This window comes from Callithrix jacchus, chromosome 22, assembly GCF_049354715.1.
Source record: "Callithrix jacchus isolate 240 chromosome 22, calJac240_pri, whole genome shotgun sequence".
NCBI lineage: Eukaryota > Metazoa > Chordata > Mammalia > Primates > Cebidae > Callithrix > Callithrix jacchus.
The window spans coordinates 35,223,501-35,511,858 of record NC_133523.1 but is presented as its reverse complement, the minus strand read 5'-3'; the positions used below and the strand labels follow the sequence as shown (position 1 = coordinate 35,511,858).

At 42.6% G+C, this 288,358-nt stretch overlaps 7 protein-coding genes across 12 annotated transcripts; 6 read left to right on the top strand and 1 right to left on the bottom strand.

Annotated features, from left to right (window-relative positions):
• Positions 1–18,815: 18,815 nt before the first annotated feature.
• On the top strand, positions 18,816–22,628 carry LGALS19 (galactoside-binding soluble lectin 13). The gene is given in 5 exon segments (XM_035286065.1): positions 18,816–18,876; positions 18,879–18,922; positions 19,762–19,838; positions 20,331–20,541; positions 22,321–22,628. Coding segments are annotated over 5 exon segments (510 nt in total). The 3' UTR covers positions 22,438–22,628.
• A 46,214-nt stretch (positions 22,629–68,842) lies between these two features.
• Positions 68,843–73,678, top strand: LGALS10A (galectin-10). The gene is made up of 4 exons (XM_002762122.6): positions 68,843–68,905; positions 71,087–71,163; positions 71,669–71,879; positions 73,423–73,678. The coding sequence occupies exons 1-4, from the start codon at positions 68,891–68,893 to the stop codon at positions 73,531–73,533; spliced, it is 414 nt and encodes a 137-aa protein (XP_002762168.2). The 5' UTR covers positions 68,843–68,890; the 3' UTR covers positions 73,534–73,678.
• Positions 73,679–123,271: 49,593 nt separating this feature from the next.
• LOC128930882 (galectin-10-like) lies at positions 123,272–128,085 on the top strand. Its single transcript, XM_054251784.2, has 4 exons — positions 123,272–123,334; positions 125,523–125,599; positions 126,106–126,316; positions 127,831–128,085. The coding sequence occupies exons 1-4, from the start codon at positions 123,320–123,322 to the stop codon at positions 127,945–127,947; spliced, it is 420 nt and encodes a 139-aa protein (XP_054107759.1). The 5' UTR covers positions 123,272–123,319; the 3' UTR covers positions 127,948–128,085.
• Positions 128,086–132,334: 4,249 nt separating this feature from the next.
• LOC118151090 (galectin-10-like) lies at positions 132,335–183,368 on the top strand. 2 transcript variants are annotated; one of them, XM_078359669.1, is made up of 4 exons: positions 132,335–132,580; positions 178,439–178,595; positions 180,787–180,863; positions 181,370–181,415. In XM_078359669.1, the coding sequence occupies exons 1-4, from the start codon at positions 132,461–132,463 to the stop codon at positions 181,373–181,375; spliced, it is 360 nt and encodes a 119-aa protein (XP_078215795.1). In that variant the 5' UTR covers positions 132,335–132,460; the 3' UTR covers positions 181,376–181,415. The 2 variants fall into 2 exon arrangements, with proteins under 2 accessions (XP_078215795.1, XP_035146128.3); XM_035290237.3 differs by lacking the exon at positions 132,335–132,580 and adding an exon at positions 183,104–183,368 and having other exon boundaries at positions 178,533–178,595; positions 181,370–181,580.
• A 3,038-nt stretch (positions 183,369–186,406) lies between these two features.
• On the top strand, positions 186,407–211,579 carry LOC100414628 (galectin-10). Of its 2 annotated transcripts, XM_054249649.2 has the most exons (5): positions 186,407–186,546; positions 206,799–206,955; positions 209,145–209,221; positions 209,728–209,938; positions 211,457–211,579. In XM_054249649.2, exons 2-5 carry the CDS (start codon positions 206,869–206,871, stop codon positions 211,577–211,579), a joined length of 498 nt encoding a protein of 165 aa, XP_054105624.1. In that variant the 5' UTR covers positions 186,407–186,546; positions 206,799–206,868. The 2 variants fall into 2 exon arrangements, with proteins under 2 accessions (XP_054105624.1, XP_078215792.1); XM_078359666.1 differs by lacking the exons at positions 186,407–186,546; positions 206,799–206,955; positions 209,145–209,221 and having other exon boundaries at positions 209,297–209,938.
• Positions 211,580–214,834: 3,255 nt separating this feature from the next.
• LGALS14 (lectin, galactoside-binding, soluble, 14) lies at positions 214,835–286,347 on the top strand. Of its 4 annotated transcripts, XM_035286054.3 has the most exons (6): positions 214,835–214,952; positions 215,735–215,936; positions 281,036–281,190; positions 283,245–283,321; positions 283,820–284,030; positions 286,094–286,347. In XM_035286054.3, the coding sequence occupies exons 3-6, from the start codon at positions 281,176–281,178 to the stop codon at positions 286,208–286,210; spliced, it is 420 nt and encodes a 139-aa protein (XP_035141945.1). In that variant the 5' UTR covers positions 214,835–214,952; positions 215,735–215,936; positions 281,036–281,175; the 3' UTR covers positions 286,211–286,347. The 4 variants fall into 4 exon arrangements, with proteins under 4 accessions (XP_035141945.1, XP_035141944.3, XP_078215794.1 ...); XM_035286053.3 differs by lacking the exon at positions 283,245–283,321; XM_078359668.1 differs by lacking the exon at positions 286,094–286,347 and having other exon boundaries at positions 283,820–284,298.
• LOC100414263 (galectin-16-like) lies at positions 256,074–277,884 on the bottom strand. Its single transcript, XM_078359607.1, has 7 exons — positions 277,821–277,884; positions 275,691–275,745; positions 268,354–268,479; positions 259,319–259,385; positions 258,659–258,735; positions 257,984–258,194; positions 256,074–256,248 (listed from the first exon to the last, which is right to left on the bottom strand). Exons 1-7 carry the CDS (start codon positions 277,882–277,884, stop codon positions 256,132–256,134), a joined length of 717 nt encoding a protein of 238 aa, XP_078215733.1. The 3' UTR covers positions 256,074–256,131.
• Positions 286,348–288,358: the final 2,011 nt, after the last annotated feature.

Genomic DNA, 288,358 nt, shown 5'->3' with positions numbered 1-288,358 from the left:
TGGTTGTAGGTGTGTGACCTTATTTCTGGGCTGTCTATTATGTCCCACTGGTCTCTATGTCTGTTTTTGGACCACTACTACACTGTTTGGTTACTGTGGACCTGTAGTATAGTGTGAAGTTGGATAATGTGATGTTTCCAGCTTCGTGGTTTTTGCTTAGAACCGTCGTGGTTGTTCAACTTACTCTTGGTTCCATGTGCATTTGAAAAGTTTTTTTCTAATCCTGTGAAGGATGTCATTGGTAACTCAATAGGAACAGCATTGAATCTGTACATTTCTTTGGGCAGTATGACTGTTTTAATAAGTCTTGCTATCCATCAGCATGGGCTGTTTTTCCATCGGTTTGGGTCACCTCTGGATTTTTAAGCAGTGTTTTGTAATTCTCATTGTAACAATCTTTCACCTCCTGGTTAGCTGTATTCCTAGGTATTTTATTCTTTTTATGGCAATTGTGAATGTAATTATATTCCTGATTATGCCCTATGCTTTACTGTTGTGGGCATACAGGAGTTCTAGTGATTTCTGCACATGGATTTTGCAACCTGAAACTTTATTATAGTTGTTTACCAGTCATTTGGGCAGAGACTATGAGGTTCTCTAGATATAGAATCATGTCTTCAAATAGGGATGGTTTGACCTCTCTTTCTACTTCAGTGCCCTTTCTTTCTTTCTCTTGCCTGATTGCTCTGGCCAGGACTTCCAATAATACTATGTTGCATATGAGAGGGTGTGAGAGAAGGCACTGCAGAAAGTGTGGTTTGAAAATCCAAATTCAATTCATGCTCCATTCATCATAGTTTAAGCTGATTTATCAAATACAAAACAAAACAAAACATTTCTCTCTTAATTCTGTCTTATTGTCCCCTCACTTGCAAATACGAGCCCAGACGCACCAGGGCTCAGCACGACGGAAGACACACACACACACACACACACACACACACACACACACACACAGAGCTTTGGGGGACTTGGGCATCAAGGACATTATAAAACAGTAGATTTATTCTTTGGGGGTTTTCAACAAAAACTGAAAAGCCTTTCAGGAGGCAAGGCTTTAGAGTCTAGAAATAACCTACTATGTTTTGAGCAATGCTGTATTTGCTGGGAAAAGACCGTAAATTTGGGTTGAGGAGCATGAAAAAGATGTTGAGTAGGTCCCCAGGGGCAAATCTGTTGAACATTGGTTCCTGGATGCTCTGTCTTCTCTTTTTGTCTGAGACGTCACTCCTGGCCATGATGAGCATAGGGTAGTAGCTGGTATAAAGATGAATGTAACCAATGCCCTCTGTGAACTGAACTGAGCTGGTGAATATCAATAAAGAAGATGCATCACTGTGTGTTTGTCTAGCGGGCACAGCATGTAGGACCCTGTAGGTTATTCAGATACAACGGGCACCATTTAGGGACATGTAGACATGAAATCAAACTCAAGTTCTGCTCCGAAAGTCTTGGGTTCCAAGATAGTCTTTATCCACTCAGTGTCTCAGATCAGTCTTATTCATTCAGAGCAAGAATTGCCTAATTCCCTAAGAAATTACTTCCATGCTGATGATGGGGCCTATAATCCATCATCAAAATAGAGATGTGACCAAAACTGTGAGAGGGATGATATAAAGAGGAGAGTGTACCAACAAGAACCCGAGACTTTCCAGTGAGAGAGGAGGGAATTTCAGTTCATAAAGGAAAGCAACAAGAAAGAGAGGCATGAAGGTGTTATTTACTGTGCATTGACACCTCAAAGTACCTTTAATCTTGAAGGAGGGCAAGGAGAAAGGCATACCCATGAGTAAGGTTGGAGTTTGCTGTGACAGTGAACACGGGAAGAGAGGATGAGCGATCAAAATGACACCTGAGATGGGCCCTGTAGATAAAGAATAATATTTGATGAGACCCTCTTAAATCTGCATTGTTTGGCTTTTAGGTAATATGTCGTCTATCTTCAACTAAATGGTTCTCTATTTGTGCTATTTGGCTTTTAGGTAATATGTCGTCTATCTTCAACTAAATGGTTCTCTATTTGTGCTATGAACCAGATGACAACAGTCCTTATAGAGGGAAAAGGGCTGTCACTGTGCCATCTTTGTGGGAGCTCCAAGAAGCTGACAGTAGAAGGTGGAGCCAACTGTTACAAAGAAACATTTACAGAGAAGATGAGGCTGAGGCAGGTGGATCACGAGGTCAAGACATCGAGACCATCCTGGTCAACGTGGTGAAACCCCGTCTCTACTAAAAATACAAAAATTAGCTGGGCATGGTGGCACGTGCCTGTAATCCCAGCTGCTCAGGAGGCTGAGGCAGGAGAATTGCCTGCCTGAACCCAGGAGGCGGAGGTTGCGGTGAGCCGAGATCTCACCATTGCACTCCAGCCTGGGTAACAAGAGCGAAACTCCGTCTCAAAAAAAAAAAAAAAAAAAAAAAAAAAAAGAAAGAAAAAAAGAAAATAGGGGTGTTGCTGGTTTAAGCAATGATATTCACCAGTGACGGCTGCTCATTTTTTTGTTGTTCTTATTTGTTTGTATTAGTTTGTTTTAATTTTTATTCATATACAAAGAGCTAGCATGGTTTCTTTCATTGGGTGCATGTCTTGCTTATCAATTCATTCATTAAGTCCAAGAACCAATGATGAGACTCATGATTTGAGGGAATTCAAGGCATGAATGGGGAGGTGAGTTAGTGAAGGAGATAACCCGCCAGCCCCCAGGTGTTCACCCAGTCCTTGTGTTGAGTCAGACATAAGTGAAGCATCCTTTGGAATCCAGCCTAAAAGACCTTCAGAAAACATGACTCTCACCACCTGATCTACCACTCACATGAGTCCAGTTAAATGAGAAAGATCAGAATAAATGATTGCTCTAAGCCAACATGTGTTGGGAGGTTTGCTGGGCTGCAATGCCTAGTGAAACAGCAGCAAAGCAGGGTCAGCTCACTGTGTCCATGTGTATGAATTGTGTCCATCCTAACAATAAACTACATATTTTCTGATGTAAAACTATGACCACTTGTTTCCAAAGAGAAATCCCAGGATTCTGCCACATACCTCGGGTAAACGTCACAATTATTTATATACATCAACTATTGGGGTTCTTTAAGAGAAATCTTTGGACTCCCGTGATTCTCTAACTATTTCTTTAATTGAAATTTTCATGTGGGAAATGTGTCTTTTTCCAAAGTTCCTGCATGGCAGTCTGTACAGAGCCAGGCATCATCCTTACACACAATAAATATCCTGAGAACAATGGAAAGAATAAGGAAATTCCACCAGATTGTCCTCAAGTTACGAAATTTCTCCCCAAAGCCATGAGGTATACCTGTGTAGCTGTAAACAGCTATCTAAGATTTCAGCACAGTGAGTCATCGGAGATTGGGTAAGGATTTTGTCTCAGAGTCTCTGACGTCAACAACATGCTATAGAAGGACACTGTACCTAATGTCTTCTCAAACATTCCAGGGACCTTATAACCCACTCCTGGAGTCCCAAGAAGGTTTATTCTCCTTGATTTCTGGATGCCTCCCATCAAGTTCCTTGGGCCTTCATGGGGATGACCACTTCCTCTTTTCCCCCTTAAAGGAAGAGCCAAATCCTGGGAAATTTGGTGGTTTTTAAAATGACCACGTGTAGGGGAAAGGGTGAGGAGAGATCATGCTGTTAGGAGGCTCTGGGGATCCTATAGAGGAACTTCTCAACAATGAGGAGTATGGTCATCTCCCTCAATTGCAGACAGACATTGAGATCAGGGAGACATCTCTTCACACTTGAACCATCTTCACAGAACATCGTGGGAGTGGATGGGCAAAGCTGTAACAGTGTTGGCCACTTACTATTACCTACAAGAGGAAAAATGCAACAGAAAGACAGTATGCCACCAAACAAGCTTTTGGCCTCCTCTTCACTCTGTCCTAGTACCTACAATATTCCATGAGAAAACTGAACCTAGGACACACATTTTTGTATACAGATGACGTTTTGTGCCTATTTCAGACAGCTGCTCACTTTATTGCTAATGTTTCATCTCATTTCTCCAGCAAGATTCTACCACTCTGTGTATGTTTGCTCAGCCTCCCCACTAGCCTGTAAAATCCCCTTGGCTAGTGACTGTATTTCATAAACTTGAATCCCTCCATCTTGTACACAAGTTCACACAGGTTGACATGAGACCAAACCAGGCTCACTGAATGCTTTCAGTTTCATGAACTATGACTGCCATTCACTGCTGATGGCCCAGTTTCTCTTTGGAGTTGCCTAGATCTAAGCTGATGGTGGCCAATAATAAAACTCAAGTGTTTGGGTTGGTTCCTAGTCTTTGCTGTTGTAACCAGTGCCACAGTGCACATATGTATGCATGTGTCTTTATGATAGAACGATTTATAATCCTTTCGGTATATACCCAGTAATCAGATTGTGGGGTCAAATGGAATTTCTATTTCTGGATCCTTGAGGAATCACTCAAATACCCATCAATGATAGACTGGACAAAGAAAATGTGGCATGTATATGCCGTGGACTATTACATAGCCATTAAAAAGGATGAGTTCATGTTCTTTATAGGGACATGGATGAATCTGGAAACCATCATTCTCAGCAAATTGACACAAGAACAGAAAACCAAATACCATATGTTCTCGCTCATGGGCGGGTGTTGAACAATGAGAACACATGAGAACAGGGAGGGGAGCATCACACATTGGGGTCTGCTGGGGGGGTCTAAGGGAGGGACAGTGGGGTGTGGGGAGGTTGGGGAGGAGAAATGCCAGATATAGGTTATGGGGGGATGGAAGCAGCAAACCACCTTGCTATTTGTGTACATATGCAACAATCCTGCATGATCTGCACATGTACCCTAGAACCTAAAGTACAGTAATAATAATAAAAAACCTTAAGTGTCATTGCAGAGATAGAATAGGAGAAGCGTTGCAAAAACATAGGATATCATTTTGAAGAGCTTCTAAGCATAGGAAAATATTCCTCACCTGATCTGAATAAAATGTGAATGTTTTGGCCTACCAATTAGAAAGGGCCAGAACATTTGGACGTATTCTTCATTACTGGGCTATAAAGTAAACTTCTAGATGTCAATTTGTTAAATTTAAAACATTTTTGAACCAGTTATTTCATTTTTTGTGATTTTTAAAATTATACTTTAAGTTCTGGGGTATATGTGCAGAATGTGTAGGTTTGTTACCTAGTCATACAAGTGCCATGGTGGTTTGCTGGATCCATTACCCCTTCACCTACATTAGGTATTTCTTCTAATGCTATCTCTCCCCTAGCACCTCACCCACCTGACAGGCCCCAGTGTGTGATGTTTTGCTCCCTGTGTCCATGTGTTCTCATTGTTCAACTCCCACTTATAAGTGAGAACATGTGATGTTTGGTTTTCTGTTCTTGTATTAGTCTGCTGAGAATGATGGTTTCCAGATTCATCCATGTCCCTGCAAAGGATATAAACTCATCATTTTTATGGCTGCATAGTATTTAATGGTGTATATGTTTCACATTTTCACTGTCCAGTCTATTATTGATGAGCATTTGGGTTGGTTCCAAGTCTTTGCTATTGTGAACAGTGCCACAATAAACATATGTGTGCATGTATCTTTATAAGAGAACGATTTATAATCTTTTGGGTATATACCCAGTAATGGGATTGCTCGGTCAAATGGTATTTCTATGTCTAGATCCTTGAGGAATCAGCACACTGTTTTCCACAATGGTTGAACTAATTTACACTCCCAGCAGTGTAAAAGTGTTCCTGTTTCTCCACATCCTCTGCAGCATCTATTGTCTCCTGATTTTTTAATGACCACCATTCTAACTGGCATGAGATGGTATCTCATTGTGGTTTTAATTTGCATTTCTCTAATGACCAGTCATGATAAGTTTTTTTTGTATGTTTGTTGGCTGCATATGTCTCCTTTTGAGAAGTGTCTACTTTTTCACCCACTTTTTGATGTTTTTTTTTCTTGTAAATTTGTTTATGTCATTTGTAGATTCTTGATATTAGCTGTTTGTCAGATGGATAGATTGCAAAAGTTTTCTCTCACTCTAAGTTGCCTGTTCACTCTGATGATAGTTTCTTTTGCTGTGCAGAAGCTCTTTGGTTTAATCAGATCCCATTTGTCTATTTTGGCTTCCGTTGCCATTGCTTTTGGTATTTTAGTCATGAAGTCCTTGCCCATGCCTATGTCCTGAATGGTACTGCCTAGGTTTTCTTCTAGGGTTTTTATGGTTTTAGGTCTTATGTTTAAATATTTAATCCATCTTGAGTTAATTTTTGTATAAAGTGTAAGGAAGGGATCCAGTTTCAGCTTTTTACATATGGCTGGCCAGTTTTCCCATTTATTGAATAGGCAATCCTTTCCCCATTGTTTGTTTTTGCTAGGTTTTTCAAAGATCAGATGGTTGTAGGTGTGTGGCCTCTGAGGCCTCTGTTCTGTTTCATTGGTCTATATCTCTGTTTTGGTACCAGTACCATGCTGTTTTGATTACTGTATACTTGTAGTATAGTTTGAAGTCAGAAAGTGTGATGTCTCCAGCCTTTTTTTTTTTTTTGCTTAGGATTGTCTTGGCTATTCAGGCTCCTTTTTGGTTCCATATGAAAATGAAGGTGTTTTTTTCCAGTTTTGTGAAGAAAGTCAATGGTAGCTTTATGGGGATAGCATTGAATATACAAATTACTTTGGGCAGTATGGCAATTTTTATGATATTGATTTTTCCTAACCATGAGCATGGAATGTTTTTCAATTTGTTTGTGTCCTCTTTCACTTCCTTGAGCAGTGGTTGGTAGTTCTCCTTGAAGAGGTCCTTCACATGTTTTGCAAGTGTATTCCTAGGTATTTTATTCTCTTTGTAGCAATTGTGAATGGGAGCTCACTCATGATTTGTCTCCCTGTTTGTCCATTATTGATGTACAGGAATGCTTGTGATTTTGCACATTGACTTAGTATCCTGAGACTTTGCTGAAGTTGCTTATCAGCTTAAGGAGACTTTGGGCTGAGACAAGGGGGTCTTCTATATATACAGTCATGTCATTTGCAAATAGAGACAATTTGACTTCCTCTTTTCCTAACTGAATACACTTTATTTCTTTTTCTTGCCTGATTGCCCTGACCAGAGGTTCCATTGCTATGTTGAATAGGAGTGGTGAGAGAGGGCATTCTTGTCTCATGCCAATTTTCAAAGGGAATGCTTCCAGTTTTTGCCCATTCAGTAAGATATTGGCGGTGGGATTGTCATAAATAGCTCTTATTATTTTGAGATAAGTTCCATCAATACCTAGTTTATTGAGAGTTTTTTAGCATAAAAGCCTGTTGATTTTTGCCAAAGACCTTCTCTGTATCTATTGAAATAATTATGTGGTTTTTGTCTTTGGTTCTATTTATGTGATGAATTATGTTTATTGATTTGCATATGTTCAACCAGCCTTGCATCCCAGAGATGAAGTGGACTTGATCATGATGGATAAGATTTTTTGAGAAGCTGTTAGATTTGGCTTGCCAATATTTTATTGAGGATTTTCACATCAGTGTTCACCACGGATATTGGCCTGACATTTTCTTTTTCAGTTGTGTCTCTGCTGGGTTTGGGTATCAGGATGATGTTGGCCTTATAAAATGAGTTAGGGAGGATACTTTCTTTTTCTATTGTTTGGAATAGTTTCCGAAGGAATGGTACCAGCTCCTCTTTGTACCTCTGGTAGAATCTGGTTGTGAACCCATCTGGTCCTGGACTATTTTTGGTTGGTAGGCTATAAATTGCTGCCTATATTTCAAAACTTATTATTGGTCTAGTAGGGATTCAACTTCTTCCTGGTTTAGTCTTGGAAATGAGTAGGTGTCCAAGAATTTATCCATCTCTTCTATATTTTCTGGTTTATTTGCATGGAGTCGTTTGTAGTATTCTCTGATGGTAGTTTGTATTTCTGAGGAATTGGTGGTAATATCCCTTTTATAATTTTTATTGCATCTATTTGATTCTTCTCTGTTTTCTTCTTTATTAGTCTGGCTAGTGGTTTATCTATTTTGTTGAGCTTTTCAAAAAACCAGCTACTGGATTCATTGATTTTTTTGAAGGGTTTTTTTGTGTCTCTATCTCCTTCATTTCTGCTCTGGTCTCAGTTATTTCTTGTCTTCTGCTAGTTTGAACATCTTTATTTCTGCCTCCATTTCATTATTTATCCAATAGTCATTCAGGAGCAGGTTGTTCAGTTTCCATGTAGTTGTGTGGTTTTGAGTGAGTTTCTTAATCCTGAGTTCTAATGTAATTGCACTGTGGTCTGAGAGACCATTTGTTATAATTTCCATTCTTTTGCAGTTGTTGAGGAGTGATTTACTTCCAATTATGTGGTCAATTTTAGAATAAGTGCAATGTGGTGCTGAGAAGACCGTATATTCTGTTGATTTGGGATGGAGAGTTCTGTAGATGTCTATTTGGGCCACTTGGTCCAGAGCTGAGTTCAAGTCCTGGAAATCCTTGTTAATTTTGTGTCCTGGTGATCTGTCTAATATTGGCAGTGGGGTGTTAAAGTCTCCCAATATTATTGTGTGGGTGTCTAAGTCTTTTTTATAGGTCTCTAAGAACTTGCTTTACGAATCTAGGTGCTCCTGCATTGGGAGCACATATATTTAGGATGTTAGCTCTTCTTGTTGCATTGATCCCTTTACCATTATGTAATGCCCTTCTTCGTCTCTTTTGATCTTTGTTGGCTTAAAGCTGGTTTTACCAGAAACTAGGATTGAAATGCCTGATTTTTTTTTGCTCTCCATTTGCTTAGTAAATCTTCCTCCATCTCTTTATTTTGAGCCTATGTGCATCTTTGCATGTGAGATGGGTCTCCTGAATACAGCATAAAATGGGTCTTGACTCTTTGTCTAGTTTTCCAGTCTGTGTCTCTTAATTGGGGCATTTAACCCATTTACATTTAAGATTAATATTGTTATGTGTGAATTTGATCCTGCCATTATGATGCTAGCTGGTTATTTTGGCCTTTAGTTGATGCAGTTTCTTCATAGTGTCAATGGTCTTTAGAATTTGGTGTGTTTTTTTAGTGGCTGGTACCCCTTGTTTCTTTACATTGGTGATGGAAGGCCCATTCCTCAAAATAATAAAAGCCATATGTGTCAGACCCACACCTAGTGTCGTCCTGAATGGGGAAAACCTGAAAGCCTTTTCTCTCATATCTGAAACCCAATAAGGATGGCCATTTTCACGCTGTTATTCCACATAGTACCAGAAGTCCTAGCTAGAGAAATTAGACAAGAAAAATACCCCAAAACAAAGGGCATCCCAATTGGAACAGAAGAAGATAACATAACCTTCAAAACATTTGTAGAGTCTTCAAGAATCTACAAAAAAGACATTAGAACTGATCAAACAAATTCAGGAAGATGCCTATGTCCTTAATGGTATTGTCTAGGTTTTCTTCTAGGGTTTTTATGGTTTTAGGTCTTACATTTATGTATTTAATCCATCTGAGTTAATTGTTGTGTAAGGTGTAAGGAAAGCATCCAGTTTCATTTTTCTGCATATGGCTAGCCAGTTTTCCCAACACCATTTATTAAATAGGGAATCCTTTCCCCATGCTTGTTTTTGTCAGGTTTTTCAAAGATCAGATGGTGGTAGATGTGTGGTGTTATTTCTGAGGCCTCTATTCTGTTCCATTGGTCTATGTATCTGTTTTAGTACCACTATCAGGCTGTTTTGGTTACTGTAGCCTTGTAATATAGTTTGAAGTCAGGTAGCATGATGCCTCCAGCTTTGTTTTTCTACTTAGGATTGTCTTGGCTATGTGGGCTCTTTTTGTTTGTTTGTTTGCTCCATATAAAGTAGTTTTTTCTAATTCTGTGAAGAAAGTCAGTGGTAGCTTGATGGGGATAGCACTGAATCTATAAATTACTTTGGGCAATATGGCCATTTTCACAATATTACTTCTTTCTATCCATGAGAATGGAATGTTTTTTCATTTGTTTGTGTCCTCTTTTACTTCCTTGAGTGGTGGTTTGTAGTTTTCCTTGAAGAGGTTCTTCACATTCCTAAAGTATCTAGGAATAAGTTGTATTCCTAGATACTTTATTCTCTTTGTAGGAATTGTGAATGGGACTTCATCTCATGATTTTGCTCTCTGTTTGTCTATTATTGTATATAAATGCTTGTAATTTTTGTATTCTGAGACTTTGCTGAAGTTACTTATCACCTTAAGAATATTTTGGGCTGAGATGATGGGGTCTTCTAAATATACCATCATGTCTCTAATTTGACTTTCTCTCTTCCTATTTGAATACCCTTTATTTCTTTTCCTTGTGTGATTACTATGGCCAGAACTTTCAATACTATGTTGAATAGGCATGGTGAGAGAAGGCATTCTTGTCTTGTGCTGGTTTTCAAAGGGAATGCTTCCAGCTTTTGCCCATTTAATATGATATTGGCTGTGGGCTTGTCATAAATAACTCTTGTTATTTTGAGATAAGTTTCATCAACATCTGGTTTATTGAGAGTTTTTAGCATGAAGTGGTATTGAATTTTATCGAAGGCCTCTCCTGCATCTGTTGAGATAATCATGTGATTTTTGTCATTGCTTCTGCCTATGTGATGGGTTACATTTATTAATTTGTGTACATTGAACCAGCCTTCCATAACAGGTATGATACCAACCTGATTGTGGTAGATAAACTTTTTGATGTATTGCTGGATTTGGTTTGCCAGTATTTTATTGAGGATTTTTGCATCAATGTTCATCAGAGATACTGGCCTAAAATTTTCTCTTTTTGTGGTGACTCTGCCAGGTTTTGGTATCAGGATGATGCTGGCCTCATAAAACGAGTTGGGGAGGAGTCTCTTTTTTTCTATTGTTTGGAATAGTTTCAGAAGGAATGGTACCATCTCCTTTTTGTACCTCTGGTGGAATTCATCTGTGAATCTGTCTGGTCCTGTGCTTTTTTTTGGTTGGCAGGCTACTAGTTACTGCCTCAATTTCGGAACTTGTTATTTGTCTATTCAGGGTTTTGACTTTTTCCTGGTTTAGTCTTGAAAGGGTGTATATATCCAGGAATTTATTTATTTCTCTAGATTTTCTAGTTTGTTTGTGTAGAGGTGTTTATAGTATTATTTGATGTTAGTTTGTACTTCTGTGAGATCAGTGGTGATATTCCCTTCATCATTTTTTATTGCGTCTATTTGAGTCTTCTCTCTTTTATTCTTTATTAGTTTGGCTAGCAGTCTATCTATTTTGTTAATTTTTTCAAATCCACTCCTGGATTAATTGAGTTTTTGAAGGTTTTTTTGTGTATCTATTTCCTTCAGTTCTGCTCTGATCTTAATTTCTCATGTTCTGTTAGCTTTTGAATGTTTGCTCTTGCTTCTCTAGTTCTTTTAATTGTGATGTTAAGTTGTCGATTTTAGATCTTTCCTGCTTTCTCTTTTTGAAATGAAGAAAAAAATGTTTAGAGCAGTCAGAAAGAAAGGTTGGGTTATCCACAAAGTGAAGCCCATTAGGCTAGCAGCAGATCTCTCTGGAGAAACCCTATAAGCCAGAAGAGAGTGGGAGCCAATATTCAACATTCTTTTTTTTAAAAATTTTTTATTGCATTTTAGGTTTTGGGGTACATGAGCAGAACATGCAAGACAGTTGCCTAGGTACACACATGGCAGTGTGTTTTGCTTCCTTTCTCCCCTTCACCCACATTTGGCATTTCTCCCCAGGCTATCCCTCCCCACCTCCCCCTCCCACTGGCCCTCCCCTTTTCCCCCCAATAGACCCCACTGTTTAGTACTCCCCTCCCTGTGTCCATGTGTTCTCAGTTTTCATCACCCGCCTATGAGTGAGAATATGTGGTGTTTCCTTTTCGTTCTTGTGTCAGTTTGCTGAGAATGATGTTCTCTAGATTCATCCATGTCCCCACAAACGACACAAACTCATCATTTCTGATTGCTGCATAATATTCCATGGTGTATATGTGCCACATTTTTCCAATCCAGTCTATCATCAATGGGCATTTGGGTTGATTCCAGGTCTTTGCTATTGCAAACAGTGCTGCAATGAACACTCGTGTACATGTGTCCTTATAGTAGAACGATTTATAGTCCTTTGGATATATACCCAGTAATGGGATTGCTGGGTCAAATGGAATTTCTATTTCTAAGGCCTTGAGGAATCGCCACACTGTCTTCCACAATGGTTAAACTAATTTACACTCCCACCAACAGTGTAAAACTGTTCCTTTTTCTCCACATCCTCTCCAGCATCTGTTGTCTCCAGATTTTTTAATGATTGCCATTCTAACTGGCGTGAGATGGTATCTCAATGTGGTTTTGATTTGCATCTCTCTGATGACCAGTGACGATGAGCATTTTTTCATATGATTGTTGGCCTCATATATGTCTTCTTTTGTAAAGTGTCTGTTCATATCCTTTGCCCACTTTTGAATGGGCTTGTTTGTTTTTTTCCTGTAAATCTGTTTGAGTTCTTTGTAAATTCTGAATATCAGTCCGTTGTCAGATGGGGAAACTGCAAAAATGTTTTCCCATTCTGTTGGTTGCCGATTCACTCTAGTGACTGTTTCTTTTGCTATGCAGAAGCTGTGGAGTTTCATTAGGTCCCATTTGTCTATTTTGGCTTTTGTTGCCAATGCTTTTGGTGTTTTGTTCATGAAGTCCTTGCCTACTCCTATGTCCTGGATAGTTTTGCCTAGATTTCCTTCTAGGGTTTTTATTGTGCCAGGTCTTATGTTTAAGTCTTTAATCCATCTGGAGTTAATATCCATGATGAACATAGATGCAAAAATCTTCAATAAAATATTGGCAAGCCAATTGCAACAGCAAATCAAAAAACTTATTCATCATGATCAAGTAGGATTCATCCTGGGGATGCAAGGCTGGTTCAACATACGCAAGTCTATAAACGTAATTCACCACATAAACAGAACCAAAAACAAAAACCACATGATTATCTCAATTGATGCAGAGAAGGCATTTGACAAAATTCAACAGCCCTTTATGCTAAAAACCCTCAATAAACTCGGTATCGATGGAACGTATCTCAAAGTAATAAAAGCTATTTATGACAAACCAACAGCCAATATCATACTGAATGGGCAAAAACTGGAAGCATTCCCTTTGAAATCCGGCACTAGACAAGGATGCCCTCTTTCACCACTCCTATTCAATATAGTACTGGAAGTTTTAGCCAGAACAATCAGGCAAGAAAAAGAAATAAAGGGTATTCAAAAGGAAAGGTGGAAGCCAAATTGTCTCTATTTGCAGACGACATGATAGTATACCTAGAAGACCCCATCGCCTCAGCCCAAAAACTCCTGATACTGATAAGCAACTTCAGCAATGTCTCAGGATATAAAATCAATGTACAAAAATCACAAGCATTCGTCTACACCAATAACAGACTTAAAGAAAGCCAAATCAAGAACGAACTGCCATTCACAATTGCTACAAAAAGAATAAAATACCTTGGAATACAACTCACAAGGAACGTAAGGGACCTCTTCAAGGAGAACTACAAACCACTGCTCAACGAAATCAGAGAGGACACAAACAGATGGAGAAACATTCCATGTTCATGGTTAGGAAGAATTAATATCATGAAAATGGCTATACTGCCCAAAGTAATTTACAGAATCAACGCTATCCCCATCAAGCTACCATTGACTTTCTTCACAGAACTGGAAAAAACCACCATGAACTTCCTATGGAACCAAAAGAGAGCCCGCATAGCCAAGTCAATTCTAAGCAAAAAGAAACAGCGGGGGGCATCACACTACCGGATTTCAAACTATACTACAAGGCTACAGTAATCAAAACAGCATGGTACTGGTACAAAAACAGAGATATAGACCAATGGAACAAAACAGAGGCACCGGAGACAACACAGCATATCTACAACCATACAATCTTTGATAAACCTGACAAAAACAAGCAATGGGGAAAGGATTCCCTGTTTAACAAATGGTGTTGGGAAAACTGGCTAGCCATGTGCAGAAAGCAGAAACTGGACCCCTTCCTGACACCTTACACTAAAATCAACATTCTTAAAGAAAAAAAATCTTCAATCCTGAATTTTATATCCAGCCAAACTAAGCTTCATAAACAAATGAGAGATAAAATTTTTTACAGACAAGCAAATGCTGAGAGATTTTGTCACCACCAGGCCTGCCTTATGAGAGCTCCTGAAGGAAGCACTAAGTATAGCAAGGAAAAATTGGTACCAGCCACTGCAAAAACATACTAAATTGAAAACACCATTGACACTATAAAGAAACTGCATCAACTAATGTACAAAATAATCAGCTAGCATCATAATGACATAATGTACATAATAATCAGCTAGGATCAAATTCACACATGACAATATTAACCTTAAATGTAAATGGACTAAATGCCCCAATTAAGAGACACAGACTGGCAAATTGGATAAAGAGTCAAGACTTGGCCAGGCGCGGTGGCTCACGCCTGTAATCCAAGCACTTTGGAGGCCAAGGAGGGCAGATCACCTGAGATCAGGAGTTCAAGACCAGCCTGACATACATAGGCTCAAAATAAAGGGATGGAGGAAGATTTACCAAGAAAACGGAAAGAAAAAAAAAAATCAGGGATTGCAATCCTAGTCTTTGATAAAACAGACTTTAAGCCAACAAAGATCAAAAGAGACAAAGAAGGGCATTACATAATGGTAAAGGGATCAATGCAACAAGAAGAGCTAACTATCCTAAATGTATATGCACCCAATGCAGGAGCACCCAGATTTATAAAACAAGTTCTTAGCGACCTACAAAGAGACTTAGACTCCTACCCAATAATAGTGGGAGACTTTAACACCCCACTGTCAATAATAGACAGAACCAAGACAGAAAATTAACAAGGATATCCAGGACTTGAACTCAGCTCTGGACCAAGTGGCCTGAATAGACATCTACAGAACTCTTCACCCCAAATCAACAGAATATACATTCTTCTCAGCACCACATAGCATGTATTCTAAAACTGGCCATAAATTGAACATAAAACACTCCTCAGCAAATGCAAGAGAATGAAAATCATAACAGTCTCTCAGACCACAGTGCAATCAAATTGGATCTCAGGATTAAAAAAATCACTCAAAACCACACAGCTATATGGAAACTGAACAATCTGCTTCTGAATGACTACTGGGTAAATAATAAAATGAATGCAGAAATAAATGTGCTGCTTCTTTTACCTAACCTAACATTCAGTTACCTTAATGTGTCAATGCACAGTGAGTTACACTCTTCATGCCTTTCTTCCTTGGTTTTTCCAGTATGGACTGAAATTGCCTCTCCTCTCATTGGAAACTTTCAGGTTCTGATTAGGCACACTCTCCTCATTACACCATACTTGTAATAGTCTGGTCAGTTCTCTATTTTCAAAATGAATTATAGGCCCCATCACCAGTATGGAATTCATTTCTTGGAGAATTAGGCAATTTTTGCTCTGAGTCAATGGAGACTATCCTGGAACCCATGATTTTCTGAGGAGAACATGTCTGATTTCATGTCTGCTTGCCCCTGGATGACACTCATTTTATTGGAATAAGCTACAGAGTCCTACATGCAGAAATTTACAGATGCAACACTGTTCCTAGCAAACTATGAATGACATTCTTCACAGAATTAGAAGAAAAACTATTTTAAAATTCACATGGAACCAAAAGAGAGCCAAATAACTGAGGCAATTTTAAGCAAAAAGAACAAAGCTAGAGGCATCACATTACCCAACTTCAAACTATACTACAAGGCTACAGTAACCAAAACAGCATAGTTTTGCTATGAAAACAGATGCATAGACCAATGGAACAGAATGGAGAGCTCAGAAGTAAGGCCACGCCTCTACAACCATTTGATTTTTGACAAAGCTGACCAAATAAGCAATGGAAAAAATGACTTTCTTTCTTTTTTCTTTTTTTTAAGACAGGGTTTCACCATGTTGGTCAGGCTGGTCTTGAACTCCTGACCTCAGGTGATCTGCCTGCCTCAGCCTCCCAGAGTGCTGGGATTACAGGCATGAGCCACTGCATTGGCCAAAAAAATGACTTTCTATTAAAGAAATGGTACTGGGAGAACTGGCTAGCCATATGCAGACTATTGAAACTGGACCCCTTTACACCACATAGAACAATCAACTCAAGGTAGATTAAAGACTTAAATGTAAAACTCAAAACTATGAACACCCTGGAATACAACCTAGGCAACACCATGCAGGACATAGGCATGAGCAAAGATTTCATGATAAAGATGTCAAAGGCAATCACAAAAAAAGCAAAAATTGACTAACAGAATCTAATTAAACTAAAGAGATTCTGCACAGTAAAGAAAACTATCAACAGAGTAAACAGACAGCTGACAGAATGGGAGAAAATATTTTCCAACTATGTATCTGAAGGTCTATCTATAAGAAATTTCAACAACTTTACAAGAAAGAAACCAACAAACCCATAAAAAAGTTGGCAAAGGGCTCGGCACAGTGGCTCACACCTGTAATTCCAGCACTTCGGGCAGCCAATGCTGGTGGATCACTTGAACCCAGGAATCTGTGAACAGGCGGGGTAACATGGCAAAAACCCATCTCAACTAAAAACAGAAAACATTAGTCTGGCATGGTGACATGTGCCTGTAGTCCCAGCTACTTAGGAAACTGAGCTGGAAGGATCACCTGAGCCCCGGAGCCAGAGGTTACAGTGAGCTGTGTTGGTGCCACACCACCCCAGCCTGAGCGTCAGAGTGAACATATAATAAAAGTTAAAAAAAAATCAAAGAAAAAACAACAATTTCCCCTTTCTCGTGGAGTCTGCATGAGAAACAGTGTCTCTTAAACTTTGATTTAAATGAACACCAAGAGAAATGAGAGAGTGTAACTAGAGCTTAGGTGTGTGACAGTCAGATGATAGTGGCCCTCACCTGGCAGAGCCAAGCAGCCCAGTGTGGGGCAGGTTCATGCAGGAATGTTCTCTACTTCTCTGCCCAGATCCTCCTGAGGATCAATGTCAGTGTTCTCCTAGAAAGTTTAAAGGCAAAGAGAAGAATTACCTTTTAGGGCTAATGTCTTTCCCCTAAATATCCAACTTTTTTTTTTTTTTTTTTACCATTGTACAAATTGGAAAAATGTACACCTTCTGGGTAGATTCTGCATAGTGGAGAAAAGGCTTGAGAGGCATAGAGGGTGGCTTTACTATCACTACCCCTCACTCCATCATCCTATCCTTATCTATGCATTTCTCTGGCAACCCAATCCGCAGCCTGGTATCTCCCACTGTCATTTCTGCTGCATTACAGACACAGACCTGCAAATAGCTATGGTTGCTGGGAGGAGCATGGAATCTGGAATGAAGCCAGAGGGAAAGGCTGAAAGGGATTATTTAAATGCTGCAAGTCCGAGGTTTACTCAAAACACTGGACAGAAGACTGGACACAATTCTGAAGATCACCCAGAAAGCGAAGCCAATGTCATCTCTACCCGTGAGTTGAAAAGGCACAGCCTTCAATAATCTCAAGTCACACAAACTAAGAAAGAAACGGAAAATTGTATGGGATGAAAATATGAGCATGTCTACTGTGCATGCTTTACTGAGAGTTGTGGGTGTGTGGAAAAGAAACCCTGAGGCTGTGGTATCTGAGATGCTTGTGGGGTGTGGGGTGTGAGGTGTGGACTCTGGACCAGTGTAACCCTCTGTGAGCATGTGGTGGTGTCTGATGAGAATGAGATCTGCTGAGATGATGTGACTTTAGATGGAAGGTGGATGCCCCACCAGGATGAGATGTGTGAGTGAGTGTAAGGGAGTGTGTTTTGTCTTCCTGTCTGTGATGTGAGGGTGTGTGTGTGAGCACAGCCAGACCAGTGCATGAGCACCTTTATGTGCACAGTGAGCAGGTGTGTGTGACTCAGTGAGCGATGTGGCTCTGTGTGACTCTGCGTGTGTGTGCTAGAATTTGACTGTGTATTGAAGTGGGAACATGCATCTGGCTTTCCGTGCATGTGAAACTTCCTCTCCACACGGCAACACCTCTGATGAAGAATCTGTGTGTCTTTTTATGTGTGTCAATGTGGATCCCAGGTGGCTTAACTGGTGGGGCTCTTGGGGATTGTGAGTTACCAAGGACTCAGATCACTTATGAGAGCAAAATGTATGATCAGTAGATGTCTCTTCCCAGTAAGAGTGGGGAAGATGAATGCAGAATATGGGGGCGATGGTTCCTGAGGTGGGGTCTGCACAAAGTGACCACTTGTTCTTGCTTCCGACTCAGCTTCCCTGTCCCCAGCCTATCCTGTTCTTCCCGTTGTGGGACGGGAGGATGTGCAAATGATGGTTTGCTAGGGAAGGACAGCAGAGGCAGTGCTTTCAGACCCCGAGTCATGCCAAATATCCACCGTAATCTGTGTCCGAACTGAGACTCAACTTGTTTCTCCACCCATGAAGGAACAAATTTAGTCTCAGTTCAGACAGAGCTTACAATGGATATCAGTCAACAAAGCAGCTGGGTTCACTGGCTCATGGCTATAATTCCACCAATTTGGGAGGCAAAGATAAGAGAATAACTTGAGGCCAGATGTTTTAAGACCCTTTCTTTAAAAAACTTTAAATATCAAACTGGTAGAGTGACAGGCACCTTTCATTCCAACTACTCAAGAGGGAGCAGGTGTGTGAGGATCACTGCCGCCCAGGAGTTCGTGGTTTCAGTGAGCTATGATTGCACCACTGCATGTCAGCTTGGGCAAAAGAGCAAGACCCTATCTCAAAAATACAGAAAAATCGTCAACCACTTGTAGTCATCGTAGAAATCAATAATTTCCTCCAATTATGTCCCTGATCCACAGGCTTCATTTGTGCGAGTACTGGGGCTGTGCTCTCAGCAATGTGGCCCCTTCTGGGAAGGACGTCCATTACCCTTGCTGGTTGTGATGCATGTGCATCCCATACATAGGGATTTCCTATTTTTTTTTTGAGATGGAGTTTCGCTCTTGTTACCCAGGCTGGAGTGCAATGGCTCGATCTCGGCTCACCGCAACCTCTGCCTCTTGGGTTCAAGCAATTCTCCTGCCTCAGCCTCCCGAGTAGCTGGGACTACAGGCACGCGCCACCATGCCCAGCTAATTTTTGTATTTTTAGTAGAGACGGGGTTTCACCTTGTTGACCAGGATGGTCTTGATCTCTTGACCTCGTGATCCACCTGCCTTGGCCTCCCAAAGTGTTGGGATTATAGGCGTGAGCCACTGCACCCGACCATTTTTTTTTTTTAATAATTTCCCTCTCTGTTTAAACAAGTGTTGTTTCTCACTGGAGTGAATTTTTAAACTCTTACATTATCAAGTCTTGTTTTTATTTTCAGAGTTGAAAATGTAGGCAGGTCAGTGTTTTAGGACTCCCCTAACAGGACCTACACATTCCAAGGATTAGGGTAAAAGTTTTACATATATTAACTCCTCTATTATGGAGAACATCCTAAAACATAGGAATTCCTGATAATCCTCCTTGTCCTAGGGAAACTGAGGCAGGGAGAGTTCAAGTAATGGATCTAAGATTGCACTGCTTGTAAGAGGCAGAATGAGTACTAGGCATCCTGGCTCTCTTACCTCTGGGTCCACCATATATTCAGGAATATGGGCCCCTTACTGTGGAAGGGTGAAAGGGGGAGACCTCAGAGTCTGCCCTTTGATCTCTAAACTCCTGCACCATGGGAATCTGTTACAGGAGGGGAGGCTGCACCTGACCCTGCACCTCTCACTCACCCTCAATACCCTGGCAGGTGCCATACAAACTGCCTGTATCCTTGTCTATTGGTTCCTGCGTGATAATCAAAGGAACACCGATCCTCTCTTTTCTGTGAGTACTCCACGGTCCAATGGAGCGGGTGGAGAAGGGAGAATATTTGCTAAGGGCTTGATGTTATGTGTGAGTGATGTGGAAATGTCTAGCTGGCAGGATGGAGGCTTCATGCAGGTGCAGGTCCTGGAGACCCTCCAGCACCCAGTATGAGACCAGCAGCAATTGCATGTGGGCCAGCCATGGGGCCTAGGGGAGGAGAACACTCAGTGGGTTGGGGCTGTGGCTCTTCATCAAGGGTCATTGAATTTTCAGGGAATGAACAAGTCAGGCCTGGGTCAGTGACTGGCTCAGTTTCACCTGGGGATGAGGAGCACAGCATCTCCCTGTCGGGGGTATGAGGAGCTGAAGCATCCCCACAGGGACCAGGCCTGCAGCATCATCAGGGAGACTTTTGCCCTGGGTAAAGGGGGAAAAGGATCTGTGTGTGTGTTGAGCGTGTGTTTGCGCAAGGGAGGGACCTGCCCAACCTGCTGTGTGCTTTGCCCTCAGCAATGACCCACAGCTGCAGGTGGATTTCCACACTGGAATGGATGAGGATTCAGAAATTGCCTTCCATTTCCGAGTGCACTTTGGCCATCGTATGGTCATGAACAGTCGTGAGTTTGGGATATGGAAGTTGGAAGAGAAATCATACTTCGTGCCCTTTGAGGATGGAGAACCATTTGAGCTGCGCATCTATGTGCGTCACAGTGAGTACGAGGTGAGCACCCCAGGAGCTCCCAGCACCCGGGCTCTGTGGGCTCCCAGAGCAGGAGGCAGCTGTCATTGACCTGGCCTCACCAGTCCCTAGGGGCCTGTCTTTCATAACCGCTCCTACCCCAGGTTTTCATCACAGAGCACACTCTGCTTGCACTGCCATCCTCAGCTCTTTCCCAAATCTGACCAAGGTCAAGGTCAGCTCACCTTCCATTTTCCCCAAAGTAGGGACTCTCCTCTGTTTTTTCACATGGTGTTCATTTCCACTTATGCCATTATTTAAATTTTCATTTAGCTGAGTGCATACAATATACTTAAGAAAAAATTGTTTTAATCAGTCAAAAATTAAGTCTTCATCTCACTTCTGGGCCCCAATTCTACTCATTAGAACAACATTACCAGAGCTCTGCTCTCCTTCAGAGAGACTTTTTTTTTTTTTTTCACTTTATCATCCAGGTTGGAGTGCAATGGCGTTATCTCAGCTCACTGCAGCCTTCACCTGCTGGATTCAGGTGATTCTCTTGCCTTAGCCTCCCAAATAGCTGGGATTACAGGCACGTACCACCACACCTGGCTAATTTTTGTATTTTTAGTGGAGATGGGGTTTCACCATGTTGACTAGGCTGGTCTTGAACTCCTGACCTCAAGATATTCACCCAACTCGGCCTCCCAATATACTGGGATTACAGGCATGAGCCACCGTGCCCAGCCCTTCAGAGGAAATCTTTGCCTATGGAAGCGTATAGATATGTCTATGATTTCATTTGTTTTAAAGCAAATCCTGGTATAACTTACTCTACAGGTTACCATTTAGGAACTAAGTTGATTTGTTGTCAAAGAATGTATCTTAAAGACATTATCAAACCACTGTGCTGCTTCAGTTTTTAAAGATTGCAAAACATTGCATTAAGAAGTTTGCCCAAAATTATTAAACTTGACTCTTTTTTGGGCACTAAAGTTGTTTGCAACATTTTGCTCTCATGAGTGATGCTGTATTGAGTTTTCTAATCAATCCTTTTGTCGTTACCAAACTCCCAATACTTATTTTGGAAGACAATTACAAAAAAATGAAAAATGGCTCAAAAATGTGTGCATTTTAAATTTGAAAAAATTAATATTAATAAAGTGACTTTATAGCCTCAAATAAGGAATATGTCCATACTTTCTGGCTTTCTCTAATGAATATGGCAAATGATTCACATCTTATTCAGATTCAAGTGAGGGATCTTCTCCTATGCATTGAAGTTGTTGAACGTAATATCCTACGCTTTACAAGACCTGTGCTTCTTTAACTCTCTAACAACACTGGGTTTTACTCTTTGCCAATAGCATCTCAGATGTAGGCTATTCCAAAGAGAAACGGTGCTATCAGTAGTAAAAGGCAGTCACAGTTCATGGAAATGAAAAGTATGCATTTCAATGAACATGGTTGAGTAGTAACTCTGTGGCAGGCCCTGTGCAAGATGCAGAGTCTCAAGTTCCTGAGACACAGTCCCTAGTGATGGGGATCATTCAGGTTAGAAGGGAGGCTGAGTTAACAGGGACTGTGTGACAGAGCATAGAACTTCACTAGAAGAACCAGAGAAAGCATTAGAAACAAAGTTGGCAACTGTCTCAAATAGGCACAAACGTCTTGGGTAAACAGAAGTGTGTCTACTAAGTTCACTTGCATAACTAGGAGTTTTCTTGGGGAAAGTTATGGGTACTAAGGCAGAGTGGAGAGGAGGCTGCAAGCTTGTTTGGTGGCCTTCTGTCTTTCTGATGCATTTTTTTCCTCCTGTAGGTAAAGGTAAATGGCCAACGCATTTACAGCTTTGTCCATCGACTCCCGCCATCATTTGTGAAGATGATGCAAGTGTGCAGAGATATCTTCCTCACCTCAGTGTGTGTCTGCAATTGAGAGAGATGATCACATGCCTCACTGTTGAGGAATCCCTTTTTCTACCTGACCATGGGATTCCTAGAGCCTTCTAACAGAATAATCCCTCTTTATCCCTTCCCCCACAGTTGGTTATTAAAAAAGCACCAAACCTCATATGCTTTGGTTCTTGCTTTAAGAGGGGGAAAGAGAAAGTGGTCATCCTCAAGAGGGGCCAGGGCATTTATGGGAGGCATCAAAAAAAATCAAAGGGAATAAACCTTCTCATTCTACTACAAGGACACATGCACACGAATGTTCATTGCAGCACTGTTTACAATAGCAAAGACCTGGAACCAACCCAAATGCCCATCGATGATAGACTGGACTGGGAAAATGTGGCACATATATACCATGGAATATTATGTAGCAATAAAAAATGATGAGTTCGTGTCCTTTGTAGGGACATGGATGAATCTGGAGAACATCATTCTCAGCAAACTGACACGAGAACAGAAAATGAAATACCGCATGTTCTCACTCATAGGCGGGTGATGAACAATGAGAACACATGGACACAGGGAGGAGAGCAGTACACACTGGGGTCTGTTGGGGGGAATAGGGGAGGGACAGTGGGGGGGGAAACTGGGGAGGGATAGCATGGGGAGAAATGCCAGATGTGAGTGAAGGGGAGGAAGGCAGCAAATCACACTGCCACGTGTGTACCTATGCAACTATCTTGCATGTTCTGCACGTGTACCCCAAAACCTAAAATGCAATTAAAAAAACCTTCTTGTGACAAAGGAAGTCAGTGACAAGGTCCCTGGAATGTCTGAGAGGACATTAGAAACAGCATGCTTCTATAGCACGTACTTGACGTCATACAGTCTGAACCAAATTACTTACTCAATCTCAGATGACTCATGGCACTGAAATGTTAGTTAGCTGTTTACAGCCAGGAAAGTGTACCTGGTGACTCTGGGGAACCCTTGAGGAAAATTATGTGGAATTTCTTAATTTTTTCCATTGTTCTCAGGATGCTTATTGTGTATGAACACTGTGCCTGGCTTTGTGCGGGCTGCTGTGAAGGAACTGAAGAAAAAGATGACAAGTTTTGCATGTAAAGTTTTCAATCCAAGTAATAGAGAATCACTGGAGTCCAGTGACTTCCCTTGAAGAATTCCAGTTATCCTTATTTTCAGACATTTGAAGATGTTTCCATTTTAGGTGGGCAGAATCCAGGGGCTTCTCTTTGGAAATAACTGATCACCGCATCCACGCCAACATCTACTGTGTGTGTGTGTGTGTGTGTGTGTGTGTGTGTGTGTTTTAAATGATGGCTATTCTTGCAGGAGTGAGGTGGTATCACATTGTGGTTTTGATTTGCATTTCCCTAATTATTACTGATGTTGAGCTTTTTCTCTTTTTTTGGCCATTTTTATATCTTGTTTTGAGAATTTTCTGTTCACGTTTTTAGCCCATTTTTTGATGGGATTTTTTTTTTCTTGCTTCATTTGAGCTCCTTGTAGATTCTGGATGGATCTTTTGTCGATGCAGTTTGTGAATACTTTTCCCACTGTGTGAGTGATATGCTTACTCTGCTGATCATTTCTTTTACTGTACAGAAGATTTTTAGTTAAATAGGGTCTCATTTCTTTATTTTTGTTGCATCTGCTTTTGGGTTCTTAGTAATGAATTCTTTGCTTAAGCCAATATCTAGAAGAGTTTTTCCAGTGTTACCTTGTTGAATTTTAATGGCTTCACATCTTAGATTTAAGTCTTTGATCCACCTTGAGTTGATTTTTGTATAAGATGACAGATGAGAGTTCAGTTTCATTCTTCTACATGTGACTTGTCCGTGTTCCCAGCGCTATTTACTGAGTATGGTTTTCTTCCCCCACTGATATGGTTTGGGTCTGTGTTCCTCCCAAATCTCACATCCAATTGCAATCCTCAGTGCTGGAGGAGGGACCTGGTGGGAGGTGATTTGAACATGGGGGTGAATTTTCCCCTTGCATTTCTCATGATAGTCAGTCAGTCCTCAGGAGATCAGGTTGTTTAAAAGTGTAGCATCCCCTGATTTACTCTCTTCAGCCTGCTCCAGCCATGCCTGTAAGATATGCCAGCTTCTCCTTCACCTTCCACTATGTAAGTTTCCTGAGGCCTCCCCAGCCACACTACTTGTACAACCTGTGGAATCATGAACTAATTACACATCTTTTCTTTATAAATTACCCAGTTTCTGGAATTTCTTTATAACAGTGTGAGAATGAACTAATACCAAAAATTGGTACCAGGAGTAGAGCATTTCTAGGAAGATAACTGAAAATGAGGGACCAACTTTGGAACGGGGTAATGGGTAGAGGTTGGAACAGTTTGGAGGGCTAGAAGAAGTCCAGAAGATAAAATAAGGTTTTGAGCTTCCCAGAGACTTGTGGAATGGATGTGACCAAAATGCGGATAGTGACATGGACAGTGGAGTCCAGGCTGGGGCGGTCTCAGGTGGAGATGAAGAACCTGTTGGCAGCTGGAGTAAAGGTCGCTCTTGCTATACTTTAGCAAAGAGACTGATGGCATTTTTCTCCTGCTCTACAGATCTGTGGAACTTCAAACTTGAGAGAGGTCATTAATAGCATCTGGCAGAAGACATCTCTAAGCAGCAAAGCATTCAAGAGTAGCCTGCCAACTTCTAACAATGTATGGTCATGTGCATAAGCAAAGAGATAATATGAAGCTGGAACTTATATTTAAAAGGGAAGCAGAACATAAACGTTTGGAAAATTTGTAGCGGGATCATGTGGTAGAAAAGAAAAACTCATTTTCTGGGAAGGAATTCAAGTTTGCTGCAAACATTTGCATAAGTAAAGAGGAGACCCTCCCATCACGGCAGACCCTCCCATCATAGGCCCACAGGCCTAGGAAGAAAGAATGGTTCTGTAAGGTGGGCCCAGGGCCCTGCTGCATTGCACAATCTTGGGACACTTCTCCCTGCATCCCAGCTGCTCAAACTCTAGCCATGGCTAAAATGGTGCCAAATACGTCTCAGGCTGCTACTCCACAGGGTGCAAGCCATAAGTCTTGACAACTTCCATGTGTTGTTAAACCTACGGGTGCACTGAGGGCAAGAGCTGAGACTTGGGAGCCTCTGCCTAGATTTCAGGTGATATATGAAAATGCCTGGATGTCCAGACACAAATCTGCTTCAGGGGCAGAGCCCTCATGGATAACCTCTACTACAGAAGTACATAGGGAAAATGTGGGGTTGAAGCCCAAACACAAGTCCCCACTAGGGAACTGACTAGTGGAGCTGTGACAAGAGAGCCACCATCCTCCAGACCCCAGAATTGTAGATCCACTGGCAGCTTGCATCATGTGCCTGGAAAAGCTGCAGGCACTCAATGCTAGCCTGTGAAAGCACTCGCAGGAGGTATACCTTGCAGAGCCACATGGGCAGAGATGCCTAAGGCCTTGAGAGTGCACTCTTCACATCGGTGTGGCCTGGATGTGAGACACGGATATTTTGGAGCTTTAAGATTTAATGACTACCCTGCTGGGTTTCAGATTTCAGAGGCCTGTAGCCCCTTCGTTTTGGCAGATTTTTTCCCTTGTGGAAAGGTAGTATTTACCCATTGCTTATACCTCCATTGTGTCTTGGAAGTAATTAACTTGTTTTGATTTTACAGGCTCTTAGGTTGAAGGGATTTGCTTTGTCTCAGATGAGACTTTTTGGACTTCAGGCATTTGAGTTAATGCTGAAATGAGTTAAGACTTTGGGGGACTGTTGGGAAGGCATGATTATATTTTGCAATGTGAGAAAGACATGAGACTTGGGAAGGGCCAAGGGTAAAATGAATGGTTTGGGTCTGTTTCCCTGTTTAAATGTCACATCAAATTGTAATCTTCAATGTTAGAGGAGGGGCCTGGAGGAAAATGATTGGATCATGAGGGTGATTTCCCCTTTGCTGTTCTTGTGACAGTGAGTAAATCCTCAAAGATCTGGTTGTTTAAAACTGTGTAGCACTTCCTTCTTTGCTCTTACTCCTACCATATAAGACGTGCCAGCAGCCTCTATGCCTTCTGCAATAATTGTAAGTTTCTTGAGGCCCCCCAACCATTCTTCCTATAAAGCCTGTGAAATTGTTGGATAATTAAGCCTCTTTTCTTAATAAATTATTCATTTTCAGGTATTTATAGGAGTGTGAGAATAGAATGACACACCCATTTTATGTTTTTGTATGCTGTGTTGAAGATTCATTGGCTGCATCTGGCTTTAATTCTAGCCTCTATATTCTCTCCATTGGTCCACGTGCCTACTTTTATACCAGTACCTGCTGCTTTGGTAACTATAGGTGTGTAGTCTAATTTGAGGTAGGGTAATGTGATACCTCCAGATTTGTTCTTTCTGCTTAGTTATTGCTTTGACTATTTGGGCTCCTTTTTGGTTTTGCATTAAATTTTAGGATTTTTTTTCTAGTTCTTTGAAGAATGATGATGATATTTTGATGGGAATTGCATTGAAACTTAGATTGCTTTGGGCAGTATTGTCACTTTCATAATATTTATTTTACCCATTCATGAGCATGGGGTATGTTTTCATTTGTTTGTGTTGTCTATGATTTTTGAGACAAGCTCTGGCTCTGTGGTCCTGGCTGGGATGAAGTGATGTGATCATTGCTGTCTGCAACCTCAAACTCCTGAGCTCAAGTGACTCTTCTGCCTTGGCCTGCTAAAGCCCTGGGATTACAGGCATGAGCCACCATACCCAGAACCATAGACCATTGTTCTTTAAGAGAAAAACAAGTTCTCTTGTTTTTCCTTGAGGGTAGCTTCCAGAAGTTCAGATACGACATTAACTAATTACTAGTGACTCCCCTCTACTGAAATGACTATGTGAAAGCAAGCGTGCATGGAGGAAGAAAGGAAAATAAGGACAACAAGTCTCTCATGATTTTCATCATACAAGCTCGGTTATAATCCAGCAGGCAGAATGCACAGTCAATCACCTGCTGACATGGGTGTACAAAAGGCCACCCCCTTACCTCAAAAAGCAACTCTGCAATGCAGTTCACACTCTACTCCTTCTCCCTGAAATTAGACTAAGCTAAATCTACCACGTCTGTTCCAACTAAGCAGCCACTCTCAAGCCACTGACGATCCCTCATCTGTTCTATGTCTATAATTTGCATATCCTGGACATTTTATGTAAATAAAATCATATGGCTTTTTGTTTCTGGCTTTTTTTTTCACTTAAAATATTAAACATATAATTTTTTTGAGATGGAGTCCCACTCTGTTGCCCAGGCTGGAATGCAGTGGCACAATCTCAGCTCACTGCAACCTCTGCCTCCCAGGTTCAAGCAATTCTCCTGCCTCAGCCTCCTGAGTAGCTGGGACTACAGGTGCAAGCCACCTTGCCCAGCTAATTTTTTGTATTTTTAGTAGAGACAGGTTTCACCATGTTAGCCAGGATGGTCTCAATCTCCTGACCTCACAATCCAACTGCCTCAGCCTCCTAAAGTGCTGGGATTACAGGCCTGAGCCACCGTGCCTGGCCAACATATGTTTTTAAGGTTCATTTATGTTGTAGCATGTATCAGTATTTCTTATTTTGTAGTTTAATAAGATTCCATTTTGTGAAGATATCACAAATTTGTTTATCCTTTCAGCAGTTGATGAACAATTGGGTCATTTCTACTCTTTGAATATTGTCATTTTTTTCTTTCTTTCATTCCTTCTTTTAGTAAAAAGAATTCCAATGCAGTTAAAACCAAACCAAGTACTTCCATAATCCTATGATTACCATTGTACCCTACCATTCCAGTGTCACAGCTACTGCAGTCCTTCACATTCTCTCAGCACTTCCTGCCAGTAAAGCACAGGTGATATTCTTAGTAATTGTGATACTAAGTATGTCATGGGTAATTAGTTCACTTACAAGCAATGGCTCTTTACTGTGATCTGCCCAATAAGAGATTTCGCCTCCCATTATGAGGGTCCAACGTCTATGACTTTCTCTGGAAAAAAAGTTTGTTTCCACCATTTCCCCCCAAATATGAAATGTTTTTTAGTACTCTCTGCCCAGAAGATGAAATGAAGCATTTATCCATTTGCCACCATCCCCAGTTGTTAAAAAGTTATCCTATTGGCATGAAGTCTTCCCAATTTTGGTTTCCAGATGTATGGGTGCTGAGAAGATTTCTGCAGGCGTCTTATTCCACCAGCTCAAAGAAGCCCAGTGCCGGAAAGAGGAAGGTACTGGAAAGATAGATATGAAAAAAAGACACTGTGTACACCTGAATGAAACTAGTGAGAAACTGTCTGGACCTGGTCACCTCAGTAATGGCTGGATGAAGAGGTGGGGCAGAAAGGATATCATGTGATGCAGAAAAACCTGATATACTGACTTCCTTTCAATTCCTAGTACACACCAAGCTAAGAATTTTCATTTTTGGAGCTTCATGCATGACAAATTCAAAAAAACATAAAAAAATATCATAGCAAGTCAGTGAGAATGTTCTAGATTAAAAGAGACTAAAGAAGCATAGAAACAAAGTGCATAAAACCTGATTGGATGGATTTAAAAACAGCTAAAAGGACATTCTTTTGGACAATTGGGGAAATTTAAATAGTACTGTAAGTTAGATGTTGATTCCTTTTTTTTTTCGAGATGGAGTTTTGCTGTTGTTACCCAGGCTGGAGTGCAATGGCGTGATCTCGGCTCACCACAACCTCCGTCTCCTGGGTTCAAGCAATTCTCCTGCCTCAGCCTCCTGAGTACCTGAGACTACAGGCACGCACCACCATGCCCAGCTAATTTTTTTGTATTTTTAGTAGAGACTGGGTTTCACCTTGTTGACCAGGATGGTCTCGATCTCTTGACCTCGTGATCCACCCGCCTTGGCCTCCCAAAGTGCTGGGATTATAGGCGTGAGCCACCGCGCCCAGCCAGATGTTGATTCTTAGGTGGTGACAGAGTAGAACTTCTATCAATCTTGTGGATCTGAAGATACAAAAATTGTAGGTTGGTGTTCGCCAAGTGGGAGGGAGAGTTAGGCTTTTAGATGGAGCCCTGAAAGTGATATATCCTAGAGCAGAGGTCCCCAATCTCCAATCTATATAGACCAGCAACAATCCGTGGCCTGTTAGGAATGGAGCCACACAGCAGGAGGTATCACGTAAGCATTACTGCCTGAGTGGCCTCTGTAAGGCCGGTTGCCTTGCTGGGAGTCAAACGGACACATTCATCACTCTCTGTGCCTGATAACTGCGTCATCACCCGAGCTCATTATCTAGCTTCCCCACAAAGCTTCCCTGCACCCGCCTCTGCATACCATGCCCAAGCCCACACTCAGCACTAAATTATCCATCCAACCTCCATCCCGCTGTTAAAAGCCCTGCAGAGAATTTTTTTTTTAAAAGAAGCCCCACCGTTCCCTGCCCAGCAACAGCCGTAGGCCCCCAGCAGGCCCCTGTGCGGAAGGTCCTGCCCACCTACCAATGGCAGCTACTTTATACTTTAACTCCATATACTTCCTGCTCCTCAACAGCCAATAGAAATGCCTTCTCTTTATTTCCCCAGTAGTCAATCAAGGCCCACTTACCCAAGGTCCTGCCTACCAATGGCAGTTACTTCCTACTTTAACTCCATGTACTTCCTGCTCCTCAGCAGCCAATAGAAATGCCTTCTTTTTGTTTCCCCAGTAGTCAATCAAGGCCCACTTACCCAAAGTCCCGCCTACCAATGGCAGCTACTTCCTACTTTAACTCCATGTACTTCCTGCTCCTCAACAGCCAATAGAAATGCCTTCTCTTTGTTTCCCCAGTAGTCAATCAAGGCCCACTTACCCAAAGTCCCACCTGCCTACCAATGGCAGCTAGTTTCATGTACTTCCTACTCCTCAACAGCCAGTAAAAATGCCTTCTCTTTGTTTCCCATTAACCAACCAATTGCCTGCACACCCCATAAAACCCCACACCCTGAAAAGCTGGGCATGACTTCTCTGGCCCCTCTTGGACCACTGAGGTTGCCCCGGAGCTGAATAAATTGGCTTCTCACTTTTTTTATACCTGCCTCAGTTTTCTTATTTTACCTCAGCAATCAATCTTACAGCCTCCTGTCAAGTCAGCCCCAGTATGAGATTCTCATAGGAGCAGAAACTAAAATTTTACAACCAGAATCTCACATTGTAGGTGCCACAATGTTTAGTTTTACTGCAAATGGTAGCATAACCATAACAATTGCCACTAGGGTGGTGTAGTAAAAAAAAAAATTGTTTAAAACTTTACTCGCCCAAGGTTAAACATTTCCCTTTTTGGGATTTACAGAGTTGCAAGTGCAATATCATGTATAATTAAAAATTTCCTGCAAATATGTAATAAAAAGTTTCAATATTTGGTAGCAAATTTTGAGAGGTAAGGGCAGAAATGACAAAAAATATCTGTTTAGGTAAGGTGGGACTGAGTCATATGAGTAACCTTTACTCGGTTACTTAATGTTTATGATTTTTAGCTTAAGATTTTCTATTTTTCCACATTGATATTCTGGTCATATCTCTGAGCTGCTAAGGGTTGCGCCTTCGGCTTTTAGACTTTGACTTCAGTGTGATGTATTTATGAGTTGACTTTTGTAACTTTTGCTGCCAACAGTGTTGAAAGAACAGTGTAGGGACCCTTCACAGCTTGGCTTAAGGAAGGATAGAGAGGAGAGTTTTCACTAATACTAAATTTCCTGGGTTAAATAGAGATCGTTTATTTCCTTGGACTTTTGCTCATTATGTTAACGCCTTGAGGCTTCCTTGCCTCTGACTTAGCTTCCTGATTAGCTAATTTATTTCCTTTGGCTAGCTTATTTATTTTCTTTTGATGTTCCCTACAATGCATCCCTGCTATTTCTTATGGAAGAAAATCTGAGGATAATAACCTGTTAATTTCCTGGTGATACTTTATGGGAGATTCATTAGTGGTAAAAAAAAAATGCCTTTTAAAAACAGCAGCATAAGTATGGAAAGTCAGAAAAGCATACTTGGAGTTAGTATAAGTGTTTTGAACACAGTGACCTCTGCCTCTGGACAGTTCTGTTTCCAGTGTTTTTGTCACAGCTTGGACAGGGATGAGGTTACTTAACTACCTTGCTTTTGCTTAATTTACATGCTGTTGTAAGAGCTATTAGCTCAGCCAATTGAGTGCTTGCGTCTGGGGAGAGTGACTACTGCTGATCCTGCCTTATGTACTTTCTTTACCAGCTGTTTTCTAGCTAAGAGTTCCCTTTAGAGGAAAGTGATCCTGCCACATTATGTGGGCCGTAAACAGTTGAATTATTTTCTAGGGTTAACTTGGAGGCTTTTCTGACTAGTAGAGCTGTGATGACAACACCTTGGAAGCATGTGTAAATAGGTCTTTCTTTTTTTTTTTCCTTTTCTTTTTTTGATTTTTTATTGGATTATAGGTTTTGGGGTACATGAGCAGAGCATGCAAGACAGTTGCGTAGGTACACACATGGCAGTGTGCTTTGCTTTTCTTCTCCCCTTCACCCACATTTGGCATTTCTCCCCAGGCTATCCCTCCCCACCTCCCCCTCCCATTGGCCCTCCCCTTTTCCCCCCAATAGACCCCACTGTTTAGTACTCCCCTTTCTGTGTCCATGTGTTCTCATTTTTCATCACCCACCTATGAGTGAGAATATGCGGTGTTTCATTTTCTGTTCTTGTGTCAGTTTGCTGAGGATGATGTTTTCCAGATTCATCCATGTTCCTACAAACGACACAAACTCATTTCTGATTGCTGCATAATATTCCATGGTGTATATGTGCCACATTTTTCCAATCCAGTCTATTATCAATGGGCATTTGGGTTGATTCCAGGTCTTTGCTATTGTAAACAGTGCTGCAATGAACATTCGTGTACATGTGTCCTTATAGTAGAACGATTTATAGTCTTTTGGATATATACCTAGTAATGGGATTGCTGGGTCAAATGGAATTTCTATTTCTAAGGCCTTGAGGAATCGCCACACTGTCTTCCACAATGGTTGAACTAATTTACACTCCCACCAACAGTGTAGAAGTGTTCCTTTTTCTCCACATCCTCTCCAACATCTGTTGTCTCCAGATTTTTTAATGATCGCCATTCTAACTGGCGTGAGATGGTATCTCAATGTGGTTTTGATTTGCATCTCTCTGATGACCAGTGACGATGAGCATTTTTTCATATGATTGTTGGCCTCATATATGTCTTCTTTCGTAAAGTATCTGTTCATATCCTTTGCCCACTTTTGAATGGGCTTGTTTGTTTTTTTCCTGTAGATCTGTTTGAGTTCTTTGTAAATTCTGGATATCAGCCCTTTGTCAGATGGGTAGACTGCACAAATTTTTTCCCATTCTGTTGGTTGCTGATCCACTCTAGTGACTGTTTCTTTTGCCATGCAGAAGCTGTGGAGTTTCATTAGGTCCCATTTGTCTATTTTGGCTTTTGTTGCCAATGCTTTTGGTGTTTTGTTCATGAAGTCCTTGCCTACTCCTATGTCCTGGATGGTTTTGCCTAGATTTCCTTCTAGGGTTTTTATGGTGCCAGGTCTTATGTTTAAGTCTTTAATTCATCTGGAGTTAATTTTAGTGTAAGGTGTCAGGAAGAGGTCCAGTTTCTGCTTTCTGCACATGGCTAGCCAGTTTTCCCAACACCATTTGTTAAACATGGAATCCTTGCCCCATTGCTTGTTTTTGTCGGGTTTATCAAAGATTGTATAGTTGGATGAATGTTGTGTTGCCTCCGGTGCCTCTGTTTTGTTCCATTGGTCTATATCTCTGTTTTGGTACCAGTACCATGCTGTTTTGATTACTGTAGCCTTGTAGTATAGTTTGAAATCCGGTAGTGTGATGCCCCCCGCTGTGTTCTTTTTGCTTAGAATTGACTTGGCTATGCGGGCTCTCTTTTGGCTCCATATGAAGTTCATGGTGGTTTTCTCCAGTTCTGTGAAGAAAGTCAATGGTAGCTTGATGGGGATAGCATTGATTCTGTAAATTACTTTGGGCAGTATAGCCATTTTCACGATGTTAATTCTTCCTAACCATGAACATGGAATGTTTCTCCATCTGTTTGTGTCCTCTCTGATTTCGTTGAGCAGTGGTTTGTAGTTCTCCTTGAAGAGGTCCCTTACGTTCCTTGTGAGTTGTATTCCAAGGTATTTTATTCTTTTTGTAGCAATTGCGAATGGCAGTTCGCTCTTGATTTGGCTTTCTTTAAGTCTGTTATTGGTGTAGACGAATGCTTGTGATTTTTGCACATTGATTTTATATCGTGAGACTTTGCTGAAGTTGCTTATCAGTTTCAGGAGTTTTTGGGCTGAGGCGATGGGTCTTCTATGTATACCATCATGTCGTCTGCAAATAGAGACAATTTGGCTTCCACCTTTCCTATCTGAATACCCTTTATTTCTTTTTCTTGCCTGATGGCTCTGGCTAGAACTTCCAGTACTATATTGAATAGGAGTGGTGAGAGAGGGCATCCTTGTCTAGTGCCAGATTTTAAAGGGAATGCTTCCAGTTTTTGCCCATTCAGTATGATATTGGCTGTTGGTTTGTCATAAATAGCTTTTATTACTTTGAGATACGTTCCATCGATACCGAGTTTATTGAGGGTTTTTAGCATAAAGGGCTGTTGAATTTTGTCAAATGCCTTCTCTGCGTCAATTGAGATAATCATGTGGTTTTGGTTTTTGGTTCTGTTTATGTGGTGAATTACGTTGATAGACTTGCGTATGTTGAACCAGCCTTGCATCCCCAGGATGAATCCTACTTGATCATGATGAATAAGTTTTTTGATTTGCTGTTGCAATCGGCTTGCCAATATTTTATTGAATATTTTTGCATCTATGTTCATCATGGGTATTGGCTTGAAGTTTTCTTTTCTTGTTGGGTCTCTGCCGGGTTTTGGTATCAGGATGATGTTGATCTCATAAAATGACTTGGGAAGGATTCCCTCTTTTTGGATTGTTTGAAATAGTTTTAGAAGGAATGGTACCAGCTCCTCCTTGTGTGTCTGGTAGAATTAGGCTGTGAACCCGTCTGGACCTGGGCTTTTTTTGTGTGGTAGGCTGTTAATTGCTGCCTCAACTTCAGACCTTGTTATTGGTCTATTCATAGTTTCAGCTTCCTCCTGGTTTAGGCTTGGGAGGACACAGGAGTCCAGGAATTTATCCATTTATTCCAGGTTTACTAGTTTATGCGCATAGAGTTGTTTGTAATATTCTCTGATGATGGTTTGAATTTCTGTGGAATCGGTGGTGATTTCTCCTTTATCATTTTTTCTTGCATCTATTTGGTTGTTCTCTCTTTTATTTTTAATCAATCTGGCTAGTGGTCTGTCTATTTTGTTGATCTTTTCAAAAAACCAGCTCTTGGATTTATTGATTTTTTGAAGGGTTTTTCGTGTCTCAATCTCCTTCAGCTCAGCTCTGATCTTAGTTATTTCTTGTCTTCTGCTGGGTTTTGAGTTTTTTTGATCTTGCTCCTCTAGCTCTTTCAATTTTGACGATAGGGTGTCAATTTTGGATCTCTCCATTCTCCTCATATGGGCACTTATTGCTATATACTTTCCTCTAGAGACTGCTTTAAATGTGTCCCAGAGGTTCTGGCACGTTGTGTCTTCGTTCTCATTGGTTTCGAGGAACTTCTTTATTTCTGCCTTCATTTCGTTGTTTACCCAGTCAACATTCAAGAGCCAGTTGTTCAGTTTCCATGAAGCTGTGCGGTTCTGGGTCGGTTTCTGAATTCTGAGTTCTAACTTGATTGCACTATGGTCTGAGAGGCTGTTTGTTATGATTTCAGTTGTTTTGCATTTGTTGAGCAGTGCTTTACTTCCAATTATGTGGTCAGTTTTAGAGTAGGTGTGATGTGGTGCTGAGAAGAATGTGTATTCTGTGGATTTGGGGTGGAGAGTTCTGTAAATGTCTATCAGGTTTGCTTGCTCCAGGACTGAGTTCAAGCCCTGTATATCCTTTTTTATTTTCTGTCTGGTTGATCTGTCTAGTATTGACAGTGGAGTGTTAAAGTCTCCCACTATTATTGTGTGGGAGTCTAAGTCCTTTTGTAAGTCATTAAGAACTTGCCTTATGTATCTGGGTGCTCCTGCATTGGGTCCATATATGTTTAGGATCGTTAGCTCTTCTTGTATTGATCGTTTTACCATTATGTAATGGCCTTCTTTGTCTCTTTTGATCTTTGTTGCTTTAAAGTCTATTTTATCAGAGATGAGAATTGCAACTCCTGCGTTTTTTTGCTTTCCATTAGCTTGGTAAATCTCCCTCCATCCCTTTATTTTGAGCCTTTGTGTATCCTTGCATGTGAGATGGGTTTCCTGGATACAGCACACTGATGGGTTTTGGATTTTTATCCAATTTGCCAGTCTGTGTCTTTTGATTGGTGCATTTAGTCCATTTACATTTAGGGTTAAGATTGTTATGTGTGAATTTGATACTGCCATTTTGATGCTAAGTGGCTGTTTTGACTGTTAGTTGTTGTAGATTCTTCATTATGTTGATGCTCTTTAGTATTCAGTGTGATTTTGGAATGGCTGGTACTGGTTGATCCTTTCTATGTGTAGTGCCTCTTTTAGGAGCTCTTGTAAAGCAGGCCTGGTGGTGACAAAATCTCTGAGTACTTGCTTGTTCGCAAAGGATTTTATTTTTCCTTCACTTCTGAAGCTCAGTTTGGCTGGATATGAAATTCTGGGTTGAAAGTTCTTTTCTTTAAGAATGTTGAATATTGGCCCCCACTCTCTTCTGGCTTTTAGTGTTTCTGCCGAGAGATCTGCTGTGAGTCTGATGGGCTTCCCTTTGTGGGTGACCCGACCTTTCTCTCTGGCTGCCCTTAGTATTCTCTCCTTTATTTCAACCCTGTTGAATCTGACGATTATGTGCCTTGGGGTTGCTCTTCTTGCGGAATATCTTTGTGGTGTTCTCTGTATTTCCTGCATTTGAGTGTTGGCCTGTCTTGCTAGGTGGGGGAAATTTTCCTGGATGATGTCCTGAAGAGTATTTTCCAGCTTGGATTCATTCTCTTCGTCACCTTTTGGTACACCTATCAAACGTAGGTTAGGTCTTTTTACATAGTCTCACATTTCTTGGATACTTTGTTCATTCCTTTTTGCGCTTTTTTCTCTGATCTTGGTTTCTCGTTTTATTTCATTGAGTTGGTCTTCGAATTCAGATATTCTTTCTTCTGCTTGGTCAATTCGGCTATTGAAACTTGTGCATGCTTCGCTAAGTTCTCGTATTGTGTTTTTCAGCTCCTTTAATTCATTCATATTCCTCTCTAAGTTATCCATTCTTGTTATCATTTCCTCGAATCTTTTTTCAAATCTTTTTTCAAGGTTCTTAGTTTCTTTGCATTGATTTAATACATGATCTTTTAGCTCACAAAAGTTTCTCATTATCCATCTTCTGAAGTCTAATTCCGTCATTTCGTCACAGTCATTCTCCGTCCAGCTTTGTTCCCTTGCCGGTGAGGAGTTTTGGTTCTTTCTCGGAGGTGAGGTGTTCTGGTTTCGGGTGTTTTCCTCCTTTTTGCTCTGGTTTCTTCCCATCTTTTCGGATTTGTCCGCTGGTCGTTTGCGTGGTTGCTGACTTTTCGATTGGGTCTCTGAGTGGACACCCGGAATGTTGATGATGAAGTATTTCTGTTGCTTGGTTTTCCTTCTACCAGTCTAGCCCCTTTGCTGTACGACTGCTGAGGTCCGCTCCAGACCCTGCTTGTCTGGGGTGCACCTCTAGCAGCTGTGGCACTGCGAGGGATGTTACCAGTTTCTTTTTCTGCTATCTTTGTCCCAGGATGATGCCTGCCTAATGTCAGTCTTTTGGATATAGAGGGTTCAGGGAGCTGCTTGAGGAGACAGTTTGTACTTTATACAGGCTTAATTGCTGAGCTGTGTGCTCTGTTGTTCATTCAGGGCTGTTAGGCTGCTATGTTTGATTCTGCTGCAACAGAGCTCATTAAAACCCCCCCCCCTTTTTTTTTTCTCAAATGCTCTGTGTTGAGGGGTTCGGGCTTTATTTTTGGATGTTCGATGAGGTGTCCTGCCCAGCTAGAAGGCAGACTAGCCACTGTTTGGCTGCCGAGGCTCCGCCCTGCTGTTGTGTGATTCGCCCTGTTCCTGCAGGCTCTGCTGTGGTCTCCGCCATGCCCTGCGGTGGGGTCTCTTCATTGTAGTGTGTTGCCTCAGCAACGGCAGGCTGCGTCAGCAGTGGGCGTGTATCTCAGTAGGGACGGGTTGCCTCGGCAACGGCTGGCTGCGTCAGCAATGGGCGTGTATCTCAGTTGGGGTGGGTTGCCTCGGCAATGGCTGGCTGCGTCAGCAGTGGGCGTTTATCTCAGTTGGGGCGGGTTGCCTCGGTAGTGGTGGACGCCCCTCCCCCACAGAGCGTCTCAGACCGTCTGCTCGGGATAGTTTGAAATCGCAGTTTTCTTCGTCCCACTGGGTATCCTAAACGATCTGTCCCTGCAATCCCCTGGGCTGGGCTACTGTCCAAGTCTTGTTCAGTCTCAAGTCCAGCCCTCTAAAGTCTCAGGTTGCCAGTTCAACAGGGCACCCGGACACGCGTGCCCTGTGGGGATTGCTGGGTAGGGCCGGCCGCCACCGCCCCGGCTGCCGGCTTCGCCAGGCAGACCTACTGCCTGGCGTCCCGTGTCTTTTTATACTTGGGAGTTTCCCCGTTCTGTGGGCAACAAAGATCAGTCTGTAAATGCAGCTTTGACTCACCGTTGCGGATTCAATGCGAGCTCCAATCCTGGGTTGTTCTCACCGTAAATAGGTCTTTCTAACTACAAGTAAGGTTGAGAAAAATATAGGATTAGAATCTTCACTGAAATGTCCCTTTCTAAACTTCTCCTTCAGGATGAGCTGTTCCTCCACTGAATTAGGGAATAAGGAAATGTGCTCTATTAGTGCCTCTCTTAGTCTTTCGATAAAGGCTATAGAATTCTTACATGGCTTTTGGTTCATTACAGACAGTTTAACTGCGAAGTTTGGCCCTGGTTTTCCATAGGACTTTTAAAATGTGTTTAAAAGTTGGTTTCTTTTCCATTCATTTCCAGAGCAACTGTGGTTTTAGTTAGGGCTGTTTACTGGAACTGCTTCCCTCTCTATCGGGAATGGTGTTTTTGGTTATTTCTTTTACTTTCCCTTTCTGCCTTTTTCCCTTTTGGTGTATTATAAGAGATAATCTCATCTCAAAATTGTCTGCTGCTTGCAGAACTACCTGCTTTTTAGCTGCGGGTTTGGTTTACATGCAGCATTACATCCCACCATGTGAGGTTAAACACCTCATTAAATATTGGAAAGCTTCTTTATACCTATTAGGGTTTTTAGAAAATTGGCCTAAGATTCCCTCTATTTGCCTAAGGTATTGTAATGAGAAGGGAATGTGAGGGGAGCCCAAATAAGGGGGATCCTCAGATGGTTCCCCTGAACGTTTCTTTTTTTAATTATGCAGAACTGTTTTTCCTGGGCTTTCCTGATATGATTGCTAAAAGAGCTGGATTGATCTTACACCACTTACAAAGGTTTAGTAAAAATGCCACACCCCTACGCAAAAGAAAATGAGTTACTTTTCTCCATAAAATTTTCAGTTTAAGGAAGTTTCAGTGTTTCAGAGTGCACTGCAGAGGGGTACAAGCAGAGGATAATTTATTACAGATTTAGATAATGTAGTGAAAATAAAAGCATCCTCTTAGCCTCCTTCCTTTTCTTATGACCCAGAGTGGAGGAGAAGACAAGGAGCATCCTCTGAATACTTTCCCTCCCTGGTTTCCAGATCTCAGCACCACATTAAATGTGCCCCCCATGGTTGTAGGCATGGTTCTCCAAGCCATGGGACTGGATGAACTAAGTGATGGGGCTAATCATGCTCATCTATGCAATTTTGTTTTATTTATTTATTTTTTTACTTTAGGTGCACACTATATCTGGCATTTCTCCCCATGTTATCCCTCCCCACCCTCTCCACCCCCTGCTGTATCTCCCCTACCTCCCCAACTGCCCCCAGTGTGTGATGCTCCTCTCCCTAAGTAGTTTTAGCTTATCCACGTGGTGTGATTTACTTTGGTTTTCTAAACACGTGTGATTTGCCTGGCTCCCAGAAAAAAGGATCTCTGGAGAGACCGTGTCACCTTTGCACAATACCTCTTTAATGAAGACAATGTGCTAGATTGCCTGCTACTACAATGCATGCTAATGCACTTACCCTTAAAAAAACACATATGGTTAACTTCCAAACTTAAAATACCCTTACTAATTCAGTACTGTCTTAATTAAAGACAGAAGAGGTGCCTTAAAAGAAGGTAGAAACCACATGGCTGGTTTCCTACGGACAAAACAATATCAGAACTAAAATCTGGTTGTGGAAGACATCTTACTCCTAACTGTTGAAAGCAAAGCTTTCCCCTCCCAGAAGTGGCAGTAGAAAAGCACAAAATGAAAAAGTTGTGAACCTGTAATCCACCACAGAGAACCAACAATGTGTCTTATGAACAGGATTTTTATTTCCGCTAGGTGGTGGCGTTGGCTTAGAAATACCATGTGCTTACCAGAAAACCCATAGAGACAAGTTTATTGAGTTACTGCCTGTCTTAATTGTGACCTTATCTAAGAGACCTGTTTCTCTGAACTGTAAAGATTCCTGCACATTAGACACACACAGAGAGTGTAAGTGACCACGGAAAGAGAGAGAAAAAACATTTGGCAACAGGATAGCTGGAAGAAACCCTTGAAATTAAAGGGCAAATCTAAAGTTGAAATTCACTCCATACCCACCAGTTTGATGAAGAAATTTCCCATTCCTGGCCAAAACACCAAAATGATAGGGCTTCAATGACTGAAGGAACACCAGTGTCCTTGGTCTCATGCTAATAGGATTAATGCCACTAACACACATGGAGTAATTTTAAGGAACAAAATATTTAACAGGCAAGAAAGAAGAAAGGAAGAAGAAAACAGCTCCCTTGTATAGAGGAGTGGGGAATTCAAACAAAGAAAACCCCATGTGCAGGAAAAGTGGCTGCTTATACTTGGATTCTGGAGGAGTCAGTGTCTGGTTTCCATAGAATTCAGCAGACTGGTTTGACCAGGTGTATTATTTATGCAGCCCATGAAAAACCTGACCTTAACACATGGTGTTATCTGGAGGTGGCCACGATGCTTGGTACACCTGGTGACAAAAAACAAGACAACAGGAATAGCCATATTAAGTAAGCCCCATTTCTAATGGTCAGCAACTGCATATCAGTTTGTTGGCCGGGCCCTGCAAGTTGCCTTTTCTGTTAGAAAACAAATGGTTTGGGATTTGCTTCTTATGACAGAAGAATTTTCACCAAGAAATTTTACGCTTACTATCTGCCTAAATACTATTTCTTAATAACTCCTATTTCAGAAGGATAAGAAATAGTGTCCATGCAGGTCATAAGAATAAAAAACCAGAGCCAATTCCATGATATGTGATACCTAAGAACGGCTTTGGAAGTGCCTATTTTACTGTGGCCAATGTTTGACCTCCTTTAAAAACTGCAGTATCATTACAGTGTGGTGCTGACTTAAGGAGAGATAATAGAGAGTCTAGAAACAGGGTCACCTGAGAGTCTGCAATAAGCTAAGACCATCGCATTGGAAAACGACAGTCTTTTCAACACATGATGCTAGGGAAACTGGACCTCCACATACTGGTGCCTTACCTTCTAACATATACAAAAGTGAACTCAAAATGTATCAAAGAATAAACCTAAGTCCTTCAATGATAAAAGTCTTAGGAGAGACACAGACAGATATCGTCATGACACGAGGTTTGGCAATGATTTCTGGAACATGGGCTGTAAATACAGATGAAATGCACTTTATCTGTTTTTATTATTGATATTTGGGCTCTTGGCTTTATACTCATAGTTATTAAAACATTAAAAAACTCTCAAGAAGTCCATGATGCTGACATAAATAATACCATAAGTTATTTCTGGATGCTAATGAATGCTGTCTAATGAGTATGTCAGAAAGATGTGATAAGAAAGACATTCATTTATTAAGAAAGCAGTTATCAAGACACTCAGCACAGATTCACAACTGCCTAACTTCAGGGAATTGGTAGGCAATAAGAATAGCTGCCTTAATGATTGTTCTATGAAAGCAGAACCATAAATCTTTTGAGTAGGTTTGATGGGAAGAGGAGGGGAAAACAGACCAAGTGCACTTTGTCAAAATTCATCACATCTGTTCACCAAAGACCACTGTAAAAAGAGTAAACAGTCAATTGACAGAATGGAAGATAAGGTGCAAATCACGTATCTGAAAGGTGATTATCTAGAAGAGGGGTCCCCAGGCCACAGATAAATACCACTCCTGGCCTCTTAGAAAACGGGCTACATCCAGAAGGAGATGAGCAGTGGGCAGCCAAGCAAAGCATCATCTGTATTTACACCTATATCCCATCCCTCACATTTCTGCCTGAGCTCTCCCTCCCGCCAAATCAGTGGTGGCATTAGATTCTCAAAGGAGCGTGAACCCTATTGCAAACTGGTTGTGTGAGGGATCCAGGTTGTTTGCACCTTATGAGAGTCTATCTAGTGCCTGATGATCTGAGGTGGAACAGTTTCATCCAGAAACCACTACCCCAACCCCCACCACATACACATCCCTGGTTCATAAAAAAACTGTCATCCACAAGACCATGCTCTGGTGCCAGAAAGGTTGGGGACCACTGATCAAGAACATATAGAGACCTTCAACAACCCAATAGCAATGACAAAAATATCCCACCCAGTTTAACAATGGCCAAAGAACGTCAAAAGATATGTCTCCAAAATAGATATAAAAATGGCCAATGAGCACATGAAATGACACTCAACATCACAAGTTCTTAGAAAATGCAAAGTCAGAGCCACAGTGAGATACCACTTCATGCTTATTAGGGTGGCTATGATGTTTAAATGCAAAATGACAAGTGTTGGGAACAAGTGGAGAAACTGGAGGCCTTGGACACTTCTGCTGGGCATGGAAAATGGCATAGCCACTGTGGAAAATATCATGGCAATTCCTCAAAAAGTTTACCATATGATTCAGAAATACCACTTCTGGGTGAACACCCTAAAGTGCTGAAGGAAGAGCATGGTACAGATGTTTGTACAGTGATGTCCATAGCATTGCTCATTATTCATTACAAGCAAAAGATGGAAAGAACACAAAAGTACATCTAAGGAGGTACCTCCAATGGAAGAGTATTAGCTTTAAAAGTGGATGCCTCTCTGATACTTGCTATCACATGAATGAGTCCTTAAAGTACACTGAATGAAATAAGCTTGACTCCCCAGGAGGTTACAGGTACAGGCTGGAGAGAGAAGGTAATGGGGCAGGGATAGGGGCTATAAACATTTGGACCCTTCTTCCAGCAGCTTTCTTCTGCCTTCAGGGCCTGCTTAAGCCTCATGTCACTTAGATCATCTCTAGTTGGTAATGGACAGCTGCTGTACTTGCCAAGCCTTTTGGCTGGGTGCATAAAACACAACCTGGCTCTTGTCCCACAGCCAGGTCTCATAGTAAATTAGACGCCATGGTTAAGCATTCACTCTACTAAGGCCCAGTAGACAGAGAAAGGCTTTTTCTCAAAAGCAGAGTAGTTATCCCTGAGGATGGCATGGCCTTGCTCTAAAACCTCCAGGGTCTGTGCTGTCATTCATGTATAGTCCTTCAAACTTCCTGCCAAAGTTTCTAAGAGCATCTCTATTTGCCACTGACACTTCAAACACCATTGCACCTGCTGAGCTCCAGGCCAAAGAAATGTGCATGGAAGTGTAGTTCTGGTGCAGAGACTTCCCTTGTCCTGAGACCCATACAGAAGTAACAACTTTGTAGAATACTGTGTACGTAGGCCAACAGAATGTACCCATGTGAGGCAAGTGTTGTATCCAAAGTCCAAAGAGGCTTACTAGGCATGTGCCCCTTTGTTGCTGATAGAAGGGGCCTCATGCAACAACTCTACTTGCGTCTGAGAAGGAGCATCTTTGCATGCTGCAGTCACTGGCTGCCGAAAAGGTTCACTGAATGGGAAACCACCTGAACTTTTCTAGGATTTATTTCCTACAGTCTGACACACACAAATATCTTACCAGTATGACAACTGTCATGACCACCTCCTGACCACCAGGTCTCATCAGCATAATATCATCAATGTAAAAGACCAGCCTGAGGTCTTCTGAAAGAAAGAAGTGAACAAAGTGTCTGTGGACTAATTTGGACACAGGGGAGTTGATATCATCTGAGGTGGGACAGTAATGGCAGCAGATTGTGTCATGTGGAAGCTAATTGCTTCTGGCTGCCTTTACTTACAGGTAACAAGAATTAACCCACATATTCACCAGATGGATAGATGTACACCATGCACCATGGGATGTGGTAATTTGCTCAAGCAATGAAATCACATCTGGTGTTTGCACAAATCTGGTACAGAGGCACTTGCAGTGCCCATCTGCTGAAGCTGATGAGAACCCACTGTCATTCTCTAAGAGCCAGTTTTCTACACAGGCCAAATACGCGAGTGAATGGGCATGTGGGGAAATCACCAGTCCTGATTCTTTCCAGTCCTTCACGGTTGCACTAATCTCGCCAGCTTCTCCAGGAATATGGTATTGCCTTTGCCTTTCTGTTCTTGTAGGTGGAGGTGGCTCTAATGGATTCCGTTGGCCTTTGCTACCCTCGTAGACCTCCCTGCACATGTCAGAGAACCACAGTGAAATTCTGCCATTTGCTGCATGTGTCTATTTCACTCATGCCATTTGCTCCACAACTTCTGCCATTTGCTGAGTGTGTCTAGTCCACTATTCCAGTAGACAGACAAAGGCTTTTTCTCAAAAGTGGAGCGGATCTACAAGGATGGCATGGCTTTGCTCCAGAATCTTCAGAGTCTGTGCTATAATTCATGTAGAGGAGTCTGCTGAAATTTCTGAGTATCTCCACCTGCCACTGACATTGAACAAATACCACTGCTGCTGAATAAATACCATCCCTAACGGCCACTGATTCTGAGAAATAAGCAACATGAAACTCAGCAAATACCTACAGATAGATAGGGGGCCACTGGGCAGCTGCCAAAGAACTTAATCTTATGATTCTGGCTAAACTTTAAACCAAACTGAAAATCTGATTCTGTTTTCTTTTTACAACTGGTTATCAAAACATGAGTCAATTCTCAAGAAATCCACTGTGCAGACATAAATGATTTTATGATCTACTTCTGGCTTCTTATGAATTCCACTGCATCAGTTTTTCATAAAGCAGTTATAGAAAAAGACATTTATTACAGAAAATGCAAGACGCTCAGAGTAGAAAAACAATTTTCTACCCTTGTTGAATTGTTAGGAAATAAAAATTGCTTGATTCATAGTGACCAAGACCAGCTCAGCTGCAGAGAGACCCCCACCTAGGTGGTGCTGAAGGAATTGAGAAGTAGACTCCCTGACAGAACAGCAACGTGGGTCTATCCAGGGGGCCAACAGCCTTCTGAGTTGAGATCCTCAGGCAGCTGACAGCATTCCAGGCTGAAGGCCTCAAGCAGACTCTGAGCCACACATTTATTATCTCTGAACAGGTGATGATTATTAACAATCAGATGTTCGGTATTTTCTCATAACACAAAAATATACCAAGTAAACAGCTGGTACTTTCTTACCACTGATCACAGACAATTTGCAAAGTATTCTCCATGAGGGAGCCATGGCTCAGATGTCCCATATTTAAATAATTGTTTTAACTGGTGTGTGATATTTATCTGTTGTCCTGCCACTTTAGAATGCCCCAAGGAGTTTTCTATTTGGGGGTGGGGGTGACTAGGTTTTCTTCGATATCATTCTTTCTAGAAAACAATATATTCTACTGTACACTCAGCATTTATCAGCAATCATACACTCAGCATTTCTCAACATGTAATTGTTCTATGAGAGTAAGACCATAAGATTTTCCCAAAGGTATGAGAAAGCTGCCATAGAAAGATGAGGGTGAAGGACAGTGTGGAGATTTCTGGACTGGGAGAGGGGACTTGGGGCTTGAATAACTAAGTCACAGGGTAGGAGGAGCTATGTCAGAGCTGAGCAGGGGTGAGTAGCAGCCACACTATCTACAATAAAAACACAGGGCAGGCACTCATGGGGATCCCCTACCCCCTACAAGGACCCCAAAGCTCAAAAGTCCCTTCAATCAACCAGGAAAACCAAGAATGATACTCCTATGCTCTCCCTCTGAGTTAAGGAATAAAGGATATAAAACTTCATGTCTGGAATTGTTGAGGGATAGACTTAGAAAAAAAGAATTTATTTATTTATTTATTTATATTATTTTTTAAATTGAATTTTAGGTTTTGGGATACATGTGCAGAACATGCAAGATAGTTGCATAGGTGCACACATGGCAGTGTGTTTTGCTGCCATCTTCCCCTTCACCCACATCTGGCATTTCTCCCCATGTTATCTCTCCCCAGCTCCCCCCCAGGTGTCCCTCCCCTATTCCCCCCAATAGACCCCAGTGTGTAGTACTCCCTTCCCTGTGTCCATGTGTCTCATTGTTCATCACCCGCCTATGAGTGAGAATATGTGGTATTTCATTTTCTGTTCTTGTGTCAGTTTGCTGAGAATGATGTTCTCCAGATTCATCCATATCCCTACAAATGACATGAACTCATCCTTTTTGATTGCTGCATAATATTCCATGATGTATATGTGCTACATTTTCCCAGTCCAGTCTATCATCGATGGGCATTTGGGTTGGTTCCAGGTCTTTGCTATTGTAAACAGTGCTGAAATGAACATTCATGTGCATGTGTTTTTATAGTAGAACAATTTATAGTCCTTTGGATATATACCCAGTAATGGGATTGTTGGGTCAAATGGAATTTTTATTTCTAAGGCCTTGAGGAATCGCCACACTGTCTTCCACAATGGTTGAACTAATTTACACTCCCACCAGCTGTGTAAAACTGTTCCTATTTCTCCACATCCTCTCCAGCATCTGTTGTCTCCAGATTTCTTTTTAAAATTTTTTATTGGATTATAGGTTTTGGGGTACATGAGCAGAGCATGCAAGACAGTTGCGTAGGTACACACATGGCAGTGTGCTTTGATTTTCTTCTCCCCTTCACCCACATTTGGCATTTCTCCCCAGGCTATCCCTCCCCACCTCCCCCTCCCACTGACCCTCCCCTTTTCCCCCCAATAGACCCCAGTGTTTAGTACTCCCCTTTCTATGTCCATGTGTTCTCATTTTTCATCACCCACCTATGAGTGAGAATATGCGGTGTTTCATTTTCTGTTCTTGTGTCAGTTTGCTGAGGATGATGTTCTCCAGATTCATCCATGTCCCTACAAATGACACAAACTCATCATTTCTGGTTGCTGCATAATATTCCATGGTGTATATGTGCCACATTTTTCCAATCCAGTCTATTATCAATGGGCATTTGGGTTGATTCCAGGTCTTTGCTATTGTAAACAGTGCTGCAATGAACATTCGTGTACATGTGTCCTTATAGTAGAACGATTTATAGTCTTTTGGATATATACCCAGTAATGGGATTGCTGGGTCAAATGGAATTTCTATTTCTAAGGCCTTGAGGAATCGCCACACTGACTTCCACAATGGTTGAACTAATTTACACTCCCACCAACAGTGTAAAAGTGTTCCTTTTTCTCCACATCCTCTCCAGCATCTGTTGTCTCCAGATTTTTTAATGATCGCCATTCTAACTGGCGTGAGATGGTATCTCAATGTGGTTTTGATTTGCATCTCTCTGATGACCAGTGACGATGAGCATTTTTTCATATGATTGTTGGCCTCATATATGTCTTCTTTCGTAAAGTATCTGTTCATGTCCTTTGCCCACTTTTGAATGGGCTTGTTTGTTTTCTTCCTGTAAATCTGTTTGAGTTCTTTGTAAATTCTGGATATCAGCCCTTTGTCAGATGGGTAGACTGCACAAATTTTTTCCCATTCTGTTGGTTGCCGATCCACTCTAGTGACTGTTTCTTTTGCCATGCAGAAGCTGTGGAGTTTCATTAGGTCCCATTTGTCTATTTTGGCTTTTGTTGCCAATGCTTTTGGTGTTTTGTTCATGAAGTCCTTGCCTACTCCTATGTCTTGGATGGTTTTGCCTAGATTTCCTTCTAGGGTTTTTATGGTGCCAGGTCTTATGTTTAAGTCTTTAATCCATCTGGAGTTAATTTTAGTGTAAGGTGTCAGGAAGAGGTCCAGTTTCTGCTTTCTGCACATGGCTAGCCAGTTTTCCCAACACTATTTGTTAAACAGGGAATACTTTCCCCATTGCTTGTTTTTGTCGGGTTTATCAAAGATTGTATAGTTGTATGTATGTTGTGTTGCCTCCAGTGCCTCTGTTTTGTTCCATTGGTCTATATCTCTGTTTTCGTACCAGTACCATGCTGTTTTGATTACTGTAGCCTTGTAGTATAGTTTGAAATCCGGTAGTGTGATGACCCCCGCTGTGTTCTTTTAGCTTAGAATTGACTTGGCTATGCGGGCTCTCTTTTGGTTCCATATGAAGTTCATGGTGGTTTTTTCCAGTTCTGTGAAGAAAGTCAATGGTAGCTTGATGGGGATAGTGTTGATTCTGTAAATTACTTTGGGCAGTATAGCCATTTTCACGATATTAATTCTTCCTAACCATGAACATGGAATGTTTCTCCATCTGTTTGTGTCCTCTCTGATTTCGTTGAGCAGTGGTTTGTAGTTCTCCTTGAAGAGGTCTCTTACGTTCCTTGTGAGTTGTATTCCAAGGTATTTTATTCTTTTTGTAGCAATTGCGAATGGCAGTTCGCTCTTGATTTGGCTTTCTTTAAGTCTGTTATTGGTGTAGACGAATGCTTGTGATTTTTGCACATTGATTTTATATCCTGAGACTTTGCTGAAGTTGCTTATCAGTTTCAGGAGTTTTTGGGCTGAGGCGATGGGGTCTTCTAGGTATACTATCATGTCGTCTGCAAATAGAGACAATTTGGCTTCCACCTTTCCTATTTAAATACCCTTTATTTCTTTTTCTTGCCTGATTGCTCTGGCTAGGACTTCCAGTACTATATTGAATAGGAGTGGTGAGAGAGGGCATCCTTGTCTAGTGCCAGATTTTAAAGGGAATGCTTCCAGTTTTTGCCCATTCAGTATGATATTGGCTGTTGGTTTGTCATAAATAGCTTTTATTACTTTGAGATACGTTCCATCGATACCGAGTTTATTGAGGGTTTTTAGCATAAAGGGCTGTTGAATTTTGTCAAATGCCTTCTCTGCGTCAATTGAGATAATCATGTGGTTTTGGTTTTTGGTTCTGTTTATGTGGTGGATTACGTTGATAGACTTGCGTATGTTGAACCAGCCTTGCATCCCTGGGATGAATCCTACTTGATCATGATGAATAAGTTTTTTGATTTGCTGTTGCAATCGGCTTGCCAATATTTTATTGAAGATTTTTGCATCTATGTTCATCATGGATATTGGCCTGAAGTTTTCTTTTCTTGTTGGGTCTCTGCCGGGTTTTGGTATCAGGATGATATTGGTCTCATAAAATGATTTGGGAAGGATTCCCTCTTTTTGGATTGTTTGAAATAGTTTTAGAAGGAATGGTACCAGCTCCTCCTTGTGTGTCTGGTAGAATTCGGCTGTGAACCCGTCTGGACTTGGGCTTTTTTTGTGTGGTAGGCTGTTAATTGCTGCCTCAACTTCAGACCTTGTTATTGGTCTATTCATAGTTTCAGCTTCCTCCTGGTTTAGGCTTGGGAGGACACAGGAGTCCAGGAATTTATCCATTTATTCCAGGTTTACTAGTTTATGCGCATAGAGTTGTTTGTAATATTCTCTGATGATGGTTTGAATTTCTGTGGAATCGGTGGTGATTTCCCCTTTATCATTTTTTATTACATCTATTTGGTCGTTCTCTCTTTTATTTTTAATCGATCTGGCTAGTGGTCTATTTTGTTGATCTTTTCAAAAAACCAGCTCTTGGATTTATTGATTTTTTGAAGGGTTTTTCGTGTCTCTATCTCCTTCAGCTCAGCTCTGATCTTAGTTATTTCTTGTCTTCTGCTGGGTTTTGAGTTTTTTTGATCTTGCTCCTCTAGCTCTTTCAATTTTGACGATAGGGTGTCAATTTTGGATCTCTCCATTCTTCTCATATGGGCACTTATTGCTATATAGTTTCCTCTAGAGACTGCTTTAAATGTGTCCCAGAGGTTCTGGCACGTTGTGTCTTCGTTCTCATTGGTTTCGAAGAACTTCTTTATTTCTGCCTTCATTTCGTTGTTTACCCAGTCAACATTCAAGAGCCAGTTGTTCAGTTTCCATGAAGCTGTGCGGTTCTGGGTCGGTTTCTGAATTCTGAGTTCTAACTTGATTGCACTATGGTCTGAGAGGCTGTTTGTTATGATTTCAGTTGTTTTGCATTTGTTGAGCAGTGCTTTACTTCCAATTATGTGGTCAATTTTAGAGTAGGTGTGATGTGGTGCTGAGAAGAATGTGTATTCTGTGGATTTGGGGTGGAGAGTTCTGTAAATGTCTATCAGGTTTGCTTGCTCCAGGTCTGAGTTCAAGCCCTGTATATCCTTTTTTATTTTCTGTCTGGTTGATCTGTCTAGTATTGACAGTGGAGTGTTAAAGTCTCCCACTATTATTGTTTGGGAGTCTAAGTCCTTTTGTAAGTCATTAAGAACTTGCCTTATGTATCTGGGTGCTCCTGCATTGGGTCCATATATGTTTAGGATCGTTAGCTCTTCTTGTATTGATCGTTTTACCATTATGTAATGGCCTTCTTTGTCTCTTTTGATCTTTGTTGCTTTAAAGTCTATTTTATCAGAGATGAGAATTGCAACTCCTGCTTTTTTTTGTTTTCCATTAGCTTGGTAAATCTTCCTCCATCCCTTTATTTTGAGCCTTTGTGTATCCTTGCTTGTGAGATGGGTTTCCTGGATACAGCACACTGATGGGTTTTGGATTTTTATCCAATTTGCCAGTCTGTGTCTTTTGATTGGTGCATTTAGTCCATTTACATTTAGGGTTAAGATTGTTATGTGTGAATTTGATACTCCCATTTTGATGCTAAGTGGCTGTTTTGACTGTTAGTTGTTGTAGATTCTTCATTATGTTGAAGCTCTTTAGTATTCAGTATGATTTTGGAATGGCTGGTACTGGTTGATCCTTTCTATGTGTAGTGCCTCTTTTAGGAGCTCTTGTAAAGCAGGCCTGGTGGTGACAAAATCTCTGAGTACTTGCTTGTTCGCAAAGGATTTTATTTTTCCTTCACTTCTGAAGCTCAGTTTGGCTGGATATGAAATTCTGGGTTGAAAGTTCTTTTCTTTAAGAATGTTGAATATTGGCCCCCACTCTCTTCTGGCTTTTAGTGTTTCTGCCGAGAGATCTGCTGTGAGTCTGATGGGCTTCCCTTTGTGGGTGACCCGACCTTTCTCTCTGGCTGCCCTTAGTATTCTCTCCTTTATTTCAACCCTGTTGAATCTGACGATTATGTGCCTTGGGGTTGCTCTTCTTGAGGAATATCTTTGTGGTGTTCTCTGTATTTCCTGCAATTGAGTGTTGGCCTGTCTTGCTAGGTGGGGGAAATTTTCCTGGATGATGTCCTGAAGAGTATTTTCCAGCTTGGATTCATTCTCTTCGTCGCCTTCTGGTACACCTATCAAACATAGGTTAGGTCTTTTCACATAGTCTCACATTTCTTCGAGACTTGATTTGGCTTTCTTTAAGTCTGTTATTGCATATATAGCATAAAGGGCTGTTGAATTTTGTCTAAGGCCTTCTCTGCGTCAATTGAGATAATCATGTGGTTTTTGTTTTTGGTTCTTTCTATGTGGTGAATCACGTTTACAGACTTGCGTATGTTGAACCACCCTTGCATCCCTGAGATGAATCCCACTTCATCATGCTGGATAAGCTTTTTGATGTGCCGTTGCAATAGGTTTGCCAGTATTTTATTGAAGATTTTTTTATCTATGTTCATTACAAATATTGGCCTGAAGTTTTCTTTTCCTTTTGAGTCTCTGCCGGGTTTTGGTGTCAGGATGATATTGGTCTCATAAAATGATTTGGGAAGGATTCCGTCTTTCTGGATTATTTGGAATAGTTTCAGAAAGAATGGTACCAGCTCCTCTTCGTGTGTCTGGTACAATTTGGCTGTGAACCCATCTAAACCTGGGGTTTTTTAGTGTGTGGCATGCTCTTTATTGCTGCCTCGACATCAGACCTTGTTATTGGTCTATTCATAGTTTCGGCTTCCTCCTGGTTTAGGCTTGGGAGGACTCAGGTGTCCAGGAATTTATCCATTTCGTCCAGATTTACTAGTTTATGTGCATAGAGTTGTTTGTGATATTCTCTGATGATGGTTTGAATTTCTCTGGAATCTGTGGTGATTTTCCCTTTATCATTTTATATTGCATCTATTTAGTTGTTGTCTCTTATTTTATATCAGTCTGGCTAGTGGTCTATTTTGTTGATCTTTTCAAAAAACCAGCTCTTGGATTTGTTGATTTTTTGAAGGGTTTTTGTGTCTCTATCTCCTTCAGTTTAGCTCTGATCTTAGTTATTTCTTTTCTTCTGCTAGGTTTTGAGTTTTTATGATCTTGCTCCTCTAGCTTTTTCAATTTTGATGATAGGGTGTCAATTTTGGATCTCTCCACTCTTCTCATATGGGCACTTATTGCTGTATATTTTGCTCTGGAGACTGCTTTAAATGTGTCACAGAGATTCTGGTATATTCTGTTTTCATTCTTATTGTTTTCAAAGAACTTTCTTATTTCTGTCTTTACTTTATTGTTTATCCAATCAACATTCAAGAGCCAGTTGTTCAGTTTCCATGAAGCTGTGCGGTTCTGAGTTAGTTTCTGAATTCTGAGTTCTAACTTGATTGCACTATGGTCTGAGAGACTGTTATAATTTCAGTTGTTATGCATTTGCTGAGGAGTGCTTTACTTCCAATTATGTGGTCAATTTTAGAGTAGGTGTGATGTGGTGCTGAGAAGAATGTATATTTTGTGGATTTTGGGTGGAGAGTTCTGTAAATGTCTATCAGGTTTTCTTGTTCCAGGTCTGAGTTCAAGCCCTGGATACTTGTGTTAATTTATTTAATTAGTGCTTATGCATGATTATGTCCTGATTCCATCCCCACCCTCAGGCTGAGAAAGAGAAAAGCCATTTCACAGAGGAGGATCTGCAGGCTCCAAGAATGAGGAGGGCAGGCACTACTTTGTAGAATGTAAATCTTGGTAAGAGATGGGCCAGGTGTGGTGGCACACGCCTGTAATCCAGCACTTTGAAATGCAGAGGTGGGTGGATCACAAGATCAGGAGGTGAAGACCCTCCTGGCTAACATGGTGAAACCCCATATCTATTAAAAATACAAAACATTAGCAGCCATGCTGGCATGCACCTGTAGTTTCAGGTAATTGGGAGGCTGAGGCAGAAGAATTGCTTGAACCTGGAAGGAGGAGGTTGCAGTGAGCCAAAGACATGGATGCAAGATGAACCGTTTGGTCAGGGCACACAGTGTCCAGTCTTTTTTTATTTTTTTGAGACGGAGTTTCACTCGTTACCCAGGCTGGAGTGCAATGGCAAGATCTCGGCTCACCGCAACCTTTGCCTCCTGGGTTCAGGCAATTCTCCTGCCTTATTCTCCTGAGTACCTGGGATTACAGGCATGTGCCACCATGCCCAGCTAATTTTTTGTATTTTTAGTAGAGACGGGGTTTCACCATGTTGACCAAGATGGTCTCGATCTCTTGACCTCGTGATCCACCTGCCTCGGCCTCCCAAAGTGCTGGGATTACAGGCTTGAGTCACCGACCCCGGCCTACAGTGTCCAATCTTACTGATGACCTCACCTTCAGCCTCTCTTCTTCACTCACAGACCCACCCACGGACATGGGGTAACACACCTCTATTGCCAGTCCTGCAGTGCCCACTACTACCCCCTATTCTGTAGAAGCCTGGACCTTGATTTCAGAAAACCTTTTCTTACATCCAACCCTCTCCTAAGAGTGGCTTTTCCCATGGATTCTTTTCCTTTTGGGTGGCCTCTGGGAAAGCCCCATCCATCCAAGATGCTCTAAAAATTCTAATCCTCAGAGGGTCTTGATTCCTGTCTTCCCAACAAGGCTGTGCAGGTTCTGGATAATTATGTTTACTTGGTGAGCAAAAAGGGTAAGATTTGATTTACATTTCAGGGAGTCTAGAGTCTGTCTGAAATGTTTTTTTATAGAAGAAATAATGTGCATGAGGAGACTATAATAATTGGGTAGAAATCCATATTTGCAAATGTGTTAAACTTAACCCCTCAATGTACAATCTAGAGTAAAATTGGTATTTATGTGTTGGTATATTTATAGAATTCCAGAGTGTAGAGCAGTGAAGTTGAAGGAATTCAAGCTCCACATAGCAATACGAATGAACCCTAAAAACAAAAATGTGAACAAAACATGCATGACCTGAACAGAGACCTAAGAGAGCAGGCATTTGCAAGCAACATTCCACAATGTAGTGGAACTAAAAGAAATGCTAAGCAGAAAGGCAGGAGCATGTTTGCCTTTGGGGGCAAGAAGACCCCATGGTGGGTTAAAAACAGGTGTACCCAAAGTGTGTTACTAACAGGCTGTGCATAGAATTGGAGTGGTTAGGAGAGGACTCAAGATGGCGCTGTGAGAACAACCCAGGATAGAAGCTCTCGCTGGATGCGTGGATTGGGTGAGTCGGAGACGCATTTCCAGACGGATCTTAGTTGCCCACAGAATGGGGAAATTCCCAGGTATAAAAGAGACGCGGGACACCAGGCAGAGGTCTTGGCTGGTGTAGCCGGCAGCTGGTGTGGCTCTGGCCCACACTAAAGCACAGAGGCGCTCCACAGCGCTCCATACAAAAGCACAGTTACGGGTGCCCTGTTGAACCAGCAAACTAAGACCTGAGAGGGCTGAACTTGAGACTGAACGGGACTTGGACTGTGAGCCATCCCAGGAAATCCCAGGGACTCAGCGTTTGGGGTAGCACAGTGCGACAAACAAAACCGTGATTCCAAACGGTCCCGGTGAGGAGGTTTTCTTAAAGTGCAACTCCGTGAGGGAGGGGCGTCCGCCATTACCAAGGCAATCAGCACCTACTGAGGTACACGCCCATTGCTGATGCAGCCTGCTGTTGCCAAGGCAACCCTGTACAACAGAGAGACTCCACTGCAGGGCGTAGCCTGTGGCAACAGGGCGGAGACTGCAGCAGAAGGGCAGAGCCTGCAGCAACAGGGCAAACCTCACACCAGCAGGGCGGAGCCTCGGCAGGCAAACAGTGACTAGACTGCCTCCTAGCTGGGCAGGACAGCGAGGCAGACACTCACAAGGAAAGCCCAAACTCCCCCCCAGACAGACCATCTGAGAAAAAAAGGTTTTTTTTATGAGTTAGGTTGCAGCAGAATTAAACATAGCAGCCTAACAGCCCTGAATTAACAACAGAGCTCACAGCTCAGCACTTGAGCTCCTACAAAGTACAGACTGTCTCCTCAAGCAGCTCCCTGACCACTCTATATCCAAAAGACTGACATTTGGCAGGCATCATTCTGGGACAAAGATAGCAGAAAAAAAAACTGGTAGCATCCCTCACTGTTCCGCAGCTGCTAAAGGTGCAACCCAGACAAGCAGGGCCTGGAGTGGACCTCAGTAGTCATACAGCAAAGGGGCTAGACTGGTAGAAGGAAAACCAAGTAACAGAAATACTTCATCATCAACAATCTGGGTGTCCACTCAGAGACCCAATAGAAAAGTCAGCAACTACACAGATGACAGGTGGATAAATCCACAAAGATGGGAAGAAACCAGTGCAGAAAGGAGGGAAACACCCGAAACCAGAACACCTCGCTGCCTAGAAAGGACCAAAACTCCTCACCAGCAAGGGAACAAAGCTGGATGGAGAATGACTGTGACGAAATGACAGAAGTACACTTCAGAAGGTGGATAATGAGAAACTTTTATGAGCTAAAAGAACATGTATTAAATCAATGCAAAGGAACTAAGAACCTTGAAAAAAGATTTGAGGAAATGATAACAAAAATGGATACCTTAGAGAGGAATATGAATGAATTAAAGGAGCTGAAAAACACAATACAAGAACTTCGCGAAGCATGCACAAGTTTCAATAGCCGAATTGACCAAGCAGAAGAAAGAAGGTCAGAAGTCGAAGATCAACTCAATGAAATAAAATGAGAAACCAAGATCAGAGAAAAAAGTGCAAAAAGGAATGAACAAAGTCTCCAAGAAATGTGGGACTATGTGAAGAGACCTAACCTACGTTTGATAGGCATGCCAGAATGTGATGAAGAGAATGAATCCAAGCTGGAAAATACTCTTCAGGACATTATCCAGGAAAACTTCCCCCACCTAGCAAGACAGGTCAACACTCAATTGCAGGAAATACAGGGAACACCACAAAGATATTCCACAAGAAGAGCAACCCCAAGGCACATAATCGTCATATTCAACAAGGTTGAAATAAAGGAGAAAATACTAAGGGCAGCCAGGGAGAAAGATCGGGTCACCCACAAAGGGAAGCCCATCAGACTCACAGCAGATCTCTCGGCAGAAACTCTACAAGCCAGAAGAGAGTGGGGGCTGATATTCAACATCCTTAAAGAAAAGAACTTTCAACCCAGAATTTCATATCCAGCCAAACTGAGCTTCAGAAGTGAAGGAAAAATAAAATCCTTTGCGAACAAGCAAGTACTCAGAGATTTTGTCACCACCAGGCCTGATTTACAAGAGCCCCTGAAAGAGGCACTACACATAGAATGGAACAACCAGTACCAGCCATTCCAAAATCACTAAAAGCTAAAGAGCATCAACATAATGAAGAATCTACAACAACTAACGGGCAAAACAGCCGGCTAGCATCAAAATGGCAGTATCAAATTCACACATAACAATATTAACCCTAAATGTAAATGGACTAAATGCACCAATCAAAAGACACAGACTGGCAAATTGCATAAAAATCCAAAACCCATCAGTGTGCTGTATCCAGGAAACCCATCTCACATGCAAGGATACACAAAGGCTCAAAATAAAAGAATGAAGGAAGATTTACCAAGCAAATGGAGAGCAAAAGAAAGCAGAAGTTGCAATTCTCATCTCTGAGAAAATAGACTTTAAAGCAACAAAGATCAAAAGACATAAAGAAGGCCATTACCTATTGGTAAAAGGATCGATACAACAAGAAGAGCTAATGATCCTAAACATATATGGACCCAATACAGGAGCACCCAGATACATAAGGCAAGTTCTTAATGACTTACAAAATGACTTAGACTCCCACACAATAATAGTGAAAGATTTTAACACTCCACGGTCAATATTAGACAAATCAACCGGACAGAAAATAAACAAGGATATACAGGGCTTGAACTCAGACCTGGAGCAAGCAAACCTGATAGACATTTACAGAACTCTCCACCCCAAATCCACAGAATACACATTCTTCTCAGCACCACATCACACCTACTCTAAAATTGACCACATAATTGGAAGTAAAGCACTGCTCAACAAATACAAAACAACTGAAATCATAACAAACAGCCTCTCCGACCATAATGCTATCAAGTTAGAACTCAGAATTCAGAAACCAACCCAGAACCGCACAGCTTCATGGAAACTGAACAACTGGCTCCTGAATGTTGACTGGATAAACAACAAAATGAAGGCAGAAATAAAGAAGTTCTTCGAAACCAATGAGAACGAAGACACAACGTGCCAGAATCTCTGGGACACATTTAAAGCAGTCTCTAGAGGAAACTATATAGCAATAAGTGCCCATATGAGAAGAATGGAGAGATCCAAAATTGACATCCTATCATCAAAATTGAAAGAGCTAGAGGAGCAAGATTATAAAAACTTAAAACCCAGCAGAAGACAAGCAATAACTAAGATCAGAGCTGAGCTGAAGGAGATAGAGACACGAAAAACCCTTCAAAAAATCAATAAATCCAAGAGCTGGTTTTTTGAAAAGATCAACAAAATAGACAGACCACTAGCCAGACTGATTAAAAAGGAAAGAGAGAACAACCAAATAGATGCAAGAAAAAATGATAAAGGGGAAATCACCACAAATTCCACAGAAATTCAAACCATCATCAGAGAATATCACAAACAACTCTATGCACATAAACTAGTAAACCTGGAAGAAATGAATAATTCCTGGACTCCTGTGTCCTCCCAAGCCTAAACCAGGAGGAAGCAGAAACTAGGAATAGACCAATAACAAGGTCTGAAGTCGAGGCAGCAATTAAGAGCCTACCACACAAAAAAAGCCCAGGTCCAGGGGGTTCACAGCCAAATTCTACCAGACACACAAAGAGGAGCTGGTACCATTTCTTCTAATACTATTCCAAATAATCCAAAAAGAAAGAATCCTTCCCAAATCATTCTATGAGACCAATATCATCCTGATACCAAAACCCGGCAGAGACCCAAAAAGAAAAGAAAACTTCAGGCCAATATCCATGATGAACATAGATGCAAAAATCTTCAATAAAATATTGGCAAGCCGATTGCAACAGCAAATCAAAAAACTTATTCATCATGATCATGTAGGATTCATCCCAGGGATGCAAGGCTGGTTCGACATACGCAAGTCTATAAATGTAATTCACCACATAAACAGAACCAAAAACAAAAACCACATGATTATCTCAATTGATGCAGAGAAGGCATTTGACAAAATTCAACAGCCCTTTATGCTAAAAACCCTCAATAAACTCGGTATCGATGGAACGTATCTCAAAGTAATAAAAGCTATTTATGACAAACCAACAGCCAATATCATACTGAATGGGCAAAAACTGGAAGCATTCCCTTTGAAATCCGGCACTAGACAAGAATGCCCTCTCTCACCACTCCTATGCAATATAGTACTGGAAGTTCTAGCCACAGCAATCAGGCAAGAAAAAGAAATAAAGCATATTCAAATAGGAAAGGTGGAAGCCAAATTGTCTCTATTTGCAGGCGACATGATGGTATACATAGAAGACCCATCGCCTCAGCCCAAAAACTCCTGAAACTGATAAGCAACTTCAGCAAAGTCTCAGGATATAAAATCAATGTGCAAAAATCACAAGCCTTCTTCTACACCAATAACAGACTAAAAGAGAGCCAAATCAAGAACGAACTGCCATTCACAATTGCTACAAAAAGAATAAAATACCTTGGAATACAACTCACAAGGAACGTAAAAACCTCTTCAGGGAAAACTACAAACCACTGCTCAAGTAAATCAGAGAGGACACAAACAGATGGAGAAACATTCCATGTTCATGGTTAGGAAGAATTAATATCGTAAAAATGGCTATACTGCCCAAAGTAATTTACAGAATCAATTCTATACCCATCAAGCTACCATTGACTTTCTTCACAGAACTGGAAAAAACCACCATGAACTTCATATGGAACCAAAAGAGAGCCCGCATAGCCAAGTCAATTCTAAGCAAAAATTACACAGCGGGGGGCATCACACTACCGGATTTCAAACTACACTACAAGGCTACATTAAACAAAACAGCATGGTACTGGTACCAAAACAGAGATATAGACCAATGGAACAGAACAGAGGCACCGGAGGCAACACAACATACATACAACTATACAATCTTTGATAAACCTGACAAAAACAAGCAATGGGAAAAGGATTCCCTGTTCAACAAATGGTGCTGGGAAAACTGGCTAGCCACGTGCAGAAAGCAGAAACTGGACCCCTTCCTGACACCTTACACCAAAATTAACTCCAGATGGATTAAAGACTTAAACATAAGACCTGGCACCATAAAAACCCTAGAAGGAAATCTAGGCAAAACCATCCAGGACATAGGAGTAGGCAAGGACTTCATGAACAAAACACCAAAAGCATTGGCAACAAAAGCCAAAATAGACAAATGGGACCTAATGAAACTCCACAGCTTCTGCACAGCAAAAGAAACAGTCTCTAGTGTGAATCGGCAACCAACAGAATGGGAAAAAGTTTTTGCAGTTTACCCATCCGACAAAGGGCTGATATCCAGAATTTACAAAGAACTCAAACAGATTTACAAGAAAAAAACAAACAAGCCCATTCAAAAGTGGGCAAAGGATATGAACAGACACTTTATGAAAGAAGACATATATGAAGCCAACAATCATATGAAAAAATGCTCATCGTCACTGGTCATCAGAGAGATGCAAATCAAAACCACATTGAGATACCATCTCACGCCAGTTAGAATGGCGATCATTAAAAAATCTGGAGACAACAGATGCTGGAGAGGATGTGGAGAAAAAGGAACACTTTTACACTGTTGGTGGGAGTGTAAATTAGTCCAACCATTGTGGAAGATGGTGTGGCGATTCCTCAAGGCCTTAGAAATAGAAATTCCATTTGACCCAGCAATCCCATTACTGGGTATATATCCAAAGGAGTATAAATCGTTCTACTACAAGGACACATGCACACGAATGTTCATTGCAGCACTGTTTACAGTAGCAAAGACCTGGAATCAACCCAAATGCCCATTGATGATAGACTGGATTGGGAAAATGTGGCATATATACACCATGGAATATTATGCAGCAATCAGAAATGATGAGTTCGTGTCGTTTGTAGGGATATGGATGAATCTGGAGAACATCATTCTCAGCAAACTGACACAAGAACAGAAAATGAAACACCGCATATTCTCACTCATAGGCGGGTGATGAAAAATGAGAACACATGGACACAGAGAGGGGAGTACTAAACACTGGGGTCTATTGGGGGGAAAAGGGGAGGGCCAGTGGGAGGGGGAGGTGGGGAGAGATAGCCTGGGGAGAAATGCCAAATGTGGGTGAAGGGGAGAAAGCAAACAAAACACACTGCCATGTGTGTACCTATGCAACTCTATTGCATGCTTTGCACATGTACCCCAAAACCTAAAATGCAATAAAAAATACAAAAGAAAAAAAAAAAAGAATTGGAGTGGTTAATGAAGTGTGAGATTAATAATTACTTATCATAATATACCGTTCTTTAATAAGTAGTATCAAGTTTCCTATAAATGGTTTACATTCCCTGATTGTAAAACTGAAGAGCAAAATTTGTAAAAAAGAGTAATTTATAGATTCAATGCTACCTCTATTAAGCTAACATTGACTTTCTTCACAGAATTGAAAAAAAGACCTTAAATTTTATGTGGAAGCAAAAAACAGACCGCAGAGCCAAGATAATCCTAAGGGGCAGGGGGAAGCAAAAAAAAAAAAGAAAGCTGAAGGCATCATGCGACCTGACTTCAAACTATACTACAAGGCTACAGTAATCAAAACAGTATGATAGTGGTACCAAAATAGAGATATAGATAAGTGGAACAGAACAGATGCCTCAGAAATAATGCCACACATCTACAACGATCTGATCTTAGACAAACCTGACAAAAACCAGTAATGGGAAAAAGATGCTCTATTTAATAAATGGTGTTGGGAGAAACAATGTCTTTGAAATGTTGACTCACATGAACCCAGAGAAAGGAAGAATAAGCTGCAGCTAGAGCCTAGGTGTGTGAGAGAAGGAAGGGAGCAGTCCTCACCTGGCAGAGGCAACAGGTTTTTTGAGCGGGAATAAAGAACCAAGAACTATCTCAACTCTTCTCCACAGGTCCTGCTGAGGATCACAGCCACTGATGTCCCAGAAACTCTGGAACAAACAGAAGCATTACTTTTTAGGGCCAACACTTTTGTCCATAATTCCCAACTTTCTTTTTTAAACTATTGCACCAATTAGGACAATGTACACCTTCCATGTAGATTCTTCACAGTGGAGAAAAATCTCCATGAGAGCCATGGAGGCTGGACTGCACAATCCTTCACTCCATTATTCTTATCTGTGCATTTCCCTTTTACTCCTTTCTCCCCCTGGTACCTCCACCACCGTGATTTCTGCTGCATCACAGACACAGGCCTGCAAACACGGGTGGTGGTGTCAAGGTCACAGTGAGCTAGGATTGCATGAGTGCCTGTAAGCCTGCACAATAGAATGTGACCCCATCTCAAAAGAGAACAAGTATCAGCCACTTGTAGATTCCCTTCAGTTATTTCTATGGCCCACACTCTTTATTTGTGCAAGTACTAAAGCTGTGCTCTTAACAATTTGTGCCCCTTCTGAGAAGAAATTCCATGGCCCTTGATGATTGTGATGCATGTGCATCCCACACCCATGGGTTTACTGTTCTCTTGTTATGTCCCTCTCTTTCAACAAGCATTATTTCTCACTGGAGTGAATTACGTTACTGTTACATTCTCATATCTTGGTTTCACAGTTTCAGAGTTCAAAATGAAGACAGCGCAGTGTTCCAGAAGAATCCACCCTCTTCTTTCAGTAACATCTCACAGGTCCTATACATGCCAGGGATTAGAATAAAAGTTTTATATATATTAACTGTTCTATTCATGTGAACACCCTACAAAGAAGAAATTTCTAGTAATCCTCTTTGGATGGGGAAATTGAGTTAGAGAACATTTAAGTAACAGATCTAAGATGGCACTGCTAGTAAGAGGTGAAATCAGGACAGCTATCCAGGCAGCCTGGCTCCTGATGCCTTGCTCATAACTATGCCTCCACCCCTATTTCCTCAGGAATAATGGGCCTGACTGTGGTAGGGTGGGAATGAGGAGGCCTGAGTTTGCCTTTAGACTCCAATCTCCTGCATCATGAGAATCTCTTACAGAAGGGTAGGCCATACCCAGCCCTGCCCATCTCATCCACTCTGAATCTCTGTAGCAGGCACCACATACATGGCTTGTGTACTTGTCTGTAGGTTCTTGAGTGACAATCAGAGAGACACTGATCCTCGCTTTTGTGTGAGTACTCCATGGTCCAAGGATAGTGCGTGGTGGAGGAAGAGGGAAAATATTTACTTAGGGGGTGCTCTCATGTGAGTGATGTGGAAATATCTAGTTGGTAGGATGGAGGCACCATGCAGGTTAAGGTCCTGGAGATCCTCTAGCACCAGGCATGAAACCTGCAGTTCCTGCACTGTGGGCCAGTCATACGGCCTAGAAAAAAAAAAAAAACCCTCAGTGGGTTTAAGCTGTGGCTCCTTATCAAGAGGCATAGAGTTTTCAAGGAATGGGTCACTTATAGCCCCAGGTCAGTTACTGCAGCTCAGCTTCCATCTGGGAACACGGGGCAGAGCATCTCACTTCTAAAGAACAGGAGGAGCTGAAGCAACCCCACAGGGATGAGGGTTGTAGTAGCACCAGAAAGGCTTCGTCTGCCGGGTGGAAAAGGGGGAAGGAATTTCTATGTGTGTCCTGTCTGTGCCCCACAAGGGAGGGTTCTGCACCATTTGCTGTGTGCTTTACCCTCAGCAATGACCCACAGCTGCAGGTGTATTTCCACACCGGGGTGAATGAGGACTCACACGTCACCTTCCACTTCTGAGTGTATCTTGGCCATTGTGTGGTCATGAACATTCATTAATGTGAGGCCTGGACGTGTGAGGTGACATGCCACAATGTGACCTTCAAAGATGGAGAACAATATGACCTGGGCCTCTCAGTGCTGAAGAAGGAGTACCAGGTGAGCGCCCAGGAGCTCCCAGCACATGGCCTTTGTGGGCTTCTAGAGTAGGAGGCAGCTCTCTTTCAGATGGCTCCATGAGTCTTTTGGGCTCCTCTTATTACTACCCTTGCCCCAGGCTTTTCACCACAGAGCACCATCTTCTTGCACTGCCATTTTCAGCTCATTTCCTAAATCTGACCAGGGTCAAGGTCAGCTTACCTGCCATTTCCCGCATGGTACGAAATCTCCACTGTCTTTTCTTACAGTGCTCATTTCTACTTAGGTGGTTACGTATATTTTCATTTAGCTGAATGAATACAATATGTGTAAGGATAAAATTGTTGTAGTCAGTCAAAAATTAAGACTTTGTCTCACTCCTGGACTCCAGTTTGACTCCTGAGAACATTACCAGTGCTCTGCTCTCCTTCCAGAGGAAACCTATTCCTATAGAAGCACAGATGTCTACGATTTCATTTGCTTTTTAAACAAATTTTCGTATAAACTGCTCTACACATCACATACAAGTTGATTTCTTCTTAAAGAATATATCTTTAGGACATCACCTATCCATGGTGCTGCCTCGGTTTTTAAAGACTGCATAGTATCTCAATAGGAGTACCCAAAATTGTTGAACTTGACCTTTTTGGTGGGCATTTAGGTTGTTTCCAGTGTTTTGCTCTCACAAATAATGCCATATTAAGCTCTCTAATCAATGCTTTTGTCATTATCAACCTTCTGATACTACATTGGAAGATAATTACAAAGAAATGGAGTAACTGGGTCAAAAATGTGTGCATTTCAAATCGCATATATAAACACCTATAAAGTACCTTTCTCTATTGACCTCAGTAGTAAAGAATATGTTCAAACTTTCTGGCCTTCCCTAATGTTGATGCCCAAAGATTTACATTTTATTCACATTTGAGAATCTTTTTATATGCTAATCAGCTATTAAAAATAATATCGTATGTTTTGCCACACTAGTCCTGTTTTAAATCTATAGGAACACATGTGTTTTATCCTTGGCCACCACCAGCTCAGATCTCAGATAGAGTAAACAAAAACTAGGCCACTGGCAGTGAATGGCACTCATAGTTCAAGGAACTGAAAGATAGGCATTAAATGAGCATTATCAAGCACTAACCCTCCGTTTAACCCTGTGCAAGACACAGGGATTCTACATCACAGGACATAGTCCCTGGCCATGGGGAACTTCAAGGCTAGAGTGGAGGCTAAGCAAACAGAAGAGATCGTGTAACACAAAGTAGTAGAATCCCACTGGAAGAATGAGAGAAAACATTGATAATACAGTGAGCTACTGTTTGAAATAGCGAGAAAGGTAGTCTGTAAACAGAAGCCTCTCTGATGCAATCTGAAACTGCCTTTCTTTCCTTTCTCTCTTTTTCTTTCTCTTTTCTTTCCTTCTTTCCCTCCCTCCCTCCCTTCTTCCCTCCCTCCCTCCCTTCCTTCCTTCTCTGCTCTTCTCTTTTCTCTTCTTCTCTTTCTGATAAAGTTTTGCTTTTGCTTCCCCAGCTAGAGGGCAATGGTGCGACCTCAGCTTCTTGTAACCTTCCCCTTTCTGGTTCCAGTGGTTCTCCTGCCTCAGCCTCCTTAGCAGCTGGGAGTAAAGGCATATGCCACCACGCCTGGCTAGTTTTGTATTTTTAATAGCGATGAGGTTTTGCCATGATGATCAGGCTGGTCTCAAACTCCTGACCTTAGGTGATCCTCCCACATTGGCCTCCCAAACAGTAGGGATTACAGGCGTGAGCCACTGCACCTGGCTCAAACTGCCTTTCTGATGCAACCTGAAACTGAACAAATAATCACACACAGATTTGGAGCCCAAAGGAGCTGCCAAAGGCTCTTCATTACTTTCCCTTGGCTGTGACCCTGGGTGAGCTTTTAACAAAACAGAAAATATGATTACGTTTCTGTTGCACATACATGGACTTCTTGAGAAAGCCAGTTTCTCAAGAAGTCCATGGTGCAGTTTCTCAAGAAATCCATGGTGCAGATATAAATGATTTCATAATTCACTGGGTTCTGAGGCATAATTAGTAGTTTCCTTGTGCAATATTATAGGTACAAGGACAGAGTAGGCTGAAAGTTTGGTTAAATACTGTCTTCCTGATGCATTTGTGTGTGTGTGTGTGCGTGAGTGTGTGTGCGTGCTAAATGGCCAACACTGTTAAAACTTTGCCCATCAACTCCTGCCATGTTTTGTGAAAATGCTGCAAGTGTGAAGCGGTGTCTACCTGACCTCAATGTGTGTCTGTGACTGAGGTAATAACCACACTCCCCATTGTCGAGGTATCCCTCTTTCTATGTGACCATGGGATTCCCAGAGCCAGCTAATAACATAATCCCTTCTCACTCAAACCCTGACACTTGCTCATTAAAACTTCACCAGATTTTTCAGGATTTGATTTTTACTTTCAGGTGGAAGAGAGGAAGGGGTCTCCTCCAAGAGCAGTTGGGGATTCTATGGAAAACATCCATAAATCAAAGAAGTAAAATCTTCCTGTGACACAAGGAGTGAGTGACAAGGTCCCTAGGATGTCTGAGAACACATTAGAAACAACATCCTTCAGTAGCCCCTACTTTATGTCAGACACTTTGACCTGAGTGACTTTTTTTGGCAATTAGTCCCACTCAGTCCCCATTGGCTTCATTGCCTCTCACACAGTAAACACAATAACCCTGTAAAGAACTCTTGAAAGCAACACAGTTACAGAAAGAAACTCAGAGTGAACTCCAGTGTTTTGTCATCTTATTAGGATGTGGTGTCCATGAGGTGACTACAAATTATCTGCTGCACTTTCTCTCAACATACACACTGAAGGAACCCATTATCGGCTCTATACACATCAGACACACAAGATGGAAACAGACAAGGGGAAATGCAATGAGCATGCCTATTTTAGAGTGCAAACGAAAAAGGACGGCAGTCACTAGGCCATATCATTGCTGAGACCTTCCAGAAATCTATTTTCTCTTTTTTGTAGGTAGAGACAGCTCTAATGACTTCCATTATTCTTTGCCACCATCACAGCCCTCTTTGTAGGGGTGACTGAACCAACGTGAAATTCTACCATGTTCTGAGTGTGTCCAATGCTTTTATTCAACTTGAAACTGAGGAAATAAGCACAGATCAATTTGAAACCCACGGGGAGGCTGCCAAGGGCTCTTCATTACTTCACTTCCTTATGACCCTGGGTAAATTTTTAAGCAAACTGAACATCTGACCATGGTTCCTTTGCACATCTAGTTACAAAGCCAGGTACAGTTTTGCAAGAAATCCATGGTGCAGACATACATGATTTCATGACTCACTGCTGGAATCTTGCAAATTCTATTTCTGCAACATCACTGTCACAGAGACAAGTTATAGAAAAGACATTTGTTTATTAAGAAAACAGCAAGACACTCAGAGTAGATACAAAACTGCCTGTCCTGAGTGAACTTGCAGGAAATAAAAAATTTTCAATTCATTGCTGTTTTATTCATGTAGAGCCATAAGACTATCCCACAGGTGTCAGAAAGGCTGTAATTGAAAGAGAAGGGTAAGGGCGTGTGTGCAGGCTTCTGGGCTGACAGTGGATTTGGAATGTGAATAACTGAGTGAGTAGCAGGCTGGGAGAGAATGTTTCTGAGCTGAGCATGGCTGAATGAAAGCCACACTTTACAGTGAAAAGACAGGGGGGCACTCATAGGGGCTCTCTTCCACCTACCTGAAGTCCAGAGCTCACAGGTCCCTCCACTCAACCAGAAAAAAACAAAAATAAAACTCCTATGCTGTCTCCTTCTCAGGTTAGGCATGGGGAATATGCAACTTCGTTTCAGGAAAGGTTGAGACCCAGACTTAGAAAAAGCTAACTTGTTCATGTAAGGAGTGCTCATGGATGACCATGCCCTGCTCCCGCTGTCCCTACAGACTGAGAAAGGAAAAAGCCATTTCACAGAGGAGAAGCTTCAGGCTCCAACAGTGCCCATGGCAGTCACTACTTTGCAGAGTGTGAACACTGGTCGGTGAAGGTTGCAAGGTGAAGTCTTTGATCAGGGCACACAGTATCAGCTCTCCCTGGTCATCTTCCTTGCAGGTCCCATTCTTTTCCCCCACTAAGATGGGGTTATGAAACCTCCATTGCCATCCCCTACAGTGTCTACCACTGTAACCTATTCCATGTCAGAGCCTAAATCTAGACCTAAGTAGACCCATCATGACCCAATAATCAATTCCTAAGTTTGACTTTTCTCTTTGGAATGTCTGCTTTTGGGTGGACTCTGGGCAGCCCCATCTGCCAGAGGTTTTCTAAAGATTCGAATCCTCAGTGTGTCCTGATTCTTGCCTTCTCATTGAGTCTCTGTTTGCCTTATGAACAATTACTTGCATTCACAGTCAGAAAGCGAGAGATTTGTTTCAAATTTTAGGGAGTCTGTGATATGTCTTGAAATTTTCCATGAAAAAAAAGATCAGCATGATGGGACTGGGACAATTTTGTGTAGAAAGCAGTGTTTGCAATTGTCCCATGCTCGGACCCTCCCAATGTCCATGAAGAGTAAAACTGGTAGGTATGTGTTGATCTATTTATAAAACTTCAGAGTGTACAGCAGTGAAAATAAAGGAACTACAGCTTCACACAGCAATACAGATGAATCCTAAAAAGAGAAATGTGAACTAACGATGCATGGCCCAGAAGGAGCCCTCCAGGAAAATCACCTACAAGCAACATTCAACAAAGCAGTGAAACTCAAAGAAAAGCAAGGAGGAAAGACAGAAGCAGGGCTACCCATGAAGGCAAGAAGGTTACAAGGCAGGGAAGTGACAAATAGGAACCAATGGGCGTCACCAACAGGCCATGCCTAATATTGAAGTGCTATGTCAGTAATTACTCACCAAAATATAGATTGTTTGGTAACTCGAATCAACTTTTTGCAAACACCTTAAATTTACAGTCAATAAAACTGAAGAGGAAAATATAGAAAGAGAGGAAACAAATGGAAGGAGGGGAATTCTAACACATTCCTTCTTCAAATTCTAATATAGGTTTTTGAGATGTTTTCTACTACCAGAGAAAGAGAACTCGAGGAAGGGTCCTGAGTCTTCCACCTCAGGTGAAGACTTCACTATGGCTGAAGTCCAATCACCTGCACCTGCACCTGTCCTCACATGTGTCTGGAGCTAAGGAGCACACAACTCAAGGCCTAGACTCAAGAGTCTCACCTGTCTCTTTGAATCTGCAGAAGAAGCCGGAACTCTGAGATTTCAATGTACATGGACACCCGAAGAGAAAGGAGATTGTGTGGCTGGAGCCCAGGTGTTTGAGAGTGGTCACCACTCACCAGAGCCAAGGGGCCTGGGGTGGGCTCATGAGGACACAAGGACTTTCTCCACCTCTCCCCCAAGTTTCTGCTGAGGATCAAGGGCAGTGCTCTCTCAGAGACTCTGGAGAAGAGAACAGGATTACATTTGAGGGCCAAAGCCTTCTCAACAATCCCCACCTGTTTCTCATTGTACAAGTTAGAAAAATGCACACCTGCCAGGTGGATTCTGCACAGTGGAGAAAATGCTTCAGGACAGACATGGAGTATGAACATCAAAAACTCTCATTGCATCATCCTTATCTATGCATTTCCCTGGAAATCCCCTTTTCTCCCCTGATAACTCCCTCCCTGTCTGTCATAGGCCTGCAAACAGGTGTGGTTGTGACTAAGCTTCTTTTTAACACCTTACATCCTATCGCACAGGGACACCTTCCTGGGAGGGACTTGGAAACAGAAATAAAGTCAGAGGGACGGGCTTCCAGGGACCATTTAAATGCTGCAACTCCAAGAGATTCACACAGAAGACTGAACACAATTTGGAACAGCCACCCAGAAGGGGACGACAATGTCAACACTACCTGTGAGTTGAAAAGGCACAGTCTTCAATAATCTCAAGTCACAAAAAAAAGGAAAGAGGGAGATTTTATGAGATACAAATATGAGCATTTCTACTGTGAGCTGTAAGCTTGTGAATGAGATAGCCTAGGGCTCTCACGTCTGAGATGCTTGTGGGTGTGAAGGGTGGACCCTGGGCCACTGTAACCCTCTGTGACCAAGTGATGGTGTCTGCTGAGTATGGTGTCTGTTGAGATTATATGACTTTAGGTGGGAGGTGAATGGCCCATCAGGACATGCGGGTATGTGCGTGAGTGTAAGGGGTGACTATGCTGTCATGGTAACTGTGATGTGACTGTGTGAGCACAGCCAAATCAGTGTGTCAGCATCTTTATATTCACAGCGAGTGGGCATGTGTGGCTCTGAGTGGTGTGGCTCTGTGTGACTGTGGGTGTGTGTGCTGGGATGTGACTGGGTGTTGAACTGGAAACATGCATGTGGGCTTCTGTGCATGGAAAGGTTTCTCCACACACAGCAGCGCCTCTGATGAAGCAGCTGTGCCTCTTCCCATGTGTGTCAGTGTGGATCCCAGGTGGCAGAAATGGTGAGGATTCTGGGGACTGTGAGTTACCAAGGACTGGTCTCTGAGCATTGATGAGAGCAGAATGCACAAATTCTCAGGAGACTCTTCTTATGTAGAGTTGGGGAGAGGGAGGCGGACATTGTGCAGAGCATCTGCAGGTAAGATCTGCACACAGTGACCACTGGCTCCTGCCTCCAGCCTCAGGTCTCTCCCTGTCCCACATCCTAGCCTGTCCTTCACACTGAGCACCAGGATGGTGGGCAGATTACGATTCTCTAGGTAAGAACTTTGGGGAACTTCATTTCAGAAATGGAATCACCAAAAACCAGCAAGGAACTTTAGCTTCAGTTCAGACAGAGCTTACAGTGGATATTCATCAAGATGTTGGTTGAGGCCTGTAATCCCAGCACCTTGGGAGGCTGAAATGGGAGGATTACCCGAGGCCAGAGTTTGGAGACCAGCCTGGGCAACACAGCAAGATTCTGTCTTTCCAAACATTTAAACATTTGCTGGGCATGCTGATGTGTGCCTGTAGTCCCAGATGCTTGGGGACTGAGGCTGGAGGATTACTGCTGTCCAGGCATTCAAGGCTGTAGTGAGCTGTTATGCTGTCACTGCATTCTGGGGATTAGGGTAAAGGCTTTACACATATTAACTCCTATATTACCGAAAAAGTCCTACAGAGTAGGACCTTTAGAAAATCCTGCCTGTACTGGGGAAACGGAAGTGGGGGAGTTCCAGTAGTGAATCTAATGTCACACTGTTGGCAGAGCAAAGTGATTCACCCCTGTACATCAGCAGTTTGGGAGGCTAAGGCAAGAGGATCTTTTGAACCTAGAAGCTCCAGACTAACTTGGGCAACATCAAAAGAACCCGACTCTCCGCAAACATAAAATATGAGCTGGTTTTGTGGTGTGGACCTGTACTCAGCTACTCAGGGGGCTGAGGTGAGAGGATTGCTGGAGCCCTGGAGGTTGAGGCTGCAGTGAGTGTGCAATGATGGGCCCACTGCACTCACATCCGGGGAATATAATAAGACCCCATGTTAAGAATAGTGTTCAAAAAATGTTAACCTCTCACTTCTAGTAGAAGGCAGAATCAAGGAGAAAATTGAGGCAGCCCAGTTTCTGAAGCTCTGCTTTTAAGTATGTATTCAAGAATACAGGGTTCTGGCCGGGGGCGGTGGTTCACACTTGTAATCCCAGCACTTTGGGAGGCCGAGGCGGCTGGATCACGAGGTCAATAGATCGAGACCATCCTGGTCAACATGGTGAAACCCCGTCTCTACTAAAAATACAAAAAATTAGCTGGGCATGGTGGCACGTGCCTGTAATACCAGCTACTAAGGAGGCTGAGGCAGGAGAATTGCCTGAACCCAGGAGGTGGAGTTTGCGGTAAGCCAAGATTGTGCCATTGCATTCCAGCCTGGCCTGAGTAACAAGAGAAAAACTCTGTCTCGAAAAAAAAAAAAAAAATACAGGGTTATAATTGTAGTAAGGTTGGAGAGGGGGGGTCTCAGGGTCTACCCTTCAACATCTAAACAGCTGCCTAAAGGGAATCTGTTACAGCAGGGTAGGCCCCACATGGTCTGGTGCCTCTCACTCAGTCTCAGTTTTCTGACAGGTGCCATACACACAGGCTGTGTCCCTGCGTATTGGTACTTCTGTGACAATTAGAGGGAAACCTGTCCAACCTTTCATGTGAGTATTTTTGTGTCAACGGGTGGTGGGGCAGAGGAGGGAGAACATTTGCTCAGGGGGTGACCTCATGTGAGTGATGTGGAAATGTCTGGCTGGCAGGATGAAGGCACCGTGCAGGTTGCAGGTCCTGGATACCCTCCAACACCAGGCATGCAACCTGCAGTGGCTGAACTGTGAGCCAGTCATGAGACCTAGGTGAGGAGGACAGTCAGGGGTGGAGATTGTGGCACTTTATCTATAAAGGGCCAAAAATTTTCATGAGGTGGACACTCGCAAGGTTAGTGACTGTAGTTAAGTTTCTGTCTGGGAATGAAGGGCAGAGCATCTTCTCCCACCCTTATCTAGGGCAGGAGGAGCTGAAGCAGCCCCACAGAGAGGAAGCCTGCATTATCACCAGGAAGGCTTCTGTCTGCCATGGTGAAAAATGGGAAGGATTTGTGGGTATGTTGTGTGTGTACCCAACAAGACAGGGGCCTCCTCAACACACTGTGTGCTTTGTCTTCAGCAATGAACCTCAGCTACAGGTGGATTTTCACACCGCGATGGATGAGCTCTCAGACATCGCTTTCCATTTCAAAGTGTACTTTGGCCGTTATGTGGTCATGAACAGCTGTGAGAATGGGGTCTGGAAGCAGGAGCTGAAATCCAACAAGATGCCCTTTGAGGATGGCAAAGAGTTTGAGCTTTGCTTTAGAGTGGTGGACAATGGGTACCAGGTGAGTGCCCAAGGAGCTCCCAGCACCTGGCCTCCATGGGCTCCCAGAGCAAGAGACAGCTCTCCCCGTCCTCCAAGAAACTCTTGGAGCCTATCTCCCATAACTACCTCTGTCTCAAGCTTTTCCTCACACACAGAGGGGACACTTAACTTTTATAATTTTCCTCTCTCAACAAGTGTTGTTGCGTGCACTGCCATCATCTCTGCTTGCACTGCCCTCCACAGCTCCTTCCCAATCTGACCAGGGTCAAGGGTGGCTCACCTACCATTTCCTCCATGGTGGAGAATCTCCTCTATCTTCATCCACAGTTCTCATTTTCACTTACGCTATTATTTCAATTTTCATGTAGCTAAATAAATAGAATTGTTATAGTCAGTCCAATATGAAAAATTTCTGTTACTCCTGATGCCAGAGTCTCAGAAGAATATTACTAGCTTTTCTACTCTTCTTCTACAGACAGTCTATGCTTATGAGTGCATACACACACACACACACACACACACACACACACAAATATATTTTCATTTCTTTTAAACAGATGCTGGCATAGATTTCTCTACACATAACACTTTAATAACTACAGTTATTTGGATCCAAAGTATATACCTTGGAGAAACCATCTATCAACTGTGCTGTCTCATTTTTTAAAAATTGAATATTATTCCCCTCAAAAAATTATCAAAACTTGTTGAATATGATCTTTACAAAAGCACCGAGGTGGTTTCCAATGTTTTGCTCTCACAGGGATGCTGTATTAAGCTTCCTAATTATTAGAAACCTTTTATCATTATCAACCTCCCAATACTTACATTGGAAAATAATTACAAACAAATGGAATAACCCATTCAAAATTGTTTGCTTTAAATTAGAGAATACGACCTAGAAGAGGACTTCCTATAGAGCCTCAGTAATGAAAAATGTGATCAAACTTTCTAACCTTTCAAAGTGTATGCTAAAGGATTCACGTTTTATTCAGATTTAAGTCAGGGATTTTCCCCCTATGTTTATAAGATGTTAAAGATAACATCTAACGTTGTGCAACATCTGTGCATTTTCATCATTCTGAGAACACTTGGCTTTTATTCTTTGACACCACCAGTTGAGATTTGGGCTACTCCAAAGAGAAGCTGGGCCATGAGAAATGAATGTGAGTCAGTTCATGTAACTGAAATGTATGCATTCAATGAACATTGTCAAGCACTAACCCCATGGCAGGCCCTGTGCAAGATGATGAGATTCAAGTTTATGAAACACAGTACCTGACCACGGGGATTTTCCAGGCTAGAGAGAAGACCAAACAAACACATATGACACAGAGCGGTAGAACCTCTTTAGAGAATGAGAGGAAATGCTGAAAATATAGTGAAGAACTATCTCGAATAATCACAAAAGGTAGTCTGTAAAAAGAAGTGTGTCTACTGGCTTCAGATGTATAATTAGGTGTTTTCTGGTTGCATGTTGCAGGTACTAGGACATAGTGGAGAGCAGGTTGAAAGCTTGTTTAGTGAAATACTGTCTTTCTGATGCATTTTTCTTCTTCTAGATAATGGTCAATGGCCAGTTCTATTACACCTTTGAAAATCGACTCCCACGAGAGTCTGTGAAGATGGTGCAAGTCTGGAGAGATATCTCCCTTACTTCAGTGTATAGCTAGAATCAAGAGTGACAGCCAGACTCTTCACTTTAAAATAATTCCTGTTTCTATGTGGCCATGGATTCCCAGAGCTGGCTAACAACATGATCTCTCCTGACTTCAGTTCTTACACTTGCTCATTAAAACTTCATCAAACTTTACAGAATTTGCTTCTTCCTTTCAGGGGGAAAAAGAAAGTGGTCTTTACTAAGAGGGCCTCAGGGAGTCTATGGGTGACATGAAGGAGTCAAAGGGAATACATCTTCCCGGCACAGAAACACTGAGTGACAAGTCCACTGAAACACCTGAGAAGACATTAGGAATAACAGCCTTCTACAGCATGGACTTTATGTCAGACACTGAAGTAAAATCGCTACCCAATTTCAGATGAGTCACTGCACTGAAATGTCAGGTAGCTGTGTTTTCAGCCACACAGGGGTAAGCGATGGGATTGGAGGCTTCAATAACTGAGCCATGATAGGGTTGGGGAGGCTGTGGCTGAGCTCAGCAGGGCTGTATAGGAGCCCCGCTCTCTACACTGAAAGCAGAAGGGTGGGAAACCTTGAGGGCTCCCATTCCTCCACCTGAACCCAAAGTGTCACATCTTCTTCCACTTAACCAGGAAAAGAAAAACAAGAAGAAAATTGCTTGTGAAAAAAACTCATATGCTTTTTTCCCTAAGTTCCGGAAAAAGGCATATACAGTATCACTTCTGGAAAGGCAAATCCCACATGTACAAATCTGATTTATTCATTTAAAGAGTGCTCATGGATGAACAAGCCCTTCTCCCATCCTTTCTGCAGACTGAGAAAGGGAAAAATCATTTCACAGAGGAGCGGCTGTAGGCTCAAACGGTGAACAGAGTACTCATTACTTTGCAGAGTGGAAATCTTTGGAGGTCACTACTTTAAGAGTGTAAATCTTGGACAGGGATGAATGCAAGGCCAATCCTTTGATCAGAGCACACAGCGTTGGTTCTCACTGAAGGTCTCCCTGTAGCCATCATTCTTCTCCACCCACAGACACAGGGTTAGGACACCTTTACTGCGACCCCTGCAGTACTCTCACTGCCTCTCTTTCTGCTTTTGCTGCATCTCAGAAGACAACAGCTGATGATCCAGCCCTCCTTTAAGAGTGATTTATCCCTGGAGCGTCTCTTTTGGGGAGAATTCTGGGTCAGCCCCTGCCACCTGAGTTTCTCTAAAGACACTACTCTTCAGAGGGTCTTGATTCCTGTCTTCCCAATAAGTCTCTGTGTTTATTCTGGACAATTTTTCTATTCACCAGTCAGAAAGGAAGCTATCTGCATTACATTTCAGGGAGTCCAGTGTCTTTCTGGGGACTCTCCTTTAAAAACAGGAAATTATCATCCTGAAGAGACTAGGAGAATTTTTTATAGAAGGTAGTGCTTGCCACAGTCTCAAGCTAGAAACCATCAATGTCCATCAAGAGTAAAACTGCTGAGTACATGTTGGCAGATTCACAAAATGCAGGAGTGGAAATCAATGAAAAGGAAGAAACTCCAGCAGCACACAGCAATATGAATGACCCCTAAAAATAAAACGTGAACAAAAGATGCATGACCCAAAAGAAGCCCTCCCAGACAAAGCACATAACATGTTTAAGCAGTTTATGACCTTTGTAAAAGATATTTGGGAAGCTTTCTCCATATGGATTTAGACAAGGCTCTAAGTTATAATGGTAACTAAAAAATGAAGACATGAGCTACTGTATATATATTATATACATAATGTAACTGTGTATACTGTATACACTATACGTGTGTGTGTGTGTGTGTGTGTGTGTGTGTGTGTGTAGTCGATTATCACATATCCAGTAGGCTCTCTCTATAAAACATACAAAGGGGGAATAACAAGTCCACTCACATTTGCCTTTTCATGTATGACAACACTTTGGAAGAAAACAACAAATTAACAACTTACTTGGGGGGTTGTAGTGGAATAGACAAGAAATCGTTTTGCTGTATTTTTGAACCTTTTCTCTTTTGAGCTTTGTGAAGGCATTGCCTATACAAATCATAAAAATAAAAACTAAAAGTTAAGCAAAAGAAAGCATACCTTTCCCTTACTTCAGATGTTCCTGAAAACACTTTAACACATAATACATGCAATATATATTCACTATTTTGGTGTTATCTGTCATTTGAAATACCTTGAGGAAATAAGATTAATCTTCCACTAATCAGCTTTTATTGATTATGACACGAAGGGATTACAAACTCTAAAATTTCAAAAGTTCTTCGATAGTCTTCCAGTCTTAATTTAAAAACATAAGTTTAACAAATCGGTCATCTTGCTCTTGCTTTCATCCTCTTGGTTAATACCCGGGGGCCCTAGTATTGACAAGTTGCTGAAACTTTATCCTTGCAATACCAATTTTTTTCAGTGAGGCAAACATCAAAGACACTTTCCACAATGTCAGGACAACAAAATCTCCATCAAGCAGGATTTTTCCAAAAACAGGCTCCAAAAGACCCCACGATTCATTGTTTTACTTTTCCCTTCTTTCTTCATGATACTCTCCCTTTTTTTGAAATATGCAATAATTGCTGTCTTTCCTTACAATTAAACATCTTATTTTCCACAATAAAAAATTTTAGTTATAGGACTGGCAAATAATTCTTTCTCAAAGAAGCCCCCCCCCACTAAAAAAAATGGCAGTGCTCTCTAAAGGTAGCTGCTTCTCTTTCAGTGGAAAGGGCATCACTATTCTTGTCTTTCAACCTATCGCAGCTGAGTTCTGAAGCCAGACGACCCAGCGCCACAGAGGCAAGAGATCTCGGATATATACAAAATAATTCGGATGGACGCTGGGGTAACGTGTTTGCAAGCTGACATCATGGGCTTTGTCTCTCATACCGCACACATCCACAACCACCCAGCGGGCTTCGTCAAACCCTCTTACCCGGCTGACCTGAGCTGAAGTCAGACTAGAGGGCTTCGGGATCCAGCTGGGGGCGTGGGACAGCAGCCAGGCCGGAGCCGCACTCAGGCGGAGTCACGGCTCGGGGTCTATCCCCCGTGCGGCCCAGATCCCGCCTACAGCCGCCTACCTCTGCCTGAGGAATGTCGCTGCCATCCTTTGTCGCGCCCGTCTGTCTGTCACTGGTATTTGCCTGAAGGTCTCACATCTCAGACCGCCAGGTTACCTGAGAAGCTCGGGTTAACTGGAACAACAGGACCACACAGTTACGCTGGTGCACACTGAAGCCCATGCGCATGTGTATTTTTGTCGGCGCGCTTTTTTATTCACAGCTGCGTGTGCTCCTGAGCATGCGTGGGAACTCTCAAGTGTGTCTTCAACCTCCTGCGCCCAAACAGAGGTGAACTTCTGGAAAGACTCCATATGTGGGGTCTCTGGCTACAGGTGCAGACTAGAGTGAGAAAGTAATGGGGCAGGAGTAAGGGCTCCAGAGCTTGGGAACCATCTTCCTGCAGCTTTCATGTGCCTTCAAAGCCTGCTTAATTGAGCCTGATCTCACATAGACCATTTATAGTTGACAGTGGAGAGCTGCTGTGAATGTCCAACTTTTCAGCTGGTTGGTCAGACCACATTTGGCTTTTGTGCAGTAGCCAGGTCTCACAGTAAATTGGAGGCCATTGGTAAGCATTCACTCTCTGCTAAGACCCAGTAGCAAGACAAATGCTTTTTCCCAAAAACTGAGTAGTTATCCACAAGGATGGTATGGCTTTGCTCTAAAATCTTAAGGCTCTACAGCAAGGGAACGAAGCTGGACGGAGAATGACTGTGACAAAATGATGGAATTAGACTTCAGAAGGTGGATAATGAGAAAATTTTGTGAGCTAAAAGAACATGTTTTAAATCAATGCAAAGGAACTAAGAATCTTGAAAGAAGATTTGAAAAAAGATTCGAGGAAATGATAACAAGAATAAATAACTTAGGGAGTAATATGAATGAATTGAAGGAGCTGAAAAACACAATATGAGAATTTCGCGAAGCATGCACAAGTTTCAATAGCCGAATTGACCAAGCAGAAGAAAGAAGATCAGAAGTCGAAGATCAACTCAATGAAATAAAACAAGAAACCAAAATTAGAGAAAAAAGCACAAAAAGGAATGAACAATGTCTCCAAGAAATGTGGGACTATGTGAAGAGACCTAACCTACATTTGATAGGTGTACCAGAATGTGACAAAGAGAATGAATCCAAGCTGGAAAATACTCTTCAGGATATTATCCAGAAAAATTTTTCCCAACTAGCAAGGCAGGCCAACACTCAAATGCAGAAAATACAGAGAACACCACAAAGATATTCCACAAGAAGAGCAACCCCAAGGCACATAATCGTCAGATTCAGCAGGTAAATAAAAAAGAAAATACTAAGGGCAGCCAGAGAGAAAAATCGGGTCACCCACAAAGGGAAGCCCATCAGACTCACAGCAGATCTCTCGGCAGAAACTCTACAAGCCAGAAGAGAGTGGGGGCTGATATTCAACATCCTTAAAGAAAAGAACTTTCAACCCAGAATTTCATATCCAGCCAAACTGAGCTTCATAAGTGTGGAAAAAATAAAATATTTTGCGAACAAGCAAGTACTCAGAGATTTTGTCACCACCAGGCCTGCTTTACAAGAGCTCCTGAAAGAGGCACTACATATAGAAAGAAACAACCAGTATCAGCCATTCCAAAATCACACTAAATGCTAAAGAGCATCAACATAATGAAGAATCTACATCAACTAATGGGCAAAACAGCCAGCTTGCATCAAAATGGCAGTATCAAATTTGCAAATAACAATATTAACCCTAAACGTAAATGGACTAAATTCACCAATCAAAAGACACAGACTGGCAAATTGGATAAAAATCCAAAACCCATCAGTGTGCTGTATCCAGGAAACCCATCTCACATGCAAAGATACACAAAGGCTCAAAATAAAGGGATGAAGGAAGATTTACCAAGCAAATGGAGAGCAAAAAAAAAAAAAGCAGGAGTTGCAATTCTCAACTCTGATAGAATAGACTTTAAAGTAACAAAGATCAAAAGAGACAAAGAAGGCCATTATATAATGGTTAAAGGATAGATACAACAAGAAGAGCTAACGATCCTAAACATATATGGACCCAATACAGGAGCACCCAGATACATAGGGCAAGTTCTTAAGGACTTACAAAGAAACTTAGATTCCAAAACAATAATAATGGGAGACTTTAACACTTCCCTGTCAATATTAGACAGATCAACCAGACAGAAAATCAACAAGAATATCCAGGGCTTGAACTCAGACCTGGAACAAGAAAACCTGATAGACATTTACAGAACTCTCCACCCCAAATCCACAGAATATACATTCTTCTCAGCACCACATTACACCTACGCTAAAATTGACCACATAATTAGAAGTAAAGCACTCCTCAGCAAATGCAAAACAACTGAAATCATAACAAACAGTCTCTGAAACCATAGTGCAATCAAGTTAAAACTCAGAATTCAGAAAGCGACCAAGAACTGCACACCTTCATGAAAACTGAACAACTGGCTTTTGAATGTTGACTGGATAAACAACGAAATGAAGGTAGAAATAAGGAAGTTCTTTGAAACCAATGAGAACGAAGACAAAACATGCCAGAATCTCTGGGACACATTTAAAGCAGTCTCTAGAGGAAAATATATAGCAATAAGTGCACATATGAGGAGAGTGGAGAGATCCAAAACTGACACCCTATCATCAGAATTGAAAGAACTAGAGGAGCAAGATCAAAAAAACTCAAAACCTAGCAGAAGAAAAAAAAAATAACTAAGATCAGAGCTGAACTGAAGGAGACTGAGACACGAATAACCCTTCAAAAATCAATAAATCCAAGAGCTGGTTTTTTTGAAAAGATCAACAAAATAGACAAACCACTAGCCAGATTGATAGAAAAGAGAGAACAACCAAATAGATGCAATAAAAAATGATAAAGGGGAAATCACTACAGAGGTCACAGAAATTCAAACCATCATCAGAGGTCTCTTCCAGGTTTCTTAATAGTTTTGGGTTTTACTTTTAAGTCTTTCACCCATCTTGAGTTGATTTTTCTATATAATGCAAGGAAGAGGTTCACTTTCAATCATCTGCATATAGCTAGCCAGTTATCCCAATGCCATGTCTTGAATCAGAAGTTCTTTTTCCATTGCCTGTTTGGTCGACTTCGTCAAAGATGAGATGGTTGTAGGTGTCCGACCTTATTTCTGGGCTCTCTGTTTTGCTCCACTGGTCTATGGACCTGTTTTTGTTCCAGTACCGTGCTGTTTGGTTATGTGGCCCTGTAGTACAGTTGGAAGTTGGGTAATGTGATTTTTCCATCTTTGTTACTTCTGCTTAAAATTGTCTTAATTATTCAACTCACTTTTGGTTCCATGTGCATTTTAAAATATTTTGTTAAAATTTTGCGAAGGATGTCATTGGTAGTTCAATAAAAATAGCATTGAATCTGTACATTTCTCCAGAAAGTATGGCTGTTTCAATAATAATGAGTCTTGCTATCCATGAGCATGGAATGTTTTTCCATTTATTTGGGTCACCTCTGTGTTTTTAAGCAGTGTTTTGTAATTCTCATTGTAATAATCTTTCACCTCTCTGGTTAGCTATATTCCTAGGTATTTTATCCTTTTTATGGCAATTCTGAATGGATTTGCATTCTGATTATGCCCTATCCTTCACTTTTGTTGATTAAATTTTGGAAAGCTACCCTATACCTATTAGGGTTTTCAGAAAATCGGTCTAAGATTCCCTTTATTTGCCTAAGGTATTGTAATGAGAAGGGAATGTGAGGGGAGCCCAAATAAGCGGGATCCTCAGATGGTTCCCCTAAAAGTTTCCTTTTTAATTATGGAGTATTGTTTTTCCTGGGCTTTCCTGACATGATTGCTAAAATAGCTGGATTCATCTTACACCACTTACAGAGGTTCAGTAAAAATGCCACGACCCTACACAAAAGAAAATGAGTTACTTTTCTCCATAAAGTTTTCAGTTTAAGGAAGTTTCAGTGTTTCAGAGTGCACTGCAGAGGAGTACAAGCAGAGAATAATTTATTACAGATTTAGATAATGTAGTGAAAACAAAAGCGTCCTCTTAGCCTCCTTTTTTTTTCTTATGACCCCGAGTGGAGGAGAAGACAAGGAGCATTCTCGAAATACTTTCTTTCCCTGATTTCCGGATCTCAGCACCATGGTAAATGTGCCCCTCATGGTTGTAGGCGTGGTTCTCAAAGCCATGGAACTGGATCAACTAAGTGATGGGGCTAATCATGCTCATCTATAAAATTTATTTTATTTTTTTACTATAGGTTCATACTATATCTGGCATTTCTCTCCATGTTATCACTCCCCAGCCTCCCCACACAACCCCTCACCACTGTCTCCCCCCTACTCCCCCAAATGTTGCCAGTGTGTGATGCTCCTCTCCCTAAGCAGTTTTAGCTTATCAACCTGGTGTGATTTACTTTATTTTTCTAAACCTGTGTGATTTGCCTGGCTCCCAGAAAAAAGGATCTCTGGAGAGACCGTGTCACCTTTGTGCAATACTTCCTTAATGGAGGCAATGTGCTAGATTGCCTGGTACTACGACCCATGCTAATGCACCTACCCTTAATAAAAAAAAAAACCCATGTGGTTAACTTCCAAACTTAAGATACCCTTACTAATTAAGTACTGTCTTAATTGGAGACAGAAAAGGTGCCTTAAAAGAAGGTAGAAACCAAATGGCTGGTTTCCTATGGATAAAACCATATCAGAACTAAACTCTGGTTGTGGAAGACATCTCACTCCTAACTGTTGAAAGCAGAGCTTTTCTATCCACAGAAATAGCAGTAGAACAGCACAAAATGCAAAGTTGTGAACCTGTAATCTACCACAGAGAACCAACAATGTGTCTTATGAACAGGATTTTTATTTCCACTAGGTGGTGGTGTTGACTTAGAAATACCATGTTCTGGCCAGGTGCGGTGGCTCATGCCTGTAATCCCAGCACTTTGGGAAGCCGAGGCGGGTAAATCATGAGGTCAATGGATCGAGATCATCCTGGTCAACATGGTGAAGCTCCATCTCTACTAAAAACACACACACAAAAAATTAGCTGGGCATGGTGGCTTATGCCTGTAATCCCAGCTACTCAGGAGGCTAAGGCAGGAGAATTGCCTGAACCCAAGAGGCAGAGGTTGCATTGAGCTGAGATTACACCATTGCACTCCAGTCTGGGTAACAAGAGTGAAACTCCATTTCAAAAAAAAAAAAAAAAAAGGAAATACCATGTGCTTACCAGAGAAACCATAGAGACAAGTTTATTGAGTTACTGCCTGCCTTGATTGTGACCTTATCCTGTTTCTCTGAACTGTAAAGATTCCTGCACATTAGGCACACACACAGAGAAAGTGTAAGTGACCACGGATAGAGAGAGAAAGAACATTTGGCAACAGGATAGCTTGAAGAAACCCTTGAAATTAAAGGACAGATTTAAAGTTGAGATTCACTCCATACCCACCAGTTTGATGAAGAAATTCCCATTCCTGGCCAAAACACCGAAATAATAGGGCTTCAATGACTGAAGAAACACCAGGGTCCTTGGTCTCATGCTAACAGGATTAATACCACAGACACACATGGAATGATTTTAAGGAGTAAAATGTTTAACAGGCAAGAAAGAAGAAAGGAAGAAGAAAACAGCTCCCCTGTACAGAGGAGGGGGGATTCAAACAAAGAAAACCCCATGTGCAGAAAAAAGTGGCTGCTCATACTGGGATTCTGGAGGAGTCAGTGTCTTGTTTCCATAGAGCTCAGCAGACTGCTTTGACCAGGTGTATAATTTATGTAGCCCACGAAAAACCTGACCTTAACCCATGGTGTTATCTGGAGGTGGCCACAACACTTGGTACACCTGGTGACAAAAAAAAAAAAACAAAAAAAGACAATAGGAATAGCCATGTTGAGTACGCCCCATTTCTAATGGCCAGCAACTGCATATCAGTTTGTTGTCCGGGCCCTTCAAGTTGCCTTTTCTGTTAGAAAACAAATGGTTTGGGGGTTGCTTCTTATGACAGAAAAATATTGACCAAGAACCTTTACCGTTACTATCTGCCTAAATACCATTTTTAATAACTCCTATATCAGAAATATAAGAAATAGTGTCCATGCAGGTCATAAGAATAAAAAACCAGAGCCAATTCCATGATATGTAATACCTAAGAACGGCTTTGGAAGTGCCTATTTTACTGTGGCCAATGCTTGACCTCCTTTAAAAGCTGCAGTATCACGGCCAGGCACGTGGCTCACATCTGTAATCCCAGCACTTTGGAGGCCGAGGCGGGTGGATCATGAGGTCAACAGATCAAGACCATCCTAAAAATACAAAAAATTGGCTGGGCACGGTGGCCCATGCCTGTAATCCCAGCTTCTCAGGAGGCTGAGGCAGGAGAATTGCCTGAGCCCAGAAGGGGCAGAGGTTGCGGTGAGCCAATATCGCACCATTGCACTCCTTCCTGGGTAACAAGAGCTAAACTCCGTCTCAAAAAGAAAAAAAAAACAAAAAACTGCAGCATCATTACAGTGTGGTGCTGACTTAAGGAGAGATAATAGAGAGTCTAGAAACACAGAGTCACCTGAGAGTCTGCAATAAGCTAAGACTATCGCACTGGAAAAGGACAGTCTTTTCAACACATGATGCTGGGGAAACTGGACTTACACATACTGGTGCCTTACCTTATAACATATACAAAAGTGAACTCAAAATGTATCAAAGAATAAACCTAAGTCCTTCAATGATAAAAGTCTTAGGAGAGACACAGACAGATATCGTCATGACATGAGATTTGGCAATGATTTCTGGAACATGGGCTGTAAATACAGATGAAATGCACTTTATCTTTTTTTGTTGTTTTTATTTTGGCTCTTGGCTTTATACTCAGTTATTAAAACATTAAAAAATCTCAAGAAATTCATGGTGCTGACATAAATAATATAATAATTTATTTCTGGATGCTAATGAATGCTGTCTAATGAGTATGTGAGACAGATGTGATAAGAAAGACATTTATTTATTAAGAAAGCAGTTATCAAAACACTCAGCACAGAGTCACAGCTGCCTAACTTCAGGGAATTGGTAGGCAATAAGAATAGTGTCTTCATGATTGTTTTATGAAAGCAGAACCATAAATCTTTTGAGTAGGTTTGATGGGAAGAGGAGGGAAAAACAGACAAAGTGCACTTCGCCAAAATTCATCACATCTGTTCACCAAAGACCACTGTAAAAAGAGTAAACAGTCAGTTAACCAAATGGAAGATAATGTGCAAATCACGTATCTGAAAGGTGATTATTATGTAGAAGAGGGGCCCCCAGGCCACAGATAAATACCCCTCCTGGCCTCTTAAAAAAAGGGCTGCATACAGAATGGGGTGAGCAGTGGGCAGCCAAGCAAAGCGTCATGTGTATTTACAGCTATATCCCATCCCTCACATTACTGCCTGAGCTCTGCTTCCCGCCAAATCAGCGGTGGCATTAGATTCTCACAGGAGCGTGAACCCTATTGCAAACTGGTTGTGTGAGGAATCCAGGTTGTTTGCACCTTATGAGAGTCTATCTAGTGCCTGATGATCTGAGGTGGAACAGTTTCATCCAGAAACCACTACCCCAACCCCACCACATACACATCCCTGGTCCATAGAAAAACTGTCATCCACAAGACCATGCTCTGGTGCCAGAAAGGTTGGGGACGCTGACCAAGAACATATAGAGACCTTCAACAACCCAATCACAATGACAAAAATATACCACCCAATTTAACAATGGCCAAAGAACGTCAAAAGATATGTCTCCAAAATCGATATAAAATTGGCCAATGAGCACATGAAATGACACTCAACATCACAAGTTCTTAGGGAATGCAAAGTCAGAGCCACGGTGAGATACCACTTCATGCTTATTAGGGTGGCTATGATGTTTAAATGCAAAATAACAAGTGTTGGGAACATGTGGAGAAACTGGACGCCTTGGACACTGCTGCTGGGCATGGAAAATGGCATAGCCACTGTGGAAAATATCATGGCAATTCCTCAAAAAGTTTACCACATGATTCAATATACCACTTCTGGGTTAATGGCCAAAAGTGCTGAAGGAAGAGCATGGTACAGATGTTTGTACAGTGATATCCATAGCATTGCTCATTATTCATTACAAGCAAAAGACAGAAAGAATGCAAAAGTACATCTAAGGAGGTACCTCCAATGGAAGATTATTAGCTTTAAAAGTGGATGCCTCTCTGATACTTGCTATCACATGAATAAGTCCTTAAAGTACACTGAATGAAATAAGCTTGACTCCCCAGGAGGTTACAGGTACAGGCTGGAGATGGAAGGTAATGGGGCAGGGATAGAAGCTATAAACATTTGGACCCTTCTTCCAGCAGCTTTCTTCAGCCTTCAGAGCCTGCTTAAGCCTCATGTCACATAGATCATCTCTAGTTGGTAATGGACAGCTGCTGTACTTGCCAAGCCTTTTGGCTGGGTGCATAAAACACCACCTGGCTCTTGTCCCACAGCCAGGTCTCATAGTAAATTAGAGGCCATGGTTAAGCATTAACTCTACTAAGGCCCAGTAGACAGAGAAAGGCTTTTTCTCAAAAGCAGAGTAGTTATCCATGAGGATGGCATGGCTTTGCTCTAAAACCTCCAGGGTCTGTGCTGTCATTCATGTATAGTCCTTCAAACTTCCTGCCAAAGTTTCTAAGAGCATCTCTATTTGCCACTGACACTTCAAACACCATTGCACCTTCTGAGCTTCAGGCCATAGAAATGTGCATGGAAGTGTAGTTCTGGTGCAGAGACTTCCCTTGCCCTGAGACCCATACAAAAGTAACAGCTTTGTAGAATACTGCGTACTTAGGCCAACAGAATGTACCCATGTGAGGCAAGTGTTGTCTCCAAAGTCCAAAGAGGCTTACTAGGCATGTGCCCCTTTGTTGCTGATAGAAGGGGCCTCATGCAACAAGTCTACTTGCGTCTGAGAAGGAGCATCTTTGCATGCTGCAGTCACTGGCTGCCGAAAAGGTTCACTGAATGGGAAACCACCTGAACTTTTCTAGGATGTATTTTCTATAGTCTGACACACACAAATATCTTAGCAGTATGACAAATGTCATGACCACCTCCTAACCACCAGGTCTCATCAGCGTAACATTATCAATGTAAAAGACCAGCCTGATGTCTTCTTGGAGAAAGAAGTGAACAAAGTGTCTGTGGACTAATTTGGACACAGGGGAGTGGATATCATCTGAGGTGAGACAGTGCAGGCAGCAGATTGTGGCGTGTGGAAGCTAATCGCTTCTGTTTGCCTTTACTTACAGGTAACAAGAATGAACCCACATATTTGCCAGATGGATAGATGTACACCATGCACCATGGGATGTGTTAATTTGCTCAAGCAATGAAATCACATCTGGTGTTTGCGCAAATCTGGTACAGCTGCACTTGCAGCACCCATCTGGTGAAGCTGGTGAGAACCCACTGTCATTCTCCAAGAGCCAGTTGTTTAATACACAGGCCAAATACATGAGTGAATAGGCATGTGGAGAAAGCACCAGTCCTGGATCCTTCCAGTCCTTCACGGTTGCACTAATCTCGACAGGTCCCCCAGGAACATGGTATTGCCTTTACTTTTCTGTTTTTGTAGGTGGAGGCAGCTCTAATAGCTTCTGTTGGCCTTTGCTACCCTCGTAGACCTCCCTGCACAGGTCAGAGAACTAATGTGAAATTCTGCCATTTGCTGCGTGTGTCTATTTCACTCATGCCATTTGCTCCACAAATTTTGCCATTTGCTGAGTGTGTCTAGTCCACTATTCCAGTAGACAGACAAAGGCTTTTTCTCAAAAGTGGAGTGGGTATCTACAAGGATGGCATGGCTTTCTCCAGAATCTTCAGAGTCTGTGCTATAATTCATGTAGAGGAGTCTGCTGAAATTTCTGAGTATCTCCACCTGCCACTGACATTGAACAAATACCACTGATGCTGAGTAAATACCATCTCTAATGGCCACTGATTCTAAGAAATAAGCAACATGAAACTCAGCAAATACCTACAGATAGATAGGGGGCCACTGGGCAGCTGCCAAAGAACTTAATCTTATGATTCTGGCTAAACTTTAAACCAAACTGAAAATCTGATTCTGTTTTCTTTTTACCACTGGTTATCAAGACATGAGTCAATTCTCAAGAAATCCACTGTGCAGACATAAATGATTTTATAATGTACTTCTGGATTCTTACAATTTCTACTGCATCGGTTTTTCATGAAGCAGTTATAGAAAAAGACATTTATTACAGAAACAGCAAGACCCTCAGAATAGAAAAACAATTTCCTGCCCTTGTTGAATTGTTAGGAAACAAAAATTGCTTGATTCATAATGACCAAAACCAGCTCAGCTGCAGAGACCCCCACCTAGGTGGTGCTGAAGGAACTGAGAAGTAGAAACCCAGATAGAACAGCAAAGTGGGTCTATCCAGGGGGCCAGCAGCCTTCTGAGTTGAGATCCTCAGGCGGCTGACAGCATTCCAGACTGAAGGCCTCAAGCAGACTCTGACCCACACATTTATTATCTCTGAACAGGTGATGATTATTAACAAACAGATGTTCGGTATTTTCTCATTACACAACAATATACCAAGTAGGCAGCTGTTGCCCACTTACCACTGATCACAGACAAATTAAAAACTATTCACCATGAGGGAGCCATGGGTCAGATGTCCCATATTTAAAGAATTGTTTTAACTGGTGTATGATATTTATATACTGTCCTGCCACTATAGAATGCCCCAAAAAGTTTTCTATTTGGGGGTGGGGGTGACTAGGTTTTCCTTGACATCATTCTTCCTAGCAGACAATATATTCTATTGTACACTCAGCATTTCTCAGCAATCATACACTCAGCATTTCTCAAGACATAATTGTTCTATGAAAGTAGGACCATAAGATTTTCCCATAGTATGAGAAACCTACAATAGAAAATGGAGGGTAAAGGGCAGTGTGGAGGTTTATGGACTGGGAGAGGGGCCTTAGGCTTGAATAACTAAGTCACAGGGTAGGAGGGGATATGTCAGAGCTGAGCAGGGTGAGTAGGAGCCACACTATCTACACTAAAAACACAGGGTGGGCACTCATGGGGGTCCCCTTCCCCCTACATGGACTCCAAAGCTCACAAGTCCCTTCACTCAACTAGAAAAACCAAGAATTAAACTCCTATGCACTCCCTCTGAGTTAAGGAATAAAGGATATAAAACTTCATGTCTGGAATTGTTGAGGCACAGACTTAGAAAAAGGGAATTTATTTATTTTTATTTTTTTATTGCATTTTAGATTTTGAGGTACATGTGCAGAACATGCAAAATAGTTGCATAGGTACACACGTGACAGTGTGTTTTGCTGCCTTCCTCCCCTTCACCCACATCTGGCATTTCTCCCCATGCTTTTTCTCTCCAGCTCCCCCCACCACTGTCCCTCCCGTATTCCCCCCAATAGACCCCAGTGTGTAGTGCTCCCCTCCCTGTGTCCATGTGTTCTCATTATTCATCACCTGCCTATGAGTGAGAATATGTGGTATTTAATTTGCTCTTCTTGTGTCAGTTTGCTGAGAATGATGTTCTCCAGATTCATCCATGTCCCTACAAACGACACAAACTCATCATTTTTGATTGCTGCATAGTATTCCATGGTGTATATGTGCCACATTTTCCCAGTTCAGTCTATCATCGATGGGCATTTGGGTTGGTTCCAGGTCTTTGCTATTGTAAACAGTGCTGCAATGAATATTCGTGTGCATGTGTCCTTATAGTAGAACGATTTATAGTCCTTTGGGTATATACCCAGTAATGGAATTGCTGGGTCAAATGGAATTTCTGTTTCTAAGGCCTTGAGGAATCACCACACTGTCTTCCACAATGGTTGAACTAATTTACAATCCCACCAGCTGTGTAAAAGTGTTCCTATTTCTCCACATCCTCTCCAGCATCTGTTGTCTCCAGATTTTTTAATGATCACCATTCTAACTGGCGTGAGATGGTATCTCAATGTGGTTTTGATTTGCATCTCTCTGATGACCAGTGATGATGAGCATTTTTTTCATATGTTTGTTGGCCTCATGTATGTCTTCTTTTGTAAAGTGTGTGTTCATATCCTTTGCCCATTTTTGGATGGGCTTGTTTGTTTTTTTCCTGTAAATCTGTTTGAGTTCTTTGTAAATTCTGGATATCAGCCCTTTGTCAGATGGGTAAACTGCAAAAATGTTTTCCCGGGGGGAGGACTCAAGATGGCGCTGTGAGAACAACCCAGGATTGAAGCTCTCGGTGTATGCGCGGGGAGGGTGAGTCAGGGACGCATTTCCAGACAGATCTTTGTTGCTCACAGAATGGGAAAATTCCCAGGTATAAAAGAGATGCGGGACGCCAGGCAGAGGTTTTGCCTGGTGTAGCCGGCAGCCAATGCGGCGGCGGCCCGCACTGTAGTGCAGCGGTGCTCCACAGCGCTCCGCACAAAGCACACTGGTCCGGGTGCCCTGTTGAACTGGCAACCTGAGACTTGAGAGGGCCGAACTTGAGACTGAATGGGACTTGGATAGTGAGCCAGCCCAGGAGATTCCAGAAATTCAGCATTTGAAGTAGCGCAGTGCGACAAACAAAACAACGATTCCAAACACTCCTGGTGGAGAGGTTCCCTGAAAGTGCAGCTTCGTGGGGGAGGGGCATCCGCCATTACCGAGGCAATCAGCCCCTACTGAGGTACACGCCCATTGATGATGCAGCCTGCTGTTGCCGAGGCAACCTGCTACAACAGAGAGACTCTGCCACAGGGCATTGCCCATGGCAGCAGGGCGAAGACTGCAGCAGAAGGGCAGAGCCTGCAGCAACAGGGCAAACCTCACACCAGCAGGGCAGAGCCTCAGCAGGCAAATCGTGACTAGACTGCCTCCTAGCTGGGCAGGACAGCACAATGGACACTCAAAGATAAAGCCCCAACCTCCCCAGACAGAGCATCTGAGAAAAAAAGAGGTTTTTTAATGAGTTCTGTTGCCACAGAATTAAACATAGCAGCCTAACAGACCTGAATGAACAACAGAGCTCACAGCTCAGCAATTGAGCTTCTATAAAGTACAGAGTGTCTCCTCAAGCAGCTCCCTGACCCCATTATATCCAAAAGACTGACATTTGGCAGGCATCATTCTGGGACAAAGATAGCAGAAAAAGAAACTGGTAGCATCCCTCACTGTTCTGCAGCTGCTATAGGTGCACCCCAGACAAGCAGGGCCTGGAGCGGACCTCAGCAGTCGTAAGGCGAAGGAGCTAAACTGGTAGAAGGAAAATCCAGTAACAAAAATACTTCATCATCAACAATCTGGGTGTCCATTCAGAGACCCAATTGAAAAGTCAGCAACTACACAGATGACAGGTGGATAAATCCACAAAGATGGGAAGAAACCAGCGCAAAAAGGAGGAAAACACCCGAAACCAGAACACCTCACCTCCTAGAAAGGAACAAAACTCCTCACCAGCAAGGGAGCAAAGCTGGACGGAAAATAACTGTGACGAAATGATGGAATTAGACTTCAGAAGGTGGATAATGAGAAACTTTTATGAGCTAAAAGAACATGTTTTAAATCAATGCAAAAAAACTAAGAACCTTGAAAAAAGATATGAAAAAAGATTCGAGGAAATGATAACAAGAATGGATAACTTAGAGAGGAATATGAATGAATTAAAGGAGCTGAAAAACACAATACGAGAACTTCACGAAGCAGGCACAAGTTTCAATAGCCGAATTGACCAAGCAGAAAAAAGAATATCAGAAGTCGAAGATCAACTCAATGAAATAAAACGAGAAACCATGATCAGAGAAAAAAGCACACCAAAAAATGAACAAAGTCTCCAAGTAATGTGGGGCTATGTGAAGAGACCTAACCTATGTTTGATAGGTGTACCAGAAGGGGACGAAGAGAATGACTCCAAGCTGGAAAATATTCTTCAGGACATCATCCAGGAAAATTTTCCCCACCTAGCAAGACAGGCCAACACTCAAATGCAGGAAATACAGAGAACACCACAAAGATATTCCGCAAGAAGAGCAACCCCAAGGCACATTATCGTCAGATTCAACAAGGTTGAAATAAAGGAGAAAATACTAAAGGCAGCCAGAGAGAAAGGTCGGGTCACACACAAAGGGAAGCCCATCAGACTCACAGCAGATCTCTCAGCAGAAACACTACAAGCCAGAAGAGAGTGGGGGCCAATATTCAACATCCTTAAAGAAAATAACTTTCAACGCAGAATTTCATATCCAGCCAAACTGAGCTTCAGAAGTGAAGGAAAAATAAAATCCTTTGCGAACAAGCAAGTACTCAGAGATTTTGTCACCACCAGGCCTGCTTTACAAGAGCTCCTGAAAGAGGCACTACACATAGAAAGGAACAACCAGTACCAGCCATTCCAAAATCACACTAAATGCTAAAGAGCATCAACATAATGAAGAATCCACAACAACTAACGGGCAAAACAGCCAGCTAGCATCAAAATGGCACTATCAAATTCACACATAACAATATTAACCCTAAATGTAAATGGGCTAAGTGCACCAATCAAAAGACACAGACTGGCAAATTGGATAAAAATCCAAAACCCATCAGTGTGCTGTATCCAGGAAACCCATCTCACATGCAAGAATACACAAAGGCTAAAAATAAAGGGATGGAGGAAGATTTACCAAGCAAATGGAGAGCAAAAAAAAAGCAGGAGTTGCAATTCCCATCTCTGATAAAATAGACTTTAAAGCAACAAAGATCAAAAGAGACAAAGAAGGCCATTACATAGTGGTAAAAGGATCGATACAACAAGAAGAGCTAATGATCCTAAACATATATGGACCCAATACAGGAGCACCCAGATACATAAGGCAAGTTCTTAATGACCTACGAAGAGACTTAGACTCTTACACAATAATAGTGGAAGACTTTAGCACTCCACGGTCAATATTAGACACATCAACCAGGCAGAAAATAAAGAAGGATATCTAGGGCTTGAACTCAGACCTGGAGCAAGCAAACCTGATAGACATTTACAGAACTCTCCATCCCAAAGCCACAGAATATACATTCTTCTCAGTACCACATCACACCAACTCTAAAATTGACCACATAATTGGAAGTATAGCACTCCTCAGCAAATGCAAAACAACTGAAATCATAAACAGCCTCTCAGACCATAGTGTAATCAAGTTAGAACTCAGAATTCAGAAACCTACCCAGAACTCCACAGCTTCATGGAAACTTAACAACTGGCTCTTGAATGTTTACTGGATAAACAATGAAACGAAGGCAGAAATAAAGAAGTTCTTCGAAACCAATGAGAATGAAGACACAACATGCCAGAATCTCTGAGACACATTTAAAGCAGTCTCTAGAGGAAAGTATTAGCAATAAGTGCCCATATGAGGAGAATGGAGAGATCCAAAATTGACACCCTATCGTCAAAATTGAAAGAGTTAGAGGAGCAAGATCAAAAAAGCTCAAAACCCAGCAGAAGACAAGAAATAACTAAGATCAGAGCTGAATTGAAGGAGATTGAGACACGAAAAACCCTTCAAAAATTCAATAAATCCAAAAGCTGGTTTTTTTAAAAAGATCAACAAAATAGACAGACCACTCGCCAGATTGATTAAAAATAAAAGAGAGAACAACCAAATAGATGCAATAAAGAATGGTAAAGGGGAAATCACCACAGATTCCACAGAAATTCAAATCATCATCAGAGAATATTACAGACAACTCTATGCACATAAACTAGTAAACCTGGAAGAAATGGATAAATTCCTGGACTCCTCTCTCCTCCCAAGCCTAAACCAGGAGGAAGCTGAAATATGAATAGACCAATAACAAGGGCAGAAGTCGAGGCAGCAACTAAGAGCCTAAAACACAAAAAAAGCCCAGGTCCAGATGGGTTCACAGCCGAATTCTACCAGACACACAAAGAGGAGCTGGTACCATTCCTTCTGAAACTATTCCAAATAATCCAAAAAGAGGGAATCCTTCCCAAATCATTTTATGAGACCAATATCATCCTGATACCAAAACCCAGCAGAGACCCAAGAAGAAAAGAAAACTTCAGGCCAATGTACATGATGAACATACATACAAAAATCTTCAATAAAATATTGGCAAGCCGATTGCAACAGCAAATCAAAAAGCTTCTTCATCATGATCAAGTAGGATTCATCCCGGAGATGCAAGGCTGGTTCAACATATGCAAGTCTATAAACGCAATTCACCACATAAACAGAACCAAAAACAAAAACCACATGATTATCTCAATTGACGCAGAGAAGGCATTGACAAAATTCAACAGCCCTTTATGCTAAAAACCCTCAATAAACTCAGTATCAATGGAACGTATCTCAAAGTAATAAAAGCTATTTATGACAAACCAACAGCCAATATCATCCTGAATGGGCAAAAACTGGAAGCATTCCCTTTGAAATCTGGCACTAGACAAGAAGGCCCTCTCTCATCACTCCTATTCAATATAGTACTGGAAGTTCTAGCCAGAGCAATCAGGCAAGAAAAAGAAATAAAGGGTATTTAAATAGGAAAGGTGGAAGCCAAATTGTCTCTATTTGCAGACGACATGATAGTATACCTAGAAAACCCCATTGCCTCAGCCCAAAAACTCCTGAAACTGATAAGCAACTTCAGCAAAGTCTCAGGATATAAAATCAATGTGCGAAAATCACAAGCACTCCTGTACATCAATAACAGACTTAAAGAAAGCCAAATCAAGAACGAAATGCCATTCACAATTGCTACAAAAAGAATAAAATACCTTGAAATACAACTCACAAAAAACGTAAGGGACCTCTTCAAGGAAAACTACAAACCACTGCTCAATGAAATAAGAGAGGACACAAACAGATGGAGAAACATTCCATGTTCATGGTTAGGAAGAATCAATATTATGAAAATGACTATAGTGCCCAAAGTAATTTACAGAATCAATGCTATCCCCATCAAGCTACCATTGACTTTCTTCACAGAACTGGAAAAAACCACAATGAACTTCATATGGAACCAAAAGAGAGCCCGCAGAGCCAAGTCAACTCTAAGCAAAAAGAACACAGTGGAAGGCATCACACTACCAGATTTCAAACTATACTACAAGGCTACAGTAATCAAAACAGCATGGTACTGGTACCAAAACAGAGATATAGACCAATGGAACAGAACAGAGGCATCGGAGGCAACACAACATATCTACAGCCATACAATCTTTGATAAACCTGACAGAAACAAGCAATGGGAAAAGGATTCCCTGTTTAACAAATGGTGTTGGAAAAACTGGCTAGCCATGTGCAGAAAGCAGAAACTGGACCCCTTCCTGACACCTTACACTAAAATTAACTCCAGATGGATTAAAGACTTAAACATAAGACCTGGCACCATAAAAATTCTAGAAGAAAATCTAGTCAAAACCATCTAGGACATAGGAGTAGGCAAGGACTTCATGAACAAAACACCAAAAGCGTTGGCAACAGAAGCCAAAATAGACAAATGGGACCTAATCAAACTCCACAGCTTCTGCACGGCAAAAGAAACAGTCACTAGAGTGAATCGGCAACCAACAGAATGGAAAAAAATTTTTGCAGTTTACCCATCTGACAAAGAGCTGATATCCAGAATTTACAAAGAACTCAAACAGATTTACAGGAAAAAAACAAACAAGCCCATTCAAAATTGGGCAAAGGATATGAACAGACACTTTACGAAAGAGGACAGATATGAGGCCAACAATCATATGAAAAAATGCTCATCGTCACTGGTCATCAGAGAGATGCAAATCAAAACCACATTGAGGTACCATCTCACGCCAGTTAGAATGGTGATCATTAAAAAATCTGGAGACAACAGATGCTGGAGAGGATGTGGAGAAATAGGAACACTTTTACACTGTTGGTGGGAGTGTAAATTAGTTCAACCGTTGTGGAAGACAGTGTGGCGATTCCTCAAGGCCTTAGAAATAGAAATTCCATTTGACCCAGCAATCCCATTACTGGGTATATATCTAAAGGACTATAAATCATTCCACTATAAGGACGCATGCACACGAGTGTTCATTGCAGCACTGTTTACAATAGCAAAGACCTGGAATCAACCCAAATGCTTATTGATGATAAACTGGATTGGGAAAATGTGGCACATATACACCATGGAATATTATGCAGCAATCAGAAATGATGAGTTCGTGTCGTTTGTAGGGACATGGATGAATCCGGAGAACATCATTCTCAGCAAACTGACACAAGAACAGAAAATGAAACACCGCATATTCTCACTCATAGGCGGGTGATGAAAATTGAGAACACATGGACACAGAGAGGGGAGTACTAAACACTGGGGTCTATTGGGGGAAAAGGGGAGGGCCAGTGGGAGGGGGAAGTAGGAAGGGATAGCCTGGGGAAAAATGCCAAATGTGGGTGAAAAGGAGAAAGCAAGCAAAGCACACTGCCATGTGTGTACCTATGCAACTGTCTTGCATGTTCTGCACATGTACCCCAAAACCTAAAATGTAATAAAAAAAAAAAAGTTTTCCCATTCTGTTGGTTGCCGATTCACTCTAGTGACTGTTTCTTTTGCCGTGAAGAAGCTGTGGAGTTTGATTAGGTCCCATTTTTCTATTTTGGCTTTTGCTGCCAATGCTTTTGGTGTTTTGGTCATGAAGTTTTTGCTTACTCCTATTTCCTGGATGGTTTTGCCTAGATTTTCTTCTAGGGTTTTTATGGTGCCAGGTCTTATGTTTAAGTCTTTAATCCATCTGGAGTTAATTTTAGTGTAAGGTGTCAGGAAGGGGTCCAGTTTCTGCTTTCTGCACATGGCTAGCCAGTTTTCCCAACACCATTTATTAAACAGGGAATCCTTTCCCCATTGCTTGTTTCTGTCAGGTTTATCAAAGATTGTATGGCTGTAGATATGTTGTGCTGCCTCCGATGCCTCTGTTCTGTTCCATTGGTCTGTATCTCTGTTTTGGTACCAGTACCATGCTGTTTTGATTACTGTAGCCTTGTAGTATAGTTTGAAGTCCGGTAGTGTGATGCCTCCCACTGTGTTCTTTTTGCTTAGAATTGACTTGGCTATGCAGGCTCTCTTTTGGTTCCATATGAAGTTCATTGTGGTTTTTTCCAGTTCCGTGAAGAAAGTCAATGGTAGCTTGATGGGGATAGCGTTGATTCTGTAAATTACTTTGGGCAGTATAGCCATTTTCACAATATTGATTCTTCCTAACCATGAACATGGAATATTTCTCCATCTGTTTGTGTCCTCTCTTATTTCGTTGAGCAGTGGTTTGTAGTTTTCCTTGAAGAGGTCCCTTACGTTCCTTGTGAGTTGTATTCCTAGGTATCTTATTCTTTTTGTAGCAATCACGAATGGCAGTTTATTCTTGATGTGGCTTTTTTTAAGGCTGCTGTTCGTGTATAGGAATGCTTGTGATTTTTGCACATTGATTTTATATCCTGAGACTATACTGAAGTTGCTTATCAGTTTCAGGAGTTTTTGGGCTGAGGCAATGGGGTCTTCTAGGTATACTATCATGTCATCTACCAATAGAGACAATTTGGCTTCCTCCTTTCCTATTTGAATATACTTTATTTCTTCTTCTTTCCTGATTGCTCTGGCTAGAAATTCCAGTACTCTATTGGATGAGAGTGGTGAGAGAGGGCATCCTTGTCTAGTGCCAGATTGAAAGGAAATGCTTTCAGTTTTTGCCCCTTCACTATGATATTGGCTGTTGGTTTGTCATAAATAGCTTTTGTTACTTTGAGATACGTTCCATCAATACTGAGTTTATTGAGGGATTTTAGCATAACGAGCTGTTGAATTTTGTCTAAGGCCTTCTTTGTGTCAATTGAGATAATCATGTGGTTTTTGTTTTTGTTTCTGTTTATGTGGTGAATTAGGTTTATAGACTTACGTATGTTGAACGAGCCTTGCATCCCTGGGATGAATCCTACTTTATCATGCTGGATAAGCTTTTTGATGTGCTGTTGTAATTGGCTTTCCAGTATTTTATTGAAGATTTATGCATCTATGTTCATCATGGTTACTGGCCTGAAGTTTTCTCTTCTTGTTGAGTGTCTGCCAGGTTTTGGTATCAGGATGATGTTGGTCTTATAAAATGATTTGGGAAGGATTTCCTTTTTTTGGATTATTTGGAATAGTTTCAGAAGGAATGGTACCAGCTCCTCTTTGTGTGTCTGTTAGAATTTGGCTGTAAACCCATCTGGAACTGGGCTTTCTTTGAGTGGTAGGCTCTTTATTGCTGCCTTGACATCAGACTTTGTTATTGGTCTATTCATAGTTTCAGCTTCCTCCTGGTTTAGGCTTGGGAGGACACAGGTGTCAAGGAATTTATCAATTTCTTCCAGGTTTACTAGTTTATGTGCATAGAGTTGTTTGTAATATTCTTTGATGATGGTTTGAATTTCTGTGGAATCTCTGGTGATTTCTTCTTTATCTTTTTTATTGCATCTATTTGGTTGTTCTCTCTTTTTTATCAGTCTGGCTAGTGGTCTGTCTATTTTGTTGATCTTTTCAAAAAACAAGCTCTTAGATTTATTAATTTTTTGAAGGGTTTTTCAAGTCTCTATCTCCTTCAGTTCTACTCTGATCTTAGTTACTTCTTGTCTTCTGCTAGGTTTTGAGTTTTTTCGATATTGCTCCTCTAGCCCTTTCAATTTTGACGATAGGGTGTCAATTTTGGATCTCTCCACTCTTCTCATATGGGGACATATTGCTATATATTTTCCTCTGGAGACTGCTTTAAATGTGTCCCAGAGATTCTGGTATGTTGTGTTTTCGTTCTCGTTGTTTTCGAATAACTTCTTTATTTCTGCCTTCATTTCATTGTTTATCCAATCAACATTCAAAAGCCAGTTGTTCATTTTCCATGAAGCTGTCGGTTCTGAGTTAGTTTCTGAATTCTGAGTTCTAACTTCATTGCACTACGGTCTGAGAGGCTGTTTGTTATGATTTCAGTTGTTTTGCATTTGCTGAGGAGTGCTTTACTTCCAATTATGTGGTCAATTTTAGAGTAGCTGTGATGTGGTGCTGAGAAGAATGTATATTCTGTGGATTTGGGGTGGAGAGTTCTGTAAATGTCTATCAGGTTGTTTTGTTCCAGGTCTGAGTTCAAGCCCTGGATATCCTTGTTAATTTATTTAAATAGTGCTCATGCATGATTATGCCCTGATTCCAGCCCCACCCTCAGGCTGAGAAAGAGAAAAGCCATTTCACAAAGGAGGATCTCCAGGCTCAATGAATGAGGATGGCAGGGACTACTTTGTAGAGTGTAAATCTTGGTAAGAGATGGGCCAGATATGGTGGCTCACACCTGTAATCACAGCACTTTGGGAGGCAGAGGTGGGTGGATCATGAGGTCAGGAGGTAAAGACCATCCTGGCTAACATGGTGAAACCCCATATCTATTAAAAATACAAAACATTAGCAGCCGTGCTGGCATGCACCTGTAGTTTCAGTAAATTTGGAGGCTGAGGCAGAAGCATCGCTTGAACCTGGGAGGAGGAGGTTGCAGTGAGCCAAAGACATGGATGCAAGATGAACCCTTTAATCAGAGTACACAGTGTCCAATTTTTTTTTTTTCAGACAAAGTTTTGCTTTTTACCCAGGCTGGAGTGCAGTGGCGTGATCTCGGCTTACCGCTACCACCACCTCCTGTGTTCAGGCAATTCTCCAGCCTAAGCCTCCTAAGTAGCTGGGATTACAGGCACGCGCCATCATGTTCGGCTAATTTTTTGTATTTTTAGTAGATACGGGGGTTTCACCATGTTGACCAGGATGGTCTTGATCTCTTGACCTCGTGATTCACCCGACTCGGCCTCCCAAAGGGCTGGGATTACAGGCTTGAGTCATCGACCCCAGCCTACAGTGTCCTTCAGCCTCTATTTCCCACTCACAGACACACCCACGGACATGGGGTAAGACACCTCTATTTTCAGTCCTGCAGTGCCAACTACTACCCCCTGTCCTGTAGGAGTCTGGGCCTTGATTTCAGAAAACCTTTTCTTACATCCATCCCTCTCCTAAGCGTGGCTTTTTCCCTGGAGCCTTTTGGGTGGCCTCTGGTCAAGCCCCATGCATCCAAGATGCTCTAAAGATTGTAATCCTCAGAGAATCTTGATTCCTGTCTTTTCAGGAAGGCTGTGCAGGTTCTGGATAATTATGTTTACTTGGTGAGCAAAAAGAGTAAGATTTGATTTACATTCAGGGAGTCTAGAGTCTGTCTGAAAAGGTTTTCTATAGAAGAAATAACCTGCATGAGGAGACTATAATAATTTGGGTAGAAACCCATATTTGCAAATGTGTTGAACTGAACCCCTCAATGTACAATCTAGAGTGAAATTGGTATTTATGTGTTGGCATATTCATAGAATTGCAGAGTGTAGAGCAGTGAAAATGAAGGAATTCAAGCTCCACATAGCAATACGAATGAACCCTAATAACAAAAATGTGAACAAAACATGCATGATCTGAACAAAGACCTAAGAGAGCAGGCATTTTGAAGCAAAATTTCACAATATAGTGGAAGTAAAAGGAATGCAAAGCAGAAAGGCAGGAGCATGTTAGTCTGTGGCAGCAAGAAGATCCCATGGTGGGTTAAAAACAGGTGGTCCCAAAGTGTGTCAGTAACAGGCTGTGCATAGAATTTTAGTGCTTAATAAAGTATGAGATTAAGAATTACTTATCATAATATACATATAAATGGTTTACATTCACTGATTGTAAAACAGAAGAGCAAACATTTTTTAAAATGGTAATTAATAGATTCAATGCTATCTCCAAAAAGCTACAGTTGACTTTCTTCACAAAATTGGAGAAAAACACCTTAAATTTCACGTGGAAGCAAATAGCAGCCTGCATAGCCAAGATAATCCTAAGGGGTGGAGGGAAGCTGAAAAAAAAAAAAAAAAAAAAAAAAAGCTGAAGACATCATGGGACCTGACTTCAAACTATAATACAAGGCTACAGTAATCAAAACAGCATGGTACTGGTAGCAAAATAGAGATATAGATAAGTGGAACAGAATAGATGCCTCAGAAATAATGCCACACATCTACAATTATCTGATCTTAGACAAACCTGACAAAAACAAGTAATGGGGAAAAGACTCCCTATTTAATAAATGGTGTTGGGAGAAAGAATGTCTCTGAAATACTGACTCACATGAACCCCCAGAAAGGAAGAATAAGCTGCAGCTAAAGCCTAAGTGTGTGAGAGAAGGAAGGCAGTAGTCCTCACCTGGCAGAGACAAGGGGCCTTCTGAGATGGAATAAATAACCAAGGACTATCTCAACTCTTCTCCACAGGTCCCGCTGACGATCACGGCCAGTGATCTCCCAGAAAGTCTGGAACAAACAGAAGCATTACTTTTTAGGGCCAACACCTTTCTCCATAATTCCCACCTTCCTTTTCTAAATGATTGCACCAATTAAAACAATGTACACCTTCCAGGTAGATTCTACACAGCAGAGAAAAATCTTCACGAGAGGCATAAAGGCTGGACTGCACAACCCTTCACTCCATCATTCTTATCTGTGCATTTCCCTGTTACTCCTTCCTCCCCCTGGTACCTCCACCACAATGACTTTTGCTACATCACAGACAGGCCTGCAAACAGGGGTGGTGGTGTCAAGGTTAATGCGAGCTAGGATTGCATGACTGCCTGTAAGTCTGGACAATAGAATGTGACTCTATCTCAAAAGAGAACAAGTATCAGCCACTTGTAGATTCCCTCCAGTTATTTCTATGGCCCGCACTTTATTTGTACAAGTACTAAAGCTGTGCTCTTAACAATTTGTGCCCGTTCTGAGAAAAAATTCCATGGCCTTTGATGATTGTGATGCATGTGCATCCCACACACACGGGTTTACTGTTCTCTTGTTATTTCGTTCTCTTTCAACAAGGATTATTTCTCACTGGAGTGAATTACATCACTGTTACATCCTCATATCTTGTTTTCACAGTTTCAGAGTTGAAAATGAAGACAGGGCAGTGTTCCAGAAGAACCCACCCTCTTCTTTCAGTAACATCTCACAGTTCCTATACATGTGAGGGATTAGGGTAAAAGTTTTATACATATTAACTGTTCTATCCATGTGAACCTCCTACAAAAAAAAATTTCTAGTAATCCTCTTTGGATGGGGAAATTGAGGTAGAGAACATTTAAGTATCAGATCTAAGATGGCACTGCTAGTAATAGGAGAAATCAGGACAGAAATCCAGGCAGCCTGGCTCCTGATGCCTTGCTCATAACTATGCCTCCACCCCTATTTCCTCAGCAATAATGGGCCTGACTGTGGTAGGGTGGGAATGAAGAAGCCTGAGTTTGCCCTTAGACTCCAACCTTTTGCATTATGAGAATCTCTTACAGAATGGTAGGCCGTACCCAGCCCTGCCTGTCTCATCCACTCTTAATCTCTGTGGCAGGCACCACATACATGGCCTGTGAACTTGTCCGTAGGTTCTTGAGTGACAATCAGAGAGACACTGATCCTCCCTTTTGTGTGAGTACTCCATGGTCCAAGGATGGTGCGTGATGGAGGAAGAGAAAGAATATTGACGTAGGAGGTAGTCTCATGTGAGTGATGTGGAAATGTCTAGTTGGCAAAATGGAGGCGTAATTCAGGTGAAGGTCCTGGAGATTCTCCAGCACCAGGCATGAAACTTGCAGTTCCTGCACTGTGGGCCCATCACACAGCCTAGAAAAAAAGGGCACTCAGTGGGTTTCGACTGTGGTTTCTTATCAAGCAGCATAAATTTTTCAAGAAATAAATAACTTATAACCTCAGGGAAGTTACTGTGGCTCAGTTTCCATCTGGGAACACAGGGTAGAGCATTTCACTTCTGAAGCGCAACAGGAGCTGAAGCAACCCCACAGGGATGAGGGTTGTAAGAGCACCAGAAAGGCTTCTGTCTGCTGGGTGGAAAAGGGGGAAGGAATTTCTATGTGTGTCCTGTCTGTGCCCCACAAGGGAGGGTTCGGCACCATTTGCTGTGTGCTTTACCCTCAGCAATGACCCACAGCTGCAGGTGTATTTCCACAGCGGGGTGAATGAGGACTCACACATCACCTTCCACTTCTGAGTGTATCTTGGCCATTGTGTGGTCATGAACATTCATGAATGTGAGGCCTGGACGTGTGAGGTGACATGCCACAATGTGCCCTTCAAAGATGGAAAACAATTGGACCTGGGCCTCTCAGTGCTGGACAAGGAGTACCAGGTGAGCACCCAGGAGCTCCCAGCACGTGGCCTTTGCGGACTTCCAGAGCAGGAGGCAGCTCTCCCTCAGATGGCCACATGAGTTTCTTGGGCTCCTCCCATTACTACCCTTGCCCCAGGCTTTTCACCACAGAGCACCTTCTGCTTGCACTGCCATTTTCAGCTCGTTTCCTAAATCTCACCAGGGTCAAGGTCAGCTTACCTGCCATTTCCCCCAAGGAATGGAATCTCCACTGTCTTTTCTTACAGTGCTCATTTCTACTTAGGCAGTAACTTATATTTTCATTTAGCTGAATGAATACAATATGTGTAAGGATAAAATTGTTGCAGTCATTCAAAATATAAGCCGTTGTCTCACTCATGGACTCGGGGTTGAATCCTGAGGACATTACCAGTGCTCTGCTCTCCTTCCAGAGGAAACCTATGCCTATAGAAGCATAGAGGTCTACGATTTCATTTGCTTTTTAAACAAATAGTGGTATAAACTGCTCTACACATCACACATTAGAAGTTCATTTGTTCTTAAAAAATGTATCTTCAGGACATCACCTATCCATGGTGCTGCCTCGGTTTCTAAAGACTGCATAGTATCTCAATAGGAGTACCCAAAATGATAGAATTTGACCCTTTTGGTGGGCATTTAGGTTGTTTCCAACGTTTTGCTTTCACAAATAATGCCATATTAAGCTCTCTAATCAACGCTTTTGTCATTATCAACCTTCTGATACTTACACTGGAAGATAATTACAAAGAAATGGAATAACTGGGTCAAAAATGTGTGCATTTAAAATCGAATATAGTACACCTATAAGAGAACTTTCTCTATAGACCTCAGTAGTAAAGAATATGTTCAAACTTTCTGGCCTTCCCTAATGTTGATGCCCAAAGATTTACATTTTATTCCCATTTCAGAATCTTTTTATATGCTAATCAGCTATAAAAATAATATCGTATGTTTTACAACCCTAGTTCTGTTTTAACTCTCTAGGAACAATGAGTTTCATTCTTGGCCACCACCAACTCAGATCTCAGAGACTGTAAAGAAAAACTAGGCCATTGGCAGTGAATGGCACTCATAGTTCACGGAACTGAAATATAGGCATCACATGAACATTATCAAGCACTAACCCTCTGTTTAACCCTGTGCAAGGCACAGGGACTCTACCTCACAGGACATAGAGCCATGGCCAGGGAGAGCCTCACATGGCTCTCCCTGGCCATGGAGAACTTCAAGGCTAGAGTGGAGGCTAAGCAAACAGAAGAGGTCGTGTAACACAAAGTAGTAGAATCCCACTGGAAAAATGAGAGAAAACATTCAAAATACAGTGAGCTACTGTTTGAAATAGCGAGAAAGGTAGTCTGTAAACAGAAGCCTCTCTGATGCAATCTGAAACTGCCTTTCTTTTCTTTCTTTTTCTTTCTCTTTTCTTTCCTTTTTTCCTCCATCCCTTCTTTCCTTCCTTCTCTGCTCTTCTCTTCCCTTCTTGTCTTCTCTTTCTGATGGAGTTTTGCTCCTGTTTCCCCAGCTAGGGTGCAGTGGTGCAACCTCAGCTTGCTGCAACCTTCGACTTTTGGGTTCCAGTGGTTCTCCTGCCTCAGCCTCCTGAGCAGCTGACATTACAGGCATGTGCCACCATGCCTGGCTAATTTTGTATTTTTAATATAGATGAAAATTTGCCATGATGGACAGGCTGGTCTGAAACTCCTGACCTCAGGTGATCCTCCATCTTGGCCTCTGAAACAGTTGGGATTACAGGTGTGAGCCAGTGGACCTGGCTGAAACTACCTTTCTGATGTCACCTGAAACTGAACAAATAAGTACAGACAGATTTGGAGCCCAAAGGAGCTGACAAGGGCTCTTCATTACTTTCCCTTGGCTGTGACCCTGGGTGAAATTTTAAGACAACAGAGAATCTGATTACGGTTCCTTTGCACACACATGGGCTTCTTGAGAAAGCCAGTTTCTCAAGAAGTCAATGGTGCAGTTCCTCAAGAAATCGATGGTACAGATATAAATGATTTCATAATTGACTGGGTACTGATGTATAATTAGTAGTTTTCTTCTACAATTATTATAGGTACTAGGACAGAGTACAGAGTAGGCTGAAAGTTCAGTGGAATACTGTCTTCCTGATGCATTGTGTGTGTGTGTGTGTGTGTCCATGTGTGTGTGTGTGTGTCTGTGTGTGTGTGTGTGTGTGTGTGTGCTAAGTGGCCAGCACTGTTAAATCTTTGCCCATCAACACCTGTCATGTTTTAGTAAAATGCTGCAAGTGTGCAGTGGTGTCTACCTGACCTCAATGTGTGTCTGTGACTGACAAAATAAGCACACTCCCCATTGTCGAGGTATCCCACTTTCTATTTGACCATGGGATTCCCAGAGCCAGCTAATAGCATAATCCCTTCTCACTCGAACCCTGACACTTGGTCATTAAAACTTCACCAGATTTCCCAGGATTTGATTCTTACTTTCAGGGGGAAAAGAGGAAGTGGTCTTCTCCAAGAGGGGCCAGGGCATTCTAAAAAAAATCCATAAGTCAAAACAGGCAAATCTTCCTGTGACACAAGGTGTGAGTTACAAGGTCCCTAGGATGTCTGAGAATACATTAGGAACAACATCCTTCAGTAGCTCCTACTTTATGTCAGACACTTTGACCCGAGTGGCTTGTTTTGGCAATTAGTCCCACTCAGTCCCCATTGGCTTCATTGCCTCTGACACAGTAAACACACTAACCCTGTAAAGAACTCTTGAAAGCAACACAATTACAGGAACAAACGCAGAGTGAATTCCAGTGTTTATCATCTTATTAGGATGTGGTGTCCATGAGGTGACTACAAATTATCTGCTTCACTTTCTCTCAACATATGCACGGAAGGAACCCATTATCGGCTCTGTACACATCAGACACACAAGATGGAAACAGACAAGAAAAAATGCAATGAGCATGCCTATTTTAGAGTGCAAAAGAAAAAGGACGGCAGTAACTAGGCCATATCATTGCTGAGACCTTCCAGAAATCTATTTTCTCTTTTTTGTAGGTAGAGACAGCTCTAATGACTTCCATTATCCTTTGCAACCATCACAGCTCTCTTTGTACAGGAGACCGAACCAATGTGAAATTCTACCATGTTCTGAATGTGTCCAATAAACTGAGGAAATAACCACAGATCGATTTGGGACGCATGAGGAGGCTGAGAAGTGCTGTTCATTAGTTCACCTCGTTATGACCCTGGGTAGATTTTTAAGCAAACTGAACATCTGACCATGGTTCCTTTGCACATCTAGTTACAAAGCCAGGTACAGTTTTGCAAGAAATCCATGGTGCAGACATACATGATTTCATGACTCACTGCTGGAATCTCGCAAATTCTATTTCTGCGACATCACTGTCACAGAGAGAAGTTATAGAAAAGACATTTGTTTATTAAGAAAAGCAAGACACCCAGAGTAGATACAAAACTGCCTGTCCTGGGTGAACTGGCAGAAAATAAAAAATTTTCAATTCATGGCTGTTTTGTTCAAGTAGGGCTACAGGACTTTCCCACAGGTGTCAGAAAGGCTGTAATAGAAAGAGAAGGGTAAGGGCGTGTGTGCAGGCTTCCGGGCTGACAGGGGATTTGGAATGTGAATAACCGAGTGAGTAGCAGGCTGGGAGGGAAAGTGTCTGAGCTGAGCACGGCTGAATGGGAGCCACACTCTACAGTGAAAAGAGAGGGGGGGCACTCATGGGGGCTCCCTTCTACCTACCTGAAGTCTAAAGCTCACAGGTCCCTCCACTCAACCAGAAAAAAACAAAAATAACACTCCTACGCTGTCTCCCTCTCAGGTTAGGCATGGGAAATATGCAACTTCGTTTCAGGAAAGGTTGAGACCCAGACTTAGAAATAGCTAACATGTTCATGTAAAGAGTGCTCATGGATGACCATGTTCTGCTCCCGCCGTTTCTGCAGATTGAGAAAAAAAATAGCCATTTCACAGGGGAGAAGCTGCAGGCTCCAGTACTGCCTAAGGCAGTCACTGCTTTGCAGAGTGTGAACCCTGGCTGGAGAAGGATGCAAGGTGAAGTCTTTGATCAGGGCACACACTATTAGTTCTCCCTGATGGTTTTTCTTGTAGGTCCCACGCTTCTCCCCACACTAACATGGGGTTATGACACCTCCATTGCCATCCCCTGCAGTGCCTACCACTGTAACCTATCCCATGTCAGAGCCTGAATTTTGATCTAAGAAGACCCCTCCTGACCCAACAGTCCATTCCTAAGAGTGACTTTTCTCCTTGGGATATCTGCTTTTGGGTGGACTCTGGGCAGCCCCATCTGTCAGAGGTCCTCTGAAGATTCGAATCCTCAGTGTCCTGATTCTTGCCTTCTCAGTAAGTCTCTGTTTGCCTTATGAACAGTTTCTTGCATTCACAGTCAGAAAGGGAGACATTTGTTTTAAATTTCAGGGAGTCTATGATAAGTCTTGGAATTTTCCATGAATAAACAATGATCAGTATGAGGAGACTAGGACAATTTTGTGTAGAAAGCAATGTCTGCAACTGTCCCAAGCTGGGACCCTCCCAAAGTCCATGAAGAGTAAAACTGGTATGTATGTGTTGATCTATTTATAAAACTTCAGAGTGTACAGCAGTGAAAATGAAGGAACTACAGCTGCACACAGCAATACAGATGAATCCTAAAAACAGACATGTGAACTGAAGATGCATGACCCAGAAGGAGCCCTCCAGGAAAATCACCTACAAGCAACATTCAACAAAGCAGTGAAACTCAAAGAAAAGCAACGAGAAAAGGCAGAAGCAGGGCTGCCCATGGGGGCAGGAAGGTTACAAGGCAGGGAAGTGACAGATAGGAACCAATGGGCATCACCAACAGGCCATGCCTAATACTGAAGTGCTATATCAGTAATTACTCACCAAAATATAGATTGTTTGGTAACTTGGATCAACTTTTTGTAAACACCTTAAATTTACAGTCAATAAAACTGAAGAGGAAAATAAAAGAAGAGATGGAATAAACGGAAGGAGGAAAATTCTAACACATTCCTTCTTCAATTTCTAATATAGGTTTTTGAGATGTTTTCTATTATCAGAGAAAAAAAACTTGAAAGTGCGTCCTGAGTCTTCCACCTCGGGTTAAGACCTCACCGTGGCTGAAGTCCAATCACCTGCACCTGCACCTGCACCCGTCCTCACATGGGTCTGGAGCTAAGGAGCACAAACCTCAAGGACTAGACTCAAGAGTCTCACCTGTCTTTTTGAATCTGCAGAAGAAGCAGGAACTCTGAGATTTCAATGTACATGGACACCCAAAGAGAAAGGAGATGGTGTGGCTGGAGCCCAGGTGTGTGAGAGTGGTCACCACTCACCAGAGCCAAGGGGCCTGGGGTGGGCTCATGAGGACACAAGGACTTTCTCCACCTCTCCCCCAAGTTTCTGCTGAGGATCAAGGGCAGTGCTCCCTCAGAGACTCTGGAGCAGAGAACAGGATTACATTCGAGGGCCAAAGCCTTCTCCACAATTCCCACCTGTTTCTCATTGTACAAGTTAGAAAAATGCACACCTGCCAGGTGGATTCTGCACAGTGGAGAAAATGCTTCAGGACAGGCATGGAGGATGAACATCAGAACTTCTCATTGCATCATCCTTATCTGTGCATTTCCCTGGCGATCCCCTTTTCTCCCTGATATTTCCCTCTCTGTCTGTCATAGGCCTGCAAATAGGTGTGGTTGTGACTAAGCTTCTTTCTAACATCTTACATCCTATCCCACAAAGAAACCTTGGTGGGAGGAGCTTGGAAACAGGAATGAAGCCAATGGTCACAGACCATTTAAATGCTGCAACTTCAAGAGATTCATCACAGAAAACTGAACACAGTTTGAAACAGCCACCCAGAAGGAGAAAACAATGTCCCCACTACCTGAGTTGAAAAGACAAAGCCTTTAACAATCTCAAGTCACAGAAAATAGAAAACAGAAAAATTTTATGAGATACAAATATGAGCATTTCTACTGTGAGCTGTAAGCTTGTGAATTAGATAGCCTAGGGCTCTTACAACTGAGATGCTTGTGGGTATGGTTTGTGGACCCTGGGCCTCTGTAACCCTCTGTGACCAAGTGATGGTTTCTGCTGAGAATGGTGTCTTTTGAGATCATATGACTTTAGGTGGGAGGTGGATGGCCCATCAGGACATGCAGGTGTGTGCGTGAGTGTAAGGGGTGACTATGCTGTCATGGTAACTGTGATGTGACTGTGTGAGCACAGCCAGATCAGTGTGTGAGCATCTTTATATGCACAGCGAGTGGACGTGTGTGACTCTGAGTGGTGCGGCTCCGTGTGACTGTGGGTGTGTGTGCTGGGATGTGACTGGGTGTTGCACTGGAAACATGCATGTGGCCTTCTGGGCATGGGAAGGTTTCTCCACACACAGCAGCACCTCTGATGAAGCAGCTGTGACTCTTCCCATATGTGTCAGTGTGGATACCAGGTGGCAGAAATGGTGAGGATTCTGGGGACTGTGAGTTACCAAGGACTGGTCTCTGAGCATTGATGAGAGCAGAATGCACAAATTCTCGGGAGCCTCTTCCCATGCAGAGTCAGGGAGAGGGAGGCAGACTTTGTGCAGAGCATCTGCAGGTGGGATCTGCAGACAGTGACCACTGGCTCCTGCTTCCAGCCTCAGGTCTCTCCCTGTCCCATATCCCAGCCTGTCCTTCACACTGAGCACCAGGATGGTGGGCAGATTTTGATTCACTAGGGAAGAACATTGGGGGACTTGGTTTCAGATATGGAACCACCCAAAACCAGCAAGGAACTTTAGCTTCAGTTCAGACAGAGCTTAAAGTAGATATTCATCAACAAGTTTGCTGAGGCCTGTAATCCCAGCACTTTGAAAGGCTGAGGTTAAAGGATCACCCCAGGCCAGGGGTTGGAGACCAGCCTGTGCAATACAGCAACATTCTGTCTTTCCAAACATTTAAACATTTGCTGGGCATGCTGATTTTTGCCTGTAGTCCCAGATGCTTGGGGACTGAGGCTGGAGGATTGCTGCTGTCCAGGCATTCAAGGCTGTAGTGAGTTGTGATGATGTCACTGCAGTCTGGGGATTAGGGTAAAGGCTTTACATTTATTAACTCCTATATTACCAAAAACGTCCTACAAAGTAGGACCTTTAGAAAATTCTGCCTGTACTGGGGAAACGAAGGTGGGGGAGTTCAAATTGTGAATCTAATGTCACACTGTTGGTGGAGTAAAGTGATTCACCCCTGTACATCAGCAGTTTGGGAGGCCAAGGCAAGAGGATCTTTTGAACCTAGGAGCTCCAGACTAACTTGGGCAACATCAAGAGACCCTGACTCTCCACAAACATAAAATCTGAGCTGGTTCTGTGGTGTGGACCTGTAGTCTCAGCTACATAGAGGGCTGAGGTGAGAGGATTGCTGGAGTCCTGGAGGTTGAGGCTGCAGTGAGTGAGCAGCGATTCCCTGCACTCACGTCCGGGGAATATAATAAGACCCCATCTTAAGAATAGTGTTCAAAAAATGTTAACCTCTCACTTCTAGTAAAAGGCAGAATCAAGGAGAAAATTGAGGCAGCCCAGTTTCTGAAGCTCTGCTGTTAAGTATATATTCAAGAATACAGGTTCTGATTGTGATAAGGTGGGAGAGGGGAGGCCTCAGGGTCTACCCTTCAACATCTAACCAATTGCCTAAAAGGAATCTGTTACAGCAGGGGGGCCCCACATGGCCCGGTGCCTCTCAGTCTCAATTTTCTGGCATGTGCCATACACAGAGGCTGTGTCCCTGCATATTGGTACTTCTGTGACAATCAAAGGGAAACCTGTCCAACCTTTCATGTGAGTATTTTTGTGTCCAAGGGTGGTGGGGCAAAGGAGGTAGAACATTTGCTCAGGAGGTGGTCTCATGTGAGTGATGTGGAAATGTCTAGTTGGCAGGATGAAGGCACCATGCAGGTGAAGCTCCCGGAGATCCTCCAGCACCAGGCATGAAACTTGCAGTTCCTGCACTGTGGGCCAGTCATACGGCCTAGGGGAGAAAGACACTCAGTGGGTTTGGGCTGTGGCTCTTTGTCAAGGAGCATAGAGTTTTCAAGGAATGGATAACTTTTAGCCTCAGGTCAGTTACTTTGGCTCAGTTTCCATCTGGGAACACGGGGCAGAGGATCTCACCTCTGAAGGGTAACAGGAGCTGAAGCAACCCCACAAGGATGAGGGTTGCAGTAACAGCAGAAAGGCTTCTGTCTGCCGGGTGGAGAAGGGGGAAGGACTTTCTATGTGTGTCCTGTCTGTGCCCCACAAGGGAGGGTTCTGCACCATTTGCTGTGTGCTTTACCCTCAGCAATGACCCACAGCTGCAGGTGTATTTCCACAGCGGGGTGAATGAGGACTCACACGTCACCTTCCACTTCTGAGTGTATCTTGGCCATTGTGTGGTCATGAACATTCATTAGTGTGAGGCCTGGACGTGTGAGGTGACATGCCACAATGTGCCCTTCAAAGATGGAAAACAATTGGACCTGGGCCTTTCAGTGCTGGACAAGTAGTACCAGGTGAGCACTTAGGAGCTCCCAGTACGTGGCCTTTGCGGGCTTCCAGAGCAGGAGGCAGCTCTCCCTCAGATGGCCACATGAGTCCCTTGGGCTCCTCCCATTACTACCCTTGCCCCAGGCTTTTCACCACAGAGCACCTTCTGCTTTCACTGCCATTTTCAGCTTGTTTCCTAAATCTGACCAGGGTCAAGGTCAGCTTACCTGCCATTTCCCCCAAGGAATGGAATCTCCACTGTCTTTTCTTACAGTGCTCATTTCTACTTAGGTGGTTACTTATATTTTCATTTAGCTGAATGAAGACAATATGTGTAAGGATAAAATTGTTGTAGTCAGTCAAAATTTAAGCCTTTATCTCACTCCTGGACTCTGGTTTGACTCTGAGAACATTACCAGTGCTCTGCTCTCCTTCCAGAGGAAACCTATGCCTATAGAACCATAGAGGTCTACGATTTCATTTGGTTTTTAAACAAATCCTGGTATAAACTTCTCTACACATCACACATTACAAGTTCATTTGTTCTTAAAGAATGTATCTTCAGGACATCACCTATCCATGGTGCTGCCTCGGTTTTTAAAGATGGCATAGTATCTCAATTGGAGTACCCAAAATTGTTGAACTTGACCTTTTTGATGGGCATTTACGTTGTTTCCAACGTTTTACTCTCACAAATAATGCCATACTAAGCTCTCTAATCAACGCTTTTGTCAATCAACCTTCTGATACTTACACTGGAAGATAATTGCAAAGAAATGGAATAACTGGGTCAAATATGTGTGCATTTAAAATCGAATATATTAACATCTATAAGGTAAATTTCTCTATGAACCTCAGTAATAAAGAATATGTTCAAACTTTCTGGCCTTCCCTAATGTTGATGCCCAAAGATTTATGTTTTATTCACATTTTAGAATATTTTATATGCTAATCAGCTATTAAAAATAATATTGTATGTTTTGCAACCCTAGTCCTGTTTTAACTCTCTAGGAACACATGAGTTTCATTCTTGGCCACCACCAGCTCAGATCTCAGAGACTGTAAAGAAAAACTAGGCCATTGGCAGTCAATGGCACTCATAGATCACGGAACTGAAATATAGGCATCACATGAACATTATCAAGCACTAACCCTCTGTTGAACCCTGTGCAAGACACAGGGACTCTACATCACAGGACATAGTCCCTGGCCATGGAGAACTTCAAGGCTAGAGTGGAGGCTAAGCAAACAGAAGAGATCGTGTAACACAAAGTGTTAGAATCCCACTGGAACAATGAGAGACAACATTCAAAATACAGTGAGCTACTGTTTGAAATAGTGAGAAAGGTAGTCTGTAAACAGAAGCCTCTCTGATGCAATCTGAGACTGCCTTTCTTTTCTTTCTTTTTATTTCTTTTCTCTTTCCTTTTTCCCTCCCTTCCTTCCTTTCTTCCTTTTCTCCTCTTCTCTTCTCTTCTCCTCTCTTCTTCTCTTTCTGATGGAGTTTTGTTTTTGTTTCCCCAGCTAGAGTGCAAAGGTGTAAGCTCAGCTTTTTGCAACCTTTGCCTTTCGGGTTCCAGTGGTTCTCCTGCCTCAGCCTCCTGAGCAGCTGAGATTAAAAGCATGTGCCACCATGCCTGGCTAGTTTTGTATTTTTAATACAGATGAGGTTTTGCCATGATGGTCAGGCTGGTCTCACACTCCTGACCTTAGGTGATCCTCCACCTTGGCATCCCAAACAGTTGGGATTACAGGCATGAGCCACTGGACCTGGCTGAAACTGCCTTTTTAATGTAACCTGAAACTGAACAAATAATCACACACAGATTTGGAGCCCAAAGGAGCTGACAAGGGCTCTTCAGTACTTTCCCTTGGCTGTGACCCTGGGTGAAATTTTAAGAAAACGGAAAATCTGATTATGTTTCCTTTGCACACACATGGGCTTCTTGAGAAAGCCAGTTTCTCAAGAAGTCAATGGTGCAGTTCCTCAAGAAATCGATGGTGCAGATATAAATGATTTCATAATTGACTGGGTACTGATGTATAATTAGTAGTTTTCTTCTACAATTATTATAGGTACTAGGACAGAGTACAGAGTAGGCTGAAAGTTTGGTGGAATACTGTCTTCCTGATGCATTGTGTGTGTGTGTCTGTGTCTCTGTGTGTGTCTGTGTGTGTGTGTGTGTGTGTGCATGTGCTAAGTGGCCAACATTGTTAAAACTTTGCCCGTCAACTCCTGCCATGTTCTAGTAAAATGCTGCAAGTGTGCAGTGGTGTCTACCTGACCTCATGTGTGTCTGTGACTGCCGTAATAACCACACTCCCAATTGTCGAGGTATCCCTCTTTCTATGTGATCATGGAATTCCTAGAGCCAGCTAATAGCATAATCTCTTCTCAGTCAAACTTGATCATTAAAACTTCACCAGATTTCCCAGGACTTGGTTCTCACTTTCAGGGGGAAAAGAGGAAGGGGTCTTCTTCAAGAGGGGCCAGGGTATTTTATGGAAAACATCCATAAATCAAAGAAGGCAAATCTTCCTGTGACACATGAAGGGAGTTACAAGGTCCCTAGGATGTCTGAGAATACATTAGGAACAATGTCCTTCAGTAGCCCCTACTTTATGTCAGACACTTTGACCTGAGAGGCCCTTTTTGGCAATTAGTCCCACCCAGCCCCAATGGCTTCATTGCCTCTCACACAGTAAACGCACTAACCCTGTAAAGAACTCTTGAAAGCAACACAATTACAGGAACAAACTCAGAGTGAAGTCCAGTGTTTTATCATCTTATTAGGATGTGGTGTCCATGAGGTGACTACAAATTATCTGCTGCACTTTCTCTCAACATACGCACTGAAGGAACCCATTATCGGCTCTATACACATCAGACACACAAGATGGAAACAGACAAGGGAAAATGCAATGAGCATGCCTATTTTAGAGTGCAAAAGAGAAAGGACGGCAGTAGGCCATATCATTGCTGAGACCTTCCAGAAATCTATTTTCTCTTTTTTGTAGGTAGAGACAGCTCTAATGACTTCCATTATCCTTTGCCACCATCACAGCCCTCTTTGTACGGGTGACCGAACCAATGTGAAATTCTACCATGTTCTGAATGTGTCCAATCCTTTTATTCAACTTGACACTGAGGAAATAACCACAGATCGATTTGGGACCCACGGGGAGGCTGACAAGCGCTCTTCATTACTTCACCTCATTATGACCCTGGGTAATTTTTAAGCAAACTGAGCATCTGACCATGGTTCCTTTGCACATCTAGTTACAAAGCCAGGTAGAGTTTTGCAGGAAATCCATGGTGCAGACATACATGATTTCATGACTCACTGCTGGAATCCTGCAAATTTTATTTCTGCGACATCACTGTTACAGAGACACGTTATAGAAAAGACATTTGTTTATTAAGAAAAGCAAGACACCCAGAGTAGATACAAAACTGCCTGTCCTGGGTGAACTGGCAGAAAATAAAAAATTTTTAGTTCATGGCTGTTTTATTCAAGTAGGGCTACAGGACTTTCTCACAGGTGTCAGAAAGGCTGTAATAGAAAGAGAAGGGTAAGGGCATGTGTGTAGGCTTCCGGGCTGACAGGGGATTTGGAATGTCAATAACTGAGTGAGTAGCAGGGTGGGAGGAATTTGTCTGAGCTGATCACGGCTGAGTGGGAGCCACCCTGTACAGTGTAAAGAGAGGGGGGCACTCATGGGGGCTCCCTTCCTCCTACCTGAAGTGTAAAGCTCACAGGTCCCTCCACTCAACCAGAAAAATACAAAAATAAAACTCCTATGCTGTCTCCTTCTCAGGTTAGACATGGGGAATGTGCAACTTCGTTTCAGGAAAGGTTGAGACCCAGACTTAGAAAAAGATAACTTGTCCATGTAAAGAGTGCTCATGGATGACCATGCCCTGCTCCCGCCATCCCTGCAGACTGAGAAAGGAAGTAGCCATTTCACAGGTGAGAAGCTGCAGGCTCCAGTAGTGCCCAGGGCAGTCACTGCTTTGCAGAGTGTGAACCCTGGCTGGAGAAGGATGCAAGGTGAAGTCTTTGATCAGGGCGCACACTATCAGTTCTCCCTGATGGTCTTCCTTGCAGGTCCCATGTTTCTATCCCCACTAACATGGGGTTATGACACCTCCATTGCCATCCCCAACAGTGCCTACCACTGTAACCTATCCCATGTCAGAGCCTGGACCTTGATCTAAGAAGACCCCTACTGACCCAACAGTCCATTCATAAGAGTGACTTTTCTCCTTGGGATATCTGCTTTTGGGTGGACTCTGGGCAGCCCCATCTGTCAGAGGTCCTCTGAAGATTCGAATCCTCAGTGTCCTGATTCTTGCCTTCTCAGTAAGTCTCTGTTTGCCTTATGAACAGTTTCTTGCATTCACAGGCAGAAAGGGAGAGATTTGTTTTAAATATCAGGGAGTCTATGATATGTCTTGAAATTTTCCATGAATAAACAATGATCAGCATGAGGAGACTGGGACAATTTGTGTAGAAAGCAATGTCTGCAACCGTCCCAAGATGGACCTTCCCAATGTCCATCAACAGTAAAACTAGTATGTATGTGTTGATCTATTTATAAAACTTCAGAGTGTACAGCAGTGAAAATGAAGGAACTACAGCTGCACACAGCAATACAGATGAATCCTAAAAACAGACATGTAAGCTGAAGATGCATGACCCAGAAGAAAAATCACCTACAAGCAACATTCAACAAAGCAGTGAAACTCAAAGACCAGCAACGAGGAAAGGCAGAAGCAGAGCTGCCCATGGGGCAAGAAGGTTGCACGGCAGGAAAGTGACAGATAGGAACCAATGGGTGTCACCGACAGGCCATGCCTAATACTGAAGTGCTATTTCAGTAATTACTCACCAAAATATAGATTGTTTGGTAACTTGGATCAACTTTTTGCAAACACATTAAATTTACAGTCAATAAAACTGAAGAGGACAATAAAGAAAGAGAAGAAATAAACAGAAGGAGGGGAATTCTAACACATTCCTTCTTCAAATTCTAATATAAGTTTTTGAGATGTTTTCTATTATCAGAGAAAAAGAACTTGAAGACGGGTCCTGAGTCTTCCACCTCGGGTGAAGACTTCACCGTGGCTGAAGTCCAATCACCTGCACCTGCACCTGCACCTGTCCTCACATGGGTCTGGAGCTAAGGAGCACACAACCCAAGGCCTAGACTCAAGAGTCTCACCTGTCTCCTTGAATATGCAGAAGAAGCAGGAACTCTGAGATTTCAATGTACATGGACACCCAAAGAGAAAGGAGATGGTGTGGCTGGAGCCCAGGTGTGTGAGAGTGGTCACCACTCACCAGAGCCAAGGGGCCTGGGGTGGGCTCATGAGGACACAAGGACTTTCTCCACCTCTCCCCCAAGTTTCTGCTGAAGATCAAGGGCAGTGCTCCCTCAGAGACTCTGGAGCAAAGAACAGGATTACATTGAAGGGCCAAAGCCTTTTCAACAATTCCCACCTGTTTCTCATTGTACAAGTTAGAAAAATGCATACCTTCCAGGTGGATTCTGCACAGTGGAGAAAACGCTTCAGGACAGGCATGGAGGATGAACATCAGAACTTCTCATTGCATCATCCTTATCTGTGCATTTCCCTGGTGATCTTCTTTTCTGCCTGATACCACCCTCTCTGTCTGTCATAGGCCTGCAAACAGGTGTGGCTGTTACTAAGCTTCTTTCTAACATCTTACATCCTATCCCACAGGGAAACGTTGGTGGGAGGAGCTTGGAAACAGGAATGAAGCCAGAGGGCAGGGCTGCCAAAGACCATTGAAATGCTGCAACTCCAAGAGATCCACACAGAATACTGAACACAATTTGGAACAGCCACCCAGAAGGAGACAACGATGTCACCACTACCTGTGAATTGAAAAGGCACAGGCTTCAATAATCTCAAGTCACAGAACAAAGAAAACAGGGAGATTTTATGAGATACAAATATGAGCATTTCTACTGTGAGCTGTAAGCTTGTGAATGAGATAGCCTAGGGCTCTCATGTCTGAGATGCTTGTGGGTGTGGGGTGTGAATCCTGGGCCGCTGTAACCCTCTGTGACCAAGTGATGGTTTCTGCTGAGAATGGTGTCTGTTGAGATCATATGACTTTAGGTGGGAGGTGGATGGCCCCTCAGGACATGCGGGTATGTGCGTGAGTGTAATGGGTGACTACGTTTTGTCATGGTACCTGTGATGTGACTGTATGAGCACAGCCAGATCAGTGTGTGAGCATCTTTATATGCACAATGAGTGGGCATGTGTGACTCTGAGTGGTGTGGCTCTGTGTGACTGTGGGTGTGTGTGCTGGGATGTGACCGGGTGTTGCACTGGAAACATGCATGTGGCCTTCTGTGCATGGGAAGGTTTCTTTCCACACAGCAGCGCCTCTGAGGATGTAGCTGTGACTCTCCCCATGTGTGTCAGTGTGGATCCCAGGTGGCAGAAATGGTGGGGATTTACCATTGCTGTGAGTTGGAAACTGTGAGTTACCAAGGACTGGTCTCTGAGAATTTATGAGAGCAAAATGCCCAAATTCTCGGGAGCCTCTTCTCATGCAGAGTCAGGGAGAGGGAAGCAGACTTTGCACAGAGCATCTGCAGGTGGGATCTGCACAGTGACCACTGGCTCATGCCTCCAGCCTCAGGTCTCTCCCTGTCCCATATCCCAGCCTGTCCTTTACACTGAGCACCAGGATGGTGGGCAGATTTTGATTCACTAGGGAAGAACATTGGGGGACTTGGTTTCAGATATGGAATCACCCAAAACCAGCAAGGAACTTTAGCTTCAGTTCAGACAGAGCTTAAAGTAGATATTCATCAACAAGTTTGCTGAGGCCTGTAATCCCAGCACTTTGAAAGGCTGAAGTTAAAGGATCACCCCAGGCTAGGGGTTGGAGACCAGCCTGGGCAACACAGCAACATTCTGTCTTTCCAAACATTTAAACATTTGCTGGGCATGCTGATTTTTGCCTGTAGTCCCAGATGCTTGGGGACTGAGGCTGGAGGATTGCTGCTGTCCAGGCATTCAAGGCTGTAGTGAGCTGTGATGGTGTCACTGCAGTCTGGGGATTAGGGTAGAGGCTTTACATGTATTAACTCCTATATTACCAAAAACATCTTACAAAGTAGGACCTTTAGAAAATCCTGCCTGTACTGGGGAAACAAGGTGGGGGAGTTCAAATAGTGAATCTAATGTCACACTTTTGGTGGAGTAAAGTGATTCACCCCTGTACATCAGCAGTTTGGGAGGCCAAGGCAAGAGGATCTTTTGAATCTAGGAGCTCCAGACAAACTTGGACAACATCAAGAGACCCTGACTCTCTACAAACATAAAATCTGAGCTGGTTCTGTGGTGTGGACCTGTAGTCTCAGCTACTTAGGGGGCTGAGGTGAGAGGATTGCTGGAGCCCTGGAGGTTGAGGCTGCAGTGAGTGAGCAGTGATTCCCCACACTCACGTCCGGGGAATATAATAAGACTCCATGTTAAGAATAGTGTTCAAAAAATGTTAACCTCTCACTATTAGTAGAAGGCAGAATCAAGGAGAAAATTGAGGCAGCCCAGTTTCTGAAGCTCTGCTGTTAAGTATATATTCAAGAATACAGGTTCTGATTGTGATAAGGTGGGAGAGGGGAGGCCTCAGGGTCTACCCTTCAACATCTAACCAACTGCCTAAGAGGAATCTGTTACACCAGGGGAGGCCCCACATGGCCCGGTGCCTCTCAGTCTCAATTTTCTGGCATGTGCCATACACAGAGGCTGTGTCCCTGCATATTGGTACTTCTGTGACAATCAAAGGGAAACCTGTCCAACCTTTCATGTGAGTATTTTTGTGTCCAAGGGTGGTGGGGCGGAGGAGGGAGAACATTTGCTCAGGAGGTGGTCTCATGTGAGTGATGTGGAAATGTCTAGTTGGCAGGATAGAGGCACCATGCAGGTGAAGGTCCTGAAGACCCTCCAGCACCAGGCATGAAACTTGCAGTTCGTGCACTGTGGGCCAGTCATACGGCCTAGGGGAGAAAGACACTCAGTGGGTTTGGGCTGTGGCTCTCTGTCAAGGAGCATAGAGTTTTCAAGGAATGGATAACTTGTAGCCTCAGGTCAGTTACTTTGGCTCAGTTTCCATCTGAGAACATTTATGTTTTATTCACATTTTAGAATATTTTTATATGCTAGTCAGCTATTAAAAATAATATTGTATGTTTTGCAACCCTAGTCCTGTTTTAACTCTCTAGAAACACATGTGTTTCATTCTTGGCCACCACCAGCTCAGATCTCAGAGACTGTAAAGAAAAACTAGGCCATTGGCAGTGAATGGCACTCATAGTTCACGGAACTGAAATATAGGCATCACATGAACATTATCAAGCACTAACCCTCTGTTTAACCCTGTGCAAGACACAGGGATTCTACATCACAGGACATAGTCCCTGGCCATGGAGAACTTCAAGGCTAGAGTGGAGGCTAAGCAAACAGAAGAGATCGTGTAACACAAAGTGATAGAATCCCACTGGAACAATGAGAGACGACATTCAAAATACAGTGAGCTACTGTTTGAAATAGCGAGAAAGGTAGTCTGTAAACACAAGCCTCTCTGATGCAATCTGAAACTGCCTTTCTTTCCTTTCTTTTTATTTCTCTTTTCTTTCCTTCTTTTCCTCCCTTCCTTTTTTCATTCCTTCTTTTCTCTTCTCTTCTCTTCTCTACTCTTCTCTTTCTGATGGAGTTTTGCTTTTGTTTTTCCAGCTAGAGTGCAAAGGTGTAAGCTCAGCTTTTTGCAACCTTCGCCTTTTGGGTTCCAGTGGTTCTCCTGCCTCAGCCTCCTGAGCAGCTGGGATTACAAGCATGTGCCACCATGCCTGGCTAATTTTGTATTTTTAATACAGATGAGGTTTTGCCATGATGGTCAGGCTGGTCTCACACTCCTGACCTTAGGTGATCCTGCACCTCGGCCTCCAAAACAGTTGAGATTACAGGCATGAGCCACTGGACCTGGCTGAAATTGCCTTCCTAATGTAACCTGAAACTGAACAAATAATCACACACAGATTTGGAGCACAAAGGAGCTGACAAGGGCTCTTCAGTACTTTCCCTTGGCTGTGACCCTGGGTGAAATTTTAAGAAAATGGAAAATCTGATTATGTTTCCTTTGCACACACATGGGCTTCTTGAGAAAGCCAGTTTCTCAAGAAGTCCATGGTGCAGTTCCTCAAGAAATCGATGGTGCAGATATAAATGATTTCATAATTGACTGGGTACTGATGTATAATTAGTAGTTTTCTTCTACAATTATTATAGGTACTAGGACAGAGTACAGAGTAGGCTGAAAGTTTGGTGGAATACTGTCTTCCTGATGCATTGTGTGTGTGTGTGTCTGTGTCTCTCTCTGTGTGTCTCTGTGTGCGTGTGTATGCTAAGTGGCCAACACTGTTAAAACTTTGCCCATCAACTCCTGCCATGATTTGTGAAAATGCTGCAAGTGTGCAGCGGTGTCTACCTGACCTCAATGTGTGTCTGTGACTGAGGTAATAACCACTCTCCCCATTGTCGAGGTATCCCTCTTTCTATGTAACCATGGGATTTTCAGAGCCAGCTGATAGCATAATCCCTTCTCACTCAAACCCTGACACTTGGTCATTAAATCTTCACCAGATTTCCCAGGATTTCATTTTAACTTATAGGGGGGAAAAAGGAAGTAGTCTTCTCCAAGAGGGGCCAGGGGATTCTATGGAAAACGTCCATAAATCAAAGAAGGCAAATCTTCCTGTGACACAAGGAGTGAGTGACAAGTTCCCTGGGATGTCTGAGAATACATTAGGAACAACGTCCTTCAGTAGCCCCTACTTTATGTCAGACACTTTGACCCGAGTGGCCCTTTTGGGCAATTAGTCCCACTCAGTCCCTAATGGCTTCATTGCCTCTCACACAGTAAACACACTAACCCTGTAAAGAACTCTTGAAAGCAACGCAATTACAGCAACAAACTCAGAGTGAAGTCCAGTGTTTTATCATCTTATTAGGATGTGGTGTCCACGAGGTGACTGCAAATTATCTGCTTCACTTTCTCTCAACATACGCACTGAAGGAACCCATTATCGGCTCTATACACATCAGACACACAAGATGGAAACAGACAAGGGAAAATGCATTGAGCATGCCTATTTTAGAGTGTAAAAGAGAAAGGACGCCAGTCACTAGGCCATATCATTGCTGAGACCTTCCGGAAATCTATTTTCTCTTTTTTGTAAGTAGAGACAGCTCTAATGACTTCCATTATCCTTTGCTACCATCACAGCCCTCTTTGTACGGTTGACTGAACGAATGTGAGGTTCTACCACGTTCTGAATGTGTCCAATTTTTTTATTCAACTCGAAACTGAGGAAATAACCACAAATCAATTTGGGACCAACGGGGAGGCTGACATTTGTTTATTAAGAAAAGCAAGACACCCAGAGTAGATACAAAACTGCCTGTCCTGGGTGAACTGGCAGAAAATAAAAAATTTTCAATTCATGGCTGTTTTATTCAAGTAGGGCTGCAGGACATTCCCACAGGTGTCAGAAAGGCTGTAATAGAAAGAGAAGAATAAGAGCATGTGTGTAGGCTTCCGGGCTGACAGGGGATTTGGAATGTGAATAACTGAGTGAGTAGCAGGCTGGGAGGGAATGTGTCTGAGCTGATCACGGCTGAGTGGGAGCCACACCCTTCAGTGAAAGAAGAGGAGGGCACTCACGGGGGCTCCCTTCTACCTACCTGAAGTGCAAAGCTCACAGGTCCCTCCACTCAACCAGAAAAATACAAAAATAAAACTCCTATGCTGTCGCCTTCTCAGGTTACGCATGGGGAATATGTAACTTCGTTTCAGGAAAGGTTGAGACCCAGACTTAGAAAAAGATAACTTGTTCATGTAAAGAGTGCTCATGGATGACCATGCCCTGCTCCCACCCTCCTTGCCAGTGACTGAGAAAGGAAATAGCCATTTCACAGAGGAGGACCTGCAGGCTCCAGTACTGCCTAAGGCAGTCACTGCTTTGCAGAGTGTGAACCCTAGCTGGAGAAGGATGCAAGGGGAAGTCTTTGATCAGGGTACACAGTATCAGCTCTCCCTGATGGTCTTCCTTGTAGGTCCCACTCTTCTCCCGCCACTAACATGGGGTTATGACACCTCCATTGCCATCCCCTGCAGTGCCTACCACTGCAACCTATCCCATGTCAGAGCCTGGATCTTGATCTAAGAAGACTGCTCCTGACCCAACAGTCCATTGCTAAGATTGACTTTTCTCCTTGGAATGTCTGCTTTTGGGTGGACTCTAAGCAGCCCCATCTGTCAGAGGTCCTCTAAAGATTCGAATCCTCAGTGTGTCACGATTCCTGCCTTCTCATTAAGTCTCTGTTTGTCTTATGAACAGTTTCTTGCATTCACAGTCAGAAAGGAAGACATTTGTTTTAAATTTCAGGGAGTCTATGATATGTCTTGGAATTTTCCATGAAAGAGAAATGATCAGCATGAGGAGACTAAGACAATTTTGTGTAGAAAGCAATGTTTGCAACTGTCCCGAGCTGGGACCTTCCCAATGTCCATCAAGAGTAAAACTGATAGGTATGTGTTGATCTATTTATAAAACTTCAGAGTGTACAGCAGTGAAAATGAAGGAACTACAGCTGCACACAGCAGTATAGATGAATCCTAAAGACAGACATGTGAACTGAAGATGCATGACCCACAAGGAAACCTCCAGGAAAGTCACCTACAAGCAACATTCAACAAAGCAGTGAAACTCAAAGAAAAGCAAAGAGGAAAGACAGAAGCAGGGCTGCCCATGGGGCAAGAAGGTTACATGGCAGGGAAACGACAGATAGGAACCAATGGGGGTCACCAACAGGCCATGCCTAATATTGAAGTGCTATTTCAGTAATTACTCACCAAAATATAGATTGTTTGGTAACTTGAATCAACTTTTTGCAAACACCTTAAATTTACAGTCAATAAAACTGAAGAGGAAAATAAAGAAAGAGAAGGAACAAATGGAAGGAGGGGAATTATAACACATGCCTTTTTCAAATCCTAATATAGGTTTTTGAGATGTTTTCTATTATCAGAGAAAGAGAACATGAGGAAGGGTCCTGAGTCTTCCACTCAGGACCGTGGCTGAAGTCCAATCACCTGCACCTGCCCTCACATGGGTCTGGAGCTATGAAGCACACAAATCAATAACTGGACTTAAGAATCTCAATTGTCTCCTTGAATCTGCAAAAGAAGCAGGAACTCTGAGATTTCAATGTACGTAGACACCCTAAGAGAAAGGAGATGGTGTGGCTGGAGCCCAGGTGTGAGAGAGTGGTCACCACTCACTAGAGCCAAGGGGCCTGGGGTGGGCTCATGAGGACACAAGGACTTTTTCCACCTCTCCCCCAAGTTTCTGCTGAGGATCAAGGGCAGTGCTCTCTCAGAGACTCTGGAGCAGAGAACAGGATTACATTCGAGGGCCAAAGCCTTCTCCACAATCCCCACCTGTTTCTCATTGTACAAGTTAGAAAAATGCACACCTGCCAGGTGGATTCTGCACAGTGGAGAAAATGCTTCAGGACAGGCATGGAGGATGAACATCAGAACTTCTCATTGCATCATCCTTATCTGTGCATTTCCCTGGCGATCCTCTTTTCTCCGATAATACCACCCTCCCTGTCTGTCATACGCCTGCAATAGGTGTGGTTGTGACTAAGCTTCTTTGTAATATCTTACATCTTACCCCACAGGAAAACCTTGCTGGGAGGGGCTTGGAAACAGCAACAAAGCCACAAGGTAGGGCTGCCAGGGACCATTTAAATGCTGCAACTCCAAGAGATTCACAGAGAAGACTGGACCCAATTTGGAACCACTGCCCAGAGGAAGACAACAATGTCAACACTACCTGTGAGTTAAAAAGGCACAGCGTTCAATAATCTCAAGTCACAAAAAAAAAGAAAACAGTAAGATTTTGTGAGATGCAAATATGAGAATTTCTACTGTGAATACTTAGAGCTGTAAGCTTGTGAATGAGATAGCCTAGGGCTCTCACAACTGAGATGCTTCTGGGTGTGGAGGTGGACCCTGGGCCGTTGTAGCCCTCTGTGACCAAGTGTTGGTTTCTGCTGAGAATGGTGTCTGTTGAGATTATATGACTTTAGGTGGGAGGTGAGTGGCCCATCAGGACATGCGGGTATGTGTGTGAGTGTAAGGGGTGACTACGCTTTGTCATGGTAACTGTGATGTGACTGTGTGAGCAAAGCCAGATCAGTGTGTGAGCATCTTTATATGCACAGTGAGTGGGCATGTGTGACTCTGAGTGGTGCGGCTCCGTGTGACTGTGGATGTGTGTGCTGGGACGTGACTGGGTGCTGCACTGGAAACATGCATGTGGCCTTCTGTGCATGTGAAGGTTTCTCCACACACAGCAGCACCACTGATGAAGCAGCTGTACGTCTTCCCATGTGTGTCAGTGTGGATCGCAGGTGGCAGAAATGATGGGGATTCTGGGAACTGTGAGTTACCAAGGACTGGTCTCTGAGCACTCATGAGACCAGAATGCACAAATTCTCGGGAGCCTCTTCTCATGCAGAGTGAGGGAGAGGGAGGTAGACTTTGCAAAGAGCATCTGCAGATGGGATCTGCACACAGTGACCACTGGCTCCTGCCTCCAGCCTCAGGTCTCTCCCTGTCCCACATTCTAGCCTGTCCTTCACATTGAGCACCAGGATGGCAGGCAGATTTTGATTCACTAGGTAAGAACTTTGGGGGACTCGTTTCATATATGGAATCACCCAAAACCAGCAAGGAACTTGAGCTCCAGTTGAGACAGAGCTTACAGTAAATATTCATCAAGTTGTTTGCTGAGGCCTGTAATCCCAGCACTTTGGGAGTCTGAGGTTAAAGGATCACCTGAGGCCAGGATTTGGGGACCAGCCTGGGCAACACAGCAAGATTCCATCTTTCCAAACATTTAAACATTTTCTGGGCATACTGATGTGTGCCTGTAGTCCCAGATGCTTGGGGACTGAGGCTGGAGGATTGCTGCTGTCCAGGCATTCAAGGCTGTAGTGAGCTGTGATGTTGTCACTGCATTCTGGAAATTAGGGTAAAGGTTTTACACATATTAACTCCTATATTACCAAAAACGTCCTACAAAGTAGGACCTTTAGAAAATCCTGCCTGTACTGGGGAAACGGAGGTAGGGGAGTTCAAGTAGTGAATCTAATGTCACACTGTTGGCAGAGTAAAGTGATTCACCCCTGTACATCAGCAGTTTGGGAGGCCAAGGCAAGAGGATCTTTTGAATCTAGGAGCTCCAGACAAACTTGGACAACATCAAGAGACCCTGACTCTCTACAAACATAAAATATGAGCTGGTTCTGTGGTGTGGACCTGTAGTCTCAGCTACTTAGAGGGCTGAGGTGAGAGGATTGCTGGAGCCCTGGAGGTTGAGGCTGCAGTGAGTGTGCACTGATGGGCCCACTGCACTCACGTCCAGGGAATATAAGACCCCATGTTAAGAATAGTGTTCAAAAATGTTAACCTCTCACTTCTAGTAGAAGGCAGAATCAAGGAGAAAATTGAGGCAGCCCAGTTTCTGAAGCTCTGTTTTTAAGTATGTATTCAAGAATATAGGGTTCTGGCTCGGGGCTGTGGCTTACGCCTGTAATCCCAGCACTTTGGGAGGCTGAGGCAGGTGGATCCCGAGGTCAATAGATCGAGACTGTCCTCTTCAATATGGTGAAGCCCCGTCTCTACAGAAAATACAAAAAATTAGCTCAGCATGGTGGCGTGTGCCTGTAATACCAGCTACTAAGGAGGCTGAGGCAGGAGAATTGCCTGAACCCAGGAGGCAGAGTTTGCTGTGAGGCAAGATTGTGCCATTGCATGCCTGTCTGGGTAACAAGAGCAAAACTCCATCTCAAAAAAAAAAAAAAAAAAAAATAGAGGGTTCTGATTGTGGTAAGGTGGGAGAGGGGAGGCCTCAGGGTCTACCCTTCAACATCTAAACAGCTGCCTAAAGAAAATCTGTTACAGCAGGGGAGGCCCCACATGATCTGGTGCCTCTCACTCAGTCTCAATTTTCTGACAGGTGCCATACACACAGGCTGTGTCCCTGCCTATTGGTACTTCTGTGACAATCAAAGGGAAACCTGTCCAACCTTTCTTGTGAGTATTTTTGTGTCCAAGGGTGGTAGGGCAGAGGAGGGAGAACATTTTCTCAGGGGGTGACCTCATGTGAGTGATGTGAAAATGTCTAGCTGGCAGGATGAAGGCGCCGTGCAGGTTGCAGGTCCTGGAGACCCTCCAACACCAGGCATGAAACCTGCAGTGGCTGCACTGTGGGCCAGTCATGAGACCTAGGTGAGGAGGACAGTCAGGGCTTGAGATTGTGGCTCTTTATCTATAAAAAGCCACAACATTTTCATGAGGTGGACACTCGCAAGGTTAGTGACTGTAGTTCAGTTTCTGTCTGGGAATGAGGGGCAGAGCATCTTCTCCCACCCTTACTTAGGGCAGGAGGAGCTGAAGCAGCCCCACAGAGAGGACACCTACATTATCACCAGGAAGGCTTCCGTCTGCCCTGGTGAAAAATGGAAAGGATTTGTGGGTATGTTGTGTGTGTACCCAACAAGACGGGGGCCTGCTCAACACACTGTGTGCTTTGTCTTCAGCAATGAACCACTGCTACAGGTGGATTTTCACACCGCGATGGATGAGCTGTCAGACATCGCTTTCCATTTCAAAGTGTACTTTGGCCATTATGTGGCCATGAACAGTCGTGAGAATCGGGTCTGGAAGCAGGAGGTGAAACTCAACGATATGCCCTTTGAGGATGGCAAAGCCTTTGAGCTGTGCATCTCAGCGGTGAACAATGGGTACCAGGTGAGTGCCCAAGGAGCTCCCAGCACCTGGTCTCCATGGGCTCCCAGAGCAAGAGACAGCTCTCCCCGTCCTCCAAGAAACTCTTGGAGCCTATCTCCCATAACTACCTCTGTCTCAAGCTTTTCCTCACACACAGAGGGGACACTTAACTTTTATAATTTTCCTCTCTCAACAAGTGTTGTTGGGTGCACTGCCCTCTGCTTGCACTGCCCTCCACAGCTCCTTCCCAATCTGACCAGGGTCAAGGGTGGCTCACCTACCATTTTATCCATGGTGGAGAATCTCCTCTATCTTCATCCACAGTTCTCATTTCCACTTATGCTATTATTTCAATTTCATGCAGCTAAATGAATAAAATTGTTTTAGTCAGTCCAATATGAAAACTTTCTCTTCGCCTGATGCCAGAGTCTCAGAAGAATATTACTAGCTTCTCTACTTTTCTTCTATAGACAGTCTATGCTTATGGGCACATATATACACACACATATATATTTTCATTTCTTTTAAACAGATGCTGGCATAGATTTCTTTTCACATAACACTTTAAGAACTACAGTTATTTGTACCCAAAGTATATACCTTGGAGAAATCATCTATCCACTGTGCTGTCTCATTTTTCAGGATTGAATCTTATTCCCCTCAAAAAATTACCAAAACTTGTTGAATATGATCTTTACAAAAGCACCGAGGTTGTTTTCAATGTTTTGCTCTCACAGGGATGCTGTATTAAGCTTCCTAATTATTAGAAACCTTTTATCATTATCACCCTCCCAATATTTACATTGGAAGGTAATTACAAACAAATGGAATAACCCGTTCAAAATTGTTTGCTTTAAATTAGAGAATACGACCTAGAAGAGGACTTCCTATAGAGCCTCAGTAATGAAAACTGTGATCAAACTTTCTAACCTTTCAAAGTGTATGCTAAAGGATTCACATTTTATTCAGATTTAAGTCAGGGATTTTTCCCCTATGTTTATAAGATGTTAAAGATGACATCTAATGCTTTGCAACATCTGTGCATTTCCATCGTTCTGAGAACACTTGGGTTTTATTCTTTGACACCACCAGCTGAGATCTGGGCTACTCCAAAGAGAAGCTGGGCCATGAGAAATGAATGTGAGTCAGTTCACGTAACTGAAATGCATGCATTCAATGAACATTGTCAAGCACTAACCCCGTGGCAGGCCCTGTGCAGGACGATGAGATTCAAGTTGATGAGACACAGTACCTGACCACGGGGACCTTCCAGGCTAGAGAGAAGACCAAACACACACATATGACACAGAGCAGTAGAACCTCTCGGAGAATGAGAGGAAATGCTGAAAATATAGTGAGCAACTATCTTGAATAATCACAAAAGGTAGTCTGTAAAAAGAAGTGTGTCTACTGGCTTCAGATGTATAATTAGGTGTTTTCTGGTTGCATGTTGCAGGTACTAGGACATAGTGGAGAGCAGGTTGAAAGCTTGTTTAGTGAAATACTGTCTTTCTGATGCATTTCTCTTCTTCTAGGTAATGGTCAATGGCCAGTTCTATTACACCTTTGAAAATCGACTCCCACAAGAGTCTGTGAAGATGGTGCAAGTGTGGAGAGATATCTCCCTTACCTCAATGAGTGTCCAGAATTAAAGGTGACAGCCAGAGTCTTCACTTTCAAAAAATTCCTGTTTCTATGTGGCCATGGATTCCCAGAGCTGGCTAACAACATGATCTCTCCTGACTTCAGTTCTTACACTTGCTCATTAAAACTTCATCAAACTTTACAGAATTTGCTTTTTTCATTCGGGGGAAAAAGAAAGTGGTCTTTACTAAGAGGGCCTCAGGGATTCTATGGGTGGCATGAAGGAGTCAAAGGGAATACATCTTCCCGGCACAGAAACACTGAGTGACAAGTCCACTGAAACACCTGAGAAGACATTAGGAATAACAGCCTTCTACATCATAGACTTTATGTCAGACACTGAACTAAAATCGCTACCCAATTTCAGATGAGTCACTGCACTGAAATGACAGGTAGCTGTGTTTTTAGCCACACAGGGATAAGCGATGGGATTGGAGGCTTCAATAACTGAGCCATGATAGGGTTGGGGAGGCTGTGGCTGACCTGAGCAGGGCTGTATAAGAGCCCTGCTCTCTACACTGAAAGCAGAGGGGTGGGAAACCTTGAGGGCTCCCATTCCCCCACCTGAACCCAAAGTGTCACATCTTCCTCCACTTAACCAGGAAAAGAAAAACAAGAAGAAAATTGCTTGTGAAAAAACTCATATGCTTTTTCCCTAAGTTCCAGAAAAAGGCATATACAGTATCACTTCTGGAAAGGGGAATCCCACATGTACAAATCTGATTTATTCATTTAAAGAGTGCTCATGGATGAACAAGCCCTTCTCCCATTCTTTCTGCAGACTTAGAAAGGGAAAGTCATTTCACAGAGGAGCGGCTGTAGGCTCAAACGATGAACAGAGTACTCACTACTTTGCAGAGTGGAAATCTTTGGAGGTCACTACTTTAACAGTGGAAATCTTGGACAGGGATGAATGCAAGGCCAATCCTTTGATCAGAGCACACAGCGTTGGTTCTCACTGAAGGTCTCCCTGTAGCCATCATTCTTCACCCACAGACACAAGGTTGGGACACCTTTACTGCGCCCCCTGCAGTACTCTCACTGCCTCTCTTCCCCCTGTTGCTGCATCTCAGAAGACAACAACTGATGATCCAGCCCTCCTTTAAGAGTGATTTTATCCCTGGTTAGAATTCTGGGTCAGCCCCTGCCACCTGAGTTGCTCTAAAGACATTACTTTTCAGAGGGTCTTGATTCCTGTCTTCCCAATAAGTCTCTGTGTTTATTCTGGACAATTTTTCTATTCACCAGTCAGAAAGGGAGATATCTGCATTACATTTCAGGGAGTCCAGGGTCTTTCTGGGGACTCTCCTTTAAAAAAAAAAGTTATCATCCTGAAGAGACTGGGAGAATTTTGTATAGAAGGCAGTGCTTGCCAGTCTCAAGCTAGAAACCATCAATGTCCATCAAGAGTAAAACTGCTGAGTACGTGTTGGCAGATTCACAAAATGCAGGAGTGGAGATCAATGAAAAGGAGGGAACACCAGCAGCACACAGCAATCTGAATGACCCCTAAAAATAAAACGTGAACAAAAGATGCATGACCCAAAAAAAGCCCTCCCAGACAAAGCACATAACATGTTTAAGCAGTTTATGACCTTTGTAAAAGATACTTGGGAAGCTTTATACATATGGATTTAGACAAGTCTCTAAGTTATAATGGTAACTAAAACATGAAGACATGAGCTACGGTATATATATTATAAAAATAATGTAACTGTGTATATTGTATACACTATATGTGTGTGTGTGTGTGTGTGTGTGTGTGTGTAGTCGATTATCACATATCCAGTAGGCTCTCTCTATAAAATATACAGAGGGGAAATAACAAGTCCACTCACATTTGCCTTTTCATGTACGACAACACTTGGGAAGAAAACAAGAAATTTACAACGTAACTGGGGGCTGTAGTGGAATAGACAAGAAATCGTTTTGCTGTATTTTGCACCTTTTCTCTTTTGAGCTTTGTGAAGGCATTACCTATACAAATTATAAAAATAAAAACTAAAAGTTAAGCAAAAGAAAGCATACCTTTCCCTTACTTCAGATGTTCCTGAAAACACTTTAACACATAATACATGCAATATATATTCACTATTTTGGTGTTATCTGTCATTTGAAATACCTTGAGGAAATAAGATTAATCTTCCACTAATCAGCCTTTATTGACTATGACCCGAAGGGATTACAAACTCTAAAATTTCAAAAGTTCTTCGATAGTCTTCCAGTCTTAATTTAAAAACCTAAGTTTAGCAAATTCGGTCATCTTGCTCTTGCTTTCATCCTCTTGGTTAATACCCGGGGGGCCCAGTATTGACAAGTGGCTGAAACTTTATTCTTGCAATACCAATTTTTTCAGCGAGGCAAACATCAAAGACACTTTCCACAATGCCAGGACAACAACATCTCCGTCAAGCAGGATTTTTCTAAAAACAGCCTTCAAAAGACCCCACGATTCATTGTATTTCTTTTCCCTTCTTTCTTCATGATGCTCTCCCTTTTTTTCAACTATGCAATAATTGCTCTCTTTCCTTATAATTAAACATCTTATTGTCCACAATAAAGAAGTTTCAGTTATAGGACTGGCAAATAATTCTTCCTCAAAGAAGCCCAAAAAAGAATGGCAGGGTTCTCTAAAGGTAGCTGCCCCTCTTTCGGTGGAAAGGGCACCACTATTCCCGTCTTTCAACCTATTGCAGCTGAGTTCTGAAGCCAGACGACCCAGCGCCACAGAGACAAGAGATCCCGGATATATACAAAATAATTCCGATGGACGCTGGGCTAACGCGCTTGCGAGCTGGCATCATGGGCTCCGTCTCTCGCGCCGCACACGTCCACAACCACCCAGCAGGCTGCGTCAACCCTCTCACCCGGCTGACCCAAGCCGAAGTCAGACTAGAGAGGGCTTCGGGATCCAGCTGGGGGCGTGGGAGGGCAGCCGGGCCGGAGCCGCACTCACGTAGGGTCGGGCCAGGTGCTGCCCATATTCCGCCTACAGCCGCCTACCTCTGCCTGAGGAGTGTCGCTGCCGCCATTCGTCGCGCCCGTCTGTCTGCCACTGCTATTTGCCTGCAGGTCTCACATCTCCGACCGCCAGGTTGCCTGAGTAGCTCGGGGAAAACCGGAACAGCAGGACCACGCGGTTGCGCGGTGCGCACTGAAGCGCATGCGCATGTGTATTTCTGCCGATGCGCTTTATTCACAGCCGCGTGTGCTCCTGAGCGTGCGTGGGAACGCGCAAGTGTGTCTTCAACCTCCTGCGCCCGAACGGAGGTGAACTTCTGGAAAGACTCCATATGTGGAGGCTGTGGCTACAGGTGCAGACTAGAGAGAGAAGGTAATGGGGCAGGAGTAAGGGCTCCAGAGCTTGGGAACCGTCTTCCTGCAGCTTTCATGTGCCTCCAAAGCCTGCTTAATTAAGCCTGATCTCACATAGACCATTTCTAGTTGACAGTGGAGAGCTGCTGTGAATGTCCAACTTTTTAGCTGGTTGGTCAGACACACCTGGCCAGGTCTTGTCCAGTAGCCAGATTTCACAGTAAATTGGAGGCCATTGGTAAGCATTCACTCTCTGCTAAGGCCCAGTAGCAAGACAAATGCTTTTTCCCAAAAGCTGAGTAGTTACCCACAAGGATGGTATGGCTTTGCTCTAAAATCTTAAGGGTCTGTACTGTGATTCACCTATGGGACTCTGCCAAAGATTCTAAGAGCATTTCTACCTGCCACTGACCTTTCAAGCGCCATTGCTCCTGCTGAATCCCAGTTGAGAGAAACGGCCATGACAGACTGGGTCTGTCTGGTGCACAGCCTTCCCTTATTCGGGCCCCACACAAAACTAACAGCTTTTGAAAAATATGGTGTAAGGCCAGGCGCGGTGGCTCAAGCCTGTAATCCCAGCACTTTGGGAGGCTGAGGCGGGCAGATCACGAGGTCAAGAGATAGAGAACATCCTGGCCAACATGGTGAAACCTCATCTCTACTAAAAATACAAAAAAAATTAGCTGGGCATGGCGGTGGGCGCCTATAGTCCCAGCTATTCGGGAAGCTGAGGCAGGAGAATTGCTTGAACCCGGGAGGTGGAGGTTGCAGTGAGCCGAGGTCACACCACTGCACTCCAGCCTGGTGCCTGGTGACGGAGTGAGACTCTGTCTCACACACACACACACACACAAATACGGTGTATATGAGTGTGTGGAATGTACTCAAGTGAGGTATGGACAGCATCCAAAATTCAAAGAGTCTGACTAGGCACGTGTCCCTAGTCAGGAGGGGCCTTATGCACACTCCACCTGCATATCTTTAGATGCGCCAGTCACTGAGAGTCCTTGAAATTTCACAAAATGGGAAATACCCTGAATTATTCTGGTATTTATTTCTGACGGACACACACAAGCGTCTAACCACTGTGTCTAACCACTGTGTCTAACATCATGGCCACCTCCTGATCACCAGGTCTCATCAGCTTAATATCATCAGTATAAAGGATCAGCATGTTGTCTTCTGGAAAGAAAAAAAGTGAACATAATGTCTTGCCTTTCAAGATGGCAGAATAGAAGGCTCCATCAATCTTACCCCCACTCCTCAAGACATAAATTTAACAAGTATCTACAGAGGAAAAACACCTCCATAAGAACCACAAAGCAGGTGAGTCCTCATAGATACCTGGTTATAAGTCTGTATCACTGAAAGAGGCACTGAGGGAATAGAGCAAACAGACTGGAATTGCTACTGCCACTCCTTCTTCATCCAGGCAGTAGTGGTGTGATGCCTTTTGAAAAGTAGCTTTTCCTGTCTTTTGTCTATTTTTTTTTTTTTTTGAGACAGGGTCTCATTCTGACACCTAGGCTGAAGTGCAGTGGTGCAAACTGGGCTCAGGCGATCCTCCCAGCTCAGCCTCCTAGTAGCTGGGATTACAGGTGTGTGTGTGAGAACACCCAGCTAATTTTTCTATTTTTCGTAGGAACAGCGTTTTGCCATGTTGGCCAGGCTGGTCTTGAACTCCTGGGCTCAAGCCATCCACTTGCCTCAGCCACCCAAACTGCTGGAATTACCGGCATGAGCCACTGTGCCCAGCCCTTTCCCACTTTTTTATGGGGTTGGTTGTTTTTCTTGAAAAGTTGTTAAAGTTCTTTATAGATGCTAAATATTAGACCATTTTCAGATAAATCATTTACAAATATCATCTCCCACTCTGTAGGTTGTCTGTTGTCTCTGTTCATAGTTTCCATTGCTGTGCAGAAGCTCATTAGTTTAAACAGATCCATTTGTCAATTTTTTTCTTGTGATTGCTTCTAGCATTTTTGTCATGAAACTTTTGCCTATTCCTATATTCAGAATGGTGTTGCCTGGGTAGTCTTCCAGGTTTCTTAATAGTTTTGGGTTTTACATTTAAGTCTTTCACCCATCTTGTGTTGATTTTTCTATATAATGCAAGGAAGGGGTTCACTTTCAATCATCTGCATATAGCTAGCCAGTTATCCCAATGCCATGAATCAGAAGTTCTTTTTCCATTGCTTGTTTGGTCGACTTCATCAAAGATGAAATGGTTGTAGGTGTGTGACATTATTTCTGGGCTGTCTGTTCTGTTCCACTGGTCTATGGACCTGTTTTTGTACCAGTACGGTGCTATTTGGTTATGTGGCCCTATAGTACAGTCGGAAGTTGGGTAATGTGATGTTTCCATCTTTGTTCTTTTTGCTTACAATTGTCTTGGCTATTCGACTCACTTTTGGTTCCATGTGCATTTTAAAATAGTTTCTTATAATTCTGTGAAAGATGTCATTGGTAGTTCAATAAAAATAGCATTGAATCTGCACATTTCTCCAGGTAGTATGGCTGTTTCAATGATAATGAGTCTTGCTATCCATGAGCATGGAATGTTTTTTCATTTATTTGGATCACCTCTGTGTTTTTAAGCAGTGTTTTGTAATTCTCATTGTAATAATCTTTCACCTCTCTGGTTAGCTATATTCCTCGGTATTTTATCCTTTTTATGGCAATTCTGAATGGAATTGCATTCCTGATTGTGCCCTATGCTTCACTTTTGTTGATTAAATTTTGGAAAGCTACCCTATACCTATTAGGGTTTTTAGAAAATCGGTCTAAGATTCCCTTTATTTGCCTAAGGTATTGTAATGAGAAGGGAATGTGAGGGGAGCCCAAATAAAAGGGATCCTCAGATGGTTCCCCTAAAAGTTTCTTTTTTTAATTATGGAGTATTGTTTTTCCTGGGTTTTCCTGACATGATTGCTAAAAGAGCTGGATCCATCTTACACCACTTACAGAGGTTTAGTAAAAATGTCACGCCCCTATGCAAAAGAATATGAGTTACTTTTCTCCATAAAGTTTTCAGTTTAAGGAAGTTTCAGTGTTTCAGAGTGCACTGCAGAGGGGTACAAGCAGAGGATAATTTATTACAGATTTAGATAATGTAGCAAAAATAAAAGTGTCCTCTTAGCCTCCATCCTTTTCTTATGACCCAGAGTGGACTAGAAGACAAGGAGCATCCTCCGAATAATTTCCTTCCCTGGTTTCTGGATCTCAGCACCATGGTAAATGTGCCCCCCATGGTTGTAGGTGTGGTTCTCCAATCCATGAAACTGGATCAACTAACTGATGGGGCTAATCATGCTCATCTATGCATTTTATCATCTTTTTTACTTTAGGCGCATACTATATCTGGCATTTCTCCCCATGTTATCACTCCTCACCCTCCCCACACAACCCCCCGCTGCTGTCTTTCCCCTACTCCCTCAAATGCTTCTGGTGTGTGATGCTCCTCTCCCTAAGCAGTTTTAGCTTATCGACCTGGTGTGATTTACTTTGATTTTCTAAACCTCTGTGATTTGCCTGGCTCCCAGAAAAAAAGGATCTCTGGAGAGACTGTGTCACCTTTGTGCAATACTTCCTTAATGGAGGCAATGTGCTAGATTGCCTGGTACTACGACCCATGCTAATGCACTTACCCTTAAAAAAAAACACATGTGGTTTACTTCCAAACTTAAGATACCCTTACTAATTAAGTCCTGTCTTAATTGGAGACAGAAGAGGTGCCTTAAAAGAAGGTAGAAACCAAATGGCTGGTTTCCTATGGATAAAACCGTATCAGAACTAAAATCTGGTTGTGGAAGACATCTCACTCCTAACTGTTGAAAGCAGAGCTTTCCCAACCACAGAAGTAGCAGTAGAACAGCACAAAATGCAAAGTTGTGAACCTGTAATCTACCACAGAGAACCAACAATGTGTCTTATGAACAGGATTTTTATTTCCACTAGGTGGTGGTGTTGGCTTAGAAATACCATCTGCTGGCCAGGCGTGGTGGTTCACGCCTGTAATCCCAACACTTTGGGAGGTCGAGGAGGGTGAATCATGAAGTCAATGGATCCAGAGCATCCTGGTCAACATGGTGAAACCCCGTGTCTACTAAAAATACAAAAAAAAATTAGCTGGGCATGGTGGCACGTGGCTGTAATCCCAGCTACTCAGGAGGCTGAGGCAGGAGAATTGCCTGAACCCAGGAGGTGGAGGTTGTGGTGAGCCAAGATGGCGCCATTGCACTCCAGTCTGGGTAACAAGAGTGAAACTCCATCTCAAAAAAAAAGAAATACCATGTGCTTACCAGAGAACCCGCAGAGACAAGTTTATTGAGTTACTGCCTGCCTTGATTGTGACCTTATCCTGTTTCTCTGAACTGTAAAGATTCCTGCACATTAAACACACACACAGAGCGTGTCTAAGTGACCACGGATAGAGAGAGAAAGAACATTTGGCAACAGGATAGCTGGAAGAAACCCTTGACATTAAAGGACAGATTTAAAGTTGAGATTCACTCCATACCCACCAGTTTGATGAAGAAATTCCCATTCCTGGCCAAAACACCAAAATGATAGGGCTTCAATGACTGAAGAAACACCAGGGTCCTTGGTCTCGTGCTAACAGGATTAACACCATGGACACATATGGAATGATTCTAAGGAGTAAAAGGTTTAATAGGCAAGAAAGAAGAAAGGAAGAAGAAAACAGCTCCCCTGTACAGAGGAGGGGGGATTCAAACAAAGAAAACCCCATATGCAGGCAAAAGGGTCTGCTCATACTGGGATTCTGGAGGAGTCAGTGTCTGGTTTCCATAGAGCTCAGCAGACTGCTTTGACCAGGTGTATAATTTATGTAGCCCATGAAAAACCTGACCTTAACCCATGGTGTTATCTGGAGGTGGCCACAACGCTTGGTACACCTGGTGACCAAAAAAAAAAAAAAAAAAAGACAACAGGAATAGCCATACTGAGTATGCCCCATTTCTAATGGCCAGCAACTGCATATCAGTTTGTTGTCCGGGCCCTTCAAGTTGCCTTTTCTGTTAGAAAACAAATGGTTTGGGGGTTGCTTCTTATGACAGAAAAATATTGACCAAGAACCTTTATGTCACTATCTGCCTAAATACCATTTTTAATAACTCCTATATCAGAAATATAAGAAATAGTGTCCATGCAGGCCATAAATAAAAAACCAGAGCCAATTCCATGATATGTGATACCTAAGAACGGCTTTGGAAGTGCCTATTTTACTGTGGCCAATGCTTGACCTCCTTTAAAAGCTGCAGTATCACGGCCAGGCACGTGGCTCACATCTGAAATCCCAACACTTGGGAGGCTGAGGCGGGTGGATCACGAGGTCAACAGATCAAGACCATCCTAAAAATACAAAAAATTGGCTGGGCACGGTGGTCCATGCCTGTAATCCCAGCTTCTCAGGAGGCTGAGGCAGGATAATTGCCTGAGCCCAGAAGGGGCAGAGGTTGCGGTGAGCCGATATCGCACCATTGCACTCCTTCCTGGGTAACAAGAGCAAAACTCCGTCTCAAAAAGAACAAAAAACAAAAAACTGCAGCATCATTACAGTATGGTGCTGACTTAAGGAGAGATAATAGAGAGTCTAGAAACACAGAGTCACCTGAGAGTCTGCAATAAGCTAAGACTATCGCATTGGAAAAGGACAGTCTTCAACACATGATGCTGGGGAAACTGGCCTTACACATACTGGTGCCTTGCCTTCTAACATATACAAAAGTGAACTCAAAATGTATCAAAGAATAAACCTAAGTCCTTCAATGATAAAAGTCTTAGGAGAGACACAGACAGATATCGTCATGACATGAGATTGGCAAAGATTTCTGGAACATGGGCTGTAAATACAGATGAAATGCACTTTATATTTTCTTTGTTGTTTTTATTTTGGCTCTTGGCTTTATACTCAGTTATTAAAACATTAAAAAATCTCAAGAAATTCATGGTGCTGACATAAATAATATAATGATTTATTTCTGGATGCTAATGAATGCTGTCTAATGAGTATGTGAGACAGATGTGATAAGAAAGACATTTATTTATTAAGAAAGCAGTTATGAAAACACTCAGCACAGATTCACAGCTGCCTAACTTCAGGGAATTGGTAGGCAATAAGAATAGTGTCTTCATGATTGTTTTATGAAAGTAGAACCATAAATCTTTTGAGTAGGTTTGATGGGAAGAGGAGGGAAAAACAGACAAAGTGCACTTCGCCAAAATTCATCACATCTGTTCACCAAAGAGCACTGTAAAAAGAGTAAACAGTCAGTTAACCAAATGGAAGATAATGTGCAAATCACGTATCTGAAAGGTGATTATTATGTAGAAGAGGGGCCCCCAGGCCACAGATAAATACCCCTCCTGGCCTCTTAAAAAAAGGGCTGCATACAGAATGGGGTGAGCAGTGGGCAGCCAAGCAAAGCGTCATGTGTATTTACAGCTATATCCCATCCCTCACATTACTGCCTGAGCTCTGCTTCCCGCCAAATCAGCGGTGGCATTAGATTCTCACAGGAGAGTGAACCCTATTGCAAACTGGTTGTGTGAGGGATCCAGGTTGTTTGCACCTTATGAGAGTCTAACTAGCGCCTGATGATCTGAGGTGGAACAGTTTCATCCAGAAACCACTACCCCAACCCCACCACATACACATCCCTGGTCCATAGAAAAACTGTCATCCACAAGACCATGCTCTGGTGCCAGAAAGGTTGGGGACGCTGACCAAGAACATATAGAGACCTTCAGCAACCCAATCACAATGACAAAAATATCCCACCCAATTTAACAATGGCCAAAGAACGTCAAAATATATGTCTCCAAAATAGATATAAAATTGGCCAATGAGCACATGAAATGACACTCAACATCACAAGTTCTTAGGGAATGCAAAGTCAGAGCCACAGTGAGATACCACTTCATGCTTATTAGGGTGGCTATGATGTTTAAATGCAAAATAACAAGTGTTGGGAACAAGTGGAGAAACTGGAGGCTTTAACACTGCTGCTGGGCATGGAAAACAGCATAGCCACTGTGGAAAATATCATGGCAATTTCTCAAAAAGTTTACCATATGATTCAATATACCACTTCTGGGTTAATGGCCAAAAGTGCTGAAGGAAGAGCATGGTACAGATGTTTGTACAGTGATATCCATAGCATTGCTCATTATTCATTACAAGCAAAAGACAGAAAGAATGCAAAAGTACATCTAAGGAGGTATCTCCAATGGAAGATTATTAGCTTTAAAAGTGGATGCCTCTCTGATACTTGCTATCACATGAATAAGTCCTTAAAGTACACTGAATGAAATAAGCTTGACTCTCCAGGAGGTTACAGGTACAGGCTGGAGATGGAAGGTAATGGGGCAGGGATAGAAGCTATAAACATTTGGACCCTTCTTCCAGAAGCTTTCTTCGGCCTTCAGAGCCTGCTTAAGCCTCATGTCACATAGATCATCTCTAGTTGGTAATGGACAGCTGCTGTACTTGCCAAGCCTTTTGGCTGGGTGCATAAAACACCACCTGGCTCTTGTCCCACAACCAGGTCTCATACTAAATTAGAGGCCATGGTTAAGCATTAACTCTACTAAGGCCCAGTAGACAGAGAAAGGCTTTTTCTCAAAAGCAGAGTAGTTGTCCCTGAGGATGGCATGGCTTTTCTCTAAAACCTCCAGGGTCTGTGCTGTCATTCATGTATAGTCCTTCAAACTTCCTGCCAAAGTTTCTAAGAGCATCTCTATTTGCCACTGACACTTCAAACACCATTGCACCTGCTGAGCTTCAGGCCATAGAAATGTGCATGGAAGTGTAGTTCTGGTGCAGAGACTTCCCTTGCCCTGAGACCCATACAAAAGTAACAGCTTTGTAGAATACTGCGTACTTAGGCCAACAGAATGTACCCATGTGAGGCAAGTGTTGTCTCCAAAGTCCAAAGAGGCTTACTAGGCATGTGCCCCTTTGTTGCTGATAGAAGGGGCCTCATGCAACAAGTCTACTTGCGTCTGAGAAGGAGCATCTTTGCATGCTGCAGTCACTGGCTGCCGAAAAGGTTCACTGAATGGGAAACCACCTGAACTTTTCTAGGATGTATTTTCTATAGTCTGACACACACAAATATCTTAGCAGTATGACAAATGTCATGACCACCTCCTAACCACCAGGTCTCATCAGCGTAACATTATCAATGTAAAAGACCAGCCTGATGTCTTCTTGGAGAAAGAAGTGAACAAAGTGTCTGTGGACTAATTTGGACACAGGGGAGTTGATATCATCTGAGGTGAGACAGTGCAGGCAGCAGATTGTGGCGTGTGGAAGCTAATCGCTTCTGTTTGCCTTTACTTACAGGTAACAAGAATGAACCCACATATTTGCCAGATGGGTAGATGTACACCATGCACCATGGGATGTGTTAATTTGCTCAAGCAATGAAATCACATCTGGTGTTTGCGCAAATCTGGTACAGCTTCACTTGCAGCACCCATCTGGTGAAGCTGATGAGAACCCACTGTCATTCTCCAAGAGCCAGTTGTTTAATACACAGGCCAAATACATGAGTGAATAGGCATGTGGAGAAAGCACCAGTCCTGGATCCTTCCAGTCCTTCACGGTTGCACTAATCTCGACAGGTCCCCCAGGAACATGGTATTGCCTTTACTTTTCTGTTTTTGTAGGTGGAGGCAGCTCTAATAGCTTCTGTTGGCCTTTGCTACCCTCGTAGACCTCCCTGCACAGGTCAGAGAACTAATGTGAAATTCTGCCATTTGCTGCGTGTGTCTATTTCACTCATGCCATTTGCTCCACAAATTTTGCCATTTGCTGAGTGTGTCTAGTCCACTATTCCAGTAGACAGACAAAGGCTTTTCCTCAAAAGTGGAGTGGGTATCTACAAGGATGGCATGGCTTTCTCCAGAATCTTCAGAGTCTGTGCTATAATTCATGTAGAGGAGTCTGCTGAAATTTCTGAGTATCTCCACCTGCCACTGACATTGAACAAATACCACTGATGCTGAGTAAATACCATCTCTAATGGCCACTGATTCTAAGAAATAAGCAACATGAAACTCAGCAAATACCTACAGATAGATAGGGGGCCACTGGGCAGCTGCCAAAGAACTTAATCTTATGATTCTGGCTAAACTTTAAACCAAACTGAAAATCTGATTCTGTTTTCTTTTTACCACTGGTTATCAAGCCATGAGTCAATTCTCAAGAAATCCACTGTGCAGACATAAATGATTTTATAATGTACTTCTGGATTCTTACAATTTCTACTGCATCGGTTTTTCATGAAGCAGTTATAGAAAAAGACATTTATTACAGAAACAGCAAGACCCTCAGAATAGAAAAACAATTTCCTGCCCTTGTTGAATTGTTAGGAAATAAAAATTTCTTGATTCATAATGACCAAAACCAGCTCAGCTGCAGAGACCCCCCACCTAGGTGGTGCTGAAGGAACTGAGAAGTAGAAACCCAGATAGAACAGCAAAGTGGGTCTATCCAGGGGGCCAACAGCCTTCTGAGTTGAGATCCTCAGGCGGCTGACAGCATTCCGGGCTGAAGGCCTCGAGAAGTCTCTGACCCACACATTTATTATCTCTGAACAGGTGATGATTATTAACAAACAGATGTTCGGTATTTTCTCATTACACAACAATATACCAAGTTGGCAGCTGTTGCCCACTTACCACTGATCACAGACAAATTAAAAACTATTCACCATGAGGGAGCCATGGGTCAGATGTCCCATATTTAAAGAATTGTTTTAACTGGTGTATGATATTTATATACTGTCCTGCCACTATAGAATGCCCCAAGGAGTTTTCTATTTGGGGGTGGGGGTGACTAGGTTTTCCTTGACATCATTCTTCCTAGCAGACAATATATTCTATTGTACACTCAGCATTTCTCAGCAATCATACACTCAGCATTTCTCAAGACATAATTGTTCTATGAAAGTAGGACCATAAGATTTTCCCATAGTATGAGAAACCTACAATAGAAAACGGAGGGCAAAGGGCAGCGTGGAGGTTTCTGGACTGGGAGAGGGGCCTTAGGCTTGAATAACTAAGTCACAGGGTAGGAGGGGATATGTCAGAGCTGAGCAGGGTGAGTAGGAGCCACACTATCTACACTAAAAACACAGGGTGGGCACTTATGGGGGTCCCCTTCCCCCTACATGGACTCCATAGCTCACAAGTCCCTTCACTCAACTAGGAAAACCAAGAATTAAACTCCTATGCACTCCCTCTGAGTTAAGGAATAAAGGATATAAAACTTCATGTCTGGAATTGTTGAGGCACAGACTTAGAAAAAGGGAATTTATTTATTTATATTTTTTTATTGCATTTTAGATTTTGGGGTACATGTGCAGAACATGCAAAATAGTTGCATAGGTACACACGTGACAGTGTGTTTTGCTGCCTTCCTCCCCTTCACCCACATCTGGCATTTCTCCCCATGCTTTTTCTCTCCAGCTCCCCCCACCACTGTCCCTCCCGTATTCCCCCCAATAGAACCCAGTGTGTAGTGCTCCCCTCCCTGTGTCCATGTGTTCTCATTATTCATCACCTGCCTATGAGTGAGAATATGTGGTATTTAATTTGCTCTTCTTGTGTCAGTTTGCTGAGAATGATGTTCTCCAGATTCATCCATGTCCCTACAAACGACACAAACTCATCATTTTTGATTGCTGCATAGTATTCCATGGTGTATATGTGCCACATTTTCCCAGTCCAGTCTATCATCGATGGGCATTTGGGTTGGTTCCAGGTCTTTGCTATTGTAAACAGTGCTGCAATGAATATTCGTGTGCATGTGTCCTTATAGTAGAACGATTTATAGTCCTTTGGGTATATACCCAGTAATGGAATTGCTGGGTCAAATGGAATTTCTGTTTCTAAGGCCTTGAGGAATCACCACACTGTCTTCCACAATGGTTGAACTAATTTACAATCCCACCAGCTGTGTAAAAGTGTTCCTATTTCTCCACATCCTTCCAGCATCTGTTGTCTCCAGATTTTTTAATGATCACCATTCTAACTGGCGTGAGATGGTATCTCAATGTGGTTTTGATTTGCATCTCTCTGATGACCAGTGATGATGAGCATTTTTTTTCATATGTTTGTTGGCCTCATGTATGTCTTCTTTTGTAAAGTGTGTGTTCATATCCTTTGCCCATTTTTGGATGGGCTTGTTTGTTTTTTTCCTGTAAATCTGTTTGAGTTCTTTGTAAATTCTGGATATCAGCCCTTTGTCAGATGCGTAAACTGCAAAAATGTTTTCCCGGGGGGAGGACTCAAGATGGCGCTGTGAGAACAACCCAGGATTGAAGCTCTCGGTGTATGCGCAGAGAGGGTGAGTCAGGGACGCATTTCCACACAGATCTTTGTTGCTCACAGAATGGGAAAATTCCCAGGTATAAAAGAGATGCGGGACGCCAGGCAGAGGTTTTGCCTGGTGTAGCCAGCAGCCAATGTGGCGGCGGCCCGCACTGTAGCGCAGCGGTGCTCCACAGCGCTCTGCACAAAGCGCACTGGTCTGGGTGCCCTGTTGAACTGGCAACCTGAGACTTGAGAGGGCCGAACTTGAGACTGAATGGGACTTGGATAGTGAGCCAGCCCAGGAGATTCCAGGGACTCAGCATTTGAAGTAGCACAGTGCGACAAACAAAACGAAGATTCCAAACACTCCTGGTGGAGAGGTTCCCTGAAAGTGCAGCTTCGTGGGGGAGGGGCGTCCGCCATTACCAAGGCAATCAGCCCCTACTGAGGCACACGCCCATTGCTGATGCAGCCTGCTGTTGCCGAGGCAACCTGCTACAACAGAGAGACTCCGCCACAGGGCATTGCCCATGGCAGCAGGGCGAAGACTGCAGCAGAAGGGCAGAGCCTGCAGCAACAGGGCAAACCTCACACCAGCAGGGCAGAGCCTCAGCAGGCAAATAGTGACTAGACTGCCTCCTAGCTGGGCAGGACAGCACAATGGACACTCAAAGATAAAGCCCCAACCTCCCCAGACAGAGCATCTGAGAAAAAAGGGGTTTTTTAATGAGTTCTGTTGCCACAGAATTAAACATAGCAGCCTAACAGACCTGAATGAACAACAGAGCTCACAGCTCAGCAATTGAGCTTCTATAAAGTACAGAGTGTCTCCTCAAGCAGCTCCCTGACCCCATTATATCCAAAAGACTGACATTTGGCAGGCATCATTCTGGGACAAAGATAGCAGAAAAAGAAACTGGTAGCATCCCTCACTGTTCTGCAGCTGCTATAGGTGCACCCCAGACAAGCAGGGCCTGGAGCGGACCTCAGCAGTCATACAGCAAAGGGGCTAAACTGGTAGAAGGAAAACCAAGTAACAAAAATAATTCATCATCAACAATCTGGGTGTCCATTCAGAGACCCAATTGAAAAGTCAGCAACTACACAGATGACAGGTGGATAAATCCACAAAGATGGGAAGAAACCAGCGCAAAAAGGAGAAAAACACCCGAAACCAGAACACCTCACCTCCTAGAAAGGAACAAAACTCCTCACCAGCAAGGGAACAAAGCTGGACGGAAAATGGCTGTGATGAAATGATGGAATTAGACTTCAGAAGGTGGATAATGAGAAACTTTTATGAGCTAAAAGAACATGTTTTAAATCAATGCAAAAAAACTAAGAACCTTGAAAAAAGATATGAAAAAAGATTCGAGGAAATGATAACAAGAATGGATAACTTAGAGAGGAATATGAATGAATTAAAGGAGCTGAAAAACACAATACGAGAACTTCACGAAGCAGGCACAAGTTTCAATAGCCGAATTGACCAAGCAGAAAAAAGAATATCAGAAGTTGAAGATCAACTCAATGAAATAAAACGAGAAACCATGATCAGAGAAAAAAGCACACAAAAAAATGAACAAAGTCTCCAAGTAATGTGGGGCTATGTGAAGAGACCTAACCTATGTTTGATAGGTGTACCAGAAGGGGACGAAGAGAATGACTCCAAGCTGGAAAATATTCTTCAGGACATCATCCAGGAAAATTTCCCCCACCTAGCAAGACAGGCCAACACTCAAATGTAGGAAATACAGAGAACACCACAAAGATATTCCGCAAGAAGAGCAACCCCAAGGCACATAATCGTCAGATTCAACAAGGTTGAAATAAAGGAGAAAATACTAAAGGCAGCCAGAGAGAAAGGTCGGGTCACACACAAAGGGAAGCCCATCAGACTCACAGCAGATCTCTCAGCAGAAACACTACAAGCCAGAAGAGAGTGGGGGCCAATATTCAACATTTTTAAAGAAAATAACTTTCAACGCAGAATTTCATATCCAGCCAAATTGAGCTTCATAAGTGAAGGAAAAATAAAATCCTTTGCGAACAAGCAAGTACTCAGAGATTTTGTCACCACCAGGCCTGCTTTACAAGAGCTCCTGAAAGAGGCACTACACATAGAAAGGAACAACCAGTACCAGCCATTCCAAAATCACACTAAATGCTAAAGAGCATCAACATAATGAAGAATCCACAACAACTAACGGGCAAAACAGCCAGCTAGCATCAAAATGGCACTATCAAATTCACACATAACAATATTAACCCTAAATGTAAATGGGCTAAGTGCACCAATCAAAAGACACAGACTGGCAAATTGGATAAAAATCCAAAACCCATCAGTGTGCTGTATCCAGGAAACCCATCTCACATGCAAGAATACACAAAGGCTAAAAATAAAGGGATGGAGGAAGATTTACCAAGCAAATGGAGAGCAAAAAAAAAAAAGCAGGAGTTACAATTCCCATCTCTGATAAAATAGACTTTAAAGCAACAAAGATCAAAAGAGACAAAGAAGGCCATTACATAGTGGTAAAAGGATCAATACAACAAGAAGAGCTAATGATCCTAAACATATATGGACCCAATACAGGAGCACCCAGATACATAAGGCAAGTTCTTAATGACCTACAAAGAGACTTAGACTCCCACACAATAATAGTGGAAGACTTTAACACTCCACTGTCAGTATTAGACACATCAACCAGGCAGAAAATAAAGAAGGATATCTAGGGCTTGAACTCAGACCTGGAGCAAGCAAACCTGATAGACATTTACAGAACTCTCCATCCCAAAGCCACAGAATATACATTCTTCTCAGTACCACATCACACCAACTCTAAAATTGACCACATAATTGGAAGTATAGCACTCCTCAGCAAATGCAAAACAACTGAAATCATAAACAGCCTCTCAGACCATAGTGCAATCAAGTTAGAACTCAGTATTCAGAAACCTACCCAGAACTGCACAGCTTCATGGAAACTTAACAACTGGCTCTTGAATGTTTACTGGATAAACAATGAAACAAAGGCAGAAATAAAGAAGTTCTTCGAAACCAATGAGAATGAAGACACAACATGCTAGAATCTCTGAGACACATTTAAAGCAGTCTCTAGAGGAAAGTATATAGCAATAAGTGCCCATATGAGGAGAATGGAGAGATCGAAAATTGACACCCTATCGTCAAAATTGAAAGAGCTAGAGGAGCAAGATCAAAAAAGCTCAAAACCCAGCAGAAGACAAGAAATAACTAAGATCAGAGCTGAATTGAAGGAGATTGAGACATGAAAAACCCTTCAAAAATTCAATAAATCCAAAAGCTGGTTTTTTTTAAAAGATCAACAAAATAGACAGACCACTAGCGAGATTGATTAAAAAGAAAAGAGAGAACAACCAAATAGATGCAATAAAAAATGATAAAGGGGAAATCACCACAGATTCCACAGAAATTCAAATCATCATCAGAGAATAATACAGACAACTCTATACATATAAACTAGTAAACCTGGAAGAAATGGATAAATTCCTGGACTCCTGTCCCCTCCCAAGCCTAAACCAGGAGGAAGCTGAAATATGAATAGACCAATAACAAGGGCAGAAGTCGAGGCAGCAACTAAGAGCCTAAAACACAAAAAAAGCCCAGGTCCAGATGGGTTCACAGCTGAATTCTACCAGACACACAAAGAGGAGCTGGTACCATTCCTTCTGAAACTATTCCAAATAATCCAAAAAGAGGGAATCCTTCCCAAATCATTTTATGAGACCAATATCATCCTGATACCAAAACCCGGCAGAGACCCAAGAAGAAAAGAAAACTTCAGGCCAATATACATGATGAACATATATACAAAAATCTTCAATAAAATATTGGCAAGCCGATTGCAACAGCAAATCAAAAAACTTCTTCATCATGATCAAGTAGGATTCATCCCGGAGATGCAAGGCTGGTTCAACATATGCAAGTCTATAAACGTAATTCACCACATAAACAGAACCAAAAACAAAAACCACATGATTATCTCAATTGACGCAGAGAAGGCATTTGACAAAATTCAACAGCCCTTTATGCTAAAAACCCTCAATAAACTCAGTATCAATGGAACGTATCTCAAAGTAATAAAAGCTATTTATGACAAACCAACAGCCAATATCATACTGAATGGGCAAAAACTGGAAGCATTCCCTTTGAAATCTGGCACTAGACAAGAAGGCCCTCTCTCATCACTCCTATTCAATATAGTACTGGAAGTTCTAGCCAGAGCAATCAGGCAAGAAAAAGAAATAAAGGGTATTTAAATAGGAAAGGTGGAAGCCAAATTGTCTCTATTTGCAGACGACATGATAGTATACCTAGAAAACCCCATTGCCTCAGCCCAAAAACTCCTGAAACTGATAAGCAACTTCAGCAAAGTCTCAGGATATAAAATCAATGTGCAAAAATCACAAGCACCCCTGTACATCAATAACAGACTTAAAGAAAGCCAAATCAAGAACGAAATGCCATTCACAATTGCTACAAAAAGAATAAAATACCTTGAAATACAACTCACAAAAAACGTAAGGGACCTCTTCAAGGAAAACTACAAACCACTGCTCAATGAAATAAGAGAGGACACAAACAGATGGAGAAACATTCCATGTTCATGGTTAGGAAGAATCAATATTATGAAAATGACTATAGTGCCCAAAGTAATTTACAGAATCAATGCTATCCCCATCAAGCTACCATTGACTTTCTTCACAGAACTGGAAAAAACCACAATGAACTTCATATGGAACCAAAAGAGAGCCCGCAGAGCCAAGTCAACTCTAAGCAAAAAGAACACAGTGGAAGGCATCACACTACCAGATTTCAAACTATACTACAAGGCTACAGTAATCAAAACGGCATGGTACTGGTACCAAAACAGAGATATAGACCAATGGAACAGAACAGAGGCATCGGAGGCAACACAACATATCTACAGCCATACAATCTTTGATAAACCTGACAGAAACAAGCAATGGGAAAAGGATTCCCTGTTTAACAAATGATGTTGGAAAAACTGGCTAGCCATGTGCAGAAAGCAGAAACTGGACCCCTTCCTGACACCTTACACTAAAATGAACTCCAGATGGATTAAAGACTTAAACATAAGACCTGGCACCATAAAAATTCTAGAAGGAAATCTAGTCAAAACCATCCAGGACATAGGAGTAGGCAAGGACTTCATAAACAAAACACCAAAAGCGTTGGCAACAGAAGCCAAAATAGACAAGTGGGACCTAATCAAACTCCACAGCTTCTGCACGGCAAAAGAAACAGTCACTAGAGTGAATCGGCAACCAACAGAATGGAAAAAAATTTTTGCAGTTTACCCATCTGACAAAGGGCTGATATCCAGAATTTACAAAGAACTCAAACAGATTTACAGGAAAAAAACAAACAAGCCCATTCAAAATTGGGCAAAGGATATGAACAGACACTTTACGAAAGAGGACAGATATGAGGCCAACAATCATATGAAAAAATGCTCATCGTCACTGGTCATCAGAGAGATGCAAATCAAAACCACATTGAGGTACCATCTCACGCCAGTTAGAATGGTGATCATTAAAAAATCTGGAGACAACAGATGCTGGAGAAAATGTGGAGAAATAGGAACACTTTTACACTGTTGGTGGGAGTGTAAATTAGTTCAACCGTTGTGGAAGACAGTGTGGCGATTCCTCAAGGCCTTAGAAATAGAAATTCCATTTGACCCAGCAATCCCATTACTGGGTATATATCTAAAGGACTATAAATCATTCCACTATAAGGACACAGGCACATGAATGTTCATTGCAGCACTGTTTACAATAGCAAAGACCTGGAATCAACCCAAATGCTTATTGATGATAAACTGGATTGGAAAAATGTGGCACATATACACCATGGAATATTATGCAGCAATCAGAAATGATGAGTTCGCGTCGTTTGTAGGGACATGGATGAATCCGGAGAACATCATTCTCAGCAAACTGACACAAGAACAGAAAATGAAACACCGCATATTCTCACTCATAGGCGGGTGATGAAAATTGAGAACACATGGACACAGAGAGGGGAGTACTAAACACTGGGGTCTATTGGGGGAAAAGGGGAGGGCCAGTGGGAGGGGGAAGTAGGGAGGGATAGCCTGGGGAAAAATGCCAAATGTGGGTGAAAAGGAGAAAGCAAGCAAAGCACACTGCCATGTGTGTACCTATGCAACTGTCTTGCATGTTCTGCACATGTACCCCAAAACCTAAAATGTAATTAAAAAAAAAAAGTTTTCCCATTCTGTTGGTTGCCGATTCACTCTAGTGACTGTTTCTTTTGCCGTGAAGAAGCTGTGGAGTTTGATTAGGTCCCATTTTTCTATTTTGGCTTTTGCTGCCAATGCTTTTGGTGTTTTGGTCATGAAGTTTTTGCTTACTCCTATTTCCTGGATGGTTTTGCCTGGATTTTCTTCTAGGGTTTTTATGGTGCCAGGTCTTATGTTTAAGTCTTTAATCCATCTGGAGTTAATTTTAGTGTAAGGTGTCAGGAAGGGGTCCAGTTTCTGCTTTCTGCACATGGCTAGCCAGTTTTCCCAACACCATTTATTAAACAGGGAATCCTTTTCCCATTGCTTGTTTCTGTCAGGTTTATCAAAGATTGTATGGTTGTAGATATGTTGTGTTGCCTCCGATGCCTCTGTTCTGTTCCATTGGTCTATATCTCTGTTTTGGTACCAGTACCATGCTGTTTTGATTACTGTAGCCTTGTAGTATAGTTTGAAGTCCGGTAGTGTGATGCCTCCCACTGTGTTCTTTTTGCTTAGAATTTACTTGGCTATGCGGGCTCTCTTTTGGTTCCATATGAAGTTCATGGTGGTTTTTTCCAGTTCTGTGAAGAAAGTCAATGGTAGCTTGATGGGGATAGCATTGATTCTGTAAATTACTTTGGGCAGTATAGCCATTTTCACAATATTGATTCTTCCTAACCATGAACATGGAATATTTCTCCATCTGTTTGTGTCCTCTCTTATTTCGTTGAGCAGTGGTTTGTAGTTTTCCTTGAAGAGGTCCCTTACGTTCCTTGTGAGTTGTATTTCTAGGTATCTTATTCTTTTTGTAGCAATCACGAATGGCAGTTTATTCTTGATGTGGCTTTTTTTAAGGCTGCTGTTCGTGTATAGGAATGCTTGTGATTTTTGCACATTGATTTTATATCCTGAGACTATACTGAAGTTGCTTATCAGTTTCAGGAGTTTTTGGGCTGAGGCAATGGGGTCTTCTAGGTATACTATCATGTCATCTACCAATAGAGACAATTTGGCTTCCTCCTTTTATATTTGAATATATTTTATTTCTTCTACTTTCCTGATTGCTCTGGCTAGAAATTCCAGTACTCTATTGGATGAGAGTGGTGAGAGAGGGCATCCTTGTCTAGTGCCAGATTTGAAAGGGAATGCTTCCAGTTTTTTCCCATTCACTATGATATTGGCTGTTGGTTTGTCATAAATAGCTTTTGTTACTTTGAGATACGTTCCATCAATACTGAGTATTGAGGGATTTTAGCATAACGAGCTGTTGAATTTTGTCTAAGGCCTTCTTTGTGTCAATTGAGATAATCATGTGGTTTTTGTTTTTGTTTCTCTTTATGTGGTGAATTAGGTTTATAGACTTACGTATGTTGAACGAGCCTTGCATCCCTGGGATGAATCCTACTTTATCATGCTGGATAAGCTTTTTGATGTGCTGTTGTAATTGGCTTTCCAGTATTTTATTGAAGATTTATGCATCTATGTTCATCATGGTTACTGGCCTGAAGTTTTCTCTTCTTGTTGAGTGTCTGCCAGGTTTTGGTATCAGGATGATGTTGGTCTTATAAAACGATTTGGGAAGGATTTCCTTCTTTTTGGATTATTTGGAATAGTTTCAGAAGGAATGGTACCAGCTCCTCTTTGTGTGTCTGGTAGAATTTGGCTGTAAACCCATCTGGAACTGGGCTTTCTTTGAGTGGTAGGCTCTTTATTGCTGCCTCGACATCAGACTTTGTTAATGGTCTATTCATAGTTTCAGCTTCCTCCTGGTTTAGGCTTGGGAGGACACAGGTGTCAAGGAATTTATCAATTTCTTCCAGGTTTACTAGTTTATGTGCATAGAGTTGTTTGTAATATTCTTTGATGATGGTTTGAATTTCTGTGGAATCTCTGGTGATTTCTTCTTTATCTTTTTTATTGCATCTATTTGGTTGTTCTCTCTTTTTTATCAGTCTGGCTAGTGGTCTGTCTATTTTGTTGATCTTTTCAAAAAACAAGCTCGTAGATTTATTAATTTTTTGAAGGGTTTTTCAAGTCTCTATCTCCTTCAGTTCTACTCTGATCTTAGTTATTTCTTGTCTTCTGCTAGGTTTTGAGTTTTTTCGATATTGCTCCTCTAGCTCTTTCAATTTTGACGATAGGGTGTCAATTTTGGATCTCTCCACTCTTCTCATATGGGGACATATTGCTATATATTTTCCTCTGGAGACTGCTTTAAATGTGTCCCAGAGATTCTGGTATGTTGTGTTTTCATTCTCGTTGTTTTCGAATAACTTCTTTATTTCTGCCTTCATTTCATTGTTTATCCAATCAACATTCAAAAGCCAGTTGTTCATTTTCCATGAAGCTGTCGGTTCTGAGTTAGTTTCTGAATTCTGAGTTCTAACTTCATTGCACTACGGTCTGAGAGGCTGTTTGTTATGATTTCAGTTGTTTTGCATTTGCTGAGGAGTGCTTTACTTCCAATTATGTGGTCAATTTTAGAGTAGGTGTGATGTGGTGCTGAGAAGAATGTATATTCTGTGGATTTGGGGTGGAGAGTTTTGTAAATGTCTATCAGGTTGTTTTGTTCCAGGTCTGAGTTCAAGCCCTGGATATCCTTGTTAATTTATTTAAATAGTGCTCATGCATGATTATGCCCTGATTCCATCCCCACCCTCAGGCTGAGAAAGAGAAAAGCCATTTCACAAAGGAGGATCTCCAGGCTCAATGAATGAGGATGGCAGGGACTACTTTGTAGAGTGTAAATCTTGGTAAGAGATGGGCCAGTTATGGTGGCTCACACCTGTAATCCCAGCACTTTGGGAGGCAGAGGTGGGTGGATCATGAGGTCAGGAGGTAAAGACCATCCTGGCTAACATGGTGAAACCCCATATCTATTAAAAATACAAAACATTAGCAGCCGTGCTGGCATGCACCTGTAGTTTCAGTAAATTTGGAGGCTGAGGCAGAAGCATCGCTTGAACCTGGGAGGAGGAGGTTGCAGTGAGCCAAAGACATGGATGCAAGATGAACCCTTTAATCAGAGTACACAGTGTCCAATTTTTTTTTTTTTTCAGACAAAGTTTTGCTTTTTACCCAGGCTGGAGTGCAGTGGCGTGACCTCGGCTTACCGCTACCACCACCTCCTGTGTTCAGGCAATTCTCCAGCCTAAGCCTCCTAAGTAGCTGGGATTACAGGCACGCGCCATCATGTTCGGCTAATTTTTTGTATTTTTAGTAGATACGGGGGTTTCACCATGTTGACCAGGATGGTCTTGATCTCTTGACCTCGTGATTCACCCGACTCGGCCTCCCAAAGGGCTGGGATTACAGGCTTGAGTCATCGACCCCGGCCTACAGTGTCCTTCAGCCTCTATTTCCCACTCACAGACACACCCACGGACATGGGGTAAGACACCTCTATTTTCAGTCCTGCAGTGCCAACTACTACCCCCTGTCCTGTAGGAGTCTGGGCCTTGATTTCAGAAAACCTTTTCTTACATCCATCCCTCTCCTAAGCGTGGCTTTTTCCCTGGAGCCTTTTGGGTGGCCTCTGGTCAAGCCCCATGCATCCAAGATGCTCTAAAGATCGTAATCCTCAGAGAATCTTGATTCCTGTCTTTTCAGGAAGGCTGTGCAGGTTCTGGATAATTATGTTTACTTGGTGAGCAAAAAGAGTAAGATTTGATTTACATTCAGGGAGTCTAGAGTCTGTCTGAAAAGGTTTTCTATAGAAGAAATAACCTGCATGAGGAGACTATAATAATTTGGGTAGAAACCCATATTTGCAAATGTGTTGAACTGAACCCCTCAATGTACAATCTAGAGTGAAATTGGTATTTATGTGTTGGCATATTCATAGAATTCCAGAGTGTAGAGCAGTGAAAATGAAGGAATTCAAGCTCCACATAGCAATACGAATGAACCCTAATAACAAAAATGTGAACAAAACATGCATGATCTGAACAAAGACCTAAGAGAGCAGGCATTTTGAAGCAAAATTTCACAATATAGTGGAAGTAAAAGGAATGCAAAGCAGAAAGGCAGGAGCATGTTAGTCTGTGGCAGCAAGAAGATCCCATGGTGGGTTAAAAACAGGTGGTCCCAAAGTGTGTCAGTAACAGGCTTTGCATAGAATTTTAGTGCTTAATAAAGTATGAGATTAAGAATTACTTATCATAATATACATATAAATGGTTTACATTCACTGATTGTAAAACAGAAGAGCAAACATTTTTTAAAATGGTAATTAATAGATTCAATGCTATCTCCAAAAAGCTACAGTTGACTTTCTTCACAAAATTGGAGAAAAACACCTTAAATTTCACGTGGAAGCAAATAGCAGCCTGCATAGCCAAGATAATCCTAAGGGGTGGTGGGAAGCTGAAAAAAAAAAAAAAAAAAAACGCTGAAGGCATCATGGGACCTGACTTCAAACTATAATACAAGGCTACAGTAATCAAAACAGCATGGTACTGGTAGCAAAATAGAGATATAGATAAGTGGAACAGAATAGATGCCTCAGAAATAATGCCACACATCTACAATTATCTGATCTTAGACAAACCTGACAAAAACAAGTAATGGGGAAAAGACTCCCTATTTAATAAATGGTGTTGGGAGAAAGAATGTCTCTGAAATACTGACTCACATGAACCCCCAGAAAGGAAGAATAAGCTGCAGCTAAAGCCTAAGTGTGTGAGAGAAGGAAGGCAGTAGTCCTCACCTGGCAGAGACAAGGGGCCTTCTGAGATGGAATAAATAACCAAGGACTATCTCAACTCTTCTCCACAGGTCCCGCTGACGATCACGGCCAGTGATCTCCCAGAAAGTCTGGAACAAACAGAAGCATTACTTTTTAGGGCCAACACCTTTCTCCATAATTCCCACCTTCCTTTTCTAAATGATTGCACCAATTAAAACAATGTACACCTTCCAGGTAGATTCTACACAGCAGAGAAAAATCTTCACAAGAGGCATAAAGGCTGGATTGCACAACCCTTCACTCCACCATTCTTATCTGTGCATTTCCCTGTTACTCCTTCCTCCCCCTGGTACCTCCACCACAATGACTTTTGCTACATCACAGACAGGCCTGCAAACAGGGGTGGTGGTGTCAAGGTTAATGTGAGCTAGGATTGCATGACTGCCTGTAAGTCTGGACAATAGAATGTGACTCTATCTCAAAAGAGAACAAGTATCAGCCACTTGTAGATTCCCTCCAGTTATTTCTATGGCCCGCACTTTATTTGTACAAGTACTAAAGCTGTGCTCTTAACAATTTGTGCCCGTTCTGAGAAAAAATTCCATGGCCCTTGATGATTGTGATGCATGTGCATCCCACACACATGGGTTTACTGTTTTCTTGTTATTTTGTTCTCTTTCAACAAGCATTATTTCTCACTGGAGTGAATTACATCACTGTTACATCCTCATATCTTGTTTTCACAGTTTCAGAGTTGAAAATGAAGACAGGGCAGTGTTCCAGAAGAACCCACCCTCTTCTTTCAGTAACATCTCACAGTTCCTATACATGTGAGGGATTAGGGTAAAAGTTTTATACATATTAACTGTTCTATCCATGTGAACCTCCTACAAAGAAAAAATTTCTAGTAATCCTCTTTGGATGGGGAAATTGAGGTAGAGAACATTTAAGTATCAGATCTAAGATGGCACTGCTAGTAATAGGAGAAATCAGGACAGAAATCCAGGCAGCCTGGCTCCTGATGCCTTGCTCATAACTATACCTCCACCCCTATTTCCTCAGCAATAATGGGCCTGACTGTGGTAGGGTGGGAATGAAGAAGCCTGACTTTGCCCTTAGACTCCAACCTTTTGCATTATGAGAATCTCTTACAGAATGGTAGGCCGTACCCAGCCCTGCCTGTCTCATCCACTCTTAATCTCTGTGGCAGGCACCACATACATGGCCTGTGAACTTGTCCGTAGGTTCTTGAGTGACAATCAGAGAGACACTGATCCTCCCTTTTGTGTGAGTACTCCATGGTCCAATGATGGTGCATGATGGAGGAAGAGAAAAAATATTGACGTAGGAGGTAGTCTCATGTGAGTGATGTGGAAATGTCTAGTTGGCAAAATGGAGGCGTAATTCAGGTGAAGGTCCTGGAGATTCTCCAGCACCAGGCATGAAACTTGCAGTTCCTGCACTGTGGGCCCATCACACAGCCTAGAAAAAAAGGGCACTCAGTGGGTTTCGACTGTGGTTTCTTATCAAGCAGCATAAATTTTTCAAGAAATAAATAACTTATAACCTCAGGGAAGTTACTGTGGCTCAGTTTCCATCTGGGAACACAGGGTAGAGCATTTCACTTCTGAAGGGCAAAAGGAGCTGAAGCAACCCCACAGGGATGAGGGTTGTAAGAGCACCAGAAAGACTTCTGTCTGCTGGGTGGAAAAGGGGGAAGGAATTTCTATGTGTGTCCTGTCTGTGCCCCACAAGGGAGGGTTCGGCACCATTTGCTGTGTGCTTTACCCTCAGCAATGACCCACAGCTGCAGGTGTATTTCCACAGCGGGGTGAATGAGGACTCACACATCACCTTCCACTTCTGAGTGTATCTTGGCCATTGTGTGGTCATGAACATTCATGAATGTGAGGCCTGGATGTGTGAGGTGACATGCCACAATGTGCCCTTCAAAGATGGAAAACAATTGGACCTGGGCCTCTCAGTGCTGAACAAGGAGTACCAGGTGAGCACCCAGGAGCTCCCAGCACGTGGCCTTTGTGGACTTCCAGAGCAGGAGGCAGCTCTCCCTCAGATGGCCACATGAGTCCCTTGGGCTCCTCCCATTACTACTCTTGCCCCAGGCTTTTCACCACAGAGCACCTTCTGCTTGCACTGCCATTTTCAGCTCGTTTCCTAAATCTCACCAGGGTCAAGGTCAGCTTACCTGCCATTTCCCCCAAGGAATGGAATCTCCACTGTCTTTTCTTACAGTGCTCATTTCTACTTAGGCAGTAACTTATATTTTCATTTAGCTGAATGAATACAATATGTGTAAGGATAAAATTGTTGCAGTCAGTCAAAATATAAGCCGTTGTCTCACTCATGGACTCGGGGTTGAATCCTGAGGACATTACCAGTGCTCTGCTCTCCTTCCAGAGGAAACCTATGCCTATAGAAGCATAGAGGTCTATGATTTCATTTGCTTTTTAAACAAATAGTGGTATAAACTGCTCTACACATCACACATTAGAAGTTCATTTGTTCTTAAAAAATGTATCTTCAGGACATCACCTATCCATGGTGCTGCCTCGGTTTCTAAAGACTGCATAGTATCTCAATAGGAATACCCAAAATGATAGAATTTGACCCTTTTGGTGGGCATTTAGGTTGTTTCCAACGTTTTGCTTTCACAAATAATGCCATATTAAGCTCTCTAATCAATGCTTTTGTCATTATCAACCTTCTGATACTTACACTGGAAGATAATTACAAAGAAATGGAATAACTGGGTCAAAAATGTGTGCATTTAAAATCGAATATAGTACACCTATAAGAGAACTTTCTCTATAGGCCTCAGTAGTAAAGAATATGTTCAAACTTTCTGGCCTTCCCTAATGTTGATGCCCAAAGATTTACATTTTATTCCCATTTCAGAATCTTTTTATATGCTAATCAGCTATAAAAATAATATTGTATGTTTTACAACCCTAGTTCTGTTTTAACTCTCTAGGAACAATGAGTTTCATTCTTGGCCACCACCAACTCAGATCTCAGAGACTGTAAAGAAAAACTAGGCCATTGGCAGTGAATGGCACTCATAGTTCACGGAACTGAAATATAGGCATCACATGAACATCATAAAGCACTAACCCTCTGTTTAACCCTGTGCAAGACACAGGGACTCTACCTCACAGGACATAGAGCCATGGCCAGGGAGAGCCTCACATGGCTCTCCCTGGCCATGGAGAACTTCAAGGCTAGAGTGGAGGCTAAGCAAACAGAAGAGGTCGTGTAACACAAAGTAGTAGAATCCCACTGGAAAAATGAGAGAAAACATTCAAAATACAGTGAGCTACTGTTTGAAATAGCGAGAAAGGTAGTCTGTAAACAGAAGACTCTCTGATGCAATCTGAAACTGCCTTTCTTTTCTTTCTTTTTCTTTCTCTTTTCTTTCCTTTTTCCTCCATCCCTTCTTTCCTTCCTTCTCTGCTCTTCTCTTCCCTTCTTGTCTTCTCTTTCTGATGGAGTTTTGCTCCTGTTTCCCCAGCTAGGGTGCAGTGGTGCGACCTCAGCTTGTTGCAACCTTCACCTTTTGGGTTCCAGTGGTTCTCCTGCATCAGCCTCCTGAGCAGCTGACATTACAGGCATGTGCCACCACGCCTGGCTAATTTTGTATTTTTAATATAGATGAAAATTTGCCATGATGGACAGGCTGGTCTCAAACTCCTGACCTCAGGTGATCCTCCAACTTGGCCTCCGAAACAGTTGGGATTACAGGTGTGAGCCAGTGGACCTGGCTGAAACTACCTTTCTGATGTCACCTGAAACTGAACAAATAAGCACAGACAGATTTGGAGCCCAAAGGAGCTGACAAGGGCTCTTCATTACTTTCCCTTGGCTGTGACCCTGGGTGAAATTTTAAGACAACAGAAAATCTGATTACGGTTCCTTTGCACACACATGGGCTTCTTGAGAAAGCCAGTTTCTCAAGAAGTCAATGGTGCAGTTCCTCAAGAAATCGATGGTGCAGATATAAATGATTTCATAATTGACTGGGTACTGATGTATAATTAGTAGTTTTCTTCTACAATTATTATAGGTACTAGGACAGAGTACAGAGTAGGCTGAAAGTTCAGTGGAATACTGTCTTCCTGATGCATTGTGTGTGTGTGTGTGTGTGTGTGTGTGCTAAGTGGCCAGCACTGTTAAAACTTTGCCCATCAACACCTGTCATGTTTTAGTAAAATGCTGCAAGTGTGCAGTGGTGTCTACCTGACCTCAATGTGTGTCTGTGACTGACATAATAAGCACACTCCCCATTGTCGAGTTATCCCACTTTCTATTTGACCATGGGATTCCCAGAGCCAGCTAATAGCATAATCCCTTCTCACTCGAACCCTGACACTTGGTCATTAAAACTTCACCAGATTTCTCAGGATTTGATTCTTACTTTCAGGGGGAAAAGAGGAAGTGGTCTTCTCCAAGAGGGGCCAGGGCATTCTAAAAAAAATCCATAAGTCAAAACAGGCAAATCTTCCTGTGACACAAGGTGTGAGTTACAAGGTCCCTAGGATGTCTGAGAATACATTAGGAACAACATCCTTCAGTAGCTCCTACTTTATGTCAGACACTTTGACCCGAGTGGCTTGTTTTGGCAATTAGTCCCACTCAGTCCCCATTGGCTTCATTGCCTCTGACACAGTAAACACACTAACCCTGTAAAGAACTCTTGAAAGCAACACAATTACAGGAACAAATGCAGAGTGAATTCCAGTGTTTATCATCTTATTAGGATGTGGTGTCCATGAGGTGACTACAAATTATCTGCTTCACTTTCTCTCAACATATGCACGGAAGGAACCCATTATCGGCTCTGTACACATCAGACACACAAGATGGAAACAGACAAGAAAAAATGCAATGAGCATGCCTATTTTAGAGTGCAAAAGAAAAAGGACAGCAGTCACTAGGCCATATCATTGCTGAAACCTTCCAGAAATCTATTTTCTCTTTTTTGTAGGTAGAGACAGCTCTAATGACTTCCATTATCCTTTGCAACCATCACAGCCCTCTTTGTACAGGAGACCGAACCAATGTGAAATTCTACCATGTTCTGAATGTGTCCAATAAACTGAGGAAATAACCACAGATCGATTTGGGACGCATGAGGAGGCTGAGGAGTGCTGTTCATTAGTTCACCTCGTTATGACCCTGGGTAGATTTTTAAGCAAACTGAACATCTGACCATGGTTCCTTTGCACATCTAGTTACAAAGCCAGGTACAGTTTTGCAAGAAATCCATGGTGCAGACATACATGATTTCATGACTCACTGCTGGAATCTCGCAAATTCTATTTCTGCGACATCAGTGTCACAGAGAGAAGTTATAGAAAAGACATTTGTTTATTAAGAAAAGCAAGACACCCAGAGTAGATACAAAACTGCCTGTCCTGGGTGAACTGGCAGAAAATAAAAAATTTTCAATTCATGGCTATTTTGTTCAAGTAGGGCTACAGGACTTTCCCACAGGTGTCAGAAAGGCTGTAATAGAAAGAGAAGGGTAAGGGCGTGTGTGCAGGCTTCCGGGCTGACAGGGGATTTGGAATGTGAATAACCGAGTGAGTAGCAGGCTGGGAGAGAATGTGTCTGAGCTGAGCACGGCTGAATGGGAGCCACACTCTACAGTGAAAAGAGAGGGGGGGCACTCATGGGGGCTCCCTTCTACCTACCTGAAGTCTAAAGCTCACAGGTCCCTCCACTCAACCAGAAAAAAACAAAAATAACACTCCTACGCTGTCTCCCTCTCAGGTTAGGCATGGGAAATATGCAACTTCGTTTCAGGAAAGGTTGAGACCCAGACTTAGAAATAGCTAAATGTTCATGTTAAGAGTGCTCATGGATGACCATGTTCTGTTCCCGCCTTTTCTGCAGATTGAGAAAAAAAATAGCCATTTCACAGGGGAGAAGCTGCAGGCTCCAGTACTGCCTAAGGCAGTCACTGCTTTGCAGAGTGTGAACCCTGGCTGGAGAAAAATGCAAGGTGAAGTCTTTGATCAGGGCACACACTATTAGTTCTCCCTGATGGTTTTTCTTGTAGGTCCCATGCTTCTCCCCACACTAACATGGGGTTATGACACCTCCATTGCCATCCCCTGCAGTGCCTACCACTGTAACCTATCCCATGTCAGAGCCTGAATTTTGATCTAAGAAGACCCCTCCTGACCCAACAGTCCATTCCTAAGAGTGACTTTTCTCCTTGGGATATCTGCTTTTGGGTGGACTCTGGGCAGCCCCATCTGTCAGAGGTCCTCTGAAGATTCAAATCCTCAGTGTATCCCAATTCTTGCCTTCTCAGTAAGTTTCTGTTTGCCTTATGAGCAATTTCTTGCATTCACAGTCAGAAAGGGAGACATTTGTTTTAAATTTCAGGGAGTCTATGATAAGTCTTGGAATTTTCCATGAATAAACAATGATCAGTATGAGGAGACTAGGACAATTTTGTGTAGAAAGCAATGTCTGCAACTGTCCCAAGCTGGGACCCTCCCAAAGTCCATGAAGAGTAAAACTGGTAGGTATCTGTTGATCTATTTATAAAACTTCAGAGTGTACAGCAGTGAAAATGAAGGAACTACAGCTGCACACAGCAATACAGATGAATCCTAAAAACAGACATGTGAACTGAAGATGCATGACCCAGAAGGAGCCCTCCAGGAAAATCACCTACAAGCAACATTCAACAAAGCAGTGAAACTCAAAGAAAAGCAACGAGAAAAGGCAGAAGCAGGGCTGCCCATGGGGGCAGGAAGGTTACAAGGCAGGGAAGTGACAGATAGGAACCAATGGGCGTCACCAACAGGCCATGCCTAATATTGAAGTGCTATTTCAGTAATTACTCATCAAAATATAGATTGTTTGGTAACTTGGATAAACTTTTTGTAAACACCTTAAATTTACAGTCAATAAAACTGAAGAGGAAAATAAAAGAAGAGATGGAATAAACGGAAGGAGGAAAATTCTAACACATTCCTTCTTCAAATTCTAATATAGGTTTTTGAGATGTTTTCTATTATCAGAGAAAAAAAACTTGAAAGTGCATCCTGAGTCTTCCACCTCGGGTTAAGACCTCACCTTGGCTGAAGTCCAATCACCTGCACCTGCACCTGCACCTGTCCTCACATGGGTCTGGAGCTAAGGAGCACAAACCTCAAGGACTAGACTCAAGAGTCTCACCTGTCTTTTTGAATCTGCAGAAGAAGCAGAACTCTGAGATTTCAATGTACATGGACACCCAAAGAGAAAGGAGATGGTGTGGCTGAAGCCCAGGTGTGTGAAGGTGGTCACCACTCACCAGAGCCAAAAGGCCTGGGGTGGGCTCATGAGGACACAAGGACTTTCTCCACCTCTCCCCCAAGTTTCTGCTGAGGATCAAGGGGAGTGCTCCCTCAGACACTCTGGAGCAGAGAACAGGATGACATTCGAGGGCCAAAGCCTTCTCCACAATCCCCACCTGTTTCTCATTGTACAAGTTAGAAAAATGCACACCTGCAAGGTGGATTCTGCACAGTGGAGAAAATGCTTCAGGACAGGCATGGAGGAGGAACATCAGAACTTCTCATTGCATCATCCTTATCTGTGCATTTCCCTGGCGATCCCCTTTTCTCCCTGATATTTCCCTCTCTGTCTGTCATAGGCCTGCAAATAGGTGTGGTTGTGAATAAGCTTCTGTCTAACATCTTACATCCTATCCCACAAAGAAACCTTGGTGGGAGGAGCTTGGAAACAGGAATGAAGCCAATGGTCACAGACCATTTAAATGCTGCAACTTCAAGAGATTCATCACAGAAAACTGAACACAGTTTGAAACAGCCACCCAGAAGGAGAAAACAATGTCCCCGCTACCTGAGTTGAAAAGACAAAGCCTTTAACAATCTCAAGTCACAGAAAATAGAAAACAGAAAAATCTTATGAGATACAAATATGAGCATTTCTACTGTGAGCTGTAAGCTTGTGAATTAGATAGCCTAGGGCTCTTACAACTGAGATGCTTGTGGGTATGGTTTGTGGACCCCGGGCCTCTGTAACCCTCTGTGACCAAGTGATGGTTTCTGCTGAGAATGGTGTCTTTTGAGATTATATGACTTTAGGTGGGAGGTGGATGGCCCATCAGGACATGCAGGTGTGTGCGTGAGTGTAAGGGGTGACTATGCTGTCATGGTAACTGTGATGTGACTGTGTGGGCACAGCCAGATCAGTGTGTGAGCATCTTTATATGCACAGCGAGTGGACATGTGTGACTGAGTTGTGCGGCTCCATGTGACTGTGGGTGTGTGTGCTGGGAAGTGACTGGGTGTTGCACTGGAAACATGCATGTGGCCTTCTGTGCATGGAAAGGTTTCTCCACACACAGCAGCGCCTCTGATGAAGCAGCTGTGACTCTTCCCATATGTGTCAGTGTGGATCCCAGGTGGCAGAAATGGTGAGGATTCTGGGGACTGTGAGTTACCAAGGACTGGTCTCTGAGCATTGATGAGAGCAGAATGCACAAATTCTCAGGAGCCTCTTCCCATGCAGAGTCAGGGAGAGGGAGGCAGACTTTGTGCAGAGCATATGCAGGTGGGATCTGCACACAGTGACCACTGGCTCATGCCTCCAGCCTCAGGTCTCTCCCTGTCCCATATCCCAGCCTGTCCTTCACACTGAGCACCAGGATGGTGGGCAGATTTTGATTCACTAGGGAAGAACATTGGGGGAATTGGTTTCAGATATGGAATCACCCAAAACCAGCAAGGAACTTTAGCTTCAGTTCAGACAGAGCTTAAAGTAGATATTCATCAACAAGCTTGCTGAGGCCTGTAATCCCAGCACTTTGAAAGGCTGAGGTTAAAGGATCACCCCAGGCCAGGGGTTGGAGACCAGCCTGTGCAATACAGCAACATTCTGTCTTTCCAAACATTTAAACATTTGCTGGGCATGCTGATTTTTGCCTGTAGTCCCAGATGCTTGGGGACTGAGGCTGGAGGATTGCTGCTGTCCAGGCATTCAAGGCTGTAGTGAGCTGTGATGATGTCACTGCAGTCTGGGGATTACGGTAAAGGCTTTACATGTATTAACTCCTATATTACCAAAAACGTCCTACAAAGTAGGACCTTTAGAAAATCCTGCCTGTACTGGGGAAACAAGGTGGGGGAGTTCAAATAGTGAATCTAATGTCACACTGTTGGTGGAGTAAAGTGATTCACCCCTGTACATCAGCAGTTTGGGAGGCCAAGGCAAGAGGATCTGTTGAACCTAGGAGCTCTAGACTAACTTGGGCAACATCAAGAGACCCTGACTCTCCACAAACATAAAATCTGAGCTGGTTCTGTGGTGTGGACCTGTAGTCTCAGCTACTTAGGGGGCTGAGGTGAGAGGATTGCTGGAGCCCTGGAGGTTGAGGCTGCAGTGAGTGAGCAGTGATTCCCCACACTCACGTCCAGGGAATATAATAAGACCCCGTATTAAGAATAGTGTTCAAAAAATGTTAACCTCTCACTTCTAGTAAAAGGCAGAATCAAGGAGAAAATTGAGGCAGCCCAGTTTCTGAAGCTCTGCTGTTAAGTATAAATTCAAAAATACAGGTTCTGATTGTGATAAGGTGGGAGAGGGGAGGCCTCAGGGTCTACCCTTCAACATCTAACCAACTGCCTAAAAGGAATCTGTTACAGCAGGGGGGCCCCACATGGCCCGGTGCCTCTCAGTCTCAATTTTCTGGCATGTGCCATACACAGAGGCTGTGTCCCTGCATATTGGTACTTCTGTGACAATCAAAGGGAAACCTGTCCAACCTTTCATGTGAGTATTTTTGTGTCCAAGGGTGGTGGGGCGGAGGAGGGAGAACATTTGCTCAGGAGGTGGTCTCATGTGAGTGATGTGGAAATGTCTAGTTGGCAGGATGAAGGCACCATGCAGGTGAAGGTCCTGAAGACCCTCCAGCACCAGGCATGAAACTTGCAGTTCGTGCACTGTGGGCCAGTCATACAGCCTAGGGGAGAAAGACACTCAGTGGGTTTGGGCTGTGGCTCTGTCAAGGAGCATAGAGTTTTCAAGGAATGGATAACTTGTAGCCTCAGGTCAGTTACTTTGGCTCAGTTTCCATCTGGGAACACGGGGCAGAGGATCTCACCTCTGAAGGGTAACAGGAGCTGAAGCAACCCCACAAGGATGAGGGTTGCAGTAACAGCAGAAAGGCTTCTGTCTGCCGGGTGGAGAAGGGGGAAGGACTTTCTATGTGTGTCCTGTCTGTGCCCCACAAGGGAGGGTTCTGCACCATTTGCTGTGTGCTTTACCCTCACCAATGACCCACAGCTGCAGGTGTATTTCCACAGCGGGGTGAATGAGGACTCACACATCACCTTCCACTTCTGAGTGTATCTTGGCCATTGTGTGGTCATGAACATTCATTAATGTGAAGCCTGGACATGTGAGGTGACATGCCACAATGTGCCCTTCAAAGATGGAAAACAATTGGACCTGGGCCTCTCAGTGCTGGACAAGGAGTACCAGGTGAGCACTTAGGAGCTCCCAGCACGTGGCCTTTGCGGGCTTCCAGAGCAGGAGGCAGCTCTCCCTCAGATGGCCACATGAGTCCCTTGGGCTCCTCCCATTACTACCCTTGCCCCAGGCTTTTCACCACAGAGCACCTTCTGCTTCCACTGCCATTTTCAGCTTGTTTCCTAAATCTGACCAGGGTCAAGGTCAGCTTACCTGCCATTTCCCCCAAGGAATGGAATCTCCACTGTCTTTTCTTACAGTGCTCATTTCTACTTAGGTGGTTACTTATATTTTCATTTAGCTGAATGAAGACAATATGTGTAAGGATAAAATTGTTGTAGTCAGTCAAAATTTAAGCCTTTATCTCACTCCTGGACTCTGGTTTGACTCTGAGAACATTACCAGTGCTCTGCTCTCCTTCCAGAGGAAACCTATGCCTATAGAACCATAGAGGTCTATGATTTTATTTGGTTTTTAAACAAATCCTGGTATAAACTTCTCTACACATCACACATTACAAGTTCATTTGTTCTTAAAGAATGTATCTTCAGGACATCACCTATCCATGGTGCTGCCTCGGTTTTTAAAGATGGCATAGTATCTCAATAGGAGTACCCAAAATTGTTGAACTTGACCTTTTTGATGGGCATTTAGGTTGTTTCCAACGTTTTACTCTCACAAATAATGCCATACTAAGCTCTCTAATCAACGCTTTTGTCATTATCAACCTTCTGATACTTACACTGGAAGATAATTACAAAGAAATGGAATAACTGGGTCAAATATGTGTGCATTTAAAATCGAATATATTAACATCTATAAGGTAAATTTCTCTATGAACCTCAGTAATAAAGAATATGTTCAAACTTTCTGGCCTTCCCTAATGTTGATGCCCAAAGATTTATGTTTTATTCACATTTTAGAATATTTTTATATGCTAGTCAGCTTTTAAAAATAATATTGTATGTTTTGCAACCCTAGTCCTGTTTTAACTCTCTAGGAACACATGAGTTTCATTCTTGGCCACCACCAGCTCAGATCTCAGAGACTGTAAAGAAAAACTAGGCCATTGGCAGTGAATGGAACTCATAGTTCACGGAACTGAAATATAGGCATCACATGAACATTATCAAGCACTAACCCTCTGTTGAACCCTGTGCAAGACACAGGGACTCTACATCGCAGGACATAGTCCCTGGCCATGGAGAACTTCAAGGCTAGAGTGGAGGCTAAGCAAACAGAAGAGATCGTGTAACACAAAGTGATAGAATCCCACTGGAACAATGAGAGACAACATTCAAAATACAGTGAGCTACTGTTTGAAATAGCGAGAAAGGTAGTCTGTAAACACAAGCCTCTCTGATGCAATCTGAAACTGCCTTTCTTTTCTTTCTTTTTATTTCTTTTCTCTTTCCTTTTTTCCTCCCTTCCTTCCTTTCTTCCTTTTCTCCTCTTCTCTTCTCTTCTCCTTTCTTCTTCTCTTTCTGATGGAGTTTTGTTTTTGTTTCCCCAGCTAGAGTGCAAAGGTGTAAGCTCAGCTTTTTGCAACCTTCGCCTTTTGGGTTTCAGTGGTTCTCCTGCCTCAGCCTCCTGAGCAGCTGGGATTACAAGCATGTGCCACCATGCCTGGCTAGTTTTGTATTTTTAATACAGATGAGGTTTTGCCATGATGGTCAGGCTGGTCTCACACTCCTGACCTTAGGTGATCCTCCACCTTGGCCTCCCAAACAGTTGGGATTACAGGCATGAGCCACTGGACCTGGCTGAAGTTGCCTTCCTAATGTAACCTGAAACTGAACAAATAATCACACACAGATTTGGAGCCCAAAGGAGCTGACAAGGGCTCTTCAGTACTTTCCCTTGGCTGTGACCCTGGGTGAAATTTTAAGAAAACGGAAAATCTGATTATGTTTCCTTTGCACACACATGGGCTTCTTGAGAAAGCCAGTTTCTCAAGAAGTCAATGGTGCAGTTCCTCAAGAAATTGATGGTACAGATATAAATGATTTCATAATTGACTGGGTACTGATGTATAATTAGTAGTTTTCTTCTACAATTATTATAGGTACTAGGACAGAGTACAGAGTAGGCTGAAAGTTTGGTGGAATACTGTCTTCCTGATGCATTGTGTGTGTGTGTGTGTGTCTGTGTCTCTGTGTGTGTCTGTGTGTGTGTGTGTGTGTGCATGCGCTAAGTGGCCAACATTGTTAAAACTTTGCCCGTCAACTCCTGCCATGTTCTAGTAAAATGCTGCAAGTGTGCAGTGGTGTCTACCTGACCTCAATGTGTGTGTGACTGCCGTAATAACCACACTCCCAATTGTTGAGGTATCCCTCTTTCTATGTGATCATGGAATTCCTAGAGCCAGCTAATAGCATAATCTCTTCTCAGTCAAACTTGATCATTAAAACTTCACCAGATTTCCCAGGACTTGGTTCTTACTTTCAGGGGGAAAAGAGGAAGGGGTCTTCTTCAAGAGGGGCCAGGGGATTTTATGGAAAACATCCATAAATCAAAGAAGGCAAATCTTCCTGTGACACATGAAGGGAGTTACAAGGTCCCTAGGATGTCTGAGAATACATTAGGAACAACGTCCTTCAGTAGCCCCTACTTTATGTCAGACACTTTGACCCGAGAGGCCCTTTTTGGCAGTTAGTCCCACCCAACCCCAATGGCTTCATTGCCTCTCACACAGTAAACACACTAACCCTGTAAAGAACTCTTGAAAGCAACACAATTACAGGAACAAACTCAGAGTGAACTCCAGTGTTTTATCATCTTATTAGGATGTGGTGTCCATGAGGTGACTACAAATTATCTGCTGCACTTTCTCTCAACCTACACACTGAAGGAACCCATTATCGGCTCTATACACATCAGACACACAAGATGGAAACAGACAAGGAAAAATGCAATGAGCATGCCTATTTTAGAGTGCAAAAGAAAAAGGACGGAAGTCACTAGGCCCTATCATTGCTGAGACCTTCCAGAAATCTATTTTCTCTTTTTTGTAGGTAGAGACAGCTCTAATGACTTCCATTATCCTTTGCCACCATCACAGCCCTCTTTGTACGGGTGACCGAACCAATGTGAAATTCCACCATGTTCTGAATGTGTCCAATCCTTTTATTCAACTTGACACTGAGAAAATAACCACAGATCAATTTGGGACCCACGGGGAGGCTGACATTACTTCACCTCGTTATGACCCTGGGTAATTTTTAAGCAAACTGAGCATCTGACCATGGTTCCTTTGCACATCTAGTTACAAAGCCAGGTACAGTTTTGCAAGAAATCCATGGTGCAGACATACATGATTTCATGACTCACTGCTGGAATCCTGCAAATTTTATTTCTGCGACATCACTGTTACAGAGAGAAGTTATAGAAAAGACATTTGTTTATTAAGAAAAGCAAGACACCCAGAGTAGATACAAAACTGCCTGTCCTGGGTGAACTGGCAGAAAATAAAAAATTTTTAGTTCATGGCTGTTTTATTCAAGTAGGGCTACAGGACTTTCCCAAAGGTGTCAGAAAGGCTGTAATAGAAAGAGAAGGGTAAGGGCATGTGTGTAGGCTTCCGGGCTGACAGGGGATTTGGAATGTCAATAACTGAGTGAGTAGCAGGGTGGGAGGAATTTGTCTGAGCTGATCACGGCTGAGTGGGAGCCACCCTGTACAGTGTAAAGAGAGGGGGGCACTCATGGGGGCTCCCTTCTTCCTACCTGAAGTGTAAAGCTCACAGGTCCCTCCACTCAACCAGAAAAATACAAAAATAAAACTCCTATGCTGTCTCCTTCTCAGGTTAGACATGGGGAATATGCAACTTCGTTTCAGGAAAGGTTGAGACCCAGACTTAGAAAAAGATAACTTGTCCATGTAAAGAGTGCTCATGGATGACCATGCCCTGCTCCCGCCGTCCCTGCAGACTGAGAAAGGAAGTAGCCATTTCACAGGGGAGAAGCTGCAGGCTCCAGTAGTGCCCAGGGCAGTCACTGCTTTGCAGAGTGTGAACCCTGGCTGGAGAAGGATGCAAGGTGAAGTCTTTGATCAGGGCGCACACTATCAGTTCTCCCTGATGGTCTTCCTTGCAGGTCCCATGTTTCTACCCCCACTAACATGGGGTTATGACACCTCCATTGCCATCCCCAACAGTGCCTACCACTGTAACCTATCCCATGTCAGAGCCTGGACCTTGATCTAAGAAGACGCCTACTGACCCAACAGTCCATTCATAAGAGTGACTTTTCTCCTTGGGATATCTGCTTTTGGGTGGACTCTGGGCAGCCCCATCTGTCAGAGGTCCTCTGAAGATTCGAATCCTCAGTGTCCTGATTCTTGCCTTCTCAGTAAGTCTCTGTTTGCCTTATGAACAGTTTCTTGCATTCACAGGCAGAAAGGGAGAAATTTGTTTTAAATATCAGGGAGTCTATGATATGTCTTGAAATTTTCCATGAATAAACAATGATCAGCATGAGGAGACTGGGACAATTTGTGTAGAAAGCAATGTCTGCAACCGTCCCAAGATGGACCTTCCCAATGTCCATCAACAGTAAAACTAGTATGTATGTGTTGATCTATTTATAAAACTTCAGAGTGTACAGCAGTGAAAATGAAGGAACTACAGCTGCACACAGCAATACAGATGAATCCTAAAAACAGACATGTAAGCTGAAGATGCATGACCCAGAAGAAAAATCACCTACAAGCAACATTCAACAAAGCAGTGAAACTCAAAGACCAGCAACGAGGAAAGGCAGAAGCAGAGCTGCCCATGGGGCAAGAAGGTTGCACGGCAGGAAAGTGACAGATAGGAACCAATGGGTGTCACCGACAGGCCATGCCTAATACTGAAGTGCTATTTCAGTAATTACTCACCAAAATATAGATTGTTTGGTAACTTGGATCAACTTTTTGCAAACACATTAAATTTACAGTCAATAAAACTGAAGAGGACAATAAAGAAAGAGAAGGAATAAACAGAAGGAGGGGAATTCTAACACATTCCTTCTTCAAATTCTAATATAAGTTTTTGAGATGTTTTCTATTATCAGAGAAAAAGAACTTGAAGACGGGTCCTGAGTCTTCCACCTCGGGTGAAGACTTCACCGTGGCTGAAGTCCAATCACCTGCACCTGCACCTGCACTTGTCCTCACATGGGTCTGGAGCTAAGGAGCACACAACCCAAGGCCTAGACTCAAGAGTCTCACCTGTCTCCTTGAATATGCAGAAGCAGCAGGAACTCTGAAATTTCAATGTACATGGACACCCAAAGAGAAAGGAGATGGTGTGGCTGGAGCCCAGGTGTGTGAGAGTGGTCACCACTCACCAGAGCCAAGGGGCCTGGGGTGGGCTCATGAGGACACAAGGACTTTCTCCACCTCTCCCCCAAGTTTCTGCTGAAGATCAAGGGCAGTGCTCCCTCAGAGACTCTGGAGCAAAGAACAGGATTACATTGAAGGGCCAAAGCCTTTTCAACAATTCCCACCTGTTTCTCATTGTACAAGTTAGAAAAATGCACACCTGCCAGGTGGATTCTGCACAGTGGAGAAAACGCTTCAGGACAGGCATGGAGGATGAACATCAGAACTTCTCATTGCATCATCCTTATCTGTGCATTTCCCTGGTGATCTTCTTTTCTGCCTGATACCACCCTCTCTGTCTGTCATAGGCCTGCAAACAGGTGTGGCTGTTACTAAGCTTCTTTCTAACATCTTACATCCTATCCCACAGGGAAACGTTGGTGGGAGGAGCTTGGAAACAGGAATGAAGCCAGAGGGCAGGGCTGCCAAAGACCATTGAAATGCTGCAACTCCAAGAGATCCACACAGAATACTGAACACAATTTGGAACAGCCACCCAGAAGGAGACAACGATGTCACCACTACCTGTGAATTGAAAAGGCACAGGCTTCAATAATCTCAAGTCACAGAACAAAGAAAACAGGGAGATTTTATGAGATACAAATATGAGCATTTCTACTGTGAGCTGTAAGCTTGTGAATGAGATAGCCTAGGGCTCTCATGTCTGAGATGCTTGTGGGTGTGGGGTGTGAATCCTGGGCCGCTGTAACCCTCTGTGACCAAGTGATGGTTTCTGCTGAGAATGGTGTGTGTTGAGATCATATGACTTTAGGTGGGAGGTGGATGGCCCCTCAGGACATGCGGGTATGTGCGTGAGTGTAATGGGTGACTACGTTTTGTCATGGTACCTGTGATGTGACTGTATGAGCACAGCCAGATCAGTGTGTGAGCATCTTTATATGCACAGTGAGTGGGCATGTGTGACTCTGAGTGGTGTGGCTCTGTGTGACTGTGGGTGTGTGTGCTGGGATGTGACCGGGTGTTGCACTGGAAACATGCATGTGGCCTTCTGTGCATGGGAAGGTTTCTTTCCACACAGCAGCGCCTCTGAGGATGTAGCTGTGACTCTCCCCATGTGTGTCAGTGTGGATCCCAGGTGGCAGAAATGGTGGGGATTTACCATTGCTGTGAGTTGGAAACTGTGAGTTACCAAGGACTGGTCTCTGAGAATTTATGAGAGCAAAATGCCCAAATTCTCGGGAGCCTCTTCTCATGCAGAGTCAGGGAGAGGGAAGCAGACTTTGCACAGAGCATCTGCAGGTGGGATCTGCACAGTGACCACTGGCTCATGCCTCCAGCCTCAGGTCTCTCCCTGTCCCATATCCCAGCCTGTCCTTTACACTGAGCACCAGGATGGTGGGCAGATTTTGATTCACTAGGGAAGAACATTGGGGGACTTGGTTTCAGATATGGAATCACCCAAAACCAGCAAGGAACTTTAGCTTCAGTTCAGACAGAGCTTAAAGTAGATATTCATCAACAAGTTTGCTGAGGCCTGTAATCCCAGCACTTTGAAAGGCTGAAGTTAAAGGATCACCCCAGGCTAGGGGTTGGAGACCAGCCTGGGCAACACAGCAACATTCTGTCTTTCCAAACATTTAAACATTTGCTGGGCATGCTGATTTTTGCCTGTAGTCCCAGATGCTTGGGGACTGAGGCTGGAGGATTGCTGCTGTCCAGGCATTCAAGGCTGTAGTGAGCTGTGATGATGTCACTGCAGTCTGGGGATTAGGGTAGAGGCTTTACATGTATTAACTCCTATATTACCAAAAACATCTTACAAAGTAGGACCTTTAGAAAATCCTGCCTGTACTGGGGAAACAAGGTGGGGGAGTTCAAGTAGTGAATCTAATGTCACACTGTTGGTGGAGTAAAGTGATTCACCCCTGTACATCAGCAGTTTTGGAGGCCAAGGCAAGAAGATCTTTTGAACCTAGGAGCTCCAGACTAACTTGGGCAACATCAAGAGACCCTGACTCTCCACAAACATAAAATCTGAGCTGGTTCTGTGGTGTGGACCTGTAGTCTCAGCTACTTAGGGGGCTGAGGTGAGAGGATTGCTGGAGCCCTGGAGGTTGAGGCTGCAGTGAGTGAGCAGTGATTCCCTGCACTCACGTCCGGGGAATATAATAAGACCCCATGTTAAGAATAGTGTTCAAAAAATGTTAACCTCTCACTATTAGTAGAAGGCAGAATCAAGGAGAAAATTGAGGCAGCCCAGTTTCTGAAGCTCTGCTGTTAAGTATATATTCAAGAATACAGGTTCTGATTGTGATAAGGTGGGAGAGGGGAGGCCTCAGGGTCTACCCTTCAACATCTAACCAACTGCCTAAGAGGAATCTGTTACACCAGGGGAGGCCCCACATGGCCCAGTGCCTCTCAGTCTCAATTTTCTGGCATGTGCCATACACAGAGGCTGTGTCCCTGCATATTGGTACTTCTGTGACAATCAAAGGGAAACCTGTCCAACCTTTCATGTGAGTATTTTTGTGTCCAAGGGTGGTGGGGCGGAGGAGGGAGAACATTTGCTCAGGAGGTGGTCTCATGTGAGTGATGTGGAAATGTCTAGTTGGCAGGATAGAGGCACCATGCAGGTGAAGGTCCTGAAGACCCTCCAGCACCAGGCATGAAACTTGCAGTTCGTGCACTGTGGGCCAGTCATACGGCCTAGGGGAGAAAGACACTCAGTGGGTTTGGGCTCTGGCTCTTTGTCAAGGAGCATAGAGTTTTCAAGGAATGGATAACTTTTAGCCTCAGGTCAGTTACTTTGGCTCAGTTTCCATCTGAGAACACGGGGCAGAGCATCTCACCTCTGAAGGGTAACAGGAGCTGAAGCAACCCCACAGGGATGAGGGTTGCAGTAGCAGCAGAAAGGCTTCTGTCTGCCGGGTGGAGAATTGGGAAGGAATTTCTATGTGTGTCCTGTCTGTGCCCCACAAGAGAGGGCTCTGCACCATTTGCTGTGTGCTTTACCCTCACCAATGACCCACAGCTGCAGGTGTATTTCCACAGCGGGGTGAATGAGGACTCACACGTCACCTTCCACTTCTGAGTGTATCTTGGCCATCGTGTGGTCATGAACATTCATTAATGTGAGGCCTGGACGTGTGAGGTGACATGCCACAATGTGCCCTTCAAAGATGGAAAACAATTGGACCTAGGCCTCTCAGTGCTGAACAAGGAGTACCAGGTGAGCACCCAGGAGCTCCCAGCACGTGGCCTTTGCGGGCTTCCAGAGCAGGAGGCAGCTCTCCCTCAGATGGCCACATGAGTCCCTTGGGCTCCTCCCATTACTACCCTTGCCCCAGGCTTTTCACCACAGAGCACCTTCTGCTTGCACTGCCATTTTCAGCTCGTTTTCTAAATCTGACCAAGGTCAAGGTCAGCTTACCTGCCATTTCCCCCAAGGAATGGAATCTCCACTGTCTTTTCTTACAGTGCTCATTTCTACTTAGGCGGTTACTTATATTTTCATTTAGCTGAATGAATACAATATGTGTAAGGATAAAATTGTTGTAGTCAGTCAAAATTTAAGCCTTTATCTCACTCTGGGACTCTGGTTTGACTCCTGAGAACATTACCAATGCTCTGCTCTCCTTCCAGAGGAAACCTATGCCTATAGAACCATAGAGGTCTACGATTTCATTTGTTTCTGAAACAAATAGTGGTATAAACTGCTCTACACATCACACATTACAAGTTCATTTGTTCTTAAAGAATGTATCTTCAGGATATCACCTATCCATCGTGCTGCCTCGGTTTTTAAAGACGGCATAGTATCTCAATGGGAGTACCCAAAATTGTTGAACTTGACCTTTTTGATGAGCATTTAAATTGTTTCCAACGTTTTGCTCTCACAAATAATGCCATATTACACTCTCTAATTAATGCTTTTCTCATTATCAACCTTCTGATACTTACATTGGAAGATAATTACAAAGAAATGGAATAACTGGGTCAAATATGTGTGCATTTAAAACCGAATATATTAACATCTATAAGGTAAATTTCTCTATGAACCTCAGTAATAAAGAATATGTTCAAACTTTCTGGCATTCCCTAATGTTGATGCCCAAAGATTTATGTTTTATTCACATTTTAGAATATTTTTATATGCTAATCAGCTATTAAAAATAATATTGTATGTTTTGCAACCCTAGTCCTGTTTTAACTCTCTAGAAACACATGTGTTTCATTCTTGGCCACCACCAGCTCAGATCTCAGAGACTGTAAAGAAAAACTAGGCCATTGGCAGTGAATGGCACTCATAGTTCACGGAACTGAAATATAGGCATCACATGAACATTATCAAGCACTAACCCTGTGTTTAACCCTGTGCAAGACACAGGGATTCTACATCACAGGACATAGTCCCTGGCCATGGAGAACTTCAAGGCTAGAGTGGAGGCTAAGCAAACAGAAGAGATCGTGTAACACAAAGTGATAGAATCCCACTGGAACAGTGAGAGAAAACATTCAAAATACAGTGAGCTACTGTTTGAAATAGCGAGAAAGGTAGTCTGTAAACAGAAGCCTCTCTGATGCAATCTGAAACTGCCTTTCTTTCCTTTCTTTTTATTTCTCTTTTCTTTCCTTCTTTTTCTCCCTTCCTTTTTTCATTCCTTCTTTTCTCTTCTCTTCTCTTCTCTACTCTTCTCTTCTCTTTCTGATGGAGTTTTGCTTTTGTTTTTCCAGCTAGAGTGCAAAGGTGTAAGCTCAGCTTTTTGCAACCTTCGCCTTTTGGGTTCCAGTGGTTCTCCTGCCTCAGCCTCCTGAGCAGCTGGGATTACAAGCATGTGCCACCATGCCTGGCTAGTTTTGTATTTTTAATACAGATGAGGTTTTGCCATGATGGTCAGGCTGGTCTCACACTCCTGACCTTAGGTGATCCTGCACCTCGGCCTCCAAAACAGTTGAGATTACAGGCATGAGCCACTAGACCTGGCTGAAATTGCCTTCCTAATGTAACCTGAAACTGAACAAATAATCACACACAGATTTGGAGCCCAAAGGAGCTGACAAGGGCTCTTCAGTACTTTCCCTTGGCTGTGACCCTGGGTGAAATTTTAAGAAAACGGAAAATCTGATTATGTTTCCTTTGCACACACATGGGCTTCTTGAGAAAGCCAGTTTCTCAAGAAGTCCATGGTGCAGTTCCTCAAGAAATCGATGGTGCAGATATAAATGATTTCATAATTGACTGGGTACTGATGTATAATTAGTAGTTTTCTTCTACAATTATTATAGGTACTAGGACAGAGTACAGAGTAGGCTGAAAGTTCGGTGGAATACTGTCTTCCTGATGCATTGTGTGTGTGTGTGTGTGTCTGTGTGTGCATGTGTGTGTGTGTCTGTGTCTCTCTCTGTGTGTCTCTGTGTGCGTGTGTATGCTAAGTGGTCAACACTGTTAAAACTTTGCCCATCAACTCCTGCCATGATTTGTGAAAATGCTGCAAGTGTGCAGCGGTGTCTACCTGACCTCAATGTGTGTCTGTGACTGAGGTAATAACCACTCTCCCCATTGTCGAGGTATCCCTCTTTCTATGTAACCATGGGGTTTTCAGAGCCAGCTGATAGCATAATCCCTTCTCACTCAAACCCTGACACTTGGTCATTAAATCTTCACCAGATTTCCCAGGATTTGGTTTTAACTTATAGGGGGGAAAAAGGAAGTAGTGTTCTCCAAGAGGGGCCAGGGGATTCTATGGAAAACGTCCATAAATCAAAGAAGGCAAATCTTCCTGTGACACAAGGAGTGAGTGACAAGTTCCCTGGGATGTCTGAGAATACATTAGGAACAACGTCCTTCAGTAGCCCCTACTTTATGTCAGACACTTTGACCCGAGTGGCCCTTTTGGGCAATTAGTCCCACTCAGTCCCTAATGGCTTCATTGCCTCTCACACAGTAAACACACTAACCCTGTAAAGAACTCTTGAAAGCAACGCAATTACAGCAACAAACTCAGAGTGAACTCCAGTGTTTTATCATCTTATTAGGATGTGGTGTCCACGAGGTGACTGCAAATTATCTGCTTCACTTTCTCTCAACATACGCACTGAAGGAACCCATTATCGGCTCTATACACATCAGACACACAAGATGGAAACAGACAAGGGAAAATGCATTGAGCATGCCTATTTTAGAGTGTAAAAGAGAAAGGACGCCAGTCACTAGGCCATATCATTGCTGAGACCTTCCGGAAATCTATTTTCTCTTTTTTGTAAGTAGAGACAGCTCTAATGACTTCCATTATCCTTTGCTACCATCACAGCCCTCTTTGTACGGTTGACTGAACCAATGTGAAGTTCTACCACGTTCTGAATGTGTCCAATTTTTTTATTCAACTCGAAACTGAGGAAATAACCACAAATCAATTTGGGACCAACGGGGAGGCTGACAAGTGCTCTTCATTACTTCACCTCATTATGACCCTGGGTAAATTTTTAAGCAAACTGAGCATCTGACCATGTTTTCTTTGCGCATGTAGTTACAAAGCCAGGTACAGTTTCACAAAAAATCCATGATGCAGACATAAAAGATTTCATGACCCACTGCTGGAATCTTGCAAATTCTATTTCTATCACATCACTATTACAGAGAGAAGTCATAGAAAAGACATTTGTTTATTAAGAAAAGCAAGACACCCAGAGTAGATACAAAACTGCCTGTCCTGGGTGAACTGGCAGAAAATAAAAAATTTTCAATTCATGGCTGTTTTATTCAAGTAGGGCTGCAGGACATTCCCACAGGTGTCAGAAAGGCTGTAATAGAAAGAGAAGAATAAGAGCATGTGTGTAGGCTTCCGGGCTGACAGGGGATTTGGAATGTGAATAACTGAGTGAGTAGCAGGCTGGGAGGGAATGTGTCTGAGCTGATCACGGCTGAGTGGGAGCCACACCCTTCAGTGAAAGAAGAGGAGGGCACTCACGGGGGCTCCCTTCTACCTACCTGAAGTGCAAAGCTCACAGGTCCCTCCACTCAACCAGAAAAATACAAAAATAAAACTCCTATGCTGTCGCCTTCTCAGGTTACGCATGGGGAATATGTAACTTCGTTTCAGCAAAGGTTGAGACCCAGACTTAGAAAAAGATAACTTGTTCATGTAAAGAGTGCTCATGGATGACCATGCCCTGCTCCCACCCTCCTTGCCAGTGACTGAGAAAGGAAATAGCCATTTCACAGAGGAGAACCTGCAGGCTCCAGTACTGCCTAAGGCAGTCACTGCTTTGCAGAGTGTGAACCCTGGCTGGAGAAGGATGCAAGGGGAAGTCTTTGATCAGGGTACACAGTATCAGCTCTCCCTGATGGTCTTCCTTGTAGGTCCCACTCTTCTCCCGCCACTAACATGGGGCTTTGACACCTCCATTGCCATCTCCTGCAGTGCCTACCACTGCAACCTATCCCATGTCAGAGCCTGGATCTTGATCTAAGAAGACTGCTCCTGACCCAACAGTCCATTGCTAAGATTGAATTTTCTCCTTGGAATGTCTGCTTTTGGGTGGACTCTAAGCAGCCCCATCTGTCAGAGGTCCTCTAAAGATTCGAATCCTCAGTGTGTCACGATTCCTGCCTTCTCATTAAGTCTCTGTTTGTCTTATGAACAGTTTCTTGCATTCACAGTCAGAAAGGAAGACATTTGTTTTAAATTTCAGGGAGTCTATGATATGTCTTGGAATTTTCCATGAAAGAAAAATGATCAGCATGAGGAGACTAAGACAATTTTGTGTAGAAAGCAATGTTTGCAACTGTCCCTAGCTGGGACCTTCCCAATGTCCATCAAGAGTAAAACTGGTAGGTATGTGTTGATCTATTTATAAAACTTCAGAGTGTACAGCAGTGAAAATGAAGGAACTACAGCTGCACACAGCAGTATAGATGAATCCTAAAGACAGACATGTGAACTGAAGATGCATGACCCACAAGGAAACCTCCAGGAAAGTCACCTACAAGCAACATTCAACAAAGCAGTGAAACTCAAAGAAAAGCAAAGAGGAAAGACAGAAGCAGGGCTGCCCATGGGGCAAGAAGGTTACATGGCAGGGAAACGACAGATAGGAACCAATGGGGGTCACCAACAGGCCATGCCTAATATTGAAGTGCTATTTCAGTAATTACTCACCAAAATATAGATTGTTTGGTAACTTGAATCAACTTTTTGCAAACACCTTAAATTTACAGTCAATAAAACTAAAGAGGAAAATAAAGAAAGAGAAGGAACAAATGGAAGGAGGGGAATTATAACACATGCCTTTTTCAAATCCTAATATAGGTTTTTGAGATGTTTTCTATTATCAGAGAAAGAGAACGTGAGGAAGGGTCCTGAGTCTTCCACCTTGGGTGAAGGCTTCACCGTGGCTGAAGTCCAATCACCTGCACCTACCCTCACATGGGTCTGGAGCTACGAAGCACACAAATCAATAACTGGACTTAAGAATCTCAATTGTCTCCTTGAATCTGCAAAAGAAGCAGGAACTCTGAGATTTCAATGTACGTAGACACCCTAAGAGAAAGGAGATGGTGTGGCTGGAGCCCAGGTGTGAGAGAGTGGTCACCACTCACTAGAGCCAAGGGGCCTGGGGTGGGCTCATGAGGACACAAGGACTTTTTCCACCTCTCCCCCAAGTTTCTGCTGAGGATCAAGGGCAGTGCTCTCTCAGAGACTCTGGAGCAGAGAACAGGATTACATTCGAGGGCCAAAGCCTTCTCCACAATCCCCACCTGTTTCTCATTGTACAAGTTAGAAAAATGCACACCTGCCAGGTGGATTCTGCACAGTGGAGAAAATGCTTCAGGACAGGCATGGAGGATGAACATCAGAACTTCTCATTGCATCATCCTTATCTGTGCATTTCCCTGGCGATCCTCTTTTCTCCGATAATACCAGCCTCCCTGTCTGTCATATGACTGCAATAGGTGTGGTTGTGACTAAGCTTCTTTGTAATATCTTACATCTTACCCCACAGGAAAACCTTGCTGGGAGGGGCTTGGAAACAGCAACAAAGCCACAAGGTAGGGCTGCCAGGGACCATTTAAATGCTGCAACTCCAAGAGATTCACAGAGAAGACTGGACCCAATTTGGAACCACTGCCCAGAGGAAGACAACAATGTCAACACTACCTGTGAGTTAAAAAGGCACAGCGTTCAATAATCTCAAGTCACAAAAAAAAAAAGAAAACAGTAAGATTTTGTGAGATGCAAATATGAGAATTTCTACTGTGAATACTTAGAGCTGTAAGCTTGTGAATGAGATAGCCTAGGGCTCTCACAACTGAGATGCTTCTGGGTGTGGAGGTGGACCCTGGGCCGTTGTAGCCCTCTGTGACCAAGTGTTGGTTTCTGCTGAGAATGGTGTCTGTTGAGATTATATGACTTTAGGTGGGAGGTGAGTGGCCCATCAGGACATGCGGGTATGTGTGTGAGTGTAAGGGGTGACTACGCTTTGTCATGGTAACTGTGATGTGACTGTGTGAGCACAGCCAGATCAGTGTGTGAGCATCTTTATATGCATAGTGAGTGGGCATGTGTGACTCTGAGTGGTGCGGCTCCGTTTGACTGTGGACGTGTGTGCTGGGACGTGACTAGGTGCTGCACTGGAAACATGCATGTGGCCTTCTGTGCATGTGAAGGTTTCTCCACACACAGCAGCACCACTGATGAAGCAGCTGTACGTCTTCCCATGTGTGAGTGTGGATCCCAGGTGGCAGAAATGATGGGGATTCTGGGAACTGTGAGTTACCAAGGACTGGTCTCTGAGCACTCATGAGACCAGAATGCACAAATTCTTGGGAGCCTCTTCTCATGCAGAGTGAGGGAGAGGGAGGCAGACTACTTTGCGAAGAGCATCTGCAGATGGGATCTGCACACAGTGACCACTGGCTCCTGCCTCCAGCCTCAGGTCTCTCCCTGTCCCACATTCTAGCCTGTCCTTCACATTGAGCACCAGGATGGCAGGCAGATTTTGATTCACTAGGTAAGAACTTTGGGGGACTTGGTTTCATATATGGAATCACCCAAAACCAGCAAGGAACTTGAGCTCCAGTTGAGACAGAGCTTACAGTAAATATTCATCAAGTTGTTTGCTGAGGCCTGTAATCCCAGCACTTTGGGAGGCTGAGGTTAAAGGATCACCTGGGGTCAGGGTTTGAGGACCAGCCTGGGCAACACAGCAAGATTCCATCTTTCCAAACATTTAAACATTTTCTGGGCATACTGATGTGTGCCTGTAGTCCCAGATGCTTGGGGACTGAGGCTGGAGGATTGCTGCTGTCCAGGCATTCAAGGCTGTAGTGAGCTGTGATGTTGTCACTGCATTCTGGAAATTAGGGTAAAGGTTTTACACATATTAACTCCTATATTACCAAAAACGTCCTACAAAGTAGGACCCTTAGAAAATCCTGCCTATACTGGGGAAACGGAGGTAGGGGAGTTCAAGTAGTGAATCTAATGTCACACTGTTGGCACAGTAAAGTGATTCACCCCTGTACATCAGCAGTTTGGGAGGCCAAGGCAAGAGGATCTTTTGAATCTAGGAGCTCCAGACAAACTTGGACAACATCAAGAGACCCTGACTCTCTACAAACATAAAATATGAGCTGGTTCTGTGGTGTGGACCTGTAGTCTCAGCTACTTAGAGGGCTGAGGTGAGAGGATTGCTGGAGCCCTGGAGGTTGAGGCTGCAGTGAGTGTGCACTGATGGGCCCACTGCACTCACGTCCAGGGAATATAAGACCCCATGTTAAGAATAGTGTTCAAAAATGTTAACCTCTCACTTCTAGTAGAAGGCAGAATCAAGGAGAAAATTGAGGCAGCCCAGTTTCTGAAGCTCTGTTTTTAAGTATGTATTCAAGAATATAGGGTTCTGGCTCGGGGCTGTGGCTTACGCCTGTAATCCCAGCACTTTGGGAGGCTGAGGCAGGTGGATCCCGAGGTCAATAGATCGAGACTGTCCTCTTCAATATGGTGAAGCCCCGTCTCTACAGAAAATACAAAAAATTAGCTCAGCATGGTGGTGTGTGCCTGTAATACCAGCTACTAAGGAGGCTGAGGCAGGAGAATTGCCTGAACCCAGGAGGCAGAGTTTGCTGTGAGGCAAGATTGTGCCATTGCATGCCTGTCTGGGTAACAAGAGCAAAACTCCATCTCAAAAAAAAAAAAAAAAAAAATAGAGGGTTCTGATTGTGGTAAGGTGGGAGAGGGGAGGCCTCAGGGTCTACCCTTCAACATCTAAAAAGCTGCCTAAAGAAAATCTGTTACAGCAGGGGAGGCCCCACATGATCTGGTGCCTCTCACTCAGTCTCAATTTTCTGACAGGTGCCATACACACAGGCTGTGTCCCTGCCTATTGGTACTTCTGTGACAATCAAAGGGAAACCTGTCCAACCTTTCTTGTGAGTATTTTTGTGTCCAAGGGTGGTAGGGCAGAGGAGGGAGAACATTTTCTCAGGGGGTGACCTCATGTGAGTGATGTGAAAATGTCTAGCTGGCAGGATGAAGGCGCCGTGCAGGTTGCAGGTCCTGGAGACCCTCCAACACCAGGCATGAAACCTGCAGTGGCTGCACTGTGGGCCAGTCATGAGACCTAGGCGAGGAGGACAGTCAGGGCTTGAGATTGTGGCTCTTTATCTATAAAAAGCCACAACATTTTCATGAGGTGGACACTTGCAAGGTTAGTGACTGTAGTTCAGTTTCTGTCTGGGAATGAGGGGCAGAGCATCTTCTCCCACCCTTACCTAGGGCAGGAGGAGCTGAAGCAGCCCCACAGAGAGGACACCTGCATTATCACCAGGAAGGCTTCCGTCTGCCCTGGTGAAAATTGGGAAGGATTTGTGGGTGTGTTGTGTGTGTACCCAACAAGACGGGGGCCTGCTCAACACACTGTGTGCTTTGTCTTCAGCAATGAACCACTGCTACAGGTGGATTTCCACACCGCGATGGATGAGCTGTCAGACATCGCTTTCAATTTCAAAGTGTACTTTGGCCATTATGTGGTCATGAACAGCCGTGAGAATCGGGTCTGGAAGCAAGAGGTGAAACTCAACGATATGCCCTTTGAGGATGGCAAAGACTTTGAGCTGTGCATCTCAGCGGTAAACAATGGGTACCAGGTGAGTGCCCAAGGAGCTCCCAGCACCTGGTCTCCATGGGCTCCCAGAGCAAGAGACAGCTCTCCCCGTCCTCCAAGAAACTCTTGGAGCCTATCTCCCATAACTACCTCTGTCTCAAGCTTTTCCTCACACACAGAGGGGACACTTAACTTTTATAATTTTCCTCTCTCAACAAGTGTTGTTGCGCGCACTGCCATCATCTCTGCTTGCACTGCCATCCACAGCTCCTTCCCAATCTGACCAGGGTCAAGGGTGGCTCACCTACCATTTCCTCCATGGTGGAGAATCTCCTCTATCTTCATCCACAGTTCTCATTTCCACTTATGCTATTATTTCAATTTCATGCAGCTAAATGAATAAAATTGTTTTAGTCAGTCCAATATGAAAACTTTCTCTTCGCCTGATGCCAGAGTCTCAGAAGAATATTACTAGCTTCTCTACTTTTCTTCTATAGACAGTCTATGCTTATGGGCACATATATACACACACACATATATATTTTCATTTCTTTTAAACAGATGCTGGCATAGATTTCTTTTCACATAACACTTTAAGAACTACAGTTATTTGTACCCAAAGTATATACCTTGGAGAAATCATCTATCCACTGTGCTGTCTCATTTTTCAGGATTGAATCTTATTCCCCTCAAAAAATTACCAAAACTTGTTGAATATGATCTTTACAAAAGCACCGAGGTGGTTTCCAATGTTTTGCTCTCACAGGGATGCTGTATTAAGCTTCCTAATTATTAGAAGCCTTTTATCATTATCACCCTCCCAATATTTACATTGGAAGGTAATTACAAACAAATGGAATAACCCGTTCAAAATTGTTTGCTTTAAATTAGAGAATACGACCTAGAAGAGGACTTCCTATAGAGCCTCAGTAATGAAAACTGTGATCAAACTTTCTAACCTTTCAAAGTGTATGCTAAAGGATTCACATTTTATTCAGATTTAAGTCAGGGATTTTTTTCCCCTATGTTTATAAGATGTTAAAGATGACATCTAATGCTTTGCAACATCTGTGCATTTCCATCTTTCTGAGAACACTTGGGTTTTATTCTTTGACACCACCAGCTGAGATCTGGGCTACTCCAAAGAGAAGCTGGGCCATGAGAAATGAATGTGAGTCAGTTCACGTAACTGAAATGCATGCATTCAATGAACATTGTCAAGCACTAACCCCGTGGCAGGCCCTGTGCAGGACGATGAGATTCAAGTTGATGAGACACAGTACCTGACCACGGGGACCTTCCAGGCTAGAGAGAAGACCAAACACACACATATGACACAGAGCGGTAGAACCTCTCGGAGAATGAGAGCAAATGCTGAAAATATAGTGAGCAACTATCTCGAATAATCACAAAAGGTAGTCTGTAAAAAGAAGTGTGTCTACTGGCTTCAGATGTATAATTAGGTGTTTTCTGGTTGCATGTTGCAGGTACTAGGACATAGTGGAGAGCAGGTTGAAAGCTTGTTTAGTGAAATACTGTCTTTCTGATGCATTTCTCTTCTTCTAGGTAATGGTCAATGGCCAGTTCTATTACACCTTTGAAAATCGACTCCCACAAGAGTCTGTGAAGATGGTGCAAGTGTGGAGAGATATCTCCCTTACCTCAATGAGTGTCCAGAATTAAAGGTGACAGCCAGAGTCTTCACTTTCAAAAAATTCCTGTTTCTATGTGGCCATGGATTCCCAGAGCTGGCTAACAACATGATCTCTCCTGACTTCAGTTCTTACACTTGCTCATTAAAACTTCATCAAACTTTACAGAATTTGCTTTTTTCTTTCGGGGGAAAAAGAAAGTGGTCTTTACTAAGAGGGCCTCAGGGATTCTATGGGTGGCATGAAGGAGTCAAAGGGAATACATCTTCCCGGCACAGAAACACTGAGTGACAAGTCCACTGAAACACCTGAGAAGACATTAGGAATAACAGCCTTCTACATCATAGACTTTATGTCAGACACTGAACTAAAATCGCTACCCAATTTCAGAGGAGTCACTGCACTGAAATGACAGGTAGCTGTGTTTTTAGCCACACAGGGATAAGCGATGGGATTGGAGGCTTCAATAACTGAGCCATGATAGGGTTGGGGAGGCTGTGGCTGACCTGAGCAGGGCTGTATAAGAGCCCTGCTCTCTACACTGAAAGCAGAGGGGTGGGAAACCTTGAGGGCTCCCATTCCCCCACCTGAACCCAAAGTGTCACATCTTCCTCCACTTAACCAGGAAAAGAAAAACAAGAAGAAAATTGCTTGTGAAAAAACTCATATGCTTTTTCCCTAAGTTCCAGAAAAAGGCATATACAGTATCACTTCTGGAAAGGGGAATCCCACATGTACAAATCTGATTTATTCATTTAAAGAGTGCTCATGGATGAACAAGCCCTTCTCCCATTCTTTCTGCAGACTTAGAAAGGGAAAGTCATTTCACAGAGGAGCGGCTGTAGGCTCAAACGATGAACAGAGTACTCACTACTTTGCAGAGTGGAAATCTTTGGAGGTCACTACTTTAACAGTGGAAATCTTGGACAGGGATGAATGCAAGGCCAATCCTTTGATCAGAGCACACAGCGTTGGTTCTCACTGAAGGTCTCCCTGTAGCCATCATTCTTCACCCACAGACACAAGGTTGGGACACCTTTACTGCGCCCCCTGCAGTACTCTCACTGCCTCTCTTCCCCCTGTTGCTGCATCTCAGAAGACAACAACTGATGATCCAGCCCTCCTTTAAGAGTGATTTTATCCCTGGTTAGAATTCTGGGTCAGCCCCTGCCACCTGAGTTGCTCTAAAGACATTACTTTTCAGAGGGTCTTGATTCCTGTCTTCCCAATAAGTCTCTGTGTTTATTCTGGACAATTTTTCTATTCACCAGTCAGAAAGGGAGATATCTGCATTACATTTCAGGGAGTCCAGGGTCTTTCTGGGGACTCTCCTTTAAAAAAAAAAGTTATCATCCTGAAGAGACTGGGAGAATTTTGTATAGAAGGCAGTGCTTGCCAGTCTCAAGCTAGAAACCATCAATGTCCATCAAGAGTAAAACTGCTGAGTACGTGTTGGCAGATTCACAAAATGCAGGAGTGGAGATCAATGAAAAGGAGGGAACACCAGCAGCACACAGCAATCTGAATGACCCCTAAAAATAAAACGTGAACAAAAGATGCATGACCCAAAAAAAGCCCTCCCAGACAAAGCACATAACATGTTTAAGCAGTTTATGACCTTTGTAAAAGATACTTGGGAAGCTTTATACATATGGATTTAGACAAGTCTCTAAGTTATAATGGTAACTAAAACATGAAGACATGAGCTACGGTATATATATTATAAAAATAATGTAACTGTGTATATTGTATACACTATATGTGTGTGTGTGTGTGTGTGTGTGTGTGTGTAGTCGATTATCACATATCCAGTAGGCTCTCTCTATAAAATATACAGAGGGGAAATAACAAGTCCACTCACATTTGCCTTTTCATGTACGACAACACTTGGGAAGAAAACAAGAAATTTACAACGTAACTGGGGGCTGTAGTGGAATAGACAAGAAATCGTTTTGCTGTATTTTGCACCTTTTCTCTTTTGAGCTTTGTGAAGGCATTACCTATACAAATTATAAAAATAAAAACTAAAAGTTAAGCAAAAGAAAGCATACCTTTCCCTTACTTCAGATGTTCCTGAAAACACTTTAACACATAATACATGCAATATATATTCACTATTTTGGTGTTATCTGTCATTTGAAATACCTTGAGGAAATAAGATTAATCTTCCACTAATCAGCCTTTATTGACTATGACCCGAAGGGATTACAAACTCTAAAATTTCAAAAGTTCTTCGATAGTCTTCCAGTCTTAATTTAAAAACCTAAGTTTAGCAAATTCGGTCATCTTGCTCTTGCTTTCATCCTCTTGGTTAATACCCGGGGGGCCCAGTATTGACAAGTGGCTGAAACTTTATTCTTGCAATACCAATTTTTTCAGCGAGGCAAACATCAAAGACACTTTCCACAATGCCAGGACAACAACATCTCCGTCAAGCAGGATTTTTCTAAAAACAGCCTTCAAAAGACCCCACGATTCATTGTATTTCTTTTCCCTTCTTTCTTCATGATGCTCTCCCTTTTTTTCAACTATGCAATAATTGCTCTCTTTCCTTATAATTAAACATCTTATTGTCCACAATAAAGAAGTTTCAGTTATAGGACTGGCAAATAATTCTTCCTCAAAGAAGCCCCAAAAAGAATGGCAGGGTTCTCTAAAGGTAGCTGCCCCTCTTTCGGTGGAAAGGGCACCACTATTCCCGTCTTTCAACCTATTGCAGCTGAATTCTGAAGCCAGACGACCCAGCGCCACAGAGGCAAGAGATCCCGGATATATACAAAATAATTCCGATGGACGCTGGGCTAACGCGCTTGCGAGCTGGCATCATGGGCTCCGTCTCTCGCGCCGCACACGTCCACAACCACCCAGCAGGCTGCGTCAACCCTCTCACCCGGCTGACCCAAGCCGAAGTCAGACTAGAGAGGGCTTCGGGATCCAGCTGGGGGCGTGGGAGGGCAGCCGGGCCGGAGCCGCACTCACGTAGGGTCGGGCCAGGTGCTGCCCATATTCCGCCTACAGCCGCCTACCTCTGCCTGAGGAATGTCGCTGCCGCCATTCGTCGCGCCCGTCTGTCTGCCACTGCTATTTGCCTGCAGGTCTCACATCTCCGACCGCCAGGTTGCCTGAGTAGCTCGGGGAAAACCGGAACAGCAGGACCACGCGGTTGCGCCGTGCGCACTGAAGCGCATGCGCATGTGTATTTCTGCGGATGCGCTTTATTCACAGCCGCGTGTGCTCCTGAGCGTGCGTGGGAACGCGCAAGTGTGTCTTCAACCTCCTGCGCCCGAACGGAGGTGAACTTCTGGAAAGACTCCATATGTGGAGGCTGTGGCTACAGGTGCAGACTAGAGAGAGAAGGTAATGGGGCAGGAGTAAGGGCTCCAGAGCTCGGGAACCGTCTTCCTGCAGCTTTCATGTGCCTCCAAAGCCTGCTTAATTAAGCCTGATCTCACATAGACCATTTCTAGTTGACAGTGGAGAGCTGCTGTGAATGTCCAACTTTTTAGCTGGTTGGTCAGACACACCTGGCCAGGTCTTGTCCAGTAGCCAGATTTCACAGTAAATTGGAGGCCATTGGTAAGCATTCACTCTCTGCTAGGGCCCAGTAGCAAGACAAATGCTTTTTCCCAAAAGCTGAGTAGTTATCCACAAGGATGGTATGGCTTTGCTCTAAAATCTTAAGGGTCTGTACTGTGATTCACGTATGGGATCCTGCCAAAAATTCTAAGAACATCTCTACCTGCCACCGACCCTTCAAGCGCCATTGCTCCTGCTGAATCCCAGTTGAGAGAAACGGGCATGACAGACTGGGTCTGTCTGGTGCACAGCCTTCCCTTATTCTGGGCCCCACACAAAACGAACAGCTTTTGAAAAATACGGTGTAAGGCCGGGCGCGGTGGCTCAAGCCTGTAATCCCAGCACTTTGGGAGGCCGAGGTGGGCAGATCACGAGGTCAAGAGATAGAGAACATCCTGGCCAACATGGTGAAACCTCGTCTCTACTAAAAATACAAAAAAAAAATTAGCTGGGCGTGGTGGTGGGCGCCTATAGTTCCAGCTACTCGGGAAGCTGAGGCAGGAGAATTGCTTGAACCCGGGAGGTGGAGGTTGTAGTGAGCCGAGGTCACACCACTGCACTCCAGCCTGGTGCCTGGTGATGGAGTGAGACTCTGTCACACACACACACACACACACACACACACACACACACACACAAATACAGTGTATATGAGTGTGTGGAATGTACTCAAGTGAGGTATGTACAGCATCCAAAATTCAAAGAATCTGACTAGGCACGTGTCACTAGTCAGGAGGGGCCTTATGCACACTCCTGCATATCTTTAGATGCACCAGTCACTTAGTCCTTGAAATTTCACAAAGTGGGAAATACCCTGAATTTTTTTGGTATTTATTTCTTTCTGACGCACACAAGCGTCTACCCACTGTGTCTAACATCATGGCCACCTCCTGATCACCAGGTCTCATCAGCATAATATCATCAGTATAAAGGATCAGCATGTCAGCGTCTTCTGGAAAAAAAGAAGTGAACATAACAGCTTGCCTTGCAAGATGGCAGAATAGAAGGCTCCACCAATTTTACCCCCACTCCTCTAGACATAAATTTAACAGTATCTACAGAGGAAAAACACCTTCATAAGAACCACAAAGTAGGTGAGTCCTCATAGATACCCGGTTATAAGTCTATATCACTGAAAGAGGCACTAAGGGAATAGAGCAAACAGACTGGAATTGCTAATGCCACTCCTTCTTCATCCAGGCAGTAGTGGTGTGGTGCCTTTTGCAAAGTATCTTTTCCTGTCCTTTGTCTACTTCTTTTTTTGAGACAGGGTCTCATTCTGACACCTAGGCTGCAGTGCAGTGGTACAAACTAGGCTCAGGCGATCCTCCCAGCTCAGCCTCCTAGTAGCTGGGATTACAGCTGTGTGTGTGAGAACACCAGCTAATTTTTCTATATTTTTCATAGGAACAGCATTTTGCCATGTTGCCCAGGCTGGTCTTGAACTCCTGGGCTCAAGCCATCCACTTGCCTCAGCCACCCAAACTGCTGGAATTACAGGCATGAGCCACTGTGCCCAGCCCTTTGCCCACTTTTTTATGGGGTTGGTGTTTTTTTCTTGAAAAGTTGTTAAAGTTCTTTATAGATGCTAAATATTAGACCATTTTCAGATAAATCATTTACAAATATCATCTCCCATTCTGTAGGTTGTCTGTTGTCTCTGTTGATAGTGCAGAAGCTCATTAGTTTAAACAGATCCATTTGTCAATTTTTTTCTTGTGATTGCTTCTAGCATTTTTGTCATGAAACTTTTGCCTATTTGTATATTCAGAATGGTGTTGCCTGGGTAGTCTTTCATGTTTCTTAATAGTTTTGGGTTTTACATTTAAGTCTTTAACCCATCTTGAGTTGATTTTTCTATATAATGCAAGGAAGGGGTTCACTTTCAATCATCTGCATATAGCTAGCCAGTTATCCCAATGCCATGTCTTGAATCAGAAGTTCTTTTTCCATTGCTTTTTTGGTCAACTTCGTCAAAGATGAGATGGTTGTAGGTGTTCAACCTTATTTCTAGGCTCTCTATTTTGCTCCACTGGTCTACAGACTTGTTTTTGTACCAGCACCGTGCTTTTGGTTATGTGGCCCTGTGGTACAGTTGGAAGTTGGGTAATGTGATGTTTCCATCTTTGTTCTTTTTGGTTAGAATTGTCTTGGTTATTCAACTCACTTTTGGTTCCATGTGCATTTTAAAATAGTTTGTTATAATTCTGTGAAGGATGTCATTGGTAGTTCAATAAAAATAGCATTGAGTCTGTACATTTCTCCAGGCAGTATGGCTGTTTCAATGATAATGAGTCTTGCTATCCATGAGCATGGAATGTTTTTCCACTTATTTGGGTCACCTCTGTGTTTTTAAGCAGTGTTTTGTAATTCTCATTGTAATAATCTTTCACCTCTCTGGTTAGCTATATTCCTCGGTATTTTATCCTTTTTATGGCAATTCTGAATGGAACTGCATTCCTGATTATGCCCTATGCTTCACTTTTGTTGATTAAATTTTGGAAAGCTACCCTATACCTATTAGGGTTTTTAGAAAATCGGTCTAAGATTCCCTTTATTTGCTTAAGGTATTGTGATGAGAAGGGAATGTGAGGGGAGCCCAAATAAAAGGGATCCTCAGATGGTTCCCCTAAAAGTTTCCTTTTTAATTATGGAGTATTGTTTTTCCTGGGCTTTCCTGACATGATTGCTAAAACAGCTGGATCCATCTTACACCACTTACAGAGGTTTAGTAAAAATGCCACGCCCCTACGCAAAAGAAAATGAGTTACTTTTCTCCATAAAGTTTTCAGTTTAAGGAAGTTTCAGTGTTTCAGAGTGCACTGCAGAGGGGTACAAGCAGAGGATAATTTATTACAGATTTAGATAATGTAGCGAAAATAAAAGCGTCCTCTTAGCCTCCTTCCTTTTCTTATGACCCAGAGTGGAGGAGAAGACAAGGAGCATCCTCCGAATAATTTCCTTCCCTGGTTTCTGGATCTCAGCACCATGGTAAATGTGCCCCCCTATGGTTGTAGGTGTGGTTCTCCTATCCATGGAACTGGATGAACAAGTGATGGGGCTAATCGTGCTCATCTATGAAATTTTATTTTATTTTTTACTTTAGGCGCATACTATATCTGGCATTTCTCCCCATGTAATCACTCCCCACCCTCCCCACACAACCCCCCACTGCTGTCTCTCCCCTCCTCCCTCAAATGCCCCCGGTGTGTGATGCTCCTCTCCCTAAGCAGTTTTAGCTTGTCGACCTGGTGTGATTTACTTTGATTTTCTAAGCCTCTGTGATTTGCCTGGCTTCCAGAAAAAAGGATCTCTGGAGAGACCGTGTCACCTTTGTGCAATACTTCCTTAATGGAGGCAATGTGCTAGATTGCCTGGTACTACGACCCATGCTAATGCACTTACCCTTAGAAAACAAACACATGTGGTTAACTTCCAAACTTAAGATACCCTTACTAATTAAGTACTGTCTTAATTGGAGACAGAAGAGGTGCCTTAAAAGAAGGTAGAAACCAAATGGCTGGTTTCCTATGGATAAAACCGTATCAGAACTAAAATCTGGTTGTGGAAGACATCTCACTCCTAACTGTTGAAAGCAGAGCTTTCCAATCCACAGAAGTAGCAGTAGAACAGCACAAAATGGAAAAGTTGTGAACCTGTAATCTACCACAGAGAACCAACAATGTGTCTTACAAACAGGATTTTTATTTCCACTAGGTGGTGGTGTTGGCTTAGAAATACCATGTGCTGGCCAGGCATGGTGGCTCACACCTGTAATCCCAACACTTTGGGAGGCCGAGGCAGGTGGATCATGAGGTCAATGGATCAAGAGCATCCTGGTCAACATGGGGAAACCCCGTGTCTACTAAAAATACAAAAAAAAAAATTAGTTGGGCATGGTGGCACGTGGCTGTAATTCCAGCTACTCAGGAGGCTGAGGCAGGAGAATTGCCTGAACCAAGGAAACGGAGTTCTGGTGAGCCGAGATCACGCCATTGCACTCCAGTCTGGGTAACAAGAGCGAAACTCTGTCTCAAAAAAAAAAAAGAAAGAAATACCATGTGCTTACCAGAGAAACCATAGGGACAAGTTTATTGAGTTACTGCCTGCCTTGATTGTGACCTTATCCTGTTTCTCTAAACTGTAAAGATTCCTGCACATTAGGCACACACACAGAGTGTGTAAGTGACCACGGATAGAGAGAGAAAGAACATTTGGCAACAGGATAGCTGGAAGAAACCCTTGAAATTAAAGGACAGATTTAAAGTTGAGATTCACTCCATACCCACCAGTTTGATGAAGAAATTCCCATTCCTGGCCAAAACACCAAAATGAGAAAGCTCCAATGACTGAAGAAACACCAGGGTCCTTGGTCTCCTACTAACAGGATTAATGCCACGGACACACATGGAATGATTTTAAGGAGTAAAAGGTTTAATAGGCAAGAAAGAAGAAAGGAAGAAGAAAACAGCTCCCCTGTACAGAGGAGGGGGGATTCAAACAAAGAAAACCCCATGTGCAGGCAAAAGGGGCTGCTCATACTGGGATTCTGGAGGAGTCAGTGTCTGGTTTCCATAGAGCTCAGCAGACTGCTTTGACCAGGTGTATAATTTATGTAGCCCACGAAAAACCTGACCTTAACCCATGGTGTTATCTGGAGGTGGCCACAACACTTGGTACACCTGGTGACAAAAAAAAAAAAAAAAAGACAATAGGAATAGCCATGTTGAGTACGCCCCATTTCTAATGGCCAGCAACTGCATATCAGTTTGTTGTCCGGGCCCTTCAAGTTGCCTTTTCTGTTAGAAAACAAATGGTTTGGGGGTTGCTTCTTATGACAGAAAAATTTTGACCAAGAACCTTTACCGTTACTATCTGCCTAAATATTATTTTTAATAAATCCTATATCATAAATATAAGAAATAGTGTCCATGCAGGTCATAAGAATAAAAAACCAGAGCCAATTCCATGATATGTGATACCTAAGAACGGCTTTGGAAGTGCCTATTTTACTGTGGCCAATGCTTGACCTCCTTTAAAAGCTGCAGTATCACGGCCAGGCACGTGGCTCACATCTGAAATCCCAACACTTGGGAGGCTGAGGCGGATGGATCACGAGGTCAACAGATCAAGACCATCCTGGTCAACATGGTGAAACCCCATCTCTACTAAAAATACAAAAAGTTAGCTGGGCACGGTGGCACATGCCTGTAATCCCAGCTTCTCAGTAGGCTGAGGCAGGAGAATTGCCTGAACCCAGAAGGCAGAGGTTGCGGTGAGCCGAGATCGCGCCATTGCACTCCTGCCTGGGTAACAAGAGCAAAACTCCATCTCAAAAAAAAACAAAAACAAAAACAAAAACAAACTGCAGTATCATCAGTATGGTGCTGACCTAAGGAGAGATAATAGAGTCTAGAAACACAGAGTCACCTGAGAGTCTGCAATAAGCTAAGACCATCGCACTGGAAAAGGACAGTCTTTTCAACACATGATGCTGGGGAAACTGGCCTTACACATACTGGTGCCTTGCCTTCTAACATATACAAAAGTGAACTCAAAATGTATCAAAGAATAAACCTAAGTCCTTCAATGAAGAAAGTCTTAGGAGAGACACAGACAGATATCGTCACGACATGAGATTTGGCAATGATTTCTGGAACATGGGTTGTAAATACAGATGAAATGCACTTTATATTTTTTTGTTGTTTTTATTTGGGCTCTTGGCTTTATACTCAGTTATTAAAACATTTTAAAAATTCTCAAGAAATCCATGGTACCAACATAAATAATACCATAAGTTATTTCTGGATGCTAATGAATGCTGTCTAATGAGTATGTGAGACAGATGTGATAAGAAAGACATTTGTTTATTAAGAAAGCAGTTATCAAGACACTCAGCACAGATTCACAACTGCATAACTTCAGGGAATTGGCAGGCAATAAGAATAGTGTCTTCATGATTGTTTTATGAAAGTAGAACCATAAATCTTTTGAGTAGGTTTCATGGAAAGAGGAGGGTAAAACAGATAAAATGCACTTTATCAAAATTCGTCCCATCTGTTCACCAAAGACCACTGTAAAAAGAATAAACAATCAATTGACAGAATGGAAGATAATGTGCAAATCACATATCCGAAGGGTGATTATTATGTAGAAGAGGGGTCCCCAGGCCACAGATAAATACCACTCCTGGCCTCTTAGAAAACGGGCTGCATACAGACGTGGGTGAGCAGTGGGCAGCCAAGCAAAGCATCATCTGTATTTACAGCTATATCTTATCCCTCACATTACTGCCTGAGCTCTGATTCCTGCCAAATCAGCGGTGGCATTAGATTCTCACAGGAGCCTGAACCCTATTGCAAACTGGTTGTGTGAGGGATCCAGGTTGTTTGCACCTTATGAGAGTCTATCTAGTGCCTGATGATCTGAGGTGGAACAGTTTCATCCAGAAACCACTACCCCAACCCCCACCACATACACATCCCTGGTCCATAGAAAAACTGTCATCCACAAGACCATGCTCTGGTGACAGAAAGGCTGGGGACCGCTGATCAAGAACATATAAAGACCTTCAACAACCCAATAACAATGACAAAAATGTCCCACCCAATTTAAAAATGGCCAAAGAACGTCAAAAGACATGTCTCCAAAATAGATATAAAAATGGCCAGTGAGCACATGAAATGACACTCAACATCACAAGTTCTTAGGGAATGCAAAGTCAGAGCCACAGTGAGATACCACTTCATGCTTATTAGGGTGGCTATGATGTTTAAATGCAAAATAACAAGTTTTGGGAACATGTGGAGAAACTGGATGCCTTGGACACTGCTGCTGGGCATGGAAAATGGCATAGCCACTGTGGAAAATATCATGGCAATTCCTCAAAAAGTTTACCATATGATTCAATATACCACTTCTGGGTGCACACCCTAAAGTGCTCAAGGAAGAGCATGGTACAGATGTTTGTACAGTGATGTCCATAGCATTGCTCATTATTCATTACAAGCAAAAGATGGAAAGAATGCACAAGTCCATTTAAGGAGGTACCTCCAATGGAAGAGTATTAGCTTTAAAAGTGGATGCCCCTCTGATACTTGCTATCACATGAATGAGTCTTTAAAATACACTGAATGAAATAAGCTTCACTCTGCAGGAGGTCACAGGTACGGGCTGGAGAGGGAAGGTAATGGGGCAGGGATAGGGGCTATAAACATTTGGACCCTTCTTCCAGCAGCTTTCTTCGGCCTTCAGAGCCTGCTTAAGCCTCATGTCACATAGATCATCTCTAGTTGGTAATGGACAGCTGCTGTACTTGCCAAGCCTTTTGGCTGGGTGCATAAAACACCACCTGGCTCTTGTCCCACAACCAGGTCTCATAGAAATTAGAGGCCATGGTTAAGCATTCACTCTACTAAGGCCCAGTAGACAGAGAAAGGCTTTTTCTCAAAAGCAGAGTAGTTGTCCCTGAGGATGGCATGGCTTTTCTCTAAAACCTCCAGGATCTGTGCTGTCATTCGTGTATAGTCCTTCAAACTTCCTGCCAAAGTTTCTAAGAGCATCTCTATTTGCCACTGACACTTCAAATACCATTGCACCTGCTGAGCTCCAGGCCAAAGAAATGTGCATGGAAGTGTAGTTCTGGTGCAGAGACTTCCCTTGTCCTGAGACCCATACAAAAGTAACAGCGTTTTAGAATACTGCGTACTTAGGCCAACAGAATGTACCCATGTGAGGCAAGTGTTGTCTCCAAAGTCCAAAGAGGCTTACTAGGCATGTGCCCCTTTGTTGCTGATAGAAGGGGCCTCATGCAACAAGTCTACTTGCATCTGAGAAGGAGCATCTTTGCATGCTGCAGTCACTGGCTGCCTAAAAGGTTCACTGAATGGGAAACCACCTGAACTTTCCTAGGATGTATTTCCTACAGTCTGACACACACAAATATCTTACCAGTATGACAACTGTCATGACCACCTCCTGACCACCAGGTCTCATCAGCATAATATCATCAATGTAAAAGACCAGCCTGATGTCTTCTGGAAGAAAGAAGTGAACAAAGTGTCTGTGGACTAATTTGGACACAGGGGAGTTGATATCATCTGAGGTGGGACAGTAAAGGCAGCAGATTGTGTCATGTGGAAGCTAATTGCTTCTGGCTGCCTTTACTTACAGGTAACAAGAATTAACCCACATATTCACCAGATGGATAGATGTACACCATGTACCATGGGATGTGTTAATTTGCTCAAGCAATGAAATCACATCTGGTGTTTGTGCAAATCTGGTACAGAGGCACTTGCAGTGCCCATCTGCTGAAGCTGATGAGAACCCACTGTCATTCTCTAAGAGCCAGTTTTCTACACAGGCCAAATACGTGAGTGAATGGGCATGTGGGGAAAGCACCAGTCCTGGATCTTTCCAGTCCTTCACGGTTGCACTAATCTCGCCAGCTTCTCCAGGAATATGGTATTGCCTTTGCCTTTCTGTTTTTGTAGGTGGCGGCGGCTCTAATGGCTTCCGTTGGCCTTTGCTACCCTCGTAGACCTCCCTGCACATGTCAGAGAACCACAGTGAAGTTCGGCCATTTGTCGCATGTGTCTATTCCATTTAGGCCATTTGCTCCACAAATTTTGCCATTTGCTGAGTGTGTCTAGTCCATTATTCCAGTAGACAGACAAAGGCTTTTTCTCAAACGTGGAGCGGGTATCTACAAGGATGGCATGGCTTTCTCCAGAATCTTCAGAGTCTGTGCTATAATTCATGTGGAGGAGCCTGCTGAAATTTCTGAGTATCTCTACCTGCCACTGACACTGAACAAATACCACTGATGCTGAGTAAATACCATCTCTAAAGGCCACTGATTCTGAGAAATAAGCAACATGAAACTCAGCAAATACCTACAGATAGATAGGGAGCCAACTGGGCAGCTGCCAAAGAACTCAATCTTATGATACTGGCTAATCCTTAAACCAAACCTTAGATCCTTCATAATCACTAGTTATCAAGCCATGAGTAAATTCTCAAGAAATCCATTATGCAGACATAAATGATTTCATTATTCACTTCCAGATTCTTATGAATTCTATTGCATCAGTCTTTCATAAAGCAGTTATAGAAAAAGACATTTATTACAGAAACAGCAAGACTCTCAGAATAGAAACACAATTTCCTGCCCTTGTTGAATTGTTAGGAAATAAAAATTGCTTGATTTATAATGACCGAGACAAGCTCGGCTGTAGAGACCCCCACCTAGGTGGTGCTGAAGGAACTGAGAAGTAGACGCCCAGATAGGACAGCAAAGTGGGTCTATCCAGGGGGCCAGCAGCCTTCCAACTTGAGATCTTCAGGGTGCTGACAGCATTCCAGGCTGAAGGCCTTGAGCAGACTCTGACCCACACATTTATTTTCTCTGAACAGGTGATGATTATTAACAAGCAGATGTTCAGTATTTTCTCATAACACAAAAATATACCAAGCAGGCAGCTGGTGCCTGCTCACCACTGATCACAGACAAACTAAAGAGTATTCTCCATGAGGGAGTCATGGGTCAGATGACCCATGCTTAAAGAATTGTTTTAACCAGTGTATGATATTTATATATTGTCCTGCCGCTTTAGAATGCCCCAAGAAGTTTTCTATTTGGGGGTGGGGGTGACTAGGTTTTCCTCGGCATTATTCTTCCTAGCAAACAATATATTCTGTTGTGCAGTCAGCATTTCTCAGCAATCATACACTCAGCATTTCTCAACACATAATCGTTCTATGAAAGTAGGACCATACGATTTTCCCAAAGGTATGAGAAAGCTACAATAGAAAGTGGAGGGTAAAGGACAGCGTGGAGGTTTCTGGACTGGGAGAGGGGACTTGGGGCTTGAATAACTAAGTCACAGAGTAAAAGTGCCTATGTCACAGCTGAGCAGATGTGAGGAGCCACACTATCTACACTAAAAACACAGGGTGGGCACTCATGGGGGTCCCCTTCCCCCTACATGGACTCCAAAGCTCACAAGTCCCTTCATTCAACGAGGAAAACCAAGAATGAAACTCCTACATGCTCCCTCTGAGTTAAGGAATAAAGGATATAAAACTTCATGTCTGCAATTGTTGAGGCACAGACTTAGAAAAGGGGAATTTATTTATTTAAATAGTGCTCATGCATGATTATACCCTGATTCCATCCACCCTCCCAACCCCCACCAGGCTGAGAAAGAGAAAAGCCATTTCACAGAGGAGGATCTGCAGGCTCAAAGAATGAAAAGGGCAGGCACTACTTTCTAAAGTGTAAATCTTGGTAAGAGATGGGCCTGGTGCAGTGGCTCACGCCTGTAATCCCAGCACTTTCAGAGGCAGAAGCGGGTGGATCACAAGGTCAGGAGGTGAAGACCATCCTGGCTAACATGGTGAAACCCCATTTCTACTAAAAATACAAATTATTAGCAGCCATGGTGGCATGCACCTATAGTTTCAGCTACTTGGGAGGCTGAGGCAGGAGAATTGCTTGAACCTGGGAGGTGGAGGTTGCAGTGAGCTGAGATTGTGCCACTGCACTCCAGCCTGGGAGATAGAGCGAGACTCCTTCTCAAAAAGAAAAAAAGACATGGATGCAAGGTGAACCCTTTAGTCAGGGCACACAGTGTCCAATCCCACTGATGACCTCCCCTTCAGCCTCTTTTCCCCACCCACAGACCCACCCACGGACATGGGGTAAGACACCTCCATTGCCAGCCCTGCAGTGTCCACTACTGTCCCCTCTCCTGTAGGAGACTGGGCCTTGATCTCTGAAAACGTTTTCTTACACCCAGTGCCCTCCTAAGAGTGTCTTTTCCCCTGGAGCCTTTTCCTTTAGGGTGGCCTCTGGGTAAACCCCATCCATCCAAGATGCTGTACAGATTCTAATCCTTGGAGGGTCTTGATCCCTGCCTTCCCAGGAAGGCTGTGCAGGTTCTGCATAATTGTGTCTACTTGGTGAGCAAAAACAGTAAGATTTGATTTACATTTCACGGAGTCTACAGTCTGTCTGAAAAGTTTATCTAAAGAGGTACTAATCTGCATGAAAAGGCTATAATAATTTTGGTTAGAAAGCCGTATTTGCAATTGTATCAAACTGAACCCCTCAATGTGCAATCTAGAGTAAAACTGGTATCTATGTATTGGCATATTCATAAAATTCCAGAGTGTAGAGCAGTGAAAATGAAGGAATTTGAGCTCCACAGAGCAATACGAATGAACCCTAAAAAGAGAAATGTGAACAAAACATGCATGACCCCAAAAAAGACCTCAGAGGACAGGCATTTTCAAGCAACATTCCACAACATAGTGGAACTAAAAGGAATGCAAAGAAGAAAGGCAGGAGCATGTTCGCCTGTAAGGACAAGAAGATCACATGGTGGGTTAAAAACAGGTGGACCCAAAGTGTGTTAGCAACAGGTTGTGTGTAGCATTGGAGTGGTTACTCAAGTGCTAGATTAATAATTATTTATCATAATATACAGTTCTTTAATAAGTAGTATCAAGTTTTCAATAAATGGTTTACATTCACTGATTGTAAAACTGAAGAGCAAAATTTTTAAAAAAGAGTAATTTATAGATTCAATGCTATCTTCATCAAGCTACCATTGACTTTCTTCACAGAATTGGTAAAAACCACCTTAAGTTTCACATGGAAGGAAAAAACAGCCCGTATAGCTAAGAAAATCCTGGCGGGGTGGTTGGGGAAGAAGCAAAAAAAAAAAAAAAAAAAAAAAAAAGAAAAGAAAAGAAAAAGAAAGCTGAAAGCATCATGCTACCTGACTTCAACCTATACCACAAAGCTACAGTAATCAAAACAGCATGGTACTGGTAGCAAAATAGAGATATAGACCAATAAAACAGAACAGATGCCTCAGAAATAACGCCACATATCTACAACCATCTGATCTTTAACACACCTGATGAAAACAAGTAATGGGGAAAAGATTTCCTATTTAATAAATGGTGTTGGAAAAAACAATGTCTCTCAAATGTTGATTCACATGAATCCCCAGAAAGGAAGAATAAGCTGCAGGTAGAGCGTAGGTGTGTGAGAGAAAGAAGGGAGTAGCCCTCACCTGGCAGAGACAAGGGGCCTTCTGAGGGGGGAAGAAAGAAGCAAGGACTATCTCAACCCTTCTCCACAGGTCCTGCTGAGGATCAAGGCCAGTGATCTCCAAGAAACTCTGGAACAAACAGAAGCTTTATTTATTTATTAATTTTTTTTTTTTACAGACGGGGTTTCACCATGTTGGCCAAGCTGGTCTTAAACTCCTGGCTCAACTGATCCACCCACCTTGGCCTCCCAAAGTGCTGGGATTATAGTCATGAGCCACCATGCCCAGCCCAGAAGCATTACTCTTTAGGGCCAACACCTTTCTCCAGAATCTCCATCTTTCTTTTTTAAACTGTTGCACAAGTTAGGACAATGTACACCTTCCAGGTAGATTCTGCACAGTGGAGAAAAATCTTCATAAGAGGCACGAAGCCTGGACTGCACAATGCTTAACTCCATCATTCTTATCTGTGCATTTCCCTGTTACTCCTTCCTCCCCCTGGTACCTTCACCACTGTGATTTCTGCTGCATCACAGACACAAGCCTGCAAACAGGTGTGCTGGTGTCAAGGTTACAGTGAGCTAGGATTACATGACTGCACATAAGCCTGGGCAATAGAATGTGACCCCATCTCAAAAGAGAACAAGTATCAGCCACTTGTAGATTCCCTCCAGTTATTTCTATGGCCCACACTTTATTTGTACAAGTACTAAAGCTGTGCTCTTAACAATTTGTGCCCCTTCTGAGAAGGAATTCCATAGCCCTTGATGATTGTGTTGCATGTGCATCCCACACCCACGGATTTACTGTTCTCTTGTGATTTCCCTCTCTTTCAACAAGCATTATTTCTCACAGGAGTGAATTACTTTACTGTTACATCCTCATATCTTGTTTTCACAGTTTTAGAGTTGAAAATGAAGACAGGGCAGTGTTCCAGAAGAACCCACCCTCTTCTTTCAGTAACATCGCTATATCCAGTAACATCCAGGCCCTATACATGCCAGGGATTAGGGTAAAAGTTTTACATATATTACCAGTTCTATCCATGTGAACACCCTTCAAAGAAGAAATTTCTAGTAATCCTTTTTGGATGGGGGAAACTGACATGGAGAACATTTAAGTATCAGATCTAAGATGGCACTGCTAGTAAGAGGCGAAATCAGGACAGAAATCCAGGCAGCCTGGATCTTGATGCCTTGCTCATAACTATGCCTCCACCCCTATTTCCTCAGGAATAAGGGGCTGACTGTGGTAGGGTGGGAATGAGGAGGCCTGAGTTTGCCCTTGGTCTTGAACCTCCTGCATCATGAGAATCTGTTATACAAGGGTGCGCCATACCTGGCCCTGCCCATCTCATCCACTCTCAATCTCTGTGGCAGGCACCACATACATGGACTGTGGACTTGTCTGTTGGTTCTTGAGTGACAATCAGAAGGACACTGATCCTCCCTTTTGTGTGAGTACTCCATGGTCCAAGGATGGTGTGTGGTGAAAAAAGAGGAAGACTATTTACTTAGGCAGTGGTCTCATGTGAGTGATGTGGAAATGTCTAGTTGGCAGGATGAAGACACCATGCAGGTGAAGGTCCTGAAGACCCTCCAGGACCAGGCATGAAACTTGCAGTTCCTGCACTGTGGGCCAGTCATACGGCCTAGGGGAGGAGGACACTTAGTGGGTTTAAGCTGTGGCTCTTTATAAAGGAGCATAGAATTTTCAAGAAATGGGTAACTTATAGCCCCAGGTCAGTTACTGTTGCTCAGCTTCCATCTGGGAACACGGGGTAGAGCATTTCACTTCTGAAGGGCAACAGGAGCTCAAGCAACCCCACAGGTATGAGGGTTGTCGTAGCAGCAGAAAGGCTTCTGTCTGCCGGGTGGAAAAGGGGGAAGGAATTTCTATGTGTGTCCTGTCTGTGCCCCACAAGGGAGGGTTCTGCACCATTTGCTGTGTGCTTTACCCTCAGCAATGACCCACAGCTGCAGGTGTATTTCCACACCGGGGTGAATGAAGACTCACACGTCACCTTCCACTTCTGAGTGTATCTTGGCCATTGTGTGGTCATGAACATTCATTAATGTGAGGCCTGGACGTGTGAGGTGACATGCCACAATGTGCCCTTCAAAGATGGAAAACAATTGGACCTGGGCCTCTCAGTGCTGAACAAGGAGTACCAGGTGAGCACCCAGGAGCTCCCAGCACGTGGCCTTTGCGGCTTCCAGAGCAGGAGGCAGCTCTCCCTCAGATGGCCACATGAGTCCCTTGGGCTCCTCCCATTACTACCCTTGCCCCAGGCTTTTCACCACAGAGCACCTTCTGCTTGCACTGCCATTTTCAGCTCGTTTCCTAAATCTGACCAGGGTCAAGGTCAGCTTACCTGCCATTTCCCCCAGTGAATGGAATCTCCACTGTCTTCTTACAGTGCTCATTTCTACTTAGGCAGTTACTTATATTTTCATTTAGCTGAATGAATACAATATGTGTAAGAATAAAATTGTTTTAGTCCGTCAAAATATAAGCCTTTGTCTCACCCCTGGACTCTGGGTTGACTCCTGAGGACATTACCAGCACTCTGCTCTCCTTCCAGAGGAAACCTATAGGAGCATAGAGGTCTACGATTTCATTTGCTTTTTAAACAAATCCTGGTATAAACTGCTCTACAAGTCACACATTACAAGTTGATTTGTTCTTAAAGAATGTGTCTTCAGGACATCACCTATCCATGATGCTGCCTCGGTTTTTAAAGACTGCCTAGTATCTCAATAGGAGTACCCAAAATTATTGAACTTGACCTTTTTGATGGGCATTTAGGTTGTTTCCAGTGTTCTGCTCTCACAAATAATGCCATACTAAGCTCTCTAATCTACGCTTTTGTCATTATCACCCTTCTGATACTTACATTGGAAGATAATTACAAAGAAATGGAGTAACTGGGTCAAAAATGTGTGCATTTCAAATTGGATATATTAATACCTATAAGGTAACTTTCTCTATAGACCTCAGTAGTAAAGAATATGTTCAGACTTTCAGGCCTTCACTAATGTTGATGCCCAAAGATTTACATTTTATTCACACTTGAGAATCTTTTTATATGCTAATCTGCTATTAAAAATAATATATGTTTTGCAACCCTAGTCCTGTTTTAACTCTCTAGGAACACATGAGTTTCATTCTTGGCCACCACCAGCTCAGATCTCAGAGATTGTAAAGAAAAACTAGGCCACTGGCAGTGAATGGCACTCATAGTTCACGGAACTGAAATATAGGCATCACATGAACATTATCAAGCACTAACCCTCTGTTTAACCCTGTGCAAGACACAGGGATTCAATGCCATAGGACATAGTCCCTGGCCATGGGGAACTTCAAGGCTAGAGTGGAGGCCAAGCAAACAGAAGAGATCCTGTAACACAAAGTGGTAAAATCCCACTGGAAGAATGAGAGTGTATCCCATTCTCACTGGGATATTGAAAATACAGTGAGCTACTGTTTGAAATAGCTAGAAAGGTAGTCTGTAAACAGAAGCCTCTCTGATGTAATCTGAAACTGCCTTTCTTTCCTTTCTTTTTCTTTCTCTTTTCTTCCCTTCTTTCCCTCCCTCCCACCCTCCCTTCCTTTGTTTTTTCTTGCTCTTCTCTGCTCTTCTCTTCTCTTCTTTTCCTCCCTCCCACCCTCCCTTCCTTTGTTTTTTCTTGCTCTTCTCTGCTCTTCTCTTCTCTTCTTTTCTTCCTTTTCTGATGAGGTTTTGCTCTTGTTTCCCCAGGTAGAGGGCAATGGTGTGACCTCAGCTTGTTTCAACGTTCGCCTTTCTGGTTCCAGTGGTTCTCCTGCCTCAGCCTCCTGAGCAGCTGGGAGTACAGGCATGTGCCACCACGCCTGGCTAATTTTGTATTTTTAATAGAGATGAGGTTTTGCCATGATGGTCAGGCTGGTCTCAAACTCCTGACCTTAGGAGATCCTCCCACCTTGGCCTCCCAAAGAGCTGGAATTACAGGCATGAGCCACTGGACCTGGCTGAAACTGCCTTTCTGATGTAACCTGAAACTGAACAAATAATCACAGAGAGATTTGGAGCCCAAAGGAGCTGACAAGGGCTCTTCATTACTTTCCCTTGGCTGTGACTCACCCTGGGTTAACTTCTAAGAAAACGGAAAATCTCATTACGTTTCCATTGCACACACATGGGCTTCTTGAGAAAGCCAGTTTCCCAAGAAGTCCATGGTGCAGTTTCTCAAGAAATCCATGGTGCAGATATAAATAATTTCATAATTCACTGGGTACTGATGTATAATTAGTAGTTTTCTTGTGCAATATTATAGGTACAAGGACAGAGGACAGAGTAGGCTGAAAGTTTGGTCGAATACTGACTTCCTGATGCGTGTGTGTGTGTGTGTGTGTGTGTGTGTGTGTGTATGCTAAATGGCCAACACTGTTAAAACTTTGCCCATCATCTCCTGCCATGTTTTGTGAAAATGCTGCAAGTGTGCAGCGGTGTCTACCTGACCTCAATGTGTCTGTGACTGAGGTAATAACCACTCTCCATTGTCGAGGTATCCCTCTATGTGACCATGGGATTCCCAGAGCCAGGTAATAGCATAATCCCTTCTCACTCAAACCCTGACACTTGGTCACTAAATCTTCACCAGATTTCCCAGGATTTGATTCTTACTTTCAGGGGGAAGAGAGGAAGCAGTCTTCTCCAAGAGGGGTCATGGGATTCTATGGAAAACATCCATAAATCAAAAGGCAAATCTTCCTGTGACACAAGGCGTGAGTGACAAGGTCCCTAGGATGTCTGAGAATACATTAGGAACAACGTCCTTCAGTAGCCCCTACCTTACGTCAGACACTTTGACCCGAGTGGCCCTTTTGCGCAATTAGTCCCACTCAGTCCCCAATGGCTTCATTGCCTCTCACACAGTAAACACACTAACCCTGTAAAGAACTCTTGAAAGCAACGCAATTACAGGAACAAACTCAGAGTGAACTCCAGTGTTTTATCATCTTATTAGGATGTGGTGTCCACGAGGTGACTGCAAATTATCTGCTGCACTTTCTCTCATCATACGCACTGATGGAACCCATTATCGGCTCTATACACATCAGACACACAACATGGAAACAGACAAGAAAAAATGCAATGAGCATGCCTATTTTAGAGTGCAAAAGAAAAAGGACAGCAGTCACTAGGCCATATCATTGCTGAGACCTTCCGGAAATCTATTTTCTCTTTTTGGAGGTAGAGACAGCTCTATTGACTTCCATTATCCTTTGCTACCATCACAGCCCTCTTTGTATGGGTGACCAAACCAATGTGAAATTCTACCATGTTCTGAATGTGTCCAATTCTTTTATTCAACTTAAAACTGAGGAAATAACCACAGATCGATTTGGGACCCACGGGGAGGCTGACAAGCGCTCTTCATTAGTTCACCTCGTTATGACCCTGGGTAAATTTTTAAGCAAACTGAACATCTGATCATGGTTCCTTTGCACATCTAGTTACAAAGCCAGGTATAGTTTTGCAAGAAATCCATGGTGCAGACATACATGATTTCATGACTCACTGCTGATATCATGCAAATTCTATTTTTATCACATCACTATTACAGAGAGAAGTTACAGAAAAGACATTTGTTTATTAAGAAAACCAAGATACTCAGAGTAGATACAAAACAGCCTGTCCTGGGTAAACTGGCAGGAATTAAAAAATTTTCAAATCATGGCTGTTTTATTCAAGTAGGGCTACAGGACTTTCTCACAGGTGTCAGAAAGGCTGTAATAGAAAGAGAAGGGTAAGGGTGTGTGTGCAGGCTTCTGGGCTGACAGGGGATTTGGAATGTGAATAACTAAGTGAGTAGCAGGGTGGAAGGAAATGTGTCTGAGCTCATCACGGCTGAGAGCCACACTCTACAGTAAAAAAAAGAGGAGAACACTCGTGAGTGCTCCCTTCTACCTACCTGAAGTCTAAAGCTCACAGGTCCCTCCACTCACCAGGAAAAAACAAAAATAAAACTCCTATGCTGTCTCCTTCTCAGATTAGACATGGGGAATATGCAACTTTGTTTCAGGAAAGGTTGAGACCCAAACTTAGAAAAAGATAACTTGTTGATGTAAAGAGTGCTCATGGATGATGATGCCCTGCTCCCAACCTCCTTGCTGACTGAGAAAGGAAATAGCCATTTCACAGAGGAGAAGCTGCAGGGTCCAGTACTGCCTAGGGCAGTCACTGCTTTGCAGAGTGTGAACCCTGGCTGGAGAAGGATGCAAGGGGAAGTCTTTGATCAGGGTACACAGTATCAGCTCTCCCTGATGGTCTTCTTGTAGGTCCCACTCTTCTCCCCCCACTAACATGGGGTTATGACACCGCCATTGCCATCCCCTGCAGTGCCTACCACTGTAACCTATCCCATGTCAGAGCCTGGACCTTGATCTAAGAAGACCGCTCCTGACCCAACAGTCCCTTGCTAAGATTGACTTTTCTCCTTGGAATGTCTGCTTTTTGGTGGACTCTGGGTAGCCCCATCTGTCAGAGGTCCTCTAAAGATTTGAATCCTCAGTGTTTCCTGATTCTTGCCTTCTCATTAAGTCTCTGTTTGCCTTATGAATAGTTTCTTGCATTCGCAGTCAGAAAGGAAGACATTTGTTTTAAATTTCAGGGAGTCTATGATATGTCTTGGAATTTTCCATGAAAGAGAAATGATCAGCATGAGGAGACTAAGACAATTTTGTGTAGAAAGCAATGTTTGCAACTGTCCCGAGCTGGGACCTTCCCAATGTCCATCAAGAGTAAAACTTGTAGGTATGTGTTGATCTATTTATAAAACTTCAGAGTGTACAGCATTGAAAATGAAGGAACTACAGCTGCACACAGCAATACAGATGAATCCTAAAGACAGACATGTGAACTGAAGACGCATGACCCACAAGGAAACCTCCAGGAAAGCCACCTACTAGCAACATTCAACAAAGCAGTGAAACTAAAAGAAAAGCAAAGAGGAAAGGCAGGAGCAGGGCTGCCCATGGGGCAAGAAGGTTACATGGCAGGGAAGCGACAGATAGGAACCAATGGGTGTCACCAACAGGCCATGCCTAATACTGAAGTGCTATTTCAGTAATTACTCAGCAAAATATAGATTGTTTGGTAATTTCGATCAACTTTTCGCAAACACCTTAAATTTATAGTCAATAAAACTGAAGAGAAAAATAAAGAAAGAGAAAGAACAAATGGAAGGAGGGGAATTCTAACACATTTCTTCTTCAAATTTTAATATAGGTTTTTGAGATGTTTTCTATTATCAGAGAAAGAGAACGTGAGGAAGGGTTCTGGGTCTTCCACCTTGGGTGAAGACTTCACCATGGCTGAAGTCCAATCACCTGCACCTGTCCTCACATGGGTCTGGAGCTACAGAGCACACAAATCAAGAACTGGATTTAAAAATCTCACCTGTCTCATTGAATCTGCAAGAGAAGCAGGAACTCTGAGATTTCAATGCACATGGACACCCAAAGAGAAAAAAGATGGTGTGGCTGGAGCCCAGGTGTGTGAGAGTGGTCACCACTCACCAGAGCTAAGGGGCCTGGGGTGGGCTCATGAGGACACAAGGACTTTCTCCACCTCTCCCCCAAGTTTCTGCTGAGGATCAAGGGCGGTGCTCTCTCAGAGTCTCTGGAGCAGAGAACAGGATTACATTCGAGGGCCAAAGCCTTCTCCACAATGCCCACCTGTTTTTCATTGTACAAGTTAGAAAAATGCACACCTGCCAGGTGGATCCTGCACAGTGGAGAAAGTGCTTCAGGACAGGCACAGAGAATGAACATCAGAACTTCTCATTGCGTCATCCTAATCTCTGCATTTACCTGGCGATCCTCTTTTCTCCGATAATACCACCCTCCCTGTCTGTCATAGGCCTGCAAATAGGTGTGGTTGTGACTAAGCTTTTTTCTAATATCTTATATCTTACCCCACAGGAAAACTTTGCTGGGAGGGGCTTGGAAACAGCAATGAAGCCAGAGGGCAGGGCTGCCAGGGACCATTTAAATGCTGCAACTCCAAGAGATTCACAGAGAAGACTGGACACAATTTGGAACCGCTGCCCAGAGGAAGACAACAATGTCAACACTACCTGTGAGTTGAAAAGGCACAGCGTTCAATAATCTCAAGTCACAGAAAAAGGAAAACAGCAAAATTTTATTAGATGCAAATATGAGCATTTTAATGTGAATACTTAGAGCTGTAAGCTTGTGAATGAGATAGCCTAGGGCTCTCACATCTGAGATGCTTGTGGGTGTGGAGGTGGACCCTGGGCCGTTGTAACCCTCTGTGACCAAGTGATGGTTTCTGCTGAGTATGGTGTCTGTTGAGATTATATAAGTTTAGGTGGGAGGTGGATGGCCCATCAGGACATGCGGGTATGTGTGTGAGTGTAAGGAGTGACTACGCTTTGTCATGGTAACTGTGATGTGACTGTGTGAGCACAGCCAGATCAGTGTGTGAGCATCTTTATATGCACAGTGAGTGGGCATGTGTGACTCTGAGTGGTGCGGCTCCGTGTGACTGCGGGTGGGTGTGCTGGGATGTGACTGGGTGTTGCACTGGAAACATGCATGTGGCCTTCTGTGCATGTGAAAGTTTCTCCACACACAGCAGCGCCTCTGATGAAGCAGCTGTGCCTCTTCCCATGTGTGTCAGTGTGGATCCCAGGTGGCAGAAATGGTGGGGATTTTGGGGACTGTGAGTTACCAAGGACTGGTCTCTGAGCATTCATGAGACCAAAATGCACAAATTCTCGGGAGCCTCTTCTCACGCAGAGTCAGCGAGAGGGAGGCAGACTTTGCGCAGAGCATCTGCAGGTGAGATCTGCACACAGTGACCGCTGGCTCCTGCCTCCAGCCTCAGGTCTCTCCCTGTCCCACATCCTAGCCTGTCCTTCACATTTAGCACCAGGATGGCAGGCAGATTTTGATTCACTAGGTAAGAACTTTGGGGGACTTGGTTTCATATATGGAATCACCCAAAACCAGCAAGGAACTTGAGCTCCAGTTGAGACAGAGCTTACAGTAAATATTCATCAAGTTGTTTGCTGAGGCCTGTAATCCCAGCACTTTGGGAGGCTGAGGTTAAAGGATCACCTGAGGCCAGGGTTTGGAGACCAGCTTGGGCAACACAGCAAGATTCCATCTTTCCAAACATTTAAACATTTGCTGGGCATGCTGATTTTTGCCTGTAGTCCCAGATGCTTGGGGACTGAGGCTGGAGGATTGCTGCTGTCCAGGCATTCAAGGCTGTAGTGAGCTGTGATGCTGTCACTGCATTCTGGAAATTAGGGTAAAGGTTTTACACATATTAACTCCTATATTACCAAAAACGTCCTACAAAGTAGGACCTTTAGAAAATCCTGCCTGTACTGGGGAAACGGAGGTAGGGGAATTCAAGTAGTGAATCTAATGTCACACTGTTGGCGGAGTAAAGTGATTCACCCCTGTACAGCAGCAGTTTGGGAGGCCAAGGCAAGAGGATCTTTTGAATCTAGGAGCTCCAGACAAACTTGGACAACATCAAGAGACCCTGACTCTCCACAAACATAAAGTATGAGCTGGTTCTGTGGTGTGGACCTGTAGTCTCAGCTACTTAGAGGGCTGAGGTGAGAGGATTGCTGGAGCCCTGGAGGTTGAGGCTGCAGTGAGTGTGCACTGATGGGCCCACTGCACTCACATCCGGGGAATATAATAAGACCCCATGTTAAGAATAGTGTTCAAAAAATGTTAACCTCTCACTTCTAGTAGATGGCAGAATCAAGGAGAAAATTGAGGCAGCCCAGTTTCTGAAGCTCTGTTTTTAAGTATGTATTCAAGAATATAGGGTTCTGGCCGGGGGATGTGGCTTACGCCTGTAATCCCAGCACTTTGGGAGGCCAAGGCAGGTGGATCACGAGGTCAATAGATCGAGACCGTCCTGTTCAACATGGTGAAGCCCCGTCTCCACAGAAAATACAAAACATTAGCTCAGCATGGTGGCGCGTGCCTGTAATACCAGCTACTAAGGAGGCTGAGGCAGGAGAATTGCCTGAACCCAGGAGGCAGAGTTTGCTGTGAGCCAAGATTGTGCCATTGCATTCCAGCCTGGGTAACAAGAACAAAACTCCATCTGAAAACAAAACAAAAAAAAAATAGAGGGTTCTGATTGTGGTAAGGTGGGAGAGGGGAGGCCTCAGGGTCTACCCTTCAATATCTAACCAGCTGCATAAAGGGAATCTGTTACAGCAGGGAGGCCCCACATGGTCTGGTGCCTCCCACTCAGTCTCAATTTTCTGACAGGTGCCATACACACAGGCTGTGTCCCTGCATATTGGTACTTCTGTGACAATCAAAGGGAAACCTGTCCAACCTTTCTTGTGAGTATCTTTGTGTCCAAGGGTGGTGGGGCAGAGGAGGGAGAACATTTGCTCAGGGGGTGACCTCATGTGAGTGATGTGGAAATGTCTAGCTGGCAGGATGAAGGCGCCGTGCAGGTTGCAGGTCCTGGAGACCCTCCAACACCAGGCATGAAACCTGCAGTGGCTGCACTGTGGGCCAGTCATGAGACCTAGGTGAGGAGGACAGTCAGGGCTTGAGATTGTGGCTCTTTATCTATAAAAAGCCACAACATTTTCATGAGGTGGACACTTGTAAGGTTAGTGAGTATAGTTCAGTTTCTCTCTGGGAATGAGGGGCAGAGCATCTTCTCCCACCCTTACCTAGGGCAGGAGGAGCTGAAGCAGCCCCACAGAGAGAACACCTGCATTATCACCAGGAAGGCTTCCGTCTGCCCTGGTGAAAAATGGGAAGGATTTGTGGGTGTGTTGTGTGTGTACCCAACAAGACGGGGGCCTGCTCAACACACTGTGTGCTTTGTCTTCAGCAATGAACCACTGCTACAGGTGGATTTCCACACCACGATGGATGAGCTGTCAGACATCGCTTTCCATTTCAAAGTGTACTTTGGCCATTATGTGATCATGAACAGCCGTGAGAATCGGGTCTGGAAGCAGGAGGTGAAACTTAACAATATGCCCTTTGAGGATGGCAAAGCCTTTGAGCTGTGCATCTCAGCGGTGAACAATGGGTACCAGGTGAGTGCCCAAGGAGCTCCCAGCACCTGGCCTCCATGGGCTCCCAGAGCAAGAGACAGCTCTCCCCGTCCTCCAAGAAACTCTTGGAGCCTATCTCCCATAACTACCTCTGTCTCAAGCTTTTCCTCATACACAGAGTGGACACTTAACTTTTATAATTTTCGTCTCTCAACAAGTGTTGCGTGCACTGCTATCATCTCTGCTTGCACTGCCATCCACAGCTCCTTCCCAAATCTGACCAGGGTCAAGGGTGGCTCACCTACCATTTTATCCATGGTGGAGAATCTCCTCTATCTTCATCCACAGTTCTCATTTCCACTTATGCTATTATTTCAATTTCATGCAGCTAAATGAATAAAATTGTTTTAGTCAGTCCAATATGAAGACTTTCTGTTACTCCTGCTGCCAGAGTCTCAGAAGAATATTACTAGCTTCTCTACTCTTCTTGTACAGACAGTCTATGCTTATGAGCACATACATACACACACACATATATATTTTCATTTCTTTTAAACAGATGCTGGCATAGATGTCTCTACACATAACACTTTAAGAACTACAGTTATTTGTACCCAAAGTATATACCTTGGAGAAATCATCTATCCACTGTGCTGTCTCATTTTTTAAGGAATAAATATTATTCCCCTCAAAAAATTACTAAAACTTGAATATGATCTTTACAAAAGCACCGAGGTTGTTTTCAATGTTTTGCTCTCACAGGGATGCTGTATTAAGCTTCCTAATTATTAGAAACCTTTTATCATTATCACCCTCCCAATATTTATATTGGAAGGTAATTACAAACAAATGGAATAACCCGTTCAAAATTGTTTGCTTTAAATTAGAGAATACGACCTAGAAGAGGACTTCCTATAGAGCCTCAGTAATGAAAAATGTGATCAAACTTTCTAACCTTTCGAAGTGTATGCCACAGGATTTACATTTTATTCAGATTTAAGTCAGGGATTTTTCCCCTATGTTTATAAGATGTTAAAGATGACATCTAATGCTTTGCAACATCTGTGCATTTCCATCGTTCTGAGAACACTTGGGTTTTATTCTTTGACACCACCAGCTGAGATCTGGGCTACTGCAGAGAGAAGCTGGGCCATGAGAAATGAATGTGAGTCAGTTCATGTAACTGAAATGTATGTATTCAATAAACATTGTCAAGCATTAACCCCGTGGCAGGCCCTGTGCAAGATGATGAGATTCAAGTTTATGAGACACAGTACCTGACCACGGGGATCTTCCAGGCTAAAGAGAAGACCAAACCAACACATATGACACAGAGCGGTAGAACCTCTCGGAGAATGAGAGGAAATGCTGAAAATATAGTGAGCAACTATCTCGAATAATCACAAAAGGTAGTCTGTAAAAAGAAGTGTGTCTACTGGCTTCAGATGTATAATTAGGTGTTTTCTGGTTGCATGTTGCAGGTACTAGGACATAGTGGAGAGCAGGTTGAAAGCTTGTTTAGTGAAATACTGTCTTTCTGATGCATTTTTCCTCTTCTAGGTAATGGTCAATGGCCAGTTCTATTACACCTTTGAAAATCGACTCCCACAAGAGTCTGTGAAGATGCTGCAAGTGTGGAGAGATATCTCCCTTACGTCAGTGAGTGTCCAGAATCAAGAGTGACAGCCAGACTCTTCACTTTCAAAAAATTCCTGTTTCTATGTGGCCATGGATTCCCAGAGCTGGCTAACAACATGATCTCTCCTGACTTCAGTTCTTACACTTGCTCATTAAAACTTTATCAAACTTTACAGAATTTGCTTCTTTCTTTTGGGGGAAAAAGCAAGTGGTCTTTAAAAGAGGGCCTTAGGGATTCTATGGGTGGCATGAAGGAGTCAAAGGGAATACATCTTCCTGGCACAGAAGCAACGACAAGTCCACTGAAACACCTGAGAAGACATTAGGAATAACAGCCTTCTACATCATGGACTTTATGTCAGACACTGAACTAAAATCACTACCCAATTTCAAATAAGTCACAGCACTGAAATGTCAGGTAGCTGTGTTTTCAGCCACACAGGGATAAGCGATGGGATTGGGGGCTTCAATAACTGAGCCATGATAGGGTTGGGAAGGCTGTGGCTGACCTGAGCAGGGCTGTGTAGGAGCCCCGCTCTCTACACTGAAAGCAGAGGGGTGGGAAACCTTGAGGGTTCCCATTCCCCCACCTGAACCCAAAGTGTCACATGTTCCTCCACTTAACCAGGAAAAGAAAAACAAGAAGAAAATTGCTTGTGAAATAAACTCATATGCTTTTTTCCCTAAGTTCCGGAAAAGGGCATATACAGTATCACTTCTGGAAAGGCGAATCCCACATGTACAAATCTGATTTATTCATTTAAAGAGTGCTCATGGATGAACAAGCCCTTCTCCCATCCTTTCTGCAGACTGAGAAGGGGAAAAGTCATTTCACAGAGGAGCGGCTGTAGGCTCAAACGGTGAACAGAGTACTCATTACTTTGCAGAGTGTAAATCTTTGGAGGTCACTACTTTAAGAGTGTAAATCTTGGACAGGGATGAATGCAAGGCCAATCCTTTGGTCAGAGCACACAGCGTTGGTTCTCACTGAAGGTCTCCCTGTAGCCATCATTCTTCTCCACCCACAGACACAAGGTTGGGACACCTTTACTGCGCCCCCTGCAGTACTCTCACTGCCTCTCTTCCCCCTGTTGCTGCATCTCAGAAGACAACAACTGATGATCCAACCCTCCTTTAAGAGTGATTTTATCCCTGCGGAGAATTCTGGGTCAGCCCCTGCCACCTGAGTTGCTCTAAAGACATTACTTTTCAGAGGGTCTTGATTCCTGTCTTCCCAATAAGTCTCTGTGTTTATTCTGGACAAGTTTTCTATTCACCAGTCAGAAAGGGAGATATCTGTGTTACATTTCAGGGAGTCCAGGGTCTTTCTGGGGACTCTCCTTTAAAAAAAGGAAATTATCATCCTGAAGAGACTGGGAGAATTTTGTATAGAAGGCAGTGCTTGCCACAGTCTCAAGCTAGAAACCATCAATGTCCATCAAGAGTAAAACTGCTGAGTATGTGTTGGCAGATTCACAAAATGCAGGAGTGGAGATCAATGAAAAGGAGGGAACTCCAGCAGCACACAGCAATCTGAATGACCCCTAAAAATAAAACGTGAACAAAAGATGCATGACCCAAAAAATGCCCTCCAAGACAAAGCACATAACATGTTTAAGCAGTTTATGCCCTTTGTAAAAGATAATTGGGAAGCTTTCTCCATATGGATTTAGACAAGTCTCTATGTTATAATGGTAACTAAAAAACAGAAACATGAGCTACTGTATATATATTATATACATAATTTAACTGTGTATATTGTATACACTATACACATTGTGTGTGTGTATATATGTGTGTCTGTACATATATATGTATGTGTGTGTGTGTATACTCGATTATCACATATTCAGTAGGCTCTCTCTATAAAAATATACAGAGGGGAAATAACCTATACTCACATTTGCCTTTTCATGTATGACAACACTTTGGAAGAAAACAACAAATTAACAATTTGCAATTACCTGGGGGTTGTAGTGGAATAGACAAGAAATCATTTTGCTGTATTTTTGCACCTTTTCTCTTTTGAGCTTTGTGAAGGCATTACCTATACAAATCACTAAAAATAAAAACTAAAAGTTAAGCAAAAGAAAGCATGCCTTTCCCTTACTTCAGATGTTCCTGAAAACACTTTAACACATAATACATGCAATACACATTCACTATTTTGATGTTATCTGTCATTTGAAATACCTTGAGGAAAGAAAATTAATCTTCCACTAATCAGCCTTCATTGACTATGACACGAAGGGATTACAAACTCTAAAATTTCAAAAGTTCTTCGATAGTCTTCCAGTCTTAATTTAAAAACCCAAGTTTAGCAAATTCGGTCATCTTGCTCTTGCTTTCATCCTCTTGGTTAATACCCGGGGGCCCTAGTATCGACAAGTTGCTGAAACTTTATTCTTGCAATACCAATTTTTTCAGTGAGGCAAACATCAAAGACACTTTCCACAATGCCAGGACAACAACATCTCCATCAAGCAGGATTTTTCTAAAAACAGGCTTCAAAAGACCCCACGATTCATTGTATTTCTTTTCCCTTCTTTCTTCATGATACTCTCCCTTTTTCTTCAACTATGCAATAATTGCTCTCTTTCCTTATAATTAAACATCTTACTGTCCACAATAAAAAAGTTTTAGTTATAGGACTGGCAAATAATTCCTCCTCAAAGAAGCCCAAAAAAGAATTCTTCCTCAAAGAAGCCCTGGAAAGGGCACCACTATTCTCGTCTTTCAACCTATTGCAGCTGAGTTCTGCAGCCAGACGACCCAGCGCCACAGAGACAAGAGATCCCGGATATATACAAAATAATTCCGATGGACGCTGGGCTAACGCGCTTGCGAGCTGGCATCATGGGCTCCGTCTCTCGCGCCGCACACGTCCACAACCACCCAGCAGGCTTCCTCAAACCCTCTTACCCGGCTGACCCAAGCCGAAGCTGCGCTTGGCCGAAGTCAGACTAGAGAGGGCTTCGGGATCCAGCTGGGGGCGTGGGAGGGCAGCCGGGCCGGAGCCGCACTCACGTAGAATCGGGCCAGGTGCTGCCCATATTCCGCCTACAGCCGCCTACCTCTGCCTGAGGAATGTCACTGCCGCCATTCATCGCGCCCGTCTGTCTGCCACTGCTATTTGCCTGCAGGTCTCACATCTGGGACCGCCAAGTTACCTGAGAAGCTCTGGAAAACCTGAACAGCAGGACCACGCAGTTGCGCGGGTGCACACTGAAGCGCATGCGCATGCGCATGCGCATGCATTTCCGCCGATGCACTTGCTTATTCACAGGCGCGTGCGCTCCTGAACGTGCGCGGGGACGCGCAAGTGTGTCTTCAACCTCCTGCGCCCAAACAGAGGTGAACTTCTGGAAAGACTCCATAGGCAGAATCTGAGGTTGCAGGTGCAGACTGGAAAGAGAAGGTAATGGGGCAGGAGTAAGGGCTCCAGAGCTTTGGAACCGTCTTCCTGCAGCGTTCAGGTGCCTTCAGAGCCTGCTTTAAGCCTGATCTCACATAGACCATTTCTAGTTGACAGTGGAGAGCTGCTGTGAATGTCCAACTTTTTAGCTGGTTGGGTCAGACACACATGGCCAGGTCTTGTCCAGTAGCCACGTCTCACAGTAAATTGGAGGCCACTGGTAAGCATTCACTTTCTGCTAAGGCCCAGTAACAAGACAAATGCTTTTTCCCAAAAGCTGAGTAGTTATCCACAAGGATGGTATGGCTTTGTTCTTAAGTCTTAAGGGTCTGTACTGTGATTCATGTATGGGACCCTGCCAAAGATTCTAAGAGCATCTCTACCTGCCACTGACCCTTCAAGCGCCATTGCTCCTGCTGAATCCCAGGCCAGAGAAACGTGCATGACAGCCTGGGTCTGACTGGTGCAGTCTTCCCTTATTCTGGGCCCCACACAAAACTAATAGCTTTAAAAAATACGGTGAGTGGAATGTACTCAAGTGAAGTATGTACAGCATCCAAAATTCAAAGAGTCTGACTAGGCACGTGTCCCTAGTCAGGAGGGCCCTTATGCAAAGACTCCACCTGCATATGAGAAGGGACATCTTTAGATGTGCCAGTCACTTGGAGTCCTTGAAATTTCACAAAATGGGAAATACCCTGAATTATTCTGGTATTTATTTCTGACTGACGCACACAAGCATCTACCCACTGTGTCTAACGTCATGGCCACCTCCTGATCACCAGGTCTCATCAGCATAATATCATCAGTATAAAGGATCAGCGTGTTGTCTTCTGGAAAAAAGAAGTGAACATAATGTCTTCCCTTGCAAGATGGCAGAATAGAAGGCTCCACCGATCTTACCCCAATGTCTTCATAAATTTATGAAGACATAAATTTAACAAGTATGTACAGAGGAAAAACACCTCCATAAGAACCACAAAGCAGGTGAGTCCTCATAGATACCTGGTTATAAGTCTATATCACTGAAAGAGGCACTGAGGGAATAGAGCAAACAGACTGGAATTGCTAATGCCACTCCTTCTTCATCCAGGCAGTAGTGGTGTGATGCCTTTTGAAAAGTAGCTTTTTCTGTCCTTTGTCTAATTTTTTTTTTTTTTTTTTGAGACAAGGTCTCACTCACCTAGGCTGAAGTGCAGTGGTGCAAACTGGCCTCAGGCGATCCTCCCAGCTCAGCCTCCTAGTGGCTGGGATTACAGGTGTGTGTGAGAACACCCAGCTAATTTTTCTATTTTTCATAGGAACAGTGTTTTGCCATGTTGCCCAGGCTGGTCTTGAACTCCTGGGCTCAAGCCATCCACTTGCCTCAGCCACCCAAACTGCTGGAATTACAGGCATGAGCCACTGTGCCCAACCCTTTGCCCACTTTTTTATGGGGTTGTTTTTTTTCTTGAAAAGTTGTTAAAATTCTTTATAGATGCTAGATATTAGACCATTTTCAGATAAATCATTTGCAAATGTCATCTCCCATTCTGGAGGTTGTCTGTTGTCTCTGTTGATAGTTTCCATTGCTGTGCAGAAGCTCATTAGTTTAAACAGATCCATTTGTCAATTTTTTTCTTGTGATTGCTTCTGGCATTTTTGTCATGAAACTTTTGCCTATTCCTATATTCAGAATGGTGTTGCCTGGGTAGTCTTCCAGGTTTCTTATAGTTTGGGGTTTTACATTTAAGTCTTTCACCCATCTTGAGTTGATTTTTCTATATAATGCAAGGAAGGGGTTCACTTTCAATCATCTGCATATAGCTAGCCAGTTATCCCAATGCCATGTCTTGAGTCAGAAGTTCTTTTTCCATTGCTTGTTTGGTTGACTTCGTCAAAGATGAGATGGTTGTAGGTGTTCGACCTTATTTCTGGGCTCTCTGTTCTGTTCCACTGGTCTTTGGACCTGTTTTGTACCAGTACTGTGCTGTTTGGTTATGTGGCCCTGTAGTACAGTCAGAAGTTGGGTAATGTGATGTTTCCACCTTTGTTCTTTTTGCTTAGAATTGTCTTGGTTATTCGACTCACTTTTGGTTCCATGTGCCTTTTAAAATAGTTTTTCATAATTCTGTGAAGGATGTCATTGGTAGTTCAACAAATATAGCATTGAATCTGTACATTTCTTTGGGCAGTATGGCTGTTTTAATGATAATGATTCTTTCTATCCATGAGCATGGAATGTTTTTCCATTTATTTGGGTCACCTCTGTGTTTTTAAGCAGTGTTTTGTAATTCTCATTGTAACAATCTTTCACCTCTCTGGTTAGCTATATTCCTAGGTATTTTATTCTTTTTATGGCAATTCTGAATGGAATTGCATTCCTGATTATGACCTATGCTTCACTGTTGTTGGCATATAAGAGTTCTAGTGACTTTTACACATTGATTTTGTATCCTGAAACTTTCCTAAAGTTTTTTAAGAATTGTTTGTGTGGAGACTATGAGGTTTTCTTTTCTTTCTGAGATGGAGTTTTGCTCTTCTCACCCAGACTGGAGTGCAGTGGCACTATCTGGGCTCACCACAACCTCCACCTCTGGGTTCAAGCAATTCTCCTACCTCAGCCTCCTGAGTAACTGGGATTACAGGCTTCGCCACCATGCCCATCTAATTTTTGTATTTTTAGTAGAGACAAGGTTTCACCGCATTGACCAGGCTGGTCTTAAAGTTATAACCTCAGGTGATTGGCCTGCCTCAGCCTCCCAAAGTGCGGGGATTACAGGTGTGAGCCACCGTACCTGGCCAAGGTTTTCTAAATATAGAATTATGTCTGCAAACAGGGATGGTTTGACCTCTCTCTCTACTTGAATGCTCTTTCTTTCTCTTGCCTGATTGCTCTGGCCAAGACTTCCAATACTCTGTTGAATAGGAATGGTGAGAGGGCACTGCAGAAATTGTGGTTTGAAAATCCAAATTCAATTTCTTCTCCATTCATCATACATATTTTGAGCTGTTCTGTATCAAATACAAAACAAAACAAAACAAGAAATGTATCTTTTAATTCTGTCTTATTGGCCCCTACTTGCATATACAGGCCTGTCAGGGTCTGGCACTTCTGCCAGGGGCTACCAACCTGTGGGAGTCCCCGAGACCACCAACGTAGATGTCTCGTTCAACCTGAGGGAGAGAGTGTGCGGAAGTGAAAGAAGAAAGAAAAGTGGAGTCTGGAGGTCTGCGTAACTTATGGTCAAAACGCAGCACTTTATTTTTGTAGGTTACAGCTTTTATACCTTTATTCTTGTTATATTTACTTTATCTCAGCAGAAAAGGGGTAAACAGAAAAGAGAACAGAAAACACGTAAAAATAGTTATCATGGGCCTGTGATAACAGCTCACAAAGCAGTTTTAAGGGGGCTTGTGATAATAGCTTACAAAGCAGTTTAAGAGTTAATATATGTTTTTCAAAGATACACAGTGCAAGCAAACAATGGTGCCCTTAAGGTGGCTTGTTAATCATGTTTTCCATCAGGAGGTAGAACAGAGGCTCAGCTCCTGAGAAAATATGGGCAGGGGTCTTTTCCCCTCTCAGGCATCTCAATTGCAGCAAGCCTATTGCTTACACAGAGACTAAAGGGGATATGAAAGCAGTCAGCACAATGTCCTCATAAACCGCAGGCCCTTACTCTGCATTCTGTTTTTGCCTCAGTGGCTTAGCCATTTTTACCTTGACTTGACAGTCCTTGAGAGTGGGGGGAGAGCAGACAGATCCAGCAGCCAAGATGGGGCGAGTCACGCTAACTGTCTCAAGCCCTTGGTGTGAAAGCTGCATCTCCCCGTTTTTTACTTTGCAAATGAAGGGCAAACACCTTCAATTGCACTTCTCGGAGGGTGGAGAACAAGAGGCGGAAGACACATGGCAAGCACATCAGCAATGCAAGAAAACAAGCAGCAATGGCAAGCAGTGATGAAAAAGAGGGGATACGAAACTGTTGTCCTCTGCAGATGTACAAGAGGACATGGCATCAACAAAACTGTGAGCAATAGAGTCATCATCAGGTAATTGTGACCGAGAAAGGTCAATGGCCAAAATTTCTTGCTGCCAATGTGAGATGTCAAGAGAGAGATTGTTATGAGACCAGATGCCCTGTAAATGGGCCTTAATAAGTGGCCACTGCCACTGGGAATTATTGTAGGGAGCACTGGTAACACAAATATATTTATAATGAGCATGACAGTGAAGTGAAAGTCAATTTTGTAAGTTATACACTTTGTCCCCTAGTATGGTTACAGTTTGGCAGCATGGAAACACATAGGAGGAGAAATGGATTGACCAAAGAAGGTGTAATTTGCTGATTGAGGATAGATGTGAGCAGCTGAAGGGGTGCCAAATATTGAGGTATTGTTAAGGAAGACAGTAAAGGCAGGGTCATCCCAAGTAACAGGGTGGAATGAAGAAGGATAAGGGACATAGGCGCAAAAAGCATCAGGAGAATCATAAGTGGGCACAGGACATGCCAACATAGGATCACAAGACAAAATGGCTAGCATGGCTAAAAACAGAGTGGCCAGATTAAGGGAGTGTCATTGCTGATGAACAATGCTTGATGCATCAGTCACCAGGCGTTGCATTTGGGTTTAGGTCAGGACTGGAACTTCTTGAGGAGGTGCCGGCTGGTGCCGAGGGTGATGGGCACAGCGGGGCGTAGTCCTCTGCAGATGTAGATGTCAGATTCTCAGGAGAAGGGAGTTCGGTGAAGTCATCTGAGGGCACAGCCGACAGGGAGATGTCAGTCGGGGAAATGGGATGGTCACTGGTCTTGGGAACGGTCACTGCCTCTTTGGGGCATGCTTGACATGTCATTCAGGTACCCAGATGGGTGAGGGGGCAGATCTAGGAAAGACACAAATGTGACCTCTGCCCCAAACTAACACTGGGTCAGGGCCATTCCACTGATGAGAGAATAAATCTTTCCATAACACCACAGGCGTGGCTGAGTCCCTTGGGTGCCAGAAACGATCAGCTGCTGAGTGGCCCTGGGCATCAAGGGTTAAAAAATTTAGAACATAAAGAGCATGCCGAAGTACATCATGTGGAGTCTTGTAAAAGGAAGGAGGTGAATTATTTAGTTTAAGTAATAAAGTTTTAAGGGTGGCATGAGCACATTCAACAATTCCCTGTCCCTGAGGATTATAGGGAATTCCTGTCTTATGAATCACCTGAAACTGAGAACAAAATGTTTGGAATGAAGAACTGGTGTAAACTGGAGCATTATAAGTCTTCAAAATGTTTGGTGCACCTAGGCTGGAGAACACGAGTAGACAATGAGCAGTCACATACTTGACTGCCTCTCCTGTATGGGCTGAAGCTATTATGTAATGAGAAAAAGTGTCAATAGTTACATGCACATGTTTTAAACGACCAAAAGAAGCAATATGGGTGACATCCATCTGAAAGATGTGGCCAGGCTGTAGGCCACGAGGGTTTACTCTGGTATGTGCAGTTTGAGGCAAGTGAGTCACACAAGCAGGGCATTGCTTAACAATGGCATGAGCCTGTTCTTTGGTGATGTGAAACTGCAGTCACAGGCTACGGGAGCCCTGGTGTTGCAAGGCATGAGATGTCTCAGCCCATTGTATAAAAGAAAGGGCAGGGGCTATGACTGGGTAAGTGAGAGCATCAGCATGTCTGTTGCCTGCAGAGAGAGAGGTCCGGGTAAATCAGTATGTGCATGGATATGGCCAACAAAAAAATTGATGAGTCCACTTGCGGATAGTCTGCTGTAAAGGAAGAAGTAGGTGTATTATAGCAGAACTGTCAGAGAATGATAGGGGTGCTGTCTCCAGCAGATTAATCAAGTTAACTACATATTGACTGTCAGAGTATATATTAACTGATTGACCACAAGTGGAGAGCACATGTTGAACAGCAAGCAATTCCAGCCTTTGGGTGGAAGTTTCAGGCATCTGGAAAGAAAAGGGAACGTCATCAATCTGTCCAGTGGCAAGTCCATTTGAGGAACCGTCTGTAAATGCCAAAGCGGCCTGAGAAATTGGCTGCAAAGAATAAGTGTTGGGGAAAATGAGATTACATTGAGAATAAAAATGCAATATTTTGTCTTTGGGATAGTGGCAGGAAAGCTGTCCTGTGACACCTGCAAGAGCTACTTGCCACGAGTCAGAGAATGACCACAACCAGGACTGTTCTTGAGCAGTGTAAGGAACAATTATAAGAGGTGGGTCAGAGCCAAAGACAGCAAGTGCCCTGAGGCGGCCTTTGGCAATTAGCATAGACACTATGTCATGATAAGGAGTAACAATACGAGGCCAGGCCGAATGGCAGACAGATGGAGCCACTCCAAGATTCCCTTTTGCCAGAAAAGGCCTGTGGGGGTGTAGGAGGTGCATAAAATGCATAAACACCAAGATACCCCAATAGTGACACAGTTTAGTTTTTGTTCTGAGAGAGCATCTTGCACCAATTGCAAGGCATGTCCAGCTTCATCAGTAGGTGTCCGGGGAGACTTTGGGTCTGTGGGGCCTCTGAGCATATCAAAAAGAGGCTTGAGTTGACCTGTAGTTAATTTAAGGCTAGGTCTGATCCAATTAATGTCTCCCAAAAACTTTTGGAACTCATTTAATGTACTGAGATGGGCAGTAGATAAGACAGGAGTCTTATAGGACACTTGATTGGAGTCAATGAGGCGACCTAAGTAATGGAAAGGAGTTACCTTTTGGACTTTATCAGGAGATATAACTAAGTCTGAATTTGTAAGGAGGTCGCTTAAATTTTGAAAGGCTTCCTGTAGGAGGCCGGGGGAAGGAGTGGCCAAAAGGAGATCATCCATATAATGTAGCAAAAGAACATCCGGATAGCGCTCATGGAGGGGCACAATTGCCTGAGCAACAAATTTCTGACACAAGGTGGGGCTATTTGCCATTCCTTGAGGCAAAGCAGTCCACTCATAGCACCCAAAAGGCCTGTCAAAAGTGGTAGCAGGAACACTGAAGGCAAACCTGCAGCAATCTTGAGGTGCCAAGGGGATGGAAAAGAAGCAGTCTTTCAAATCAATAACTAGTAATTCCCAATTTTGAGGAACAACAACAGGCGAAGGGAGACCAGGTTGTGGAGGTCCCATGACTTCCATCATTTCATTTGCTTTCCTAAGGTCTTGTAAGAGTCTCCATTTACCAGATTTCTTTCTAATGACAAAAAATAGGAGTATTCCATGGACTATTAGAATGTCTTAAATGGCCAGCTGTGAGCTGTTCCTGGACCAGCTCTCTAGCTGCAGCGATTTTTTTCAGCAGAAAGGGGCCACTGGTCTACCCACACAGGAGAATCAGAAAGCCAAGTGATGGAATCAGCGTGGGTGCCAGGAGTCACAGCAACCCGTTGGAAAAAACCCCTAACCCTGAACAATCATTTTTAGGAACAACTTCTAAGGGCACACGGTCACCTTGTAAATTTTGACCAAGACCTTTAGAGGGATGGAAGCCTTGTTTCATCATGATATCTAGGGCAGGGCTAGAAGTAACCAAGTGAGCATTCATAGACTGTAAAATGTCATGGCCCCACAAGTTAATGGGAATGTTGGGCAAAACATATGGATGGAAAGAGCCAGTATGGTCTTCATTATCTGACCAAGATAACAGTTGAGAGGACTGATAAGGGTTAGAGGAAGTGCCTATGCCCTGCAGGGACATAAAAGCCTGTGTGACAGGCCATGCAGGGGGCCAAAACTCTGAAGAAATTACAGAAACATCCACTCCAGTGTCCAGAAGGCCCCTAAATTTCTTTCCATTAGTGGTAATAATCATTTCTGGTCATGATGCCGAAATGGCTTGTACCCAGCACAGGTAAGAAGGATCTTCCTTGTCCCAGGAAGGGGATGTATCTGAGGTAGCGCTCTCTTTGTGAGGCACAAGCAGAAGCTGCATGAAGGGAGAGCCTGGCTGTAAAGTAACTACCCCTCCGGTAGTAGAAGCTAACACAGTCAGCTCCCCAGTGAAGTTTTGATCAACAATAGTGGGTACAATATGTGGAATTGCCTTATGTCCTAATAAAAGGCCTATATATCCATCTGGTAATGGGCCAGAAATACCTGTTGGGACTGGAATCACACTGGAATCAGGTGTTAATAGGATTTCGGTGGTGGGACAGAGGTCAAGTCCTGAACAGTAGGTCGAGAGAGAGGAAGAGCCTTGATTGGTTGTAGGGTAGAGCGCACCACAGGCTTAGAGGAAGGCATAGTAACTACAGGAAAAGCCTGAGCAGGTTTAGAAAGTGAAGCCAGGAGCCTGGAAAATTGCTTGGGGGAAAGAATTAAGGGTGCAGCTAAAGCAGTCACCTGTGTGTTCTCTGAAGTGCTGTTTTTTACTTCGGTTCCAATCCCTTCATCCCGAGCTCCTCCATTTCTGGCTCCAGGTCCAACTCCGAGGGTGAAATCGGGCTCATTTAGAGGATTACAAGGTCGTAAATTACAGCCGTCCCCTCCATCATCAGGGTTAGATTTGTAAGGGGAAGAGGGATTAGAAGCAAGAGAGGTAGCAGGGAAGCTGTGAGTGTCAGCACTTGTGGCATTGCAGGAAGGTAGGCAGACGGTGTGATGCAGCTGCAGCCAAACCAAAAGTAACAGTTCTGCCTGTGGGGAAGATTGATGAGTGGTGGCATATTCCTCAATCTTAGTTCCTATTTTACTCCACGTAGATTCATCTAATGATCCCTCCTCAAGGACCCATGGACAGAATTCATAGACAATCTCTAAAAACTTAGAAACATGTTTCATTTTTACATCAGCACCTCTATTTCTTAACATTTGATGTAATAACTTTGCAAACATAGATTGATTTCTGGACCCATATTGCCCCATTTTTTACTCCAGATGAATTTTGAGTCCAGAACTACAAAAGCCACGGCCTTACTTTGTCTCCTTTGATTTGGGGTGCATTACTGTACCTCTCATACTCAGGTCCCTGTTCGGGGGCACCAGATGTCAGGGTCTGGCATGTCTGCTGGGGGCTACTGACCTGCGGGAGTCCCCAAGACCACCAACGTAGATGTCTCATTCAACCTGAGGGAGAGAGTGCACGGAAGTGAAAGAAGAAAGAAAAGCGGAGTCTGGAGGTCTGCATAACTTATGGTCAAAATGCAGCACTTGGGGGAGGACTCAAGATGGTGCTGTAAGAACAACCCAGGATTGAAGCTCTCGCTGGATCCATGGAGAGGGTGAGTCAGGGACGCATTTCCAGACGGATCTTAGTTGCCCACAGAACGGGGAAATTCCCAGGAATAAAAGAGACATGGGATGCCAGGCAGAGGTCTCGGCTGGTGTTGTCGGCAGCCGGTGCGGCTCTGGCCCACGCCAGAGTGCAGAGGCACTCCACAGCGCTCCATACAAAAGCGCACTTTATGGGTGCCCTGTTGAACTGGCAAACTGAGACCTGAGAGGGCTGAACTTAAGACTGAATGGGACTTGGGCAGTGAGCCAGCCCAGGAAGTCCCAGGGACAAAGCGTTTGGGCTAGCGCAGTGCAACAAACAAAACGGCAATTCCAAACACTCCCAGTGAGGAGGTTTTCTTAAGGCGCGGCTCCACGGAGGAGGGGCGTCCGCCATTACCGAGGCAATCAGCCACCACTGAGGTACACGCCCATTGCTGATGTAGCCTGCCATTGCGAAAGCAACCCGGTACAACAGAGAGACTCCGCTGCAGGGCGTAGCCCGTGGCAACAGGGCGGAGACCGCAGCAGAAGGGCAGAGCCTGCAGCAACAGGGTGAACTTCACACCAGCAGGGCAGAGCCTCGGCAGGCAAATAGAGACTTGACTGCCTCCTAGCTGGGCAGGACAGCAAGGCGGACACTCACAAGGAAAGCCTAAACCCCCCCCCAGACAGAGCATCTGAGAAAAAAAGGGTTTTTTTCAGCCTAACAGCCCTGAATGAACAACAGAGCTCACAGCTCAGCACTAGAGCTCCTACAAAGTACAGACTGTCTCCTCAAGCAGCTCCCTGACCCCTCTATATCCAAAAGACTGACATTTGTCAGGCATCATTCTGGGACAAAGATAGCATAAAAAGAAACTGGTAGCATCCCTCACTTTTCCGCAGCTGCTATAGGTGCACCCCAGACAAGCAGGGCCTGGAGTGGACCTCAGCAGTCATACAGCGAAGGGGCTAGACTGGTAGAAGGAAAACAAAGTAACAGAAATACTTCATCACCAACAATCTGGGTGTCCACTCAGAGACCCAATCAAAAAGTCAGCAACTACACAGACAACAAGTGGATAAATCCACAAAGATGGGAAGAAACCAGCACAAAAAGGAGGAAAACACCCGAAACCAGAACACCTCGCCTCCTAGAAAGGACCAAAACTCCTAACCAGCAAGGGAACAAAGCTGGATGGAGAATGACTGTGATTAAATGATGGAATTAGACTTCAGAAGGTGGATAATGAGAAACTTTTGTGAGCTAAAAGAACATGTATTAAATCAATGCAAAGAAACTAAGAACCTTGAAAAAAGAAATGAAAAAAGATTTGAAGAAATGATAACAAAAATGGATAACTTAGAGAGGAATATGAATGAATTAAAGGAGCTGAAAAACACAATACGAGAACTTTGCGAAGCATGCACAAGTTTCAATAGCCGAATTGACCAAGCAGAAGAAAGAATATCTGAAGTTGAAGATCAACTCAATGAAATAAAATGAGAAACCAAGATCAGAGAAAAAAGCACAAAAAGGAATGAACAAAGTCTCCAAGAAATGTGGGACTATGTGAAAAGACCTAACCTACGTTTGATAGGTGTACCAGAAGGGGATGAAAAGAATGAATCCAAGCTGGAAAATACTCTTCAGGACATCATCCAGGAAAATTTCCCCCACCTAGCAAGACAGGCCAACACTCAAATGCAGGAAATACAGAGAACACCACAAAGATATTCCGCAAGAAGAGCAACCCCAAGGCACATAATCGTCAGATTCAACAAGGTTGAAATAAAGGAGAAAATACTAAGGGCAGCCAGAGAGAAAGATCGGGTCACCCACAAAGGGAAGCCCATCAGACTCACAGCAGATCTCTCGGCAGAAACACTACAAGCCAGAAGAGAGTGGGGGCCAATATTCAACATTCTTAAAGAAAAGAACTTTCAACCCAGAATTTCATATCCAGCCAAACTGAGCTTCAGAAGTGAAGGAAAAATGAAATCCTTTGCGAACAAGCAAGTACTCAGAGATTTTGTCACCACCAGGCCTGCTTTACAAGAGCTCCTGAAAGAGGCACTACACATAGAAAGGAACAACCAGCACCAGCCATTTCAAAATCACACTAAATGCTAAAGAGCATCAACATAATGAAGAATCTACAACAACTAACAGGCAAAACAGCCACTTATCATCAAAATGGCAGTATCAAATTCACACATAACAATATTAACCCTAAATGTAAATGGACTAAATGCACCAATCAAAAGACACAGACTGGAAAATTGGATAAAAATCCAAAACCCATCAGTGTGCTGTATCCAGGAAACCCACCTCACATGCAAGGATACACAAAGGCTCGAAATAAAGGGATGGAGGAAGATTTACCAGGCAAATGGAGAGCAAAAAAAAGCAGGAGTTGCAATTCTCGTCTCTGATAAAATAGACTTTAAAGCAACAAAGATCAAAAGAGACAAAGAAGGCCATTACATAATGCTAAAAGGGTCGATACAACAAGAAGAGCTAATGATTCTAAACATATATCGGCCCAATGCAGGAGCACCCAGATACATAAGGCAAGTTCTTAATGACTTACAAAGAGACTTAGACTCCCACACAATAATAGTGGGAGACTTTAACACTCCACTGTCAATATTAGACAGATCAACCAGACAGAAAATCAACAAGGATATCCAGGGCTTGAACTCAGACCTGGAGCAAGCAAACCTGATAGACATTTACAGAACTCTCCACCCCAAATCCACAGAATATACATTCTTCTCAGCACCACATCACACCTACTCTAAAATTGACCACATAATTGGAAGTAAAGCACTGCTCAGCAAATGCAAAACAACTGAAATCATAACAAACAGCCTCTCAGACCATAGTGCAATCAAGTTAGAACTCAGAATTCAGAAACCGACCCAGAACCGCACAGCTTCATGGAAACTGAACAACTGGCTCTTGAATGTTGACTGGGTAAACAATGAAATGAAGGCAGAAATAAAGAACTTCTTCGAAACCAATGAGAACGAAGACACAACATGCCAGAATCTCTGGGACACATTTAAAGCAGTCTCTAGAGGAAAGTATATAGCAATACGTGCCCATATGAGGAGAATGGAGAGATCCAAAATTGACACCCTATCATCAAAATTGAAAGAGCTAGAGGAGCAAGACCAAAAAGACTCAAAACCCAGCAGAAGACAAGAAATAACTAAGATCAGAGCTGAACTGAAGGAGATTGAGACACAAAAAACCCTTCAAAAAATCAATAAATCCAAGAGCTGGTTTTTTGAAAAGAGCAACAAAATAGACAGACCACTAGCCAGATTGATTAAAAAGAAAAGAGAGAACAACCAAATAGATGCAATAAAAAATGATAAAGGGGAAATCACCATAGATTCCACAGAAATTCAAACCATCATCAGAGAATATTACAAACAACTCTATGCACATAAACTAGTAAACCTTGAAGAAATGGATAAATTGCTGGACTCCTGTGTCCTCCCAAGCCTAAACCAGGAGGAAGCTGAAACTATAAATAGACCAATAACAAGGTCAGAAGTCGAGGCAGCAATTAAGAGCCAACCACACAAAAAAAGCCCAGGTTCAGACGGGTTCACAGCCGAATTCTACCAGACACACAAAGAGGAGCTGGTACCATTCCTTCTAAAACTATTCCAAATAATCCAAAAAGAGGGAATCCTTCCCAAATCTTTTTATGAGACCAACATTATGCTGATACCAAAACCCGGCAGAGACCAAACAAGAAAAGAAAACTTCAGGCCAATGTTCATGATGAACATAGATGCAGAAATCTTCAGTAAAATATTGGCAAGCCGATTGCAACAGCAAATCATAAAACTTCTTCATCATGATCAAGTAGGATTCATCCTGGGGATGCAAGGCTGGTTCAACATACGCAAGTCTATAAACGTAATTCACCACATAAACAGAACCATAAACAAAAACCACATGATTATCTCAATTGACGCAGAGAAGGCATTTGACAAAATTCAACAGCCCTTTATGCTAAAAACCCTCAATAAACTCGGTATCGATGGAAGGTATCTCAAAGTAATAAAAGCTATTTATGACAAACCAACAGCCAATATCATACTGAATGGGCAAAAACTGGAAGCATTCCCTTTGAAATCCGGCACTAGACAAGGATGCCCTCTTTCATTACTCCTATTCAATATAGTACTGGAAGTTCTAGCCAGAGCAATCAGGCAAGAAATAGAAATAAAGGGTATTCAAATAGGAAAGGTGGAAGCCAAATTGTCTCTATTTGCAGACAACATGATAGTATACCTATAAGACCCCATCGCCTCAGCCCAAAAACTCCTGAAACTGATAAGCAACTTCAGCAAAGTCTCAGGATATAAAATCAATGTGCAAAAATCACAAGCATTTGTCTACACCAATAACAGACTTAAAGAAAGCCAAATCAAGAACGAACTGCCATTCACAATTGCTATAAAAAGAATAAAATACCTTGGAATACAACTCACAAGGAACGTAAGGGACCTCTTCAAGGAGAATTACAAACCACTGCTCAACGAAATCAGAGAGGACACAAACAGATGGAGAAACATTCCATGTTCATGGTTAGGAAGAATTAATATCGTGAAAATGGCTATACTGCCCAAAGTAATTTACAGAATCAATGCTATCCCCATCAAGCTACCATTGACTTTCTTCGCAGAACTGGAAAAAAACACCATGAACTTCATATGGAACCAAAAGAGAGCCGGCATAGCCAAGTCAATTCTAAGCAAAAAGAACACAGCGGGGGGCATCACACTACCGGATTTCAAACTATACTACAAGGCTACAGTAATCAAAGCAGCATGGTACTGGTACCAAAACAGAGATACAGACCAATGGAACAGAACAGAGGCATCGGAGGCAACACAACATATCTACAACTATACAATCTTTGATTAACCTGACAAAAACAAGCAATGGGGCAAGGATTCCCTGTTTAACAAATGGTGTTGGGAAAACTGGCTAGCCATGTGCAGAAAGCAGAAACTGGACCCCTTCCTGACACCTTACACTAAAATTAACTCCAGATGGATTAAAGACTTAAACATAAGACCTGGCACCATAAAAACCCTAGAAGGAAATCTAGGCAAAACTATCCAGGACATAGGAGTAGGCAAGGACTTCATGAACAAAACACCAAAAGCATTGGCAACAAAAGCCAAAATAGACAAATGGGACCTAATGAAACTCCACAGCTTCTGCACGGCAAAAGAAACAGTCACTAGAGTTAATCGGCAACCACAGGATGGGAAAAAATTTTTGCAGTTTACCCATCTGACAAAGGGCTGATATCCAGAATTTACAAAGAACTCAAACGGATTTACAGGAAAAAAACAAACAAGCCCATTCAAAAGTGGGCAAAGGATATGAACAGACACTTTACGAAAGAAGACATATATGAGGCCAACAGTCATATGAAAAAATGCTCATCGTCACTGGTCATCAGAGAGATGCAAATCAAAACCACATTGAGATACCATCTCACGCCAGTTAGAATGGCGATCATTAAAAAATCTGGAGACAACAGATGCTGGAGAGGATGTGGAGAAAAAGGAACACTTTTACACTGTTGGTGGGAGTGTAAATTAGTTCAACTGTTGTGGAAGACAGTGTGGCAATTCCTCAAGGCCTTAGAAATAGAAATTCCATTTGACCCAGCAATCCCATTACTGGGTATATATCCAAAGGACTATAAATCATTCTACTATAAGGACACATGTACACGAATGTTTATTGCAGCAGTGTTTACAATAGCAAAGACCTGTAATCAACCCAAATGCCCATTGATGATAGACTGGATTGGAAAAATGTGGCACATATACACCATGGAATATTATGCAGCAATCAGAAATGATGAGTTTGTGTCTTTTTTAGGGACATGGATGAATCTGGAGAACATCATCCTTAGCAAACTGACACAAGAACAGAAAATGAAACACCACATATTCTCACTCATAGGCGGGTGATGAAAAATGAGAACACATGGACACAGGGAGGGGAGTACTAAACAGTGGGGTCTATTGGGGGGAAAAGGGGAGGGCCAGTGGGAGGGGGAGGTGGGGAGTGATAGCCTGGGGAGAAATGCCAAATGTGGGTGAAGGGGAGAAAGGAAGCAAAGCACACTGCCAGGTGTGTACCTACGCAACTGTCTTGCATGTTCTGCTCATGTACCCCAAAACCTAAAATGCAATAAAAATTAAAAAAAAAAAAACGCAGCACTTTATTTTTGTAGTCTTTTGTACCTTTTTTCTTGTTACATTTTGTACCTTTTTTCTTGTTACATTTACTTTATCTCAGCAGAAAAGGGGTAAACAGAAAAAAGAACAGAAACCACATAAAAATAGTTATCAGGGGCTTGTGATAATAGCTTACAAAGCAGTTTAATAGTTAATATATGTTTTTCAAAGATACACAGTACAAGCAAACAATGGTTCCCTTAAGGTAGCTTGTTAATCATGTTTTCCATCAGGAGGTAGAGCAAAGGCTCAGCTCCTGAGAAAATATGGGCAGGGGTCTTTGCCCCTCTCAGGCACCTCAATTGCAGCAAGCCTATTGCTTACACAGAGACTAAAGGGGATATGAAGCAGTCAGCACAATGTCCTCATAAACCGCAGGCCCTTACTCTGCATTCTGTTTTTGCCTCAGTGGCTTAGCCATTTTTACCTTGACTTGACAGCCCTTGAGAGTGGGGGGAGAGCAGACAGATCCAGCAGCCAAGATGGGGCGAGTCACGCTAACTGTCTCAAGCCCTTGGTGCGAACGCTGCACAGGCCCAAATGCCCCAGTATTCAGCACCACATATAGCACCACAGAGGTCTCACAGCTTTGGGGACCTGGGCATCAAGAACAACATTATCAATGAGTAGATTTATTCTTTTGGAGCTTTCCACAAAAACTGAAAAGCCCTACAGACCTTCCACAAGGCAAGGCTTTAGAGTCCAGAAATAACCTTCTGTTTTGATCAATGCTATATTTTCTGGGAGAAGACCATGAATTTGGGTTGAGGAGTATAAAAAAGATGTTGAGTGGGTCCTCAGATGCAATTCAAAAGTCGTTTGATGAATAGTTTCTGGACTTTATGTCTTCTCTTTTTATCTGAGATGTCACTCCTGGCCACCATGAGCGTAAGGTAGTAGGAGACTCTTTTCTCCAGTGTATATTTTTGGCACCTTTGTTGAAAATGAGCTCACTGTAGATGTGTGGATTTGTTTCTGGGTTCTCCAGTCTGTTCCATTGGTCTATGTGTCGGTTTTTATGGCAGTACTATGTGTTTCTGTTTGTTTGTTTTGGTTACTATAGCTCTGTAGTGTAATTTAAAGCCAGGTAATGTGATTCCTCCAGTTTTGTTCTTTTTACTTAGATTGGCTTTGGCTATTCTCAGTCATTTGTGATGTCATATAAATTTTAGGGTTTTTTTTTTCTTCTTCTGTGAAGAATGTCATTGGTAGTTTCATAAAGATTGCATTCAATTTGTAATGCCTTGGGTAGTATGAACATTTTAACAAAAAAATGACTCTTTAATCCATGAACATGGAATATTTTTTCATTTTGTGACCTCTTTGATTTCTTCCATCAGTGTTTTATACTTTTCAGAGATCTTTCAATTTTTTTGGTTAAATAACTTTCTGGGCATTTGTGGCTATTGTAAATAGGATTACTTTTTAATTTGTTTTTCATATTGTTTGCTGTTGCCCTGTAGAAATGCTGCTAATTTTTATATGTTGATTTTGTGTCTTGCAACTTTTCTGAGCTTGTTTATGAGTTCTAGTAGTTTTTTTGTGCACTCTTCAGGTTTTTCCAAATATAAGATCACGTTATCTTTTCCTTTCCAATTTTGTTCCTTTCTGTTGTCTAATTACTGTAGCTAGGATTTCTGGTACTATGTTGAATAACACTGTGAAAATGGCCATCCTTGTTGTGTTTCAGATCTTAGAGGAAAGGCTTTCAAGTTTTCTCCATTCCATATGACACTAGCTGTGGGTCTGTCATATATAGCTTTTATTATTTTGAAGTATGGGCCTTCCATCACCAGTTTATTGAGAGATTATGAAGAAGTGTCACATATTATCAAGTGCTTTTTCAGTATTCATTAAAATGATCATATCGTTTTTGTTTTTCATTCTGTTGATAATAGGTATCACATTTATTGATTTGCATATATCAAACCATTCTTGAATCCCAGGGATAAATCAAACTTAGACATGAGAAATGATCTTTAATGTATTGTTAAATTTGGTTTGCTAGTATTTTGTTTAGGATTTTTATATCAATATTTATCAGAGATATTGGCCTATGGCATATGGTTTTCTTTCTTTTATTGATGTCTTTGTGTGGTTTTGGTATCAGGGTAATGCTGGCCTCATTGAATGAGTTTGGGAGTATTTCCTTCTCTATATATATTTCTGAATAGCATAAGCAGGATTCATATTAATTTTTTCTTAAATGTTCAGTAGAATTCAGGAGTGAAGCTATCAGGTGTCTAGATATTCTTCTTTGGGGGACTTTATCTTGGCTTCTATTTCATTACTTATTATTGGTCGTTCAGGCTTTTAATTTCTTTATGGTTCAATCTTGATAGGTTTCATGTGTTCAAGAATTTGTTCATTTCATCTAGATTTCTCAATTTATTGGTATATGGCTGCTTATAGTCACCATTACTGATCTTTCAAATTTCTGTGATATCAGTCATAGTGTGTCTTTTTTTGTTTCTGATTTTATTAATTTATAACTTCTTTCCTTTTTTTCTTAGTCTGGGTTAAGGTTTGCCAATTTTGTTTAACTTCTCAGAAAACCAACTTTTGTTTCATTGATATTTTGTATTGTTTTCTTCATTTTAATTTTATTTGTTTCTGCTTTGAATCTTTATCTTTTTTCTTCTACTAATTTTGGGTTTGGTTTTCTCTTGCTTTTCTAATTCTTTTTTTTTTTATTGGATTTTAGGTTTTGGGGTACATGAGCAGAGCATCCAAGACAGTTGCGTAGGAACACACATGGCAGTGTGCTTTTCTTTCCTTCTCCCCTTCACCCACATTTGGCATTTCTCCCTAGGCTATCCCTCCCCACCACCCCCTCCAACTGGCCCTCCCCTTTTCCCCCCAGTAGACCCCAGTGTTTAGTACTCCCCTTTCTGTGTCCATGTGTTCTCATTTTTCATCACCCGCCTATGAGTGAGAATATGCGGTGTTTCATTTTCTGTTCTTGTGTCAGTTTGCTGAGGATGACGTTCTCCAGATTCATCCATGTCCCTACAAACGACACAAACTCATCATTTCTGATTGCTGCATAATATTCCATGGTGTATATGTGCCACATTTTTCCAATCCAGCTTTTCTAATTCTTTAAGATTCACTATTAGGTTGTTTATTTAGAGCTTTTACACTTTTTGATGTAGGTAGTGATAGTTAAATTTTCTTCTTCATACTGCCCTTGCTGTATCCCATAGGTTTTGGTATGTTGTGTTTTCATTATCATTTGTTTCAAGAAAATTTTTAATTTCCTTTTTAATTTCTTTATTGACCCACTGGTCATTCAGGTGCGTGCTGTTTAATTTCTATGGATTTGTATAGATTTCAAAAACACTTCTTGTTATCAAATTTTCAGTTTAATTCCATTGTGGTCAAAAAAGATGCTTTGTATTATTTCAATTTTTCCAATGTTTCAAAACTTGTTTCATGACCTTACATATGGTCTATCCTTGAGAATAATCTATGTGCTGAGGAAGACAGTGTGTATTCTGCAGCTATTTGATGAGATGTTCTGTAAATATCCACTAAATCTATTTGGTCTATAATGTGGATTGAGTTTCTTTAATTTCTGTCTGGAAGACCTATCCAATGCTGAAAGTGAAACATAAATATCCAGCTATTATTGTATTGAGGCTTATTTCTCTCTTTAGCTCTAATAATATTTCCCCTATGTACCTGGGTGCTCAAGTATTGGGTGCACATATATTTAAATTTGCTATATCCTCTTGCTGAATTGATACCTTTATCATTATATATTGACTTTATTATCTCTTCTTAGAGTTTTTGTCTCAAAATCTGTTTTTTTCAATATAAGTATAGCTACTCCTGTTCTTGTTTTGTTTCCATTGACATGAAATGTCTTTTTTTATTCCTTTGTCTTCAATCTATATGTGCCTTTATAGGTGAAGTATATTTCTTATAGACAATAGATTAATTGGTCTTGTTTTTTCATCCATTCAGCCACTGTATGTCTTTAGATTGGAGAGTCTCGTCCATTTATATTCAATATTATCATTGATAAATATGTAAAGACTTAGTCCTGATATTTTATTTTTTGATTTCTGGTTGTATTTTTGTCTTTTTCTAAATGTTCACTTATCGAAGGTAACCTTGTCTGGTGATATAATTTCATTTCTTGCTTTTTATTTTTTTGCATATCCATTGTATTTTTTTTGGATCAAGGTGACCATGAAGCTGGCAAATACTAACTTATGGCCCATATTTTAACCTGATAACATTTAACACTGTTTACATATACAAACAATTAAGAAGAAAACTCACAGAAGCTCTATACCTTAACCTCATCACCCCTGCTTTTTAACTTTTTATTATTTTTACTTGTATCTTATTGTACTCTCTACATCTTCAAAAGTTGTGGTTATTATTTTCAGGAAATTGACAACTCATAAGCCCAGGTCAGTGCCTCATCTTGGGATAAGGGAACTCTTAAGGGCAGAAGAGGCTGAGGCAGCCTCCCAGGGATGAGGCCTGCAGTATCACCAAAAAGGTTTCTGTCTGCCCTTGGGAAAGCTGGGAAGAGATATTTGTGTGTGTCCATTGTGCCCCAAAGGGGGAGAACTGTCCAACATACAGTGTGCTTCACCTTCAGCAAGGACCCAGAGCTGCAGGTGGATTTTCACATCAGGATGAATGAGGAGACAGACATCATCTTCCATTTCCGAGTGTACTTTGGTCATTGGGTGTTCATGAAGAGCCATGTGTGCGGGGTCTGGCAGTGTGAGGTGAGATGCCACAATATGCCCTTTGAGGATGGCAAGCCATTTGACCTGTGTATCTTCATGGTGATGCCAATGAGTACCAGGTGAGCACCCCAGGAGCACCCCATTGAATATGCAAATTCAATGCAATTCCCATAAAAAGCCACCCTCATTCTTCACAGAACTAGAAAAAATAATCTGAAAATTTATATGGAACCAAAAAGAGGCTGCATAGCCATAAGCAGAATAAATCTGGAGGCATAATCACATAGACAAATGGAACAGAATAGAGAACCCAAAAATAAACTCAAATATTTGCAACCAACTGATTTTTGACAAAGCAAATGAAAGCATAAAGTGGTGAAAGAACACCCTATTCAACAAATGGTGCTGGCATAATTGGGAAGACACATGTAAGAGAACGAAACTGGATCCTCATCTCTCACCTTACACAAAAATCAACTGAAAATGGATTAATAACTTTAATCTAAGACTTGAAATTATACAAATTCTAGAAGATAACATCAGAAAAATCCTTCTAGACATTGGCTTAGGGAAATTTTTATGACCAAGAACCCAAAAGCCAATACAATAAAAACACAGATAAAATAGATGGAACTTAATTAAACTAAGGAGATTTTACATGGCAAAAGGAACAGTCAGCAGAGTAAACAGACAAACCACAGAGTGGGAGAAAATATTCACAACCTATACATCTGACAAAGGACTAACATCCAGAATCTACAACAAACTCAGACAAACAAGCAAGAAAAAAAATCCCATCAAAAAATGAGCTAATGATATGAAAGGACAATTCTCAAAAGATGTACAAATGAGCAACAAACACATGAAAAAATGTTCAACATTGCTAATGATCAGGGAATGTAAATCAAAACCCCAATGCAATACCATGTTACTCCTGCAAGAATGGCCATAATTTTTTTTAAATCTAAAAAATAATAGATATTGGAGGGGATGAGGTAGAAAGGGAACACTTTTACACTGCTGGTAGGAAGGTAAACTAGTACAACCACTATAGAAAACACTGTGGAGATGCCTTAAAAAGTAGAACTACCATTTGATCCAGCAATCTCACTACTGAGTATCTACCTAGAAGAAAAGAAGTCATTATACAAAAATATATTGCACATGCATGGTTATAACAGCACAATTCACAATTGCAAATATGTGAAACCATCCAAAATAACCATCAGTTAGTGAGTGCATAAGACAACAGTTGCTGGAAAAGATGTGGAGAAATAGGAATCCTTTTACACTGTTGGTGGGAGTAAAAATTAGTTGAACCATTGTAGAAGACAGTGTGGCAATTCCTCAAGGATCTAGAACCAGAAAAATCATTTGACCCAGCAATCCAATTACTGGGTATATACCCAAGGGATTATAAATCATTCTACTCTAAAGACATATGGGCATGTATGTTTATTATGGCACTGCTCACAATTGCAAAGACTTGGAACAAACCCAAATGCCCATCAATGATAGACTGAGTAAAGAAAATGTGGCACATTTATACCATGGAGAAATATGCAGCCATAAGAAAGAATTGGTTCATGTTCTTTGCAGGGACATGTATGAAGTTGGAAACCATTATTCTCAGCAAACTAACGCAACAACAGAAAACCAAACACCACATGTTCTCACTCATGAGTGGGAGTTGAACAATGAGAACACACAGACACAGGCAGGGGAACATCACACACCAGGGCCTGTCAGTGGGTTGGGGGCTAGGTGAGGGATAGCATTAGGAGAAATACCTAATGTAGACAGATTGATGGGTCTAGCAAACCACCATGGCATGTATATACCTATGTAACAAAGCTGCACATTCTGCACATGTACCCCAGAACTTAAAGTATAATTGAAAAATAAAGAAAACCAAAAATGTTCAATTAATTGTTAGATTAGCTGTATGTATTATTGGATGCCTTTAGATGACTTATTATCCACATGAAAGCATGTAAATAGATGCCACATTAAAAAAAGAATGATGTAATAAACTCTGGTGTCTTGGGGGGATGAGTGGGAAGGGGTCATGGGATAAAAGACTACACATTGGGTGCAGTGTACACTGTTTGGGTGATAGGTGTTCCAAAATCTCAGAAATCACACCTAAGGAACTTTTCCATGTAACCAAACACCACCTGTTTCCCCAAAACTATTGAAATAATAATGATAAAATAGAAAAAAGCAAAGAACAATAATGTAATAGAGTAGATATATTCTTTGGGGGGGCTTCAGCAATAACTGGAAAGACTTAAAGACCTTTCAGAAGGGAAGGCTTTAGAGTTCAGAAATGACTTTTTGTTTTTTGAGCGAAGCCCTATCTGCTGGGAGAACATCAAAAATTTCTATTGAAGAGGATACAAAAAGTTGTTAAGTAGTGTGATGCCTCCAGCTTTGGGTTTTTTTTTTGTTTTGTGTTTTTGTTTTGTGTTTTTTGTTTTTGTTTTTGTTTTTTGCTTAGAATTGTCTTGTCTATGTGGGCTCTTTTTTGATTCTATATGAAATTTAAGATTCCACATGAAATCTAACAGAAAAGGCAGCTTGAAGGGCCAGACCAGCAAGCTTTGATATGCAGTTGCCAGCCATCAGAAACGGGCTTTACTCAGTATGGTGATTCCCACCGTCTTTTCCTTGTCACCAGGTGTACCAAGTGTCATGGCAGCTCCAGATAACACCATGTTTTTGCAATATGGTGGTAATCTGCCTTTTCATATTAAAGGGCTAAGTTGGAAGGGTCAGGTTTTTCATGGGCTATGTATATAACACACCTGGTCAAACCAATCTGCTGAATCTATGGAAACCAGACACTGCCTCCTCCAGAATTTCAATATAAGCAGCCGCATTTCCTCTGCACACAGTGTTTTCTCTTTGAATCCCCTCTCCCTCTGTCTCTGTACAGAGGAGTTGTTTTCTTCTTCCTTTCTTCTTTATTGCCTATTAACCTTTTTACTTCTTAAAACCACCCCAGGGGTGTTCATGGCATTAATCTTCTCAGTGCATTAAACCAAGGACCCTAGTGTTCCTCCAGTCATTGGAGCCATAACATTTTGGTGCTCTGGCTGGGAATGGGAATTTATTCATCAAACTGATGAGTATGGAGTGAATCTCAACTTTAAATCTGACCTTTAATATCAAGGCTCTCTTCCAGCTATCCTGTTGCCAAACTTTCTCTCTCCCCACAGTCCCTTACTGTGTGTGTGTGTGGTGTGTGTGTGTGTGTGTGTGTCTGTGTGTCTGTGTGTGTCTGTGTGTCTTGTTGCAGGAGTCTTTACAGTTCCGGGAAACAGGCCTCTTAGAGAGGATTACAAATCAGGGCATGCAGTAACTCAATAAACGTCTGTCTCTTTATGGTTTCCTCAGTGAGCACATGATATTTCTAAGCCGACACTGCCACGTAGTGGTAATAAAAGTCCTGTTCATTAGACACAATGTTGGTTCTCTGCGGTACATTGCAGCTTCACAACTTTTCCATTTTTGTGCTTTTGTACTGCTAATTCTGTGGATGGGAAAGCTCTAATTTCAGTTAGGAATAGGATGTCTCCCGCAGCCAGATTTTAGTCCCAATATCTTTCCCTCGATAGGAAAACTGCATTCTATCTCTGCCCTCTTTTAAGGTACCTATTCTGTCTCCAACTAAGACAGTATTTATTTAGTAAATGGATGTTAAGTTTGGAAGTTAACCAGAATTGTTTTTAAGGATAAGTACATTAGCACAGGTCAAAATAGCAGGCAATCTAGCCTGTTGCCTGCATTAAAGAAGCCTTGCCCAAAGGTGACACAGTCTCTTCAGAGATCCATATTTTGGGGAGCCAGGCAAATCACACAGGTTTAGGAAATCAAAAGTAAATCACACCAGGTGGAAAAACTAAGATTGCATGGGTAAGCATGGTTAACCCCATCACTTAGTTCATCCAGTTCCATGACTTGGAGGGCCATGCCTACAACCATGGGGGGCACATTTATAATGGTGCAAGATCCAGAAACCAGGAAAGAAACTTATTCAAAAGACACTCCCTGTCTTCTCCTCCAACTTGGTCATATGAAAAGGAAGGACATAAAGAGGATGCTTTTATTTTCTCTTCTTTTTATAAATGGGTAATAAATTATCTTTGGCTTGCGCCCCTCTGGAGTGCACTCTGAAACACTGAAACTTCTTTAAGCTCAAAATTTTAAAGATAAAATAAACTCTTGTTTTTGTTTTGTGCAAAGGCACGGCATTTTTACTAAACGTTTGAAACGGTGTAAGATCAATTCAGCATTTTTAGCAATCATATCAGGAAGGCCCAGGGAAAATAGTTACCCAAAATTAAAAAAAACTTTCAGGGGAACCATCTGAGGATCCCCCTTATTTGGGCTCCCATCAAGTTCCCTTCTCATTACAAAACCTTAGGTAAATAAAGGGAATCTTAGACCGATTTTCTAAAATCTCTTATAAGTATATAGAAGCTTTCCAAAATTTACATCAGATGTTTAACCTCACATGGTGGGAAGTTATGGTCTCCTAAACCAAACCCTCACTGCAGCCGAAAAGCAGGTAGTTCTGCAAGCAGCAGATAATTTTGGAGATGAGCATTGCAGCTCCTAAAATACATCGAAAGGGGAAGAAGCAGATAGAAAAATCAAAGACATAGCCAAAAACAGCATTCCCAAAAGGGAGGGAAGCAGTTCTGGTAAACAACCCTAACTAAAACCCCAATAGTTCAGGAAATGAATGGAAAATAAACCAATTTTTTAACACATTTTAAAAAACCAGACTCAAACTTCTCTGTTACTCTAAACTGTTTATAATGAACCAAGAGCCAGATAAGAATTCTGTAGCCTTTATGGAAAGGCTAAGAGAGGCACTAATGCGGTATACTTCCTTATTGCCTAGTTTAGTGGAGGAAGAGCTCATCCTGAAGAAGTTTATTACATAGGTAGTTTTAAACACTAGAGCCAGTCTCTCTTTTTCTTCCTCTCTAATCCATGCTTCCCCTTTCTGATAGCCCATCTGTAAGGGACACCTCAGGAAAAACTCTAATCCAATATTTTTCTCAAACTTAGTTGTAGTTAGAAAGACCTATTTGCACATGCTTCCAAGTCATTTTCATAATAGCTCTGCTAGTCAGAAGAGCCTCCAAGTTAAACCTAGAAAATAATTCAACTGGTTACAGCCCATGTACTGTGTCAGGATCACTGTCCTCTAAGGGAAGCTCTTAGCTAGCAAAGTAAAGCAAGAAGTACATAAAGCCGGATAAGCAGTAGTCACTCTCCCCAGACACAAGCACTCAATTAGCTGAGCTAATAGCTCTCACAAGAACAACCAAATTAAACAAGGGAATGATAGCTAACATTTGTACTAACTCCAAGTATGCGTTCCCAATTTTCCATGCTCATCCTGCTATTTAAAAGGAAAGGCATTTTCTTACCACTAATGAATCTTCCATAAAATATCACCAGGAAATTAGCAGGTTATTATCTTCAGTTTTTCTTCCACAAGAAATAGCAGGGATGCATTGTAGGGAACATCAAAAGAAAATAAATAAGGTAGGCAAAGGAAATAAAGTAGCTAATCAGGAAGCTAAGTCAGAGGCAGGGAAGTCTCAAGGCATTAACACAAATAGCAAAAATCCAAAGAAATAAAACTGCCTTTATTTAACCCAGGAAATTTAGTATTAGTAAAAACTCTCCTCTGTCTTCTTTTCTAAGCCAAGCTGGGAAGGGCCCTACACTGTTCTTCTTTCATCCTTTCAGTAGTAAAAGTTACAGGAATCAATTCCTGAATACATCACACTCAGGTCAAAGCCTAGAAAGCTGAGGAAGCAACCCCTAACAGCCCAGAGATATGTCCAGAATATCAGTGTGAAAAAATTTGCAAACCAAATATTAAAAATGTTTAAATGCATATTTGCAGGAAATTTTAATTATACATAAAATTATACTTGTAAATCTTGAAATCCCCAAAGGGAAATGTTTTACCTTAGGCAAGCAAAGTTTTAAACAATTTTTTTTTATACAATACCACTCTTGTGGCGACTGTTACAGTCATGCTACTGTTTGCAATAAAACTATGCACTTGTACCTGCAATGTGGAATTCTGGTCATAAATTTTAATTCACACTCCTATGAGAATCTAATGCTAGGGCTGATCTGACAGGAGGCCACTAAGGTGGCAGTGCTTACCTGCTGCTCACCTCCTGCTGTGCGACTCCTTTTCTAACAGGCCATGGATTGTCACTGGTCTGTGACTTGGGGGTTGGGGACCCCTCCTCTAGGGAATATTCCTTTCAGTACTCCAACTAAAAGCCTAACTCTCTCTCCCACTTGGCAGACACCAATCTACAATTTTTGTATCTTCAGATCCACAAGATTGATAGAAGTTCTACTCTGCCACGATCTAAGAATCAGCATCTAATTTACAGTACTATTTAAATTTCCTCAGTTGTCCAAAAGCATGTCCTTTGTAGCTGTTTTTAAATCCATCATCTAATCAGGTTTCATGCACTTAGCTGCTATGCTTCTTTAGTCTGTTTTAATCTAGAACATTCTCCCTGCCTTGTTATGAAATTTTTTGACGCTTTTTGAATTTTTGTCATGTATGAGGCTCCAAAAATGAAAATGAGCTTGGTGTGTGTGAGCAATTGAAAGGAGGTTAGAATATCAGGCTTTTCCTGCGCCACATGATATCCTCTCAGCCCCACCTCTTCATCCAGCCATCACTAAGGTGACCAGGTCCAGACAGTTTTTCACTAGCTTCATGCAGGTGCACACTGACATTGCCTTTCCTTAGTATCTATATTTCCAGTACCTTCCTCTTTCCAGCACTGGGCTTCTTTGAAATGGTGGAAAAGGAATCTTGCCGAAATCCTCTCAGCACCCATGCATCTACAAATCAAAATAGTGGGAGACTTAATACCAGTAGGATGACTTTTTAACAAGCAGGAATGGGGCAGATAGATACATACTTTCTTTCATCTTCTGGGCAGAGTACTAAGACATATTTTATATTTAAAGGGGGAAGTATGGACCACATTTATACAAGAAAAAGGCATAGAAAGAAGGTGGGGCTGGGCGCGGTGGCTCAAGCCTGTAATCCCAGCACTTTGGGAGGCCAAGGCGGGTGGATCACGAGGTCAAGAGATCGAGACCATCCTGATCAACATGGTGAAACCCCATCTCTACTAAAAATACAAAAAATTAGCTGGCCATGGAGGCACGTGCCTGTAATCCCAGCTACTCAGGAGGCTGAGGCAGGAGAATTGCCTGAACCCAGGAGGTGGAGGTTGCGACGAGCCGAGATCGTGCCATTGCACTCTAGCCTGGGTAACAAGAGCGAAACTCCATCTCAAAACAAAAAAAAAAAAAAAGAAAAAAAGAAAGAAAGAAGGTGGACCCTCATGATTGGAACCTAAATCAGATCACAGTAAAGATCCATTGCTGGTAATGAACTAGTGGTTACTAATGGCATACTTAGTACCACAATTACTAAGTCTTGCTTAATATTATGGTAGCTTGTGTCACAATTACTAAGAATGGTCACCAGTGCTTTATTGGCTGGAAGTGCTGAGAGAAGGTGACAGACTACAGTAGCTGTGGCACTACAATGGTAGGAGTACAATGGTAATCATAGGATTGTGGAAGTACTTGGTTTGGTTTTTCACTGCATTGGAATTTTTTTACCAAAAGAAAGAAAAGAGAGAGAGAAAGAGGAAGGGAGGGAAGGAGACATTCACGCCGAACAATTATCAATTCAAGGCACACTTTGAACGTTAGATGTTCTTGATGGTAGCATTTAAGGAAAGCCTCATATCCTGCAACCATAGTGAAGAGAGTGCTGAGTGATGAAACTCATATGTGGGATCTCATTTCAAACAACATGGCAAACTGCAAAGGAAACAGACTGCATGGTCTCAAAAAATCCCAGATATCAGAGTTAGCTCTGATGGTTAGATAACTCAGAGTTCTAATTTCATAACTTGCTTTAAAAAAGTACACTAATTGAAATGCACCGATACTTGCTTAAAGATAAACTTATATATCAATGGAACAGAACTGAGAGACCTGAAATAAAACTGAGCATCCATTGTAAATTGATTTCAACAAGGGTGCCAAGACCATTCCATATGGGCAGGAATTGTCTCTTGAATAAATGATTTTTGCGTTTGTGGGGTTTTTTCTTTTTTTTTTTTTTTTTTTGTTAACTTTTAAGTTGAGAGTACATATGCAGGATGTGCAGGCTTGTTATACAGGTAAACCTGTCATGGAGGTTTGTTGTACTGAATATCCACATGTGAAAGAATGAAGCTGGACTCTCCCTTTATACCATATACAAAAATTACCTCAAAATGGACGAACGACCCAAATTTGGCAGATAAAACTGCCAAATACTTAGAATAAATATAAGGTTGAACCTTCATGACCTTGGATCTGGCAATGATTTCTTTAATATGAAACCAGAAGCATGAGCAATAAAGAAAAACATAAAATTGGCCTTAACAAAATTAACAATTTTGTGCATTAATAAACACTATGAAGAGAGTGAACAGAGAACCTGAAGAATGGAAAATATATTTTGGCAAATCTTAACTCGGTAAGTGTCTAGTATGCAGAATATATGAAGAAAGATCACAACAGAACAACAAAAAGACAAACAACCCAATTTTAAAATAAGCAAATGACATTTCTTCAAAGAGATACAAATGACCGTGAGGCACACGAGAAGATATTTAATGTCATTAGTCATGAAGGAAATGCAAATAAAAAACGTGACATCTATTTTGAGCTATCAGGGTGGGTTGGGAAGGACCATCATTTAAATACCATGTTAAGCATGTCTGAGCACAGAGTATATTTGGGATCCTGGGTGGGGCTTGCTGTGGCTGCTGTTGGGGGGTTTAGGATGTGATTTCCAAGTTAATGGAGTTATGTTCCCAGGAGGATTATGGCTGCCTCTGATGTATCATCCAGGTTGTGAGGGAAGTAGGGGAAAGCTGGCAGTTACAGGCCTCATCCAGCTTTCCTGCAACCCAAAAGGCTGGTCTCACTCTCACCGTGCTACCCTCAACAGCACTGAGGGTCATGCCTTTTTTCCAGGCAGTGGGTGACAAGGGCTGAGAACTTGGCCCAGGCTAACAGCCTCCCACCTAAGAAAGCAAGCAGGGCCTTCATGCCTCCTTGCCTGACGAGTCTGCACACAAAGATTTCATTACCAAGAGCCCAAAAGCAAATGCAACAACAGAAAAAGATAAGTAGGTGAAGCTTAATTTTTTTTTAAATTTTTTATTGGATTTTAGGTTTTGAGGTACATGAGCAGAGCATGCAAGACAGTTGCGTAGGTACACACATGGCAGTGTGCTTTTCTTTCCTTCTCCCCTTCACCCACATTTGGCATTTCTCCCCAGGCTATCCCTCCCCACCTCCCCCTCCCACTGGCCCTCCCCTTTTCCCCCCAATAGACCCCAGTGTTTAGTACTCCCCTTTCTGTGTCCATGTGTTCTCATTTTCCATCACCCGCCTATGAGTGAGAATATGCGGTGTTTCATTTTCTGTTCTTGTGTCAGTTTGCTGCGGATGACGTTCTCCAGATTCATCCATGTCCCTAAAAAAGACACAAACTCATCATTTCTGATTGCTGCATAATATTCCATGGTGTATATGTGCCACATTTTTCCAATCCAGTCTATTATCAATGGGCATTTTGGTTGATTCCAGGTCTTTGCTATTGTAAACAGTGCTGCAATGAACATTCTTGTACATGTGTCCTTATAGTAGAACGATTTATAGTCTTTTGGATATATACCCAGTAATGGGATTGCTGGGTCAAGTGGAATTTCTATTTCTAAGGCCTTGAGGAATCGCCACACTGTCTTCCACAACGGTTGAACTAATTTACACTCCCACCAACAGTGTAAAAGTTTTCCTTTTTCTCCACATCCTCTCCAGCATCTGTTGTCTCCAGATTTTTTAATGATCGCCATTCTAACTGGTGTGAGATGGTACCTCAATGTGGTTTTGATTTGCATCTCTCTGATGACCAGTGACGATGAACATTTTTTCATATGATTGTTGGCCTCATATATGTCTTCTTTCGTAAAGTGTCTGTTCATATCCTTTGCCCACTTTTGAATGGGCTTGTTTGTTTTTTTCCTGTAAATCTGTTTGAGTTCTTTGTAAATTCTGGATATCAGCCCTTTGTCAGATGGGTAAATTGCAAATATTTTTTCCCATTCTGTTGGTTGCCGATCCACTCTAGTGACTGTTTCTTTTGCCGTGCAGAAGCTGTGGAGTTTCATTAGGTCCCATTTGTCTATTTTGGCTTTTGTTGCCAATGCTTTTGGTGTTTTGTTCATGAAGTCCTTGCCTACTCCTATGTCCTGGATAGTTTTGCCAAGATTTTCTTCTAGGGTTTTTATCGTACCAGGTCTTATGTTTAAGTCTTTAATCCATCTGGAGTTAATTTTAGTGTAAGGTGTCAGGAAGGGGTCCAGTTTCTGCTTTCTGCACATGGCTAGCCAGTTTTCCCAACGCCATTTGTTAAACAGGGAATCCTTTCCCCCTTGCTTGTTTTTGTCAGGTTTATCAAAGATTGTATAGTTGGAGATATGTTGTGTTGCCTCCGGTGCCTCTGTTCTGTTCCATTGGTCTATATCTCTGTTTTGGTACCAGTACCATGCTGTTTTGATGACTGTATCCTTGTAGTATAGTTTGAAATCCGGTAGTGTGATGCCCCCCGCTGTGTTCTTTTTGCTTAGAATTGACTTGGCTATGCGGGCTCTCTTTTGGTTCCATATGAAGTTCATGGTGGTTTTTTCCAGTTCTGCGAAGAAAGTCAATGGTAGCTTGATGGGGATAGCGTTGATTCTGTAAATTACTTTGGGCAGTATAGCCATTTTCACGATATTAATTCTTCCTAACCATGAACATGGAATGTTTCTCCATCTGTTTGTGTCCTCTCTGATTTCGTTGAGCAGTGGTTTGTAGTTCTCCTTGAAGAGGTCCCTTACGTTCCTTGTGAGTTGTATTCCAAGGTATTTTATTCTTTTTGTAGCAATTGCGAATGGCAGTTCGTTCTTGATTTGGCTTTCTTTAAGTCTGTTATTGGTGTAGATGAATGCTTGTAATTTTTGCACATTGATTTTATATCCTGAGACTTTGCTGAAGTTGCTTATGAGTTTCAGGAGTTTTTGGGCTGAGGTGATGGGGTCTTCTAGGTATACTATCATGTCGTCTGCAAATAGAGACAATTTGGCTTCGACCTTTCCTATTTGAATACCCTTTATTTTTTTTGTTCTTGCCTGATTGCTCTGGCTAGAACTTCCAGGACTATATTGAATAGGAGTGGTGAAAGAGGGCATCCTTGTCTAGTGCCGGATTTCAAAGGGAATGCTTCCAGTTTTTGCCCATTCAGTATGATATTGGCTGTTGGTTTGTCATAAATAGCTTTTATTACTTTGAGATACATTCCATCGACATCGAGTTTATTGAGGGTTTTTAGCATAAAGGGCTGTTGAATTTTGTCAAATGCCTTCTCTGTGTCGATTGAGATAATCATGTGGTTTTTGTTTTTTGTTCTGTTTATGTGGTGAATTACATTAATAGACTTGCGTATGTTGAACCAGCCTTGCATCCCCGGGATGAATCCTACTTGATCATGGTGAATAAGTTTTTTGATTTGCTGTTGCAATCGGCTTGCCAATATTTTATTGAAGATTTTTGCATCTATGTTCATCATGGATATTGGCCTGAAGTTTTCTTTTCTTGTTGGGTCTCTGCCGGGTTTTGGTATCAGAATGATGTTGGTCTCGTAAAATGATTTCGGAAGTATTCCCTCTTTTTGGATTGTTTGAAATAGTTTTAGAAGAAATTGTACCAGCTCATCTTTGTGTGTCTGGTAGAATTCGGCTGTGAACTTGTCTGGACCTGGGCTTTTTTTGTGTGGTAGGCTCTTAATTGCTGCCTCGACTTCTGACCTTGTTATTGGTCTATTCATAGTTTCAGCTTCCTCCTGGTTTAGGCTTGGGAGGACACAGGAGTCCAGGAATTTATCCATTTCTTCAAGGTTTACTAGTTTATGTGCATAGAGTTGTTTGTAATATTCTCTGATGATGGTTTGAATTTCTGTGGAATCTGTGGTGATTTCCCCTTTATCATTTTTTATTGCATCTATTTGGTTGTTCTCTCTTTTCTTTTTAATCAATCTGGCTAGTGGTCTGTCTATTTTCTTGATCTTTTCAAAAAACCAGCTCTTGGATTTATTGATTTTTTGAAGGGTTTTTTGTGTCTCAATCTCCTTCAGTTCAGCTCTGATCTTAGTTATTTCTTGTCTTCTGCTGGGTTTTGAGTTTTTTTGATCTTGCTCCTCTAGCTCTTTCAATTTTGATGATAGGGTGTCAATTTTGGATCTCTCCATTCTCCTCATATGGGCACTTATTGCTATATACTTTCCTCTAGAGACTGCTTTAAATGTGTCCCAGAGGTTCTGGCATGTTGTGTCTTAGTTCTCATTTGTTTCGAAGAACTTCTTTATTTCTGACTTCATTTCATTGTTTACCCAGTCAACATTCAAGAGCCGGTTGTTCAGTTTCCATGAAGCTGTGTGGTTCTGGGTCGGTTTCTGTATTCTGAGTTCTAACTTGATTGCACTATGGTCTGAGAGGCTGTTTGTTATGATTTCACTTGTTTTGCATTTGTTGAGCAGTGCTTTACTTCCAATTATGTGGTCAATTTTAGAGTAGGTGTGATGTGGTGCTGAGAAGAATGTATATTCTGTGGATTTGGGGTGGAGAGTTCTGTAAATGTCTATCAGGTTTGCTTGCTCCAGGTCTGAGTTCAAGCCCTGGATATCCTTGTTGATTTTCTGTCTGGTTGATCTGTCTAATATTGACAGTGGAGTGTTAAAGTCTCCCACTATTATTGTGTGGGAGTCTAAGTCTCTTTGTAAGTCGTTAAGAACTTGCCTTATGTATCTGGGTGCTCCTGCATTGGGTCCATATATGTTTAGGATCCTTAGCTCTTCTTGTTTTATCGATCCTTTTACCAGTATGTAATGGCCTTCTTTGTCTCTTTTGATCTTTGTTGCTTTAAAGTCTATTTCATCAGAGATGAGAATTGCAACTCCTGCTTTTTTTTGCTCTCCATTTGCTTGGTAAATCTTCCTCCATCCCTTTATTTTGAGCCTTTGTGTATCCTTGCATGTGAGATGGGTTTCCTGAATACAGCACACTGATGGGTTTTGGATTTTTATCCAATTTGCCAGTCTGTGTCTTTTGATTGGTGCATTTAGTCCATTTACATTTAGGGTTAATATTGTTATGTGTGAATTTGATACTGCCATTTTGATGCTAAGTGGCTGTTTTTCCTGTTAGTTGTTGTATATTCTTCATTATGTTGATGCTCTTTAGCATTTAGTGTGATTTTGGAAAGGCTGGTACTGGTTGTTCCTTTCTATGTGTAGTGCCTCTTTTAGGAGCTCTTGTAAAGCAGGCCTGGTGGTGACAAAATCTCTGAGTACTTGCTTGTTCACAAAGGATTTTATTTTTCCTTCACTTCTGAAGCTCAGTTTGGCTGGATATGAAATTCTGGGTTGAAAGTTCTTTTCTTTAAGAATGTTGAATATTGGCCCCCACTCTCTTCTGGCTTGTAGTTTCTGCCGAGAGATCTGCTGTGAGTCTGATGGGCTTCCCTTTGTGGGTGACCTGACCTTTCTCTCTGGCTGCCCTTAGTATTTTCTCCTTTATTTCAACCTTGTTGAATCTGACGATTATGTGCCTTGGGGTTGCTCTTCTTGCGGAATATCTTTGTGGTGTTCTCTGTATTTCCTGCATTTGAGTGTTGGCCTGTCTTGCTAGGTGGGGGAAGTTTTCCTGGATGATGTCCTGAAGAGTATTTTCCAGCTTGGATTCATTCTCTTCATCCTCTTCTGGTACACCTATCAAACGTAGGTTAGGTCTTTTCACATAGTTTCACATTTCTTGGAGACTTTGTTCATTCCTTTTTGCGCCTTTTTCTCTCATCTTGGTTTCTCGTTTAATTTCATTGAGTTGGTCTTCGACTTCAGATATTCTTTCTTCTGCTTGGTCAATTCGGCTATTGAAACTTGTGCATGCTTCACGAAGTTCTCATATTGTGTTTTTCAGCTCCTTTAATTCATTCATATTCCTCTCTAAGTTATCCATTCTTGTTATCATTTCCTCATATCTTTTTTTAAGTTCCTTAGTTTCTTCGCATTGATTTAATACATGTTCTTTTAGCTCACAAAAGTTTCTCATTATCCACCTTCTGAAGTCTAATTCCGTCATTTCATCACAGTCATTCTCCGTCCAGCTTTGTTCCCTTGCTGGTGAGGAGTTTTGGTCCTTTCTAGGAGGCGAGGTGTTCTGGTTTTGGGTGTTTTCCTCCTTTTTTCGCTGGTTTCTTCCCATCTTTGTGGGTTTATCCGCTTGTCGTCTGCGTAGTTGCTGACTTTTCGATTGGGTCTCTGAGTGGACACCCAGATTGTTGATGGTGAAGTATTTCTGTTACTTGGTTTTCCTTCTACCAGCCTAGCCCCTTTGCTGTACAACTGCTGAGGTCCACTCCAGGCCCTGCTTGTCTGGGGTGCACCTCTAGCAGCTGTGGCACAGTGAGGGATGCTACCCATTTCTTTTTCTGCTATCTTTGTCCCAGGATGATGCCTGCCAAATGTCAGTCTTTTGGATATAGAGGGGTCAGGGAGCTGCTTGAGGAGACAGTCTGTACTTTTTAGGAGCTCAATTGCTGAGCTGTGAGCTCTGTTGTTCATTCAGGGCTGTTAGGCTGCTATGTTTGATTCTGCTGCAACAGAGCTCATTTAAAAAACCCTTTTTTTCTCAAATGCTTTGTGTTGGGGGGTTCGGGCTTTATTTTTCGATGGCCATTGAGGTGTCCTGCCCAGCTAGGAGGCAGACTAGCCACTGTTTGCCTGCCGAGGCTCCACCCTGCTGTTGTGTGATTCGCCCTGTTCCTGCAGGCTCTGCTGTGGTCTCCGCCACGCCCTGCGGCGGAGTCTCTTCGTTGTAGCGCGTTGCCTCGGCAATGGCAGGGTGCGTCAGCAGTGGGCGTGTATCTCAGTAGGGACGGGTTGCCTCGGCAATGGGAGACTGCGTCAGCAGTGGGCGTGTATCTCAGTAGGGACGGGTTGCCTCGGCAATGGCTGGCTGCATCAGCAGTGGGCGTGTATCTCAGTTGGGGCGGGTTGCCTCCATAGTGGTGGACACCCCTCCCCCACAGAGCATCTTGGACTGTCTGCTCGGGATAGTTTGAAATCGCGGTTTTGTTCGTCCCACTGGGTACCCCAAAAGCTCTGTCCCTGCAATCCCCTGGGCTGGCCTACTGTCCAAGTCTCGTTCAGTCTCAAGTCCAGCCCTCTCAAGTCTCAGGTTGCCGGTTCAACAGGGCACCCGGACAAGCGCGCCCTGTGGGGATTGCTGGGTAGGTCCGGCCGCCGCCGCCCCAGCTGCCGGCTTCGCCAGGCAGACCTACTGCCTGGCGTCCCGTGTCTTTTTTATACTTGGGAGTTTCCCCGTTCTGTGGGCAACAAAGATCAGTCTGGAAATGCAGCTCCAACTCACCTCTTTGAGGATTCAATGAGAGCTCCAATCCTGGGTTGTTCTCACAGCGCCATCTTCAGGTGAAGCTTAATTAAACTAAACCATTTTGCATGGCAAACAGAACAGCCAGAAGAGTAAACAGACAACCCACTGAGTAGGAGAAAATCTTCACAATCTATATATCTAAAAAGGACTAATATCCAGAATTTACAAGGAACTTAAACAAATTAGCAAGGAAAAAAACAAACTATCCTATCAAAAAGTGAGTTAAGGACATGAACAGACAAGTCTTATAAGAAGATACACAAATGGCCAACAAATATATGAAAACCTGCTCAACATCAATAATAATCAGGGAAATGCAAATCAAAACCACAATGTGATACCACCTTACTCCTGCAAGAAGGCCATAATCAAAAAATTATTTAAAGAAAACGATGTTAGGCTGGGCGCAGTGGCTCAAACCTGTAATCCCAGCACTTTGGGAGGCTGAGACGGGTGGATCACAAGGTCAAGAGATCAAGACCATCCTGGTCAACATGGTGAAACCCCATCTCTACTAAAAATACAAAAAATTAGCTGGGCATGGTGGCACGTGTCTGTAGTCCCAGCTACTCAGGAGGCCGAGGCAGGAGAATTGCCTTAACCCAGGAGGTGGAGGTTGCAGTGAGCCAAAATCACACCATTGCACTCCAGCATGGGTAACAAGAGTGAAACTCCGTCTCAAAAATAAATAAATAAGTAAATAAAGATGTTGGCATGGATACAGTGGAAAGGGAACACTTCTACACTGCTGGTGGAAATGTAAACTAGTGTGAAGATTCCTTCAGGAATTAAAACTATCCAGCAATCCCACTACTGAGTATCTACCCAGAGGAAAAGAAGTCATTATACAAAAAAGATACTTGCACACACGTTTATAGCAGCACAATTCACAATTGCAAAAATGTGAAACAGCTGAAATGCCCGTCAATGAATGTATTAAAGAAATGGCATTTGCAGCAACCTGGACAGGATTGGAGACCATGATTATTACTAAGTGAAGTAACAGGAATGAAAAACCACAAATTGTATGTTCTCAATTATAAGTGGGAGCTAAGTTATGAGGGTGTTAAGGCATAAGAATGATACATTTATTGTATCATTCTTATGGAGACTCAAGGAGAAAGGATAGGAAGAAGGTGATGGATAGAAGACTACAAATTGGGTTCAGTGTATACTTCTCGGGTGGTGGGTGCACTCAAATGTCACAAATCATCCCCAAAAAACTTATGTAACCAAATACCACATGTTCCCCAAAAACCTATGGAAATAAAAAATTAAAGAGTTAATAAATAAAATTATACACACACACACACACACACACACACACACAAGCCTTAGGTTACTACTTAACACCCACTATGATGGTTATAATTTTAAAAACGAAAAAACAAGCGTTAGTGAGAATGCAGAAAATTTTTAGAACTTGATTACATTGGCGATGGAAATGTAAAATGGCACCATTTCTGTGAAAAATAGTTTTGTGGTTCTTCAATAAGTTAAACATAAAAGTAAAATATGACCTAACAGTTCCACCTCTGGGCTTGGATACAGGTGTTCAAAGAAAAACTTGTACATAAATGTTAAAAGGAGCACGATTTACAATAGCCAAAGGCTAGAAATAACCCAGTTGTTCATCAACTGCTGAAAAGATAAAATGTGATATCTTCACAAAATGGAATATTATTCAGCTACAAGAAGCAGGAATATGGATACATGCTACAGCATAAATGAACCTTGAAAACATTATGTGTTTAATTTTAAGTGGGAAAAAGCCAGACACAAAAAGCCATTTTGTATGATTTCATTTACATGAAATGTCTAGGATATGAAATCATGGAGACAGAAGAATAGATTAGGGATTGTCAGTGGTTGGAGAGTGGCTGGTTAGTTGGAACAGAATGAACTTTGGATACACAAGGGAAGGGTGGGAGGAGTGATGGATAGAAGGCGACGTATTGAGTACAGTGTACAGTGCTTAGGTGGTGGGTGCACCAAAGTCTCAAAAATCACCACCAAAGAATATATGCATGTAATCAAAAACCACTTGTATCTCAAAAATTATTGAAATATATATATGTATAAATATTAGTTGATTGCAGCACTAATCATAATAGCAAAGACATGGAATCAACCTAAATTGTCATCAATGACAGACTGAATACAAAAAAATGTGGTACATATACACCATGGAATACTATGCAGCCATAAAAAAGAACAAGGTCATGTCTTTTGAGGGAACATAGATGGAGCTAGAAGCCATTATCCTTAGCAAACTAATGCAGAATCAGAAAAAAATACTGCATGTTCTCACTTATAAGTGGGAGCTAAACGATACGAACTCATACACAGGAAGAAGGAAACAACACACACTTGAAAGTGGAGGTAGGAGGAGGGAGAAGAGCAGAAAAATAACTATTGGGTATTTTGCTTAGCACCTGGGTGATAAAGTAATCTGTACAACTAACATCTGTGACAAGGGGTTTACCTGTATAACAAACCTGCACATGTACACTTGAACTAAAAATAAAAATTTTTTAAATACCAAAAACAAATAAATTGGGGGAAATTTTAAAATTTTCTCTCTTATTCCATCTTCTTGGCCTCTCATTTGCAAACAGAGGTCCACATACACCAATGTTTAGGACCATCACGAGTGGGCATCCCAGAGGAATAGCAATGCTGAGGGAGTTAGGCATTAAGGACATCACAGAGTATATTTATCTTTGGGGGGCTTCAGCAAAAACTGGAAAGACCAAAAGACCTTTGAGATGGGGAGACTTTCGCGTACAGAAATGAGTTTCTGCTTTCTGAGCAATGCCCCATTTGCTGGGAGAAGATCACGAATTTGGATTGAGGAGGATGAAGAAAGATGTTGAGTAGGTTTCCAGAGGCAATTCAAAAATTGTTAGTTGAATATTGACGCTGGGCTCTATGTCATCTCTGTATCTGGAATGTCATTTCTGGCCACCATGAGCGCAGAGTAGTAGCTGAATAAAGATGAATGTAATGAATGGGCCATAGGAAGAGCACTGACACGGTGAATATCATTCAAGAAAGGGCAGTCCCTGTGTTTGCCTAGCAGGGCTGGAATTTAGGACTCTGTCAGTTATTCAAATAAAATGGGTGTCAGGCACATGGGAAGTCGATATGAACTCCAAGTCATTTTCTGCTCAGGAAGCCAGGGGTTCCAGGATAGTTTTTATCCACTCAGAGCACAAATTATGTGATTCCCCCAAAAATGAATTCCATGCTGGTGATAGGGTGTATGATTCATTATCAAAAAGAGAAATGACCAAGACTGTGACAGGGAAGGTGTAAGGAGGAGAGTGTACCCAATCAGAACACCAGAGCTTCCAGTGAGAGGGGAGGGAATTACATTCCATACTGGAAAGAAACAAGGAAAGGAGCATGAAGAGTGTCATTCACTGTGTGTTGGTACCTCAAGGTATCTGGATGCTATGTTAAAGAAGGCTAAGGGGAGAGGCATACCCAGGAGTGAGGCTGGAGTTGCAGAACTGTTGCAATAAACATGAGGAGAGAAATTAATGATTGAAATGACACCTGAGATGGTCCTTGCACACAAAGAGCCTATTTGGTAGAACACTCTTTAATCTACCTTCATTGATTTTTAGGAAATATGTTGTTTTTCTTCTCCTAAGTGGTTCTCCTTACATGCTATGAAGCAGATAATCACAGCTCTTCTTGTGGGAAAAGAGCTGTCATTCTGCTATCTTGGTAGGAACTCCAAGAAGCTGAGAATGGAGGGTGAGGACAAGTGCTACAGAGAAACATTCCCAAAGAAAATGAAAATGGGTGTCTGGTTGGTTTCAGCAAAAATATGGAGTAGTGATTGCTGTCTATTTTATATTGTCCCTCTAAAATAGGTGTGTGATAATGTGTTTCTTTGGTCACCTCACAGACACCACATCCTGATTAGATAAGAGAGTGCACTTCGCTCTGGGCCTGTTCCTGTAATTGAATTGCCTTCAGAGATTCCTTACAAGGTTAGTGTTTTTTGTATGTGGGAAGGATATAAGCCAGTTGCATCTGAGTGGAACTAGTTGCCAGGAACGGTCCCTCATGACTACAGTCACAATAACCACAGTTTGTGGAGTCCTCTTCTTTTGATTAGGGCTGTCTGTGTGACTCACCTTGATCAATGTACTACCATAGAAGTGACACCGTCTGCCACTCAAAGGTAGGTCCTAGGACGCCGTGCACCTTCTCCATGAGCCTTTTGGAAGGCTTTCTTTGGTAAAAGCCAATCACCATTCATTAAGTCCAAGAACTGTGAGGCTCTCATTATTTGAGGAAATTAAAGCGATGAATGGGAAGGTGAGGTAGTGAAGGAGATAACCATCTTGTTTTCAGCTGTTCACTCAGCCCTGATGTTGAGTTGGACATGAGTAAAGCATTCTCTGAAATCCCAGCCTAAAACATCTCTCAGAAAGCTTGACTCCTATCACATGATCTAACACACGAGTTTAGTAACCTGTAAAGTTGGGAGAGATCAAAACAGGTCATTGTTTTTAGCCAATATGTGTTAGGAGGTTTGCCATGCTGCAGTTCATCACTGGAATAGCAGCAAAGCATGGTCTGCTCACTATGTCCATATACATGAATTGTGTCAATTCCAGTAATAATCTACATGCTCTCTGCTCCAAAACCATGATCATTTATTTCCAAAGAGAAGCCCCTGGGTTCTCCCCATATAAAATGAAAAAAAATCTTCAAATATTTGCAAATAAGAATAATTTGGATTCTTTAAGGGAGTCTCTTAACTGTTACTTGGATTGAAAACTTCACATGCAAAACTTGTCATCTTTTTCTTCATTTCCTTCACAGCAGGCCTCACAAAGCCAGGCACACTGTTCATACACAATAAGCATCCCGAGAACAATGGGAAAAATTCAGAAATTCCACATAATTTTTCTCAAGTTATAGGTTCTCCCCAAAGCCATCAGGTACACTTGCATGGCTGTAAAAAGCTACCTAACTTTCAGTGCTGTGAGTCCTCTGAGATTGGGTAAGTATTTTGGTTTAGACTGTCTGATGTCAACTACGGGCTATAGAAGGATGCTGTTCCTAATGTCTTCTCAGACATTCCAGGGACCTTGTCACTTGTCACTTCTTCACAGGAAGGTTTATCCCCTTTGATTTCCTGATGCCTCCCATAGAATGTGCTGGCCCCTTTTGGGAATGACTACTTCCTCTTCTTATTAAAGCAAGAACCAAATTATGTGAGGTTTCGTGCTGTTTTAATGACCAAGCATAGGGGAAGGGGTGAAGAGAGATTGTTAACAGGCTCTAGGAATACCATGGTCAGATAGAAAAACGGAGTCCTCAAAAATAAAAAGTGTGATCATCTCCCTCAATTGTAGACATACACTGAGGTCAGGGAGACATCTCTCCACACTTGAATCATCTTCACATATGATGGCGGGTATCGATGGGCAAAGCCATAAATGTATTGGCCATTTACCTTTACCTACAAGAGGAAAAATGCATCAGACAGTATGCCACCAAACAAGTTTTCAGCTTCTTCACTCTGCCTTAGGACCAATAATATTTCCTAAGAAAACTCCTAGTTGTATAAGTGAACGTGGTAGACACACTTCTGTTTACATGACGTTTTGTGCCTATTTGAGACAGTTGGTGACTTTATTTCTAATGCTTTCTTTCATTTCTCTAGTGAAGTTCTACACTGTGTCACACAGTCCGTGTTAACTCAGCCTCCCTTCTAGCCTGGATGATCCCCATCACCAGAGCCTGTGTCTCAGGAACTTGAAAGCCTGCATCTTACACAGAGGCTGCCACAGGGTTAGTGCTAGACCGTGTCCATTGAATGCATACTTTTCACTTCCATGAGCTGTGACTGCCTTTTACTACTGATGGCACAGTTCCTCTTTGGTGTAGCCATCATCTGAGGTGGCAGTGGCAAAGAATGAAAGCCAGTGTTGTTAGAGAGTCAAAGAAGCATAGGTGTTGTAAAACATGGGATATTATCTTCAACCACTTCTAAGCACAGGAAAAGATCCCTCACTTGAATGTGAATAAAATGTGAATCTTTTGGCCTACTCATCAGAGAAAGCCAGAAAGTAAGGATATATTCCTTATACTGAAGCTATAGAGAAAGTCACCTTATTAGTATTAATTTTTCAAATTTAAAATGCACACATTTTTCAACAGTTTTTTCATTTTTTGTAATTATCTTACAATATAAGTATTGGGAGGTTGGTAATGACAAAAGAATTGATTAGAAAACTTAATACAGCATCATTTGTGAGAGCAAAATGCTGGAAACACCTTTAATGCCCAAATTGGGTAAAGTTCAATAATTGTGGGTAAACTTTTTCATGCAATATTATTCAATCTTTAAAAACTAAAGCAGCACCATGGGTTGATAATGTCTTCAAGATATATTAATGTGTAGAGTAACTTATACCAGGATTTACTTAAAAACAAATGAAATCATAGACATATCTATATGCTTCCATAGGCAAAGATTGCCTCTGAAGGAGTGGGCACAGCGGCTTATGCCTGTTATCCTAGTATATTGGGAGGCCGAGGTGGGTGGATCACTTGAGATCAGGAGTTCAAGACCAGCCTGGCCAACATGATGAAATCCCGTCTCTACTAAAAATACAAAAATTAGCCTGGTGTGGTGTTACGTACCTGTAATCCCAGCTACTTGGGAGGATAAGGCAAAATGATCGCTTGAATCCAGGAGGTGGAGGTTGCAGTGAGCTGAGATCACAGCACTGCACTCTCACCTGGTTGACAAAGTGAGACTATCTCAAAAAAAAATTTCTCTGAAGGCAAGCAAAGCTCTAGTAATGTTCTTATGAGTAGAATTGGGACCCAAAAGTGATATGAAGACTTAATTTTTGACTGATCAAAACAACTTTTTTCTTAAGTATATCGTATTTATTCAGCTTAAAGAAAATTTAATTAATGGCATACGTAGAAAGGAGCACTATGGGAAAAGACAGAGGAGATTCTCTACTTTGTGGGAAATGGAAGGTGAGCTGACCATGACCTTGGTCAGATTTGGGAAAGAGTTGAGGATGGCAGTACAAGCAGAGTGTGCTCTGTGACGAGGACCTGGAGCAGTAGTAATGAAAGATGGGCCCTGAGGGGCTGGTGAGGCCAGGTCAATGAGAGCTGCCCCCTTCTCTGGGGGCCCACAGAGCCTGGGTGCTGGGAGCTCCTGGGGTGCTCACCTCGTACTGATTGTGAAACACGTATATGCGCAGGTCAAATGGTTCGCCATCCTCAAAGGGCACATAGTGTAATTTCTCTTCCAACTTCCATACCCCGAACTCACGACTGTTCATGACGACACGATGGCCAAAGTGCACTCGGAAATGGAAGGCGATATCTGAGTCCTCATCTGTCCCAGTGTAGAAATCCACCTGCAGCTGTGGGTCATTGCTGAGGGCAAAGCACACAGCAGGTTGGGCAGGTCCCTCCCTTGCGCAAACACACACTCAACACACAACAAATCCCTTCCTCCCTTTACCCAGGGCAAAAGTCTCCCTGATGATGCTGCAGGCCTGGTCCCTGTGGGGATGCTTCAGCTCCTCATACCCCCAACAGGGAGATGCTGTGCTCCTCATCCCCAGGGCCTGACTTGTTCATTCCCTGAAAATTCAGTGTCCCTTGATTAAGAGCCACAGCCCCAACCCACTGAGTATTCTCCACCCCTAGGCCCCTGGCTGGCCCACATGCAGTTGCTGCAGGTCTGATGCTGGGTGCTGGAGGGTCTCCAGGACCTGCACCTGCATGAAGCCTCCATCCTGCCAGCTAGACATTTCCACATTACTCACACATAACATCAAGCCCTTAGCAAATATTCTCCCTTCTCCACCCCCTCCATTGGACCATGGAGTACTCACAGAAAAGAGAGGTTCGGTCTCCCTTTGATAATCACACAGGCACCAATAGACAAGGACACAGGACGTTTGTATGGCACCTGCCAGGGTATTGAGGCTGAGTGAGAGGTGCACAGTCAGGTGCAGCCTCCCCTCCAGTAACATGCCCACGATACAGGAGGTTAGAGATCAAAGGGCAGACTCTGAGGCCTCCCCCTTTCACCCTTCCATAGTCAGGGCCTCATATTCCTGAAGATATGGTGGACCCAGAGGTAAGAACAAGAGCTCAGGAGCCAGGATGCCTGGATTCCAGTTCTCATTTTGCCTTATGCTAGCAGTGCCATCTTAGATCCTCTACTTGAACTCTCCATACCTCAGTTTCCCCAGCACAAGGAGGATTATTGGGAATTTCTACTTTGTAGGGTGTTTTCAGTAATAGAGCAGTTAATATATGTAAAACTCTCACCCCAATCCCTGTCATGTGTAGGGCCTGTTGGGGGTGGCCTAGCAGAACAGGGGAGTCCTCCTGAAACACTGACCTGCCTTCATTTTCAACTCGGAAAATGAAAACAAGACTTGAGGATGTAAGAATTAAAAAATTCACTCCAGTAAATAACAATGCTTGTTAAAAGAGAAAGGGAAATGATGAAAGAACAGGAACCCCTGTGTGAGGGATGCACGTGCCTCACAATCATCACGGGCCATGGACACATCGCTGAGAGCACAGCCCCAGGACTTGCACACATGAAGCCTGTGGTCAGGGACATAACTGGAGGGAATGATTGATTTCTACAACTAAAAGTGGTTGATGATTTTTCTGTATTTTTGAGATAGGGCCTTGCTCTGTCGCCCAGGCTGACATGCAGTGGTGCAATCATAGCTCACTGAAACCACAAACTCCTGGGTGGCAGTGATCCTCACACATCTGCCCCCTCTTGAGTAGCTAGGGCAAAAGGTGCCTATCACTCTGCCAGTTGATATTTAAAGGTTTTTTTAAAGAAAGGGCCTCACTGTGATGCCCAGAGCAGTCTCAAACTTCTGGCCTCAAGTTATTCTTTCATCTTTGCCTCCCAAATTGATAACTCACTATCCTCAAGATCCCCACCAGTTAAGCCACCTGGGACAACTCGATAGCCATGAGCCAGTGAATGCAGCTACTTGGTTGATTAATATCCTCTGTAAGCTCTGCCTGAACTGAGAGTAAACTTGTTCTTTCATGGGTGGAGGAACAAGTTTAGTCTCAGTTCAGACAGAGCTTACAGTGGATATTTTGCATTATTCAGTCTCAAACCATGGTCTCTAATGTCCTTCCCTTGCAAAGCAGTATCTGCACACCCTCCTGTCCCAAGATGAGAAGAATAGGCTGGTTTGGGAACAGGGAAGCTGAGCCTTGGAGGCAAGAGCCAGTGATAACTCTGTGCAGTCCCCACCTGAGAAACCATCACCCCCTAGTCTGCATTCCTCTTCTCACTCTTACTGGGAAGAGACATCCACTGATCATACATTCCACTCTCATAAGTGATCTGTAATGAGTCCTCGGTAACTCACAATCCCCAAGATCCCCACCAGTTAAGCCACCTGGAATCCACATTGACACACATGAAAGGACACACAGCTGCTTCATCAAAGGTGCTGCTGTGTGGGGAAGAACCTTCACATGCACAGAAGGCCACGTGCATTTTCCCACTTCAACACACAGTAACATCCCAGCACCCACACCCACAGACACAGAGCCACGCTACTCACTGAGTCACACACACTTGCTCGCTGTGCACATAAAGATGCTCATGCACTGGTCTGGCTGTGCTCACACACACTCACTTCACAGTCATGAAGTCACCCCCTTACACCCACACACACACCTGCTCAACCTGGTGGGCCACCCACCTCTCACCTAAAGTCACATCATCTCAGCAGATTCCACTCTCATCAGACATTATCTTTTTTTATTCTTTTTTTTCCAGGCTAATATTTTGTACTTTTAGTAGATCATCAGACATTATCACATGCTCCCAGAGGGTTACACTGGTCCAGGGTCCACACCCCACACCCCACAAGCATCTCAGATACCATAGCCTCAGGGTTTCTCTTCCACGCACCCACAACTGTCAGTAAAGCATTCACAGAAGGAATGCTCATATTTTCATCTCATAAAATCTCCCAGTTTTTGTTGTTCTTGTTTGTGTGACTTGAGATTATTGAAGGCTGTGCCTTTTCAACTCACGGGTAGAGATGACATTGGTCTCTCCATCTGGGTGTCTCTTCAGAATTGTGTCCAGTCTTCTGAGTGATTATCTGAGTTGCAACATTTAAATGATCCATTATAGCCTTGCCCTCTGGCTTCGTTCCAGATTCCACGCTCCTCCCAGCAAACTTTCCTTGCAGCCTGAGAAAGGCTAAGGTGACAGGAAGAAACTCAGTCACAGCCATAGCTATTTGCAAGACCGTGTCTGTAATGCAGCAGAAATTACCATGGGGGAGGTACCAGGCTGTAGATTGGGTTACCAGAGAAATGCACAGATAAGAATGATGGGGTGAGGGGAAGTGATAGAAAAGCCCAGCCTTTATGCCTCTCAAGCCTTTTCTCCACTATGCAGAATCTACCCGAAAAGTGTACATTTTCCCAATTTTGTACAATGGCTAAAAAAAAATTTTTTGCGATTTGGGGGAAACACATTAACTCTAGAAGGTAATTCTTCTCTCTGCCTTTAAACATTCCATGAGAGCACTGATCTTGATCCTCAGGAGGATCTAGGGAGAGAAGTACAGAAAGTGTCTGCATGAACCTGCCCCATACTAAGCTGCTTGGTTCTGCCAGGTGAGGGCCACTCTCATCTGACTGTCACACACCTGGGTTCTAGCTACACCCTCTCCTTTCTCTTGGTATTCAAGTAAATCAAAGTTTCAGAAACACTGTTTCTCCTGCAGATTCTGGGAGAAAGGTGAGATTATTTTTTTAACTTTTATTTTAGGATCAGGGGTACATATTGTGATAAAATTGTGTCATGGGGTTTACTGTACATATAATTTCTTCATCTGGGTACTAAGTGTGGTACCCAATAGTTATTTTTTTGCTCCTATTGCACCTTTCACCCTCCACCCTCAAGTAGGCCCCACTATTTGTTGTTTCCCTCTTGGTGTCCATGAGTTTCATTATTTAGTTCATACTTATAAGTGAGAGTATGCAGTATTTGGTTCTCTGTTCCTGCATTTGTTTGCTAAGAATAATGGCATCAAGCTCCATCCATGTTCGTGCAAAAGACATAATCTCATTCTATTTTAGGACTGCATAGTATTCCATTGTATACATATACCACATTTTCTGTATCCAGTTTGTCCTTAAGGGTAATTTAGGTTCATTACGTGTCTTTGCTATTGTTCATAGTATTGCAATGAACATTTATGTTCATATGTCTTTATGGCAGAATGATTTCTATTCCTCTGGATAGACACCCAGTGATGGGATTGCTGTGTTGAATGGTAGTTCTGTTAGCTCTTTGAGGAATCACCATACTCCTTTCCACAATGGATGAACTAATTTACATTGTCACCAACAATGTGTAAGTCCTCCCTTTTCTTCACAACCTTGGCAGCATCTGTCCTTTTTTGACTTTTTAATAAGAGCCATTCTGACTGGTGTGAGGTGGTATCTCATTGTGGTTTTGATTTGCATTTCTCTAATGTTCAGTGATGTTGAACTTTTTTTTATATGCTTCTTGGCCACCTGTATGTCTACTTTTGACAAGTGTCTGTTCCTGTTCTTTCCTCACCTTTTTACATTGCTGTTTTAAAGCAAGTCTCACTCTGACACTCAGGCTGGAATAGTGTGGCACCATCTGCAACCTCTGGCTCCTGGGCTCAGGTAATCCTCCCAGCTCAGCCTCCTGAGTAGCTGAGACTACAGGCTCATGTCACTATGCCAGGCTAATTTTTTCTATTTTTAGTAGAGATGGGTTTTTGCCAGGTTGCCCAGCCTTTTCTCAAATTCCTGGGCTCAAGCGATCCACCAGCCTTGGCTGCCCAAAATGCTGGAATTATAGGCATGATCCACTGTGCTGAGCCCTTTACCCGCTTTTTTATGGTTTTTTTTATTGTAAAGTTGTTGAAGTTTCTTATAGATGCTCAGATATTAGACCTTCTTCAGATACATAGTTTGAAAATATTTTCTCCCATTCTGCAGGCTGTTTACTCAGTTGATAGTTTCCTTTGCTGTGCAGAACTTCTTTAGTTTAATTAGATTGAGTTTGTCAATTTTTACTTTTGTTGTGATTGCCTTTGAAATCTCCATCATAAAATCTTTGCTCATGCCTATGTCCTGCCTGGTATCGCCTAGGTTGTCTTCCAGGATATTTGTAGCTTTGAGTTTTACATTGAAGTCTTTAATCCATTTTGAGTTGATTTTTGTATATGGTATAAAGAAGGGGTCCAGTTTCAATATTCTGCATGTGGCTAGCCAGTTCTTCCAGCACTATGTCTTCAATAGGGAGTCTTTTTTCCATTGTTTGTTTGGTCAGCTTTATTGAAGATCAGATGGTTGCAGGTATGTGGCCTTATTTCTGGGCTTTCCACCCTGTTCCATTGGTTTAGATGTCTGTTTTTATACCCATACCATTCTGTTTTGGTTGCTGTAGCCTTGTAGTATAGTTTGAAGTTGGGAAATGTGAGGCCTCTAGCTTTGTTTGTTTGTTTGTTTGCTTAGAATTGCCTCAGTTATTTGGCTTTTTTTTGGTTCCACGTGAATTTTAAAGTAGTTTTTTGTTTTCCAGTTCTGTGAAGAATGTCATTCCTAGTTTGATAGGAATAGCACTGCATCTTTAAATTTCTTTGGGCAATATGGATGTGGAGAAATAGAAATGCTTTTATGCTGTTGGTGGAAGTGCAAATTAATTTAACCATTGTGTAAGACAGTGTGGCAATTCCTTAAAAATCTAGAACCAGAAATACCATTGGACCCAGCAATCTCATTACACCCAGTGTTGTCTAATGGGATTTACACCATTTACTTGAGCAAGCAGCTGCTCAATATGCCAAGAACATGGACAACTCACCCATTTTCCCAAGTGGGAAAAAATTGTCAGTTATTCTGCTATAAAGACACATGAACATATGTGTTCATTGCAGCAGTATTCACGACAGCAAAGACTTGGAATCAACCCAAATGCCCATCAACGGTAAACTGGATAAAGAAAATGTGACACACATAAATCATGGAGTACTATGTATGCAGCCATTAAAAATGATGAATCCATGTCCCCTGCAGGGACAAACACCACATGTTCTCACTCATAAGTAGGAGCTGAACGATGAAAACACATGGACCACAGGCAGGGACACATCACACACCAGGGCGTGTGAGGGGCTAAAAGGCAAGGGGAGGGATAGCATAAGGAGAAATACCTAACATAGATGATGGGTTGATGGGTGCAGCAAAGGCATGAAAATGGCCAACAAACATATAAAAAAAATGCTCAACATCACTAATGATCAGGGAATGTAAATCAAAACCACAGTGCAATACCACCTTACTCCTGCAAGAATGGCCATAATCAAAAAAATCTAAAAAATAATAGATATTGGAGGGGATGAGGTGGAAAGGGAACACTTTTACACTGCTGGTGGGAATGTAAACTAGTACAACCACTATAGAAAACATTGTGGAGATGCCTTAAAGAGCTAAAAATACAACTACAATTTGATCCAGCAATCTCACCACTGGGTATCTACCTGGCAGAAAATAAGTCATTATACAAAAAAAGATACTTGCACGTGCATGTTTGTAGCAGCATAATTCACAACTGCAAATATGTGAAACCATTCTAAACAACCATCAATCAATGAGTGCATAAGAAAACTGCAGTATATCTATATATGACGAAATGCTACTCAGCCATAAAAAGGAATGAGTTAATGGCACTAACAACAACCTGGATGGGATTGGAGACTATTATTCTAAGTAAAGTAACTCAGGAATGCAAAATGAAACATCGTATGTTCTCACTTATAAGTGGGAGCTAAGCTATGAGGATGCAAAGGTGTAAGAATGACGGAGTAGACACTGGGGATTTGTGGAGAAAGGGAGAGGAAGAGGTAAGGGATAATAGACTACAAATTGGGTTAAGTGTATACTGCTTGGGTGATGGGTGCACCCATATCTCACAAATATCCATTAAGAGACCACATATCACATGTGCCCCCAAAACCTATAGAAATAAAGGATTTTTAAAAAGATCAAGAAAAGATCACACTGGAGAATACCATGTAGGAGAAGAGACATCATCATGAACATCTTTGTAAAATACAATTTGCCACATTCTTCAAGGCAAAATTAGAAAAAAAAAAAAAACACTGCCCAAAGAAATCTGAGATGACACAAACATATGGAAAAACATTCCATGTTCATGGATAAGAAGAACCAATATTATCAAAAGGGCCACAATTCCCAAAACAATTTTCAGATCTAATGTGATTCATATAAAATTACCAATGACATTCTTCAAAGAGCTATATAAAACTATTTTTTAAAAATTCTCATGGAACAAATACAGCCCTAATGATAAAGGCAATCACGAGCAAAAAAAACCAAACAGAATACATCATGCTATCTGGCTTCAAATTATACTACAAAACAGCATAGTATTGGTAGACACACAGACACATATGGGACAGAGCAGAGACACCACAGATGAGGCCACAAACTTGCAACTATCTGATCTTCCACAAGCTGACGAAAACAGGCAATGGGGAAGGGACTCCCTGTTCAATGAATGGTGCTGCGATAACTGTGTGGCCATAAGCAGAAGATTAAAACTGGACCCCTTCCTTATGCCGTTCACAAAAATCAACTTAAGGTGGATCAGAGACCGAAAAGTATGACCCAAAACTAAAAAAAACCCTAGAAGACAACCCAGGCAATTACATTCTGGATATAGAAATGGGGAAAGAGTTCATGATGCAGGTGACACAAGCCATTGCAACAAAAGCAAAAATTGACAAATGGGATCTAGTGAAACTAAAGAGCTTCTGTACAGCAAAGGAAACTATCAACAGAGTAAACAGGCAACCTACAGAATAGGAGAACGTTTTTCCAAACTGTGTATCAGTCAAAGTTCTAACATTCCGCATCTATATGGAATTTAAGAAATATACAAGAAAAAACAATTTTATTAAAAAGCGAGTAAGAGATATGAACAGATACTTCCCCAAAGAAGACATATATGTGGCCAATATGCATATGAAGAAAAGCTCAACATTTCTGATTATTAGGGAATGCAAATCAGAACAATGGCGAGATACCCTCTCACACCAGTCAGAATGGCTATTATTTAAATGTCAAAAAGTAATAGATTCTGGCAATGTTGCAGAGAAAAAGGAATGCATATTCATTATGGTGGGAGTGAAAATTAGTTCAATCACTGTGGAACACAGTGTGATAATTCCTCAAAGACTTAAAAACATAGCTACCAATTGACCCAGCAATCCCATTACTAGGTATATACCCAAAGGAAATATAAATCATTCTACTATAAAGACATATGCAAGTGTATGTTTGTTGCACCACTATTCACAATGGCAAAGACATGAAATCAATCTAAATCCTGGTTGGTTGCTATCTATAGGCATTAGGGCTGAGTGGAAATGAGGCTGAAAGCTTGTTTTGTGGCATGCTGTATTTCTGATGCATTTTTCCCCTGGTAGGTGATGGTAAATGGCAAACTGTTACAGCGTTGTCCATAAACTCCCACTATGTTATGTGAAGATGGTGCAAGTGTGACAATGTCTCTCTGATCTTAATGCTTGTCTGTGATTGAGGGTCATGTCCACACTCCCTGTTGTTGAGGAACAACAGAAACTCCGCATTTCTTTGTGACCATGGTATTCCCAGAGCCTTCTCATGCCTTCCTCCTCCCTTGGCCAATAAAACTTCACTACATTTTCCAGGATCTGGTTTTTACTTTCATAAGGAAAAAGACAAAGTGGCACAAGCACACAAGTGAGACAGGCAGTGAGTCACAGGACCACCGGGATGTCTGAGATGACAAAACGAACAACATCCTCTACAGCCCGTACTTTACGTCAGACACTGAACAAAAATTCTTCCTTCATTTTGGATGACTCATTGCAGTGAAATGTTCGGTATCTATTCACAACCACACAGGCATAAATGGCTTTGGGTAGAGACTTTATAATTTGATGAAAGCCACGTGAAATATCTTAACTCTTCATTCATCCTAAGAATGTTTCTTTTATCTTGAAACTGCCTGGATTGGTGTGGGATGCACTGAAGGAATGGAAAGAAAAATTTAAGAAAGTTTACATCAGTGTTTGGTTTTCTGTTCTTGTGTCTTTTAGGGGGCTGGGGACTAGGGGAGGGATAGCAGGGGGTGAGGAGATTGGGAGGGATAACATTAGGAGAAATACCTAATGTAGATGACGGGGGGATGGAGGCAGCAAACCATCGTGGCATGTGTATACCTATGTAACAATCCTGCAAGATCTGCACATGAGCCCAAGAACTTAAAGTATAATTTTTAAAAAATGGAAAAAAAGCAAAACAAAAAAGGACAACAAAAAAGAGAGTTTGCATCGGAAGTTTTCAATCCAAGCAATAGTTAGAGAATACCAGATCAATCATTTCCTTTAAATAATCCTTTTTTTTTTTTTTTAAAGAATTTCCAGGTTTTGCCATTTTATGTGGGTAGAATCCTAAGACTTCTCTTTGTAAACAAATGGTCATGGTTTTAGATCAGAAAATAAGTGGTTTATTGGTGGAATTGACACGATTCAGACAAATGGACACAGTGAACACATTCTGCTTTACTGCTGTTACTGTTGGCGCTGCAGCACAGGCAACCTCCCAATACCTGTTGGCTTAAATCAATCATTTATTCCAGTTTCTCCCAGCTTTGTAGTTTTAGTGGAAGGAAACATGTAGATGATAGATCATGTGATTGGTGTCTCAATTTCAGAAAGATCTATAGTCAGAGATTTCAGAGATGCTTTACTCATGTCCAACTCAACACAAGAGTGGCTGAACACCTGGGGGCTGGTTCTTTATTTCCTTCCCTACCTCATCTCCACATTGGTGCCTTGAATTTCCTGAAATCCTGAAATCATAGTCAATGATTGGCTTCCACCAAAAAAAAAAAAAAGTCTTCTAAAGTCTCAGGAAAAAGGTACAAGGCATCACAGGCCTTGGCTTTGAAAGGCAGGCAGTGTGACTTCTATATTGATCAAGGTGTCACAAAGAAAGCCCAAATTAAGGTAAGGGAACTCCACAAGCTGTGGTTATTTTGACTTGTCATCATGATGGGGCCATCTTTGGAGATGAGTTCCACTTTGCTGCCACTGGCTAATAAGCTTCCCACATCTCCAAAACACTTACCTTCTAAAGAACCCCAGAAAACAATACAATACAGGAACAGACTCAGAGCGAAGTTCAGTATTTTATTATCTAAATCCAGACCTGGTGCTCATGAGGTGAGTACAAACTATCAGGTGCATTTTTTCTCAACATTTTCACTAAAGAAATAAATTATTTACCCTATACAAATCAAGCACACAATACTGAAAGAGACATAGAAAAAAATGCAATGAACATATCTATTTTATAGTGTCAACAGAAAATAGACAACAGTCACTGGTTTATATAATTACGGAAACCAGCCAGATGCTTAATTTCATTTCTTCTGGGAATGTTTGTCTGCAGCAATTGGCCCCACCCTCCATTCTCAACTTCTCGGAATTCCCACCAAGATGGCCGAATCACAGCCCTCTTCCCTCTACAAGAGCTGTGATTCAGGGAGGAGGTGAACTTCACACACTGGGGCCTATTGGGGGTAGGGGAGCTAGGGGAGAAATAGGGGGGTGTGAGGGGATTCAGGAGGGATAACATTAGGAGCAATGCCTAATGTAGACGATGGGGGGATGGATGCAGCAAACCACCAAGGCATGTGTATACCTGTGTAACATATTCTGCATGTTCTGCACATGTACCCTAAAACTTAAAGTATAGCAATAATTTGAAAAAATTTAAAGAGCTGTGATTATCTGCTTCCGTGCACATCTAAAGAACCACTTAGGCGAAATGACATATTGCCTGCAAACTAAAATATGCAAATGGAAGAGGGTTCCATCAAATGGCCTCTCTTCCACAGGACTCACCACAGGCATCATTTTGATTCTCCACATCCTCCCTCCCCTTGTTCATTGCAATAGCTCACTCAACTCCAGTCCTACTCATGCGTATGCTTCTCTCCTTACGCATCTTTAACCTAACTTCCAGATACCTTGAGGTGCCAAACCACAGATAACCATGCTCTGCACAGCTTTCTCCCTCATTTCATTCCAGTATGAAATAAAATTCCTTCTCTTATTGGAAACTCTTGGATTTTGAATAGGTATACTTTTCTTCACACACCTTCCCTGTCTCGGTCTGGATTAGTTTTATATTTTGATAATGGATTATAGGCCCCATCACCAGCATGAAATTAATTTCTTGTAGAATTAAGAAATTTTTGCTCTGAGTAGATGAAAATCATCCTAGGACCCATGGCTTGCTGAACAAAAAATGCCTTTAATTTCATATCAACTTGTCTCTTGGCTGGTGGCTATTGTATTTGAATAACCTACACAGTCCTACATATTGGCTTTGCTATACAAGCACACAGTGAAAGCCCTTTCTTGAATAATGTTCATCAGCTAAGTGCATGTTGGCCATTGGCTATGCTCATCTTTATCTCAGATACTACTCTGTGCTCATAGTGGCCAGGAATCATGTTTCAGATACAAAAAGAAAACAGAGTTCAGGAGTCAATGTTCAACAAATGATATGTGAATTGCCTCTGGGGACCTACTCAACAACTTTCTCTCTCCTGCTGAGGGCCTTTGATGAGTCTCCGAGATCTGTTGGCTTCCAGTGCGACTCAGCACATTACCAGCTGTGGTGGCTATGGGGCAAAACTTTTTCTGCTTGGTAAAAGCAGAGAAAAGAGGAAAAGGGACTCTGTCTTGCACCTTAGGTAACAGCATGGCCACAAGGGAGTAGAGCACCAAGCAGGCTCTTGGCTTCCCTAATGCCAGGACTTGGTTCTTGGATGATTCCTATTTACCTGCTCTGGGCAATGAGAGTTCACGGCCCTGTCGGGTGAGTGTCATGCCAGGCAGCATTCACCATGAGTTGACTTAAGAGCCTGTGGACCTTAAGGGAACATCTGTGACAATCTGGCAGTACTCTCCATTGTGGCAATGGTTATAGGGTGGCCACTGCCTTTGGAAAGAGGAGAAAAGAGTGGGAAGAACTGCATCTTGTGGTTTGAGTGCCAGCTTAGCTGCAGTACAATAAAACACCATACTGACTTCTAAGGTTTTTTACTTTAGTCTCTGACTTTTCACCTCTGTACTCACCCCAGGCCTGGGGAAACTCACCACCCTGAAGGGAAGCTCACAGACCTGGCTTGCTCTGCCATCTACTGCTTCCCAGGGCCTTGAATGAACCTAGGTTGCAACCAGGGAGTGGCTACAGAAGGCCTGCAGTGAGACCCAGTGCTGTACTGGCTTCAGATTTCACCCAGTCATAGTGGTGGTGGTCACAACGGTGCTTGTATAACTCCATTCTCAGATTTAGGTGTCTCAACACACACACACACCCCCACACACACGCAGAGAGAGAGAGAGAGAGAGAGAGAGAGAGAGAGAGAGTGACTCTGTTTTTTTGGGAGAAAGAAAGGTAAAAGAACAAAAGTCACTGCATTGTGATCCAGAGAATTCTCTTGGATCTTGTCCATGACCATCAAGGTGGTCACTGTAGGAGTCTGCAAGAATCACAGCATCACTGGGTTTGAGTTTGCCCTGAAGCAGATACAGCTTAGATCAAAACACTCAATTTCTTTAGCATATCTGGAAAGCCTTCGAAAAAAGGACAGGTAAAAACAAGCCTAGACAGTGAACATCACAATAAATACTCTATGACTCAATACTCAGACACTGAAGAACATCTGCTAGTGTCAACAGCATCCAGGAAAGCATGAGATCCTCAAATTAACTAAATAGGCACTCAGGCTGAAGTGCAACGGTGAAATCTTGGCTCACTGCAACCTCTGCCTGGGCTCAGGAGGTCCTCCCAGCTCAGCCTCTTGAGTAGCTGACATTACAGGTGCCTGTGACAGCACTCAGCTAATTTTTCTATTTTTTCGTAGAGACATGGTTTCTCTATGTTGCCTAGACTGCTTTTGGACTTCTGAACTGAAGCAATCCACCTGCCTCAGCCATCCAAAATGCTGGAATTAGAGGTGTGAGCCACCGCACCCAGCCCTTTGCCCACTTTTTTATGGAGCTGTTTGTTCTTTCCTTGTAAAGTTGCTAAAGTTCCTTACAGATGCTAGATATTAGACAATTTTCAGATACATAATTTGCAAATATTTTCTCTCATTCGTAGGTTGTCTGTTGATAGGTTCTGTTGCTCACTAAGTGAGCCTGAGTATCGGAGTGAAACCCTGTCTCAAAAAAAGTAGACAAAGGACAGGGACAGACACTTTTCAAAAGAAGACATACACACATGGCCAACAAGCTTTTGAAAAGAAGCTCAGCATCCCTGAACGTTAGAAAAATGTAAATCAAAACCGTAAGATACTATCTCTCACCAATCAAAATGGCTAGTATCCAAAAGTAAAAAAATAACAGATGCTGACAAGCTTCTAAAAAAAGGGATCACTTACACATTGTTGGTAGCAATGTAAATTAGTTTAACCATTGTGGAAAGCAGTGTGATGATTCCTCAAACACCTAAACATAGAACTATCACTCAACGCAGCTACCCGTCACTGGGTATATATCCCAAAGAATATAAATCATTCTACCGTAAAATTGTGTGCACATGAATGTTAACACAACACTATGTATGTTAGAAAAGACATGAAATCAACCTAATTGCCCATGAAGGACAAACTGGATCGAGAAAACGTGGTACATATATACCACAGAATACTATGCAGCCTCAGAAAAGAATGAGATTATGTCTTTTGCAGGAACATGGGTGGAGCTGGAGGCCATTATCCTTAGAGAACCAATGTGGAAGCAAAAAAGCAAATACTGCATGTTCCCACTTGGAAGTGTGAGCTGAATGATGAAGCTCAAGGAAACCAAGAGGGGAACACACTCTGGAGCCTGCTTGAGGGTGGAGGGTGAAAGGTGGGACAAGAGCAGAAAAAATAACTATTGGGTACTAGGCTTAGTACGTTTGTGGTGAAATAATCTTTACCACGAGCCCCCATGACATGAGTTTCCCTGCACATGTACTCCTGAATCTAAAATAAAAGTTTAAAAAAACAAAGAAAAGACCAATCCCACTTTTCTGCTGCAATCTGCAGGAGAAACAGTGTCTCTGAAACTATGATTCACGTGGACATCAAAAGAAAGGAGAGGGTATAGCTAGAGCCCAGGCGTGTGACAGACAGATGAGAGCAGCCCTCACCTGGCAGAGCCAAGGGGCCTAGTGTGGGGCAGGTTCATCAAGGACCTTCTCTACCTCTCTCCCCGATCACCCTGAGGATCAAGGTCAGTGCTGTCCCAGAATCTTTATAAGCAAAAGAAGAATTGCCTTCTAGAGCCAACGTCTTTTTCAAGAATCCCCAATTTATTTTCTGTTCTTGTGTCAGTTTGCTGAGGATGATGTTCTCCAGATTCATCCATGTCCCTACAAATGACACAAACTCATCATTTCTGATTGCTGCATAATATTCCATGGTGTATATGTGCCACATTTTTCCAATCCAGTCTATTATCAATGGGCATTTGGGTTGATTCCAGGTCTTTGCTATTGTAAACAGTGCTGCAATGAACATTCGTGTACATGTGTCCTTATAGTAGAACGATTTATAGTCTTTTGGGGGAAAAGGGGAGGGCCAGTGGGAGGGGGAGGTGGGGAGGGATAGCCTGGGGAGAAATGCCAAATGTGGGTGAAGGGGAGAAGCAAAGCAGAGCACGCTGCCATGTGCGTACCTACGCAACTGTCTTGCATGCTCTGCTCATGTACCCCAAAACCTAAAATCCAATAAAAAATTTTAAAAAAAAAGAATCCCCAATTTAAAAATATATCTTGAAAACATCATCAATATTTGGTGCTTCCTCAGTTGTTAAAAATTCTATAATATTCCATTAGAAGGGTGCCTCAAAATTATTGAATTAGATCCTTTGATGGGCATTTAGGTTGTTTCCAATATTTTTCTCTCACAAATGATGCTGTATTAAGATTTCTAATCAATCTTTTTGTCATTATCAACCTCTCAATACTTATATTGGAAGATAATTGCAAATAAATAAAAAACTGATTTAAAGATGTATGCATTTTAAATTTGATATGTGAACACTAATAAGGTGCCTTTCTCGACAGCCTCGGTATAATGACTATATCCATACTTTCTGGCATTCTCTAATGAGTAGGCCAAAATATTCACATTTTATTCAGATGTAAGTGATGGATCTTTTCATATGCTTAGAAGTCGTTGAAGATAATATTCTATGTTTTACAATACCTGTCTGTTTCATTTTTGTGAGAAGGCTTGGGTTTCATTCTTTGCCACCATTACCCAAATCTGGGCTTCTCCAAAGAGAAGGTAGGACCTCAGCAGTGAATGGCAGTCATAGTTCATGGAACTGAAATGTATGGATTCAGTGAACATTGCCAAGCTCTAACTCTGTGAGAGGCCCTGTGCAAGATGCAGGGATTCAAGTTCACAGACATGGTCCCTGGCCTTGATCTTCTAGGTTAGAGGGGAGGCTGAGCAAACAGGGACCTTGCAACACTGAGTGGCAGACTCTCACCAGAGGAATAAGAGGAAACTTTAGAAATAAAGTGAGCAACTGTCTCAAATAGCCACAAAAGGTAGGCTGTCAACAGAAACTTGTCTACTGAGTTCAGTTGTATTACTAGGAGTTTTCTCAGGGGACATTGTAGGTACTAGGACAGAGTGGAGAGAAGGCTAAAAGCTTGGTTGGTGGCATGCTGTCATTCTGCTGCATTTTCCCTCTTGTATGTAATGGTAAGTGGCCAACACTGTTACACCTTTGCCCATCAACTCCTGCCCACATCTGTGAAGAGGATCCAAATGTGGAAAGATGTGTCCATGACCTCAGTGATTATCTGCATTGAAAGAGATGACCAGACTTCTCACTGTTGAGAAATCCCTCTTTCTGCATGACCATGGGATTCTCAGAGCCTGTTAACAGAATAATTCCTCCTCACTCTTTCCCATACAGTCATTAAAAGTTCACTAAACCTGGCTCAAGCCTGTAATCCCAGCACTTTGGGAGGCCGAGGCAGGTGGATCACGAGGTCAAGAGATCGAGGCCATCCTGGTCAACATGGTGAAACCCCGTCTCTACTAAAAATACAAAAAATTAGCTGGGCATGGTGGCACATGCCTGTAATCCCAGCTACTCGGGAGGCTGAGGCAGGAGAATTGCCTGAACCCAGGAGGCAGAGGTTGCGGTGAGCCGAGATCGCGCCATTGCACTCCAGCCTAGGTAACAGCAGCGAAATTCCGTCTCAAAATAAAAAAAAAAAAAAAAAGAGGGGAAAGAGGAAGTAGCCCAAGAGGGCCTGAGTCACTGTATGGGAAGCATTAAGACATCGAAGAAGAAAAACCTTCCTGTGACTCAAGGAGTGAGTGACAAAGTCCCTGGAATTTCTGAGAAATTAGGAATGGCATCCTTCTATAGCATGTAGTTGACGTCAGATGCTTAACCAAAACCTTTACCCAAACTCAGATGACTCACTGCACTGAAATGTTAGGTAGCTGTTTACAGCCACACAGGTATCACTGGTGGCTTTGGGGAGAAACTGTAACTTTAGGATAATCCGGTGCAATTTCTTAATTCTTTCCATTGTTTGCAGAATGTTTTCTGTATATGAATGCTGTGCCTCACTCTGTGCAGGCTGCTGTAAAGGAGCTTTAGAAAAAGATGATAAATTTCTGGCCAGGCACAGTGTCTCATGTCTGTAATCCCAGAACTTTGGGAGGCCGAGGCAGGCAGATCACTTGAGGTGAGGAGTATGAGACTAGCCTGCCCAGCATGGAGAAGCTGTCTCTACTAATAATACAAAAATTAGCTGGGTGTGGTGGCGTGCACCTGTAATTCCAGCTAATTGGGAGGTTGAGACATGAGAATTGCTTGAACCCAGCAGGCAGAGGTTGCAGTGAGCTGAGATCATGCCACTGCACTCCAACCTGAGTGACAGAGTGAGACTCTGTCTCAAAAAAAAAAAAAAGTCAAATTTCCCATGTGAAAATTTCACTCCAAGCAATAGTTAGAGAATCTCTGGAGTTTAATGATTTCCCTTCAATGATCCTGATTGTTCTTGTTTCTAAATACCTGCAAGATTTTTCCAATTTATGTAGATGGAATTCTGGGATTTCTCTTTGGAAACATGTGATCATGGTTTTTAGATCAGAAAATATATAGTTCATTTTTGGAACAGACACAATTCATACGCACAGACACAGTGATGAGACCTCGCTTCACTGTTACATGTAGGCCTTGCAGCACAGCAAACCTCACAACACACACTGGCTGAAAGCAACCATTGATTCTGATCTTTCTTAGCTTTTCTGGTTTATTGGACTCATGTGGGTGGTGGGAGTCATGTTTTCTGAGGATCTGTAGGCTGGTATTCCAGGGGATGCTTCACTCATGTCTTACTCAACATTAGGGCTGGGTGAACACCTGGGAGCTGGCTGGTTATTTCCTTCCCTGTCTCACTTTTCCATTCATGCCTTGATTTTCCACAAATCATGAGAGTCTCATGGCTCTTGGACTTAATGAATGGTTATTGCCTTCCACCAACCAAAGTTTTCCAAACGGCTCAAGGAGAAGGTGCAGGACATTATAGCAACCTGCTTTGAAAGGTAGACAGTGTCACTTCTAAGACATTACATTGATCAACGTGAGTGACACAGGCAGCCCATATCAGACGAAGAGTAATCCACAAGCTGTGGTTATTTTGACTTGTAGTCCTAAGGGGTCATCCTTGGAAACTATTTTCACTCAGTTCCAAACTTACATGTGTAAGTGTGTATATGGGCTTACACACTTCCCACATACCGAAAATATGAACCCTGTAAGGAACCACAAAAGGCAATACAATTAAAAGAACAGGCTCATTTTGAAGTCCAGCATCTTATCATTCAATTACTATCACATGTGCATGAGGTTACCACAAATTATCAGGTGCACTTTCTTTTAACATATGCACTAAAGGGATACATTATTTGCCCTATACAAATCAAACATACAAGACTGAAGTAGACATAGGAAAGTGCAGTGTACACACCTATTTTAGAAAGGCAAAAGATAATAAATGGCGCCTTTTGCCTCATTGCACTCCAGGAAGCAAGAGGGGTTACCAGCATCTCTACTAGATCCACTTATGAAAATTCAGCCTGGATTCTCACTCTTGTCCTATCTGCTCAAACCAGCATGGTCTGTTCCAGAAATACTGCCTCAATATGTGCCCCAGTGCTTTCACAAGTACTTAAAAATATACATTTCATGGGTGAATCTGGAAAACATCATTCTCAGCAAACCGACACAAGAACAGAAAATGAAATACCGCATATTCTCACTCATAGGCTGGTGAGGAAAAATGAGAACACATGGACACAGGGAAGGGAGTACTACACACTGGGGTCTATTGGGGGGAATAGAGGAGGGACAGCAGCGGGGGAGCTAGGGAGGGATAGCCTGGTGAGAAATGCCAAATGTGGGTGAAGGGGAGGAAGGCAGCAAAACACACTGCCATGTGTGTACCTATGCAACTATCTTGCATGTTCTGCACATGTACCCCAAAACCTAAAATGCAATAAATAAATAAATAAAAATTTAAAAAAGAGTTTCTTGCCAAAAAAAATATATATATTTCATTAAGTTGGAGTAAGATATGTCTCCCTTGAATGGATAACCAAGGCATCCACCCAATGAAAGAAACCATGTTAGCTCTTTATACATAAATTTAAAAATTCAACAAAGTACAGAAAAGAAAATAGACCACAGTAATGGGCCATATTCTGAGAAAACCAACAAAACCCTATTTTCATTTTATCTGGTAATGTTTTCCTGAAGCAATTGGCTTTATCTTCCCTTTTTAGCTTCTTAGAGCTTTTACCAAGATGGCAGAATAACAGCCCTTTTTCCTCCACAAGAGCTGTGATTATCTGCTTCATACTGCAAATGGAGAATCACTAAGGAGAAGGTAAACAACATATTCCCTAAAAGTCAGATTGAAGAGGGTTTCATCAAATAGCCTCTTTTTTCTGCTGGGCCCATCTCAGGCATCATTTTGATCATCATCATCGTCTTTACTCATGTTCATTGTCGCAGCTTGTTCGACTCCAACCTTACTCATGGGTATGTTTCTCTCTGTACTGCTTCTTTAACCTTACATCTAGATACCTGGAGGTGTCAATGCACAGTGAATTACACTCTTCATGCCTTTCTCTGTTGTTTCTTTCTAGTATGGGCTGAAATTCCCTCTCCAGTCACAGGAAAGTCTCAGGTTCTGATTAGGAACACTGTCCTCCTTACACCATCCCTGTCACAGCCTTGGTCACTTCTCTATTTGACAATGGATTATAGACCCCATCACCAGCATGGAAATAATTTCTTGGTGAATTAGGCAATTCTTGCTCTGAGTGGATAAAGACTATCTTGAGGCCCATAACTTCCTAAGCAAAACATGAGTTTGATTTCATATCTGCTTGCCCCGGGTGATACCCATTTTATTTGAATAACCTATAGATTCTTACATGCTTGCCTTGCAACACATACAGTGACTCCCCTTTCTTGACTGATATTCAACAGCTCATTTTAGTTCACATAGGCCATTTGTTACAACATTTTAATCTCAGATACTACTTTGCTTATGGTGGATAAAATGACATCTCAGATACAAAGAAATGACATAGAGTTCAGGAGTCAATGTTCAACAAAGAAATTTTGAATTGCCTCTGGGGACCTACTCAACTTCCTTTTCATGCTCCTCAACCCAAATTCCTGGTCTTCTCTTAGCAAATACGGCATTGCTCAAAGGCCAGAAAGTCATTCCTGAACTCTAAAGCGTTCATTCTCAAAGGTCTTTAGGCTTTTCGGTTTTTGTTGAAGCCTCCCACAGAATAAATCTGCTCTGTGATAATACTGTCCTTGATACCCAAGTCCGTCAAAACTATTTGCCCTGGGGCGCTGTCCGTGGTGCTGAACATTGGTGCGTTGAGCCCCGTATTTGCAAATGAGGGGGCCAATGTGACAGAATAAGAGAGGAATGTTGTTTTGTTTTGTTTTGTTTCGTTTTGTTTTGTATTGTATTTGATAGATCATAGTCAAAATCTCCGTGATGAATGAAGCAGAAATTCAACTTGGATTTTCAAATCACAATTTCTGCAGTGACCTCTGTCGGCACTCCAGTTTAACATAGTATGGGAAGTCCTGGCCAGATCATCCAGCAAGAGAAAGAAAGAAAGAGCATCCACATAGAGAGCAAGGTCAAACCATCCCTGTTTGCAGATGTCATGATTCTATATCTAGGAAACCCTATACTCTCCACCCAAAAGACCCTTAATCTGGTAAACAACTTTAGCAAAGTTTCAGAATACAAATCAATGTGCAAAAGTCACTAGAACTCTTATTTGCCAAAAAACAGCAACGCATGGGGTTAAATCAGGATTGCAATTTTATTCACAATTGCCATAAAATGAGCAAAATACCTAAAAATAAAGTTAACCAGAGAGGTAAAAGATCCCTACAATGAGAATGACAAAACACTGCTCAAAGAAACCAGAGATGATACAAAGCAATGGAATAATATTCCATGCTCATGAATAAGAAAAATCAATATCATTAAAACAGCCATACTGCCCAAAGAAATTTACAGATGCAATGCTATTCCTATCAAACTAGGCATTTTCACAGAATTAGAAAAAAACTATTCTTGACAGAATGACATTCTTTACAGAATTTTTAAAAATTTTAAAACTCACATGGAACAAAAAAAGAGCAAAATAACTGAGGCAATTCTAAGCAAAACCAACAAAGCTGGAAGCATCGCATTACTCAACTTCAAACTATACTACAAGGCTACAGTAACAAAAACAGCATGGTACTGATATGAAAACAGACACATAGACCAATGGAAAAGAATGGAGAGCCCAGAAAGGAGCCTGCACATCTATAACCATCTGATCTTCAACAAAGCTGACCAAAGAGGCAATGGAAAAACAACACCCTACTCAAGAAATGATGCTGGGAGAACAGGATAGCCATATGTAGAAGATTGAAACTGGACTCCTTCTTTACACCATATACAAAAATCAACTCAAGATAGATTGAAGTCTTCAACATAAAACCCAAACTATAAAAACCCTGGAAGACAACCTAGGCAATACCATGCAGGACACAGGCATGGGCAAAGATTTTGTAATGAAGATGTCAAAAGAAATCACAACAAAAGCAAAAATTGACAAATGGGATCTAATTAAAGTAAAGAGCTTCTGCACAGCAAAGGAAAGTATCAACAGAGCAAACAGCCTACAAAATAGGAGAAAATATTTTCAAAGTATGTATCTGAAGAAGGTTTAATATACATCTATAAGAAATATCAACAACTTTACAAGAAAGAAACAAGCCCATAAAACAGTGGGCAAAGGGCTTGGCACAGTGACTTTTGCCTGTAATTCCAGCACTTTGGGCAGCCAAAGCTGGTGGAGCACTTGAGCCCAGGAATTTGAGAACAGGCTGGGTAACATGGCAAAAACCCATCTTTACTAAAAATAGAAAAATTAGCCTACCATGGTGACATGTGCCTGCAGTCCCAGCTATGCCAAAGCCTGAGCTGGGAGGATCACCTTAGCCCAGGAGCCAGAGATTGCAGTGAACCAAGATGGTGCCACACCACTCCAGCCTGAGTGTCAGAGTGAGACCTATCTTAAAACAACAACAATAACAAAAAAGATGAGTAAAAGACAGGAACAGATACTTTTCAAAAGTAGACATACAGGTGGCCAGCAAACATATTAAAAAAGCTCAACATCACTGAACATTAGAGAAATGCAAATCAAAACCACAGTGAGATACCATCTCATACCTGTCAGAAAGATTCTTATTAAAAAAACAAACAAACAAATAAAAAAACAGGTGCTGGCAAAGTTGTGGATAAAAGGAAGCACTTACACATTGTTGGTGACAGTGTAAATTAGTTCACCCATTGTGGAATGCAGTGTGGTGATTCCTCAAAGAGCTAACAACAGAACTACCATTCAACCTAGCAATCTCATCACTTGGTGTATACCCAGAAGAATAGAAATCATTCTGCCATAAAGACTTATGCACATGAATGTTAATTGCAATGCTAAGCACAATAGCAAAGACACAGAATGAACCCAAACACCCAACAAGGACAGATTGGATACAGAAAATGTGGTACATGTACACAATGGAATACTATGCAGTCCTAAAAAATGAGATTATGTATTTTGCAGGAATGTGGATGGAGCTGGAGTCAATTAGTCTTAGCAAACTAATGCAGGAACAGAAAACCAAATCCTGCATATTCTCACTTATAAGTGTGAACTAAATGATTAAACTCATGGACACCAAGAAGGGAACAACACACACTGGGGCCTACTTGAGGGTGGAGGGTAAGAGATGGGATAGGAGCAGAAAAAATAACTATTCAGTACTATGGCATAGTACCCAGGTGAAGAAACCCTGTGTACCACAAACCCCATTATGTGAGTTAATCTGCATATATATCCCTGAACCTATAATAAATTTTTTAAAAACCAAAGAGAAAAACAAATTTTACCTTTCTCCTGGAATCTGCAGGAGAAACAGTGTCTCTGAAACTTTGATTTCCATGGACTCCAAGAGAAAGAGGGTGTACTTAGAGCCCAGGTGTGTGACAGACAGATGAGAGTGGCCCTCACCTGGCAGAGCCAAGGGGTCTAGTGTGGGGCAGGTTCATGAAAGAACTTTCCCTACTTCTCTCCCCAGATCCGAGGATCAAGGTCAGTGCTCTCCCAGAGCCTTAAAAGGCAAAGAGAAGAATTACCTTCTAGGGCTAACGTCTCTCCCCAGATTCCCCAACTTTTTGTTTTTAGCCGTTGTACAACTTGAGAAAATGTACAACTTCTGGGTAGATTCTGCATAGTAGAGAAAAGGCCTGAGAGGCACAAAGTCTGGGATTTTCAATCACTGCCCCTCACTCCATCGTCCTTATGTATGTATTTCCCTGGTAACCTAACCACAGCCTAACACCTCCCAGACCTTAATTTCTGCTGCATTACAGACACAGACCTGCAAACAGCTATGGTTGTGACTGAGTTTCCTCCTGACATCTGAGCCTTTCTCATGCTTCAGGGAAAGCTTACTTGGAGGAGCATGGAGCCTGGAATGAAGCCAGAGGGCAGGGCCGAAAGGGATCATTTAAATGCTGCAACTCAGAGATTCACACAGAAGACAGGACAGAATTCCGAAGAGTCGCCCAGAAGAAGAGAACAATGTCATCACTACCAGTGAGTTGAAAAGGCACAGCCTTCAATAATCTCAAGTCACATAAACCAAAAAAGAAACAGGAGAGCTGTTATGAGATGAAAATATGAGCATTCCTTCTGTGCATGCTTCACTGAGAGTTGTGGGTGTGGAAGAGCAACCCTGAGGCTGTGGTATCTGAGATGCCTGGGGGGTGTGGGGTGTGGACCCTGGACCAATGTAACCCTCTGTGAGCATATGATAATGTCTGATGAGAGTGAAATCTGCTGAGATGATGTGACTTTAGGTGAGAGGTGGATGGCCCACCAGGAGGGGCAGGTGTCTGAGTGAGTGTAAGGGGGTGAGTGTGCTTTTTCTTCCTGTCTGTGATGTGAGTTTGTGTGTGTGAGTGCAGCCAGCCAAACCAGTGCATGAGCATCTTTATATGCACAGTGAACAGTTATGTGTGACTCAGTGAGTACATGGCTCTGTGACTGTGGGTGTGTGTCTGCTGGGATGTGACTGGGTATTGAACTGGGGACATGCATGTGGCCTTCTGTGCATGTGAAGGTTCTTCCCCACACAGCAGCACCTCTGATGAAGCAGCTGTGTGTCCTTTCATGTGTGTCAGTGTGGATCCCAGGTGGCTTAACTGGTGGGGATCTTGGGGATTGTGAGTTACCGAGGACTCATTACAGATCACTTATGAGAGTGGAATGTATGATCAGCGGATGTCTCTTTCCAGTAAGAGTGAGAAGAGGAATGCAGACTAGGGGGTGATGGTTCCTCAGGTGGGGACTGCACAGAGTTATCTCTGGCTTGTGCCTCCCAGGCTCAGCTTCCCTATCCCAGCCCAGCCTATTCTTCCCATCTTGGGACAGGAGGGTGTGCAGATACTGATTTGCTAGGGAAGGACATTAGAGGCTGTAGTTTCAGAGACTGAATCATGCAAAATATCCACTGTAAGCTCTGTGTGAACTGAGACTAAATTTGTTCCTCCACCCATGAAGGAACAAGTTTAGTCTCAGTTCAGACAGAGCTTACAGTGGATATCAGTCAACAAAGCAGCTGCATTCACTGGCTCATGGCTATAATCCCACCAATTTGGGAGGCAAAGGTGGGAGGATAACTTGAGGCCAGAAGTGTGAGACCGCTCTGGGCATCATAGTGAGACCCTTTCTTTAGAAAATTTTAAATATCAGACTGGCAGAGTGACAGGCACCTTTTGCCCCAGCTACTCAAGAGGGGGCAGGTATGTGAGGATCACTGCCGCCCAGGAGTTCGCGGTTTCAGTGAGCTATGATTGCACCACTGCATGTCAGCCTGGGCAACAGAGCAAGACCCTATCTCAAAAATACAGAAAAATATCAACCACTTGTAGTCATTGTAGAAATCAATGATTCCCTCCGGTTATGTCCCTGACCCACAGGCTTCATGTGTGCAAGTCCTGGGGCTGTGCTCTCAGCATGTGTCCCCTCCTGGGAAGGACGTCCATGGCCCCTGATGACTGTAAGGCACGTGCATCCCTCACACAGGGGTTCCTGTTCTTTCATCATTTCCCTTTCTCTTTTAACAAGCATTGTTATTTACTGGAGTGAATTTTTTAATTCTTACATCCTCAAGTCTTGTTTTCATTTTCCGAGTTGAAAATGAAGGCAGGTCAGTGTTTCAGGGGGACTCCCCTGTTCTGCTAGGTCACCCCTCACAGGCCCTACACATGACAGGGATTGGGGTAAGAGTTTTACATATATTAACTCCTCTATTATGGAGAACATCCTACAAAGTAGGAATTCCTGATAATCCTCCTTGTGCTGGGGAAACTGAGGTATGGAGAGTTCAAGTAGAGGATCTAAGATGGCACTGCTAGCATAAGGCAAAATGAGAACTGGAATCCAGGCATCCTGGCTCCTGAACTCTTGGTCTTCCTCTGGGTCCACCATATCTTCAGGAATATGAGGCCCTGACTGTGGAAGGGTGAAAGGGGGAGGCCTCAGAGTCTGCTCTTTGATCTCTAACCTCCTGCATCATGGGAATCTGTTACAGGAGGGGAGGCTGCACCTGACTGTGCACCTCTAATTCACTTTCAAATACCTAATAGGTGCCATACAAACTGCCTGTGTCCTTGTCTATTGGTTCCTGCGTGATAATCACAGGGAGACCGAAACTCTCTTTTCTGTGAGTACTCCATGGTCCAATGGAGGGAGTGGAGGAGAAGGGAGAATATTTGCTAAGGGCTTGATGTTATGTGTGAGTGAAGTGGAAATGTCTAGTTGGCAGGATGGAGGCTTCATGCAGGTGCAGGTCCTGGAGACTCTCCAGCACCCAGCATCAGACCTGCAGCAACTGCATGTGGGCCAGCCAGGGGCCTAGGGGAGGAGAACACTCAGTAGATTGGGGATGTGGCTCTTAATCAAAGGGCATAGAACTTTCAGGGAATGAACAAATCATAGGCCCAGGTTAGTGACTGGGGCTCAATTTTCATCTGGAAATGAGAAGAGCATTTCTGTCTGTCTGGAGGCTTGAGGAGCTGAAGCATCCCCACAGGAACCAGGCCTGCAGTATCATCAGGGAGACTTTTGCCCTAGGTAAAGGGAGAAGGGATTTGTGTGTGTGTTGAGTGTGTGTTTGCACAAGGGAGGGACCTGCCCAACATGCTGTGTGCTTTGCCCTCAGCAATGACCCACAGCTGGAGGTGAATTTCTACACTGGGACAAATGAGGACTCAGATATTGCCTTCCAATTCCGAGTGAACTTTGGCGATTGTGTGATCATGAACACTCGTGAGATTGGGATGTGGCGGTGTGAGGAGAAATGCTACAATGTGCCCTTTGAGGATGGCAAATCATTTGAGCTGCGCATCTGTGCGCATTACGATGAATACAAGGTGAGCACCCCAGGAGCTTTCAGCACCAGCCTCTGTGGGCTCCCAGGTCTTGTTGACCTGGCCCCACCAGTCCCTTGGGGCCCGTCTCCCATAGCTACTCCTGTTCCAGGTCCTCATCGGAGATCGCCCTCTGCTTGCACTGCCGTCCTCAGCTCTTTCCCAAATCTAACCAAAGTCAAGGTCGGCTCACCTGCCATTTCTCCCAAAGTGGAAAATCTCCTCCATCTTTTCCTATAGTGATCATTTCCACTTATGCTACTATTTAAATTTTCATTTAGCCAATTGTATACAATATACTTAAGAAAAGAGTCATTTTAATCATTCAAAAATTATGTCTTTGTCCACTTTTTGGCCCCAATTCTACTCGTAAGAGCAACATTATCAGAACTCTGCTCTCCCTTAGAAAGAACCTTTTTATTTTACTTTCTTATCTTATTTTTTGAGACAGAGTCTCACTTTCCTATCCAGATTGGAGTGCGGTGGCATGATCACAGCTCAATGTAACCGCCACCACCCAGATTCAAGCGATTCTCTTGCCTTAGCCTCCCACTGCAGGTGCATGCCACAACTAATTATTTTTAGTAGGGACAGGGTTTCATCATGTCGGCCAGGCCAGTCTTGAACTCTCGACCTGATTTCATTTGCCCACCTTGGCCTCCCAAAATACTGGGATGACAGGCATAAACCACTGTTTCCAGCCCTTCAGAGGAAATCTTTTCCTTTGAAAGCATATAGATATTCTATGATTTTATTTGTTTTTAAGCAAATCCTGATAAAATTCGCTCTACACATTACACTTTAGGAACTAAGTTGATTCGTTGTCAAAGAATGTATCTTGAAGATGTTATCAATCCACGGTGCTGCTTCAGTTTGTAAAGCTGCATAATATTGCTTTGAAAAGTTTACCCAAAATTATTTAATGCCCTTTTTGGGCATTAAAGTTGTCTTCAGTATTTTGCTCTCACAAACGATGTTGTGTTAAGCTTTCTAATCAATCCTTTTGTAATTACCAACCTCCTTATGCTTATATTGGTAGATAATTTTTAAAAAATGAAAAACGGATTCAAAATGTGTGCATTTTAAATTTGATAAATTAATACCTAGAGACTTTCTCTATGGTCTCAATATAAAAAAATATATCCATACTTTCCTGCCTTCTCTAGTGAGTAGGCCAAAATATTCACATTTTATTCAGATTCAAGTGAGGAATCTTTCCCTATGCTTAGAAGTTTTTGATGATGGCCAGGCACAGTGGCTCATGCCTGTAATCCCAGCACTTTGGGAGGCTGAGACAGGTGGATCACCTGAGGTTGGGAGTTTGAGACCAGCCTGACCAACATGGAGAAACCCCTCCTCTACTAAAAATACAAAATTAGATGGGTGTGGTGGTGTATAGCTGTAATTCCAGCTACTCAAGAGGCTGAGGCAGGAAAATTGCTTGAATCTGGGAGGCAGAAGTTGCAGTGAGCCAAGATTGTGCCATTGAACTCCAGCCTGAGCAACAAGAGTGAAACTCCCTCTCAAAAAAAAAAAAGTTGTTGAAGACAATATTATGTGTTTTATATCTGTCCTCCTTTAACTCTCTAAGAACACTGGGTTTCATTCTTTGCCACTATTACCTCAGATGTAAGTTTCTCCAAAGAGAAACTGCCATCAGGAGTGAAATGCAGTCACAGTTCGTGTCACTGAAAGGTATGCATTCAATGAACATGGTCGAGCAGTAACCCTGCGACAGGCCCTGTGAGAGATGCAAGGTCCCAAGTTCCTGAGACACAGTCCTTGATGGTGGGGATCATCCAGGTTATAAGGGAGGCTGAGTAAACAGGGACTGCGTGACAGAGTGTAGAACTTCATGAGAGAAATGAGAGAAAACATTAGAAATAAAGTGAACAACTGTCTTAAATGAGCACAAAACTTCATCCGCAAACAGAATTGTGTCTACTAGTTTCACTTGTATAACTAGTTTTCTTGGGGAATGTAATTGGTACTAAGGGAGAGTGTAGAGGAGGCTGAAAACTTGTTTGGTGGCCTACTGTCCTTCTGATGCATTTTTCCTCCTATAGGTAATGGTAAATGGCCAACACATTTACAACTTTCTTCATCGAATCCCACCACTGTTTGTGAATATGGTGGAAGTGTGGGGAGACATCTCCCTGACCAGAGTGCTTGTCTACAATTGAGGAAGATAATCACACTCCTCATTGTTAAGAAATCCCTCTTTCTACATGACCATGGAATTCCCAGAGCCTGCTAACAAAATAATCCCTTCTCACCTCATCCCCCACATACTTGGTCATTAAAACAGCACCAAACCTCTCGTGATTTTGTTCTTGCTTTAAGAGGGGGAAAGAGGAAGTGGTCATCCCCAAGAGGGACCCGGGAATTCTAAGGGAGATGTCATGATATCAAAGGCGATGAATGTTCTTTCACCTGTGACAAAGGGAGTGAGTGGCAAGGTCCTTGGAATGTCTGACAGGACATCAGGAACAGCATCTTTCTATTCCACGAATTTGACATCAGACAATTTTAACCAAAATATTGACTCAATCTCAGATAACTGAGGGCACTGAGATGTTAGGTGGCTATTTACAGCCGTGTAGGTTTACCTGGTGGCTTTAGGCAGAAACTGTAACTTGAGGAAAATCATGTGGAATTTCTTAATCCTTTCCATTGTTTCCAGGATGTATAAACACTGTGTATACACACTGGGCCTGGCTTTGTGTGGGCTGCTGTGAAGGAAGTGAAGGAAAAGATGACAAGCTTTGCATGTGAAGTTTTCAATCCAAGAAATAATTAGAGAATCACTGGAGCCCAGTGATTTTCCTTAAAGAATCCCAATTATTCTTATTTGCAATAATCTAAAGATTTTTTCATTTTATATGGGCAGAATCCAGGAGTTTCTGTTTGGAAATAAATGGTCACATGGAGAGGAAGGCAGCAAACCACACTGCCATGTGTGTACCTATGCAACAATCCTGCATGTTCTTCACATGTGCCCCAAAACCTAAAACCTAATTATATATATTATATATATAATATGTATATATAATTATTATTATATATAATATGTATATAAAGAAATAAGTGATCATGGTTTTAGATCAGAGAACATGTAGATTATTATTGAAATAGACACAACTCATGCACATGAACACAGTGAGCACTCTTCCAGTGACGAATTACAGCATAGCAAATGTCCCAGCACCTATTGGCTAAAAGCAATCATTTATCTTGATCTCTCCCAGCTTTATGAGTTTACTGAACTTGTGTGAGTGGTAGACCATGTGATGGGAGTCACATTTTCTAAGGGATCTTTTAGGCTGGGATTTCAGAGGATGCTTTACTCATGTCCAACTTAGCACTGGGGCTGGGTGAATACCTGGAAACTGGCTGGTTATCTCCTTCCCTACCTCACCTCCCCATTCATGCCTTTAATTTCCTCAAATCATGAGAGTCTCATGGTTCTTGGACTTAATGAATGGTGATTGGCTTTCACCAAAGAAAGCCTTCTAAAAGATTCATGGAGAAGGCGCACGGTGTCCTAGGACCTACCTTTGAATGGCAGACGGTGTCACTTCTCTGGCGTTTCATTGATCAAGGTGAGACACACAGACAGCCCTAATCAAAAGGAGAGGGCTCCACAAGCTGTGGTTATTGTGACTGCAGTCATGAGGCGACATCCTTGGCAACCAGTTCCATTCAGTCACAACTGGCTTATATACTTTCCACATACCAAAAACACTAACCCTGTAGGGAATCTCTGAAGGCAATTCAATTACAGGAACAGGTTCAGAGTGAAGTGTGGTAACTTATTTAATCAGGATGTGGCGTCTGTGAGGTGACTACAAATTATCACTTGCAATCTCTCTCATCATGTGCACCAAAGGGACACACTATCTGCCTTATACAAATCAAACAAAGAAGGCTGAGAGAGGGAAAAGGCAAGGAACACACTTATTTTAGAGGGTCAAAATGAAATAGACAGCAGTCACTAATCCATATCATTGCTGAAATTTTTCATTTTCTCTGGGAATGTTTCTCTGTAGCCCTTGTCCTCACCTTCATTCTAAGCTTTTGGGAGTTCCTACCGAGATGGCAGAATGACAGCCCTTTTCCCACGAGAGCTGTGATTATCTGCTTCATGGAGAACCCCTTAGGAGAAGAGAAACAACATATTACCTAAAAAATGAAGGCAGATTGAAGAGAGTCCCCCAAATAGCCTCTTTGTTTGCAAGGACCTTCTCAGGTATCATTTTGATCATTCTCATCTTTTCTCCCCAAGTTCATGGCAACAGTTTCTGCAACTCCAACCTCACTCAACGATATGC

Bases quoted from the DNA above. Each gene is read 5' to 3' on its own strand.
- LOC128930882 (XM_054251784.2), top strand. The intron at 125,600-126,105 runs GTGAGTATTTTT...CTTTGTCTTCAG, and splicing joins AAACCTGTCCAACCTTTCTT to CAATGAACCACTGCTACAGG. The intron at 126,317-127,830 runs GTGAGTGCCCAA...CTCTTCTTCTAG, and splicing joins CGGTGAACAATGGGTACCAG to GTAATGGTCAATGGCCAGTT.
- LOC100414263 (XM_078359607.1), bottom strand. From the start codon at position 277,884: ATGTTCAGCACCACGGACAGCGCCCCAGGGCAAATAGTTTTGACGGAC. The intron at 275,746-277,820 runs GTATTATCACAG...GGTTCCTTACAG, and splicing joins GGACTTGGGTATCAAGGACA to GGTTCATATTTTCGGTATGT. The intron at 256,249-257,983 runs GTGAGCACCCCA...TTCCTCTTGTAG, and splicing joins TGTTTCACAATCAGTACGAG to GTAAAGGTAAATGGCCAATA.
- LOC100414628 (XM_078359666.1), top strand. From the start codon at position 209,480: ATGAGGTGGACACTTGTAAGGTTAGTGAGTATAGTTCAGTTTCTCTCT. The intron at 209,939-211,456 runs GTGAGTGCCCAA...TTCCTCTTCTAG, and splicing joins CGGTGAACAATGGGTACCAG to GTAATGGTCAATGGCCAGTT.
- LOC118151090 (XM_035290237.3), top strand. The intron at 180,864-181,369 runs GTGAGTATTTTT...CTTTGTCTTCAG, and splicing joins AAACCTGTCCAACCTTTCTT to CAATGAACCACTGCTACAGG. The intron at 181,581-183,103 runs GTGAGTGCCCAA...CTCTTCTTCTAG, and splicing joins CGGTAAACAATGGGTACCAG to GTAATGGTCAATGGCCAGTT.
- LGALS10A (XM_002762122.6), top strand. The intron at 71,164-71,668 runs GTGAGTATTTTT...CTTTGTCTTCAG, and splicing joins AAACCTGTCCAACCTTTCAT to CAATGAACCTCAGCTACAGG. The intron at 71,880-73,422 runs GTGAGTGCCCAA...TTCTTCTTCTAG, and splicing joins TGGTGGACAATGGGTACCAG to ATAATGGTCAATGGCCAGTT.
- LGALS14 (XM_078359667.1), top strand. From the start codon at position 281,057: ATGGAGCCTGGAATGAAGCCAGAGGGCAGGGCCGAAAGGGATCATTTA. The intron at 281,191-283,819 runs GTGAGTTGAAAA...CTTTGCCCTCAG, and splicing joins GAACAATGTCATCACTACCA to CAATGACCCACAGCTGGAGG.